Here is a 288,358-nt window from a genome sequence, read left to right on the forward strand (position 1 = left end):
GGTGAGCCACCAAAGGAAGATGGACTTAAAAGATGATTTATAAACTTGTGGAGGAGAGAATGATCCTTGATTAAGGTTGGTGGCAGTGTGTATCTTTCAGGGCTCTCCAGAGAAAGAGGTCCAACCGGACATATATGTATCCGAGTGGGGTTAGGGATGCAACGTGTGGCAGTGTGGCAAAGATGTGTACAGGGATCGATGGCCTTGGTGCTACCATGCAGTGCTTTAAGTAAAAAAAAATCCCAGTGTGCGCATCAACCTGGCTTATGGGAAGAGCAGTCTGTTAGCAGTCAGAATTGAAGAGTCAGTCAGACAGGAGAAGAAAAAAACGAGCATGATGTAAGAAAAGTTTTTGAAACATGACAGAATTGTCATTTCCCTCTGGGCATTGACATGCTGACTGGTTAATGTACTTGCTTTAATCAATTGAAATTTAAGCAATTAGTGTAGCCTTGAGCACAAGTTTACAAGCTTTCTACGTTTGACCTAAGATTTATTTATCTGGGTTGGTGTTTTCCTGAATTTCATTTCTGTTTTTAGGTCTGGGTTTCTAAGTGACACATGGTACTGCTTGTAAATTATAAGCTTGGCGTTTTGGCAACTGTAATAACGAAAACCTGAAGCATGAAGATTAAAAACCCTGCCTGGCCAGGTTTTAAATTGAGCCTGGATGCATTTCACTTATTCTGTTAGACTGGTAACTGGTTGCCAACAGAAACTTAAAGAAGCATTTTCTGCAATTAATATGTTAACTATCATTAATAGCTTTGTTTTCTCCAGACAAGCCAACACCCCAGGCTTTAGTCTTTAGTCCTGATAAACTGGTTCTAAGAAATGAGAAGCGCAGGAGTTCAGGAACGAGAATACGACCAAGCTGTGAATCTAGACGCAAAATGCTTACTGCCTCTCCAAGGTGAATCAAAACCTTGAACTTAGAAGCCACTATGACAGGCTTTACTTCATGTGCCAGAAATGATTTTTATACTCTGCCATCCAAATATTACGAAGCAAGCAGACCACTTTCTGTCGCCCCCAGGGTACCAAGCTTGTAGTCCACCCACCACTCCCCAGTTCTCCAGGTCAGCACTTCCTCCATTCTGGAGAAACTGCTTTCTTCCCTGCACACCCCCTCCCTGGCCCCCCGCAAGAGAAACCATTTTCAAAGCTTCACTTGAGTCCTCACACTTTCCTCAGGGTGTCTGTGACCCCAATTTCCTAATTTCAGCTGCAGACCAATGGCAGAGGTGGGGACTGCAGAGGGAGGGAATCAACGTTTGGCATTGGCCCCCGACACACAAAGCACCAGGTAGTTTATCCATTTTATCTTCCATCAACTTTGTCTCTTGACTTCACACTACGGCTGTGAGCTGGTGTGACTGTCACGTCCACTTTATCACTAGGCCAACCGACCTAAGGGAAAGGAGTGGTGTCGCACAGCTAGCAAGGGACAGAAACAGGATTCTACCCTAGTCCTTCCGAATCCAAATATGACTTGAACTGCATTACAAACGATCAGTTTACCTACTTAGTGGACGCAGGATAATTTCCTGAGAAACAGATGCCCCTTCTCAGTTTGTCGACCACTATGAGGGTGTGGAGCAGCCCTACAGCTTACCTATGCAGTAGACATCCCCCAAAACACTTGTTTACTTAGTACAAACAAGGGATAATCAACCCAGGCTACTGAACTGTCCTTACAGCTTCCAAAGGACACTGTCCATCTTTCATTGTAATCCCCTTGCTGCAATGGGAGAGGAATGGGCCGTTCAATAAATGGACGCAGGAACCACAGCAGCCTATGTATCACCTCCTGGTAGAAGGTGGGGTCATTGGCTCACGAGGTCCCGAGCTCCAAGATAAAACGACAAGCTGCCAATTCCTTCCCAGCATCACCAGTAATGCATCACACAGCAACGCAGCTGTACCATTTTCAAAGGGATTTCCTATCCATTATCTAATCCCAACTTCAAACACCATTCTGAGAAGATTAAGGTGTGGGAAACTTCATTCTACGCTCCACTCTGTGCGCTGGAACTCAGAAGGGTAATAATCTAAGCCTGTTCCTAGTTAATTGCAGTTATAAATGCATGATTCCAGTCTGATTGTGCACAGGAACCAGATTGTTTCTCAGGCTCACTCTAACTTGTGAGGACATGAGCTGACTTATGTGGAATGGCGGCTGATCTGAAAAGATTCCCAAGTGGTGTATTCAGGGCACTCAGGGTATATTCCAGAGCTGAACTCTCCATCTGGGCTTTCGGTTCCATTCTTCCTGCCATTCCTAGAGGTTCATGGCTGAGGAGGATGGTCAGAATATCTGTGATTATCCCATCTTCTACCATCAACCTCAAGGGCCATGAAACTACATGTGTGAAAACTAGAGCTTTTCTTGAAATGTTGGGTTTAAACTACCCCGGGTCTCCTATTTATTGGATAGGCAGCCTTGCAAATCACTTGGCATCTCCTGGTCTCAAGTTTCTTCATTTTTAAATGGAGACAATAACAAAGTCCACCTCACAGATTCTAATGAAGGTTAAATGAAGTAATATCTGTGAAATTAAGATGGTTATTAAAGGTAACTCCCATATTTAAGTTAATTATTATTAGTTCTTAACTAAATGATACATTTTACTAGGTTGTTCTGGTCATGCCACTTAGGCAGTCACCTACAGAATAAAGTTGGTATGTTGGGACAAAAAGTTTCTCATCAGTATAGTACCTAAGAAAGATGGAAATACTTCTCAAGGAATTAAACCATAAAATCAAAATGTAACAGAATCAACACAAAGATACCCTGTCACCTTTAAATGCCACAGTTTAAATGAAGAAAGTGAAAAACCATTTAATGTAAATGAGCATTTCTATATCAATCAAAAGGAATGGGAGGTCATAGGTCAGCAAACAAGCAGAGTGAGGCTGGAGGCAGCCATCGCCCACTGTCGCCCTGTGGGAGGAGACGGGGTCCTCCCAAGCCTCCTCCAGGGGTCCGTCCAGTATTCCTGTGTATCTCCGTCCTCCAGGTTGGCTGGAATTATTCCCACTGCATTCAAATATGCTTTATTATCTCCTTCCTGACCTCACGTTCCCTTCTGAGCTGCTGCCCCATTTCTCTGCTCCCTGAGGTAAACAGAGGTTTTGAAAGCCTGTCTCCACTTCCTGACTCTGTGGCCCGCCTCTCATTCTCTCTTCCATCCGCTGTGGTCCACCTGATGCCCCCACGGCTCCACTGAGGAAACTCTTGGTGAGGCCCACAAAAGCCCTTCTTTCTGCCCAATGCAATAAACCATTTTCTACCCTCATCCTACTGCCTTCTCAGCAACCAGTCCATGTGACCAGTGGCTCCTGACCAACACCCTCTCTCTGGAACCCTGGACACTACATTCTCTTGGTGTGTTTGCCACTTCCTGGTGGCACCTTTTCAGCTTCCTTTGTTAACACATTGTGCTCAACAACTAGGCGGAAGACGTTCCTCCAATCCCAGGTTCTAGGCCTCCTCTTAGGCAGTCTCATCCATTCCTGCTGGGCTTTTCCAGCCAGTCCCGGATTTCTACCAGCAGCCCAGATCTTTCACATATCATATGAGACTCACATATCCAACTAGCATGTAAGGTCTCCACGTGGAGGTCCTAAAGGCATCGTATGCCTGACTCACATGCAGAAATCACTCTTCCCGTCTCTGTGCAAATCTGTCTCCACTATTTCTCAGCTCAGTTAATGGCACTGCCAACTCTCAGAAGCTCAAGCCAGTAACAGGAAGTCGGGCGATGCCTCCTCCTCCTCCGTCACCCGCCACATCCACACTGAGCTCAGTGCCTCAGTTCCACCTCCGACAGGCATCCCACATCCAGACTTCTCCGCCACCAGCTAGGCCAAGCCCTCACCTCTCCTCTGCACTATTGCACAGAGCCTCCTCACTGGTCTCTCTTGCCCTTCTTCAGGTAATTCTCATTTTTAAAAGGTAATTTGGAACATTCATTAAAATTCTTCAGTGGCTTTCCATTGCACGTTGGATAGAATCTAGAATCCTTACCAAGGGCCCCTGGCGGCCTCTCTAGGTTCCTGTCTGGCCACTGTCTCCCCTTCCTAATTCTACTTCAGCCACACTTCTCTTTCACTTTGGGGTAAGCTCTTGCTGGCCGCAGGGCCCAGTTCCTTCCATGGCATTTTCTTCCTCTCCCTGGCTTTGCCTTACCATCCTCCCCATAGCTTGGTGCCCGGTTAACTTCTGCTCACCTTCAAGTTTCAATGCGCTCTCCTCGGAGGCCTTCCTTAAGCTTCCAATCTAAAATAGATCTCTCATACTTCTTTCTCATAACTTTTCCTTCATACTATTTACTATAATTTATAATTATACATTTTCTGGCATATTTATTTGTTGATTATTTCCCCCCATAGACTGAAGGTTCCACGGGAGCAGAAATCACCTGCCTTTCGTGTACTACAATATACTCATTAGCAAAGTGCCTGGGACATAACAGGCCCCGAATAAATATTTGTTGAATGATAGTATCTTCCTGATAGGCATATTCTACTGTAAAAGCAGACAGGCATCAGAGCCTGGTGGCAGTAAATACTTAAGCCAAACAGCTTGTGTGGGTCCCCTTGCTAGGATTCTAGGCTCGCCAACCAATCTTTTGATAATGCGCCTTCTCATTTCTAATTCAAATATAATCAGGTCCCACAGGGGCACAAGTGAGTCCAGCTGAACATTAGCACCAAAATCCTACTTTGGTGGCCCCCCTGTTGAGGGTCCCCCCAAGTGTCCTCAAGTATTTCTCAGGGTCTGCTTCTTATCACCACCCAGCCCCTCTGCAATTCTGGGAGGATATTGTCCTTCCCTAGGGGTTCTCAGGGCTTCCCCACATGGTAAGGCCCTCAAAGATCCACTTAGTTCTCTCTTTTCTCTCACCATGCTACATGGATCTCCTAGGACTCTTTTCCTGCCAAGTGACAGAATCCAACTCAAACTAGTTTGAGCACAAAAGAGGCCTGATTGCTTCTCGTCACTCTGGAAGAACCAGGACTGAGTCCTGCGGGGAGCTGCACTCAGAGCCTCCATGCTCTCCGGCTGCAGTTCTCCACGTCTCAGCCCTGCTCCTCTTCTTCTGCCGGCTCACTGTCTCTTCCTGCAGACAAGTTCTCTCCGTGTATTTGAGGACATCGCTGCAGCAGGTCCAGTTTCATGCCCAAGTCCCTCATCCCAGAGAAGAAGAGCTTTTCCCCACCAGCTCTACTTAGAAAAATCGTAGAGAAGGCTGTTAGTTGACCAGCCACATCCTCTGCTTGGGTGACACCTCATTCCTTACGTGGCCACAGGTGTGGAGTCCCCGGCAGTGGGGAAGTCGGCCATAGAAGGGGAAGAGGAAGAGGCAGGACCAGAAGAGGGCACAGAAGTGTACAGGGAAACATTACAATGGCTGCTACGCCACGTTTTATGCAGAAATAGTGAATCTGCCTGTTGTGTTGCTCCCAAAAAGATATGTTGAAATCCTAACCCCCAGTACCTCAGAATGTAACCTTATTTGGAAATAAGTTTATGACAGAGATGGTGTCACACCAGAGTAGCAAGAGCCATTAATCTAATCTAACAGGGGTTCTGACAAGGAACATTTTTTCATGACCCTTATAACACAATGGTAAGGGGGATCTTCCTCAGGGGCACCATCATGATGGGTGCAGGGACCCCTACAATGGGGTTTTGTAAGAGGGAAGAGAGATTGGGCTCCAAATTTGAAAACAGTAAGAGTTAGTGGGAATTTACAGCCAGAGAGCAGGTTGTGGAAGGAAAATCACTGAAACATCAGAAGTAAGGAGGGATTTCTTGCTAAACTGACCTAACAGGATTCCTGCTGAAGGCAGGCCCAGGGGAATCAGACAGCACCTGGGAGACGGTGCAAGGTGAGGAGCCCAACCAGATGCCAAGGGCAATCAGACATGGAGGGTGAGGGGCTCTGGCTGAGGCTGGGGGATACGAAGAAGGGTACGGAACTCCGAAAGTCAAGGCCTCGTTGAGAAGTGAGTTCTGAGGGGCAACTAGAGTTTGGTCAAGGAGCGACTCTGTCTCCGGGAGAACGCATGGGAGGTGCAGCAGAGACGGGAGCGACAGGCCCGCGAGGCCAGCACTGCCGGCGAAGGCCCGCTGCCCCCAGGAGCCGGGAGGGAAGCGCAGGCAGACCACCCCTCGGATGCCTTGATTGCAACCTTCCAGCCTCCAGCTGAGAGAGAACAGATTTCTGTTGGGTAAAGCCCCCCAAGTTTGCGATACTTTCTTACAGCAGCCCTAGAAAGCGAATACAGGGCGCTTTCCCCAACTCCGAATGGCCTCCTGACCCTGGGCTCAGAATCTCGTATCATTTCCCATGAAGCCTCCCTACACCTTTGGCCTGGCTTCTGACTGTAGCTCACTCCCTGCCCAGAACCCAGTCCAGGAGCCAGAACAGAGAAACGGATACCATTATCATTGTACCTGTTCCACCATGCCCATTCTCTGCCCTCTGCCCAGCCACCACGGTCCCCCACCCCCAAGGCACACAGCCAGTGTAAGCTTTGGCCAATGCAGGAACACAGCCTTTGGGCCTCTCTTCCCGGCAGGGAGAGAATTCTTTGATTAGGCTGATTCAATACTGGTTCAGTTGGATATTTGTATGTGTCACCAGAAATGAATAATTTGGCACTCTATTCTATTCTACACATTCCTATCTGTGAGCTTTGTTAGGGAGTTAGTATCTGAGCCCAGTGTGGGCTGCTAATTCATTTTAAGATTCTGCATCTACAAAGGTATGAGCCCACCTTGCAGGACCTGTCCAGGGCATCTATCAGAAAGCCAGGTGGGCACTGACCCCATGCACCCCGCTGAAATGTCCTCATGGACCCAGTGTACCCCGGTCACGGAACTCCTTCCTGCCCGTGAACTCTACCCCTCAGCCCTCCCTGAGGACTAGGACTGAATGTGCCCTGGTTTTCCACTCTATCCCTCAAAGCTGCTCTGATTTTATCTCTTATTTTTATCCTGTAGAAAGTACAATACCCCCAACAGATTAACTCTACTATTATTTAGGTGGTTGCTTTAAATTCACAAGAGTACTCGGCCTTGGGCACAATGTTTTTATAGCACCAAGTAGCTCTGAGCGTGTGTATGTGTGCATGGCTACCCGGCTGCCAGTGAGCTGCTTTTACAACATGATAACCTTGTGCCATATGTTGGGCAAATATCTTGGCTATAATTCACGAGCAACTGACACATTAATAGAGCCTCTGCCATTCTTATTGTGGAGACTGTGTGTTAGTGGCCTTTGTCTGCCCTCGATCTGGAAAAGAGGCCGCGTTAGCTCCCCGACGCTGGGAACACAGTTGACAAGGGATTTTGTGAAAACAAAGCCAAACAAATTCGGTGGCTTCCACAGGCACCTGGCTGAATAAATTATACTGGATCCAAATCTCTGTTACAAGGATGACAGAAAAAGAGTTAAAATATGCCTCTCCTGATGAGCTCCTTTAAACTCATTTACTATTTAAAACTTACCGTTCCAGGAAAGCAGAAACTTTGCAAGACATCTTTAACTGGGTCTTTGAGGCTCTTTGACCCCCAGAGGTCAAAGCAGAGTCACTGGGAGCCATTGCTTCAAAGCCGGTGCTAATGAATGACCCCAACACTCTCTTTCCCTTGGCCTGCCCTGGCTTCTGAGTGGCCACAGGGGATGTGCCCAGAAGGGAAAAGACTGAATCGAAGTAACAATCTAGAAAGGACTATGAAAATAGAGACAATATAAGTCCAGAATTCTACACAAAAGAAGAACAAAACAGCACCAAGCTTTACTAATAAGCTTGGTACAAATAAACACGGTACCACTGAATTTAACCCATGATGTGTGGGTCTTTCATTTGCTATGAGTTTGGCATTACCAGCCAGCAAGAGGCATTGAAATGCAGAAGTATAAAAGAAAAAAAACCATTTTTCTCTTTGTAAAAATAAACCCATACAGGATTACATAAATCCCCACGGAAAGGTGGAAGTCTGCATAGTGTGATTTTAATGAAGTCACATCTGTCCAAATAGAAATTCCCATCAACCTGCCAGGTGCTGTCTTCTCACTGAGAATGATCACCAATAGTGTCCCTCAACAAAGACAGCAATGTAAGTTCCAGAAGAATAGGGTCAAAATATGCTAGGATTAAAATGTTACCTAGGAGTGGAATGAGTAACTGAAGTTAGCTTTTACCCATTAGTAAACCGTAGTAGACCAGAGAATCAGCTACTCATCTCGGTAGATGTGGGATTGATGTTTGATTTCTGTGCGGGATGAGGGTGCACACACCAAACGGGAAGTGACCAAGGGTCATATACAGTAGAATAAACAAAGCCAGTGAAACAGCAAGAGAGGCAGAGAGGCATCATGGATGGTAAGATTATTCACTGAACCTGCTCCAGAAAACTGTCACTACTTACTGCCACTTCCTAAGCTGTTTCATTTTTCAGCAAATTATCTAAGTTTTATAGGCCTCCATTTCCTCATCTGTAAAACTAGAGTCATAATACCATTGAGAGGACTGCTGAGAAAATTAAATAAGATATATATATATATAGGTAAACACGAACATATGAGATACAGTATGCCCTTGAGAAAGTAAGCTTCCCGGGTGCTTTGCTGCAGGAAAAGGTGCCATCGTGAAGGAGAAAAGGTAAGAGAGAGCAATGTGGTGCACAAAGAAGGCTCTGAAGTATCCCCAAAGTTGGGGACTGCTACTTTAGCTGACCAATAAGAGACTTTTTTCATAAAACTGTTACCATCAGAGCTAGCTCTCAGCTGGGGCTTTTGGCAAACTTTTTCTGTAAAGGGTCAGACAGTAAGTATTTTAAGCTCTGCTGTTCATATACTGTCACCGTTGCTCATCCTAGACAAGCAAAAAAGCATCTATAGGCTGTACATCAATGAGAGACCTTGACAGTGTTCTAATAAAAATTTTATTTTTGGACACTTACAATTGAATTTCATATAATTTTCATGTGCCCCCAAATATTATTCTCCTTTGACTTCTACTTCAACTACTTAAAAATGTGAAAGAATTTATTTGCTCATGGGCTAATCATACAAAAAGAGGTGGCTGGGCTGGATTTGGACCCTGGGCTAAAGTTTGCTGACCCCTGGTCTGGTCTCTGGATTATTTTCTTTATATTCATTATTTCCTTTAATTTGCGTATCAACCTGCTGAGCTAATGTCACAAAGGGAACTCATTTTCCAGAAAAGGAAACTGACCCTGGGATCACTTGGGTGACCAAGGGCAAGCTTCTTAATGTTTCTCTGCCTCGGGTTTCTTACCTTGTCAGCTTGGCCCAGGATTAAACAAGTTCAGACCCATACAGCACTTAGAATGGTGCCTAACACATAGTAGGCACCTCGTAAGCATTAACTTCCCCAAGCATTAAAAACTTTGCTATAAATATGATTCTTAATGACTGTATAGCATTCCATATAGATTTTCATGATTCATTTAACAAAGTCTCTAATGTTGGATGCTTAACCTATTCTTTCTTTTCTTTCCTCCAAAGAACTCAGAATTTTGTGGAAATTTTTTTAAGTGGAGATAAAAATAAAAATTGTCCATAATGCCACTATCCACAGATAACTGCTGTTATCATTGTGATATATGTCTTTCCAGTTTTATGGGGTTACATTGTCTATACTGTTTTCAACCTGAATTTTCACTTACCATGATAATGAAGGGTTTCCCTACCCCTAAGATCCTGACCGTAGAATGCTTGGTCTCTGACTTCTATTATCCTAATTTAACGTGTACCTTCCCACTGCCTCATGCCTATTTCCATAAGGGAGACTATGCTGACCATCTGGTCTTGGCATTGTATTTCTTACTGTAAAAGTACAAATTGGCAGCTGGCTTGCACATCAGTCTCTCAGGAGTTTGGTTACTATTAGTTCCCACTGTGAAGCCTGCGTGATCACCCCCAAAATAGCAAAAGAGGGGCTATGGGGAACTTTAAAGCTGAGGACCTTGGGCATTCTGACCTAAATAAAGTAACACAGTCCTGTCTGAACAGCCAAACCCTGTCAGCCTCCTTCCCTGACAGCATTATTTTGCTTTAAGGGCCTTACCAATTATTACACGTGATGACTAGTATTTGTCATTTTAAATGGCAAACAACTCTAAGGGTCTCTGGTTGAGGGCAATTTCAGACATCATTGCTCGAGACTGGCTGACAATAGATGCGGTTTGGAGTATTATTGAAGTGCTGTCTTTTAACTAGTTATACATAATGCCAAATTACCTCTCTCACCATCAGGACACCTTTTTCTACTTCTTCCTGCTTATGTAATATGGAGACTTCAGAACTCAAATTTTGATCCACTCTTGATTCAGCCTTGGTTTACTTGACTGTGGTAATTTTCCACATTGCTGAGAGAAAGCTGAAATGTTACAGTATTGACTTTTCTGTAGATATAGAAACTTCTAGAATTGATTTAAACATCTAAAAATCTCAACACAGTGTGTGTCTCCTCGTCTGAATATGCGTTAAGTCAGGCACTACCACATACTAGACCATAAACGGGACTGATTGGGAAAGACCACTAAAATCCGTGATTTGACATCCCACCCACTATGCCTACTAAGGGCAGTGCAAAGAAATGTGGATGCACTTAGTTTCTGAAGACAAGTGTTTGTCCATCTGGAAACTGCATGACACATGGGGTCTGAAGCGTCTGGATACCTGCCGATGGGGGCAGAGGGTGTGCGCTCAGTGATGTGAGCATTTCCCTTTGATCTATGCCGGGGCCAACGCAGAGGCCCAGGGACCGGAACACAAACACGAAAAACACTTTACCACCTGGGAGCCGGTGGCAGGTTCAGGCACATCCATTCCTTAGGCATTTGAGCAGCTGGTTTCCATAGCATTTCCTCAGACCATCAAAATAAGAGTTCGATTAAAAGCCAGTTAACTAGTGGTTCCCCCACCATCACCCTCTACCTGCTCCTACCACATATTCTGCCTGCCCCCCCCACCGCCGAAAAACAAACAGAAAAACCTAATAAGGCACTTTGTCGACCAGACCTCGAAAATTTTCTTTTGCTTTATGTATTTCCAAGGAAAAACTATTAGGATTGTTAAGGTCCTTTTAAAACACACAAGCAGCAGCCGCTGTTGAACTTATTCCTAAGACCTGCCATGCGTTGCCATATTTGTGGCCTGTTGAATTTAATTTCGGAACTGGGGAAATAGCTTCTGAGCAGATGCCATCAGAGGATGTGGCCTGGGAGGGCCTGGTAACCCAACCAGGGCCAAATACCATCAGTGGCAGAACTCAGATTTGAAAGCAGACCTGCCCTCAAATCCATGTCCTTGCCACTATCACACGACTACATGTCTAGAGCACAGTCGTTGGGCATAACCTTCCAGGCAACAGCGAGCAGCTGAGCAGGAAGCGGTTGCAGGAGGAAGGGCCGGACCACGGGGTGCAGCGGGATTGGGATCGTTTTCTTCAATGGACAGAGGTGTGGACCTACCCAGGCGTGTGTCTCAAACATTCATTCATCCTGCTTGGGAGCACTAGACACGTTGGCAGATTGGCTGCGAGGGTGGCAATGGGGAGGGCGCTGGGACAAACTGGGGACGTTACCACCACCCCTGTAGTGTGCGGCTGGCACAGGGCAGCAGAGGCGCCACCGACAGGAAAAGGGCGCTACCCTCCGCCTAGCAAAGGGCAGGAGAGGGGAACACAGCCTGCCGGCCAGGCTACTACCTGCCCCGAGGGAGGGGCCACGGGGCGCTCCAGGAACCGGAGGCAGCACCTCATTCAGATACCAGGGACAGGTCAGAGGCTGTGAACGGCCTGGGGGCAGAGCCACCGGAAGGGGAAGGCAGCGGGGGGCGCTTTGGGCTCGTCTCCCCCACCTCTCCCCTCCCCCGCCAGGGCACTCGCAGCCACCGCCTCCTGGAACGGCTCGGCGGGCAGGAAATAAAGGTGGATCTGGGCGGTTCAAAGGCGGAAGGCTGAGGACTTGGATGGCTTTCCCTCCCCGCCTTTCATTCAGAAATCCCACAGAAGTGTGGCCTGGGGCTGTGCGTGAACGGCGCAAAGAGTGGTTCCAACCACTCCCCTCCTGAGTGAGCGCAGTGTCCCGAAGTGTGTGAGCAGGTGGTGCACGCCTGCGTTTGCACGTGTGCACAGGGCATGTGTCCGTGTGCCGGGGAGAATTAACTCTAGCTGGCCTGCAGCTGCGCGTTGGGACAATCGGCTGTGGACACGGTGGGTGTTCAGGGGTGTGGCCAAAGCAGAGCTGGGATTCAGAATCTCCGGGAGGAAAATGCTTTCTTCCCTCCCTTCCTCCCTCCTTTTTCCGAGAGTTTACAGTAGTGGGGCAGAGATACGGACAAATCCTTAAATATAATACTACAGGCTAAGTACTGGGGGAGGGACAGGTGCAAACACCACTGGCTCTAGAACTCAAAGGGCACAGATGTGCCTCCTTGGTGTGGAGGCAGGGCAAGAGTCCAGAGGTAAAAGTAGTTATCTATTTCTGTGTAACCAATGAACAAAAACGTAGCTGCTTAAAACAACAGATGTATATTATCTCACAGTTTCTCTGGGTCAGGAACCCAGGCACGGCTTAGCTGGGTACCCCGGGGCTGAACCTAGGAGGCTGTTAAAAAATCCCAGCCCCAGGGTATGTCCCAGCCCTATAAAATTTGAAGCGTGACAAGGTTTTGCAATCACTGAAACTTATTTGGCTCAAGCCCTTTTAGAAGAATTAAAGTGGCAGAAAAATTCTGATTGTTAAACTGTTAGAAGCTGATGGTTAAATTTAAGAATTTAATAGGAAATTTAAAACAACCAAAAAATAAACTCCCCCACAAAGTTTAAAAAACTATAAAACACATCTTGTCTGTTTATTATCAAGACCATGCTGATGACTGTGATTAGGATTATACATTGGGAGTAAATGAGAGCTGGGTTAGTAAATAAAATTGTCTGTAAACATCTGTACATCAGTTAACCTCCTGGGTGTGCTTCGTAAATCGCCCCGGTGGGAATCTGGCCGCAGGGGAACAGTCCTGGCTGTGACCGGGTGAGAAGGGCCCGTAGTTTCTAGGAGAAGCCCTCCTGCTCAGCCTCATCTCTTCTCTGGGAAGACAGGGCAGGTGCCTTCCCGGCACCGCTGGGGCACAGCCAGGGCCGCAGGCTGTGTGCACTTCCTCACCACTTCCCTTGGTCCCAGGCAAAGTCCATTAGCAGCCCCTCTGGGCCCTCGGGGACCCCTGGCCTTATGAGCTCCGTGTCCAAAACAGCAGCCTTTCTAGCGTGGAAAGGCTTCTTTACCTTTGTTCCGGAGGCCTCCAGTCACCCCCTCCCGCGCAGGCTGGCAGCGACCCCCCGGGGCCTGACCTCCAACTCCGGAAAATGTCCTTCCGGATTCGCCGCCCACCCCTCCCTCTTCTCCAGGACTTTGAGGTGAGACCGTTTTCCCATTTCTACCTTTTCTTGCCGTCTTAACGATAAGTATACAGATTTTTCATTTGTTTTATAACATTTGCTCCTCATCAGGAAATGAAAATAACAAACGCAGGGAAGCTAATCAGTCCCAGCTCAGGGGAAGCCTCTAAGCAAGGCTCAGCTGTTTACATCTTCAGGTCAAATTGCACCAGCAATAGGTGCCCTTCGGTTTCGCCTCACTGGCCAGAAAGTGCCTAGTTTCATCAGTCTCCTGCCCCACACCGGATTCCTCTGGGCTCCTTACAGGGTGTTTTTAAAATTAGTGCAATCGCCAACTTAATTAGTCTGCCAAGAGGTGCAAATAAAATGAGATAGCATTTCTGTTCCATCAAGGTGACAAAAGAATAAATAAAAACGAATCCTGATCTTAATCCAGTTTTGGCCAGCTTGCTGCTGGAGGGGTTCTGAGTGAAGAGCCTTCTACAGTGCATATACCCTTCAACGCAGTAATCCCCCTTCTAGGAAAATATCCTAAGGAAATAATGAAGGGATGCAGTCAAGGATTTATGAACAAAGGATATTCATTGCAGAGCCCTAATTGAGAAAAACCGGGAAGGACTGCTGTGTCTCCCAGGTGGGGCTTGGCTCCACAAATTCTCCGGGGTCTGTGTGATGGAATGGGGTGCACCCAGGCCTCCGGTCAGCCACGCACGGACATCTACTAAGTACCTACTCTGCATTAGGCATTTGGCCTGGGTAAACAGCCCCTGGAAGATGCACTCACGAAAATTCATCACGTCTTAAGGCCATTTAAAATGTTCACATTGTTTTGGGGGGAGGCAGGTTACATACACCCTGGATCAGCCCTACTCTCTCACCTCCTGCCGGAAGCAGTTACCAAATCCGAATAATACCTCCTCCAATCATCTCCCTCGGCGGCCCCTTGTCTCCTCTTCACAGCGGATACCAAGGCTCTGAGGTAACCCGGGAACGGCGGAGAGAACACCACCACGGAAGTCTTCCGATTGGTTTCGAGTTCCAGGAAGCTGCACGACTTTGGGCGAATCACGTCACCTCTAGGGCTGTTTCTAATCAGGATAATGAAAGGGCCGAACCAATCTTTCAGGTTCTTCGAGTCCAGTGATTTTTGGCTCCATGACAACCGTTCATAGATGAGCTGCTCAGGGGAGGGGAGGCCGTGAGCCCCTGGGAGCGGTGCGTGCCTGTGACGGGGAGTTCTGGGGCGCAAGCAGGCAAAGAACCACCTAGAGAGCGCGTGACCGCCAGGGGCCGGCCGGGCCTGCGCCTCCGCCCCTGCGCCGCTCCGGGCCCCAGCCGGCCTCGGGCAGCAGGCCCTCCTGCAGATGCGCCTGAGTATCAGGACCCACAGCTGACAGTAATCCGGGGCTTTCACGTGCAAAGCGCTGTGTGCGCAATTTACAGGGTCCTCGCTTTCTCCCAACAAAAGTATGAGGGCCGTTCTGCCATTCCCACGCTTAAGGCAGACGGAGGCTTAGGAAGGTTAATTCTGTGTACCAAGTCCCACGGCCATCAGGGCCCTTTACCTTTGTTCCGGAGTCTTCCTCTTCTCCAGGAAGGGCAGTGGGACAGTCTCCCGCGTTATTCCCCCTTCCTACCACGTCCTTATGTAGTAAGGGTTTGTTGACTGCCAAACTGGGAAACAGAGATAAACCCCAGGCATGTAGGTTAGCAGGGTTGGCAAAGTTCCTAAGTGATCTTAGAATCTACTGGAGCCCCTCTGCTTCCATTTAGAACCCCCGTGCCTCCCAGCCCTCGTCCCCCACAGCGCCCTTCCCACCTCAGGGTGAAGGGTCAGCTCTGAAATGCAGTCAGGGTGGAACAATTCGAGTCCTCCCCACCTACAGAGGGCGGTTTGCATCTCACAGCTCTGTTGTGAAGCCCAGTTTGGACTCCGACCCTTGCAGGGAAGATCTGCGCCGGGAATTGCCTGTGACCTGTTGAAGTTTATTGCTCCAAAGCAATGAGTCTTTGACGTTAATGACCTTAATTCAGGAATCTAAAAAGGCAGGCTAGTGTTGGGGTGCTATGAGCTTCCTGAAATTGTGGGTAAAAGTTAGTATGTGCATTTTCCCGGAGTGTTCATAGCTTCCCTTGGATTCTCAAAGGGGCTTACAGCTGCCCAAAGGTCAAAAACTTCAAGGGACAAGTGAGTGCTTCTCGGGGACGCTGGTGTTAGTCCTGTGGGAGGGGGAAGGAGGAGAGAGGGATGACTAACTTCCCAGGTGGAGGCGGGAGGGAAGGTATTCCGGTGAGACTCCACAAAGAGATGGCATTTGGGATGGGAGGGGTCCAGGGAGCTAGTATTTCTTGTGCTCTTACTGTGTGCCAGGCATTGTTCTAGACTAAAATTTACCAAGGATTAGTTAATTTTAACTACCTCATGAGGTAGATAAAATGATTGTTCTGGCTTTGTAGATTCGTTTACTTAGTGAATATTTTTTGAGCGCTATGTATCAGGCACTGTACCCAGAGCTGGGGATACAGCAGTTAAGAAAACAGTAAACAATGCCTCCCTTCATGGAGCAATCTTTAGATTCCAAGGAAAGACAATGAGGAAACTGGGCTCAAGGGTCCTTGGGCAGAAAAGAGTAAAGATTGGAACCCAGGCAAGATAACACCAGAAGCTGTTGTTTGTTTTTTAGTGAAAGGAATGGGTAGTAACTGAACAATTGAAAACTCAGAATTTCTATGCCATAAACACCAAAAATGTAAAGGAAAACAAGAAAATGTCAGAGAGCAAAAAAAAAGCTTAAAAATATTTTAAAACTACAAACGAAAACCTCAAAATGCCCATTAAAGACGAAGAAATGGGCAAAGATTACTAAAATAATTCAGAAGAGGAAATATGAATGATCAATGTTGTATTCTAGCTTCCTGAATTATCATCAAAACTTTATTGCTTGCGCTGTAAGGGAACGTTACCTTGAGGGAGTCATAAGCGCCTATCAGAGGACAAAGAGCAAAGCCTGGATATTTACTGAGTTTTGAAGATTGTTCGAAGGCTGCTGGTTGGATGGGGGAGGTGGGGCTTGGTTAGGTTTGGTGTGGATCATGCTATAATAGTTTAGGATTAATGGAAAACAGCCAGGCCAGGATTTTAAGGGGGGGAGTTTAAAGAGTTATAATACCATGCCACGTGGAAACCTAGAAGCTAAAATGCAAAGTTGTCTTTCTTTGAGGAAGTGTGTAATCCTTCCTTTGAAGGAGTAAGACTGCAATCGTGTGTTTCTTCACACTAGGCACTCGTGGGGTTCATCTTGCTTCTAGCCTTTGGGGTAGAGTATATACATCACCTAGAGATTCCTTAAGAGCTTATGCATAAACAAGTGATGGTACGAAGAAGCCCAGAGAATAAGGTAGAAGCCAGAGAAGAGTGGTAAATGAAGTTGTTGGGTTTTCCATTTTAATTACAAGCTATACGTTCTGAAATTGTCAGTTAGATTTTTAAAAACTTCATTGAGGTATCATTGACATTCAACAAATTTCACATGCTTAAAGTTGCAATTTTGGGAAGTTCTGACATGAGCCTATATTTCTATGATCTATCACCACAATCCAGATTATGAATATGATACCCCAAGGTTTCCTTGTATCTCTTTGTCATCCCACTTCCCGGGGCCCCATCTCCAAGTACAACTATCTGTCTTCTGTCAGTATAGATTATTTGCATTTTTTATTTGATTTCATACAAATATAATTCTATGCTATGTATTCATTTTCTTGTCTGGCTTTTTTTACCCAGTATGATTATTTTACAATTCATCTATGTTGTTGCATGTTATCAATAGTTTGCTCCTTTTTATTGCTGAGTAGTACTCCATTGGCTGGAACTATCACAAACTGTATATCTACTCATTTGTTGATGCCAGTTGGGATTTCATCATAGCATTGTTCAGAATAGTGAAAAATTAAGAGTAATTGAAATGTCAAACAGTAAATCATGCCACATCCATATTATGGAATCAGAATCAAGGTTTGGGGAGATTATTTAATAACTCAATATCTTTGTGTTCTCATTCAGTTTCATGATTCTAAATTCTTCTCATCTGGCAATCCAACTGCTTTCAAAATCCAGACTCAGACATTCAATTTGCTGTTCACTCTTTCTACTTGGAGATATAAATATAAGTATACAATCAATATTTGAAATTTAATATTTGAAATTAATATATATTATGTAATCAAAATTTGATATCAAAATTGAACTTCTGATCTATCTCCAAAGTGTCTTCTCCCCACATCCTTATCATCTCAATTAATGGAAATTCTAGCTCCATCTTTCCATACGTTCAGGTCCAAATCCTTGGAGTCATTCTTGACTCTCTTTTCACTTATCTCCCACATTGAATCCATCAGAAATTCTGTGGCTTTAGCTTCAGAATATACCCAGTACCCAGCACTTTTTACCACCTCCATTGCAACCACTATCTTTCCCTTAGACTGTCAATGCCTCCTAACCTTATTAACTGGAGTTAGTATTTTTGATTAAACTCAGTATTTTAAATGGTAGCGATGAAAACTGCATGTATACATCTGGACCAAGTTCACATGGACATGGCAGGTAACGTCTGCTCTGAACCATTGCTTCAAGTTTGGAGACATGTGGCTCTTCTCTTTTCTTCTTGCATTTTCCTACTTCTTCATTTCCTCCTTCATTGAATGTAAAAAACCTGAATGCTGTCCAGCAGTTATCAACTGATTACCTCTCAGCTCCAAATCTGCCCTTCAGTGCCTGCTCTGCAACAACGGAGCTAGGCCTCTTATAAACAGTTCTCTCCCAGCTGGCACAGTGTGAACCTTGTCAGAGGAATGCTCTGGAGAGGCCCTGGAGGAGGGAGCTTCTCCTCTTGGCTCTGCTGCGCTCCGCTCTGCACGCTCCTGGAGCGTGACTCCTGGCCCTTTTGGTAATCGGCAGCTAACCTCACATGGCATCCCCTTGGGTGGCTCTACCTCAGATTTTACTGGTATTACACCTCTCCCCAGATGGCTCTTCCGTCACTCCCTCCAATGGCTTCCCAGCAATTCTGGGGTATGGTGCCTCCCCCTGGCCCTGGGCAGATTCCTAACAAGCACACTTGCGCAGCATCTCAGTAAACTTTGTCATCTAGTGGGCCATTGTTGTGTCTTCTCTAATAAAGTCTGGCTCTCAGTCTGAGGGGAAGGGGGCTCTTTTAGGTTTGCCTTGTCTCAGCCCTAGAGTTTGTGGCTGCTCTCTCTATATGTTATCCTTACATTCTTTGGAGTTCTTTTTATTGCTTAGTAGCAAAACCTCTATTACTCTAATTTGATGTGCTAACTTGCTGGGTCACGGTGCCCAGATATTTAATCAAACGTTATTCTGGATATTTCTGTGGAGATATTTTTTGGATGCGATTAACATTTACATTGGTGGACTTTGAGTAAAGCAGATTACCCTCCGTAATGTGGGTGGGCCTCATCCAATCAGTTGAAGATCTTAATAGATCATAGATTGACCTCCTCTGAGCAAGAAGTTCTGCCAGCAAACTGCTTTTGGACTTCCACTACAACTCTCCCCCTGAGTGTCTAGTCTGTCAGTTTATTGATTTTGAATTTATCAAACCTTACAATTACATGAACCAAAAACCTTACTCAGTCCCTCTCCCACATACACCCCGTTGGTTCTGTTTCTCTGGAGAATTCTAGTACCTAGTTCTTTATTTTGCTGTGAGATTTCTGTCTCTTGATTGGATCCTGACAAACATACCCTGTTCTCTGAATTCTGATCCATATGTGCAACTGCCTACTCAGCTTCTTTACTTGCATGTCTGACAGCCATTCTAAATTTACGTCTGGAAGTAAGATCTTGATGTTGCACCTAAAGATTTGTTTCTTACAACCTTTCCAATCTCAGGTAAAGGCAACCCCATTTTCAGTGAGGCCTTCCCTGCCTAACCCACCATTCATCACTATAGTTCACTTCCAAGCAGCCACACCGTACATGCAGTCCTCTTCTTTGTTAGTGTCCTATTACCTAATTCCTGTTACTTCTCATGTTTACGATGTATTTACCTTCATTAGGGTACAGATTCCGTGAGAGCAGGGATTTGATATATGCATGTTTAAACTGCTTTATGTCTGTAACTTAAAGTAATGCTTAGCATATGGTGGGTAGGTAACCACTTAATTTTACCTTCTATTTTTACTATGGACTGTAACACTAGTTATTTTGAGAATCGTGTTTAAGAAATACTTTCCCAAGTTCATCAGTACATTCTGTATTTTCTTCTAAAAATTTTGTTTTACCTTTTACATTTAGGTTGATAAGCCTAACTTACATTGGGTTGATAATCTATTTTTCTGTATGGTATGAGGTAGAAAGTTCAGTTTTTCCCTTGTTTTAACCTTTTCTGGATAACCAGTTGCCCAGCAGGCTGCATTTTAAACTATATAGTGGTTTGGGTTTTCTCTCTGTCCCTTGTGAAGTCACTTGCCCTGTGAACCCCTCAGTATTAAGATTCAATAATAATGAATACTAATAGTAATGAAACAAAGTATCAACCCCACAGTTTATTTGTAAAGAACAAAGCATGAAAAGTCATATTTAAATGTACTCCAAAACCTGAAAAACCCACATCAATTTCTCTGATATGTATGTTAAAGTGCTTGATATCACAATACTTTTAAAATTTTATATTGTGTTCAGATGGCGGGGGGGCGAAATCCAATTCTAATGCGGTTTGTTAACAGTACAAAGAAAAAAATAATACAATTTAAATGCAGAAATGCTCATTTTTAAAAAAGATACACAAGGTACATTGACACATGGTTCAAGTGTAACATGGAGGATTTTTTCTGTGTTTAACACCCTCGTGTGACTGACAACAGGAACTCCTTACACTCCCCTCTAGTGTCAACAAACCTGGTGTCTGGAATAAAGACAGGAGCCCCATGCAAATACATTCAGGTGTTTGAATCAAGCGTGATTCCTCCTTCGGGCCCCAAGGAGACCCTGCATTCCTGCAAACGAGGAGAACTTCTTTGATGATTTTTTTCCACTGTGTTATGAATTGCTCAATGCGATGGATTTCTGGAGCTAGTCCTTATTTTGTCCTCAAGAGGATGATCAGCTTTAGTAGGATTGGGGAGGATGAGGTTTTCCTTGGACCAATCAGCCTCCATCAGTACCCTCTAGAAAAGCTTGGAAATCAGTTGGATTCGAGATTTATAAGTGCATTTACATAGGAGTAGGGGAACTAGTTTTTTATTTGTTTCTGTCTCCTTTTAACCTAAATGGTAATGTGATAGACACTTAATGTAAAAAACAGGGACCTGGAAATAGGATTCACGTTACAAAAGTAGAGAAGAGCTCAAGACTCCCCTCTCAATCAGTGGGGGTGCGTTAATACTGAAAGGTGAGTAGCTTAGGTTCAGACTGTCCTCTGAACGTGGTGAAAATGATAGGCTAGCTTCTGTAAACCTCACAGAGAAAATACAATTCTCAAAATGAAAACCTACTGAGAAATCACAATTCTTAGCAGAAAGAAGATACTTCATTATTACGAGCTAAACTCTCAATGCTGTCAAATAAATATTTCCCTGGGGATCTGAGGTCCTTGTCTGTTGCCTCATGTTTCAAAATAGCTTAGAGGTGTCAACATATACTACACACAACCTGTTATGTACAGTCTCTATACCCTTTTCACTTATATTTACATACAACAGTGCCTTATTGTCAAAAAAGAAAACAGAAGCAATGGAGTATTTCCCCTATACCATTCATATAGTGACATAAGTTCATTAAAATAATGTTTAGAAAAGCTATGTTAAAGTAAATACCACAGGGTTACAAAAGGTACAGAAATGTGTGAAACATTTTAAACAAATTTGAGAGGGAAACTTTAAACTTTTTCAAGTTTTAGGATTCTTGTGTCAAATTCTTGCCCCCTCCATCTCCGCAGCGGCAAAGATGATGGGGAGGGTTGGGAGGCCTGACTTTTGCTTTCGCAGCCTGTTTTTCCCCATTCAGAACCCCATTTCACACACCTCTGTGTTGAGCCTCATTTTTAAGGTTCTGATGAGACCAACCAGGGCACAGCTTTAGGGTCTCACACACAATACCAACATTGATGTCACACCATGTGTCACAAAGACAGATCAGTAGTTTCAGGACATTTGAAAAACACTGTGAATGTTTGTTTCAAGAGGTACTATTTTTGGCAATTTCATTTCAGTAATTTCTTCTTAGGCGATTATGTGAAAATACTGGGGAAAAATGTCAAATATAAGATTGATTTTCATTTAATTTTGAGCAATACACTAACTTGAAAAATTAACAGAGCAGAAAGGATACCTCTGAATGGGTATGTACTTTACAGGTCAGTTTGGAAAGCGACATACATTCTGTCCTAAGGATTTTGTTTCTGTCTTGCTCAAAATACTTCGGTTTGGCTCCAAGACAGAAGCCATGTATGTAAGAACTGCCTTTATTTCTTTAGAAGGGTGTTTCTTACATGACCCCAAACTCTGCTTAAGCATCCTTTATGCTCATCAGCTTGGATCCTAAGGACTTTGTTATTTCCAAATATTAAATTTCTTCTGAAAGACCAAGATTTACCATCCCTGGAGATATTCTAAAACATGGGCTGTAGGCCATTCAAGCAGCCAACAAGGAGGCCCCCAACAGGCTAAGGATACTGGCTTATTACTGGAAGAAAGAAGTATATGGGCTCCCAAGGTGGCCACTTTAAAGGGCCCATAATTCTAGAGGAATTCAGTTCTGGCTGTGGTTCCTGCTTTGGAAATTGGTCCTTTCACTGCTATTGTCATACTATGCAAAGAGTGATGGAATTTCAGGCAGAACTCTTGGGGTATGACTTTTTAAAGCAAAGGTTTTATTCACGGGTCCCAAATCCAATTTTGCTCCCAGTTTTTATGACAGATGTAATTCTCAGTAACTTGAGAACAATTTGTCAAAATGAATATTGATCCTTACAAATGATTTTTACAAGTGAATATTAATACTTCCTGCCTGTGCAGGTGGGTGAATAAAGATCCAAAGGTAAACTGGCAATACGAATGCCAGATGGGAGTTGAGTATTTAATTTCTCTGGTCTGTAAGCCTTCCCATCTACGAACGAGAAGGCTGGACCAGAGGACTCAATGCCGGCATGCGAGTCTGTCATCTCTGGGTGCCCGGACTGTGCCAGAGGGTGGCCTTACGGAAAAGGTGATAAGGACAAAACCCTAGATCGAATCCTTCTACAGTTTCTGGTCCCTGGAGCACAGGACGGGCCTGCTGTCAGACGGGACGCCTCGGGAAGAGACCTCCCCTGTCCCTGGGAGGGCGGCATCGCTGCACACGCGTTAGCCCCGGCAAACAACTGTCTACCCGCATCACCCAGCGCCGTCGTTAAACCCTTCCCGTGGGTTTCTCACTGCTGCCTGCGATCCCCCTTCCTCTAGTACCACGCTGCTCATGGGAAGGGGGTGTGCCTCGGCTGCCCTGGCTGAACGCGGGGCTTGATGAAGGGGAGAGGCTCTTGTTTCCTTAGTTTCGTCCTGCAGGAAATAAGGGCAACAACGCTGCTGGCCGGGGCCCAGGACCCTCAGATCGCACAGGGTCCGCGGAGGCCATGGCTTTGCTCAGCCTCCAGGGGGAATCCAGTCCGGAGCTCTGCGGAGGCAGTCTCCCTGCCAACAATGAGCAAATGCCTCTTTAGGCTTGCAGGGCCTGCGAAACAGGGGGGCTTAACATAACTAGCTCACGCACATTGGTTTAGCTTCTGAGTAAAACACCGAACTGGGAAGTCCCGCCCGACGTGCGGTCTCGCAGCGCCGCGGCCTCTCGCTCTGCTCCCCACTCTGCCTGTCTGGGCTGCACAGCTTTTACCTTCTCCGGCCGCTTGTTTTAACATTATTGCCCCTTCTTACAAAGGAACAGAAAGCTTGCCCTGAAGCCCCCAGAAAGGGTTCACTCTTTCTCTATCCTTCTGTTATCTGCATTATCATGGTCAACAAACACTTTCACAAAAACATTCCAAGCCGCACGGAGCCTCCCCCTCCCGAGACGTTCCTCCCACTTCCTGCGGGGGGCGGGGACGGGGACGGGAGGCGCCCACCAACAAAGCCGGGCCTGTGGTCGCCCGCGGAGGTGGGGGGCCGCCGCGGGGCTTCGACGGCCCCGGCAGAAGCACAGGCCCAACCGGCAGCTCGCAGTTCCAAGGGCTGTGAAATCCGCATCTCCCCACAGCACCTCAAGTAACAAGAATAAAAATGCCAAGAATGAAGCTAGTCTAGGCTAATCTTTCCAAAGTGTAAAGAAGCCGTAATCCCACAATTTACCACACTTCTCAGGGCTTTGTGCTCCCTTTCCAGTTCAGCCAAGCTCCTGGGGTCCAGTATTTAAAATATTTGAATTACATCTTCATCTCGTGCCGACGGAAATGTGTTTCCAAAAGCCTGGAAAAGTGGCTCAGTTCAAACATATGAAACCATTTGGGACCGAAAGATACAAGTGAGGACTGTCCCCTACAGCAGGTAAAGCTGTTTACACTCACGATACGGAGGGTCAGACACGAGGATGCATGGCCACCACACACAGTGCACTTGAGGTTCCCCTGTGGTACCTGGAGGGGAAAAAGCCCCACTAGGCGGCATTGTTGCATTTTCATGTTCACTGGCTTTTTCCAGAGAGCACCTTTTCCCCCCACTGTCCCAGCTCCCAATGCTTTTAAGCTACTTATTTTAAGTCACAGAAATATTCAATCTAAGAAAAGTATCTTAATAGTCATATAATTTCTTAAAGATAGCATATTTACACACATCTAACACATGAAAATACTCTATTTTATACTAAATTTCAGGTTCAAATGAACTACAATACAGCATTTTGTCTTGTCTGTAGCGTGAGGATTGTTCAAATTGGGGGGTCCGCCGCGCTGCCCCCCGCAGTGACTCACTGCCTTGTCAGACAAGTCCGACCTGGTCCCCACGGCTGGGGAGGGTTCAGGAGCTCGGCGCTGGCCCGACGGTTTCTAGCCAACTGGGTCACACGTCCACGCCTTTGACGAGTGACCCCTCCAAGACGATGCTGAAGTCCTGCATGGTCTGCAGAACGCGGATGAGGGAGTTGACGGTCCTGCGGTCCCGCAGGAGGGCGCTGTCCTCGTACATTCGGGTAATGGCCGGACACTCGGCTAACAAGGGGATCCACTGCGGCAGCAGGCGGTCCCTGCAGACAAACGGACGAGCAGAGCCCTGAGCGCGGCGCGGACGGACGGCGCTGCCCGGCGGGAAAGTGCGGGCCGGAGGGGCCAGAGCCAGCCTAGCGCCGCGGCCAGCGGCGGGGAACCCGAGTCCGCAGGTGGGGTACTTACTGGGTGGAAAGCCCCAGGACTGAGACAGTGCGGGCCAAAGAGAAAATCTATCACCTTCTGAAAGCTGGCCCGGGTAAGCTGGCCAGAAGGACTCACATTAAAGAGATTCTCTGTTCTGATTTTGCCACTTTTAACAGTCAGAATGTCATTTTGTATTTCTTTTTTACAGGGGTGTTATTCAGACATTTGTGCAAGGAATGGATGGCCAAGTGTACTGACCTTTTGGGAAGAAAGACTACATTAACTAGTAGGTATTAGCTTTTAAAAAAAAAATGTATACAACAAGGTAAAGAATAAAACCAAAGCAGAAAAACATTAAGTAGATTTATAAACCAAAAGAGGGGGTACATTGGTCTAGGAAGTCAGAGCAGTAAATACATAAAAGGAGATAAGGATCATATTCAAAAGGAACTTTAAAAGCACAGCTGAAATTGGGCCCCTTTTATTTAGAAGAAATACAGAACTACTTCTGTAAACTAGTTCGTTTCAGGGGTCAAAATTACAGTCATCGGTGTTTCCTGATTAAACTCTGACATTAGTTTCCCGCCACTAAGTACCTGAGACCCCTTAGTGAGCAGCTCTCGTCGCCTTTAAAAGACAAGAGTGGCCACACAGGACCACCCTGGACCTCTCCTTGGGGCTCTAGGGGCTTAGAAGAAAACAAATATTGCACAAATAACTTTAAAAAGTAAATCTTCTAAAGGTCTGTGTGTTTCATTTCTGCCAACTGAGAGCTGTTTTCTAATTAGTGGATTGTATAGCTCCTATGTCTCTTTAAAAAATAAAGGGGTATGAAATTCTTTTTTAAAGAGAAGACAATATAGCAAGAATTATTTATATAGTAAGAATTCCACAATGGTATTCAATTTAAAGCAAATGGTGGTGTATATACACTATACAAGCTTTACATAATAAACATACATGAGTGGCTGTGTCTAATTATTCACCAACCTATTACCTATATGCCTACCTTGGGGGCCGGCAGTGCAATGGTGGGGAGGCTGGGCTCTGGAGTGAGACTGGGTGTGAATCTTGGCTTTCCCTTTTTCTAGCTGTGTGTGATCCTGGGCAAGTTCAACTTACGTGTGCCTCATCCATCTTCTCATCTACACAGTGGGGGTATCAGTCGCTACTTCACAAGTTGGTGGTGAATTGACAGGAGGATTAAATGAGATAATATAAACAAAGTATTTAGCATAGTGCCCAACACCTAGCAAGTACCCAATAAATAGTAGTCTCCTAATAAAACGTGGAATGAAAGAAACCCACGGGAGAGCTCTGAAGGGGCACGATCTGACGTAACCCCTTCTGGACACTTCTTCAACACGTAATAGAGACAGGGAATTCGGGAGCTGGCTTCATACCGTGTGCCGAGGCAAACCAGAATCTGGAATTTGCCGTCCTTCCCAATGTTCCTAGGTGCAGTGTTAATAGCATTTACATAGTGGCGGAAGGTTTTGCAGGGTGGTCTCTGAATGACGACATCATCTTCGTTGTCTAGAATCTGGTCAGTGGTTTCAAAATAAGCAACCGCTTTCTCTGGGAAAGGAAGTCAAAATCATATCACATACACATCAATAGTTTAGACACAGAAAGATTAATCAATTCAGGCCGGAAACACTAGAGATGCTCTGCATGATTCCCAGTCCTGAAACCAGAATCATTGCTTTATTGTTGGTTTCACAATGAACGCTAGAGGTCCATGTATCTATCGTGATGGAACGTTATGCTCCCAGGAGTTTATTTTCTGAGGTAGACTGCATTCTAGAAGGCTGGAAAGTTTATTCAGAGTATCTTCAAGAGATGGAAACTGGCGGAAAAGAATAAAATGGACTGCTCTGTTAAGACTGGAAGTTTCTGGGAGTAAGTAGCAAAGACAGAGTAGCGCTGAGATGGTGCCCTCTGTTCTAGTTACAGAATGGCTGGCTAACACTTTGCAACAAAATCCTTGAGACGGAGCTGATTCCGTAAATCTGAGGAAGAGCAGAGATACGTACACACAGATCAGAAACAGAAGCAGTAAGATTCTAAGCATTCCAAAAGAAAAAAATAATCACTCCTGGGGGCCTACCTGTCAGCTTTCCTTTCTTTACCTAACAATTCTAAGCTGGGTAAAATCAACTACTTCAACTAGGCCTTATTTACAAAACAAAATGATCAATCACCCCTTTATAGAAACTGGGAATTCTAGAAGGACTGCATACCAAAACGAAGATTACAGAGCTCGGCAAGCTAGAGCCGCCCACTGCAGCAGACCTCTGCAGATGGGGAGGTTCCCCCAGCAAGCTCCAATCTGGTAGTTATTAGTAGGGCTGGTGGGACTAAGAAATTAATTTTAAATTAAGTTGAAATTAAATCAATTTAAATTTAAACAGCCACGTGTGGCGAGTGGTCACCCTATTGGACAGCATGGCTTCAGCCATGTTATATGATGTCACCCCTTAGCACCCAGCCTTCCGATGACTCCCCATTTCATTCAGGATGAGAACAGTCCTTCCGATGGCCGGAAAGGCCCTGCACGCCGCGGCCTGGCAGGAAACACTCCTCTTCCCCAGCATCTTCCTACTCTGCCTCCCTCTTCTCCCTCCCATTGGTTGCCTGTTACCCCATCCAACAGCCAAGCACCCTCCCACCCAGGGGCCTCTGCCCTGGCCGTTCTCAGCCCGGAGTGCCCTTCTCCCAGGCAGGCCCAGGGCTCACTTCCTCAAAGGCTTTGCTCAAATGTCCCCGGGTCAGCAAAGCCTCCACCCCGTGTGAGAGGGCTCCCCACCCATTTCCTACCCCTCACCAACCACCCTCTTCTGACACAGTGGGTGGACTACGTACTCATGTTTTTGCGAATTGTTTGCCCCTCCCGCCCCCACCAGAATGTAAGTTTGTGAACCATAGGAATTTTTGTGTTTTGTTTACTTAGATGTTGATGCATATTGTGAGCATCTAGAAGCATTTGGAATATTTGTGGACACTATAAATATTTGCTGATTGAATGAAAAGCAAGAACAGTGCTCAATATTTATTTTTAAAAACACTCCCTGAACACTAACCCTTTTTCACGCAAGTTCCTGGGTCTTTGAGTTTTCTAAGCAACGTTTCAATGACCTTGCAATGACATATATCTGCCTTCGTTTACCTATGAAGTCCCAGATGAAGACGTTCTTGTGAAAGATACGCGCAGATTTGAACCCGTGGTGGAAGACTTGCTCGAGTGCAGCGACCAGGCCGTTTTCTCCGCACAGCAACACTGTGAGGCTTCCTCTCTGTGGAGCGTGATACACAGGGCCAACGAATAAGCTGGGCTCCTCTGTGTTTAAGAGAAACACTAGAAAACAAGGGCTGGGGCAGCTAAGAAGCATGTTTTTGCCGCTATTATAAAAATCATGCCTGAAAATTAAAGCACCTTCTAGTACCTCATGTATCTTGTACAGAAGCGGCTTTAACATCGTCCTCTACGAAGTTTCCTACCCTGTCATACCTCTTTTTCAGGTTTGTGAAAATGTTTCACAATGTTGTTCACAGCTTCTCCAATTCCTTCTTGGATCTGTCCAGCATTGGGCTCTGAAAAGAAAGGACAGTGGTTGAAGTCTCGTGCACGGGAAACAAACGAGGCACTGCAGGATGCCAGCTGTGCCCACCAAGCTCCCCAGAGCAGGCTGGCCGGGCAGGGGCCCCGGGAAACCTGGCTTGGGCCAGCCTGGCAAAGGGGGGAAGCACTCCGGCACAGTGGACAAAGAATTCAAGAGAGCCCTAGATGTCAATCCCAGCCTCACCGCTTCCAATCTACAACCTTGGTCAAAGGTCAAGCTTCCTCTGAGTTTTCATTTCCTCAACCCCATACAAGGACAATACACACCTCACGGGTCACTGGGAAGAGTGTATGAGATACGAGGTGCCAATCACCGGTCACAGAGTGCTGCCAAGTGCCTAGTCCTGAAGAGTGAGGTGGGGAAGACCCCCAATATCATTCCTCAGGTACCCCGGCGCCACGTGCCTCTGCGGCCCTTAGTGGGCATCGACCAAGGCTTCCGAAGCTCTGAATGGCTCACCCGGAATCTGTGTTTCTATTGTGTTTAAAGGGAAGATGCCAGGGGCCCGGGGGCGCCTGCCTTAAGCCCGGAGCTGCTGCCATTTCGGGCTGGCCGGCGTGTGCGCGCACCGCCTCACCCTTCCGGTCGGCCCCTGTTCGTCTGAGCCCTGCTCCTGGGGCAGAGCTGTGGGCTGCCTGCAGGGGTTTGGAACTGCCTTTGCCTCCCAAACCTCAAGAATAGTTAAAAAAATAAGGAGAAAATAAAAAAAGGAGAAAAATGGGATAAACAACTTTCACCCAGGGATAGAAGTCTGTGAACAACAGAAAAATTAAATATTTGGTATTTTCTTGTGGTGATTAACTACTACATCTAATTTACATCCCACACTATAAAGGACAAACTATACATTATATTATTTAAGAATCTCTGAATTCATATGTTGGACAAATTCTCAGATAAAACATTTTTTATGTGAAACTCCAGTAAGTTTTTTCTACATCAATGCAGAAAAATTGTTCAATGGGAACCCTTAGGGCTGATGGGCTCTGGTCTCCTCAGCTCCTACTAATTTTTTTACTTTTTGCCTTTCTCTGATTAATTTCTCTTTTAAACATGAAGATTTGCTTTGAAAGCTTTATTCATTCTAAAGGAGTGTTGGATAGGGATTAATAATATCTAAGGAAATTGTTTGGTCAGTAAACTACAGACTTGTTGAGTCTCCATTATTCTATGTATGGGCTATTGTCCTTTCTTCAAACAAAACTACTTCACTGATAAACTTCTGTAATTTCTTACTAAATCATCTGCCTCTGTATTGGTTTTCTGTGGCTCCCGTAACAGACTGTCACAAACTTGGTGACTCGAAACAACAGAAATTTATTCTCTGGAGGCCAGAAGTTGGGGAAATCAGCACCACTGGGCAGAAATCACGGTGTGGGCAGCTGCGCTCTCTCTGGGGCACATCTGCCCCTCTGTGCTGCTGGCGGCCGCGGGCACTCCTGGGCATGGGGCTGCATTCGCCCCGTTTCTGCCCCCATCTTTATGCAGTCTTCTCTGTGTGCGTCTCTCACGGCTTCCTGCCTCCCTCGTGTAAGCACACATGTGCTTGTATTTAGGGCCCACCTAACGTGGGGTATTCTCCCCACCTCAGTATCTTTATCACATTTGCAAAGATCCTTCTTCCATACAAAGGGACAGTTACAGATTCGAGGGATTGGGGTCTGATATCCTCAGGAGACACTCAGCCCACTGAAGCCCACACGAGGGCAAATTAACATGTTTGTACCTGTAAATATGGCATGTGCACAGAGTATCCACCCAAGAACTCTCCCCTTTATTTTGTTTTATCAGAAGGAAGCTGTGGGGTGGAGAGAGGAACGTTCACAATCACCCTTAACAGAGGGCTTTCTGAGAGGATCATAGTGATTCACTGTAATATGTATCTGTCCTTATTCCTCCTTGGTTACAGGCAAACTATTATACATAATCATATTTCCGTAGCTTGATTAAAACAGAGCACACAGTTTTATTGGACTTAAACGTCTAAATTCGCCAGACCTTTAATTATTTGTTGGTGTCTTGCCTGGTTTTCTCCCTTCTTCACCCTCCCTGCCTTTTAAGGTCCCTTCATCCAGATCAACTTTCCTCAGCTTTCTTTTTCCTTTTCTCAACACAATTCACTCATGCAACGGTTTTCTGTGAAATGACCACAGGACATTTGCACACTTTGGAGACACCCTGGAAAATACAAAGTCCACGGCTTACTGGTGCTCTTCCCTGTCGGTGAGGTGACGCTCAGCCTCCGCGCCGATGTGGGTGACTTTTGCTGGGGGGGCGTCCGGCACTGTTTCACGAGACCCTCGTCCGCCGCTGATGTCATCAACTCCCCAATAAGGATTCTCTCCAGGCTTCCGTCATCGATGCCTTTCCCCAGCCACCGCCCACACGGGAACCTGGGACAACAGGAGAAACCTCTGAATCACTCGTATTTTACTGGTTTTAATCAGAATTATTAAGATGGCACCATGGGTGGAAGGCTGTCATTTTAGTGCGTGTGGGTTTTTTTTCCCTGTTTTATTACAAAAGACCTCAAACATATAAAACGGCAAAAAGAATAGTATAATAGCTATCCATATTTTCACCTAGACAGCATTTTGCCATCCGCTTCATTTAAATTTTTCGTTGAAGTATTTTAAAGTTAATTACATACATCAGGACATGTCACCCTTGAAAATACTTTAGGATGAAATATCTGAAAAGCGGTTGTTCACTCTTCTATAGCCATGAATTGTTATCACATTAAACCTAATTAAAACAATTCTTTTAGTATTTTCTCATACCTAGTCTATATTACAGTTCTGTGGTTGGTTTTTACAAGAATATTTTTAAAAGGAAACTAAATTACAAGAGAAAAGAGGAGCACAGTGCTCCCAAAGAGGAGTGCTGGCTGTAACCAGGAGAGGCCAAAGGTCCTTTCCTCTCACGGAAATTATTTTTGGCTTCTTTCTTTTTGTATCAGAGTTATAACAATCTTTTCCAACACTTGTGGACTAAGCATGAGCAGCAAACACAAACAGTTTTTTTAAAGTAATTTTTTGGGCAACTTTGTATTCTGCAAACAACAAAGCCACCCAAAAATCGAATCTAAAATTCAGAAGGCAGCAGGAAAACCCTAGAAAGAAAATACCTCTTAAACCTTTTCATGTGTAAAGAGTCTCAAAGAATCCTGAGCGGTCAAGGACACTCACTTACCTGTAGGTATGTCCTGTGATTTCATTTCTGACCATGACACAGTCCACGAGCCACTTGGCCAACAGGCCCGAGTTATCGTGACCGATCTGAACAGTGGTCAGCTTCCCCAGGTTCTGGCACTGCGGGGACAGGACCACAGGTTATTCAGCACCCCATCCCACCCGCTACCTCTCGGCTTTAGAGGGGTGCTTCGGTTCCACCTCACTTAACAGTCGCAGAGGTTGCACTACGTGCCCCGCTGTGCACTGGGGAACATATTCTCATCTAACAAACCCCCTCTAATGCGAGAGGAGACCCACAGACTATCAAATAAGGGGCACTGCCCACGGGGCTCGACTAGAGAGGCAGACAAGTACCAGAACACTGGGAAAGGGACCATTGGTGCTCACCGGGGAACCCAGACACATCACAGGGACAGTGACTTGTGCCTTAGGATGGGAAGCATTTCAGGAATTGGGAGAAGGATGCTTTCTAGATTCAGTTATACAGAGGACAGGAAACAGCTAAATATATAAAAAAAAAAAGTATCACTGACATGTCTGCTTTTCTGTTCCTAATAAAATCCTCATCTACTAAAAGTCTTTGAAGCTATCATAAAAAATGCCTTGTTATCAATGTCCTCCCTCGCTCTTTGTGGACAAGTACAAATGAAAGCATTGATAATGAGGGTGGTAAAAATAAATATCAATTAACTCCTGGTTTTTCAATTCTGATAAAATACCAAACACACCACTGACTATTCATGGTTGGGGACATCTGAACTGTGAGTCGAAAGCCCTTGACTTTGCGTCACAGTGAGAACGTCACAGCCATCCCGGTGAGGGAGGTGGCGGCAGAGAGAAACAAGCAGGCAGAGGCCAGAGGGGGTCCGGAAAGAGCCACAGTGGGACTTACGATGCAGTTTATGTTCCATTCCTGGTACCCAGAGGAAAGCCCAGGGTTTACTAGCTAGACGGGGCCAAAATGGGCTCCTGGGGGCTGTTACGGCTCTGAGGGGAAACTGCTTTTCCTAGAACATCATGGAATATGAGCACAGGACACTCAGCTGGTACCACGTTCCTGCTGAAGTAAGAGCAAGTATTTGTCATCCTCCTACATGAAGAAGGTCAATCAACCTGCACGTGGGCTCAAATTCACGGGAATACTCCACCAGGTGACTTGAAAATGGCGTACGACATTGGAAGGTACTTTCACAAAATACTTCACTCTTTAAACATCACCATGTGGTCTACAAGCTGTGAGCACAGGTGTCAGATCTCCTGTCCAGGCTCTGGCAGGGGGCATTTCACGGTAGGCAAGGGAGCCACCGCGGGGAGAGCGCTCACCCAGCCGTCTCTACTTGCTAGGTCTGTGCTAGATTCTGGGAATCGTGGGATGGGAGTGGGTAAGGCCCCCAAATCTACCATTACAAGTGGAAAAACAGAGGTTAGTAATTAAAACAACAAAAATACAAAACACATTATTGTATTTACAACAAGATGAGGCATATAATCACAATCAGTGATCCTGCATGCCTGAGTGTTCCTTTCTGTTAACTGAGTCAAGGAAAATGAAAAAGCAAAACTGGAATCCTGTGTAGAGCCATGTATGATGTGTTCTTCTAAGAAGTATATTGGCTGAACCTACCTCAAAAGTCATCTCAAGGAGGTTTTTGGGGATCTGCATTACTCCCGTATCTCCCAGCTCTCCTGATACACAGATCCAAGGATTCGAGGTGATAATCGCATTGCTCAGCTTTTTGATGGGGATGATCACGGACCTATATGGAATCACTGCAACAAGAGTGCTGAAATTAATGAAAAAATTACAATAAAGTTCTTCTGATAATAAAACAAATTTATATCAAGAATTCTGAGCTTTCACAGAAAATTTGCTTTTCATGATCTCTCAAGATGTTCTTAAACAAAAGTGAGACCGTACCCTCTTCTAATGTAGAGAGATGAGGTCCAGTTTGTAAGCCACAAGTCCCAATGCTTGTGTTGGTTTCCATGGCATGTGGAGTATCACCACGGCGATGTATGGCACTACGTTTATCAACAATCTCAGGCATTAGCACCAGAACTGACTGTGCTATTTAGTATTTTCATTGCATGAATGCTTTCATCAATTTTGTTCCAAAATAAAGTACAAATGAGCACGGTTACTGATATGGTTTAATATAAAAAAGGGGGTGGGTGACTTCTTGACAAAATCCCCCTGTTGCTGATTTTCTTGAGCAAGACTTCAATGCACTGCACTTCAGAACCCAGCACAATTTCACAGCACAGTATGCAGAGCCCAGGGTATTATATGATGCCATTCAGGACATAACATAAAATCTACAATTCAGAAAGCTACTGCAGTTACTCACGAGCAACAGCTGCCCTGGGGAAAGAATCCAGATGTGTAAAGGGAGCTGCGTGAAACCCGATCCCCCCGAAGGCTCTTCAAAAGGCCACCACTAGATGTCACTGTCCCACCACTGACTTTTCTCGAAGGCGGAAGCCCCGTAAAGTCACACAGTACACCTCCCTCCACTCCTGTAAACATGGAGATGGCTCAAGCACACGAGCACATTTTTATCCAACAGAAACATACTTTTTTTTTTTTTAGAAAAGCAGGGTAGAATCAGTCGTTTTTTGTTGGTATCCTTGGAATTTTTGCTTATTCCCTCACTAGGAGGGATGAGAGTATTCCTTGAAAGATTTACATGTAGGATGACAAACACTTACTGGACAGGGTGCCCAGAAACAGAAACACAAAATGATCCCTTGGTTCAGCGAGCTCTTAGATGAGGAAAATGAACGGGACAAATGGTTCGTTTCCCTAGTTTTACATAGAGGACTTTCTATTATGCTGGGTGAAAAACCTGCCTTTTAATTTTACTGAAGGAAAGGAGAATGTCAGAGGAAAGGTCACACCTTCACGGTTTAGTAATCATCAGGATCAAATGGGTTTTGAGACCAAAAGCAGAAGAGGTCATAGCGCAAGACTGTTTGAGGTGCCGGGGCTGCTCTCATTTCTTTCACTGACGATTAGAAATAAGCTGCAGAGAAAGGCCTATTTAGGGTCAGCGGTTCTGTGGTGCCAAAGGGCACAAAAACGATTTCATAAAGGTTAAAAAGAGTAATACTATTAAACTCAGAATACTTCTTCCGTGAAGATCTCAATTCCTCAAACTGAAAGAGTCACTTAGATGAAGAGAAAGCTGCAGATACAGGAAGGAACTCAGGAGTCCTGCTGTCTCTGCTGCTATTTCTTCTTTTATTTAATTAAAAAAATTTCACATGAAAAAAACAATGTGGTTATTTCTTCTTTTAAAAGCGTGTATAACATGTTAGCCTTACACCTGCAGTGATGTCATAAGCTAACAGATAAGTTTACATGCCAACAGACAGTGGACAGACTTCCAGGTTGGCCCAATACCCATTCCAACTCCATTTTCCTTGTCTGCCTCTACCGGAAACTGGAAAGCCAGAACTGACGCGATTCTGGCTGGTGAAATGTTAGTGATATTTACTGGCATTTCTTGGAAAATTCTGTTTTTCTAGCACTGATTCTGCGCCCTCCTCCTTGGCACTCTTGCTAGAAGGTGGACTGGAAAGAGCCATCTTGTGAGCCTGAGGGGATGAGCATACACTGAAGATGGTCTAGCAGGAGAGGGACAAAGAGCCCGCGTCCACGATGGCACGGCTGACCGGCCACCCCGACACTTCTCATTAGGCCAGAAAAACAAAACGACTGATTTGTTTAAAGCACTGTTTTCCAAGTTTCTGATACTTGCAACTGAACATAATTCCTCACTGATACAAGTAGTAATTCTCCAAAGCAGGGAAGGAACCCGATCAGCGTTTCCTCCCCTTACAGACCCAGCGTCCAGCAAGATCCTGAAGTCTTTCTGAACCATCAAACTTCAGTGATGCTCAGTTATGTAAGTTTGTTATTATATACTGAGTCTTTGAATTTGTGTGTTTCAGGTATGATATTGGGATATTTGTTTAAGAAAACGCTCCCTTTCCCATCCATCCCATTTCCTGTTGCAGACTGGGTTTTTTGGGAAGCAGACTCTGAGCCAGAAACTAGCACGGCAGCCTGTTGCCCCTGGGATCAGCACCTGGGGAAGAAAGCAGGTTCGGCTGAGAGAGAAGATGGGCGGCAATGCAGCCGCGGTGAGGTCTGCAGCTCATCCCGGGTGAGGCCTGGGACAGCCTGCCATCAGCCACCGGCCCTGGGAGGTGGATCGCCTGGGCAAAGGCAGGCGGCTTGGGTGAGGCACCCCTAGGGGCGCTGACAGCTGAGGGTTGTCTCCCAGGATCTGGGGCACAACCTTCCTTCCTAAGTGGAGACGGGGGTGCCTCCCAGCGCCTGTCTCCCTGCACGACAGTATGTGTCTCACATGAGCAACATGAGCTGATTCCATTAGTCATCTGAGCAGCTGCACTTAGTCATTCCTGCAGACTTACTGATGGTGGTGAACACGCTGGTGAAGCAGAAGTAGTCCACAGCGTTGAGGGAGAGAAGATGGTACAGAAACTGCTCTCTTTCTTCTTCACAACGTAGGAAAGCGTAGCGCTTATAAAGCTTCCTAGGAGAGGGTAGTGAGATGAGCACACAAGAGTTCGGTATATTTTTCATGCTTTTTACTATGTCTTCTGAACAAACACCTCCATTTGGACAAATTACGGATAGAATTTTAACCTGGAGAGTACAGGCAATTCACAAAAATGGACATAAATACAGTTAATAATACAATTTTAACCTAACTAGTTAATTGAAAAAAAAACCCAATGTATCCATTTTGTCTATCAAACTAATAAAGATTTATAAAGTGATGATCAGTGCTGGGGAGGCGGTGAGGGGTGCAATGAATAGCTATTCTTTTTTTTTTAATTGAAGTATAGTTGATACACAATCTTACATTGGTTTCAAATATACAACACAGTGGTTCAACATTTATCCACATTATTAAATCCTCACCCCGTCTAGTGCAGTTACTATCTGTCAACATAGGAAGATGTTACAGAAAACACTGGCTATATTCTCCATGCCGCACTACCATCCCTGTGACTAACTTATGTTATGACTGAGAATTTTTGTGCCTTTTTACCCTCCTCCCTGTTCCCAACCCCTCCCCCATGGTTACCACCAGTTGCTTCTCAGTGTCTGAGTCTACCACTGTTTGTGCAATGAATAGCTACTCTTATAGCTGGTGGGACTGAAAATTTCAGGAAAGCAGTTTGTTGGTAATAATTATTTTAACCAGTCATACCCCCTGACTCATTAATTTTACATTAAAGACTCAGTTCTAAGGACATGTAAAATATAGGGAAAAATTTACCCATAAATATCCACTAAAATGTTATCTGTAAAAAGTTAAAATATATCGTGGTATATGCATTGGTTGGGATGCTGTATGAGCATTCAAAATAAAGTTTACTAAGAGTTTTAATGATTATAAAACTACTACTAAAAATAAGTAACTATTATTCAGCATTTACATTTAAACACTTCTCTAAGTGTTTTATAGTTATTATATATTTAATCTTTAAGACTACCCTAGGTAAGTCTCTTGGCAGTATCTTGTCTAAAGTCATTCAAATAGTAAAGGCAGCTCTGAACACAGGCAGACTTCAGAACTTAAACCCTTCCTTTATGATACTGTGTTAAGCTAAAAAAAGGATGATACTGAATTGCAAACATAGTACAATTTTAGCTAAGAGAATATGAGATGCATGGAAGAAAGTACAGAAGAAGACACCTGAAATATTTAATATTCACCTTTATGTAGTAGGATTTTAACTGATGATCATTTCCTTCTTTGTACTTTGGCCAGAATGGGCATGAATGTGTGGGGAGGGGTAGGAATAGCAGTCACTTAAGAGAATGAGGTCAAGCTCACAGGCTTCACACTGCATTCTTTGCCAAACCTATTCTTCTTTGGACATTAAGACATCCTAAAATGCTCCACGAGGTAAGTAATCCTACAGTGATATGTACAAATGGGAAACTACAAAAAAAATTGGGTTACCGTGATGGGATTTCAAGACTGCCATGTTTGAGGTCTCTGCTGAATTCTTTGCATACCTTTGTTCTAGAGAACTCAGAGTCCTCAGCCTTCAAATCTGCTCTAATGTACATATTATCTGGATGATGCATTTCACCCGAGAGAGTTTCTAGATGGAGTAAAGGGAAACTACTAAAACAATTAACAATCAACTAATGTGCACTTGACTGGGTCCCTGGCTCTGGACTACTGAATATAAGTGCTGGCAAATGCTCAGAAGCCCTTTACTGTGGACTTTTTATTTTTTAAGCTTTTTGCTACTTCAGGTTTTCATTTGATCATTACAGTACGATGTAAGTTTACATAAATTCAGCCTATCTTTTGGATGTTACTGTCAACCTGTGGGGACTAGTTAGCTTTCCTTCTGATGAGAGCAGAGCAATCTGGCCTCTGGCTGTGCACATGGGTGTGCCTTCCCAGATATAATCCAGTATTAAGCCAAGACAGAGTCTCTCGAGCACATGTCTGTGAGAAAAGAAGAGCGTGTGGCGCAGAGGAGTCAGCAAGTCATGCTGATGAAGCCTGCTGGTCAGCTTACGTCATCTGCTTTGCAGATGCACAGGTCACAGGAACGGAAACAGCTCGAGAGGCTTTCTCTTACTTGGTGAGTGGCTGGTTAGAGAGCAACTGCTTCAGGTGCTGGGACAACAGCTTCTTCTCCAGGGACAATCTTATCCACGCCCGAGCTCGCCCGACGTCAGTCTTGATCTCACTCATGTTCTGGATATGCCTAAAGAACAGGAGCGACAGAAAAGATGTAGATCCCAAGAATAACCTAAAACTGGAAACCAACTAAAAGGGCACTTTGCAAGGAACACAGCTTTCACACTTTGGGGAAGCAAGGGGTGACACAATTTATGTTGATTAAGCCTTCCAAGTTTCCATCTGAACCAAGAATTTAGTCCCACATCAGAATTACCATTACAACACAGGTGGATGGGTAACATCCTAAAATAAGCAGTTCACATTCATTTACTCTTTCAGGTTCTGGTATGTTCTTGTTTCAGCCGCACAAATACCTGTAAACTGGCACTTGGCTATTCTTGACCCTTGGGAAAATGAAGCAATAAAACAGGCTGAATATTCAAGTTTTTATTCAAAATGATTGTTCTATAGTTTAATTAACTATATACCACAACTTTAATGTACTGAATTATTTTTAAGTAGCCCTGGACAACATATTGAAACTATGGGGTCTTACTTTCTAGGCATTAGCAGATAAGCTGTAGCTCTCTTGTGCTGATAAATTCAGTTGTGTGGCAACACAAACAGTGTGTGGTCAAACCCCAACTGAATGCCTCTCCCTATACATACATAGACAGACAGACAGTCCCGTGCAGAAGTCAACACCCTACCCAGTGGCACTGGGTTTCTCTTCCTGAAGGATTTCCCCCCTCAGGCAGTGGGCAGGGAGGGCAGGCCGAAGGACAGAGGCATCGCAAAACCACTACAGTGAGTCGCTGAAAGTCTTTGTGACTGGGGCCCACCGTCCCTTCCTTTGATTTTTCTAAGTCCAGAATAACTCATCCTAGCTGTAATAAATATTGCAATGAACCCTTTCCTCTGATGATTCTAAGCTTTCAGAATAAGGGATACCCTTCTTGCAAAATATTCATTATTGTTTCTTTTTTCCATCCTCTCCCCCTTTCTCCTTCCCGTCCTCTCTCAATCCCTCGATCTCAAGTCTTAGGCCCTCAGTGTTGATATATGATCACTCTTGATAAACAAGACATAAAGTGTATCACATCACAAAGACACACTAATGAAGTGGCTTAAAAACATGTCCAAATGAGAAGTCAGAATATTTTGTTGCCATTTTTGTAAGCTGAGCCAACTTCACCTCACCTCTAAGGATTTTTTTCAGAATTTATGGCAGACTTATTTTATCTCGACAGGGCTAATACCATTACACACAGCCATGTGTGGAGAGAGCTGGTGTCAGGCAGCCCCCCTCTAAGACCGTGGCTCTTACTGGTGGTGGTGGCAGTGGTGGGGGCACCTGACAGCCCAGGCGGGCACCTCCAGTCTGAGCCTGAGAAATAGCAGCGGTGGTCCTGCAGCCTGCTGATGTTCCCTGATGAGGACACAGCTGACTCAGAGCAGCAAGGGGAAATGCTCAGGAATTACCGGTTAAAGTTCCACAGTACTGACAAGTACCCCTGTGGTACAGAGCTGGTTAGAGCTCCTGTGATTCTGGAATGAATACCAAGCTGATTCAAAGTGCATCCACTGAAAATGAATCTGTGTTGGGTTTGGAAAGCACTTATGTTGTATAAACTTTCATAAGTATTCTCTCTACTCTAAAGCAGTACAATCTTCTGAAATTAGTTTTATGTTGGTCTTAAATATCTGGCAATATGGTAGATGAAGAATGACAAAGTAGGAGATAATTATAATTTGAAAAAAAGTCTGTGTTTGAGGAAAATGGGAAGGGCTGGAATAGAGTGAAACCTGTTTTAGGTAGGAATCAGCAGCCGCATCATGAAAGTGTTCACGCTGGATTCTTTTGGAGGGAGGCATGGGAGGCAGAAGATGGGGCCCCAGACTCACCCCCTCAAGCCCATCTTCGCCACTGGTACCAGGGAACTCACTCTGACTAAAACGCTGCCTCCTTAGTGTAACTTTGTTCCAGAACCTTCAAGCTCATGGGATATAGCCTGAATTGCTCAGGCTCACCTATTCAAGGTTTACTGACTATCCTTTGGTCTCAACTTATCTTCCTATTAAACCGAACTCCCTTCCAGGCAGCTGACTTACTGCGCATTCCACTACCTAAAGCACCACTCTCTTCTAGCTCCCCATCTACATGTTTGAGACTCCAGGTCCTTCTCGTAAGCTTTCCACAACCATGACAGCCTTCAGTGGCTTCTCCAGTTTATGAAATTCTATGGTCGAATCTGCATTTTATCGTGCATTGCCTATTGCTTTTACCCTTTGAACTTGGTCTACATTTTTCCCAGTTTGACAAAAGCTCCCTGAGAACAAGGACCCCAGTGCTCCTGAGCAGCCTTATACCCTTCTTTGCACCCAACAGCATCCAGCACGTATTAGCAGCTCAAAAAACTGTTGTTTTTGTAAACCTAGATCTAACTTTGTGCCTTAATTTATATGTTTTGTTATTAAACTTTAATCCAAATCTATTTTAAAAATCTGTGTGCAGTTATACCATCTGAATGTTTTTAATTGAAATAATTTATTATGGATAATTATAATGGCATTCAGTGTAATACTATATAAACATTCATTCCAAAACAGATCCTGTTAATTAACAGAAAAAGCATATGTGTTGGGTTTAAATAACTTACTTGTTTCCAACTCTAGTATGAAGCTTTCTAATTTAGGAAAGTTTTTACATATTTTGTTTCATCTGATCATTACAATAACCAGTGATAGGGAGACCATCACCATTTCACTTTAAAGAAGAGAAAAAAGAGTGAGACGCAGGACTAAGCGAACCAGCCAGCATCAGAGACAATAAATGTGACTCCAGAGATGCCACCTGTTTTCTACCAATCAGTCACCTCTTCCCGACACTCACAGTCCTGGAGAAGCAACCCCTGCACAGACCGAGAAGACCCACTCCGGGTACCAGGATGACCCTGCCTTCCTAACCCCTCAGACAGACTGGCCTGGGTAGGAGGGTGCGCCTGATCTAAGCTGCACCCATCAGACTTGGTCTCAGAAACTGGAGACTGGCACTCCGGAAACCAAGTTAGTTTTTGTTCAATGCTAAAAATAACAAAAGATGCCCATCTTTCTTGGGTTGAGGGCTTGGTGGGCAAGTGCACAAGAAAGCAGAAAGGAGGGGAAAGGAAGGGAGGGGAGGAGAAAGAGGTGTGAAGGGAGCTGCAAGGCAGATGTGCTTCTAGTGAGACGGTGAGAGTAAATTCCCCTTTCTACGGAAGTCAGTTTGGTCTTCTGTTCCTAAACCAGATGATTTCTACAAGTGGCAGCAGCTAAGTAGGACCACATTTCCTATGTTCAAAACTGTTGCTTATTTCACTGAATCACCAATGAAGCCCAATAATATTTATTAGAGAAATTATGGAATAGCCAGTTTTAGTTTAAGCTTGTATTCTGTACAGTCATAAAAATTCCTCAAAAAATCCTTTCTAGGGATAACAAAATCAATCATGGCCATTCAGGTTTAGTGTAGAATAAAGCCGGGGGCTCACAAGCATATGTACACTCCTTTAAAAAGGTACAGAGACTAGCCAATTCACTCTCAACTAATTTATTCCCATCTTTATTATAAATAGAACGTTACTAGGATTTACTCTGATATCCTGTTCATTCACTTACATATTCAGAGTACCTGTATTTGGATTATAGTACTCACAACCTGCTAGGTCATGTAATGTTCTACCATGCCCTTTATCACTAATGCTATTTTGTCATTGAGAATAAAAGTCTGTTTGAATAGTTGGGTGATATGTGAATGGCTACTCTGGAAAGAAACTGGTAATAATGGTAACACCATGTAATACAGCTGACAGTTAAATAACATGGGTTTGAACTGCGCAGGCTCACTTACACGCAGATTTTTTCAATAAAAGCATTGTAAAACTTTTGGAAACTTGTGACAATTTGAAGAAACATTTTCTCCAGCTTACTGTGTTGTAGAAAATAATACATACATTATAAGAAATGCATATATAATAAATATACAAAATACATGTTAACTATGTTATTGGTAAGACTAGTGAGGTCAACAGCAGGCTGTTAAGTTTTTGGAGGGTCAAAAGTTATATGCAGATTTTCAACGATACAGGGAGGGAAGGCTGTGCCCTCAAACTCTGAGGTGTTCAAGGGTCAACTGTACTCCTTTTATATGTGGATAATGCAGACAATTATTTATTGTCGCCAGCTTTTCTCTTTGGAGCAAAAAAAAAATCATTCTATAGCTGACAGTTTGGTGATAAGGGCATTTGTGAAGGTCTTGGGGAGTCTTTTGCAGTAGTAAGACAAAGGGGATACAGCTTGCAGATGTATCTGTCCAGGACCCAGGCCAGCTCGTAAGCAATCTGGCGCCAAGACTCTTGGCAACTGTGAGTACTCAAAGTCCCTAAATTGCCAGTGTTTTGCCCCTAGAGATAAACGTGGGAAGACAGGAGGTATCAACACAGACAGGTGCCCACTGGAGAGCCTGCACCCAGAGAGGTGTGCTACCTCATCTTCAGAAAATGAGCTTTTTCTTTAACTGCCCAGATTGAAAGAAATCCAAACTCAGAATATCACTTGGTTATATTTTTCTTTACGGGAACCCACGCAGGTGATTATCGAGGTAGTGATTAGGGATGGCGATGAAGCCCTTGCCAAGAACTTGGAAACAGGCAAAGAAACCTGTCCACTGAGAATTAAACTCTAAAATAAACATATCAGGAATAAGAACAGCCTATATATAAAAAGCCATCTTACAGGGGCAGAATGGAAGCAGAGAAAAGGGAGAGAGAACCCTGGGCGGCATTTCTCCTGGGCTTCCCGAGGTGCCCCAGCCCACGAGCATGGGGCCGCCAGCCTGGAGCTGGCGATCAGGCCGCCAGGTCTCTGCTGTTCACGAGAGCAAACAGCCTCCGGTGTTACTCCAGCTTCCAGGCAGTGCAGACTCCCACCAGCGAGAGAGCCCTGAGTCATCTGGTTAGGGAAGTAATAAAAAAAAACTAGCTTCCTGTGACCCCGGCCAAAGGCGATTAGACCCGAGTGGGCAGATGACCCAAAACTGGCCCATTATTTTTCCATCTCAGGTATTTGAAGGAAGTTTCTTGGTTAACAGGAGTCAGTATCTTACAGTCTGATTACATTCTGGCTAACTAATGATTTGGTCTCTGAGCTTATGAAGTTGAAGACTACCTAGCACATGGTGTATGAAGACCTAGAAAGGCTGCTGCTGTGCGAACCATCAGCAACTTGGAGGCCACACCCATCAGGACGGGTGCTGTCAAAAAGACAAAACAAGTGTTGGTGAGGATGTGGAGAAACCGGAACCCTTGTGCACTGCTGGTGGGAATGTAAAATGGTTCAGCCACTGTGGAAAACAGTATGATGGTTCTTCGAAAATTTAAACATTAGAAATACCACACGATCAAGTAATTCTACTTCCTGGGGAAATACCCTAAAGAAGTGAAAGTGTGGACTTGAACAGATTTTGTAAACCCGTGTTCATAGTATTCACAATAGCCAAAAGGTGGAAGCCACCCAGAAGTCCATCGGTGGATGAAGGGGACTATACCTGAGATGGAGTATTATTCACTTTAAAATGGAAGGAAATTCTGGAGCTTGCAATGACATGGAACCTCAAAAACCCTATGCTAAGTGGAAGAAACCAGAAGCAAAAGGGATGATTCTACTTAAGTGAGGTACCCAGAATCGTCAAATTCATAGAGACAGAAAAAATAGGATAGAGGTTACCAGGGATTAGGGGAATTCTTTGGGGCCAGAAATCAGGGGAATGCTATTAGGTGAAGGGAATAGGTAGAAAAAGGCCTAAGGACAGGAAATAAGCTTGGCATGCAGGAGGAAACAAAGAAGTGGTATGGAGGGTGGGGCGGGGAGGGGGGCAGGAGACAGCACGGCAGTCAGACAGGATTTCACCCTGATCGGGACTTCACTCTGAGATCATCACATCACCAGTGAACCGCAGTAGGGCAAGCATGGAAATATGGGGACGGTGATGCAATCCAGGTGAGAAACCACAGGGGCTTAGACGACAGAGGTAACGGCTCGCTGATGAAACATGAGCAGAACAGGTGAGCAGCAGTTGTACCGAATACCCCCTAGACAATGATAAGCTGTGTACTCCTGCATATCCACAATAGCAGTCCTCAGACATTTACTGCATACCAGGCCCAGTTTTAAAAAAATGCACACATAATGTGTTAATTTTAAATAATTTGACTTATGCAGGTATTGCAAAAGTAGTACAGAGATTCCTGTATACCCAGTTTCACCCATGTTCACATCTTACATAACGAAATGAAGACGTCAGCAGTGGTACAGTACCATTAACTGAACTACAGACCGACTGCGCCCTTTTTCCCACGCGCGTCCTTCCTCTGTTCCAGAAGCCTAATCCAGGGTCCTGTGCTGCACTTGCCTGACATCTCCTCAGCCTCCTCACCCATGATAGTCCCTCGGCCTTTCCTCATCCTTCAGGACCTTGACACATTTGAAGAGCGCTGGTCAGTTATTTTGTAGAAGGCCCCTCAATTTGGATTTTTCTGATGTTACCTCATAGTTTAGTGGAGGTTACACACTTATGGCAAGAACACTGCAGAAGTGATGTACTCTTCCCAGCATGTCACATCAGGGGCACGGGTGGTATGTCTCGTTACTAGTGATGCTACCCTTGATCAGTTGGTTAGGGTGGTGTCTGCACTGGTGGTTTTTCCATTGTAAAGTTACTATATTTTTCTCTGTAATTAATAAATTTGTGGGAGAGATAGTTTGAAACTACAAATATCCTGGTTTTACCTTAAACATTCAACCACTAATTCTTCTACTTTGTTCTTCTGTATGTATTAATTGGAATGCTTCTGTTAAAAAGAGCTGTCCCATTACTACCACTTGTCACTACCACTTGTTTACTTAGTTCTTTATTTATATCAGAACGGACTCTTGCATATTTATTTTACTCTATGGGTAATGCTCCAATATTTATTTATTACGTTGCTCAAATTGTTTCAGCCTTGGCCATTGTGAGTTCTTCTGGCTAGCACCTGTGTCTTATAGACTCTACCCTTCTCTGTGCACTTCTTTACTCTCTGGCACCAAGATGTATTGGGCCCACCCTGTATTTTGGGTTTCCCAGCCCTGGAATGAGTAACTTCTCTAGAGAGTCCTGGTTCCTTTCCCTGGAGAATGGTGTTGAGAAACTAGTGTATACGGGTGCCAGGTGGGGTCAGGGCTACTGAGTATCACTAATTCTAGGCCTTCTCAATGGAAAAGCTTTGGAATATACCGGTGATTGTCAGGGGTTGGAAACTGACTGGGCGAGGGAATGAACTCCAAAGTAGTAGCCTAAGGGAATTTTTGGGGTAATGGAACTGTTGTGTAGTATGTGTGTCTGTGAAAATGCACAGAACTGCATACCAAGACAGAGTGAATCTTACTGTATTTAAATAAAAAAAAAACAAAAAAACAAAAACCCAACAAAAGCAGTTAGGATGTAGGGAGAACCCAAAATGGAATACAAACTGACAAATGAACCTAACTACCACAAATGAATAAAATCACCACCCTGAAAGGAGGGGAGGAAGAAAAGAACTAATCGAAGTTTTGGAAAATAGTATTTTGACTGGATACTGGGAGGCTAAAGACAAAGAAAAGCAGAGCAGCCTACAGGAGTATGGGTCAGAGATTCTGAAGCTACCTTATGTGTATCCTGGGGTCGTATGAGTAAGTAAATATATTATAGATAACGAGAGCCAGGTTTCTCACGGTTGGAGTAAAAAATTAGAAATCAGGGGTATGGCTAGAATGATCCTCGTGGTATTGAACTGGAATCACACATATCATTAGGAATTCATGGTTAAACAATTGCATGTGTAAAAATATATATACACATATAAATACAGAAACAGACAGATGTGTATGTGTATGCATGAGTCAGTACACACATTTCCAGGCCTATTGTGGGTATTTTACATTTGTTAACTCACTGAATCTTTACGCCAACATTATGGGAGAAACAGTGCTATTTTCCCTATTTTACAGGTGAGAAAACTGCAAGTAAAAGCCATTGGCCCAGGCCACAGAGCTACAGCTGGGAGAGCAACCGGCAGGCTAGCCCCAAAGCCCGAGGTCTTCACCAGCGTGCTCTGCTGCCTCTGACAAAGCAAAGGGACAGCGTCTACACAGGACAGTCCTCCCTCAAAAAACCACCACCACAAGGAGCTAAACGTAAAGAGGCAGGAAACTGGGAGGAGCCGGGTAGCCGTTTGGGACAGGACCTAATAAACCTAATTAGGTTTGAGAAGTTTGGCACCTGAGGTCAGAGCTGCAAAGTTTTTAACAACCATGGTGGTGAAATGAGGCAGACGGAGGAAACGCTGCAGACGCACGGGATCTTCTGTTTTCGTTAAGAGAGCGGAGATCACTTCCCTCCTAATGACAACTACTCCTTCTCATGCCGACCCCAGACAGGACTTGTGAGCCAAGTACGTTTCATCCTCCAGGGAATAATGCCATGTAACATTCGAATATGTAAATCACTGCCAATAACACCAACTACACTGAACTCTTGCTATGAGCCAAGTATGTCTGGCAACCTTTTACAGTAATGGACTGACTCACTGACTTGTCATGACCACCCTGTAGAGACAGAGAACTGTTTTTCTCTCTGAGACATGGGATAAGAGGCACAAAAAAGCTACGGAAATTGCCACAGGTCACACAGCGAGAAGTAGATGGTAAAGCCACTCATGAAAATAATGCTTTCAATTCCAAGTATTTGACAAATCCAAAAAAAATCAGCAAGTAATATTAATAAAGCATTATGCCATAAAACGAAAAGTTACAAGTATTATAAATGAGTGCCATTCACTTTAAACCCACCCATGTTAAAAGTTGATGTAAGTATTGTACCGAAAATGTTTAAAAGAAAAAAGCCTCTGTCTTCCTCATTCAATAAATTTTAGATATCTGGAGGCCTTCCAACAATTTCTAAGACCAGTAATCATAAATGATAATTCGCAGATTTGCATTTGCTTCAGATTAAATCTACCTGGCAGCAGTTTTTCTGCCAAGAAACCTGACATTATTTGCAGGTTTTTCTGGTCTGTATCTATGGGCAGCAGGCGTTTAAGTTTTAAAAAAAACAGAACAAAAGAAATGGTACAGTAATTTAGGAATGCTTTAAAATTTTTCTCAGCTGCATTTTCCCTTTGTATTTAATGTCAGGAAAAGACATAATATAAAATAAGGTAAGATTACAAAATATGTTTTCTTCAGAATATATAAGCAAAAAGTACACACAGCCATAATTATTAGAGCAATTTAAATAAAAGGGGTAACTACTTCAGAGTTATCATCACATGCTAGTCACAGAACCAATACCTCATGTCCTGGATAAGAGAGACCCTGAGTGTTGGCAACATGACTCCTGAGTCAGATTTTCTTCTTTCTGGTCCAAGGGCAACTATGTAGAAAAATATCAACAAAGTATTACAAAAATAACAGTAAGGACAAGAAAAAAATCTACACGGTTCACATTCTACAAATACTTTGAAATTACTTTGGTAAGAACAAATTTCACGGACAACAGAAAAGCTCAAATTCTTTCTCCTGAATGTTACTTATTAATACAGTAAACCAGCTATTTTTTTGTCTAGTTAATCTGGGGCTGTGTTGTGAAAGTTTAAGTGAATCATAAAAGGGCCCACTTAGCAAATAATGCAATGTGTACAAATTCTGGCCATAAAGGCCAGTCATTTTCTAAAGTTATTCATTCTAATAGCTCTGGATAATTACATGGAAGCAATGTCTACAAATTAAGCCACTCTTATGTAAATCATTTCTGGGCTCATGAATTGCAATCACACAACTTCCCTATACTCTGAAAGAGTGTTTAAAAAGGAACCTCAGACTTCGGGCTCTCTAGTCTGGCAAGTTTCTACTCTAATGTTCAAATCCAAATAATAGTATATGTATCATGCACAGTGAGTAATCTAAATGGACATTTAGACGTATAATGTCCATGAGCCATATGCTTATAAAGCCTGAAGAGCTAACATTTATAAAAGGAAAAATGATTCTCTTGTACAGCAATGGCTAAGCAATCAATTATTGGCTGATGTATTATAGTTGGCAGTGATGAACCTCACTTTACTGGAATGCTGTGGAATTTTGTGCCCTTTATTTCCATTTTCCCTTTTGTAAATAAAGACTAAGCTACAAAAACAATGATAACATTCGAATCTAGATGAGGGTTTTGCTGTATATTAAACCTGTACTTTTTAAGTTTTTAAACACATTCTATGCTAAGGGGTTAGATACCAGAACACGTAAATATGTTTGAAGCTGTCACTGAGGGAAGATAGAAGGGAACATTCTGGTGTATTAGGATTTGCCTGTTTCGGCACTTGGTGACAGAGGCTGGCCTGGTACTTGGCAGGTATAAATGAGTACGATGGGGCTGCCAGGACAAAGACAGTGCGGCCAGGCCAATCTAAAGGTAGTTCTTTTGAGAGCCCTCCTTACCAGGTGGGCGATAAATGGGCCATTTGTCATGGCAGTTCTGGGAGGGAGTTTTCAGTGGGTCACTTGAAACACTGGCTGTTCTTGATACCCAGGAGGTAACAGACACCGAGTAAGTAGTAAGTTGTTCCAGAGACTCGCAGGCATGCGCCCTGTTAGTCTGAGACCATCACCACTCACGCGTGCTGATGAAAGCAATCTGCCTCCAGGGAGAAAGGGAAGAAGCCACGGGAGTGGCGAGGAGGAGGCGGAGAAGGGAAGAAAGGGTCATGAGGCGGCACAAAGGAGCTGAAATCACAATCAGCAACTTGGCCAGAGGGAGACAAGACGGCAGGAGTCATGCCTGGGAGCAGAGAACGGGTGAGAAACAGTGAGGAGGAGACGGCCATTTAGAAGGCAGTCGCACCCACCGTAAGGGGCCTGAGCACGTTCTGCGGGCCTATTCTGGAACCCTATATTCTGGCTACCCTTCAAGATCCATGCTTCTTATACATGCAATGTACTTTTTCATGTCCCCACACATCCTTTAATGCCTCCTGTTTTAGTCCATTTACCACTTCAGCTGAGAGCAGTACGGCTGAAGGTTAAGAACACGGCTTTCTCAAACTGCAGAGAACTCAACTGCTTACGGGCGAGGGATTTAATATATGGGTTGTTTTCTCATCTGCAAACTGGGGTCAGTAAGAGAACCTGCCTTATTCAAACAGGGGAAAAGTACTTAGGATAGCGCCTGGAACAAAATAAGTTCTCAATAAATGAAACAAAATGAAATTTAGCTTTACTTTGGTCCCTGTGTGAAATCTTCCCTGAATATTCTCTCTCCCCACAGTGTACTGTTAGATGTCATTCCCTAACAGAACCTGTAAAACCAAACATCTATCATAAACTTACCAGTTTAACATTTCTGCCACTCCTATTAAACTACATGTCTCCTGAGGCTCAGTCATATCCTATTCTCAGAATATCCCAAGGACCTGGTAGAGGCCCATACAATGTACATGCTCAACAAATACTCATCGAGGAAGATGAGGCTATTTAGGGCCAAATGGCAGAACCTTAAACAACAAGTCAGAAATTTACAGAAATCCCAGGGAGGGGGCAGGGATTTTGAAAGAAATGATATGCTTGTCAGGGCTGTTTAGTTGGTTAACCACAGTGACACTGTGATGGTATAAAAGAAATAAGGAAAATGAGCTAGAAATTATTCTAAAGGCCAGCTTGTGGGTGAACTGAGACAGTGCCAGCCGGTGAGAACACGGAGGGGAAATATTCAGTGGCAGAAAACACATGACTTAGTGACCTGATGGAGGGGGTGAGCAAGACTCAACAGTCAAAAACAATGTTAAATATGAATATAAACTGTTTTAATATACATTATCCCATCTAATTAAAACTTCCCTTGGAATTTTTCAGTCTTAATTTTGCAAATCAAGAAACAGGCTCAAAGGGGTTAAGAAACCTGCCCACTAAAAGGTCATGTCCATGGGCTTTCTGTTCCATTACAGATGACTTTCCAGCTTCTAAGCTTGACTGAGAAGGGTGATGATGCCATGAAGTAAGATGCAGAGAAGGGAGACAGCTGGTGGGGACAGGTATCTGAGATAATGAGTTTGTTTCAAGATGAGTTGAGTGTGAGGTCCCAGTGAGCCAAAGAACAGGGATGTCTAGGAGCTAGGGCTGGGGACAGATGACACAGTCACTTGGAAAATGCCAAGTGAAGACCAAGGAACCTCTGAGACTACCAGAAGGCAGGAGAGAGGCATGGGGCACATTCTCCCTCATAACCCCTGGAAGGAACCACCCTTGCTGACATCTTGATTTGCACTTCTAGCCTCTGGGACTGTAAGACAATAAATTTCTGTTGTTTAAGCTACCCACTGTGTAGGGCTTTATTATGGCAGCCCCAGGATATAAATATTGTATTTTATTAGTGACTTAGAAGCCTGTGAGCAGAAGGCACTTTAAGGGTTAAGGAGTGAAGCCATAGTATAGATCTAAAATCTAAGAAGTTTTCCAAGAAGTCTACTCCAGATGAGAAACTTATAAATTACTTAACTACATACTTCTATTACTATTTCTTAATTCAATAAACTCAAACGCAGTAGACCACTTTCTCCTTCAATATAAACACTGCTGGATTTAATACTTAGCCACAGGAATTCCTTTTGCCTATCTCCTTGAATCAACAGTGCTGCATTGGCACCAAGTTGGCAGAGGGCAGAAACTGTATATATTACTTTTACAGAACCATCTACAGTCTAGAGTTCTAGTAGAAAACTTTTGGTGAAGATAAGATGACTGAAGAGGGACTCAAAATTCTTAGGGTAGATCCAGAATAACCATTTAAAAGCAGTATTTCCACCACCTTCTGCATCCTAGCCCACCCCCTGCCGAATGATTGAGAAATCCACTTGAAGTTTAGTGGAACCTTGTCTGAGGATGCAAGGCTTATGAACAACATCTATGTCTAAACTGACCAACATTTTTAAAGGTAGAAACTTTTGGGTGATATGTCAGGAACAATGTTCTTTCTAGGATTGATTGCATCCTGAGGTCCTTTCTTTGAAATAGGACTTGAAACCACTAGGTAGAGTGACTAGATCAAAATTTGAGTAGGTGAAATTAAGACAGTCTGAAAGACATGGAGTAAACCTAAGTGCTTATTGTTACATGAAAGAAGCCGAACTTAAAAGGCTGTATACTATAGGATTCCAACTATATGACATTCTGGGTAAGGCAAAACTAGGCAGACAGTAAAAAGGTCACTGGTTGCCAGAGGTTAGGGGAGATGAAAGGATGAACAGGTGGAGCAGAGTAAAACTACACAGTTATGATACTATCATGGTGGATCCATGTCATTATACATTTGTCCAAACCTACAGTATGCCCCAAGAGTGACCCCAATGCGAACTATGGATTTCGGGCGATGATGTGTTAATGTAGGTTCATCAGTTGTAAGAAATGTGCCACTCTGGTGGGGGGTGCTAATTAACTGGGGAGGCTATGCTTGCATGGGGGCAGAGGGCTTATGGGAAATCCCTGTAGCATCTGCTCAATATTGCCACCTAAAATTAAAATCTATTAAAAAAAAGATAATCTACCCTGATATGGTCCTCTTGCTGAGACAGATCTTTCCCATTTTTCTGCGACCCTTAAAATGTCTCTGACTCCTGTTTAATGCTGCTTCTGAAGGGACAGTAATGGTCTACCTTCTAGTCTCACTCTGGCTCTTGCTACTAAGAGCAGTGTTCAAACCCTCTATGAATCTCCAAGAACTTGGAGGATCTTTCTTTAATATGACAATGCAGACTGCTTACTGCCATTAATTAGCTTAACAGTTGGCAAACAAAATATATTTTCTGGAAAACACACACACACACACACAGATTTAAAAGCAGAAAAGTCAATGAACTGCTGATTTTTGTAAAATTACACATTGTTTCTCAGTAATGGAAACCTTTTTAATATATGCTTTCCACACTGCCGTATTTTTAAGTCCAAACTTCATGGGCTGAATTATCAGAAATGTTAGAACAATATTAATACTAAAATCCACCCCTCCAGACAACAGATTGATTTCAGAAGCTACATGGCTTATACGAATCTTACTTGAGATCAGTAGAACACTTCACTTGTATTCACTCTTTATCACTAACCCTTCATCAATACTTGCTGGTGAAGTATCAACAGTGACTGCTTGAGGCTTTGACCACTGGGTCTGACTTCACAGTTTTGCTGGTCACACTACTAACCAGAGGCCACTGCGAACACCTGGGCCTCTGTCTCCTGCTCAGCCACACGTGACCAGCCAGTCAGGACGCTGCTGGTGCCTCGCAGCTGCTCCCCCTCCCAGCGGGCAGGCATTCGCACGCACCTCATTTGGCACAAGGGCCAAATGCTTCCCCTCCCCTACCTTAACTGGCCTTGACTTTGCAACATTTCATCTGACAGATGGCTATTTTTTCCTGGGAATTTATTTTTTCTAGTTAGGGTAAGCTATCTTGGTCTTATGGTCCGAACAGCTAAATTTTCTAGGAGAACAGGTAAGTATTAGAGACAGCTTCAGAGCATAAACCAATGCACTTCTAATTTTTCAGCAGAAAAAGGGGCGAAGGAGAAGGACACTAGAGAATGCTTTTAAGCTTGATCTCATTCTTTATACAGTTACATCTTGGGACAGCAGAACCTTGACATTCTGTTTAGCAGGGGGAGGGGGCCCCCAAGGCAATGTAGTATCAAATTCATATTCCTAGCTGTCTGATTGAATACAATAAAAAATTAGGCTTCCAACGATAAACACTTCATTTAGGGTAGTATTGCCCTCTAGGGGCAGCAAGGGTAATGGAGATAGGGCGCTCCAATCATATTTGCAATGTTAATAAGAGCTTGTGGTTGGCTGTTTTTAAAAATACGTATTTTTTAACATTTCTGCATGTCTAAAATAATCCAATTTTAGAAAAGGTTCCCAAACAGCTGATATTTTATCTCTAGTAGCTTTGCATTGTTACTTCTACTTTTGGTAAATAAATGGCTATTTTGCATAAAGACAAGCAAGTTCCTTGTGAAAAATACACAACAGTAGAACATCAAGGAAGCCTACAAGATTGTAATTAGCTAAAAGGTCATGACACGTCTACCATGTCTAATTATAAACTGAAGAGGAAATCTGACTCCTGGAGATTTTCAGACATACATACATGTTTTTTCTTCGAAAGATTGTTAAATGATGGTTATAAACTTTTCTTCATGAAGAAAATTCATACACACTACACCCTCATCCTGGAGAGACTGAGGTATACTTGTATGATCCTTTACAATCCATTAGGGGTTTTCACACATTATTTTATTTGACCAACATTAGCATCTTGGCATAGCTAATATTATTTTCCCTGTCTTGTACATGAGGAGGCTAACGATTAGAAAGGTCAAGTGACTTTTCTCAGGTCTCCCAGCTAGCATATAACATTGACCCTTCTACTTTACCCCACTCCTGTCAAGATGGATACATTTCAGCAAGAGAGACAGAGGCAGAGACAAAGCCACACGCTACTGATCCTTCACATGGTCCAATATTGCCAGTTTTGCAGAAAGAATCAATCAATGAACTCTCACCTGGCGATTCTGCAAGGTGCTCTTGTTTCTCTTCTCTGTCCTGAAACTGAATTAAATGTGACCACAGAGCTGACTTCCCCTGAAAGTACAAAGTGCATAAGGTTTTTCACTTCATAAAAAATATTTCATCAAAAGATACTTTCTCATCAAAATCATCCACACTGAAATGGCCACACTGAGGTGTGGAGACCCGAGCTCGTCCACTCGGAGCTGGTGACATTCTGAGCGTCTGACCCCGTGGGTCATGAGGGTCGTCCTCCGCCTCACTGGGGAGCCTGGCGGCAGCCTGGGCAAAGGCAACTCAGCCAAAGGAGAGTTTTGACTTTGGTGTGGCTGTTGCTCAGCTGCGTGTAATTAGGGCTGTCTACGCTGGCTAAAGGGCTCCAGCAGATGTACCTGTGTACCTCCATAAGCAAGCTGTCTGGATGTGTGAAGGGGCCACGAGGGAAGAAAATGGGGCCGGAGGAGAAAGAGAAAGGCGGAGGAAGAAAGAAACATGAGCACAACAAAAAAATCAGGAAGGGGGCTAGAGGGACAAAAGCGAGAAACCACTTCTACCCTGAATAACTAGATAAGGAACCGCTAATTCCAGCTGACTGAGGTTTTTTTGTGGACAGGTGACAAAGGCAGACACTTGGTGGAGTCTACAGGGACACAGCGTCTGCAGGGAACGTGCTGCGTATCCTGCCCTGTTCACCAGGAAGGCGTCCCAAACGCCTCCTAGTCATGGGTTATAGTTTTCTTTTTCTGGAATTGAAATGCCTGTGGCACATTTCTAGTCATCCTGTGACAAAGGAAGGAACATATGCTTTAATTTTTAGGACTTATTTTTCCCCTTGCTACATCTCCTGGCAGGGCCTCCTGACACTGTTACCTGCTTGACCTGCAGGCCGTGGCTCCAGATCCTTTCCAGCAGGTCGCAGAGGCTGGCGATCAAGGTGTTCTCCTCCAGGCCCGTTATGCTTGCCTCTCCATGGCCCAGCTCCACTGCTTCGTGTCCCATCTTCTCCACCAACATGCGTTTTGTCTGAAAACATCACGTGTCCACCAGTGTTATCCCAGCAGAGGGGCCGAACACCAGCAAGCGGGCCGCGGGGTCAGGAGACCAGGGCCCCTTCGTCATGCTTCCACGCACAGATTTTTAAGCACCTGGAGAAAATGCCTCAGTCTCTCTGGTCAGCTAACTGGAGTAATACCGTGTATGCTTCTGCTAGTCTGTCAGAGAAGCAGGGAGTGACTACGGAGAGATCACGATTCTGTTTTAACCTATCCCCACGCAGATGCTCATACATGACGATTTTCAGGTTACTAACTTGAATACTAATGGGCAGTTACACCCCATGTACTGTAAGAATCTGAAACCCCATACTGCCACCACAACCAGCCCCCCAGGGCCCCCACATCTTAGCACACTAAAGATATTTACCCTGAATTTTGGTTGCACTTTAGCAAAAACCAAAATACAAACAGGGAGTTCTAAATTTTTCTAGAACTCTCTAATCTGTAGGTGAACCAGGCTTTTTTTCCCCTTCCTCTTACCCTCTTTTACCTCTTCTCTGCTTGGTGAGTACACACCAAAAAGTGGATAGGAAATGGAAATTAGTCTTAAATGAGCTACCTTATAGGAGTCTTATCTGCTCTTATAAAATGTCATGTAAGATAGAATCTAGTTCCTTTAGGCAGGGGCCTTGTCTGTCTGACTCGGCACCATGTGATGCTGCTCAAAACGAGGTGTTTGTTGACGCAGGGAAGGTACTCAAGAACTGACTGTCGAATGAATGAAACCATTGGTTAAAATGATGTTCTGAGTTTTGTCAATTTGCATTGCTACTTCTGATAAACACAGGTGTCTGAAAGGGGACAGGTGTGTAATACAGACAAACCTACAGCAGCTAAAGGCTTCATCCTTGTGGGTATACATACACATGTATGGGGCACAGATGAGGTTCCACACAGGTGCACATAAAACACACACAAAAATATGTTGCTTTCACATATGGTGACTACATCTCTGTCACAACCCTCTGACTGGCTTAGTAGCTGTTCATCCTGAAAAGGAAGATGGCAATGGCTGAAATGGTGGGAGAAACTGCACAGGGTTCCCATGTCACTGACCCTGTAGGAGCCAGAGAAGCCGTGAGGTTCATGGCCTCTGTTCAGAGCTCATGAGGTTTATGCCCCAGAGAAAGTTTTCTTTTAGCGAAGCTACAGGCTCAAATGGGGCTGACTCAGCTTTTCTCACCCCTGCACGTGGAGTTTCATGGGAATTCACAGTCTCGCATCAGTGAGAAATACGTACCTTCATTCTACATTCTTTTAATAAGCCTTCTACGAACTTCCAGTTGGTTTGTGCGATCACTGCAGGAGAGAGGTCTGACAATTTGGGTTGCCTCAGGTTTTTTCCTAAACTTCGTGCCTCTTGCATATATTTCTACAAATTAAAGAGTATTTTTAATGCATAAATATTAGGTGTCTTTCTGACCCTCTTAACCTTATGCAAACAAGTGCAGGAAGAGCAAGATGCAGAAAAGGCTGTAAGTGTATATGTGCAACAGCAATTCAAATTTTAGCGATCCAAAGGCAGAGGGCATTCATACCCCCCACCCCCCATTAACTGTACCCCTGTGAAAATGAGGTGGCAGAAACCCAATCAGGTGAAAACTCATTCAAAATGAGATGGAATTTCATCCAGTTTAGTTTTTTTAATTGGGAATATCCAAGGCTGTGATTAGTCAGGATCATGGTTGGGGTGAAAAAACTGGGGTGTCTGGATTAAAACCCAAGGTTCTGCAGGAACCCACTGACTCAGAGCACGGGATTCCCCCACTCCTCTCCCCACAGATCAAGGGCCTTAACATACACCTCGCCTCTGGGCATCTCTCTCCAACCCAACCCTTTGCTCTAATAAGTCACAACACTAAAATCAAGGGTTCTAGAATAATTTCAATAAAGTTTTGTGCCCTCAGGGATATTTGTTTGTTCATAAAATGGGCATAAAACATGCCCATCTACCTCACAAGAAACTATGAGAAAAGTATTCTGAAAAGTATCACATGCTCCCATGGCAGGAGACCTCTTCTGGGATGTGTTTGCTACGTACCTCTCTCGCCTTGTTTCATAACTCAGAGAAAATGGACACATCGTGTTACTCCTGGATTCAGCAGGCCTCAGCCTACCACAGAAACCCAGCCCACCGCTCTTGAGCTTGGGTTGGTGAATTTCCAGGAAACACAATCCCCGCACCTGATCAGAGCGGGACCCCTGCTGCCCCTCTTCTCTCTACACCACCTGCAAGACTCATCCAGACATCTTATGTCTGCATCAGGACCACAGCAGTCTCCAAAAAGCCCAAGTGTCTAAGGACCATACTTAGAAAATAACCACTCTGAGTTACATAGTAAAACTTGCAGTGTGTTGTGGGAGAGACAGCATGGCAAGCCAGTACTCCCACAGGCACATATGTGAGATCTATCTTTACTATCTCAAGGGGAGAATTTGATATTGCAAGTGAAGATGTGTAAAATCCTTTGCATTCCTTAAATAAAAGGAAGTTTGTACATTTAATCTAGTTCCCCTTTGGAAGAAAAATAATCTGCTAAATTTGGTGCACATTTCTTAAGAAATCCCACTGATGAGGGATTCAACTGATGGGTTTACCTGCTACTTCCTAACCCTCCTGACAAAAGGCTGCAGTGCAAGCATTTTAAGGACAGGTTTGAAAACCAAACGAACTCTGTGCACATTTAGTTCCCCAATCTCGTGTATACACCTCTGCTTCACATCTTTTTCAGAGGGTTGGCGCAACAGTATAAGAGTGTGAGAGGCAACTCTCCCCACTGGGGAAACTGTATAACAAGGTCTATGGAAACATCCTGAAGGTTAGTCCTCAAGCAAGAGCAGGAGGTGAAAAGTTTCAGGAAAACCAACCTGACACAGGGCAGGGATCCTACGTGAACATTAGGACATCTGCATTTCCTATCATCTCGGGTTGTCCTAATGTCATCTGGAATATTATAAATCAGATATAAAAGGCTGATAAAGACAAACGGTAACTGGTGGATGTTGACAGGTTCTGTGTCTCCCCCAGCTCAATTCTTCCACGCTTAGGACCTACGTCAATGCCGAGAGAACCATGTAAGACTCAATTCTCAAGAAGGTGTAAGTATCAAACTTGGAAGAAGCCTTGACATTTCTCTTTTTCTCAAACCTATGACTAAATATGTTTTTGAAAGTCAGTAACTGGATTAAACATTAGGCAGTTTAAGGTTTATGCTGTTTTATAAATGAAAACAAGCTAGAACAGGGTTGTCCTTTGAGTGGCGGTATTCACCAAGCCCCCAGCACTCACGGGCAGCCTAGCCACTAACCACCAGGGGACGAATCGGGCCACGGGCAGTCTCCTGCCTAGCGGCTCTGCGGAGGCCACTCAACAGCGACATCCCGTGGACTTGCACAGAACCCCGGGGGGTGGTGTGGGGCACAGAAGCCCTTCCCCACAGCGGGGAGCGATGCTGCCTCTGCGCATTGCTGAAACAGAGCAGCACCTTCACAGTAAGCAAGTGGGGGTAACAACGTGGTTTTCTTCGGGGCAGCTGTAGGAAAGGGTGCACTTCAAGATGAAAAATGGAGAAGAAAGAGAAACCTTTCACAGGGAGTTTTTAGAATAAAGTTCATTTCACTACAGAGGCAAGTGACCCTAGATTTCTTCTGAGGTTTCCACTACACTGTTGTTCATGTCTGTCAAAGTCAAAAGCACCAAATGTGGGGTTCTAAGTTACTCCTGCCTTCAGATGGGCAGTTGTTTAGTGCGCCCTGGTACTACTGGGCAGAGTACTAGTCCTGACCTGTACACCCAGCTCCGCCTCTGTGTGCTGTTTAGCTATGGGTCAGCCTCTTGGACGTCAGTTAAATCATGCCAGGTTGGACAAGGTGACCTCACACGTTCCTCTTAGCACTGAGATTCTATACTGATTACCTGATTTCCTGATCACATAAAACAAAGACCAAGAATAAAGGAAATAATTAAATGTCAAACTAAACTTAAAGAAAAAAGAAAAAAAGATCAGGAAAGGTATATTAAAATGCTATGGAGATAAAATGCTTAAATAAAAGAGAGTTTAAATATTTTCCCTTTGGAAGAAAAACAATGTGGTAAATCTGGTCTCCCCCTTACCTCTCAAAAAATACCACTGATTAACTAGGGATTCGAATGATCAGTTTACGTGCCAAACGCACAGGAGGACTCATGTTAGCACACACCAGCACGGAAAGGTACCAAGCACAAGAGGAAGCGGACAGCAAACCAGAGAGGTGGAGGGTTCACGTCAGAAGGTGATGTGAGGCGCTGCGCACCAACGTGCACTCACACGTGGGCAATTCAAGGAACACCAAAGACAAGATTCAGGAACATCTATGTGCAAAGCGCTTCTGGGCCAAGAACATACCAGGCAGCACTCAGAGAAGGATTTTTTAGGAAGTCGTGCAGGAGGAGGCGGAACCTCATCCCACTCCCAGAACGCCATGGAGTTCTGACAGACCACAAGTCCCTGGGGAGGCTAAGAGGGCAGCGGTGTGCCCATGACAGAGAAGCAAAAAAGAAACGGAGGGGGAGAAAGACAAGCAGAACAAGCATGCGTATGATGAAGTCGAAGCAAAGGGGGAGGGAGAAAAGAAGGTATCGTAGCAGAAACAGAAAGCACTGCCCAGGTAATGCTGTAGTTCTTAAGAAAACGTTTAAAATCATATGTATCTGAACAAATCAACAAAAAGCAACACATATTCGGAATGATGTGTTCTGCTTTATTTCTACATGTTGGAGTTTTGGAAAGAGCTAACAGATCTGCTGTTTGCATTTTTCTTTTGATCACAAGAAATAACCAAAACTTATTTGTAATTATTCAAATGTGTAATTGTGGTTTTATTTTCAAGTAGTACAAATAAGGCATGAGGCTCTAATTTTAAAAGAAGTTAAAAAAATTTTTTTAAATGGTATTGGCAAGTCAAGGACAAAACACAGGCAAATAAACCTTCATTTACTAAGTTTGAATTACGCTTGAAACTTAGAAATGGCTATGCTTCTTGTAAACTTTTTGCTCTATAGGAGACATATTGCCCAAAAGTTTATCCTAAACTTAAGCCTCTATTTGATGAGGTACACAGGAAGGCTTGTTTAAGAGCCTATTTTAGATATGTTAAAATGTTTTTAATGCGGGGGAAAAAAGGGTGTTTTCTGCTTTAAGTCAAAACAAAAGGATTACTATTTTAAAATATAACTGAAGAACCCCAAGCCCTACCCAATGACCCCTGCTGGCCGAGGGAGCCTGGCTCGGGTCTCTTGCATCAACGCACCCTGGGAAGGCGGCACGTACCTCCCGCAAGTCGCTGTCCAGCCCGATGTGGTCGCAGTGCTGGCGGAGGCGGTCCTTCCTGCGCTGCGTGGTGGCGCTGCGGCTGACCCAGCGGCTGCACAAGAGAGCCATTCATTCCCGAGGTGGGGGTTAAGATAAACATACCAACAAAAGTGATTGCTCATTTTTAGAACAGAAAGAATGTACTGTTCAAAGCAAAAGACCAATAATACCCATTTTTCAATAAACTCTTTTAAAAATACATTAATAGCTTCATTGAAACATGATTTAAAATGCCATACACTTCACCCATTTAAATATTCAATCCAGCGTCTTTCAGTATATACAGACATGCGCAACCCTCACTACAATCGACACTTTTGAAAAACAGGTTAAAAATGCACAGCTTCTCCCTATGAGGATCCTCTCCTTTCCCTTACCTGCCTGACAGGGCCCTGGGCCCTGGGTGAACACCGTCTCCCACCGCCCTGTCCGCCTAGCCAGGTGGATGAGTTCTTCATTTCCCTCATGACGACGCCCAAATCACTGACCTGCCCTTTGTCAACGCCTCAGCCCCAACAAAAACCGATTCCTGAGCCCCCACTGTGCCCTCCAGTGTCCCCCTCAGCGATGCCCTGCCCTGGCCTCCTCCTCCCTGCCGCCTACTCAAACGAAGCATGCCACAGACCCCTCACCCTCCTTCCAATCCCAACGGACGAATTATATTGGCCATGGCTCAAAACTATTTATTCCACCCGCATCCCTGACCAATTCTCTCTTGCCTTTTTCAACCTACTTACTGCATTAGTAGCCAGCTTGGCTGTATCTTCATTTTTTCTCTCTGAGTATTTCCCTTCAGCGTACAAGCTTCCTGCTCTCTCTCTTGACCCTCTATAGTTATATTTAAACCTCTTTCTTCACTCTTCTCATATAAACATTCTTAAAAACAGAGGTTTGGATGTAAGGGCTCTACTTAGTTACCTTCGGCTGTTCGGTTCATTCCAGACCAGCTTCTTGCCCTGAAAATGCTCTCAATGATGTCATTTATACACCTGGCTGCCACGGCCAGTGGCGATTACCCAGTTCCGAGCTCACACAAACTCTGCTGCACTGGTACTGCTGAGGACGCAACCTTAAAACTCCAGCTGTTTTCAACTGCCTCATTCTCTCCAATGGGATAAGTTCTCTCACCTTGGGGCCTTTGTCCACAAAGTTTTCTACAACTTCCATTCCTCTTTCAGATAGCTGAGATGCCACATATAAAGTGTTCTGTGATTCTTCCCAATCTAAATTAGCTAATCCAAACACCCCCCAATTGCAGTAGTTACCACAGCGTGTTTTAATTACTTTTCTCTTTTCTATAAAGTTCTCTCTGCCATAAACTCTTGAAAGGTTGGTATCATGTCTGTCAACCACGATACTGGCAGAGTCTATTACATCACCTGCCTCTTCTAAAAATACACCCTAAATAAGCAGAGATGCAGTCTAACATTTAGGCTTACAGATGTTCATAATATCATATATGCAATAACAAATTCTGTGTGTGTCCTTATTCCAAGACCCACATTTTAGCTTTTTAAATGTTCCTGAAGTTAGGGTATGTCTGCCACTGCATTTATATGTTTAACATATAGATGCCCCAAAAAGCTTTTGAGTTAATGGAAATTCTTATAACCAACAGTTACTTAGAATGGAGTAAATTTGCTCAAAACAACCTAGATGTTCAATAGAAGAGGATGCTATACAATGAAATATCATACAGTCATTAAGAAAAATCAAGTTACAGGAAGGTTAATAATGGGAAAATTATACTATAATAATGAATGAAAAAGCAAGATACACATTGAACAATATTCTAATGAAAAAATAAGAAGTATGGACATGCACACATGCACATGCCCATGTTTATGTACAAACACACCAGGATCCACAGAACTGAAGAGCTTAATACCAGATGTTAACATCTAACGGTGACAGCATTAGGGTTGGTTTTAGAATTTACACTGTCACTTCTAAATATTCTGAATTTTCTAGTGAACATGTATTATTTGATTAAACTTTTAAAAAATTTCTCATCTCTTGCGTTACCATCCCCGTGACTATTCATTACACTATTATTGTAACAATATTCACTAGGGTATATCCTTGACACCACAGACCTATACACAATTTGAAAATGCATTTATACTTCAGCCATTCGGGAAAGGTTGTAATGCATTACTGACAGTTCATTATTAAAAAATTTTTTTTATTAATGACGTATCCAGTTTACAAAAAGCTTAAAATGAGAAGGCTGCTTTTGTTGCTTTTTAAATAATTTATGCACACCTTAGGTTTCAAGCTTCTGAATCATCTCATTTCAGTCTGCTATTTAGAGGAACACTGAATAATTATGATAAAAATGGTAGCAAAGAAGGTAGTCCCTCTTAAAATAGTAAAAAAAAAAAGAATAGGTCTATGATTGGGTAAAAGAAATGTGCAAAGATCAAGTAATAATGCGTCTTTATAGTAGAATCCCTGTAAATGTCCCTGCAGCAAAGGATCCCCGTAAGAGTGCAAAAAGAGACAAAAAGAATTGAGGTGATTAAAGAGGGAAACCCAGAAAAAAGCATCCTAGACACTGACAAAGATTTTTGCTTGACGAAACCTCCAGGCTCCTGACCCTTCTCTGAGGCCCATCTGAGCACCTCCTTGTAAATCCAATCTTAGCAAGAGTCTTGCTAAGTCAGTTTAGCAGGAGCCCCCCCGCCCCCTTGGGCACATGATCACACTCACATCTCATCCATCCCCCAGGTGATGTCTGATCACGTAGACCTTGTCTTCAGCAAGAATCCTTTTGTCCAGGCAGAATCCTCCCCTCACCCCTGATATTCATCTGAGTAGTTTTCTACCCACTGACCTCCACTCTGCTCGCTAGTTATAAAGTCCTACTTGCCCATGTGGTATTTGGAGTAGAGGCCAATCTCTCCCTCCCACTGCAAGACCTCATTGCAGGGGTCCCTGCCTCCAAACCATGGCCCCCCTTGAATGAAGTCTGTCTTACCATCTTCAACAAGTGCCATGAGTGTATTTTTTTTCTTTAACAACTCTGAAGCAGAATGTAAACACCACTGGTGAACTTACGTAATAAAGGAGAAGAGTAAGATATAAGTAACAAATAAAATGTACCTGGAGGCCCTGTAAATAGTAGCAAAAATGGTCAGTGTAAGGTAGTGAAATTTGTTTAGGGATTTAAAAAATAAGGGTTACTACTACAAACCCACAGTAATCAAGATAATTTGTTACTGGCACAAGAACAGACTAGAGGAACAGAATAGAGAGTCCTGATATTAACCCAAACATATATGGTCAATTAATAAACAATAAAGGAGCCATGGACATACAATGGGGAAATGACAGCCTCTTCAACAGCTGGTGTTGGCAAAACTGGACAGCTACATGTAAGAGAATGAAATTGGGTCATTGTCTAACCCCATACAAAGAAGTAAATTTGAAATGGTCATGAAACCATAAAACTCTTAGAAAAAAACATAGGCAAAAATCCCTTGGACATAAACATGAGCAACTTCTTCATAAACATATCTCCCTGGGCAAGGGAGACAAAAGCAAAAATGAACAAGTGGGACTATATCAAACTAAAAAGCTTCTGTACAGCAAAGAACACCAACAGTAGAACTAAAAGACATCCGACAGTATGGGAGAATATATTCATAAATGACATATCCGATAAGGGGTTGACATCCAAAATATATAAAGAGCTCACACACCTTAACAAACAAAAAGCAAATAAGCCAATTAAAAAATGGGCAGAAGAGCTGAACAGACAGTTCTCCAAAGAAGAAATTCAGATGGAAACAGACATATGAAAAGATGCTCCACATCACTAATCATCAAAGAAATGCAAATTAAAACCACAATGAGGTATCACCTCACACCAGTAAGGATGGCTGCCATCCAAAAGACAAACAACAACAAATGTTGGTGAGGATGTGGAGAAAGGGGAACCCTCCTACACTGCTGGTGGGAATGTAAATTAGTTCAACCATTGTGGAAAGCAGTATGGAGGTTCCTCAAAATACTAAAAATAGAAATACCATTTGACCCAGGAATTCTACTTCTAGGAATTTACCCTAAGAATGCAGGAGCCCAGTTTGAAAAAGACAGATGCACCCCTATGTTTATGGTAGCACTATTTACAACAGCCAAGAAATGGAAGCAACCTAAGTGTTGATCAGGAGATGAATGGATAAAGAAGATGTGGTACATATACACAATGGAATATTATTCAGCCATAAGAAAACAAATCCTACCATTTGTGACGACATGGATGGATTTAGAGGGTATTATGCTCAGTGAAATAAGTCAGGTGGAGAAAGACAAGTACCAAATGATTTCACTCATATGTGGAGCACAAGAACAAAGAAAACACTGAAGGAACAAAACAGCAGCAGAAGCACAGAACCCAAGAATGGACTAACAGTTACCAAAGGGAAAGGGACTGGGGAGGATGGGTGGGAAGGGAGGGACAAAGGGGAAAAGGGGGCATTACGATTCGCACACATAATGTAGAGGGGACACGGGGAAGGCAGTATATACAGAGAAGACAAGTAGTGACTCTATAGCATCTTACTACGCTGAGGCACAGTGAGTGTAATGGAGTATGTGGGGGGGACTTGATAACAGGGGGAGTCTAGTAACCATAATGTTGTTCAAGTAATTATACATTAATGATATCAAAATAAAACAAGTAAAAGAAATTCAATAAAAAATCAAATATATTAAATAGTTTGCAACAAGAATATGAATGATTCTTGTTACAAAGTAACTCCCTAAGAGTGTCCAAACGTACATCTTTAAATTTTTCACAAAATGTTTACAAAAAAATAAAAATAAAAAATAAGGGTTACTGATCAGAGTGGTTCACATAAATAGTACAAATAGGAAACTGAATACTATGAACACCAGCTAATGACCTTATATAATAAATAAAATGAAGGACTGGAATATAAATGGGAAACATTTCCTCGGTAGGCAATAGTGGAAAAGGCTTTAGGAAAAGAAAAGGATAAACATTAACTTGCCTGATATAACGAGTATGTCACTATACACTCTGTGGGACAAAACGCCTTATTAATTTTATTTTAGAACAGAGAAATGGGTCTTGTTAAGAAAATTCCTGGTCTTATTAGTTTATTCCTTGCATTATTAAACCTCAGCTACTAAGCATAATTTTACCAAAGATGATCACATTTGCTGAAATACTGAAGACTGCTTATTTGCTTTTGCTTTCTTTGTAGGCAGCATATGAAATTCCCTCTAACAGTTGATCAACCATTTGCTCATTCTTATAAAACCTTTCTTTATTACTCAATTGTTAATGAAACACTTGTATTCACCTAAAATCCCAAATAACTGTTCTCCACTCTAACCATATTCAGATATTTTCTGAATAGATCATCTACCATATAGAATTATGGGTTTACCTTTATTTTTGGTTATTTTGCAACTTTTGTACTTGATACTTAGAAAGTACGAAGATGGTATCATGGGCTGAATTGGTCCCCCCAAATGATATGTTAAAGTCAGTCTTAACCCCAATATACCTGTGAACGTGGCTTTATTTGGAAATAGGGTCTTTGCAGTGGTAATCCAGGTAAGATGGGGTCATTAAGGTGGGCCCTAATCCACATGCCTAGTGTCCTCATAAGAAGAGAGAGATTTGGACCTGCACAGAGAGATGACAGCCCCGTGAAGAGGGACGCAGAGGCTGCAGTCACACGGCTGCAAGCCAAGGACTGCCTGGGGCCACCGGAAGCTGGAAGAGGCGAAAAATATCCTTGCTTAGAGGCCTTGGAGGGAACACACACTATCCTGCCCATTCCTCGATTTTGAACTTCCAGCTTACAGAACTATGAAAGAATAAATTTCTGTGGCCCTAAGCCACAGAGACTGTAGTAGTTTTTTACAGCAGTCCTAGGAACTAAGACAGAGAGTGGAGTCTAACTTCCTAATTCCAGTGGAGAGTATGAGCCTGACATTTAGACACAGCCACTGAAGGTGACACTATTCCCAACTGCACATCACTTAAGGAAGAAAAAAATACTGAGTCTTTGGATTTTTTTTACATGACAGAATTAAAAGTCAACTATTCATAGAATGTCAATCCATATTTCAAATGGGCTCTGTCTTTGAAAAGGGCAATCAGATTGGCAGATGCCTAACGGCTCGGCCCAGACCCACGGGAGCAGCAGGGCACTGCGGCCGCCATTCCTCCCTTCGGCCCGCTACTCGAGTGAAGAACATGCTTACTTGGTGTTAGCTGGTCCTGTGGCCAAGACGTCAGACTGTAACTTTGGGAAGAACCCTTGCTCGTATTTGCCTTGACCAATTTTCATATCGAGTAGGTGAGGGTGAATGGCAGTGTGATCCATTTTCATCAGTCGCTGCTCAATTGATTGGGCTGTAAATTAAATTTATAACAAATTAGAGACATTTCCTTGGCAGGGCCTTAAAAGTAACACTTCCTCTGCTCATGCACTGACAGGGAGCTCAGTCTTTCTGACATTCCAAAATAGATTTTTACAAAAGCTTTTCACTAATCAGCATAATGTAACTACCAAAAGGTTAATTTTAAGTAAGTACTAGATGATTAATTTTCGTGGTATTTTCTGCCTTTGTCAAAAACAGGGTAGCAGGGTTGGAAAATCTATAGTTTAGTAGTGTAACAGTTTCCTCTAATTGAGAAATTCAATATCCTTAATGAAAATATGGTTCTAAGTACAATATTAAAGAAAGTGATAGCAAAGAAAAGCTTTTTCCTTGAGCCGAAAAACAAGTAAAAGCAAGCACACGGTGGCCTTACGTTACTTCACTTCTTTGTGCAGAGATCCATTAAATATTCATGGTTCCACATTTGTAAAAACAAGGAATGGTGTAAAGTTTATTACCTCACTTTTAGCGATAATCACATTCTCATTAGTAGGAGTCACTTAGGAGTGTTTATTAGATCAGGAGTGGTAATGCAGAGAAAAATTAAGTAAGCAGGCATTTAGAAAATGTTCAGAGCATAAGAAACTGGCCTTCAGAAGAATAAAATAGGCCAAAGGTAAATGAGAGGAATTACTCAATGTTTCTACTTTAAAACCACTTCAAGCTAGGAGGATGTCTCAAAGAAACAATGAACTGTTTCTCTGGTAAAAAAAATCTGATCTTAAGTGTTTTTATCAACTGCACTTCCAAGAGAAAAATGTAATATCTATGAAGCAAGACCAGCTCTCCAATCTTTGGCCCAGAGGTTACCAAAGGGGAGAGGGGGCAGGAAGTGTGGTTGGGCAGTAACACAGAACACACCGTGGCGAGCTGCTAATCTTGGGATTTAACAGAAGTAAAAATGTGTTCTTATAAATACTTCACAGAATAGTTTATTTTGCCCTGTTCAGAACCAGCAGACTGGGGACTGCTGGCCACTCTCCACATATATTCTAAAAAAATATCCTTCTTGGGTGGGAAGGGGTGTTCATGACACATTCCATGCTTGTCCAAAACACATGACATGCTTAATGTCATCCCACGTGATCAGGGCTTCACCCAGGCCGGTTGTTGTGCTTGGCGACAGCACTGAGGGGGACTGCACAGAAGTCCCCGTTACCCTCTGTGACTTAAACTTCTAAATGTTAGGCATCTGCTTTAAACTCCCCTTATTTTTCTTCATAACTCATATGAATCTATCCAAAACTTTGTTGAATTTCATTTTATTTTTAACATGGAACTTCTCTTGAAACACAGTCCATATGTTCACTGCTGGGCAGAAGGATGCCATGTCTTAATGTGAAGTGGTATTTAATTTTCAATGATGCCCCCTGGCTCTCCAAAACCCTGTCCATACTCTCAGTGCTTCCTGATATTTATAAACACTTAATGAATCGAGGGTTTAGGCAAAACAATGTTTAGATTCCCAGCACGGAATTCTCTGAAGTCCAGGCCAATTTTATGTTCCATGAAATACTACAAAATTCTCTCTCTGCCAACCAGCGCTTCTGTCCTCACGGAAGGATAAAAAGGGAAAGTAGCTTCAGCTTTTCCAGTGGATTTAAAATGATAGAGAAATCCATCCGATAATGAGTTATTTTCCTTTAGTTTAGGAAGCTTTTTAAAAACAAAAATCAAGATTCATTTTATTAGGGTTGCCCTCGGATAATGCAATGTTACCTTCAGTGATCATGCAACCCGTGGATACTGAACATTCAGAGACCATTAAATGCCTGCTTTGAGGGGTCATGGGCCCGTTGTTAGACTTTCAAGGGTTTGTGCCGATACTCATTTTCTGTGATTGGTAAGGAAAAACAAGTTCTGCGTTACTATCAATGAGTTGCCTTTCTGAAGAGAAATCATGAGGTTCTGGTGCCACAATATCAAGAGCCGCTCGCCTCTGACTAAAGAGTTCACCTGCAAATCAAAATTCTTTTTAGTTGGAGGCAAAACCAAACCAAACACAAAACAAAGGACAAAAAACTATACACAAGAAAAACCCGGTGTCGCCAGCCAAAGCCCAGTCGCTTCAGCTTTGGGTGTGGGTGGGGGGACGGCATTTCCACCTGATAAATGCAGTACCTGCACCATTTATAAGGGATATGGGCACAGCCAGCTGCCTCCTTCCACTTTCTAAAAAATGTCTTTGATGAATTCTGTTCCTGGGAGACTATTGCTTTGGCCTAATCTCATTTTCATATATGTTAAATCTATAACGGCACATTTTCAGGAGTGGGATATAATTTCTGCAGTAAGAGTGGGAGTATCAAACTCTTTTGAGAGGCTGACAGAAAATCTATTTTGATTGGAAAGATCTAGAAGAGCACTAATAAAGGAATCAGTGCTTCTCTACATTTAACAAATTATGTCAGGAAGGGAGGAATGAAATTTGTTCAACAAGGCACGATACTATGTTTTTTACGTGGCTATTAAAGCATTGACAGTCAGAGTACCCTCTGAACAAGCGTGGACAGTTTCTTTCGTCTGCTCCCTCAAGTTCCAGAAACACAGGTAACTGCACTTCCTGAAGGGGTTCCAGGGTTCTAACCTGACACAGCAGGATGAGGAACAGCGGGCTAAGACTCACTGAGGACATTATTTACACGCTTCTTTCCTTAGACAGGCTACGACTACGGCTGCACTACTCCCGTGACCTCCGTCTATTTAAACAAAGCGATGGTAAGCGACAGAGGCGAGCCAAGACCCTCCACACCTGCTGCCTCTTGTTGCTCCAGGGGAAAAATGGCTCTCAAACAGCTTCTACATTTGAAGGGAAAGAAGTAAACAGGGAGGGGCACTCAGGTAAGAGCCATCAGTTTATTTGACAAAGAAAGAGTTAGGAACCAGGTATCATGTATAAACCTGTGTGGGTTGGTGCATTGTTACATGATTTTTTGCTGAATGAACAGCTGACGTGGTAGCAAGGCTTCAGGAGCTAGCAATAGTCAACCTGGGTTCCAGACACGGCTCCAGCTATCACTAGCTAAGCAATCATAAACAAGCAAGTTATTTAACTTCTCAGTTTTCTCAACTGTAAAATGAGGTTAGTAACAAACAAAAGGAAATGTGTCTGTGCCCCCTCATTTTTAACACTGAATGCAAAGATGCATGTAAACACCTGGTGTAATAGCCAGCATACAGGAAGTACTCAGTAAACACTGACTATTAATACAATTATTTATTTAATGGGCTACATTACACTGCCAGACAAGACTGGCCAAGACTCATAAGTCTCTGAGGGACCAACTGGTGTCAGGACTGGGGAAACTCTAATTTGAATGCAAGAGTCCAGAGATTTAATTTCAATAAATAAAGCTATTATTATTTAATGGCACCACTAAAATAATATACTGTTATGCAGAGTAGGCAGCATCTCAGATTTACTGTTTTAAATTAATACTTATCTTCCCTTAGATGAAGGGAAATAAGGTGACAAGGGGAAACATAAGCAGCAAAATAGAAATGGACATTTTTTCCATTAAGGCAACAAAGAGAATGAGACAAAAATCACAGCGACCTTATAGTTATTCTCCATTGTGTTGCTATTGTTTTCCCTGTTCAACGGGAAAAGGAATGTTAAGAAGGAACGGGACAGACATTAATTCAAAGAAACAGAAGGAAACAAGACCATACAAAGCACCTTGTGATACTGTACAGGGATTAACCGTGAAGTCAAAAGCCGAAAATTAATTTTGTGGTTTATAAAGCCAACAATGTGGGAAAAGAAATGATCATGGATTTTAAGTTAATTTTAAAAGGCATGACAAATATACCTGCTTCTTTTAAGGTGCTGCATTTCTGATAGATAGATGTCCTCAAGGTGGGTGCCCTTACGTTATACAGTCTTATCTTCTCAATCCGGAAGTCAAAGACCCGGAGCAAAGGATCTTTCTCTTCCCACTGAGACATGATTTTGTTATCGATAAAGGTGGCAAACATCTGTGTTTCAATGAAGCGTGAGAGAAACGGCAGGTAAGGCTCAGGCTGGTCGGACAGAAAGGAAGCCTGTAATGAGATCATCAGGAAGTTACTCATGCAAAGAGACCATTGCAATACCACATGATAAATCTGAAAATCATCTGTTGCTAAGGTCATTCTTTTTTAATCTTAAGACATAGAACACTGATGTTTGAAATTAAAGTCCTTGAACATCTACTTTTCCTTCTTTTCTTCTAAGTTCATGGAATTTAGATTGCTTAGGTCTTTAGCACTGATCCCAGTGTTCAGAACTGACTTACATTCTGCTCCTCGTGACCATTACGTTAAAAAGAGGCATCATTAATGAAAGATGGTGGATCAGTTGCTACATGATCGCCAGTCATCCTCCTCACTTACCATTCAATCTAACCCCTTTCCCTGGAGAGTGGTCATTTTTTCTGCTCTTTATTTCTAGCCTATGCAATATGCCCCCAAGTTATAAGGCACTGGGGTGATTAACTGATGCAATAATGACATATACATAAGTAATAACCTTAAAAGAAAACAACATGGGATTTGTGCTTATGGGTGAAATCTTTTTACTCTACTTCAGGTAGATGTTTTTCTAGACCCAAGCACTGTTAAGAGACTGAGGGATGAGAAATTCACGGTCAGTCTCCTTTCAGATCTGTGCTGACAGAACAGCCTGGGCCTTCACAATGAAAAACCACCCAGTGTGAGCCAAGCCTTTGGGAAGCGTGCGCCACCCGCCCCACGTCTGTCACCAGTCTGCTGCACGGAATGGCTCAGTAAGCTGGCACCAGTTCCTAAGTCAAAGTGCTCACTTTTTTTCTAGGGCTCTTGGGGCCCCCATGTGTCTGGGAATTCTAGCTGCAGTTGGTATTAGCTGAAATCTGGAAGTGAATTAATTCCTATCTCAGCCATTCATCTTTTGAGTAGGTGCAGCATGGCAGAAGTCAGAGGGGAAACACCCAAGTTCTGACGTGAGGTTCTCTCCTTAATACTCATCAGTTTCTTCCTAGCATATTTATTTTTCCTTCTGAAATCTAAGAAGCCTTTTAAAAACTGTACAGAAACCCACTTACTCAATTTAAGGGCCTCCACAGTCCAGACGTATTTGCATAAATCCAAAGAGCCAGACAAAAGTTCACAGCAATGTCTAGAAATCAATTCACCTCTTCCAAAGATATTTTTACAGATAAATACCGATTTTTTTACTTCTTATAGAGTGAATAGTCTATTTTTTCCTGAATGGGCCAGATATCTGGCTTTTGATATTCAAGTCCTCATGGGCTACGACACTGAAGTCAGCAAAGAGCTGGCTTGCAGGACTGGTATGTGACAGTCCTGTAAACTTCCCCAGTGACAAATGAGAGCCTTCTGGAATCCAACATGAAACTTTCATTTCTCTAGGGGTTGTAGAAAAAGAATTCCATTTATAGTTTGAAGCTATATAAAGATTAAGAAGGAAGAAAGTACTAGTGCTCAGTTTAGATAAGAATTTGAATTGCCCCAAGGATAAGTCATAAGTGTACCCAGATTAGGTCTCAGCTGGATAGGAAAAAATGTGAACAAGTGGTTAAGTTTAATGAGAAAGGAATCCAAGAGCAGGAATACATTTAGAGAAATGAAAGCTTCTTAATTTATTAAAGAAGTTTTCTCAAACATAAAGTGCATCAGAACTTAACTCTTCAGCGTCATTTATATACTCTACCTGAAAAAACATCTGGTGAAATTGGAATATAATCTTTTATACTGCCCACCTTCACAAACATTTTTTATTAAGACGTATTTGTCAGATACTCCAAGATTGTAGATTAGCTTCTTGGAATGTATTAGCATCTTTGAGAGGCCTTCCATGACACAGAGACCATTTAAGCAAGAAGCCATAATTCACTCTAACAGCAGTATCGTGTCTTGCCACCACAGAGGCAGGGGACTAAACTACACCCCAGTGACGTGGAAGAGGCAATACACATGCCACAGTGCTTCTGCCCGGAATTTTTAAAAAATCTGGTAGATACAGCAAGAAAATCTGGCTTAAGAATACTCTATAGTAAACCTCAGAAAGGAGCTTCACCTTCAGCAGGACAGTCAAAAACCGGTGTCATTCTCTGTCTTCCTTTTCCAAAAACTTTGGAACAGAGCCTTGACTTATTATCATAAGGCCTACTTTTAATTCATTTTCCCTCTCTTTTGATACTAAAATGAGACAAAAATTTGCCTTTTGAAACTACAGTACATGGACAAGTTGTGACATCATTATAGGATGAAGACAAAATATAAGCGTAAGGACTTGCTAGAAAAGGAATGGGCCTCACTGAACTGGACTTGATCCTAAAACAAGAGTAAATAAAACTCCAACAAGGGCAGAGAGTGTTCACAGGTTTTAAAAACCTGTGAAACTTAAGAGTTTCTATAATTCTGGCATCTTCAAAGTACAGGACATTTGCAAATGAGATTAAAGGCAGTTTAAGTTACAATTCAACGACCAGCTTACGTTGCTACTTGACATGCTTTCCTGTGCAACTATTTTATCTAGGATGAAGTACTGGTCAAGAAAAGTTCTGAATGAGACGGGAGAGAGGAAAATCTGTGTTTAAAAAGAATCAACAAAACCAGTACCACAGCCCACTAAGAACCATGGAAAGGGAAAGTGTGGTGCTTTTTACTTTGTCAAAGTTCTGCATCTGCTCCCGGCTGGTGAGCCAGGACTCCATGTCCTGCGCAGTCTGAATCACAAATGCTTCATAGTCGGCAAACATCTGCGTGAAGCGGTTGGCGAAGACCTCTCGGAGCTGCACATTGAGCTGGTAGTCCTTGAGCTCTGCCTCTTCGCACTGAAGTTTCAGATCCTTCTCTTTTCCACCCAGAGAGGCAGACAGGTCCATTTTGTCCATGGCCACCCCGGTCCGCTGGGCCAGAGCCTGGAGGCGGGCGATGGTTTCGTTGCCCTTCAGGAAGTCACCCACGCTGATGTTACCAGTGAGGACGTTGCCGTTCTTCTTGTCGTTGACCAAGTCTTTCAGAACCAGATTCTTCAGCCTGGTGGCGCTCTCGCTGCAGTGCAGGCTGCCCTCCGGCGGGAGCCCAAACTGAAGCAGCACCTCAGAGAGTTCCTGGATAAAATCCACTTTATTGGGAAACTGGGGAAATTCCTCAGGCAACTCAATAAAATGGTTGTCAATATCCACAAAACACAAATTCGCCTGCAAGAGAAAAGAGAAATACGAAGGTCTTAAAATAAAGGAATCTGATTTTCTAACATATTCTTGCTGATTATTACCAAAAACATCATAGAGGACACTGCCTTTTTTTTAAATTAAAGTATTATTGATAGACAATCTTATGTTGGTTTCAAATACACAACACAGTGGGTCAACAGCTCCCCATATTATTAACCCTCACCCCCACTAGTGCAGTTACTATCTCTAAACACAGGAAGATGTTACAGATTCATTGGCTGTGTTCTCCTACACTGCCTTTTTTTGATTGAGCTGTAACTGACTTACATTATATTTGCTTCAGGTGTACAACATAATCCGCTATGTGTACATACCGTGAGATGACTACCTCAGTAAGTCTAGTTAACACCCTTCACCACACAGTTACAAGTGTTTTTTCTTGTAATGAGAGCTTTTAAGGTCTTAAAGTGCCCTTTTATGTTAACTTTTTCAAGGTTAAGACATTTTGATTCTTTAAATTTCTTCTTCTGGCACTTTCTCTTCAGTGAGCATTTTATACGATATTTAATATATATGAATAATTTTGTCTGGGTCTTAGCAACTTAGGATAATCCGGACACGGTTCTGCAATATACAGCATCCATTAGGCATTCTTAAACGAGAAAAGGGCACAAACTCATAGCACCCAACAAATGGCCATTGGGTAAAATGCTCACTGAATGAACCTGAACATCCTATGCCATCACGCTGTTCTCTAACGCTCTCTGTAATTCAGAATTAACAATAATTGCTAAAATTTAGCAGCTGTAGTCCGCTCCAACCAGGGAAAATTGGCAAAGAGCAATCCAATGTGCAGAATATCCACACATTTTCACTTTATCCAAAATTAACTTCCACCTCTTGGACAGTGAAACCACTTCAGAAGTCATTAGACAAACAGCAGGAGGCAGAGAGAAGTCGAGGAGACGCGTACTTTGAGAACCACGAATGATGAACCCTTGAATAATTAAGAGTTGATTCGGGAGATATTTTTGGGTTTGGGACAAGAGGAGACAGAAATCAGAGGAAACGTTTTTGCTTTTTTGAGTTTGCTTACACTCTAGATTTTGAACTGATATTGAATATAAAGACTTTTAAATATTTTTCAATAGATATGGATAATTTAAAGGTCCAAGTACTTGCAAACAATGTTGATTATCCCTCAGGTGCTTGATTATTGTAGACCCAAAACAGCCCCTCACCTTTACTGTTCAGACCCTCTTATCAGAACAAGGTGGTCATTTTGTGAAGGAAGACGATGCTTACAGACTGTGGATGAGCAGTGGGGTGCAAAGGCACAGCCCCTCGCAGAAAACTGCAGCCAGGGCTGCGTTAGCGGCTGAATACTAATGTTCACGGGGCGGAAGTCAACAAATGAACAGGGATCTTTGCCTGGGTTTCTCTGTGTCCCAGATGGCCCTGGCCCTGCCCCTGTCAGCACGGTTTGAATTGTCTGGTCCTGTGATCCTGACGGGCAAGTAAGGCAAAAGGAGGAGAACAAACAGCCGGGGCTTTGTTTTACTCTTTGGATCCCCACTTTTCATCTTAGATGCTGATGAGCAAAAACAGCCAAGTTCTGAAATAAACTCAATAAAAATTCAAGGTTTTCCCCAACCCCAAACCAGAGAATCAATGATGACTCCTCAAGCCAGAAGTAACCTTGAATCCAATCCTTTAACCTGGCAGTTGGGGAAACTGAGGCCCCAGATGTTAGGTGACTTCCTGACACCTGTTCCAGATAAGAACCTTCAAACAGTCTGCTGGCTTCAGGGGATTTGTCCTCCAACTCTCATCTCCAATATCAGCAGTTTCCTCTAGATAAAGTAAGAGCTCCAAGTCCCGCCTTGCTGCAGACAGCAAGCAGTGCTGCCTGCAGCTGCTTTAAATCCACGTCTATACATATGTTCCTGTGGTCTCTAGAAAGCAGGATGCAAGGAAAGGCTTAATGGGAGAAAGTAGGTCACTGTAACTCAAATGGATGATTCACTCTCTTTAAAAACAGAAGAAAAAACCCTCACTGACTTGCTAATCTGAGTGTTAACCAGCCACCTCCTATCACTTACATTCTGTACTGTCTCCTTTATTAATGCCTTCCTGCTATTTTCTATCCCTCTCCTATGAAAAGATAAAATGACACATTTGGGGAAATTTCACAGCGTGTCATGCTCATGCGATCACTGTTCAGTAGGGAGTGTACGGGGCCAGTATGGGTGTCCCAGTGCCGCAGCCACCAACCCGCCTGTCCTCACGTCTCCAGGAGTCTGGCACACACTCCTGGGTATGCGGAGGAGGTCCAAGCTGGGGCTTTGATTTTTTTCACAAAGTAAAAATAGGATTGTGAACTTGTATTATAAAAACTCATTGAAGCAAAACCAAAAAGCCCTTTTTCTAAAACAAATAAGAACTCCATACAACAGGGCATTCTGATAAGTAACTTTTTCACTTTTAATGTCATTAAATTAAAAAAAATTCTATCAGAAGAGCTCAAGGAGTTTACAGCATGAACAATATACTGGACATCTTAGTCTTCCATTACTTTAGGCCTAACTATTTCTAAACTTTTATTGATCAACACTGCTCACAAGTTCAGGATAAGTGATTACTTCCAGTTAAAAATAACACACATTCCCTGAAAAGTAAGGGAACAAAGACTTGGAGCTTATTTCTCTTCTGCCGTGAAGTCTTCCTGTGTCCCCACCCTAAAGGCATTCTGATTTCCTCTGCACACATGCTTAGCTGGTTCATTCCTCTTTACTACCTGATTTTCTTTCAACCTGTATTATTGATATTTGTAAATACCTTATTTTGGAAGGCAGAAATCACCTCTTATTTATCTCAATGTCTCCCAATGTCTCCTACAGCAGGGCTGTACGAGACAAACTGGTGAATGAATGAATGAGACTCAAGGATCTGGGTACTCTGTGGAACCCCAAAAAGGTACGTAGGAGGGGGAAGCATGCCCATGAGGCTGGGGCAGCTCTCTCCCTGTTTTGTAAGAGATCTGGTTTCTCAGTGGCTGAAGTTAAGCTGGCATGAGGACAAATCAGAGGACAACATTTAAAACATTCCCATAAATCTCAGTTTTCCTCTTGATTTGTTGTCTACCATTTACTGTAAAGATGAGCAAGATGGTAGAAAGTGAGGTGCCATGCTATGCAATTAATCCTCAGTGCCGTAACCTTCTACCACCGTTCCCACCCCCAAAAGATAAAACAAATGGCTACTGGCGCCCAACATTTTGGAACCATGGGAAAAGTGAGTGGGCAGTTAATTATAACTCTATGTAGTTACATTAGTTAGCTAACAACTAAAATCTTAACCTTCTTAAAATAATCATCTTGTAAAGTTACCATTTTCACAACTATGCTAAGAAGCCCTGTCACTATTTTTAGTTATTATTTTACTGTACAGTTTTTCAGGGAAAGGAGGGAAGGGGGAGTATTACTAGTTAATGTATTTATGACACTTTTTTAACTGGCTATTTTTATGTCTACTTCCTCCCCAAAATTATGTGAAATAGATTATTTCTACTTCATCTCATTGTCAAATGATATCAGAGCAAAGTGATACACTGCTAGGCTTTTCTTCTAACAACGATGTATGAATTTACACTTACTATACAGAAGCATTGCTTTTTTCCTAGCTAATTCAGGTTATTTCATGTTATGCTACTCTGTGAATAGATGGAGATGTATATTTATTAAATAGTGTTGATTTAATGAATGAAAAATTAGAAAATGACAGACACTATTGCAAGAGCTTTTAGGGTCAGTGAATAAATGCAGAGACAGAATGACTTCCTGACTACAAATACATCAAGGCAGCATTTTAAAATTCTCAACAATCATTACTCCTGCAAAAACAGGAAGATAATACTGTATTTCCAAACAAATGGGCATATAAAACATCGTCTGGTTAATAGGCAAATAGACAAGAAACTCAACAAAAAACTAAAACATGTCACTTTTAAGGTCTTTAAAACAAAATACAGCTGGCTAGTCTATTTCTTTTTCCTAGAAAGTTTAAAGAAATTCCTTATTTGAATCAACAAGATACTGAGATCAATTAAATAAAGGAGAAAACAAGAGAGCTCAGGTAATAAAGAAAAGAGGTATAATGGAGAGGCCAAAGCAGAGGAAATGAACAAGTTCAAAAAGAGCAAGATAGTCTGGATATGTGTTTTATATCATCTGAGTTAAGCCATTTTTCCCCTGAACAAAAATGTTAATTTTGACAGGGAAACATTCATTAGAGGAAAGTAAGCAATGGATGATTACAGGAATCTTTCCTGAGTATAATGGCTGTGGCTTACTGTGTTATTTTATATTCACTTATTAAAATGAGAATCTCTATGGGAAACAAGAGCAAATAAAAGTGATGCACAGCATGAAAGACATTAAGAAAGGTGCTAATTAAATAGATAACAATATAATGTAACTAACCATTTTGTTTTTTAATAGCCATGGCGCTCTCATCAATATTTCATTTTAAAGGTTTCACATTCCAATTCTGAGTACCATTAACAACAGCTAAAAATTAGACAGAAAATGCTTTCAAGATTTCCTGTTTATTTTCTTCTTAAACAGCATTTGAAAATTTGAAAATATACAGAAAGCAGTAACCATAAAGTGGCCTAAAAGCTGAGTTAGAATTTTTGTCTCAACCACTTAGCCAAGTTGATGATATTTCAAAAATGCTGATAACTAGCCTTAGGTCTGAAAACAAAGAATACAAAAGTATTTAGTGTTTCCATTATCCCTAACTTGCTGAAAGATGTTAATTTTCATTTGATGGAAGCCAGGAAGCAAATTCACCTCAATTAATAATGATCTTAAAAATCAACACTTAAAACCTGTCCTGTGTCACTTAAAATAAAATGTATAGCAGGAATAGGGGAAATGAAGTGAAATGTCATTAGAATAACAAAGCGACTAGATAATGCTACCATTGCTCCATCTTCACAAATGTACAGTTGTGAAAATTTGCCACTGTCCTCTTTTGAACTATGTTTAGTTAATTTCTGGGTCACGGTAACCATCAGGAGTCAGGATATGCACTCTATGGTTCACGTTCCACCCGAGACATACTTGGGAAATTCTGGACAATCAGAGACACAGCTTGGAGAAAGACAATGCTTCTAACAAAAGTAGCCTTCATCCAAATCAACATCAGCAAATGCTTCATCATTCATTTAAAGTTTTACCTCTTGAGGAAGTTCTAGTTTAGAACGGTCAGTTCCTTCTTTTGACTGAAGGCCCATCAGATAAGGGACAGGAGCATCAAGAAAATGTAGCAGAGAAGCAGGGAGGATGGGCACGTAAACATGCTGCCACTGAAATGGGAACAAAAGTGTGGTGATGCCTTCCGCCACCGTCATCAAGCGCTGATAATCTGCACAGAACAAGGGGAAAGGGAGGGGAAGATTCCAAGTAAAAACATAAAGCACTGCAGTGAGCTTGAAAATAACCAATTTCCAGGAAAAAAATCTTGTGCTAATAAATGAAATATTTATGATCATGCAGAAAATATCCCACCACAATTTAAGTTCTATCCCACCACAACTGAAGAGTTAATGGTGAATGATATTAATTAATACTTGAATGGTATTAAGGGGGTTTGAGTAGATGGGAAACATTATCACACTCTGCTTCTGAAATCACTGGTATGTGAGTTTACATTCCCTTAAAATGTGGAGGGAACAACAACGAACAAAATTGCTTTTGGCATGTCTCCTGTTGAAAATGTACAAGAATATTGTTGTTATCACTTTTTGTGTACATGAAGATGGATACACTCCCCAATTCAGAGGCTCTTTTTTTCTGGCATACACGATCATGGCTACAGCCTACAGTTATCCTGATTATAATTTATTTGGGCCATCCTTTTGTGGTTATAAGAAATCAAACAGATATATGCATTCAGAGTCATACTTTCTATATTTAACCCCTAACTACAGATCTATCAAATCTAGAGACAAAGTGAAAGTTCCCAGAAAATTAAAAGCTGGTTATTTTGGAACTGCTTCCATGAACTAATTTATCAAAACTAAAAACTGTACAATATTAAAGTGTCCTCCTCTCTCCTAGTTTTATTGAGCTGTAATTGACATATAACATTGTATTAGTTTTAGGTGTACAACAAGATGATCTGACCAATGCATATACTGTGAAACAATCACCAAGGTAAGTCTAGTTAACATCTGCCACCGCAGTTACAAATAAAATACTCTCTGAAGCCAATGAAGTGCATGCTTTATACATACACAGTCTATGATCCCTGTTTGAACTCTTGGAGGCAGAACTCTTGGTGTCTCAGAATTCAGACTTTTTAAACTTAGAAAGGTAATATTGTGCATATACCACATGCATAAAATACTTAGGGCAGCATCTTGTAGTCGAGCACTTTAACAGTTCCACAGCAGACCATCCGAGCGTTCCAACAGGGCGGATAACCGAAGTGTTTAAGTAGGGCCACTGTGGTTCAGGTCTGGTTTTCCCAACGAGTTACAAAAGCTTTGATTTTCCAAATTTTGGGGGATATTTAAACTGAAGAAAATGGTTATTATGAACTTATACTTTTATGCTCTCACAGAATTTACTGTGCACAAATACAGTAAAATCAGGGGGTGTGAGGCTTTGGGGGAGTCTTTTTCAAAAGGTTAAGGAAAATGATCAGATGCTACTCGGTTCATGTCAACTCAAAGAACCCTGACCAAGCATAAATGGGATGTTATCCACTTAAAAGTTTCTCTTGCATCGTTTTACAATTTGTAAATGACTACTTTTAATAGTTTATGGTGGGATTTTGGTAACTAACCAGCTACCCGTTGCCCAAGTATACTTAAAATTTTCCTTATTTGATTCATTATGACCTAAATCTTACATGAAAACCTGTTTGCAGGAGTCCTTGTAAAACGCCAGTCCTAGGTGGCCTGAGGGGTGCAGGGCGGCCGTATGAACACAGAGCTGACCCAGTTACCTGAGGTGGAGACACGGGACGCACACACGAGTGGAGGCCCCCCGACAGCTGGGCTGGGACAGTTGGTGCTCTGCGGCGGGGCGGTCGGAGAAGAACAGTCAGCTACCAGCCACCCCTGCTAGTGCTGAGGCAGGTGCCTGAGCTGGGCAGGATGGGGGCCTTTCAGGGTTAGAGATCGTGCTGTCGCCTGCCCGACTGCCTTTCTGCAACATGCCCCGTGGGCGTTCTCACCACCATGGGCTCCCCGAGGGCACAGTGGGATCTATTCTATCTCATTTTGCCCACAAAGCACAGGGCCGAGTTCATAACCACCACTGACCAATTTACTGACCAAATGTACCAATGCTACCAAATATTACACTTTTCTCCTTGTACTGAAACAGTCCTAATGAAACACAAAAACGGGGGAGGAAGACACGCAGTTAAGCACCTGTAAAAAGATGAAATCCAGGGAAATGTCCTTAATATTCTCTTCTGTGACCATTCATTTCTTTCTTTTTTTAAAAATTAAAGTATCATTGATATACAATCTTATGTTGGTTTCAACTATACACCACTGGTTCAACAGTTACTCATACTATTACCTCCTCACACACTCCAATGCGGTCACTGTCTATCAACACAGAATGTTACAAAATCATTAACTGTATTCTCTGTGCCGTACTACCATCCCTGTGACCAGCCTACACTGGGATTGTGAATTATCGTATCCCTTTATCCCCCTCACGCACCCCAACTCCTTCCCCTCGGTAACCACTAGTCCCTTCTCAGGGTCTATGAGTCTGCTGTTATTTTGTTCCTTCTGTTTTGCTTTATTTTTATACTCCACAAGTAAGTGAGATCATTTGGTATTTTGGTATTTTTCTTTCTCTGCCTCGGTGGCCGTCCATTTCAACCAAGGACTGGAGTCTTTTTATTTTTGTAACCTAAACACTTGGCACAGTATCTGGCATATGGGAGATGCTCAAAAATAGTTTTGAATAAATAAATGAATTAGTGGGATAAGACTACATAATTTTGCTGGATATCCACAACTTAATAGATATGATTAGATTTTACACACATGAGTAAAGAATGACTAATTTTTTAGGAAAAAATGGTAATGACTCAGACATGGTAACTATTCACTCAAAAAATCAACACTTCCTGGATATTCATACATTTAATTAATTATGTACATGGCTCAGGCACATTATAAAGAAGACTCAAATATCCATTTCCTAAGCCATAGATACTGTTCATTACACAATTTTTACCAAGTGACTCATTCTAACCTTGCATAAGCAGACATTATAGGGGTCAGAACTGTGGTTTAGAAACAAATATCACACTTTAACATTTTTTTTGATCCTCTCTGTTAAAAAGGAAGATATTTTAATGGTGAAAAGAGGTTTCCCAACACCCTTTGGAGTGGGAAAGGACCCTCTGAAGGCTCCAAGCCTCTGAGAAGGGATGACGGAAAGAAAGGGCAATGTAGCCCCTTCCAGGAAGATCTGTTCCACGGGTCACTCCTGAAGTTTGAGGTGAGCAGATCTCATGGCAATACAAAGAAAGAGAAACATAACTTCATACTCACTTCACTTATGTATTTTATGATTTGATTCTGGTAAAAATGTACAGTATGTCCCATGTCTACGGCCTATGATAAAAATAACTTGACCGTTTTGGTCTGTATTTGGCAGCTTTTAAAAACTGCTGTTAGTTTTCCTTTGGGTTTTTATGGAGTTTTACTGTTGTAAAAATAATTACAAAAATAAAGGTTTGTTTTGCTCAGTGAAAGGTTAGTTTTCAAAGACAATCACTTTCCTAAAAAAAGGTTAATGTTTCTAGCTCAGCTAGTTTCTTAAAAACAAAAACAAAATCTAGGTTTTAAAAAAGAATTATATTTCTTACAAATTTAAATGGGAAAAAACCCTACCTAACAGTTCTTACTTAACTTTGAGGGGACATACTTCCTATGATCCTTTACCCAGCCTCCAACTTCTGACTACTTTATTTAAGGATAATTTTTTTAAAGAAAAGGAAGAGAAAAAGATTAATTTGGCCCAGAAATACTTAGTAATCATTTATTCAGTCAATGCTCTGCATTCAAAACCCTAAGAACATTTGCATTTGAACTAGTTGGATTCATCATTCCGCGTGGACAGGGAGAACGCACACTTGGGAATGTGCAGAATATCTTAGTACAAGGGTTTGGAGAGCCTGTCACAGGATTTGGGCTTTGCCCGGATAATTTGGGAGTGAAGACTTGCTCTGGACAGAGACCTGGGCCGCTCTGCGGCTGGGTGTCTCCACGGGGCTGCTGCACGGGGAGACAGAGGCAGCCAGGACAAAGCTGTACGGTGAGGAAGCGCAGCAGCAGCTCCCGGGGTAGCGAGACAGGAGGATGTTTCACACTGTGCGGGGTGCACAGTGACCTTGCTTCAAGTGGATGTTTTTGTGAGACTGCAGAAGAACAGCCTGGCTTAGTTGTGAGTGGCTCACGGTTACCGTGAGGCTGAGCTGTGAGGACAGTTGTATCAGTTCCTGGCTGTCAGGCGCTGCTTTATTATTTCGTTCTCAATTATAAGCCAGACACAGATGAAAGGCTCAGGGTTTTAAGCAGTCAGATCCTGTGCCAGTTATCTATTGCCTCTCAGCTCCAAGTTCACTTGGTACCCGGTCTCTGATAATAGACTTGACTCAGCATTGCCAGCAGGGGGTGCTGGAGAGACGGGGCAGGAGGATGGGCTTCGCTCTGAGATTTGGGTGTGTCCTGTGCAGAGCTGGGCTTGTTCCCGCTCCTCCTGCGATGTTGGGTCAGTGGTGTGGATCTGTGCAGACATCTGGAGTTCACTTCCCCAGCCACATGCCCAGCGGGAGCCGTCTCAGGGACTGGGCTGGCAGCCACCTCCTAACAGGGATGCTGCACGCTCAGTTCTCACCTACAGCACCCCTCTCACCAGCCCCCCTGACTCGTGCCTGAGGTTTGTTCCCCACTTGCCCAGTAGCTGAAGGTCAGCTCTGGCCCAGATGACCCACTGACCTTCTCCACCATCCAGTGCGCTGCAGCCACATCGTCTTCAATGAGGTATGAACCGCAGCCTTGAGAGGCGGGCCTCCCTTCCAAGTCTGCCTTCCTTGGGTACCTTTTAGAGTTTTCTTCATGTCTTATACTTTCCTATTACAGCTTAATAATTCTTCATATTATATTCCTCTGTTTAAATCACTGTGTGGTTTAATCTGTCTCCTGCTTGGACTTCAGCTGAAAGGCCCAGGGGGTTTTAAGCCGTCAAATCAAATCCCTGGCAAACTTGGTTACTTTATTTACTGTTGATGAGAAAACTGTTCAGTCTCACAGAAAACATAAATCCTTCACGTAATGCCAAGTAGCACCTTGAGCTGTTTTCTTGCTTTGATTATTATGGAAAACTTTCACATGGCAAGTGAAAATAAATTAATACATTTTCCTCTCTTCTATTACACATTGGAAGACAGATATACATGGCTTATTTTTCCTTCAACACAATTCCCCCCACCTGTGGGGGTTCTTTGTCCTTCTGCTCTCTCTTCAAGATTGGTTGAAATGCCACATACTTTTCAATAATGCAATTACTTAGCAGAAACCAGACATAATTCTTTTTAACTAAATCAAGAAGTAAAAGGTAGAGTTTTCTTCTGTAAGCACTTTTCCTGTGTTTTCGGAAAATTATTTTTTCTTTGATACTCAAAGTAATGAATGTGTACAAGAAGTTATTTTCATATTTAAGACACGCCTCAGCATAGCATTTGGGGCTCTGCATGATCTGGCCCTTTCCTGACTCATTTCTTACTGCCATCGCATATAGTCAGATCATCTGCTTATAGTTCATCCACTGAACATGACGTGTTTCCACAGTCCCTGTGCCTTTGTATACCATTGTTCTCTGTCCAGAAGGTCCCTTCCCCCTGCACTGCTTGGCTAGGTTGTACTTTTTCCTTAGGCAATAGTTCCTTAGTGAAGCCTTTCTTGAATACTTCTTATCATCACTAGAGTGTACTTCACATGCTTCTGTATCTTATTTCCATCACAGTAATTATTCACCTCACTAAAGCTATTACTATTCTATTGTAAGTATCTTTTTATGTGTCTCTCTTTCCTACTATATACACCATCACTTCCTGGAGAGCAATGACCCTATTTTTAATCTCAGAACTTCTGGCACTTGGTACAGGGTCTACTACATAGTGAGAGGTTAATGAATGTGTTGAGAAATTAATATGTTAACATCTGAGGCATGCAAAATGCAATAAAATGATTTGGACATTAAAAAAATTATGCTTGACCATGTTACACAATAAAGCATACCATCAAAAATTTGCCTGGCAGGGGCTTATGTGCAGACTCTGAGATGGCCCTGCCTCCTCCACTTGGGCCCCTGTCTAACCAGCAGCATTGTGGAGAACAAGGACAGCCCTCAGGGTCTGGGGCTAGAGCTGCCTAGGGGGCATGGAACGCATGTGGTGCAGGCTAGGGAGCCAGCTCAGTGGCCCAGGGCAACTCCAGTGTGGGCTGGTGGCGCAGCGCCCCAGGAGGAGGCCACGCCTAGCGGGGTTTACACACGGCAAAGCCCCACCAACAGGAGTGAGGCCAGTCGTGTCCAGAAGGCCCCCAGGGAACATCCCGACGTGGCTGGAGGATCACACACCCATGAGCCAGGCGCAGTGGCTGGATCCTCCCCGAACCATGCAGGCTTGGAGGCTGCAGGCCCAGGCATAATTCAGCTCATTCCCTGGCTCCACAAGTTCATCCCAGACATTCCCAGTGATGCCCAAGAGTACTGCAAAATGAAGGGCATAGCCTCTGGCACCTCCTGAAGCAAAAGTGAGGATAGTTAGGTACTCTAACAATACAGAACTTGACCCTGGCCTTCAGCAAGTATGGCATCAGCGTAAAGAAGCTATGCTTCACTTAAGCCACCCAACCAAATGCATTTGTCTGTCCCCATGTCCCACACCAACCTGTTTTCATAATAAACTTCATTGTAACAGCAACAAAAACTGCCTAAGTTGGTTCACTTAGGCATCACATGAGGCAGAATACAAATGCAAATCAACAACAAAAATTTGCCCTCAGTGATGGGTGAAAAATGAGCTGCATTTTGCTTGATAAAAAACCTTTATCAGATTGACAAACATTTAAAAAGAAAATCACAGCAAAGGTGCGAAGGAAAGGGGGCTCTCACAAATTGCTAGAGCTTTCTTTCTATTTGGCAATATCCAACAATAGCTTAGAAACATATAGACCATATTGACCCAGCAATTCCAATTCTAGATATAAGGTGATTTCTAACAGTAACCTATTTATCTAACCTAAATACCTAACAAGAAAGATTTGGTTAAAAGAATGATGGCCAGTTACATAATGGCATATACTAGAGCTATTAAAAGCATATTCTGCATCATTAACACAGGAAACCAACATGTGCCTGGCAGCAGCAGGAAGTAACTAGGTATTAAAAACCTGCTGAGATTCCACTTCTGGGTATACATCCAAAAGAAATGAAAGCAGAATCTTGCAACAATATTTGCACATGAGTATAGTAGCACTGTTCACAGTAGCTAAGTGGAAGTTACACACGTGTCCACCAATGGTTGAATGGATAAATAAAATATGGTATATACAGTGGATGGCTGAACAACGCGAGTTTGAACTGCATGAGTCTACTTATACATGGTTTTTGAAAAAAGTACTGTAAAATGTTTTGGCAATTTGCAACAACCTGAAAAACCATATTCTTTAGCTTACTCTAAGAATACATATATAATGTACATATAACATACAGAATATGTGTTAATTGATGGTTTATATTATAATTAAGCCTTCCGGTAGTTAAGCTTTAGGGGAATCAAAAGTTATACATGGGTTTCCAACTGCACAGGGGGTCAACATCCCTAACACTTTCATTGTTCACGGGTTAACTGTACATACAATGGAATATTATACAGCCTTAAAAAGGAGGAAATCTGGTCACATGCTACAACATGGATGAACCTTGAGGACACTATGCTAAGTGAAATAAGCCAGTAACAAAAAGACAAATAGCATGTGATTCTACTTCTATGAGGTAACTAAAGCAGTCAATTCAAAAAAACAAAGTAGAATAGTGGTTGCCTGGACTAGGAGGATGGGGGGATGGGGAGTTGTCTAATGGGTACAGAGTTTCAATTTTACAAGATGAAAGCATTCTGGAGATTGGTTGGACACCAATGTGAATATAGTTAACACTACTGAACTGTTCACTACAGAATAATTAAGATAACATATTTAATACATATTTTTTTACCACAATTAAAAAAATTGTTAAACCTAATCTATACGTAGATAATCTGTGGGCAACAGAATCCACAAAATATGGATAATCTGTGATAATGAATGATTTGAATTTAAGTTGAAAAGGATTTTTAATTTGACATTAGATGACTTCTTAAGAAGGTATACACGTGTTGCAAAGTCAAATGGGGTTTTCAAAATGTGTAATGATCTAAGTATTCATTGAGAATTGTTTTCCATTAAAAGGTCTTATTTAATCCATAATTTCAAGTGCAAAAAGTACATTAATTACAGCAGTTAGCCATGACACTCTGTAGAGCCTCTAAAAATCATTGGCAATGGACTGATATGAGGCATTTTAAAATAAAATTATCTAAAATAAAAATATACATTCATTAGAATATAATTCTAACATCATGAGTGCCTGTAAAAAGTAGTATCTCCTATTGCTTCAACAGAGGTTAAGACAAAAACAAAGTATCTATGTATATAACTATATACTTAAATTATTTAAAATTGGTTAAATGTAATTGGTAATTGTTGGTAAAAGAGAAAACATCTGGATTATCTACCTATTTTATATTAGTTTTAAACTAGTAAGTTAACTTGTGCCTAGCAGTTACTATTTCCTATAATAACTGCCAAAATCAATCTGTTCATTTTAATTTCTAGTTCCATGACCTTTTTTAAACACGTCTATTTATGGCAGTATGGAGGACTAGAGCTCCCAAACTAAACTAGAAATGCTAAATAAAATAATTTAAAAACACCCAATAAATGAATATATGTATCTGTTTGAAAAAAAAAAAAAGGAGGAGGGGAGGGAGTCACTGGGAGCCAGGAACAGAGTAAGAGCAGGAATCCAGTGGGCAAAGCTGAAGGGTCTGCCGTCTTCAGGACCGTTAATTCTGTGCACGCTGGGGGACAAAATCCAAGGAAGGCTGAGATTCAGACCTTAGGACACAAAAAGGATAGAAACCTACAGGAAAAGAGATCTAGAAAGGAGAAACAAAAACAGAACAATAACGACAGAAAGTCCTGTACTGCCAAGGGAAGTTGTTTGGCCTGGCCCTAGCTCTGGAAGGCAGGGGGAAAGCCCCTGAGAATGTCTACCTACTGGCCAGCTTTGGGGTATGTTTGGGACTGAAACTCATGCTATTTGTATGGCCCTAATAAACACTAAGGGGAGACTTTCAGTTTAAAGCAGACCTGTGTTGCCAGTGAACTCAGATGCCTAGTGAAAGAAAATATAGATAATTCCTAGAGGAATAAACCCTCAATCCTCAACCCATCAGATAAGGAATATATCTCATAAATGATATAAAATTTGTATGTTTAATATGCTTATGGAAATTAAAGGAAGAATTAAGGAATAAGACTGTTTATATGACCAATGAATGTAAATGTCAAAGGAAGGGTTAATACAGACTAAACACACGTAAAAAGACAATTAATCTGGGAGTCAGATATGGAGAAATCACAGAATGCAACAGAAAGACAAAGAAATAGAAAAAGAGGCTGAGAGGTATCGAAGATTGAGTGAGATAGATTAACATGTTTCATTAAGAGTTTCAGGAGGACAAAAAGGAAAAATGATGGATGGAAGTAATATTTGGAAAGACATCTGAGAATTTTCCAGAACTGTTGAAAGATATTAACCCTAGATTTCAGGAAACACAATGAATCACAAGCAGAACAAATAAAGAAACCCTCATCTAGAAAAATCACAGTCAAAATACAGTACACCAAAGGAAAACAGAAAATCTTATATATAACCAGGGTGAGAAGATAGATTTCTGGCCAAGAAATGACAATTAGAATGATTATGACAGATGGCTTCTCAAAGGCTACACTGGAAACTAGAAGATAGATTATTTTCAAAGTGTTGGGAGAGAAAGAGAGAGAAACTTTTTCTAAAATTAAAGTATCACTGATATACAATCTTATGTTGGTTTCAAATATACAACACAGCAATTCAACAGTTATCCATATTAATAAATCCTTATCCCCTCTAGTGCAATTACTCTGTCAACACAGTAAGATGTTACAGAATCATAGACTATATGAGAAACTTTTACCTAGAATTTAATATCCAATGAAACCATCTTTTAAAAACAAGAACAAAATAAAAACATTTTCAGCTGAACAGATCTAAAAGAGAATGCCACCTCACTTAAGGAACACCTAAGGATACACTTTAGGAAAGAGACTGACCCTACAAGAAATATCTAAGAAATGCAACATGAGTTTTCTTAAGTGGCAATTGTGGTGTTAGGAAGAAAACCACAGGCCCCAAATGGAGTCGCTTATGCTAGGCTTCCTCACCAAACCAGGGCCTAATACCTAACCTACTTACAGTTTCAATCTTCCCCAGAAATGTACCTTAACCATTCAGGGATTTTTCTGGTCAGCATTAACAAGGGAATCTGAAACAGGGGCCCTCCTCATCCCTCAAAAAAGGATGGAAATCTACCTAACAAGATCTGTTTGATCCCAAAGGAAGGTGACCTCACTCAAAATGATCATTTTTTCTGTTTATGACTCCCCTGTCCTGCCTTAAAACCTTTCCCTTTCTAAAGTAGCCCTTTGCAGCTCCCATCTGCTGCCAGATGGCATGCTGCCCAATTTATAAAGTGGTTAATAAAGCCAACTGGATCTTTAAAATTTTACTGAGTTGAATTTTTCTTATTTAACAGTGGGTAAATTCAAGCAAAACCAAGTATATAAACAAAATATCTAATTTGAAGGACTATCAAAATTCTGAGCAAGTAAGCCACAGTACTTGTATTTTAAAGATTCTGATTAACATAAGACTAAGTGTTCACGTTGAAATTCCAAAATTTACCATTAAGAATATAACTTCTAAACTAACTAAATGGAAAAAACTGAAACAAGAAAAAACATTTTGATTACTTCAAAAGAAAGCAAAAAAGTAGGCTAAAAGCAAGGCAAATAGTAAAAAATCAATGGAAATTTAAAAATTCTTAAATGATGAAAGCATCAGATCATGATTTATGGGATTTAGCTAACACAAGAATCAAATGCTTAAAATGCTAATACTTGGTGGACAGTATTAAGACCAAGTTAGCAAAAAAAGAAGAAACACTCTTTTGAGTACAAAAACATGCTCCTAAAAACTCATTCTTCATTTGAAACTGAAATAAACAGGTAGCTTATTAGTCGACTGTAACTTTAAATGGACTCCATACACCAGCTAACCAAACAGAGCAGAAAGAGGAGGGCTCAGGACAGAGCACAGGCAGCAAGAGTCTAGGGCTATTTAAAACAGGAAGTGTGACAATGGAGGTTTTGTTTTGTTTTTGTCTTCTAAAAAAAGCATTGACATTCAGTGTATGAGAACATTCATTAGGTCTGCAACCTTGACACAAATGCTTCGGGCTACTTAACATAAGTTATCCTTCAAAGGCAGTCAGTTCTAGGTTGGACCCTCACAATTTAAGATATGCCTAATTTACAGAGGTTTATGTAGGACTAATAAAACCAGTAATAATTAAATCACATTATCATTTAGTCAGTACCAGCTACCTATGTGGTCTGTATAGGTTTTCTTATTTAACCTTCACAGTTTTTCAGTGAGAGGGAGGAAGGATGGGGTAACTGATACTCAGGAAGACGATGAACTCGCCCGTGGTTACAGTTAGTAAGTGACCGAGCAGAGATTTGAACCCAGGATGCTTATAAGTTCAAAAACCAATATTCTTACTTGGTGAGGGGGGGTGCCTAGTAAACATAATGTTCTCCATGTAATTGTAGATTAATGATAACAAAATAAAATAAATAAATAACCCAATATTCTTTCTGACCCAAACTGCTTCTCTAGGAAGAGCATTACTAAACTAAACTAACGGCCTTGAAGATCCCTTGTACATCCAGGATCTACAGTTATTTTTTCTGATAGGCTAGAACACCTGAGGGTATTAAGCTCCAAGCTCCTACCCCTTCTAGCAGCTCTCCAACCCCAACCTGCTTCAGGCAAAAAAGCAAGAAAGGTAGAAATAGAAAGGAAGAGAGAATTACTTAAGCTAAATCTTTCAGACACAAAAGGGTAATCTGCAGGAAATGACGCCCTAGGAAAGTAAGAGCAAGAGGGAAGGAAGACTGGCCCTTAAAGAACTTCCTGACAAGGAAAATTAAGATACTGGAACACGTTATCAAAGAACATTATGTAGGATAAACTGAAGAAAATACAACCTCGTGAAGGGCTGTCAACACATAAATAGTGTCAACATACACACAAGATGGGAAGTACAAATATAGCCTACTTGGCTCAGCCTCACATATTTTTTAATAGACAAGAAAAAAAAACTGGTAAAATAGGCTTGACAGCAGCAGTCAGGAGATTGCACTACAATTCTGCTAGACAGTGCAAGTTAGCAAAATGCTAGCCCAAATGTCTGTGCCCTATTTTCAGAGGACCCACCATTGCACAGGAACCATTTTCTATTTCCCTTCAATTCACTATCCATTCGGACACGGCGTCTCTATTTCCCCGGCAAATTCACGTTCAGGTTGGAACCTCAACTCCAGCGAAGGCTCAACATTAGTCATCATAAATGCATAGGGAAAATAAAGCCCCGATTTCCTGAGATTTTTAAGCATGTGTTGGGAGAACTCTGAATGAAAAGCCATCAGGAAGGTAACTTCCTCTTGGGATTAAAACAAAACAAAACAAGGTGACCCCACATAACTGGGCTGAACTTCCAGACCCAGGACAGTCAGGACTATTTAATGCTGGTCCCTCCTCTCACCACTTGAAATGCCCCCAGGCAAAGCTGCAGGCCTTAGGAAGCAAGTTTGTTTATCCCTTTCCAATGTCAGCTGAGTTTTGACATCAACCTTGACTAATCTGTAAAAAAAAAAATGAGAAGTCTCCATGTTCCTAGTACTAACAGGATTTTCTCACTTTCATTATGAAAAGAAATACGTGTTAGGTATTATCAGGAAAACGGGGGTTATTTCCATTAAAAAAGTAGATACACTCAACTCAGCCAAATTAATGCTTTTGTATCCCTTCCTCTTTTTCTCTGCAGTCCTTGCCACCTCAGAGAGAAGTAACATCTCAGCCTCTGAGCCCACCTATAACAGCTCCTTTTACACGAAACAGAAGAGACTTCTGACCATTATATTTGGTGCTAAAAATAGACCCCATGGACATACAGCCGTTGGGAGGAGCACAAGTCCCCATCTGGGGAGACTTAAAATCCCAGAAGACCTACCTTGTGAGTAGAGAAGGATCTGCATCTCTAAGAGGACGCAGGTGAACACCTGCACCAGGTTCTCCAGTCCCAGGAGCTCGAAGGCCTCTCGGAGAGGGTAATCGGAGAGGGGGAGCTCGTTGGGCCCAGGCCGCTGGCAGATGACGGGCTCATAAACGCCGTAGAATTTCAGTGACCTCCCTGGGGGCGGGAGGGGCACCTCGTAGAGAATGTTGTGGATGTAGCTCTCAAGCGGCAAGGGTGGCGGCTGCTGTGAGCTGACTGCCTGGTACAGCTGGGTGAGGAATTTCTTGCAGGCCTGCATGAAGGGCAGTGGTGTGATCAAGCATATACTTTTTGAGACGTACAGGGTGTCTCGGTTGATGTCGTAGGAGTTGTATCGCTGGAGTTTCAAAAGGGAAGTGGCATCTCCCTCATCGATACTGCTGGCCAGCGAGTCCATGCTGCAGGAGGACGAGGCACACGCGTTGCTGTAGTGCTCTGCGTGGTGCATCTGGTAGAGTGTCTGCATTGCTGTGCAGATCTGCTTACTTGTTACCTCTTCATAGAAAGTGAGAACAAAGCCGTACGTGCGAGAACCATCTTCCCGGGTGATTATAAATGAGTGGAACTGAGGGTCTCTGTTGTCAGTCTGTGTTCTGAAGGAGAGCCCTTTAGGCATGCACAACTGCGGAGGAAGGAGGAACAGCATCAAAATGCAACGAACAGGTAACTTCAAACCAGACAGGAAGTTCGTTGTTAGCGTAATACGATTCAGAAAGACACTGATTTAACGCTATCAGTAGTAGCCTTAAGCAGATACACTTTAAGTTCCTCATTTACATGTAGATAAAACTATTCTTCAAAGGAATGTGTATACAAGGATGATACTACTATGTTACTGCCTATGTGTTATAACATGCAGGAGGCTTGACTAAGAACGAGAAGACCTTTTCTAAGTCCCAGTAAACTCTATTCAAGCCTATGACCTCCAGCAAGTTATGTAACTTCCCAAGCCTCAGTCTCTTTGCCTACAACATCTATTAATCAATGACTTGAAGACATAATATGCAAAGGAACTGACAAATATTTAAGTACTATCTTTGGATTAATGATGTTTCAGAGAAATTGGGAAATAGGTGAAGGCTCACCTGGTAAATGGGAAAAAAGCTATAAACACAGAATAATAAAACCAACAGTATCATTTTCAAAATTTTGAACAGTGTGATCCTTCATCCTAGCAAACGAAACTTTGAAAACAGAATGATTTTTATTTACTGAAGCAGAAGGGGGGAAAGATGCCTTTTTAGATGACTTCCCGTAGAGATTTTATTTTAGGTCTTGGGCACTCCCTAGGATGGAGATGAGTTTGGGAACAAAATTACCTGGGGAGTTAGAGATGCCCTATTTAAGAAACTTAAAATATTCTAAAAGGTAGGATTGAATCTTGAAAACGTTTTAAATGAAAGAAGTCAAACAAATTACAGAAAAAATTTAAATATACTAAAGAGAACAGACCTTGTAATTGAACCATCCTAACATAATGATCATTATTACTTTTTATATAGTCCTTTCTACTGCTGTACTGTAATGTGCTTTTTGCACAGAAATAAATGTACCATGCATTATTATGGGCTTTTTCCAGATTTAAAAATCCATCTGGTATAAAATTTAGACGTTCTCCCAAATGTCCACATTACCAAGTAAATGCAATTCGTCTTAAAAGTTACAGGCCCTTCTTTCAAACTGTCAACAAACCCTTCTTAGGTAGTGATTTTACGAGTGAGGCCAGGTGGTGGTGGCCCAATGGTGACAGAGACAGCACTCCCTGCTCCTATGGTGTTTCTGGTTTAGGAAGGATGACAGCTGGATAGGAAATCATTTGCTACGAAGTATGGGAAGTGCAATAACAGGGTAAATACGGGCTGCCATGGGGAAAACGTAGCAGTAGGACATCAATTAGAAAAGAGGGAGCTACCAGGAAAAAGAGAAGGAAGTCCAGTGGACAGCGGGGGATGAGCACAGGTGTCAGTGAGATGAGGAGAAGGCAGACACACACGTGTGCAAAAGCCGGGAAGACAGAAATGAGGGCATGAGGAAATGAAAGACGTTTGGGGTGTGTGTGCACAGGATGCAAGGCTGGGGCAGTGGGAGAATGTGGGAGAACCAGAGGCCTGGTCACGAAGGGCCTTGGTGGGTCACGTCAGAAGTCTGAGGAGAACAGAAAGCGTCTGGAGGGTTTTTAGTGGGAGGGGGACAGAATCAGATGTGCCTCTTAGCACATGATCTTCCTGCACTGAGGGGCAGTGGTTTTCAAAGGGGTTCCAAGGAGCAAAGGAGCAAAGGCATTGCCTCGGGGCCTCGGGCGCCCTCTGACCCCTCTCTCTCACCCCATTATCCAAATCCACTAACAAAGAGTGGCAGTTCTACCTTCAAAAATACACTCAGGAACAAATCCCACCTTTTCTCTTACCACTCTAACCTAAGCCATCTTCTTCTCTTGCCTGGATGACTGTTTAATACACAGGACCAGTCTCCATGCTTTTACCCTTGTCCTGCATAAACTATTCCCCATAATGTAACCAAAGTTGTCCTTAAATGACATAGGCTGGATCTTGCCACTCTTCTCAAAACCTTCAATGGCCTCTCAACTCACTAAAAGCTGACCCTTACCATAGAGGCCCCGTAAAGCCCTCAATGGCTCAGCCCCGGCGTCCACTCTTTCATCTCCCGCTGCCCTTTAGTTCGGCCTCATCGTTCCCCTGAAAACCCCTAGCAGGTGCTGGCCGGAACCTGCTGTTCCCTCTGGTTGGGACGATCTTCCTTATGTATCCACATGGCTCATTCCCTGTGGCAGACTGTATTTGCTCAAAATGGCTCCAACAATATTCCCAGTTCCATATGCTGCCCCAGAACCTTCCCACTCTCCCATAAAGAACCTGGGTAAGCTGCTGAGGGTGCCATCACACCAGGGACCCTAAAACTTGGTCTGCCCAGAGCCAGATAATCAACAGTTCCAGCTCTGCAGGTCACATGGTCTGTCACAGCCACTCAACACCGGAACTGCACATATGGTACAATGACAACACAGAAAGGAAGGGGCATAACTCTGTTCCAGTGACCCTGAATGTATAAAGCAGGCAGTCATCTGGAGCCGGCCTGAAGGCCCCAGTTTGCCCACCTCTGGCCTGGTCAAGTAAAAGGCAAGGGAACATGACCAAGTGGGATTCATCCCAGGGATGCAAGGATGGTACAACATTCGAAAGTCCATCAACATCATCCACCACATCAACAAAAAGAAAGACAAAAACCACATGATCATCTCCATAGATGCTGAAAAAGCATTTGACAAAGTTCAACATCCATTCATGTTAAAAACTCTCAGCAAAATGGGAATAGAGGGCAAGTACCTCAACATAATAAAGGCCATCTATGATAAACCCACAGCCAACATTATATTGAACAGCGAGAAGCTGAAAGCATTTCCGCTGAGATCGGGAACTAGACAGGGATGCCCACTCTCTCCACTGTTATTTAACATAGTACTGGAGGTCCTAGCCACGGCAATCAGACAAAACAAACAAATACAAGGAATCCAGATTGGTAAAGAAGAAGTTAAACTGTCACTATTTGCAGATGACATGATACTGTACATAAAAAACCCTAAAGACTCCACCCCAAAACTACTAGAACTGATATCGGAATACAGCAAAGTTGCAGGATACAAAATCAACACACAGAAATCTGTGGCTTTCCTATATACTAACAATGAACCAACAGAAAGAGAAATCAGGAAAACAACTCCATTCACAATTGCATCAAAAAAAATAAAATACCTAGGAATAAACCTAACCAAAGAAGTGAAAGACTTATACTCTGAAAACTACAAGTCACTCTTAAGAGAAATTAAAGGGGACACTAACAGATGGAAACTCATCCCATGCTCGTGGCTAGGAAGAATTAATATCGTTAAAATGGCCATCCTGCCCAAAGCAATATACAGATTTGATGCAATCCCTATGAAACTACCAGCAACATTCTTCAATGAACTGGAACAAATAATTCAAAAATTCATATGGAAACACCAAAGACCCCGAATAGCCAAAGCAATCCTGAGAAAGAAGAATAAAGTAGGGGGGATCTCACTCCCCAACTTCAAGCTCTACTATAAAGCCATAGTAATCAAGACAATTTGGTACTGGCACAAGAGCAGAGCCACAGACCAATGGAACAGACTAGAGAATCCAGACATTAACCCAGACATATATGGTCAATTAATATTTGATAAAGGAGCCATGGACATACAATGGCAAAATGACAGTCTCTTCAACAGGTGGTGCTGGCAAAACTGGACAGCTCCATGTAGGAGAATGAAACTGGACCATTGTCTAACCCCATATACAAAAGTAAACTCAAAATGGATCAAAGACCTGAATGTAAGCCATGAAACCATTAAACTCTTGGAAGAAAACATAGGCACAAACCTCTTAGACATAAACATGAGTGACCTCTTCTTGAACATATCTCCCCGGGCAAGGAAAACAACAGCAAAAATGAGTAAGTGGGACTATATTAAGCTGAAAAGCTTCTGTACAGCAAAAGACACCATCAATAGAACAAGAAGGATCCCTACAGTATGGGAGAATATATTTGAAAATGACACATCCGATAAAGGCTTGACGTCCAGAATATATAAGGAGCTCTCACGCCTCAACAAACAAAAAACAAATAACCCAATTAAAAAATGGGCAGAGGAACTGAAGAGACAGTTCTCCAAAACGGAAATACAGATGGCCAACACACACATGAAAAGATGCTCCACATAGCTAATTATCAGAGAAATGCAAATTAAAACTACAATGAGGTATCACCTCACACCAGTAAGGATGGCTGCCATCCAAAAGACAAACAACAACAAATGTTGGCGAGGCTGTGGAGAAAGGGGAACCCTCCTACACTGCTGGTGGGAATGTAAGTTAGTTCAACCATTGTGGAAAGCAGTATGGAGGTACATCAAAATGCTCAAAACAGACTTACCATTTGACCCAGGAATTCCACTCCTAGGAATTTACCCTAAGAACGCAGCAATCAAGTTTGAGAAAGACAGATGCACCCCTATGTTTATTGCAGCACTATTTACAATAGCCAAGAATTGGAAGCAACCTAAATGTCCATCAATAGATGAATGGATAAAGAAGATGTGGTACATATACACAATGGAATACTACTCAGCCATAAGAAAAGGGCAAATCCAATCATTTGCAGCAACATGGATGGAGCTGGAGGGTATTATGCTCAGTGAAACAAGCCAAGCGGAGAAAGAGAAATACCAAATGATTTCACTTATTTGTGGAATATAAGAACAAAGGAAAAACTGAAGGAAGAAAACAGCAGCAGAATCACAGAACTCAAGAATGGACTAACAGGTACCAAAGGGAAAGGGACTGGGGAGGATGGGTGGGTAGGGAGGGATAAGGGGGGGAGAAGTAGGGGGGTATTAAGATTAACATGCATGGGGGGGTAGGAGAAAAGGGAGGGCTGTACAACACAGAGAAGGCAAGTAGTGATTCTACAACATTTTGCTATGCTGATGGACAGTGACTGTAAAGGGGTTTATAGGGGAGAGCCTAGTAAACATAATATTCGTCATGTAAGTGTAGATTAGGGATAGAAAAAAAAAAAAAAGGGCAGTTTCTGTGTGGTAACCTCCAACGAGTTCTACACAAGGGTATAAAGGGCATATAAAAGTGTAGGCAAAGGGTCTGTTTGTGTTTATACAGAGGATCAAAGCCTAATTGGGCTACCCCGAAAATGAACTAAGATACGATATGAAAAAGAACTTCCAACATCTGCACTCTCTGGAAGACTCATGCCAGAAGATGATCATCAAAAAACCCCAACAAAGATCCACGCACTGCTACAGCTGTAGATGCACTCATCCCACCAGTTCCTGGACTTGCCATGGGAATGAGGAAGGAGATATCTAAGCTGGCCTGTGCATACAGTAAAACAACAAATTTGACTGGATCTATACTGTTGGAACTCAACCAAGAATTTGGAGAAGTGCAAATTGTAGCGCTCCAAAGTCTTACAACTACAAACTATTTACTGTTAAAAGAACATATGGCATGTGAACAGTCCCCAGGAATGGGTTGTTTTAATTTGTCTGATTTCTCTCAGACTGTTCAAGTTCAGTTGGACAATATCCACCATATCATAGATAAGTTTTCACAAATGCCTAAGGTGCCTAACTGGTTTTCTTGGTTTCACTGCAGATGGCTGGTAATTACAGATATGCTTTGGTTATGTAACTATACTCCTATTATGTTAATGTGTGTGTGCAATCTAAGTAGTAGCTTAAAACCTGTACATGCTGAAGTTACTCTACAAGAAGATATATCAAAGAAATAATCAATCTTCCCATGTTTTCTTCCGCCTGCTACTTCTATAGCTTTTCTTCTTCCTTCCTAATTACAACCCTTAAATAGAATTTGTGCCTCATATCAAATTTACCGAGTATCATAATTCTTCCAAGTGGTAAAGATACCTCAAGACAAATGCTGGGCATAGAAGCCACAGGGCATAAATATGCAAAGAAGTAAAAAGCTAACTTTTTCAAACAATAAGGCTTCTCTCTCACTTACCAACTTCACATTTCCCTGTATGGCCCCGGAAGATGACTGGTTAGCCAGAGACGGGTAAGATTCCTCAAGGGAGGAACAACCTAAGACAGGCACAGTCGCAGGGGGGCCATCAGGTGAGAAATTGGGGATCAACAGAGGTGAGGCTTAGAACCTCACCCCCCCGTTCTGAGAGAAATCTTCTGCATACGTGGATGTTTTATTGCCCTGGTCTAGCTTGGATTAACACATAGTCTACAGGCACACACCTGATCATCTACATTTGCTCTCTTACAACACTAAACTATGTTTTGTACCTTTATCTTGTATCTACCTACCACTTCAGCATTTTATTAAAAATAATAATAAAGAGAGAAATGTGGTATCCACATATAAATCAAGTATAAAAATCAAATGAGTATTCATATTTGAACTGACTGTTTATAGTTCATAATGCATGAGCAAAACCGAAAGTTTCTGTGATGACTGCCCTTGTACTGTTCACTATGTAACTTATTCATTATGTAAGAATTTGTTCTACATGTAAAAACTTGTTTGTTATGCCTCAGAAGATTGGAGACTGACAAAAATTAGGCTTGGGGTGGATTAATGATTGTGCATTGAGCATTGACTCCCCTATACAGAATTTTATTGTCGTTAACAACCATTTGATCAATAAATATGAGAGATGCCCTCACAAAAAAAAAAAAAAAAAAAAAAAAGGACAGACTTCCAATGGTAAAATAAATTAGTAACCGGGATGTAATGTATAGCATAAGGAATATAGTCAAGATATTGTAACAGCTTGGTAGGGTGATAGCTGGAACCTAGAATTATGTATATAAATGTTCTACCACTGTGTTGTACACTTGAAACTCATGTAATGTAATACTGTGTGTCAACTACCCTTCAATAAAAAATAATTATTAAAAAAAAAAAAAAAAAGGCAAGGGAAGTGACAAGGGACAGCGAGTGACTTCTGAGGCTAGGTTTAAAAAGGCAGTACACTTCCATCTCTCTGAGCACACACCCTCGAGCCCTAAGCCAACGAATAACGAGTTTGGTTAACCTGAAGCTGCCATGCCAGAAAGACCACATGGAGCAAGTGCCTAGAGACCGAGGAGCCCAGCTGTGCTCCCAGCTCGGCAGACACACCTGGGGGTGAGCGACCCTCAGTGACTCCATCCCTGAGCCTCTGAACCACCCTAACTGCCAGGCAGCAGAGCAGAGGGGCCACCCCGCCAAAGCGCACTCACGCTGAGGAGATGTAGGCAAACCCACGATTCTGTTGTTTTAACTCGAGAGTCAACAAACTACAGCACTTAGGCCGAATCCACCCTGTCACCTGTTCTGTAGGCACACCATGACGCTCTCCACCCAGGCAATGTCTACGGCTGGTTTGCACGACAACAGCAGAGTAGTGACTGTGACAGAAACTGCGTGGCCCACAATGCCTTGACCATTTACTATCTCACCCTTCATGGAAAAAAAATTGCCAACCCATGTTTAAAGCCACTTAAGTAGTATTGGGATGGTTTGTTATGCGGCAGCAGAGAAAGGGAATACCCCCTTACTGTAAGCCACTACACACATACAACCTCACAGAGGCTGTCCTTTACCTTTCCATAAACATTAGTGTGTTCTCCCTATAAATGCTAATAAAGTGTCACTTCTCCCCTGGAAAGTCCTTACTGAATGGGGAAGCAATTGAAGTTTTACACCACTGTATGCACACGTGTACACTGTGTACTGACCCACATTACTAGTTTCTCTAATTTTATCTATAGGTTCAAACAACTCAAAGACTGGCATTAATTATATTTGAATAACATTAAACACTCAAGAGCACCATACATGGAGCGACAGACTATTTGAGGCCATGATAAATGGCAACTGATCAAGATGAAAGCAAAACCGTGAAGCTCGGCGTTATTATGCTGCTGGAAATGTCTTTACATTTCACGTCACCGAACATGAGGTTTGGAAGGAACTAAGGTAGCTTCACTTAATTACTTTTATATACATTGACAAGAATTAAATTACTTCACATATCTGGGTAGAGTAAGATCCAGGCTCAGGTAAAACACATGAGCATCTGGATTTGCCAGGGGAGAAAATGGTTCACTCCCAGTCTTGGGAATAACTGTATAAGGAAGGCCAGGGCAAGGTCTTCTCATATTTATGTCTTCACATTAAGGCCGCTTTCCTCATAGCAAGATGAGATCCTCTGCTGATAGGAAGGAAAGCTCATCTGACACATTTACTGCCCTCAGTAAAGATTGTAGGAAGGAGAATTGGAGACACCCTTGCTCCAGGAGAACCTCAAGCTTGTCTGGTACAGGGCACGGCACGTGTGTTTTTGTTGAATGAACAAATGGATGAATGAATGGGCAAAGAAAACAGGAAAAAACAACAGCGGGGAGGAGGGGTACAGGACCAGATTTAGTTCCTCTTTTGATTCAATCTGTAGCTTGCTTTCTAAATGGAGTAGGCAAATACAGAAAAATAAACAGAGTGACCTCCAAAGTCAACACAAAGATTTAATTTAATTGATAGGCTTTCCTGACATCGTAAACCAAGAAATTACAACTCAAGCTGTTTTTGAACAGCTGCCAAATACTCCCTTTAAGGTTTGCAGCTTTCTTGAGCACACGTTCAAACATTTACAGGAAAAGGTTGCCAACAGTTGTGTTCAGAGTAAGCGAAGAATGACTTTCTAATGCTACAGATAACAGATGTTAAGAATTCTTAAAATCTCTTCCTACAAATAAAAAAAAAAAAGAATTATATTTCTAATCTGGGAACCACACGTTAGAAAACACGATTGCTTTTTTCAGCTTCTTAGAAGTGCGAATTGTTTTATGAATTGCCAGGTTTATTTGGCAGAAAACGTGTTTTTTCAGAAATATAGACATAAATAATCAAGATTTGCTCACCATGGCATTCAACAATCTCTTCTTGTCCCCTAATATTGCTATTTATTAACACACCTACTCCCCACCCCACCCTTCTACAATAAACAACTAAAAACTAGAACTGTCACTGTTGACAGACTGCCCCTGGCCGTCAGATTACTTTAGCCAAAGTGGGCTCACCATGCTGTGCACCTCCTCTCCTGCTTTGAGTGACCAAATGACCTTATAATCTGGCCTCCTTCATGCAGGTTGGCTAGAATTTCAAAAATCCCTTTTTCCATTTTCTATAGTTCTATGACTCCTATACGCACTCTCTTATACACAAATAAAAGACAAATTACTCAGAAAACACTCAAAGAGCTGGTCAGCTTTTCCTTCCTTTCTTCCTGCCTTCTCTCCGTCCGTCCCTCCTTTCTTCCTTTAATAAACATTTATTTTATATAATGTATTACATTAGATCTTGGTAATTCAAAAGATAAATATGAAAATAATCTCTCACTTTGGGCGGCTCACGGTCTAGTAGAAAACACAAACATATAAACAAACAATTACAAAATAATGAGATCAGTGCTGTTATGGAGGTTGGAGGAAAGAAAAGGGAGCACCCACCGAGGGCCCGGCGCACCTGGGGTCACCCGTTTCAGATTCAAATACGTGCCAAGTCTGTGGCAAGTACGTACGGCTACTTTTCCTCTGAATCTTGCAAGATGGGCTTCTCAACAGGTTTTTTTCTCAGCTAACCCTTTACTCTCTGCTTATCAATCCACTCCACCTCCTCTGGGATTGGAGCAAATAGTAAATGGTAAACTTAGAGCTTTAAAGATTATAAAGACATTTCTAACAGTAATTTTTAAATTCTTATTAAAATATCATATATCAGTTGTTTCATTTAGGACCGATATACAGAATAGAATCTTTACATTTTATATAACTTACTTAAAAAGGTGTCGACCATATTTTCTTCCTAACAATTCCTAGGTTTGCTACATTTTTAAGGATAAGATCTACCTATTAGAGCATAACATAAACCTCATGGCTGCCAATATGCAGATTACCTTAGAGAGGTGAACTGACGGGAACGCGGGGGGACATGTCTGCCCTGCTTGCCAGGCTTTAGTTAAGAGGAAAGACACAGATCTGAAGCAAATTTGTCCATGTTCACATTAATTCCGGGTGAAGGTACAGGATTATTGTGCTCCTCTGTTTTATGGTGCTTCCTTTTCTTTCCTCCATAAAAAACTCTCAGTCAGCAACCACGAGACATAAAAAGCATTTTATTCAGAAACAATTTCACCTGCCACTTCTCCTCATTTTCTATTATGTTTGCACTGCACTCATACACAAGGAATTTTTTTACTTAACAAAGTTCATTACTTTGGGGTACTTAATTTTTGTGAAATTAATGACCCTTCTTCAAAGCATCATGGTCGCTTGCTGGAGAAATGAGTGGTATTACAGAAGGCGACACCTCAGAGTGGGACTTCGTTAAAGGCAAGAACAAAGCTTTCTACCTTTAGGTGGGGATAAATTATAGCTTCATACAAATGCACTTATTAATAAATCAAAGAGGAAATTAAGGGCAGTAAATCTATGACCCAAATGCAGACTAGTTTAATGGGACGCTTCTCAGAGATGTTCAAGGAGCGCCAGCAAATCCTTTTAGATTTGCAACAATAAACAAAATGCTGTGCAGTGCTTAACCATCAAAACACAAGTCTAGGTGTTTATTCTTCAGAGGGAACCTTTTGCCGCTTCCATAAAACCACCTCAGAGGCATAGGGATAAAGCAAATACCAAAGACAGATGAGGGAAGCTGATAAATGCTTTAAAGATGAATGTTTTCCCTACAGAGACTGAAGCCATCATGGATCTCTCACTACTAATCCAATCAAATGATAAAACAAAGAACACACCAAGCGTGGCATTTGGTTCCAAATGAGTGAATTCACATTGTAGTGAGAACCTACCTCTGGGCACCCTTCTCAGTCCTCACAGAGTAATTTATATTTTGAAACATCTTACTAATTGAAGAAGTGTTATACCTATTTACATTCTTACCCATTTTTCCATTGCTTTATTTAGACTAACATTCTTTTCTTTAGTATCTTTCCTTTAATTTGCTAGCAGAAGCAGAGGATACATTATTTTTTGTCACTGCTGTTTGCTAGCTATTTCAGTCAGACGCTTGTCTGTGCTCCTCTACGTCTCATAAATATAACTACCAGTTGTGTTCTCCTTAATATCTGGAGTGCCGTCTCCACCAAGCCGAGGCTAAGGCCTCTCGGCACTCACTCCCGGCAGAATGGCATGTCTCCTTTTTTGGTACAGTTTCAAGAAGTAATTATACTGTGCTCTGTATAGAACCAAAGTCAAAGTGCCAGTGTCTTAGGCATTTGTCCTTAGAAAAAGGGCCACGCTATGCCCTCCTTGGAGCAAGCCCGGACTGACATGGTACAGAAATACCACAAAGGGTGCAGGGTATTCCCTATCATCTTGGGCCAGGTCAAAACTAAATTATACAGTTTTTCTTTGGGGGAAGCAGGATGTAGATGGGGAAACAGTGAGCTAGAGAGTAAAAGTGATCTGTACTTAATCTCTGAGACTCCCTGCATAATGTGGGGCAAGGAACTTTTCCTCTGTGAGACATAAGTAAGAATCCTCTTACTTGGGTGCATGCAGCATGTATGTGAAAAGTAACATGCACGAAGTACCTAGCAGGCACTGACTAAATATTAATTTCCTTCCCTTATAGTATCACATTATAATGGGGTCTTTTGGCTCTACTTTAAAATAGTCAAAAAAAACTACACATACTGGTGTTTCAGTCCACCTTGAATCACTTCTGTGACTATCATGCCTGATGTCTGATAAGCTCACTTTGGAGACTCCTGACTTTTATAATCACAGGGTTCAGAGATGTCCAAAATAAGCAGGGCCCTTGCTAAATGTGACAACTATGGCCTACTGTATTTCTAAGAACCTCTAAAGGTACCTGTCACCACCCCTGGTCATTCATTACATTAATTCAAATGCCTTATAAACAAACTCCTACAAACATCTAAATGATGCACTGTTTCTTTCCCTCTTTACTTTGTGAATATGATAAACTACAGGCCCATCAAACAACAGGTCTTGAAATATGAAAACTGTAAACATGCTCCTTCTATCAGGCTTCCCTCTAGGCCAAGCAATATCCCTGTTTATCAGGCCACCTACGCATCACTCAACACAAACCCACAGCATATTAGTACGAAAAGAAAATGGGCTTTTGGGGTCTGCTGTGTGCCCTTATTTGCTATGGGGACCCTAGACAAGTTACTTAACTTCTCTGAGCTTCATTTCCACATCTGTAGAATAAGGATAATATTATCTATCTCATAGAATTGTTTATTTAAAGGATTAAATGAAATGAAATAATGTAGGTATACGAAATATAGTCAGTGTTGTTACCTTAATAAAAAGAAGGCTAAAGAGGAAAAGAAAAACACGTACCATATTCACTGCATCTTGATCAAAAGGGTTCCATTCTATATTCTGAGGATAGTGGGCCAGAACTTTGGATTTGAATGTTCTTCTCAAAGGACTCTGGTCAAAATTTTCACCTACAAGTAATTAATAATTAGTTAACAAAAGAATTTTCTTCAGAAGTATGTCATGCTTTTATTTTTATGTTGTAGATATACTGACTGGTAATGTTGAAATCTGATTCCCTAGCAGTCTGTGCTGCGAATTTCTCAATGGACAACTGAAAATGAACTGTTAATAAGAGATCTGCATTTTAAACTTCTGGCTAGACAACTGATACTAAAAAACCAAGACCTGCTAAAATAATCCTTGCTGTGACCTAATTCTTGTCCTCAATTCAATATGTGGTGATTTTTAAAAAATCTGTTCAGATGAACATTTAATTCACTAAAGAAACATTTTAAGTCAAGCTAAAATATTTATTTTGATCTTAAAATTTTGTACATAAATAGACCCTATGGTGCAGTGCTCAAAGGAGACAATTTTGAGTTGCCGCAAAAATCTCTGATAAATGTGACCTGCCTCTCCAGCTTTTTCCACATAACAGAATTAACAGCATTAGAAATACCACCAGTGAGATTTAGTAGTTTAGTAGAGGAAGCACATTAAATACACTAACCTACAGGAAAGAAACAAGCTAGTCTAAGCCAAATTCCATCCCCTGCCAACATTCTAGAAAGATGAAAGTATACAGTGCTTGGATTATTATATATAAGAAAATTCAGTAATAGCTGTCAATTATCTCTTTGACCAAATTAATTCCCACGAGACCTGTCGCCCCCAAATGTCTTAGTTCCATAAAATACTCTAATATGGATGCATCTGAAATTCACAATGTCAGAAAGCTGAGATTAAGGAATATCAGCTTGAAATATCATTCTGTTTCCTGCATTTTTTTCTTTTTAAATTCTAATTAAGGGCAAAACATGAGCTGTTTTATCAACAGATAAATGCCACTTACCAGTATTTGTACAAGTAAAAATATCAGACAGCAATTTATGAGCCACAATTGGACGTCTAGTTAGGCTCAGTTTCCATTTTTGGTAAAAATATGAAAAAAAATTTATGGATACTAAAACACCTTTTAGTGCAAAACTTAACAGATCATAGGAGGAAAGTCACACTTAAAATCTGACTGGAGACTGTGATATGAAGTACATGAGAGCTTTTCTGAATAAAGGCACACAATTTAAGTAGATGGGCTGCAGGCAGCTGACCTACTGCTTCTAATTCAAGCCCTCTGCTAGTGGTCATCTGACTTCGGATTCCTCTTATTTAGGCAAGCATTTCATCTCTTTATCTTTCTGCTCCATATTTCCATCTTCTGAGGGAGCTTTCACTTTTAGAAGAAAGCTGTCCAAGGCATCCCTAAGGGAAGTTTAGCAATTTTTGCACTACGCTTCTAGGATATGTTAACAGCACGAAGTCAATCGCAGTATGTGAAACTGCCCAGTCAATGTCTGAAGAGCCAGAGCTCGGGACGGCTCACTGCAGGAAGGGTAATTGATATATTTAAGTAGGTACTAAGTTCTCAGGCAAACACTGAGAATTTTTAGATTATTCACTTCCTCATTAAAAAAAAACACGGTTAGTTTTCACTTTAAGTCAGAGAAAAAAAAAAACTGAACAAAAATTCCCTTCTCGTTCTAAAGGTCCATGCTGCTGACCCTGTTACATTGACAGAACAGGATATCCTCAGACAAAACACAGCTATCAAGAAACTCCTCCACCCGCCTCAAGTATCAGAAATGCTTATTTTTATCATCCACGAATGTAAATAAAATATAAAAAACAGCAGGGGCAGAAGAAACAGCATGTAATGCAGAATGTAATTCCTTGCGACACTTACCTTTCAATGAATTCCTGCCTGAGTTTGGCTAAAATGGTAACATTACCTTCATTCATATATCAGGTTATTAGTGGGACAGGAGATAAATCAGGGAAGTCATGACAGTGCCATTTTCAGTGTAATCTGTTGACTAAGGAACACCACACCCTCCTGAGGTGCGATGAACCAACCATTAGAGCGGGCAGGAAAACCACCTCCAGAGAAAGAAACCCACAAACACAAGAGACGAAAAAATCCATGAAACAGAAACACGTATCTAACGAGCAAAAAGCAGAACCACCACCACCACCACCTCCTGTTAGGCTGTCAGAAAGGGGGGCAACAGGAAAGGTCACTGCTCTATACACAGCTAGCTGTCTTGGCAAATATTATTCTGAAGGAAGTGAGCGGAACAACCAGCCACGTAGAAGTACTGGTAACACTGTTAAGGATTTAGATATGACGGGGAGTAGCTATTACTCCTAGTAACAGCCAAAGAAAAAATTTTGGAGATGGGAGATGAAGAGCAATCTATCTACTCTTCTCCTTTCGAACCCATGTTTTATAAACTTTCAACTTAGAATTTATTGCTTGGACTTGGCAGGGGAAATTTGAATTCTCACTAAAATTTGAATTCTCAAGAAATGAAATTATACAGAAGCATTCTTTACTTAACTTAAAATCCACCTTTAAAACACATTACCCGGAATGAACAAGGAAAATCTGTGCAAATATTAATATCCCTGCTGCACAGAAGTCTACATAGACTTAATTTCAAGAAATATTGCCAAGTACTCCTTCTAAATTACACTGCAAATAAGCCTTTCCTCCTAAGAAAAGAGGATATATCTGCCAAGAGAGCTTAAAGACAAGTAAATAATTTTTTCCAGGCTTTAAGCAAATGAGGTCTTTATAAGAATTAACATGTAGATGAGAGAACAGAAACACAAAATAATACCTATTTTTTGCCCAAACAAAACAAACAATTATGATGGGCTTGGGGTGAATCACAACAATGATTTCTAACACCTCAACTTTATTTTTATTTGTATTTTTACCTGAAGTCGTATTTGCGGCACCCTGGCTCCTGCCACGACGATCTGCTTCTAGCCATTGGTACAAAACTACACAATGTAACAGAAACAAAGCTTTATGAACACAGAAACACAGAAAAGCAAAAATGACTTTGAAGAACAGAAAAAGAATAAAAATGTAAACAAAAATAATTAAATGTGAGACACTACTATCAATGGAATGTAGCTTAACACCAATAGCATGTAGCTTACAGGCTGTTAGTCATCAGAAAGCAGAGAAAGTAATATTAAATAAAATGCTATTTAAACATCTGTAGCAGTTATTCATACGGGAAAAAGCACATACATTCTTCTCTTCATGCTAACTGGAAAGGAAATAGCAGGAGAAAGCTAATGTTTTCTACAGTAAGATACAATAAAGTATGATAGACTGTGACCAATCTGAGAAATCGCATCCCCACCTCTGCACACTGGTCAGAGGCCAAACGTCCCAAAGCTGAGCACAGCAAAGGCTGACAAGTGTGCCAAGTGCAGGACTCTCACTAACTGCTGGCAGGCACGCAGAAGGGCACAACCACTTTGGAAGACGGTTTGGTAGTTTCCTACAAGGCTAACCACAGTCTTACCATGTGATCCCATAACCCTGGTCTCATCAAGAGAAAACAGATTCCAAGAGGAGCAACCTGCAGTATACCTGCTGAACGCTGCCAGGACTACCGAGGTCATCAAAAACAAATGGTCTGAGAAGCCGTCACAGCCCCTGGAAGCCTAAGGAAACTGGTAACAGAACGCATTTGGATGGGATCCCCTGACAGGAAAAGGACATTAAGCAAACACTAAAGAAATCTGAATAGGGTGTAGGCTTTAGTTCACAGTAATGGATCAGTACATTTATTGTAACAAATGCATCACACCACTGGAAGATGGTAGCGACAGGGACAATTCTGTATGGGGGTGGGAGAGGGTGGGGTGTATGGGAACTCTGTATTATCTTCTGAATTCTTCTGTAATTCTAAAACTGTCCTATAAATCCAGTCTGTTTTAAAAATTACATTCCAAATATGTAAGGTGGGGACAAAAGCATATATTACATCCAATCCTATAAGGAAACTGCCTTTTTTGGAAATCACTCTAGGCAAACCCAAGTTGAAGTCTGCTCTGCACTGAAATTCCACTTGATGAACTGTTTTCTTACTAACGAAGAAGTGTCAACTCATGGAGGAAAGTTTACTACAGTGAGGACACAGGCTATAAATAAATTCACACTAGACCTCTTAACAGCTTTGAAGAGTGTTAGCACTTCTGGTTGGGTTGCCTATATGTCTTCAACTTCTAGACATGCAGAGTCAGAGAATGATCATGTAGGATCCTAATGGCCAGGAAACCTCCCTCTCCATACCTTAAGTGTTTGAATGATCCCAGGACAATCACAAAGGCTAAATTTCCACTCTGGGGGCTATTTACCCATAGACATTGTGAGAATTCCATGTCCCAATCAAGGTTTGCAGAAACTTTGTGTACCCACCCCAGCAAAACAACAAAAGAGGGGGCTGGGAAAGGTGCCTAGGGAACTCCTGAACGGATGCAATACAAGAACTTACTGATTATATAAAAGGCTCAATGAGGACAGCCTGAAATCATGAAAGCAGCTATTTGGATCTTTCCAGACAGCCAGAATGATAACCTGCCATTCATCATCAGGGGCAGGTGGCCCCAAACAGACCTTTGAACAGCCCCCCGACACTCACCCATGTGCAGGGTGACCCAGTGGGCACACAAGTGAGATACTCACACTTCTGGAAGGCACACAACTGTTGCAGTGTTTCCTTTCAATTGGCACTGCGAGTAGGGACACCCCATCCCCAGCTCCAAGCCCGTCTGGAGCTCCACAGCCTGTGAACAGAGCTGCTAAGAGAAGGATCCGTGAGACTGGCGACGCTGCAGGCTGTTGTCGGCCTGCGCAGCCCTGTTCTATAGGCCTTCCTTTCCCTGTCTCTGAGCCTTCCCCCTCCTGGGGGCCCAGTGAGTTCCCTCCCTCATTACCCACTTCTGACCAGGCTATTTCTCCACAAAACAAGGTCAAGTCTCACAGTATTTCCCTATCCTTCTGCCCCCAAAGGATACCACAGAAGCAGGGGTATTTTAAAGAAAGTTTGCTGCTATGAACAATGAAAACAGATGGCAAGTTAAAAGGCAATCTCTTCTGCCCTGTCCCTTTTTAATTTTGTTCCCTTTCTCTCTAAAAGGAAAATTTAAAACACACACACACAGAGTAATAAAGGGTGGGCATTACATTCAGAGTCAAATCTTCCCCCATGTTTTGATGGAGGTGAGAGGAGGGAACGGAGAAGTCTGCACACTGCCTGTGAGACCCAGGCCGAGGCAAAGGGCTGTGGAGGAAGGGGGCTCTGAGGTGACGGGTCCCCAGCTGTGTGTCTCCAAAGACCCCTTCTGAACGGACATGAGCTGGAGCTGGGGACGGGACACAGGGCGGCAGAGCGTCCTACAAGAGAGACTGACTAGGGAAAGAGACATGGGGGTGGGGACCCTACAGGTGGTGACTAAAACGGAGGGGCGCCATCAGTGTCTCCACCTCACCGTGAGCTGTCCTCCTCCAAGCAGACCCCTAGAAGGCCGCATATTCATTATTCATTCTGATGATTCCACCACTATCTGAATCATCTCTGAGCAGGTCCCATTTAAGTAGGGACCTGACGAAGTGTCAATAATCATCAGTTAACACAGAGTGCTTACTGTGGGGCAGGTGCTCTTCTAGGTGCTCTACATACATTAAGTCATTTCATCACCATCACTCTATGAGGGAGGGCCCAGTGTTATCACTTTACAGATGTAGAAACTGAGGCACACACAGGTGGACGAAATAACGTGTCCACGGTCAGACAGCTAGGAAATCCCAACTTAAGCAGTCTGGCTGCAGTCTGTGCTCTGAATTTTACATATGAGGTCACCTCGGGGAAGAATGCCTCAGGCAGGGAAACAGCGAGTGCAGAATCCCCAGGCATCAGGGAGCCGCTCTTGGCTGAGATGCAGCAAGGAGGTGGCCCTTGGGGTACCTGGGTGAGGTGCAAGGAGATGAGCTCAGAGGTGACCAGCAGCCAGCTAGGACAGGGCCGTGATGGTGACGCATCCCCGTTTATGCTAAGTACTGTGGGAAGCAAGTGGAATGTTTTAAACAGAAAAGTGATAAGATTCTAAATATTTTGATGGCATAAAGCTGCGATCTGCCTGTATATCAGATGTCAAAGAAGCAGTCAAGAAGGGTATGATACCATAGTTTTGGCCTGACCACCTGCATGAATGGTGTAGCTATTTAGTGAAACGGGGAACAATGGAGAAGATTTAATAGGGGTTGTGGTGGGCGCTGGAATAAAGGACTGGGTTTTGGATATGTTAATGCCTATTAGATATGCAAGTGAAATTTCTGAGTAAATTTCTTTAGATAGATGAATAAACTTCAGGGGAAAATTCAGGGTTCAGTATCAAATAGTTGGCATTTAACATCAGCAGGCTGGAGACGATCACCCCGGAAATGAATGCGGACGAAGAGAGGCCAGCGAGCCGGGTGGGGGCCCCAGGAGACTCCCGGAAACGCCAGGAAGAGGATGCGGAGCCGGCAAAATGTAAAGGAGAAAAAGCAGCCAGTGAAGTGAGAGGAACCAGGAGCGCGGGCAGCACGCAGCCGAGACAGCGCTGGAAAGGAGGGAGCCGAGGGCAGGCACACAAGGAGGGGACCCCCACAGTCCCGCGGAGGGCGGGGCGGGGGGCTGTCTGCAGTAGTTCCAAGAAAGAATGCAAAGAACGGCAGTAGAGGCAGGGTATTAATGACTCTCCTGAAGACTTTGCTGGAAGGGTGAGAAATGGATCAACATTGGGGAACCTGGGGTTTTGAGGGAAGGGTTTCTGTTCTGTTTTTAGAGAGAGGAGATTTTAACTCATCCCGGTAACATTTCAGCGCGCCCACACTGCGCCAGGCACAGTGCCTGATGCTCCGGATGTGGTCGGTGCGGGACCGTCCTGGGCGGCTCTGCCCCCTCCTCCTTTGCCTTCCCGGTGCCCCCCGAGCGCCCCCTTGGCCCGCTCTGCACTGCAGCACTGCGGACACGGGTTGTGCTCCTCAGGTTCCACCCTTCCCAGCCCCCGGGCACACTCCCTGTCAGCCTTTTACACGACCCTCAGCCTGCTGAGAACTGCGTTCTCTCCGCCGTTTCTTTTCTCCCTCCGGCACCCCTGGAAATGGTCCCCAACCTCCTCGCTTGGATAAGCCAGGCCACGTATCTCAGCGCAAGTGTACAGTCATCACTTGCTCCCATGTGACAGACGACAGGTGCTCAGAGGCACCCACGGTCTCTTCCCCTTCCCAGAGTCCTTGCATCTGGATGGGGACCAGTTCCTGACAATAAAAAGTAAGCAGAAGAAATGTGTGTCACCTCCAGGTCGAGGTACACAATCTCTTTCCTCCGCCATCCGTCAGCTAAATGCCAAGGGCGTGTGCGGCCTTTAAGATGGGAAGGTCATACGTTGGAAGAATCCCGGGTGACCGAGTGTCTCTGCAAAGTAGAGCCCCTCCCACCATGGCCTACATTAGACTAAACAACAAACGAGAAATAAACCTGTTAGAAGTCTCAAGCCACTGGGAGTCTGGGGCCGCCGCTTCAGCAGTGAGCTATTCATGCGTTTCTGGATTAGAAGGGGTTTAGCTTGGACCTCTGGCTCTGATACCAGTCCGACTGTATTGTGCCTTCTATTCCTTAGTGACTCTACATTGCCTGATACTGTGTTCAAATACATAATGAGTGTATTTCTTCAACTATGGGACAGGATTTGCCCATTTTTCACGGAAGCTCCTACCTTTCATAGAAGAAGCCATATACCCACTACTAAGCTACTCATCAAGACCATATACACTTGAAGCCAATTAATATTGCATATAAACTATACTTCAATTAAAAAATATATCAAATACCAAATAAATAAATAAATAAAAAGACCACAGGTTTTAAAACCATGCGGGGCCTGTCACCTTTTCTAAATAAACCTCTGAATCCAGTTAGAGATCTTGCAGCTCTAAGTTCCTGGTCAGAAAGAGAATCAAGCAAAAGAATCTGGAGGGATCTATGAAAATTCAGACACTATTAAAGAATATTTATCAACAGAGAAGCCTGAATCCTGGTATCTTAAAAGTTTGTTTTGATGACAGTCAATAAAAGTACACCAACATCAATCCAGTGAGTTTTGAATTTCTAAGAGATTCATAATATATTTCCTTCTCAAAATTAAACAGCAATGCTGTATTTAGCTAATACTGAATTTACTTAAGTGTATTTACTGGAGTACATAACGCAGTTGTTCTGTTTCAACCCTAACTGGAGGTACTGAAATTTAATTCTGTCGCTAACTACCTGGAGTTATCGCAGACATCGCCCGTTAAAGGTGGACGGTCCCCAGACATCCACCTGTTATAGGCCCTGACTTCAGAGGTCTCCAGCCCACCGGTGATTTTGACAGACTGGCTATACATTTGGGGGTTCCTACGACCTCCTCAGGTGTGATAATTCACTAAAACTCACAGAATCCAGGAAAGCACTATACTTAGGATTACGGTTTTAATACAAGGGAAACAAATCAGAGGGACGGGACAAATGAAGGGTGAGAGATACATAGGGTGAAATCTGGGAGGGGAGCGGAGCTGACATGTTCTTTCTTCATGGAATCAGGGCATGTCACTCCCACCACTATATATACACAGCAATGTGTTCATCACCTAAGACGCTTCACTAAGCCACACTATCTATTTTTACTGTTTCATTTTAAGCTTCACTACACAGGCATGACTGAGTGTATCTCCAACCCCCTCCGCCTCCTCACAGACCAGATTGCTTCCAAGTTCTTCTGGTGACCAGCCCCTATCCCCAAGCCATCCAGTGGTCCATTATTAGTTATCTCCTTAGGACAGTACTACAATTACTCAGAAAATTCCCAGGGTTCTAGAGTTCTGTGCCAGGAACCAGGGACAAAGACCAGATAAGCTGTCATTACGCACTGTGCGTTCTACCACCAAGCACGGAAGACAACAGACTGTTTACTTGCAAAACCATCCTTAATAATGAATTCAGGGTCTACAGTCTGCCGATAATGAGGAATAAACAAAACACTTCACTATTAACCCATGTCTGTCATACTACCCCTTTCCAAAATATGAAACTAGAATAAAACTTTCAAAAGTCATTGACACATTGTAACTGACATCACGCAACTCTCAAAGAGGAAAGGGTCCATAATTTGTAGGTTAATAATCAAGTAAATACCATGTGATCACCAGTGCTTAGTAAATAACTTTTATTATCCTCAAGAATATACAAGCCATTTTCAAATAATTATAGCCAAGAAAACAAGGTTCTAACTCTAGTTAGATCCTGGATTCTAGCAAGCTAGGAAAAATCATAATTTCTTCGAGCAAAGGTTTCTCAAAAATATAAAATATAGATTGTTTGATTACTGTAACACCACATATTAGTAGCACTACATATCTTCTGTGAAAATCATTTATGCAATTTCTGGGAAAGTATATTAATGTCATTACTGATGTTGGATTTAGCATACAATATAAAACAAATCTTCCCCTATTGCTAAAGAACTTACTCTCTGTTAAAAAGATATGAAGAGAGCCACCCCTTCCTTCAGGAACAACAAAAAAAATCACCTACTATTAAAATATTTACAGCTAACAAGTAACACTACAGTGCTGGAGTTCAAAGATGATTCTAACTGAATTTTTCTGCCACATGACTCAAAGAAACAGCTATTTGCTCAGAGCTAAAGTAGACCTTTTCCTCCATTTCCATTCATCATTTTTTGCTGCCAATATGTTCCTCCACAAAAAATTGCATAAGCAGTCAGAAAAACAAGTACCTCAGTTCAGCTAACATGGGGGCAAGGACTGACATACAAGAGTACCACTTTCTTCCTCTCTTTAAAAAAAAAATTCCTGTATAAGAAACCAACAAAGTTCTCTAAAGGAAATATATAAATTACAAATGCTCTGGCCTCATGGTCTATGAGGTTATTCTAACAGGAGCAAAATGTTCTAGAATGGCTCTGGTGATGTGGTTTTTACTAAGCAAAAGCAGAAGGTCTCTGCACCAGTGTTCACTTCTCTCCAAAGGTGCTCAAGGCCCTCCTCTCGCAGGTGAGTGTCAGCTAGAACAGCCAGACTTTCAAGTGAACTGAACAGGTTTGAAAATGGTACTGAGATCCAGCACAGATGAGTGAAATCATGGACCATGTATCTTAGGAGGAGGATAAAGTGGCCTCTAAGAATACCAAGACCCTCCCAGCTCTACAAGAAACTGGGGTGCCTGAAGCCACTGTCTACCGCATCAAAAAGAGCATGAAAAAAGCCAAGTCACCACCCGTGTGGGGGAAAAGACTACTTTAACCACTTTCTTAAGTTTTCAGAATTAACATAAAACAACAAAGAAAAGTAAAAATGGGAGGGGGTTAGAATTTTCCTTTTCTCTATAGGGAAAAAAAAAGTCTGCCTTGCTCTCCATCAGAAAAACATGGAAGAAAACCCTCAAGATGATCTCAAGCTGTTTCAATTCACAATTCCAACTACCCACAGCGATCTCCCTGGGCTGCTAGTTTCCAGCCCTGACTTAGACACTTAAAAAGTGAACTCATCTTCTCCCATGAAGCCTTTCCTGTTAACAGGGCCATAATTCATGCGGCTACAGAGTATTACTACCTGCTTCTTCGTCCCTGAAGTGGGGTTAACACTAAAAATAATTCTACCAAAAAGGAACATATTCACTATTTTTGCTCTAGCACTCAGAGTTAGCCAGGATATTTGACTGACTGGGAGTCATTCTAGATTTCTCCTTCCCTCATCTGGATCTCTCTCCTTTCCATTCATATTAAAATCATCACTAAATTTTGCAAGTTATACCACCTTACTATCCCTCCAAATCAGCCCTTCCATTTTCTCTGCCACTCTTCCTAATTCTGAGCCTTAAGCCAGGCTCAGAGTATTGCTCCCGCTTCCTACTAGTCTCCCTGCTGTACACTGTACACTGTCCTCTCCTACTTCTTATCTCATTCATTCCCTTTTCCTCAACTCAGCGTGTTTACGGAGCTCTATGAGCCAAAGCACTATTCTAGGCTCTTGGGATATAACAGGACAAGATTATTGTTTTCCAAAGATAGCCACAATATCTCCTGTCAGATTCCATCAGGACGTGGAGTCCCTGTCCCTTGTCCCCTGTCCTTAAACCTGGAAGGGCCTTGTGACTGCCTCAAATGAAAGAGTACAGAACAAATGAGGCCATGGCCTCCAAGGCTAAGTGGTAAGTAAAAAGCCAGGCATTGCCACCTTGTTCTCTTGGGACACACGCCCTTAGGGTGTAGCCACAGTGCTGGCACAAAGTCCAAGCAGCTCTGGAGCCTCCTTGCGGAGAGAGCCCAGGGCCCAGCCAGAGCGGGCAACAGGAGGCCAGCCGGGAGTGAGCCCCTGAAAGTGGGTTCTCTGGCCCCCCCACCAAGCCACTCAGCTGATGCCACATGAAGCAGAGACAAGCTGGCCCCAGCATGCTCTGCCCAGACTGCAGACATGTGAGTAAAATAAATGGCTGATATTTTAAGCTGGTGGTTTGTTATGCAACAATAAATAACTGGAGCAAACTGAACCAAAAGCTTTTTGCCCTCACGAAGCTTACATTCTAGGAGGGGAAAAATACACATAAATATAAATCACGGAGTATGTTGGAAGATGGAAAGTGCAATGGGAATTTTAAAAATAAGAGTAGGGCGAGGAGGGCCAGCAGCACAGAGCACAGGACGCCACATTCGGTAAGGAGGTCAGGGAGGGTCTCAGCGAGAAGGTAATGTGAGTGGAGGCTTGATGGAGATAAGAAAATAACCTTATCTCCTTAGGAAAATCAAAGCAAATAAGATACCGCTGTTGTAAATTCAGTCCCCTGTCCTCAGCGTCCAGACTCCTTAGACGGCACTCGAGGACCACTGTCACTTAGCCTACATTGCCAGCTCGTTTCTGAGGCTCCCCGTCTCCCTCCAGCCAGGCCAGATGGCTTCTAGCTCCCTCTGAAGTACCCGGCCCCGTGGGTCTTTGCAAGTCTCTTGTATCTGGAATGTCTTCCCCCTGTGTTAGTTTTCTATTGCACCCTTAACAAATGACAACGAACTTGGCGACTGGGAAACCCCGCCCGCATGCACTGGGCCGCAGTCTGTGGGCCTGCAGGCCAGCCCCTCCGCGGGGTCTCCCTGCCGTCGGGCGGCATCCCGTTCTGGGGGCTCTGGGGGCCCTGCCAAATGCAGTGCCCTGCGGTTGTGGGGCCGGGCCCCTTGCTGGCTGTCAGCTGGGCCGCCCTTAGCACCGAAGGCCTCTCTCTGGCCCCTGCTGGGGGCCCCTACACCGCAGCAGCAGCGACGAAGGGCCCAACGAACCCTTCTCGGACTTGGAACCCTCTGAGCGCCTTTTCCTGAATCTGAGTTTCTGGTTTTAAGGCCTCGTGTGATCATGTTGGGCTCTCCTACAAAATCCGAGCTACTCGATTTCCCGGTCAGCTCATGAACACCCTTAATTACGTCTGTCAAGCTCCTTCGCAGCAGTGCCTGGGCTGGTGTTTGACTGAGGAGCCAGGGGACAGGCATCCCAGGTGGCATCGGCAGAGTCCTGCCGGCGTTGGCCTGTTGGGCTTTACGAGTCTACTCGGAAGGGACCTCCACTGGGAAACCTTCCCTGACGTGTACAGGAAGGGTGAGAAGTTTCACCCACAACACATTATAAAATCTATAAATTACAAGAGTATGGTCCAACATTTTTTAAATTCTGTGAGCTTAATTTTTAAATGAACACTGATGTACAAATATAGTACTAAATATGTATTAGTTGATGCGCTGAAATAAAGTTTCCCTTGATGGTAAGGTTCAGGACAAAGCAGTTCTTTTCTTGATTAGCACACAGTGTGGGAATATAATACCTTTTTTTTTTAAAGGAAATAGAACTGTGAAGTCCTTGGAAGCATCCTCATTAATTGCCGTACGTAATTGTTATCCATGCAACACTGTATTAATATTGTTAAATTCTATTTCCTCCGGTAGACTTTTAAATTCTTCAACATATTATTCATCCTTACATACTCAGCAACCTATTTATTTATTTATTTATTTTTATTATTTTTGAGAGGGCATCTCTCATATTTATTGATCAAATGGTTGTTAACAACAATAAAATTCTGCATAGGGGACTCAATGCACAATCATTAATCAACCAAGCCTAATTCTCAACAGTCTCCAATCTTCTGAAGCATAACGAACAAGTTCTTAGATGGTGAACAAATTCTTACATAGTGAATAAGTTCTTACATGGTGAACAGTACAAGGGCAGTCATCACAGAAATTTTTGTTTTGATCACGCATCAAACTATAAACAATCAGGTCAAATATGAATATTTGTTTGATTTTTATACTTGATTTATATGTGAATCCCACATTTCTCTATTATTATTATTATTATTTTTAATAAAATGCTGAAGTGGTAGGTAGATGCAAGATAAAGGCAGAAAACATAGTTTAGTGCTGTAAGAGGGCAAATGTAGATGATCAGGTGTGTGCCTACAGACTAAGTATTAATCCGAGCTAGACAAGGGCAACAAAACATCCACGGATTCAGCAACCTATTTAATACTGTACCTGACACCTAACATATGTTCAATAATGTTCGTTGAATAAATAAATAAATGAATGGAAAGTGTACTCTTTGGTCTGAATTATGTAATCCAGAATTTGTAAACTTCCTTATTTTAAGTACTGGCAGCTGTGAAAATGATTCATTTCAAAACGCTGACTATATGAACTGAAATGTAAATTAAGGAATAAAATTAGCCCACTTTCTTTTCCAATTAGCATGAACTGGTAAATTAAAATCTGATACTACCTTATTTCAAATACAAAAACCTAAGGTATTATCATATCACATGCCATCACTATGTCACATGAACAGGATTTTATTACTCTTTGCTTTCAAAATCTGGATTTCATGGCTATTTTTATACATTCTCATTAACTAAAGCCTGTACTTTATTCAGATTTCCTGGGTTTTTACCTCAGGTCCTTTTTATCCAGGATAAACATTACATTTGGTCATCGTGTCTCCCCAAGCTCCTCCTGGCTGTGGCAATTTCTCAGGCTTTCCTTGTTTTAGATGCTATTGACAGTTTTGAAGAGTATTGGTCAGGTATTCTGTAGCAAGTTCCTCATGGTATTTGATATTTTTCTAATGACTAGACTAGGGTTTTGGGTAAAGTGTCACTCTCATCATATCACCCCAGGGGTTCAGATTATCAGCCTGACTTACCACTTGATGTTCACCTTGACTATCTGGCTGAGATAGTGTCTGTCAGGTTTCCCACTGTAAAGTTCCTCTTTTTCTCCCCTTTTCCATCCTGTGAAATCTTCGGAAAGAAGTCACTATACCCAGCCCTCATTTACGGAGTGGGAAGCTGTGCTCCATCGCCTTGAGGGAAAAGTATCCACATAAATTATCTGGATTTGGAGATTTGTCTCTCTTCTCTCATTTACTAATTTATTTGATCATTTATTTACATGAATATGGACTCATAGGTATTTATTTTATATTTTGGGTCATAAACCAATATACTCTGATTTTGCTGCTCAAATTCTTCCAGCTTTGACCACTGGCAACTCTTCTGGTTGGCTCCTGTGCACCTCTGATATGCCCCGGCTATGTGTTGTTTTTGTTTTTAGCACTTCCTTAATTTCTGGCACTCTAAGATGCTCTAGGCTCATCTTGTGTATTTCCTGCACCATTTCTAGAATCAACCAAAGAGCCCTCCATCTTTTAATTGGAGAATGGTGTGAGAAACCAAGATGTAGGTGCTAGGAGTGCTCATTTCTACTGGGGTGTCATTGCTTCTAGGGCCACTCACAAGTTTACCTATTTTCACTTTTTACCTAAATATTAGAAATAGGGTAAAGTTCAGAATAGCAGTTTATAAATAAATTCCTCAACTTATTTTGTAACAATAGTTTGTGAATTATTTGTTCCTTCTAATAAAAATATTTTCAGTGGTTGTCTCGTATTATGACTCCATCTCTCCTATTCACCCTTCCAACGTAACATCTACATATTCCTTAATTCTCAACCTGGAGGGGCAACTAGAGATAGAGTTTTCAGCATCTTTGTTCAGATCTTTGGAGGAAAGATGCCAAGTATATTTTTATAGGCCTACAAGCTGCTGATTTTATAAGTTTTATACAAATGTAATTGCAAAATAGGTTAAACTCTTGATGCAAATATCCCTACAGTGCCTATATTTGGAAAGATTTCATGAATCTCATCGATCACAGAGAAGACAGAAACTGAGTTTATATTTCTGTGGAATTCTCATATTTCTCAGAATTTTTTATTGTGGATGGTCTGAAATCTTTCAAATACTAAGCAATTTTTGTTTTATTATAAAGGAGGCATTTTAGAGAGAAAATATTTTCCTACTCACTTTTCACTATGTTCTTTCAGCAACACTCAAGTTACTCCTGCAGTTTATTCAGTTCCCCGTTTCTGTGCCTGTACTGTACCTTATTTAATTTCGCATGCATTCTGACTCAAATGGTTCAAAGTATTTTATAGAGTCTTTAGTTTCCACTCTAATATCTTATTTTCTTAAGTCTTTTTTCATTACATTCTACATATCTTCACAGAGAGATTTGTCAATTTGACAAATGTTATGTCATTTTTGGCTGAATTAATAATTTTCACAGAATTCTATACAATCCTTATTATACTTGTTTTCACAATTAGTAACTAAGCAGCATCTCTTTTACACTTTGTACTGTCACTTTGCAAATATAAAATGTATAAAGCAACTGTTTATTCAAAGAATTGTCATGTTTGGTTATTTAGACATCAACTAAATTTTTGAAGCAAGTGGAAATCTGAAAATTATAAGGGATAATGTAAAAACAAAGCAGCTTAATTTTTTTTTCTTACTAGTGCTTTTACTTCTACAGGATAGAGAACCAGACATGAAATTGTTGAGTAGAAAGGCATTTTAAATTGTATGAAATATGGTGAGACTGGTTTCCAAATCTATGATAATTCACATTTCCACCAGCAATATATGACAAGACCTGTATCTTTGCCAGCGATTACTATTATTAGTCTTGTAAATATTTGCCTGGATACTGTGTGTAAATGATATCTCCTTGTTTCATTTTATCTTTCTTTGCTAATCAGTAAGTGTGAGTACTTTCTCATTACGTTTGGTCCCTTGGCGTTGTTACTACAAGATGCTTATTTATGGACACTGCCCATCTTTTTATAGGGTTTTGTATTTCTGAAAGTTCTTTGCTATCAAATTTTTAACTTCTACCTTTTATGCTGAAGATTTTGTTTTCTTTTTTGCCTCTGTTTCTTTTTTTTTTTTAAGGTATCATTGATTCTTATGAAGGTTTCGTGTGAGCAACATTGTGGTTACAACATTCACCCATGTTATCAAGTCACCTCCCAAACCCTATTGCAGTCACTGTCCATCAGCGTAGTTAAGATGCTACAGAGTCACTTGTCTTCTCTGTGCTATACTACCTCCCCCGTGACCCTCCTACATTATGTGTGTTAATCATAATTGCCCTTTAATCCCCTTCTCCCTCCCTCCCCACCCACGCTCCCCACCCCTTTTCCCTTTGGTAACTGCTAGTCCCTTTTTGATGTCTGTGAGTCTGCTGCTGTTTTGTTCTTTCAGTTTTGCTTTGTTCTTATACTCTACAGATGAGTGAAATCATTTGGTACTTGTCTTTCTCTGCCTGGCTTATTTCACTGAGCATAATACACTCCAGCTCCATCCATGTTGTTGCAAATGGCAGGATTTGTTTTCTTCTTACAGCTGAATAATATTCCATTGTGTATATGTACCACATTTTCTTTATCCATTCATCTACAGATGGACACTTAGGTTGCTTTCATATCTTGGCTATTGTAAATAGTGAGCACCTTAATTTTTTTTAAAGATATATACTGAAATATTTCAAATAAAACCACATGCTGTCTGGAAATTTCCTTAAATAATAATATGGGAGGGGTAAAGACAGAAGAAACATGGTTGGTGAGGAGCTGGTCATTTCTGAAGCTGGAAAATGGGTACATGGTGATTCATTGTACTATTCTAACTACTTATGTATGTGCAAAAAATTCTCCACGCAAAATGTCTTTCTAAGTCATTAACCATCAAAAGAAAATAGCTCATTAATAAGCTTACTAAGCAAGGCCTAGCAGAAGGCAAGAAGTAGGTATTCAAATATCTCTGTAAACGATAATGACTAACCCTTTCATCCTGGAAGACAACCATAATACCATTATGACACCTAAAAAAGAATTCCCTAATACCATTCAGCCATTACTCAAATGTCAAATTATCTCATAAATGTCGCAATTTTTTTCAACAGTTTGCATCAGGACCCAAAAAAGTTTATATATTGTGATTTGTTGGTATGTTTTTCAAGTCTCTTTTAGTCTTAGGATTTTCCCTTTTCCCTCCACGTCTCCTTTTCCCCCCTTGGGATTTCCTTGTTAAAGAATGTGAGTTTCCCAGTTTGGATTTTGTTGCCTGCATCCTCATACTACGGCTTAACCTGTTCCTGCCTTCTAACTGGTAATCTAGAGCTACATTAAGTAGAGTAGTCACTAACATGGCTATTTAATTGAATGTAAAATTTAGTTCAACTACGTAAGACACACCTCTAACAGCCATCATATTGGAAATGTTCTATTCTCTGCTGTCCATCATCACAAAAAGTTCTAATGGGTAACACTCATCTGGAGGCTTCGTCAGATTCATGTTTAATTTTTTTGATAAGACTACTTCATAGGTGTAGCTGTGTACTTTGTCAGAAGGCACACAGTGTCTAGCATTCTAGTTCATTACCCAGGGGTTCATTCTGCATAGGAAGGCAGGATCAATGTTTAATTCTTTTCCTGTATGTCAATGACTTTATAATTTAAATATCTAAAGACCATTTTCAGATCTCACGTGACTTGGCCTTTCTACAGCATGTGGCCCTTGAATCTCCTTGCTCCCTTGTGTTTGCAACACCAATTTCTCTACATCCTTTTATCTTAATGATCAATGCAAGAGTTTCTCTGCTGTAAGGTTCACCTTATTCCTCCGCTGCACAGATGCATTCTGAGATGGTGATCCAGGTGGGTCCACAGAGTACGGCCATTCCCTTGTGGATAAAGGATGCTGTCTCTCTGGGAGGAGATGGACATTGCCATTGCTAATCTTCCTGGGAAAATATGTCTTATGACATGGAAAGGAAACATGAAAGATAAACTAAGACTGATATAAGAAGGAACTCTTCCTTTTCTCTAGACCTCAATTCCTTGAGCCTAGACTACAAGCAATGCAGACATACTTAACAACTGTCCCCATTTATGGGGGGGAAAATCCTGCCATGCGGAGACAGATTCTGGTTTCAGTGAGGAGGCAGCCCTCTGCCTGGGAAAGAACACAGCTCCGTGAAGGGCCCCAGAGGCCGACTGAGTCTGTGAGCAATGAAAGCAGCCACACAGATATTTTCCTCCACTGGTGATGTCACTTTCCATTTATGATGTCCTTCTGATAGCTCTGAGTTATTTTGTGAAGTCTCACTGTTCTCAGCTGTAAAGAACAGGAGAGGACAGGGGAGGACAGGAGAGGCCAGCACAGGGGTGGCAGCAATGACTGGTGGGATCCCCGCCTGGAAGGCGCATCCTGGTGACACGACTTGGGGTGGGAAAGTTCGCCGCCCACATTGGAACTGGTGTTCTTTCTTCTCTACCAACTCTTACGGGCTGGCCGGCTATTAAGGGAGCTCGCTGTCCGTTGCCGCCGTGGATTTCTCTTCTTCTACTAGTCCCTACAAATCTGTGCTCCAGTGGGTTCCACCTTTGCTCATGTTTTGTACACTCACTCTGCCGGCTCGCACCACCTCTCAGTGACGTCCACATAGCATCTCTAGCCTGATCCCTCAACTCTCCAGGTCAACATTCCCCAGGGCCGTTGGGAAATTTTTACAAGCTGTCAAAACTCAAAGTAAACTGTCTCCCAGACTGCCTCTTCTTCTTCTACTCCTTGTGTTAGTTAATGATACCAAGACTCACCCAAGTCAAAACTTGGGATCAACTCTTCTGTCTCTTGAAGAAGGCTGAGAAAAATAAAACAGAATGAAAGAAATTGCTTCTAGTATATAAAGTGTTTTCCGAAATAAAAACGGTTCGATATTCTCATAATGTGGAGAATGAATCTTAGTTCTTCTGTTTCTGGAGCACAAATACAGAATGATTAGGCCATTTGTGACCATTTAGTCTTTCTATGTGCTCCAGAAAGGAAAATGGCAATCATGAATGAGCTTATGCTATCAAAATAGTAAATACTATAAACACTATTTCCAACATCCTCTTCCAAATTGTCAGGAAAAGTAAGTAAGACAGCCAGCGTGCCTAACCGCGTCCTCGCCTTGCAGGGTCAGTCTCCATTTGTCTGCATCAATTTTTCATTAGAAGAAAACCACTAAAACTCTTGAGTAACATCCATCTATTATTAGGTACTGATCTGCAGTTGGAAGAAATGCCCAATAGTTACTAATATAAGACAACAGAAGTGGTATTGCCAACAAATATTGAAAAAGCCAGAAGAAAAATACTTGTGTGTGCACGTATGTCCGAACAGTAGGTAACCCAAGAAACGATGATCCACAACACATCACGAGAACCTGAGGCCCACAGTTCACAACAGGACACACTTGGTGATGCACACTCCCCGGGTTCTGGCAGACGTGCAATGGCAGGCATCCCCGCTACAGTATGGTACAGAGCAGATTCCCTGCTATAAACATCCTCTGGGCTCTGCCTCTTCTTCCCTCTTTCCCCACTAACCCCTGCAACCACTCATCTTTTTGCTGTTTCCATACTTGAGCCTTTCCATAAAGCCACACTGCTGGAATCACACTGTGTGTGTCTGTGGCCTTTCAGGTTGGCTTCTTCCACTCATTTCACCTTAAATACGCAATTTACTTCTCCTCCACGTCTTTTCATGGATTGGTAGCTCACTTCTCTTTAGCACCTAATAACATTCCACTATATGGATGCACCACAGTTTATTTATCCATTCACCTACTGAAGGACATCTCAGTTGCTTCCAAATTTTGGCAATTATGATTAAAGCTGGTATAAGCATCCATGTGTAGACTTTTGCATGGATATAAATTTTCAACCCCTTTGCATAGATATGAAAGAATGTGACTGCTGGATTGTATGGGAAAGTATGTTTAGTTTTGCAAGAAAGTCACTGTCTTCCAAAGTGGCTGCACCATTTTGCATTTCGACCGGTGATGAATTAGAATTGCTGAACATTTACTAGTTCAGTTAGGTGTTATATTTATGTTGTCACCCTTGACAACAGTGGCTCTGCCATAAGTACAGCTGCTTTTTGGGTAATCTAACAAATGACTATATTGATTCTAAAGGGTTATATGTAACAGTTACATATGTTAACTAGACAAAATTATACATTGCCTACAGAAAACAATATTCCCTCTACTTAAAAATAAACCAATGAGCTCTAACCATGAATCTTAAATTATTTTGGAGTCTGTGAGTAACCACGGATATGGCCATCTCGGGAATGACATTTCTACTTCCCACTTTTACATAGGCGGCAATAAAAATGGTCTAATCTACAGGATACACAATGAGTTCTCTTAGTCAAGAATCACAAATTCCTGGACTCTCAACAGGAAGAGTTCTTAGAAACCAAAGGGGGAATCACGTCCGAAGCCCCGCCTGGCCTTTTCTCTAGCTCACGGAGCTGTTCAACCAGAGCTCAAGCCAGACAGCTTGATGCCTCTTTGCCTCTTACTCCCCACATCTTATCAGTCACTTCACCCTACTGATTTAACCTCCTATTTTTCTTAATTCTACCCAACTTTCTTCATCCCACTGCCTCTGCCCTACTCTGATCCAAGGTCATCTCTCACCTCAATTGTTACACACGTCATCACTGTTTCAACAACCTCCAGACTTACTCCTCACCGACACCTGCTCCATAATGCAGCCAAGAAATCTTTCTAAATACAAGTCAGATATCACTCCCCTTCAAAGCCCTTCAATCACGCTTCACTATCCGGTAAATATAATAATGAAAGGATAAATCTCAAATTGCTTAATATAGCTTCAAAATTTTTCATGGTCCACTTACATCTTAACCCTTCCCACAGGATATTCTATGTCCTTTGTATTCTGTATTTCAGCCATGCAGAAATTACTAACTCCTCACATGTATTATGCTCCCTCAAACTAGCCTACCTTTATACATGCTGCTCTGCCACATATCATTCTTCCAATATTGCCCCCTTCCTCCCATTCCACTTGCTCAGATCTAAGCTTGCAGTCATTTCTTCTGGAAAAGCCTTTAGCTCTGTGAGGGTAAGATTATACCTTGTTCACTACTGAATCCCTACGGCCTAAACAGTGCCTAGTACAATATAAATTCACTAAGTAAATGGATAATTAAGAATATGGGCTAGTTGAAAGAACATGGGATTGCTACTGACTTTCTGCAAAGATTTTTGTCTTGTTGGTACAAATTCTAGAATAATAGTTTTGTAGTACTATAAACAGGTCATTTAGTAAGAATTTAGAATTTAGGATTATAATTACACTAAAATTATAAGTTAAAAGTATCATTACTATTATAAAATGTTTTTTTCCATAATATGTAGAAATAGCTGAAAAATAACAGGAAAGCTGCATTACAGATTTTGTTCTCCTGCAAGACCATTCTAGATACTTATAACTTTGCAGATACACTTACATGGTAGATAAAATTATTGCTATAAATGTTTAAACTGTGCTTCCGTGAGAGAAAATACTTAAATTGTTTTAGGGCAAGATTTAAAGGCTTTTCCATTTTGCATGAATGAATAAACAAAAGCACAACAAACTCAAACTTTGTTCAATTACACCATCAGCAGACTGTGGTTTAGAAAAACTATGTTACATAGAAATACTTCTTGCATTAAGATCAAACTTACTTATCCACTAAGAACACAATACTACTGGTGGTGAATAGATTGTTCAAAATTCTATATTGCCAACTACCAAATATAATCAGTTCTTGCTATGAGTTTAACTAAGCATATTAGGAATACAGAAAAATTGTTAGTAATGGTCCTTCCCTTAGTGCTTATAGAAGAAATTCTTGGGAAGGCAGTAATTCAAGCTGGTGAACGGAGAAAATTATGCTGCAAAAAGAAGCTGTACAGTATATTTTTTAAATAATTTAAATGTACAAATTGAAGCCACTCTTTCAGAAAAATAATGCTTCCACTCATTTTTCAAGTAAGTGTATCGGTGTCAAAACTAGGTGTACAGGGGGGAATCGGAAGATGGCGGCGTGAGTAGAGCAGCGGAAATCTCCTCCCAAAACAACATATATCTATGAAAATATAACAAAGACAACCCTTCCTAGAATAAAGACCAGAGGACACAGGACAATATCCAGACCACATCCGCACCTGAGAGAACCCAGCGCCTCGCGAAGGGGGTAAGATACAAGCCCCGGCCCCGCGGGAGCCGAGCGCCCCTCCCCCCAGCTCCCGGCGGGAGAAGAGCAGGCAGAGCGGGAGGGAGACGGAGCCCAGGACTGCCGAGCACCCAGCCCCCGCCATCCGGGCCAGAGCGCAGACACAGTACGTGCCCAGGGGGCCCGGGATGCTAGGGAAACAGGGCAGCAAGAACAGTGAGCGGGCACTGGAGGCCGGGCACCGGAGGACATAAGAAAAGCGAGCGACCAATTTTTTTTTTTTTTTTTTTTTGCTGTTTTGTTTTGGCGAGCGCTTTTTGGAAGTCTTAAAGGGACAGGGACCCCAATACTAGGGAAACAGGGCAGCAAGACCGGTGAGCAGATGCCTGAGGCTGGTGCCGGACAATAAAGAAAAACGAGCGGCCACCTTTTTTTTTTTTTAATTAAAAAAAATCTTTTTTTAATTAAAAAAAAATTTTTTTTTGTGGTCGTCGTTGTGTGTTGGCGGGTGCTTTTTGGAAGTCTTAAAGGGGCAGGGCGGGACACTTAATCCAGAAGTAGGGAATCCAGGGATCTCGGGGCACCCTAACCCCTGGGCTGCAGGGAGCAGGGAGGCCCCTTACGGAGATAAATAGCCTCCCAGCCGCTCCTGCTCCAACGCGACTCCACCACTTGGAGCAGCGGCCCGAGCCAGGCCACGCCCACAGCAACAGCGGAGATTAACTCCATAGCAGCCGGGCAGGAAGCAGAAACCCTGTCTGCGCGCAGCTGCCCAGCACAAGCCACTAGAGGTCGCTGTTCTCCCAGGAGAGGAGGGCCACAAACCAACAAGAAGGGAAGTCCTTCCAGCCGTCACTCGTCCCAGCTCTGCAAACTATTCCTATCACCATGAAAAGGCAAAGCTACAGGCAGACAAAGATCACAGAGACAACACCAGAGAAGGAGACAGACCTAACCAGTCTTCCTGAAAACGTATTCAAAATCAGAAGCATAAACATGCTGACAGAGATGCAGAGAAATACGCAAGAGAAATGGGATGAAGTCCGGAGGGAGATCACAGATGCCAGAGAGGAGATCACAGAAATGAAACAAACTCTGGAAGGGTTTATAAGCAGAATGGATAGGATGCAAGAGGCCATTAATGGAATTGAAATCAGAGAACAGGAACACATAGAAGCTGACATAGAGAGAGACAAAAGGATCTCCAGGAATGAAACAATATTAAGAGAACTGTGTGACCAATCCAAAAGGAACACTATCCGTACTATAGGGGTCCCAGAAGAAGAGAGAGGAAAAGAGATGGAAAGTATCTTAGAAGAAATAATTGCTGAAAACTTCCCCAAACTGGGGGAGGAAATAATCGAACAGACCACGGAAATACACAGAACCCCCAACAGAAAGGATCCAAGGAGGACAACACCAAGACACATAATAATTAAAATGGCAAAGATCAAGGACAAGGAAAGAGTTTTAAAGGCAGCTAGAGAGAAAAAGGTCACCTATAAAGGGAAACCCATCAGGCTAACATCAGACTTCTCGACAGAAACCCTACAGGCCAGAAGAGAATGGCATGATATATTTAATACAATGAAACAGAAGGGCCTTGAACCAAGGATACTGTATCCAGCACGACTATCATTCAAATATGACGGTGGGATTAAACAATTCCCAGACAAACAAAAGCTGAGGGAATTTGCTTTCCACAAACCACCTCTACAGAACATCTTACAGGGACTGCTCTAGATGGGAGCACTCCTAGAAAGAGCACAGCTCAAAACACCCAACATATGAAGAATCGAGGAGGAGGAACAAGAAGGGAGAGAAGAAAAGAATCTCCAGACAGTGTATATAACAGCTCAAAAAGCGAGCTAAGTTAGGCAGTAAGATACTAAAGAGGCTAACCTTGAACCTTTGGTAACCATGAATTTAAAGCCTGCAATGGCAATAAGTACATATCTTTCAATAGTCACCCTAAATGTTAATGGGTTGAATGCACCAATCAAAAGACACAGAGTAACAGAATGGATAAAAAAGCAAGACCCATCTATATGCTGCTTACAAGAAACTCACCTCAAACCCAAAGACATGTACAGACTAAAAGTCAAGGGATGGAAAAATATATTTCAAGCAAACAACAGCGAGAAGAAAGCAGGGGTTGCAGTACTAATATCAGACAAAAGAGACTTCAAAACAAAGAAAGTAACAAGAGATAAAGAAGGACACTACATAATGATAAAGGGCTCAGTCCAACAAGAGGATATAACCATTCTAAATATATATGCACCCAACACAGGAGGACCAGCATATGTGAAACAAATACTAACAGAACTAAAGGGGGACATAGACTGCAATGCATTCATTCTAGGAGACTTCAACACACCACTCACCCCAAAGGATAGATCCACCAGGCAGAAAATAAGTAAGGACACGGAAGCACTGAACAACACAGTAGAGCAGATCGAACTAATAGACATCTATAGAACTCTACATCCAAAGCAACAGGATATGCATTCTTCTCAAGTGCACATGGAACATGCTCCAGAATAGACCACATACTAGGCCACAAAAAGAGCCTCAGAAAATTCCAAAAGATTGAAATCCTACCAACCAACTTTTCAGACCACAAAGGCATAAAACTAGAAATAAACTGTACAAAGAAAGCAAAGAGGCTCACAAACACATGGAGGCTTAACAACACGCTCCTAAATAATCAATGGATCAATGACCAAATCAAAATGGAGATCCAGCAATATATGGAAACAAATGACAACAACAACACTAAGCCCCAACTTCTGTGGGACACAGCAAAAGCAGTCTTAAGACGAAAGTATATAGCAATCCAAGCATATTTAAAAAAGGAAGAGCAATCCCAAATGAATGGTCTAATGTCACAATTATCGAAATTGGAAAAAGAAGAACAGATGAGGTCTAAGGTCAGCAGAAGGAGGGACATAATAAAGATCAGAGAAGAAATAAATAAAATTGAGAAGAATAAAACAATAGCAAAAATCAATGAAACCAAGAGCTGGTTCTTCGAAAAAATAAACAAAATAGATAAGCCTCTAGCCAGACTTATTAAGAGGAAAAGAGAGTCAACACAAATCAATAGTATCAGAAACGAGAAAGGAAAAATCACGACTGACCCCAAAGAAATACAAAGAATTATTAGAGAATACTATGAAAACCTATATGCTAACAAGCTGGGAAACCTAGGAGAAATGGACAACTTCCTAGAAAAATACAACCTTCCAAGACTGACCCAGAAAGAAACAGAAAATCTAAACAGACCAATTACCAGCAACAAAATTGAAGCGGTAATCAAAAAACTACCAAAGAACAAAACCCCCGGGCCAGATGGATTTACCTCGGCATTTTATCAGACATACAGGAAAGACATAATACCCATTCTCCTTAAAGTTTTCCAAAAAATAGAGGAGGAGGGGATACTCCCAAACTCATTCTATGAAGCTAACATCACCCTAATACCAAAACCAGGCAAAGACCCCACCAAAAAAGAAAACTACAGACCAATATCCCTGATGAACGTAGATGCAAAAATACTCAACAAAATATTAGCAAACCGAATTCAAAAATACATCAAAAGGATCGTACACCATGACCAAGTGGGATTCATCCCAGGGATGCAAGGATGGTACAACATTCGAAAGTCCATCAACATCATTCACCACATCAACAAAAAGAAAGACAAAAACCACATGATCATCTCCATAGATGCTGAAAAAGCATTTGACAAAGTTCAACATCCATTCATGATAAAAACTCTCAGCAAAATGGGAATAGAGGGCAAGTACCTCAACATAATAAAGGCCATCTATGATAAACCCACAGCCAACATTATATTGAACAGCGAGAAGCTGAAAGCATTTCCTCTGAGATCGGGAACTAGACAGGGATGCCCATTCTCTCCACTACTATTTAACATAGTACTGGAGGTCCTAGCCACGGCAATCAGACAAAACAAAGAAATACAAGGAATCCAGATTGGTAAAGAAGAAGTTAAACTGTCACTATTTGCAGATGACATGATACTGTACCTAAAAAACCCTAAAGACTCCACCCCAAAACTACTAGAACTGATATCGGAATACAGCAAAGTTGCAGGATACAAAATCAACACACAGAAATCTGTGGCTTTCCTATACACTAACAATGAACCAACAGAAAGAGAAATCAGGAAAACTACTCCATTCACAATTGCATCAAAAAAAATAAAATACCTAGGAATAAACCTAACCAAAGAAGTGAAAGACTTATACTCTGAAAACTACAAGTCACTCTTAAGAGAAATTAAAGGGGACACTAACAGATGGAAACTCATCCCATGCTCGTGGCTACGAAGAATTAATATCGTCAAAATGGCCATCCTGCCCAAAGCAATATACAGATTTGATGCAATCCCTATGAAACTACCAGCAACATTCTTCAATGAACTGGAACAAATAATTCAAAAATTCATATGGAAACACCAAAGACCCCGAATAGCCAAAGCAATCCTGAGAAAGAAGAATAAAGTAGGGGGGATCTCACTCCCCAACTTCAAGCTCTATTATAAAGCCATAGTAATCAAGACAATTTGGTACTGGCACAAGAGCAGAGCCACAGACCAATGGAACAGACTAGACAATCCAGACATTAAACCAGACATATATGGTCAATTAATATTTGATAAAGGAGCCATGGACATACAATGGCGAAATGACAGTCTCTTCAACAGGTGGTGCTGGCAAAACTGGACAGCTCCATGTAGGAGAATGAAACTGGACCATTGTCTAACCCCATATACAAAAGTAAACTCAAAATGGATCAAAGACCTGAATGTGAGTCATGAAACCATTAAACTCTTGGAAGAAAACATAGGCAAAAACCTCTTAGACATAAACATGAGTGACCTCTTCTTGAACATATCTCCCCGGGCAAGGAAAACAACAGCAAAAATGAACAAGTGGGACTATATTAAGCTGAAAAGCTTCTGTACAGTAAAAGACACCATCAATAGAACAAAAAGGAACCCTACAGTATGGGAGAATATATTTGAAAATGACACATCCAATGAAGGCTTGACGTCCAGAATATATAAAGAGCTCACACGCCTCAACAAACAAAAAACAAATAACCCAATTAAAAAATGGGCAGAGGAACTGAACAGACAGTTCTCCAAAAAAGAAATACAGATGGCCAACAGACACATGAAAAGATGCTCCACATCGCTAATTATCAGAGAAATGCAAATTAAAACTACAATGAGGTATCACCTCACACCAGTAAGGATGGCTGCCATCCAAAAGACAAACAACAACAAATGTTGGCGAGGCTGTGGAGAAAGGGGAACCCTCCTACACTGCTGGTGGGAATGTAAGTTAGTTCAACCATTGTGGAAAGTAGTATGGAGGTACATCAAAATGCTCAAAACAGACTTACCATTTGACCCAGGAATTGCACTCCTAGGAATTTACCCTAAGAATGCAGCAATCAAGTATGAGAAAGATCAGTGCACCCCTATGTTTATCGCAGCACTATTTACAATAGCCAAGAACTGGAAGCAACCTAAATGTCCATCGATAGATGAATGGATAAAGAAGATGTGGTACATATACACAATGGAATACTACTCAGCCATAAGAAAAGGGCAAATCCAATCATTTCCAGCAACATGGATGGAGCTGGAGGGTATTATGCTCAGTGAAACAAGCCAAGCAGAGAAAGAGAAATACCAAATGATTTCACTTATCTGTGGAATATAAGAACAAAGGAAAAACTGAAGGAACAAAACAGCAGCAGAATCACAGAACTCAAGAATGGACTAACAGGTACCAAAGGGAAAGGGACTGGGGAGGATGGGTGGGTAGGGAGGGATAAGTGGGGGGGGGAGAAGTAGGGGGGTATTAAGATTAGCATGCATGGGGGGGTAGGAGAAAAGGGAGGGCTGTACAACACAGAGAAGGCAAGTAGTGATTCTACAACATTTTGCTATGCTGATGGACAGTGACTGTAAAGGGGTTTATAGGGGAGACCTGGTATAGGGGAGAGCCTAGTAAACATTATATTTGTTATGTAAGTGTAGATTAGTGATACCAAAAACAAAAAAAAACAAAACAAAAAGAAGGGCAGTTCCTCTGTGGTAACCTCCAATGAGTTCTACACAAGGGTATAAAGGGCATATAAAAGTGTAGGCAAAGGGTCTGTTTGCGTCTATACAGAAGATCAAAGCCTAATTGGGCTACCCCCGAAAATGAACTAAGATACGATATGAAAGAGAACTTCCAACATCAGCACTCTCTGGAAGACTCAGGCCAGAAGATGATCATCAAAAAACCCCAACAAAGATCCACGCACTGCTACAGCTGTAGATGCACTCATCCCACCAGCTCCTGGACTTGCCATGGGAATGAAGGAGATATCTAAGCTGGACTGTGCATACAGTAAAACAACAAATTTGACTGGATCTATACTGTTGGAACTCAACCAAGAATTAGGAGAAGTGCAAATTGTAGCGCTCCAAAATCTTACAACTACAGACTATTTACTGTTAAAAGAACATAAAGGATGTGAACATTCCCCAGGAATGGGTTGTTTTAATTTGTCTGATTTCTCTCAGACTGTTCAAGTTCAGTTGGACAATATCCACCATATCATAGATAAGTTTTCACAAATGCCTAAGGTGCCTAACTGGTTTTCTTGGTTTCACTGGAGATGGCTGGTAATTACAGATATGCTTTGGTTATGTAACTATACTCCTATTATGTTCATGTGTGTGCGCAATTTAAGTAGTAGCTTAAAACCTATATATGCTGAAGTTACTCTACAAGAAGATATGTCAAAGAAATAATCAATCTTCCCATGTTTTCTGCCGCCTGCTACTTCTATAGCTTTTCTTCTTCCTTCCTAATTACAACCCTTAAATAGAATTCGTGCCTCATATCAAATTTACCGAGTATCATAATTCTTCCAAGTGGTAAAGATACCTCAAGACAAATGCTGGGCATAGAAGCTACAGGGCATAAATATGCAAAGAAATAAAAAGCTAACCATTTCAAACAATAAGGCTTCTCTCTCACTTACCAACTTTACATTTCCCTGTATGGCCCCAGAAGATGACTGGTTAGCCAGAGACGGGTAAGATTCCTCAAGGGAGGAACAACCTAAGACAGGCACAGTCGCAGGGGGGCCATCAGGTGAGAAATTGGGGATCAACAGAGGTTAGGCTTAGAACCTCACCCCCCGTTCTGAGAGAAATCTTCTGCATACATGGGTGTTTTATTGCCCTTGTCTAGCTTGGATTAACACATAGTCTACAGGCACACACCTGATCATCTACATTTGCTCTCTTACAACACTAAACTATGTTTTCTACCTTTATCTTGTATCTACCTACCACTTCAGCATTTTATTAAAAATAATAATAATAAAGAGGGAAATGTGGTATTCACATATAAATCAAGTATGAAAATCAAATGAGTATTCATATTTGAACTGACTGTTTATAGTTCATAATGCATGAGGAAAACCGTAAAGTTTCTGTGATGGCTGCCCTTGTACTGTTCACTATGTAACTTATTCACTATGTAAGAATTTGTTCTCCATGGAAGAACTTGTTATGCCTCAGAAGATTGGAGACTGACGAAAATTAGGCTTGGGGTGGATTAATGATTGTGCATTGAGCATTGACTCCCCTATACAGAATTTTATTGTTGTTAACAACCATTTGATCAATAAATATGAGAGATGCCCTCACAAACAAAAACCAACAAACAAAAAAAAAGTACACACTTCCAATGGTAAAATAATAAGTAACCGGGATGTAATGTATAACATAAGGAATATAGTCAAAATAATGTAACAACTTGGTATGGTGATAGCTGGTACCTAGAATTATCATGTATATAAATGTTGAATCACTATGTTGTACACCTGAAACTAATGTAATGTAATACTGTGCGTCAACTACCCTTCAATAAAAAATAATTATCTAAAAAAAAAACAAAAACTAGGTGTACAGGTTATCTTCATTTCTTGTGCAATATTCCTGAACTTGCTCCTTTGATAATGACTAAAATGTCACTTATTTATATTCATTTCCTCTATCTTCTTCTAGCCAGTATATCACAAGCCTAAAAGAAGTTAACCCCAAGCTATGAAGAAACTTTGGCCTGTGGTTATTTTTTTCCACTTCTTCATTAGTTTGATCTTTCATTATGGACGATCCCAGTCACTTTTCAATTCTTTGTGTGCAGAAAATACCCTATGTGTGTGCTCCTTCAAGGCCCTGTGTAACGAGTGACTACGACTGCCACCTGCCTGCTCACGAGCTGGCTACCAGTTTGTACATTATTTCTTTCCCTTGTCTCTTGCCTTAAGGCTATTTATCCCTGTTTGTAATTAAAAATTATTTCCAACAAATAGAAAAATAGAACAGAAATAACAAACACCTTTGTGTAGGTGTCTTCCACCCAAATTCAACAAATGTTAACATGTTGCTCTATTTGCTTCAAAGTTTTTCAAAACAGAAATAACACTTTAGAGAAAGAATTAAAAACCCCCTCTGCGGCCCTCCCCTTTTCAGGCCCAGAGTTCAGAACACCAGCTCTCCTTGCTCTGCCCATCCTACCTTCCAGGGCCCAGCTTAACCCCACCGCAGCCCACAGGTCCTCTTCTCTCTAAACCCCACCCACTTCATATCCACACAGGCAGATCTTTATTTCTTCTGTGACAGTCTCCTCCAGCCTGTGAGGAGTGGGCGCCCTGACCCTGCTCTGCACCCTGATGCCAACCACCTGCTCATGCTGCCTGGGCCTGGGGACCTGCACAAGGTAAAACCATCTCAACCAGGCTGAAGGGCAGGGCTCAAAAAGAAGTGCGGAGCCGCTAAAAGGACCTCTCCAGGGCAGCTTAGGTGAACAGCCTTAGTTTCACTAATGGTTGTACTCAGTGGTTGCTCTGTAAGCGAATTCATTTTCCCTAGGAACAATGTTCTAAGGTGATTAATCTCCCTATCTCCCCAGCCCTAAACTAGTAGGGGTATTTTTATGACCCTGAACAGAGATCTGGGAGGGTCAGAGACAAAAGTCTAGGAGCTCTCAAATGCACAGCTGGCAGAGGGCTGGGAGGTGGGCACAGAGGCCCCCTCTGGGAGCCAGGCGAGTCTGTGGGGAATCATCACCGGAGTTCACCCTTTACGGTGCCTCCCCGCCTCACACTCTCATCTGTGTGTGCCTCTTCTTGCCCCTTCTCCCTTCCTAAACCTCTGGGAACCTGACCCTCAGCTCTTTATTCTGCCCTGCAGACTCCGGGGAGGCCCTCCTTCCTCAGCCTTGCACAGCAGGGGTGAGAAGGCTGCACTTCCCAGAGACTCTGCCGACCGGCCTGCCAGAGGCGGGTGCGGGGCCAGGACACAGGGAGGCGAGCCTGCGGAACGGAGGCTTGGCACAGCTCACTTTCCTAGTCTGGAAGTCCCTCATCAGAGAAGGCTCTAGAACACCTAAGATCTGATTCAAGTATTTTAGAAAGTAACACTGCATAATGAATAATTCACAAATGCTAGGCATGAAATGGCCTTTAAGAGATCATGCCGTCCACCTATGCTCCCCGCCAACTTTCATAGCAAGCAGATCTTTCCAACAGCTTTTCATCAGGCTCTCAGCGCTGGGTACTACCTTCCCTTCTCAAGCCCCCTTAACTCACCTGGATTCCAGACTCACTATCATAGCTAGTTTTCTCTCTTTTTTTTTTTAATCCTTTTTGCTTCATGCTGTGCTAATTTAACCTCATCCTGATAAACAAGAAGACAGTCTGCATTTGAGAGACTCTAACTGCAGCAATTGCAGCTGGCCTGTGCGCAAACCAATTTTGTTCATTCTTTATCCTGGCAGGGAGCCATGCCCTGGGATCGTTTGGGGACTAATCAGCATTAAACCAGTGTCAGGAAGGTTACTGAAAGCAGCCCGAGAGCGAGCCTGCTAACGAAGGGCTTAAGACAAAGGCAGCCGCTGAGTGAAAATCTCTGTGCAGGGTTTCGCTCTTGACAGTAAAAATGGGGCCTGGCTTCTCTTCTGTGCTTTGGCGCTTCTGTGCAAGTGCCTTGGAAAGAGGCGAGGGGGAGAAATTTGCTGTATTTTTCTTTCTGAGATGAGGAGTGCTTGGTGGCTAGCCAGAAAATGCTACTTCAGATGGCAGCACGTGGGAAAGAAGGAAATGCCTCCTCTGCCACTCTCCGCAGCTGAAGACGCTGCGTGGCTTTTCTTTGAGTGTCCGGAGCATTAGCAAGGTTTTCCGCAGGATGACCCTGAGGTACAAAAAATGGGAGACGTGCCTAATAAGATCCAGGGTAAATATAAACAACTCTGTCTACAAACTTTATTTAAAAATAAATTCCTTAATATCCAATGACTAAATATTGGAGTATTTCTTTTTCTACTCACCCATTGGATTCGGTCTACACCTTTCAGGGTGTGTCACAATCATTTTGTACAAGAACTTGAATGAGAATCCTGTCAGCTGGATATACTTCAATAACTTCACAAGTACCCCTCCAGGAAGGCCACTAGGCTTCCCTGAATACCACCGGATCTGTAGAGCTGGTACAGAAGCCAAAAAAGGACAGTCCATTTTAATCTGATCACAGTAATTGTTGACTATATGGCTGCTTTCTTCATCTGCTCACATGTGCTCATTAAATGACTAGTAACTGCAAGAGATGTGCATGTACAGATTGTTTATTAACAGCTTTACTGGGATACAGTTCAATGTATTGAAGATTGAAGATTTCAATATACCTAAGAGTCACCCTTTCAAAGTACACAATTCAATGGTTACTAGTATATTCACAGTTGTGTAACTATCATCACTATCTAATTTCAGAGTATTTTCATCATTCCAAAAAGAACCCTGTATCCATCAGTAGACAGTTTCTCATATGGCAAGCCATCCCTATTTGCCAGTAGTGTTTTTTTACCTGTGTAGGCATTTCTTGCTCTTTGTCAACTAGAACATGGGGGAAAAAATTTAGAATTTTTAGAGAACACATAAAATGTCTCGAATGCTTTTCAAATAAACTTCTTCTCTAAACCATTTTATCCATGCACCAGCTTGGGAATTTTCTTTGCAGAAATAATTTATGTGCAAAAGAGTGAAAAAACAATATTCAACATATAAATTTCAAAATGCATTATGACTTCATATGCAAAAGCTGGTTTCCTGCAGAGATCCTGTAATAAGTAAGGCTTTTACTAATAAAATTAGCTATACGTTCCTATAGAACTTTGCAACTTTGTTTTCTAAATACATGAAAACAATTTGCATTAGTGCAATTCTCAGACACCCATCACAAATTAAAGTGAAACACTTTCTAATCAAACAGCTAGCATGAAAATCAGGTAGGTAACTGAACTGAAAAAAATTTAGTCTGCCATGAAAAAAACAGAAATAAAATGTGAGGCAGGTAATTTAAAATTTCCTAGTAGCCACATTTTTAGAATAAAAAGATACAGGAAAAAAATAACTGTAATGATATATTTTATTTAACCCAATGTATCCAATACTGCTTCAAAATTGTAACTGATACACAAAAATTTTGGTGAGATACTAGTCTTTGGCAGCACACCTCATTTTGTAGTAGTCAGGCTGCGAGCGCTCAACAGCCGCATGTGGCTTGACTGGGTCGCCCAGTGAGTGGCACAGCCTCAGATACAGAAGCTAATTTCTGTTTGAATTCATCATAAGGGATTGATTGTCTTAGCTCAGGTGGGTACCGCTCATCTCTTGCCCAGATTCCAGACTCCTAACTGGTCTCCTTGTCCATCCAGCCTCTATACTGCTGCCAAACTGATCTTCATTGGTTAAGATGCTAGTCTGCTCATTACAATCCCAGTGTAAAAAAAAGCTGGTAAAAATCCAAATCACATAGTTTGTAATATTAAATGTCTATCTGGACCCTGAACTACCTTCCCGGTTCTGCTTGCTACTCTCCCTCTTCTTCCCCACGTTAGCTACAGTAAATTCTTGCTGTCATAGTCCCACCCCTTTCTGCCTTTACCAGTGTTTCGTCGGCTTAAGACCTCTTCCCCTCAATCCCTGTCCATGCAGCAAATATCTCTGCCCCTAGTTCAGTGTTACATTCTCAGTGAAACCTTCCCGTTTCCTGCCAGGCAAAGTCAGAGGCACGCCTCTAAAACTCTCTTTTACAACATCTGGCACATTGGGCAGAGGAGTCAAATTCTATGAGAAGGTGGCTCCATGATGTAAGGCTGAAATCAGAGTGAAATTATCTTTGGACATTTCCTAGGAAAGCATGGCCATACTGAGACCTGAAACCTGCTGTACTCTGCAGTCCTGAAGGCGTCTTCCTCTGGGAGTCGGGCAGATCTCCATTTTGTGGATGAGGGAAAAACCAGAGAGGGATGCCTAGTAAGAAACTGTGAACAGTAAGGTTGCTAACATTATTCGTAGTGTGCCCACGTCAACTGCACTTCTTTTCCAAAATCTTGCTGGGGAAAAAAATCATTGTGATACGACTAAGGAGCCTATTTTTCTCTTTAGTCTTCTTGCTTCTATTCTAATATGGATGCTGGCAGGGTCGATTCTTCTGGACAGTATTTCTTTTATTTCACAGCTATCTCCTTTTCCTGCTGTCTGTCCCTCCACCCTTTTTTTAGGTCAGGGGAGGTGGTAATGAATTCTTAATACTGTTGTAGTTATGTAAGGGAGAGTATGGCAATAAATTTTAAAACGGCTTTAACTCTTTGGTAACTTACTGCATCAGTTCAGTTCTTACCTCCTCCCAGTAAAGCACCAGTGACAGAATGTCTACCTACCTTCCCACTTTGCGGGAGGGGGCTGGGAGGCGGCCTGCGACTTCTGGTTCATGCGGGGCGCCCTCAGCCCTGGGACCAGCCGTGCCTCCGTCTGCCAGCAGGCTCGGGGAGGGCCAGGAGAGGCCAGCCAAGGCCCACCGTCCCCACCCCCAGGGGAAGGGCTTTCTTGGCTCTGCAGCGGGCCTGTCAAACTCCCAAGCCGTGGGGCACAAGAGACCAGCTTGGTAGGTTCCCTGAGGATGCTTACAGCCCCTAAAAGGGGGAAGGTAAGATAAAATGAATCTCTATTCTTGAAGCTTTGGAGGATTAAGGGAGGGGGCGGAAGGCGAGGAGGGGATGCCCAGGCCATCCCTGAGCTGCTGACCAGACGCGGCCCCCAGGTGGGAATGCAGCGGCCCTGCATACGGCGGCATGTCTCCCACCATTCCAACAAAGAAAGATTACTTCTGAGTTAGTATTTGGACACCTTAATCTGTTTTGCCATTTTATTGTTCTGCATTTCCCTGAAAATAAACTCTTCCTTTAAAAAGCATACAAAGAGTTGTACAACAGGATTATATATGAATGCACAAAATACCATTAAACTGTCCATGTTTAAATGGTCAGCGGCTACCTTTATGCAAATTTTACCTCAATTTTTAAAAATAAAAGTATATGATGAGAAAAATACTATAGGATCACCAAGGCCCTCATGTTTTCCTTCACTGTGTGTACATGTCACACTTGACCCTATAAAGTTGCCCAAAAATAGATCTTGAATCTTAAAATTGCTGTGATGGGCTCTGAAGGAAGTGATTATAATGTCAGAATACTTAGCTCCTAGGATGTGATTAAGCTTATTTTGTTCATCAGTAAAGAGGCATCATAACATGTTTTCTGGCATATTAAAGGAAATGCATCCTAATTAATATCTGTAATAGCTTAGTGAGCCCCTTGTTGTCTTTTAAGAGAAAACTACTGAGCCTTTTTTTATTCTCTGATCCTTTGAATCATGTCTTAAAAACACTGGTGGCACAAGGTACTTAGTAAGGGATAAATGAATGCATGGAATAAAAAAAGTTGAAAGAATGCTTAGCAATAAACAGGAATAACATAAACTACCGCATCTTTAATGAAATTATTTTATTAGTAAATTCTAAGCATCCATTCCTCTATGGTAAAATGTCCACCAAAATTCTTCCCTTCCTTGTCTGCACAAACTGCTTCTTCCAGCAAGAGGAGGGGGCCTAAATTCCTCCTCCTGAACCTGGGCTGCTCCTGTGACTTGCTTCACCCAGCAGAATGTGACGGGAATGTGTTGGCTCTAGTTCTAGCTCCGAAGAGTCCTGGCAGCTCCTCTTTCTCTTAGAATCCAGCCACTGCGTAAAGAAATCTGGGCTAAACTACTGGGTAATAATGAGAGAGGACATGGAGGAGCGGGGAGAGGCCTACCTGGCGCCCAGCCATTACAGCCACCCAAGTCAAATGAGAGCGGCCATCCTGGACATTGAGCCACATCAGTGCCCCCAGTGACCCCAGGTGAAGCCCAAGAACTGCCTATCCAACCCAGAGACTAGCAAGAAATAAATCACTGGTGAGTGAAGCCGCTCTGGAGTAGCCTGTTACACAGCGATAGATAACCGGTACATCCCACATCCCCTGCAACCAATTTTCTTCTAGAACCCTAGGTTTAGAATTGGAATTAAATTTCTGCCAATAATAACTTGATGAATTACCCTGCTCCCAAAGAATCTTGGAAACTCTAAGTTGAGTATTTTTCTTATTTTCAAAACCAAAGTCCTTCCTTATATGTGACAAAGGATTTTTGTCACCAGAATATGTGAGGAATTCCTATTATTCAATAATGAAGAAAAACAAATTTTTAAATGGACAAAAGAGAAATATGATATATACAAATAGCCCATAAGCAAATGAAGAGATCCTCAACATCATTAGTCAAGTAATATGCAAATTAAAATCACATGAAGACATTACCTCACACCCACTAAAATGATCAAAATTAAAAGACTTACAACACCAAGTGTTGTTGATGATATGGACCAACTAGCACTCTCACAGGAGTGTAAAATGGTAAAACCACTTTAGAAAACTGTGTAGGCAGTTTTTTACAAAATTAAACATACCCACACACCTACAATTCTACTCCTAGGAAAGCATATATCCACAAAATGTGCACAAGAATGACAGCTTTACTCACAATAGCAAAAAATCTGGAAACAAATCAAATGCCCACCAAAAAGCAAGGGATAAAAAAATTGTAATATATACATTCAATGGACCACAACTTAGTAATAAACAGGAATATACTACTGATGCATGCAACAATACGAATGTATCATCACAGTGACATTCTGTTGAGTGCAAAGACACCAAACGAAAGATTCCATATGAGGTTTAAGAATTAATCTGTGGTCCTTTCAGCTGCAACCACCACCTTCCAGGAATTTGCCAAAATGACCAATACAAAGGGAAACAGCAGAGGTACTCGTCATGTGTCTCCAGGCCTTTTAGAAAACATGGAGTTGTTCTTTTGGCCACATAATTGCAAATCTCTGAGAAAGGTAATACTGTAGACATCAAGGGAATGGGCACTGTTCAAAAAAGAATACCCGACAGATGTCTCCAGGCAAAAGTGGAAGTTCCTCTGCAGAAAGTATATGAGCAAGTGAGTTTCTTGGAAGTTAGGCAAAGAGGAAAATCATTTTTATAGCTCTGTATCCTAAGTTAGGGGTAAATGAATAAATCATCATCAATTAAGCCCTGCTGATATAAAAGAATAAATTAACAAGGTACTTTAGTAACCTTGATATCTGAACCCAAATACTTTTGGTTTATGAACTTTTGTAGAACAAAACAACAAACATAAGGATGGATGGCTTCCTGAGGACTTAAGAGATTTCCCAGCCTTTTAAAAAATATGCATTGAATAGCTTGTATGAACAAGACAGTCCGCTAGTGCTTTGAGAGATACGAGGCAGCAGAGATCCAAAGATCCAGACTTCTGTGGTACTGTCACAGAAATACCTCCTGTCACTCATTAGCATATGCAGACTCATTACATATCAGACGCAGGAGAGCAGTGACTGCTGCATGTAACACAACACATGTTCCTCTGCGATTAGCAGTCTGGGTCAGAGTAACTTACACAACCATCTGTACAACTAGGCAATGTAGCAGACAGTTGGGCCTTCAACCCATCAAGATTCCTAGACTACAAAAAACACAACTAAAAAAACCTTTTTTGCTGGTATAAACTACAATATCTGCTTTCCACCAAACAAAAATTAAAGAGGGAGAAAAGAAGGCATTTTTATTTTTCATTAAGGCCATAAGACCTTTACAATTTATGTGACAAACATAGTATTCTGATAAAGAATATTAATGCTATGGAAGACTAAAGTACAAGATTATTGTTCACAGGGCCTCAATTAGGATAAATTTAGGGTTTATTTAGACCCATCTCACATCTCACACAAAAATTAATTTTTTTACATTCCTGATGTTAGTCATTCAGCTTCTTTTCCAGTGACCCATGAAGTCATATATTTGATTTTTAAAAGTCTTAATGATTAAAAAACAGAATTTAAGATGCAACCTGCTTCCCTATAAACTCACACACTCCCCAGCCCCAGTTCTGCTCCCTACAGCTACTGATATCTCCTCTGCACCACCAGGCCTCCAGTTCTCAAAGTAATTTCAAATTAATCTCCTTGTCTAAGGAAGCACAACCTATTTATTTTACCATTTCTCACAAAATAGTAAAGAACCTTCACCATCCTATTCTCTATTCCCTGGATTTAGCAATTTTTCTAAAAAGTGCACTGAGCACCTATTGTCTGACAGGCATTAAAATTCTGTATTACAAATATTGGAGATACAGCAGTGAATAAATCAGACACAGTCTGTCTCACAGAATTAATATTTGAGGGGGGAGTGTTCCAGTTAATCAATGTGTATCTTAAAATCTACCACCCTAGTTCAACAAAATGTCAGTATAGAATTATTCTGAACACTATATACAACTAATGCAACTCAGGAGGTACACTAAACTTCTTTAATGGCCTGGTCATATTACTAAGCTATAGAGAACTTGCAGTCAACTCGATTTTTAAAGTGAATAGATAAAATTATATGCCAAGCATATTAGGAACAATGAAAATAACTAAAGTATACCCCTCCCTCAAAAACTATGAAATCCCATACGGAAGGCTAGTAGGTCCCTGTGGAGCAGTGAGGTAGGTGTTACAAAAGAGGCACCTGCAGAGCACTAGGGCGGCACAGGAAAGAGTAGTTAACTTAGAATATTTGGTAGAAGCTTTCCGAACCAGTCTTTTCTCAATTCATAACCTGGACTGAACTCTGTTTCTTCTGCAAAATATAATGGTCGGTGTCCAGAGTTGACCAAAAACGCTCCTGGCCAGGAACACTTCTGCTTCCTCTACGTGCAGTTGCCTACCACAGCCATTCCCCACCTGTTTATGCAGCTGCACGTGAGACTGAAGTCATAATTTAATTATTAAGTAAACCTATGAAATATGATTGTGAGAAGAATTTTAATTTCTATGAAAATGAAGCTGAACATGTATACAAGGCTAGGTGCCAAAAAAATAAAACTGCTGTCTAATTAGATATAGGAAGACTAAAGATTAGGACGGAAGATGACAAAACTCCTGGGATTTTGCACCCAGATTTCTCTGAAATGGCTTTAAATGCTCACTCTACAGAAATGGCAACTAAAATTGAGATGATTCATTGTATATGGGGCTTATATATGAAACACCACAAAAATTATAGTCACCAGATCCTTATTCAAAGGACAAGTCTTAGTCTTCAAAGATTTATGAAACATACATACGCAAGTTTTAAAAGAAAAGGTTTAAAAATATACGTGCAACTCTTCTTTAGAGTACCAGACTTTTGATTAACTGGTACTCATTATAGCAGAGAAAAGGATTTCATTCAGCTGCAACAGTTCCAGAAAAACAGAAGGATGCCAAGTGGGACTTCAGGCTGCTGCTGTGTAAAGGGTGATGAAAGGCTAAGACTTAAATCTGCAAAGATGAGAGCTGGAGGGCCTTTGACCCAAGCCAGTAAAATCAGCAACAGCATGAACAAAACAGACATGGATATGTTTATGGGCCCCTGAAACACTAAGATAAAGGCAGCCTCCAACAAGCCAGTTTTTATTGGTACAAAATCATTCCCCGTAGAAAATAAGCTGCATGAAACGCAAGGACCTTGTCTGTTTCCACCCACTCATATACCCCTCTCCTTGAGGGGTAATGGCCAGAACAAAGCAGGCCCTCAATAATTCTTTAAGACTGAATGAACTGATTGAATGAGCGGCCACAACACTCTGACATTTATAAAAGAAAGAATATACTTGAAATGTGAGCAATGTAAGCTTAAGATAAGCAGAGGGCAGAGTGACTCAACCCACCAAAAAATAAACTTGGAGACCCGGTTTTCCAGCGTCCTCTCTCCCTCCCCGTTCCTGGGGCTCCTACTCTCTAGCTTTCCCAGTTGGCTCACCAGGTCTCAGGCCTTTGTTCTCTCAGGCGGAAGTGCTCTCTCGGCCTCCCCTGCTTCATCTGTTAGAAATCTGGGCCTCGAAGGAAGTTATACAAATAGCCAGTAAGCACATGAGGAGATGCACAGCATCGTTTGTCATCAGGGAAATGTAAATCAAGTCCACAAAAGTGATGCTACTTCACACTCACTAGGATTAGGCTAAAATTCAAAAGAACAGAATGTGTGAGCCAGAATGTGGAGAAACTGGAATGCTCCTACATTGCTGGTGGGAATGTAAAATGGTGCAGCTGTCTTGGAGAACAGTCTGACAGTCCTCAACCCAGTAACTCCACTCCCAAAGTCAATACCCAAGATCACTGAAAATACATGTCCACATACAAACCCGTATATGAATGTCTACAGCAGCATTATCCATAATAGCCAGAAAGTAGAAACCTCAAGTGTGTATCAATCAATGAATGGAAAAAAAAAAGTAGTATTTCCACACAACAGAATAATATTTATCAATAAGGCCGAATAAAGTACTGATATGTACTACAACATCTGGGAACTTTGCAAATCTTATGCCAAGTGAAAGAAGTCAGAGACATATTGTACTACTGCATTTATATGAAACGTTCACAATAGGCAAATCTACAGAGATGGAAAGTTGTATTTGTAGATGAGGGAGGGGACAATAGGGAGTCAATACAGGTATGGGGTTTGTTTGGGTGCTGATGAAAATGTGCTAAAGGTGACTGTGGTGATGGCGTCCTAATTCTGCAAATATACTGAAAGCCACTGGACTGTTCACTTTAAATGCTACACCTGGTATGTGTAGGTATGTGTATTCTATCTCAATTAAGCTGTTTGAAAACATTCTATGCATACTTTAAGGACAAGTTCATATATGAACTTCCCTCACCTTTCACCTCCCCCGGTAGAAATTAATAATCTCTGTGCCATCAAACCAGTTGTCACTACGGTCTGTTAGTTATGTATTACCTGTAGCAGAACTCAAGTTTCTGACTGGTAAAATCTGCTTGCTCTTCACTGCATCCACTTTCCGAAAGCCTAACACAGGGCATGGCACAGAGCAGCTCCTCAGTTTATCTTTATTGTACCACAGGATTAATTACCCTCAAAGAGTGATGTAGGCAGGAAACATGAATGAAACTAAATATATGTAGTCAAATTTACCTACTATAAAGCCATTAAATTAAATTACCTATTTAATGTATCTATTAAAAATGGCTAAGGGGAGCCAAGATGGCGGCGTGAGTAGAGCAGCGGAAATCTCCTCCCAAAACCACATATATCTATGAAAATATAACAAACACAACTCTTCCTAGAATAAAGACCAGAGGACACAGGACAATATCCAGACCACATCCACACCTGAGAGAACCCAGCGCCTCGCGAAGGGGGTAAGATACAAGCCCCGGCCCCGCGGGAGCCGAGCGCCCCTCCCCCCAGCTCCCGGCGGGAGAACAATAGGCAGAGCGGGAGGGAGACGGAGCCCAGGACTGCCGAACACCCAGCCCCAGCCATCCGGGGCAGAGCGCAGACACAGTACGTGCCCAGGGGGCCCTGGATGCTAGGGAAACAGGGCAGCAAGAACAGTGAGCGGGCACTGGAGGCCGGGCGCCGGAGGACATAAGAAAAGCGAGTGACCAATTTTTTTGGCTGTTTTGTTTTGGCGAGCGCTTTTTGGAAGTCTTAAAGGGACAGGGACCCCAATACTAGGGAAACAGGGCAGCAAGACCGGTGAGCAGATGCCTGAGGCTGGCGCCGGACAATAAAGAAAAACGAGCGGCCATTTTTTATTTATATATATATATTTTTTAATTAAAAAAAATTTTTTTTTTGTGGTCATTGTTTTGTTTTGGTGGGTGCTTTTTGGAAGTCTTAAAGGGGCAGGGTGGGACACTTAATCCAGAGGCAGGGAATCCGGGGATCTCTGGGCACCCTAACCCCTGGGCTGCAGGGAGCAGGGAGGCCCTTACGGAGATAAATAGCCTCCCAGCAGCTCCTGCTCCAACGCGACTCCACCACTTTGGAGCAGCTGCCCGGGCCAGGCCACGCCCACAGCAACAGCGGAGATTAACTCCATAGCAGCCGGGCAGGAAGCAGAAACCCTGTCTGCGCGCAGCTGCGCAGCACAAGCCACTAGAGGCCGCTGTTCTCCCAGGAGAGGAGGGCCACAAACCAACAAGAAGGGAAGTCCTTCCAGCCGTCACTCGTCCCAGCTCTGCAGACTATTCCTATCACCATGAAAAGGCAAAGCTACAGGCAGACAAAGATCACAGAGACAACACCAGAGAAGGAGACAGACCTAACCAGTCTTCCTGAAAAAGAATTCAAAATAAGAATCATAAACATGCTGACAGAGATGCAGAGAAATACGCAAGAGAAATGGGATGAAGTCCGGTGGGAGATCACAGATGCCAGAAAGGAGATCACAGAAATGAAACAAACTCTGGAAGGGTTTATAAGCAGAATGGATAGGATGCAAGAGGCCATTGATGGAATTGAAACCAGAGAACAGGAACGCATACAAGCTGACATAGAGAGAGACAAAAGGATCTCCAGGAATGAAACAATATTAAGAGAACTGTGTGACCAATCCAAAAGGAACAATATCCGTATTATAGGGGTCCCAGAAGAAGAAGAGAGAGGAAAAGAGATGGAAAGTATCTTAGAAGAAATAATTGCTGAAAACTTCCCCAAACTGGGGGAGGAAATAATCGAACAGACCACGGAAATACACAGAACCCCCAACAGAAAGGATCCAAGGAGGACAACACCAAGACACATAATAATTAAAATGGCAAAGATCAAGGACAAGGAAAGAGTTTTAAAGGTAGCTAGAGAGAAAAAGGTCACCTATAAAGGAAAACCCATCCGGCTAATGTCAGACTTCTCAACAGAAACCCTACAGGCCAGAAGAGAATGGCATGATATATTTAATGCAATGAAATAGAAGGACCTTGAACCAAGGATACTGTATCCAGCACGACTATCATTTAAATATGATGGTGGGATTAAACAATTCCCAGACAAACAAAAACTGAGGGAATTTGCTTCCCACAAACCACCTCTACAGGACATCTTACAGGGACTGCTCTAGATGGGAGCACTCCTAGAAAGAGCACAGCACAAAACACCCAACATATGAAGAATCAAGGAGGAGGAATAAGAAGGTAGAGAAGAAAAGAATCTCCAGACAGTGTATATAACAGCTCAATAAGCAAGCTAAGTTCGGCAGTAAGATACTAAAGAGGCTAACTTTGAACCTTTGGTAACCAAGAATTTAAAGCCTGCAATGGCAATAAGTACATATCTTTCAATAGTCACCCTAAATGTTAATGGGTTGAATGCACCAATCAAAAGACACAGAGTAACAGAATGGATAAAAAAGTAAGACCCATCTATATGCTGCTTACAAGAAACTCACCTCAAACCCAAAGACATGTACAGACTAAAAGTCAAGGGATGGAAAAACATATTTCAGGCAAACAACAGTGAGAAGAAAGCAGGGGTTGCAGTACTAATATCAGACAAAATAGACTTCAAAACAAAGCAAGTAACAAGAGATAAAGAAGGACACTACATAATGATAAAGGGCTCAGTCAAACAAGAGGACATAACCATTCTAAATATATATGCACCCAACACAGGAACACCAGCATATGTGAAACAAATACTAACAGAACTAAAGGGGGATATAGACTGCAATGCATTCATTCTAGGAGACTTCAACACACCACTCACCCCAAAGGATAGATCCACCGGGCAGAAAATAAGTAAGGACACGGAAGCACTGACCAACACAGTAGAGCAGATGGACCTAATAGACATCTATAGAACTCTACATCCAAAGCAACAGGATATGCATTCTTCTCAAGTGCACATGGAACATTCTCCAGAATAGACCACATACTAGGCCACAAAAAGAGCCTCAGAAAATTCCAAAAGATTGAAATCCTACCAACCAACTTTTCAGACCACAAAGGCATAAAACTAGAAATAAACTGTACAAAGAAAGCAAAGAGGCTCACAAACACATGGAGGCTTAACAACACGCTCCTAAATAATCAATGGATCAATGACCAAATCAAAATGGAGATCCAGCAATATATGGAAACAAATGACAACAACAACACTAAGCCCCAACTTCTGTGGGACACAGCAAAAGCAGTCTTAAGACGAAAGTATATAGCAATCCAAGCATATTTAAAAAAGGAAGAGCAATCCCAAATGAATGGTATAATGTCACAATTATCGAAATTGGAAAAAGAAGAACAGATGAGGCCTAAGGTCAGCAGAAGGAGGGACATAATAAAGATCAGAGAAGAAATAAATAAAATTGAGAAGAATAAAACAATAGCAAAAATCAATGAAACCAAGAGCTGGTTCTTCGAGAAAATAAACAAAATAGATAAGCCTCTAGCCAGACTTATTAAGAGGAAAAGAGAGTCAACACAAATCAACAGTATCAGAAACGAGAAAGGAAAAATCACGACGGACCCCACGGAAATGCAAAGAATTATTGGAGAATACTATGAAAACCTATATGCTAACAAGCTGGGAAACCTAGGAGAAATGGACAACTTCCTAGAAAAATATAACCTTCCAAGATTGACCCAGGAAGAAACAGAAAATCTAAACAGACCAATTACCAGCAACGAAATTGAAGAGGTAATCAAAAAACTACCAAAGAACAAAACCCGCGGGCCAGATGGATTTACCTCGGAATTTTATCAGACATACAGGGAAGACATAATACCCATTCTCCTTAAAGTTTTCCAAAAAATAGAGGAGGAGGGGATACTCCCAAACTCATTCTATGAAGCTAACATCACCCTAATACCAAAACCAGGCAAAGACCCCACCAAAAAAGAAAACTACAGACCAATATCCCTGATGAACGTAGATGCAAAAATACTCAACAAAATATTAGCAAACCGAATTCAAAAATACATCAAAAGGATCATACACCATGACCAAGTGGGATTCATCCCAGGGATGCAAGGATGGTACAACATTCGAAAGTCCATCAACATCATCCACCACATCAACAAAAAGAAAGACAAAAACCACATGATCATCTCCATAGATGCTGAAAAAGCATTTGACAAAGTTCAACATCCATTCATGTTAAAAACTCTCAGCAAAATGGGAATAGAGGGCAAGTACCTCAACATAATAAAGGCCATCTATGATAAACCCACAGCCAACATTATATTGAACAGCGAGAAGCTGAAAGCATTTCCTCTGAGATCGGGAACTAGACAGGGATGCCCACTCTCTCCACTGTTATTTAACATAGTACTGGAGGTCCTAGCCACGGCAATCAGACAAAATAAAGAAATACAAGGAATCCAGATTGGTAAAGAAGAAGTTAAACTGTCACTATTTGCAGATGACATGATACTGTACATAAAAAACCCTAAAGACTCCACCCCAAAACTACTAGAACTGATATCGGAATACAGCAAAGTTGCAGGATACAAAATCAACACACAGAAATCTGTGGCTTTCCTATATACTAACAATGAACCAACAGAGAGAGAAATCAGGAAAACAACTCCATTCACAATTACATCAAAAAAAATAAAATACCTAGGAATAAACCTAACCAAAGAAGTGAAAGACTTATACTCTGAAAACTACAAGTCACTCTTAAGAGAAATTAAAGGGGACACTAACAGATGGAAACTCATCCCATGCTCGTGGCTAGGAAGAATTAATATCGTTAAAATGGCCATCCTGCCCAAAGCAATATACAGATTTGATGCAATCCCTATGAAACTACCAGCAACATTCTTCAATGAACTGGAACAAATAATTCAAAAATTCATATGGAAACACCAAAGACCCCGAATAGCCAAAGCAATCCTGAGAAAGAAGAATAAAGTAGGGGGGATCTCACTCCCCAACTTCAAGCTCTACTATAAAGCCATAGTAATCAAGACAATTTGGTACTGGCACAAGAGCAGAGCCACAGACCAATGGAACAGACTAGAGAATCCAGACATTAACCCAGACATATATGGTCAATTAATATTTGATAAAGGAGCCATGGACATACAATGGCGAAATGACAGTCTCTTCAACAGGTGGTGCTGGCAAAACTGGACAGCTACATGTAGGAGAATGAAACTGGACCATTGTCTAACCCCATATACAAAAGTAAACTCAAAATGGATCAAAGACCTGAATGTAAGCCATGAAACCATTAAACTCCTGGAAGAAAACATAGGCGAAAACCTCTTAGACATAAACATGAGTGACCTCTTCTTGAACATATCTCCCCGGGCAAGGAAAACAACAGCAAAAATGAGTAAGTGGGACTATATTAAGCTGAAAAGCTTCTGTACAGCAAAAGACACCATCAATAGAACAAGAAGGATCCCTACAGTATGGGAGAATATATTTGAAAATGACACATCTGATAAAGGCTTGACGTCCAGAATATATAAGGAGCTCTCACGCCTCAACAAACAAAAAACAAATAACCCAATTAAAAAATGGGCAGAGGAACTGAACAGACAGTTCTCCAAAAAAGAAATACAGATGGCCAACAGACACATGAAAAGATGCTCCACATCGCTAATTATCAGAGAAATGCAAATTAAAACTACAATGAGGTATCACCTCACACCAGTAAGGATGGCTGCCATCCAAAAGACAAACAACAACAAATGTTGGCGAGGCTGTGGAGAAAGGGGAACCCTCCTACACTGCTGGTGGGAATGTAAGTTAGTTCAACCATTGTGGAAAGCAGTATGGAGGTACATCAAAATGCTCAAAACAGACTTACCATTTGACCCAGGAATTCCACTCCTAGGAATTTACCCTAAGAATGCAGCAATCAAGTTTGAGAAAGACAGATGCACCCCTATGTTTATTGCAGCACTATTTACAATAGCCAAGAATTGGAAGCAACCTAAATGTCCATCGATAGATGAATGGATAAAGAAGATGTGGTACATATACACAATGGAATACTACTCAGCTATAAGAAAAGGGCAAATCCAATCATTTGCAGCAACATGGATGGAGCTGGAGGGTATTATGCTCAGTGAAACAAGCCAAGCGGAGAAAGAGAAATACCAAATGATTTCACTTATCTGTGGAATATAAGAACAAAGGAAAAACTGAAGGAACAAAACAGCAGCAGAATCACAGAACTCAAGAATGGACTAACAGGTACCAAAGGGAAAGGGACTGGGGAGGATGGGTGGGTAGGGAGGGATAAGGGGGGGAGAAGTAGGGGGGTATTAAGATTAACATGCATGGGGGGGTAGGAGAAAAGGGAGGGCTGTACAACACAGAGAAGGCAAGTAGTGATTCTACAACATTTTGCTATGCTGATGGACAGTGACTGTAAAGGGGTTTATAGGGGAGACCTGGTATAGGGGAGAGCCTAGTAAACATAATATTCGTCATGTAAGTGTAGATTAGTGATAGCAAAAAAAAAAAAAAAAAAGGGCAGTTCCTGTGTGGTAACCTCCAACGAGCTCTACACAAGGGTATAAAGGGCATATAAAAGTGTAGGCAAAGGGTCTGTTTGTGTTTATACAGAGGATCAAAGCCTAATTGGGCTACCCCGAAAATGAACTAAGATACGATATGAAAAAGAACTTCCAACATCTGCACCCTCTGGAAGACTCATGCCAGAAGATGATCATCAAAAAACCCCAACAAAGATCCACGCACTGCTACAGCTGTAGATGCACTCATCCCACCAGTTCCTGGACCTGCCATGGGAATGAGGAAGGAGATATCTAAGCTGGCCTGTGCATACAGTAAAACAACAAATTTGACTGGATCTATACTGTTGGAACTCAACCAAGAATTTGGAGAAGTGCAAATTGTAGCGCTCCAAAGTCTTACAACTACAAACTATTTATTGTTAAAAGAACATATGGCATGTGAACAGTCCCCAGGAATGGGTTGTTTTAATTTGTCTGATTTCTCTCAGACTGTTCAAGTTCATTTGGACAATATCCACCATATCATAGATAAGTTTTCACAAATGCCTAAGGTGCCTAACTGGTTTTCTTGGTTTCACTGGAGATGGCTGGTAATTACAGATATGCTTTGGTTATGTAACTATACTCCTATTATGTTAATGTGTGTGTGCAATTTAAGTAGTAGCTTAAAACCTATACATGCTGAAGTTACTCTACAAGAAGATATATCAAAGAAATAATCAATCTTCCCATGTTTTCTTCCGCCTGCTACTTCTATAGCTTTTCTTCTTCCTTCCTAATTACAACCCTTAAATAGAATTTGTGCCTCATATCAAATTTACCGAGTATCATAATTCTTCCAAGTGGTAAAGATACCTCAAGACAAATGCTTGGCATAGAAGCCACAGGGCATAAATATGCAAAGAAGTAAAAAGCTAACTTTTTCAAACAATAAGGCTTCTCTCTCACTTACCAACTTCACATTTCCCTGTATGGCCCCGGAAGATGACTGGTTAGCCAGAGACGGGTAAGATTCCTCAAGGGAGGAACAACCTAAGACAGGCACAGTCGCAGGGGGGCCATCAGGTGAGAAATTGGGGATCAACAGAGGTGAGGCTTAGAACCTCACCCCCCCGTTCTGAGAGAAATCTTCTGCATACGTGGATGTTTTATTGCCCTGGTCTAGCTTGGATTAACACATAGTCTACAGGCACACACCTGATCATCTACATGTGCTCTCTTACAACACTAAACTATGTTTTCTACCTTTATCTTGTATCTACCTACCACTTCAGCATTTTATTAAAAATAATAATAATAAAGAGAGAAATGTGGTATCCACATATAAATCAAGTATAAAAACCAAATCAGTATTCATATTTGAACTGACTGTTTATAGTTCATAATGCATGAGCAAAACCGAAAGTTTCTGTGATGACTGCCCTTGTACTGTTCACTATGTAACTTATTCATTATGTAAGAATTTGTTCTACATGTAAGAACTTGTTTGTTATGCCTCAGAAGATTGGAGACTGACAAAAATTAGGCTTGGGGTGGAATAATGATTGTGCATTGAGCATTGACTCCCCTATACAGAATTTTATTGTCGTTAACAACCATTTGATCAATAAATATGAGAGATGCCCTCACAAAAAAAAAAAAAAAAAAAAAAAAAGGACAGACTTCCAATTGTAAAATAAATTAGTAACCGGGATGTAATGTATAGCATAAGGAATATAGTCAAGATATTGTAACAGCCTGGTAGGGTGATAGCTGGAACCTAGAATTATGTATATAAATGTTCTACCACTGTGTTGTACACTTGAAACTCATGTAATGTAATACTATGTGTCAACTACCCTTCAATAAAAAATAATTATTAAAAAAAAAAAAAAAAAAAAAAAAAGAATTTGTTCTCCATGTAAGAACTTGTTTGTTATGCCTCAGAAGATTGGAGACTGACGAAAATTAGGCTTGGGGTGGATTAATGATTGTGCATTGAGCATTGACTCCCCTATACAGAATTTTATTGTTGTTAACAACCATTTGATCAATAAATATGAGATATGTCCTCACAAAAAAAAAAAAAGGACAGACTTCCAATGGTAAAATAAATAAGTAACTGGGATGTAATGTATAGCATAAGGAATATAGTCAAGATATTGTAACAGCTTGGTAGGGTGATAGCTGGAACCTAGAATTATGTATATAAATGTTTTATCACTGTGTTGTACACTTGAAACTAATGTAATGTAATACTGTGCGTCAACTACCCTTCAATAAAAAATAATTATCTAAAAAAAAAAAGAGAAATGTGGTATCCACATATAAATCAAGTATGAAAATCAAATGAGTATTCATATTTGAACTGACTGTTTATAGTTCAGAATGCATGACCAAACTGAAAGTTTCTGTGATGACTGCCCTTCTACTGTTCACCATGTAACTTATTCACTATGTAAGAATTTGTTCTCCATGTAAGAACTTGTTCGTTATGCTTCAGAAGATTGGAGACTGATGAAAATTAGGCTTGGGGTGGATTAATGAATGTGCATTGAGCATTGACTCCCCTGTACAGAATTTTATTGTTGTTAACAACCATTTGATCAATAAATATGAGAGATGCCCTCTCAAAAAAAAAAAAAAAAAAAAAAGAAAATTAGGAAGATATACATTTATGGAATTAGGTTATGAAATAAGAGTGGCTAATTAAAATGTTTAAGATCAATATTGCAACATATATATCCATGTATATGCTCCAACATTTCCAATTAAATATCTCAGTTAAGTTTTGCCCTTAAAACACTTACATTAAAAATGTATTAATTTTAAGATTTTTAAAAAAATGGTTAAGAATTATTCTAGGGTTCACCTCTTCAAATGGTAACATGGATGGGGCTGGGAAGTTCTGATGGCAGAAGACAATGAACTTGATCCACTCTGCATCTAACCCATAAAAAATGTCAAATCCCACAATTGTCTCACCTAAAGTTCAACCACGCACTGTGGCTACATACTCCAGAGCTCCTAAGTTTTCCCATCTTAACTCTCCCTTAGAAATAGTCACTTGCTGAGATAATGTGCAAGTTGCAGTGTTTTTCAATAATTTATACAAGGCAGCATCCCTGGGAGTCTTTTAAGAATCAGTCTTCCTACAGATTAGAGAACAGCAAAGAGACATAAGCCAATCAGTGTGACAGCCTGGACCGGCCAGTGGGCCAGAAGGAGGACGGTGCTGGAAAGTGGTGAAATCCAATCCAAATACAGCCTGCAGTTTAGTTAACAGTATTATTCTGGAGTTAATTTCTTAGGTTTGATAAATATACCATGGTTATGTGGAATGTTAAGACCTGGGGACCTGGGTGAAGGGGGTATGGGAGCTCCATACCATCTTTGGAACTCTTGTGAAATTCTGAACTCACTTCAAAATAAAGTGTTTTGCTTGTTTTTTAAACAGACACACTACTGTGATGTAAGGCAAAGTTGGACACATTCATCTAAAGTTCCTTCATGTTTATTCAACAAATATTTACTGTGTACCTGCTATGAACATAAAATGCAGTTAGAAGGGATGAATCTGTGAACAAAACAAAGATTCCTGCCTTGTGGTGCGGTATTTCAGCAGGAGAAGCAGACAATAAACAATAAATATAATAATTAAGTTATGTAACAAGAGAAGGTAGTAAGTGCTATGGAAAAGAGAAGAGCAGACTGCGGGGATGATCAGCAGAGTTGGCATTTTTAGAAGTCGTATGGAAAGGCCTCACTGAGAAGAGGACATCTCAGCAAGGACATGAAGCAGGAGGCAGCGGCCAAAGGATGTCTGAGGAAGAGCATTTCAGGCACCCTGAATGGCTGCAGCAGAGGTCCGAGAGCTGGCGCATGCCCAGCCGGTTCAGCAACAGCACTGGGGGTGGGGTGGGGGGTGGTTGGGAGGGGACAGCACAGTGCACATATGCGCTGGGGGCTCCAGGGGAAGGCCAGATCACAGGAGGGCTTGGCTTCATCCTGAGCACGGCAGCGGAGACAGCACGGAGGGGTACTGTGCTCTGACTTCAGGTTTTAAAAGAATCACTCTGGCAGTTGTATTAAGAATATTCTTTACACAACATCACCGATGGGGTATTCTTGCCATACCACCAGGTGAATCTAACAGGAAGGGTTTATGGGTGTTAATTATCCTATTCTTTCAACTTCTCTGTGAATTTGGTATTTTTCAAAATAAAACTTCACAGAAAAAGTGTTTTTTATAAGTATAGAATATTAGTGGGGTGGGGTGCACAAAGGAAGAGGCAGAAATCTGTGGAAGCTGCAATCTAGACAAGCAAAGACAGCAACTGACCAGGTAGGTGGTGGTGAGGTGGGGCAGAGACATGGGACAAGCATCATGATGAACTTTTCTTGCCTATGATGAAAAATGCCAAGATACACATAGCATCTGAAGAACAGGAGGGACCCCATTTTAAGGCTAAGATCCCATTTTAAAAACCAGGGAGTTAGGAGGTGAGATTCCTAACATACTTTACGGTTATTAGCCAAGAACCTATCTTAAGGTAGGGCAAGCAGTCCTAAATGGTATGTTCCCACTGCTTGTGGGTGACCACTATCTTGGAGAAGAACAGGATCAGTAAATCCCTTGTGTTCAGTTTATCTTACAGGGTATCTAGATGACTGACTATGGATGGTGACAGAATGTCTCTCACCAGAGATACGCATCATGAGACCGCATGTCGAGCCTATGCACACACCCCACCCGGCCCTTTGCCCCATTCTTGAAATCCTTGAAAGACACAAATCCTAAGCTTTAAGTGCACCTCCTCTCTGAGGTTGCCCACACTTCCCTTTCTTCAAGTGTGTACTTTGCCTTGAATAAAGCCTTCTCGCTGCTCAACTTGCTGTGTTTTGTCTCTGCACCCTTCCAACAGTGAGCATCTTTGTTACTTGGCTATTTCATTCAATTTTCTACACTTAAGCACTAGTCCTCACTCTGTCGTACTTCAGACAAGTAGGGAAGGGCTGCTAATATTAATGATTTGAGCTTGCAAGTTCCCATCGCCTGGGTGACCCAGACAGGACTGCCGCTGTACGATCACACTCCTTAGTAGCCTGCCCCCAAATCTCCATTCTCTGCGTCTAGGAAGTTCTCAGAACATAATCTCACTCCATCCAGGGCTCATCCAAATCCGGGGGTATTGGGGCTTAGTTCCCACATCATGCAGACACTGCACACCAGGTGACCCGGCTTCAGGAGGTGGCAATGGACCTGCCCTGTGCTGAGCAGGAGCTAAGGAACTTCCCTTCCCTCCCTCTGCCCTTCCTTGCTCTCTGCCTGCACGGCTGCTCTACCGCTCTTGCTTTAATGAATTCCTTCCTTATCTACACGCGTCCAACCCATTTGCGAACTCTTTCTTGATCAGAGTCAAGAACCCTCCCCCACCCAGGCTGAGGTTTCACCTAATGCTTAGGCAGACCCCCCAGACGCAGCCGCCCAACAACAGCAGGCAGAGTTAGTGCGACGTAACTGGGTTCTGCATATATTTTGAAGGTTGAGACAACAATCACTGTTAGACTAAACATGTAATGAAAGGCCAGAACCAGAAATGACTCTGTGGCTTTTGAGAGATGGACTATCAACTGAGAAGGGGAAGATTACTTTTTAGGGGAAAATAACCAGGAATCCAGTTTTAGACATACTGATTTTGAGATGCTGATTCAAAATGAAGATGTTACAAAAGCAGTTAGATATTAAAGTATGGATTTCAAGAGAAAGGTGTAGGCCAGAGATATAAATTGAGCACTTATCAGGAGAGTGCTGATATGGGATCATATTGAAGTCATGACATTGGACTAGGTCGTCAAGGGAGAACATGGTGACAGCAACCTATAAAAACACAAGGTGGTGGACATCAGTGCAAAACAGAACTAGAGAAAACTGTGTAACTTGGTCATACTAAGATTGGATGGGTCTAGCATTTCTTTAAGGAAATGCATCCACTGAAAGAAGCCTAGCCTATACTACTTAAAGCCCCTGGAAGATTTTCAGTTTCCCCCAAATTTTAGAATTTATACAGCTAGTCATAGGGCAGATCTGGAATCCCTGCAGCGGGATTAAGACTTAAGACCAAGGTTCCACTTAAGTGTTTGGCAATAGCATTCCAAGAATTAAAATGAGATTAAAAAAAAAAAAGAATTAAACAACCATCACTCAAGAAAATACCTTTTAAAAAAATGTCCAACACAGTTATATCAATTTTTATTAGGAATCTCATATTACATTTTAAAAGTAAACAAAGTGATAAAAGCAGATATAGCTGTATTTGCCATAGAAGTAGTCACTGCTTTGAATTCTGAACCCTCTAAAACAACCCATTTAGCACAAGTGCCCCTCTGTTTAATAATTGCTTCCAAATAGAAGATGTAGAATTTTTGTGTTATGCAAATTAAATATCATAGCATTATAGTTCAATCGTAATAAAACTGAATGGGACACATTAACTAAATGGAACTAGACTACTAATATATCTAAGGAAGAACAACAGTTTTTAAAAACATTATATGGGTAAGTTTCAAGATATTTGTGAAAAGTCTCAAATGATATACATTTAGAATGTACATACATTTTTCTAGAAAGAAGGTTACAACATTTTATTACATTCTTAATGGAATCCATGATCTCAAGACAGTTTAAAGCTTTCAGGTTCAAAAATTAACATTGCTAGAGACCGGGAAATCAAAATAAACCACAATTGAATGTCTCAGGTTGAAAAATTACTGGATTTTAAAAATAGAATACACACTTTCACACCTTTAAAAGCAATTATATTGATGATAGGTAGAAAAATTGTCAAGTTCAAGCCATGTTCAAACACACACAAACATACCGCAGACTTCCCTTACAGAACAAAGTACATTTATTTCTAAAAGCTTTAAATCTTAGAGGAATACAAGCCCAGAATCCTAAATTTAAAGTTGCTGCAGTCAGTAGTTACCAGGGAGATTATTAGCTAATTCCTCCTGCTTCTAATAATCAGCCAAGACTCATCTCCCATTTTACTTCAGGTATCTAAAGAAAGGTTTTAAATTAGAGAGATGGGTAAAAAAAAAGGACAGTCCTAGGTTAAATGGGTACAAGAGGAAAGGGAAGGAGAGGCAGAAACAAGCTTAATCATTATTTCCAACTTGGTCCAGTTTATTCAGTGTTCAAAGAAATCTGTACTTTCCCGAATTAAAAAGCTCCTAATACATGTAACATTAGATATAAAAGATGACTTAAAGTCTCTTCAGTTCTACATGCAATACCATACACTCATATTCTTAATATGTGGTGAGAACTGCTCTTAGCATTGCATTAGCTCACTTAATCCATATTTTTTGTTTTGTCCTTATGGCCTATGGTAAACTGATTTTTGCTGAGACCTGAACTCCCCGGAGTGACAAGAATTACCAATATCATATCCCAATTGTCCCTAAAGGGTCACTTTGGGGTTTGACTCAGAAGCATAATTTCCATAAGAGGAGCATTCTAAGTCTTGAATCCCTGCATCAGAGATATCACAGGTCTGGACTAAAGGTCCTACCGTGGCTCTGCTTGACCTGGAATTACATTCTTTCCAAGATGAACCTAAGTATCTCTTTCATTTCAATACTCGCTCAAATACCAGATGGATGCTGCAACTGCTTTGATCTCTCCAGCAGAAAATGACTTCCTATCTCCATTCTACTCAACGTAATAGACAACCTGAGCCTAGCCTAAAAAGAAATCAAAATAGCAAGATAATCTCTATACTACACATTTGCAGACCATGAAGATCTTTACCCAGACCAGAGAATTGTTTCCCTCAGGTAATATTTATAAAAGAATGCATAATAATGAAAAGTGCACATTTTACAATGTTCAGTGAAAAAACAAGATGAAAAGATATATAAGGAGAAAAATAAAATCACATTTAAAAACTGTAAAGAAATACAGTGAAACATTAACAATGGTTGTGCCTGGGGATCATGCTTCTAGACTTTTTTTCTTTATTTTCTAGTTGTCTTTAATAACCCGGCATTAATTTGTGCTTTTTAAATACTATCCTCAAATTATAAACTACACATATGATGTATATAATATCTAATCTAGATAAGTTTGCTTTATATTGGAGCATATTTGTTTATCCCATGTCAAAATGCTATTTCCTGAACAGGATGTCATTCTATAAACATTTTCTGATCATTTCCCCAAATCCTTACCAAAACAAAGCTCACTCAGCTATATTTTTTCTCCATTTTATTTGTTTTCAATTCCTCCCTGAAAAATACATATTTGGTGGGAATCGTGTTTTTACTGCACAGAGTGTAAAATCACTCTGGATTTAAAAGCAACATTATAACCCCACATCTAATAGTCCCCTGGAGTAGTAGAAAACCTTGGTCAAATGTGCCCTGCCTATACTCTATTTTAAGTGTTTTTGTCCTATAAAAATGCAGTTAGCATTTGATTGATACATTCAACAGCAACCAAAATCTATTTTGAGTTTAGAGTTTTCAGAGTGAATTTCCAAAAATATCACACTAACACATCCAAGTTTAGTTGGCATAGACAACATTTGCAATGTTGAACAGAAACAGTGTAAGACTCGCACATGGAGGACGGCACTGTGAGCGTCTCTCTTTCCAGCAAATGTGCTTCATTAGTAATTAGGCTTTTTTCTTCAAAGGGTTTCTCAGGTCACTGCACGATGCTTCCTGTTTCTGAGTCCTGAGAAACTGGTGCCTGAACCCATATATGAAACCTGCAGTCACACTTACTTTTGTTTGTGTTTTGCTTTTCTTTTTCTTTTTAATACATTTCCAAACATATACCTAAGGACAGAGAATACGGCAAAAGTATGCCAGATCCCTATGGACCCATCACCCAGCTTCAACAGTATCAGTATTTTGTTATTCTTGTTTTATGTATTCTTCTCTCAACTTCATAAGGGAGGGAGTGAATCCTGGAGTATTTAAAAATAAATCTTAAGATAATCCGAAAAAAAAATTCTCACTAGCACACTTAAAAATTTTGAAGACCTTATGGTTGTAAAAATACTCAAAATGTTAAGATAGTACACTTAATGTCTACAATAACTTAGGTTAGAATCACAGTTTCAGAGCTAGAAGGAAAGATATCCAGCTGCTTGCTATGCAAATCGGGGTACCTGGGCCAGCAGCACTGGCATTATAAATGCAGAACCTCAGGCCCAGCCCAGACCTACCCAACCAGATCTGCATTTTAATAAGATCCTCGGGTGATGGGCAAGCCCATTAAAGTTCGCGATGTGCGGCTGAATCTATCCACTCAGCTAAGAAAACTGAGGGCCTGGAAAGGTTAAGTGACTCTCCCAACAGGAGTAAAAACCCAGAGTATTTGATTCTGAAACCAGGTTTTTTCCCTTATGTGAGACTGCCCCTTCAACAAACCTGATTCCCTTTACAAGAACCTCTTGATTTTCACGTCCTTTTGGAAACCAATTCAATTAATAAGTGAAAGAATTTCCCACATGATAATTTTCTTAAATTCATGAGTGCCTCACATTTTCCCAAATACTATATTACATGATGGAGCAGAATCTGTGAACTAATCAATCCTCTTCTTTCTTGGTAAAAGGACAGACCTTTACTGCAAGAATGCCTTCAAGGGGACCAATTTCATTAATGGCGGTGTATTTTTTCAAAGGTCAGTACCACAGTCTCCTTATGCACAGAATATATTACGGGGTATAGCTGAAAACTTGGGCCTTTTAGGATAGGATCAATAACCAGTAATGAAAGCCAAGCTCATTTTCTAATCATTGCTTCAGTAAGAAAGTTCAGAAGCAAGTCAAACTGCACCCGCTACTCCCATCAGCAATGATAACCAAGGCTTCCTGTGACACCAAAAAACTCTGCCTTTTTCTTAATTCTAAGAAAACAAATTACGACTCTTTTAAGGAAAACTGTAATGAAACCTAAGATTATTAAAATTTTTTTAAAAGCCAAAAATAACTAAGTATGGTATCGATGCATTTTTTTTTTAGAAAATCAATTTTTTGGTCATATGGATTTCTATCGGAGGCCACTCCTCATTTTCAAAAAAAATTTCATGACACCAGGGAATTCCAGAGACTTTGCCAAAATATTAAGAAAGCCACTGTTGACAGAATAAAGAGATTCTGCATCTGTCAGTGGGGTGTGTTTTCTTAACAAAACACACAGTGGAGGGTAACAAAATGTCAAAACTAATACTATTCCTTTAAGAATACTGGTCAAAGAGTAAACTGACACAGTTTATGCCCTTTATGGAGGGCAATTTGGCAATATGCTTTAAAAAATAAAGTATATGAGCTGCTTAACCCAGTAGTTCCACTAGGAATGTGACCCAAGGAAGTAATTAAAAATGTGTCCAAAGATATTCCCACTAGGGAGTTCTGCACACTACCATTTATTATTAAAAATTTGAAACCACCTAACAACCTTCAGGAAGACCATATATAAATAAACAAGGGTGCATCATAAAGCACATGGTGTTTTACTACTAAAGGATAATGTAGATCTAAAATGGAATCACTTTAGAATATATTGAGTTAATAACGTTAATATAGTATTTTTTAGTGAAAACATAATTATTAAATATATAAAAAATTTAAAAACATTTAAGTTGTATATATTAAAAAGTTACTTATTACATATTAGATAAATATAAATTACTTATATGTTGTACCTTTGTGTTCAGAGAGTACAGATATGATGTCCACTAAAACGTATCAGTACTTATCTCTTAACAGTTGAGTTGCTGTTCATTTTTATGTTCTTTATATTTTCCTGTATAACCTGAACTTTCTACAAAATCAAGCGTGATATAATGTAACCAGTTTAAAAATATAATTATGTCCATTTTTTTTAAAAAGGCAGAAAGTAGAAGTAACGAGTTCAAGGCTTAGTGAACAAGGAAGCTTAGCAATCAATGGAAAAGAAACAGAAGCAGAAAAACCTACCCCCCTGACTGCCATACATCAGGTTGTTTGGAAAGGAGGGAAAAGGGGAAATGAGAGAAGGCTGGACGGCGGAAAATCTGCAGCCCGTTAAACCCAGAGATGCTCGCCACTACGGCCGCCATTAGGCCGGCTACACATCCTCGTATGTGACGGGCCAACCCGGCCCAGGGCTTCCCGGCCCCTCCGTTTTTCCTTTTTGCTGGGCTTGGAAAGCGACCAAAAGGGCAACTGCGCTGGTGACGCTTCACAGTGACATGAGTTCTGCTCTCCCATCAGAGATTATTCCAGTGAGACACAAAGGGCAGCAAAATAAGAAACCTGAACCCCAGCTCCCTGATCTATGGAAACCTGCAGTCCAGGGTCCAAAAGAGAGTTTGTCCTACGACTCCTAAAATTTAGATGCAACATCTAAGTATCTCCCATTCCTCCTCATTCAGTTTGTACCCAACCTTCACAAAATTTTATTTACAAGGTTTATTCTGACCTTGTAAATAAAAAATTTTATTAGTTCTCTGACCCCATCACTCTATGAATAAAACAATAAAAGTACTCATACCGATGGATAAGAACACATTTTGCACAATACTCTAAATCAACTCTTTTGCCTCCCTCCCCATAAAGGACTGCTTAATTACAGTAGTAAAGCCCAAACACAGATCAATCTAATGACTAAGAATTACCCCGGAAGATGACTGGTTAGCCAGAGACGGGTAAGATTCCTCATGGGAGGAACAACCTAAGACAGGCACAGTCGCAGGGGGGTCATCAGGTGAGAAATTGGGGATCAACAGAGGTGAGGCTTAGAACCTCACCCCCCCCCCGTTCTGAGAGAAATCTTCTGCATATGTGGATGTTTTATTGCCCTTGTCTAGCTTGGATTAACACATAGTCTACAGGCACACACCTGATCATCTACATTTGCTCTCTTACAACACTAAACTATGTTTTCTACCTTAATCTTGTATCTACCTACCACTTCAGCATTTTATTAAAAATAATAATAATAAAGAGAGAAATGTGGTATCCACATATAAATCAAGTATAAAAACCAAATGAGTATTCATATTTGAACTGTTTATAGTTCATAATGCATGAGCAAAACCAAAAGTTTCTGTGATGACTGCCCTTGTACTGTTCACTATGTAACTTATTCATTATGTAAGAATTTGTTCTCCATGTAAGAACTTGTTTGTTATGCCTCAGAAGATTGGAGACTGATGAAAATTAGGCTTGGGGTGGATTAATGATTGTGCATTGAGCATTGACTCCCCTATACAGAATTTTATTGTTGTTAACAACCATTTGATCAATAAATATGAGAGATGCCCTCACAAAAAAAAAAAAAAGGACAGACTTCCAATGGTAAAATAAATAAGTAACTGGGATGTAATGTATAGCATAAGGAATATAGTCAAGATATTGTAACAGCTTGGTAGGGTGATAGCTGGAACCTAGAATTATGTATATAAATGTTTTATCACTGTGTTGTACACTTGAAACTAATGTAATGTAATACTGTGCGTCAACTACCCTTCAATAAAAAATAATTATCTAGAAAAAAAAAAAAAAAGAATTAGCCGTGCATCCACTTAGCAACTGAAAGTTTACTTTAGTATTTGAAACTCTGGTTCTTCAAACTGGAAACCTCGTGAATATAGTCTGATCCTGATTTTTTTTTAACAAATGCCACTAACACAATTTCATCCCTCAATAAGAGTGATTTAAGACTTTTAACAGCATGTATTCAACATTGTTGAAGCATTACCTGGAGGGGGGGAAAAGGATACTTGTCCCTTCAAATATCCATAATTTAATCACCAAATACACTTTAATTCAATGATAAATATATAATTTGGAAGAGAAGTTTTAACCAGAGGTGAAAAACGAAAAGTAAACTTTCTACCATTGTAGTATTGATAGATAATCCTTACTACTGAGGGAAGGAAAAATAGTCTCCAGGATATTTCAATTGAACCTTTCCATTAGTAGAGAAAATGAATGGATAGCAAATCAAGTCACTCTCTGTAAGTTTGATTTTGTTTTTCCCCCAACAAATCAAATTCAAAGACAAGCTTAATAATTGGGAACCCAGAATGGAAGAAGAAAGGAGGCTATGTGTCCTATGCCATATTATGGTTCAGAATTAGCTCCATTCACCTAAATCAAAGTACCAGCAAGGTTTTCCCATCAGCTAGAGCAGCTCCCTCTGTCTCATAATGATGTACCACTTAAGCACAGAAAGTTGCAAAAACACAATTATTTGGCATTCTCTTAGGCAAAGAGTAAAAACATTAAAAAATTAAAAACAATTTTTATTGTTTTTAAAAATCTATGTCCAACAGATGGTCATTGTCACAATTTATAATATTAATGTATTGTTAGCATGAAGGCTATTCTGCCTCTATTTGTTTCATTGTCCAGCTTACCAAAAGTGTAATGGAAATGTAAGAATCTGACAGCACTTAACTAATACCTTTTTAGCACTTACATACTTGAAGTTCAATCAAGGATCTAAGACCATCAATGAAGCAGTGAAAGGAACAAAGTCAAAAGACATTAGCCCACCAGGGAAAGGGTCAGCTGTGTGTTCACTCTGACCTTGAACTTATCACCAAATGAAAAATTTTAAGAATTTTCTAAGGGAAGGAAAAGGGGGAAGAAAAAAGAGATACTGAGTGCTGCAGCCATGCCTCCTTGCTGTCCTTTATAAAATACTTGTAATTTTTTCCCTAAAATGCCTCCAGTGTGGACGGGTAAGATTCCTCAAGGGAGGAACAACCTAAGACAGGCACAGTCGCAGGGGGGCCATCAGGTGAGAAATTGGGGATCAACAGAGGTGAGGCTTAGAACCTCACCCCCCCCCTGTTCTGAGAGAAATCTTCTGCATACGTGGATGTTTTATTGCCCGTGTCTAGCTTGGATTAACACATAGTCTACAGGCACACACCTGATCATCTACATTTGCTCTCTTACAGCACTAAACTATGTTTTCTACCTTTATCTTGCATCTACCTACCACTTCAGCATTTTATTAAAAATAATAATAATAGAGAAATGTGGTATCCACATATAAATCAAGTATAAAAATCAAATGAATATTCATATTTGAACTGACTGTTTATAGTTCATAATGCATGAGCAAAACCGAAAGCTTCTGTGATGACTGCCCTTGTAATGTTCACCATGTAACTTATTCACTATGTAAGAATTTGTCCTCCATGTAAGAACTTGCTTGTTAAGCTTCAAAAGATTGGAGACTGGCGAAAATTAGGCTTGGGGTGGATTAATGATTGTGCATTGAGCATTGACCCCCCTATACAGAATTTTATTGTTGTCAACAACCATTTGATCAATAAATATGAGAGATGCCCTCACAAAAAAAAAAAAATATATATATATATATATATATATATATACACGCACTTCCAATTGTAAAATAAATAAGTAACCGGGATGTAATGTATAGCGTAAGGAATATACTCAAAATATTGTAACAACTTGGTATGGAGATAGCTGGTACCTAGAATTATCATGTATATAAATGTTGAATCACTGCGTTGTACACCTGAAACTAATGTAATACTGTGTGTCAACTACCCTTCAACAAAAAATAAAATAAAATAAAATAAAAATGCCTCCAGTGTGCTTACTGATACAGCTTTATCCGTATGCTATCTCTGGCCCTTTTCCTCTTCTCTATCTACATTTTCTCCCTTGGCGATCATATCCACTCTCAAACATTTTAAAACATGCATAATTTATAATTCCAGCTCAGTCTTTTCTAATTCCAAATTCATACATCTGCCCACATACTTGTCCGAGATATCTGACAGGCATCTCGAACTCCACATGCCCCAGCCGAACTTCTGGTCAGCGCCACCCCTGCTCCGGTGTGGCGGCCCAGTCTGCCCTGTTGAAGCTGACAGCATCTCCTTTTGTGTTGCTCAAGTCCAACCCTTGGGAGTTGTCACGGATCCTCCCTTTCCCCCCCACCCCACCGTTTGGTAATGAAACCCTATTGCTTCAGTCTCCCAAATATACCCCGAATGGATCACATCTCACCATGTGCTCTGAGCTGCCACTCCTTCTTCCCCAGGTTACTGCAAACTTTCTGACAGAGCTCCCTGCTTCTACCCTTGTACCCGTACCACTTAAATTAAGTCTTCATACAGCTGCCAGAATTATCTTTTCTAAAGTCAGAGGTCTCTCCTCTGTCCAAACTCTGTGATGGCTCCCCATCTTCCTTAGAATAAGACCCTTCCAGTGATACAAGGCCCTTGGCCACCTGCCTCCTGTGGTCCCCCTGCCTCATCCCTCCCTCCTCGCCACTCCTCCAGCCTCCGCAGGGCGTCCGCCAGGCGACCACCACAGCCCCACTGAGGGCCTTTGCTCTTCCCTTCTCTTAGCCTGAAGGGCACTATCCCAAATATCCATGTGGTCAACTCCTTAACTGTGCAAAGATCACTTCTCAGAGAGACCTGCCCTGTCTGTCCTCTTCAGTAATGCAACCAGCCCTCTCCCCACCAAAAAAAAAAAAAAGGAACTTACCTTTGGTGAACTCATCTCACCTAGCAAAGACTATGGAGGAAAGTGCTAGAATTGGAGGGAGTACTCCCATGAGAAGATGGAGTAGGGAATTAACTAGAACCTTCTGTCAAGACCCCAGTAATGTTTAAGGACCTGAGAAGAGAACTCTATATATACGAGGGATGGAGAAAAGAGGAGGTCAGTTGCCAAGAAAAATCTACTCTGAGTCTGTGACTCAGAAGCCCTACCCGAGTCACAGACTTAACAGCTCTTACACACTCATGTAAGAGTCCTATGGGGGAAAGACACATTTAAGGCACAGCAAAGCAGTTCCTTACCCACACATGGCAAATAAAGAAATAGTAACAAAATACATCCCAATTCCAGGCATATACAAATAAATTAAATACTTTCTGCTCCACATACCTGTAACAGTTTGTCTCTAAGAAAAGAGGATTATCTGAGACTTGATGCTTAACTAAAAACAAACAAAAAAATCTCACCACTTGGAGATCTGTTTTGCCAACATCTGACTTCATAAATTAATAGTTCAGTTTTCAAAAATGACACCTAAAACTCCAAACTGTTCAGCATAAAATAAAGTGGCAAACAGAAAAACTTGCCCTTTCAAGGAGGAATGAAAATTCAATTTATCAAACATGTACTGTGTGCCTAATACTAGGCCTATAACAGGCCTGATAGGATCTCGAGTGCAATGACTGCGGTCAAATGAGGTACAAATATCAAACACATAAGCTTCCCCCCTCTTTTTCAATACATTTATCAATTACATTGACAAGGCCACATATTCTTGAAGTTCTCCCATTCAACAAATGTGCAGTGAGCATCTATTATGTGCATGGCACTGTCCTAGGTGCTGAGGGGTTAAGGTGAGCAATACATTTTACTTACTGGGTATTTCCTATGTACCCACACAACGTGCACCACCTCACTTATCAACCCAGCAACCTGATGAGTTAAAACACATTCCTGTTTTAGAAATGATAAACTAAGGTTTAGAAAGTTTAAGAGGCAGAGCTGGGATTTAATCCCAGGCACTTTAAATTCCAGAACCCCTGCTCTTAAGTACTGTGCTGAACTATTCCCCCCAAATAGCTTCAAGTCTGGAGGGTAGAAAGATATGCTTAGAAGTAATGTTGGTACACCTGGCCAGCCCCACCTCATCAATACCCAAAAGTCTACCTGACAAATAAAAATGGCAAATTAAGAATCTACAGATAAGGAGCACACACATTTTATACTACAGAATTACTCCCTAAAGGACACACTTAATTTTAAATAAATAAATTGCTTCTAGTTGTGTATGATCCGGGTTATAATAGCAGTTTTACCAGAAAAATAAGATGAATGAAAATAACAGATGATAAAAGCAACTAATTTTCAGCTTCTTCCTTTCTACTCTAACAAAGCTGCTGTGTAGTAACTTCAGTTTAATTACTTCAATGGCAAGTACTTCTGTCCAACTCATCTCTTCCTAACACATGGGAACTAAATTAGGTGACTTACAAAATAGCACAAAACTAAATAAACTCTATTTATCTACAAACTTTTTTACAGATTTGAAATACTTATGTAGAAAAAGGTTTCCTTCTGCCTATAAGAAAACTTCTTTTTGCACATTAGGTGCACAAAGCTTCCTAGGACAGATGGGCAGCCTGCAAGGCCTGCAAATCCTTTGTTTAAAAGGTGGCAAACGGGTCCTATTGACCATTAAAGTCAGCCAGGTTTCTGGGAAGCACTGACCCCAGTAAAGCCATTATGTTTCCTCTGCTCGCAAGGCCCGAGCAGACAAAGGAGCCAAAGATAAGAGAAACCAAAGGAAGATTAAACATGAAAATCCGTATGATACAAATTTGTGACACAAACAGGCCCTAGTTTTCAAAACTGCGGTCAGAATGTTAACCTACAAAATGAAAAGACTGACCCCACTGTTTTAAAAATCTTAATCTATCACTCAACTAGGCAAAAACCTCAGCAGTCAGTATGAACACAAACTGCCAAACTCCTTTAAAAAAAAACGTTTTCCCATGTAAAACAGGAGAGCTAATGGAAGAAAATCATAGTTGAACATTAATGACATTACAAAATAGTGGCAAAGTTTCTTCTAAAAAAGAAGAAATAACTAGGTGAATCTCAAGTTCCTATTCAATTAAAAAGCAGTCTCGTGAGCCTGAAGAGGCATTTATGAGACTTTCAGAACTTGTTTTTGAATGCTAGATAATAATCCTAGTATTGATGACACTAGGTAAAAGAACTGTAAAATATAAAATGATTACTTATGACCTTTCTTGATTTATATCCTAAATGATTTCAAGAGCTCTCTGAGAAATTACTAACATGTAGATGCCTTTTATATGGAAAAATTTTTAGGTTTACTAATCATATGCAGTATCTCAACCAAAAATAAAATTTCTTCAAGGAAAATGAAGGGTACCGATTAATGATCAGAAGAGATTCAGATTCAGAGAAGCTTAAAGTGTATTTTCAAGCAGAATGAACTTCAGTGATTACTTTAGCCATTGTCTGCTCTCAACTCCTGCATTACTGAATTTGCTGCACAGCTTATTTTGCGAGAGGCTGAGTATTACACAAACTTCTCCTTGAGTGTCTACTCTTTACTGATGACATTCACAGCAATAAGGAAAGAAAACAAGGGTGACCCACTGCAACTCCAGACTGGCTGCGGGAAGATGAGACTCTGACGAGCTAATGGAAACAAGGCCGGGGCTGTTGGAGCCCATGAATATTTCAGAGGAATGATGAAAAAGGGTGCAGATGGGTTGGCCAGCAGCTGCCGAACACCAGTATTTCGGCCCAAAGGCAAATGCTTCCCTACATAATTTATCAAGCACTTCTCAGTTCCCTTCCACTACCTTTCCTCTCTTTTTTGAAGAGCAATACTACCATCACTTCTCTGTAGAAGTGGATATTATTATTTTTTAATTGTTTTTTAAAGGAAAGGAAAGAACACCCATGTGCCAGACACTGCTGAGTCTGAAGCACGAATCCAGGTGTTCTTACTAAGACGAAAACGAACACAGGAAGTCTACAAAAGCTAACCACTCTTTTTTAAACAAAGTAGGTTTAAAATGGTCAAGGGTCGGCAGCAGCATAAATACAAATCAACATTGCCTACCATGAGAGGAGGCGCCCCTCCCCGAGCACACTGCAGACATTCTCCCAACATTCTACCCTGTTTTCCAAGTACAAGAGGGGCTAAATTCACTTGTGTTCTCACATTCTTTTAGCAATAAAAATAATAACAACATTTGCACACCTACTGTGTGCCAGGCACTGTTGTAAGCATTTGATCGGCAAATCCCAAGAGGAGTCACTATCTGTTGGAGAACCTGAGTAGCTTGTCCAAAGCAGTCTGGCTTCAAAACCGGCTCTCAAAGCCTGCAATACTGCCTTCTCTAAAGAGTAGATCTGTCTTCTTGCAAATACAGATTCTGCACACCCGCTGGGCTTTGGCAAACTCTACTTGAAATCACTGCTGAGGACTGAGAGGCCCAACTCAGAGGTCTGCAAGCTTAATACTACCCAGGTCGCATGGGCACCAGGCTCCACGGGCACTCGCTGACCCCGGCTCCTGGTGTTCACCGCCTGCGGGGTGCTCGCCCTCCGCATGCTGGCTGGTCTGCCGGCTTGCGTGGCAGCCGTGTAAGGCAGGCAGGACTGAACGCCACTTGGGAGATGAGGACACAGCGGTGGCTTCCTTCGTGGGCCTCTCTCTCATCACCTGCTCTGAGGGAAGCCAGCAGTGGTGTCATGAGGACATACATCAGCCCTCGGGGAGGCCCAGGCGGTGAAGAATACAGGCCTGCTAACGACCACACTGTGAGTTCAGAAGCAGGGTCTTCAGCCACCCAAGCGACGACTGCATCCCCTGCAACGGCTTGACGGCAACCTTACGAGACGCTGAGCCAGACCCTCCCAGCTCAGCTACCCCTGGATTCCTGGCCCTCAGAAAGGACACAAGATAAATGCTTGTTTGGAGTGCTGCATTTTAGGATAATTTGCTCTGCAGCATGAGTTAACTAATAGAATTATGTGGATGCTGACAAGCTTATTTATAACAAAGATGTCGAAGGAAAGAGCCTTCTAAGATTTCTAAATTTCTAAACTGCGTTTAATAATTAGTCACTTCCTCAAAATCTGTCACTATAACTTTGGAAAAAAAATTTTTTTATTATCAAATGTACATCACAGTGGTTCAACAGCCCGTCACCCACCCCCACCGCCCACTCCCCTTCCCCTTGGTAACCACTAGTCACTTCTCAGTGTCTATGAGTCTAATGCTGTTTTGTTCATTTTGTTTTGCTTTGTTTTTATATTCCACAAATAAGTGAAATCACATGGCATTTGTCTTTCTCCACCTGGTCAATATAACTCTAAAAATGTTAAAAGCACACATAAGATTTACTTCTAGATTTAACTGGTGCATTAGGTTAATGAGACTAAGGCATTTCATATGGTTCACTCAATACATAAATTGTAACTGGGATCTGAAGATTAAACAGAAAATCAAAATTCATTTTTTTAAGTATACACAAAAGAATCCTTATCTTTAGAGACACTTTCTAAAATATTACTTTTTAGATACATATATTTAAAAATATTATGGGTGAAGTGACATAAAATCTGGAATTTGTTTCAAAATAATTCTGTAATTGTAGGTAGGGGCTGGGAGGGAGGAAGGGGAGGATGAAATAGTGTTGGCAGCGAGCTGGTAATTCATCGATGGGCGCGTGAGGATTCACTATACTATTTTCTCTTCTTTTGCATGTTTGAAACTTTCCACACTAAAGAGGTTTACATTTAATTTTTTAAGCAAACACAACACACTCTATATTGGATGATTTCCTACTCTGCCACCATAACCCATAAGAACTTCCACTTAGCTTAGCAAGACTCCATAAAGCCAAGGTGATGTCTCATAATGTATAGAAATGTATCTTACCAAAGAAAGAGGTTCGTTAAATCGAAGCGTGTGTTTTGTGCCTCTTCAGATAATAAATGTTTTTTAAGTAAAACTTTTATTAACACAACACGTGCAGTCGCACTTGCAGACAATTCTCAACTATTAAAAGAAAGGCTTGCATCTGTGAGTCCTTTTACATTTATGTAGTTGAGCCCTCTTGACCAACCTGTGTGTCTTGCTTACCCAGCCACTGGTCACTGACACATAGATAATCTAGTCCTCAGACAGACAGCCAACAAAATCTGTAATTCCTGTGTGGCCCAAAATTGACTGTTTTCACTCAGAATGTGATTCATATTAATATATAATGGGTTTATTATTGCTCTTTGTAAGTTTAAGAGTTTTGCCTCAAATTAAAGAGGTGGGCTCTTGTACACATCAGAATGCTTAAATTCCTCTGTAGTGAAAGAGGCCTGGATTTAGACCCAGAAGAACCTTCCAGCTGGTTCTAATTCTGTCACTAGCAACACCATTTAAGCAATTCACTTAACATCTCTGAAACTAACTGCCAACTGCAAACTAGGGATTGTACTGACCTGCTATAAACAATTTAAAAATATAACTTGACCAATATACTTTGATTATTACCATTACTAAATAAAGTGAGGTAAAAAGGCAATAGCATGGACAAGAACAACATCGAAGTTCAAAGATGAGAGTATGTAGTAAGATTCATAAAAAACATGTTGGGAACACAGAATGGGGAGAACTATAGTTGTGTCTGGGGAAAGGAACTAGAAGGCTGGGGAAAGGGATGAGACACTTTTTAACAGTGTCTTCTTGTCTTCTGAAAATGATACCACACAAATATGTTATGTACTTAAATAAAGTTGGTCAGTAAAAAAAGGGCACAACTCCTGGGATTGTCTTTGTCTAAAGGAAAGTTCTCACCACACCTTAAATGCTGTCCAAGTGCCTGAGACCTAATGCAATGTTTCCTTAAGAGGACAAGGGCTAATGTTTATGGAGCAATTAGATCCCAGAGGCTCTACAGAAAGCACCACAGGTGCACTCCCAGGGAACTGGTAAATTCTAGATTAGTACCAGATGATCTGAACATTCTAGGTGCTCTAGAACCCAGACAAGCACCCACGGACTTTTAAAAGGGTTAGACGGTTGCTGCTGAGCATGCCCCCAAATGCTGAGCACCATTCTCCGCCCCGCCGCGGCACGCAGAGCCATCCCAAACACTGCTAGAGCCTGCCACAGACAGCTGTGCACTTAGCTACAAACACAAGCTCTGCCGGGGAAAAAGGAAACTATCAACGCCCAACAAATTAGCCTAACTCAAAACTAAGTCTCAGCTTGTACCCTGGACAGTTTCTTATTTTTATAAATCAGGTTTAAAACTCAAATTTAAATTAACATGCACACATTCTTGGTTCTCTTAAAGGAAGGAAGAGCAGGAAGGAGGGAGGAGCAAGGGGGAGAAGGCATGCACGAGTTACGTCTACAAACAGTTAAGCGTGACATTATGGAGACAACAGAGAACTGGGTCTGAAGCCTTGAATTCAAGTTCCAACTCCACTCCTTGTTTGCACACATCCTTGAACATAATCACTGCCATCACAAAGAGATGCGCAGAAGGTGGTTTTAATGCCCCTGCAGCAAAGGAAAATAGTCACACCCCACCAGTACCAATTCAAAACTGACGTACCAGCCCTCTGAACTTATGTGCTCCTCCCTTCTACGAATGACACTATCATACCCCAGATGGCTGAGCCCCAAATCTCATCGTGTACATGTCATCTCCCCTTAATCTCACACACAATGAGGCTGCCAAGTCCAAGCCGTTTAATGCCCATCCTACCTCCTGTGTCCATTCTCTCGTCTGCACTCCCACTGTACCCCCCCTGCCACCACCCTAACTCAGGCTCTCCCCTCTAGTCTGTTCTATAGCACAACCTCCTAACTGCTTTCCCCACTTCAAGTCTCTTCCCAGTTCAATGCCATTCTACACCCTGGGCCCCTGTGATGTTCCTGAAGCACAGCTTCTCGTGTGCCATGGGCATTCTCCTGCTCAGGGCCTCTGGGGCTCTCTTCCCGCCTTTCAAAGGGCCCTCTGCCCAGTCTAGCACTCCGCTGGCTTCCTCCCCAGCAGCCACCCCCTCCCTCTTCCCCTGTATCAGCCCTGTGGTTTTCATCCCAAACTGGCCTCTGAACACTTTAATCCCATATTCCTTGCCACACTGACCATTCAGGGCTGGACCTCAGGAAAGTGTGACCTAAAGTGGTCTAATCAGAGCAAAGACCTAATTTTTGTTTACTACATTCTTCACGACATGAGTGGGGAGTGGAGGAGCAAAGAGAAACCTCTTCTGGGGAAGGTGCGATGTGCATGTGTGAAGCCAGGACTGCTGCCACCGGGTCACTGGTGTGACAGAGGCTGCCTTGAAGGGGAAGAACATGGCACAGACACAGCACAAACAGCTGCATGAAGAAAGGAGCCACAGCATCTGTGTATCTTGCTGCACTGACGGACAGTGACTGCATTGGGGTATAGGGTGGGGGACTTGATAATATGAGTAAATGTAGTAACCACATTGTTTTTTCATGTGAAATCTTCCTAAGAGTGTATATCAATCATACCTTAATAATAAATGAAAGAAAAGGAAGGAAGGAAGGAAAGCAAGAAAGCAAGAAAGAAAGGAGCCACAGTGACAGTTGTGCTCAAATCATACCCAAACAGCCTTCCCCCAAACCCTGCTACGCGAGCCGGCCACACTCCTTCACTTCTTAGGTCCTCTCTGACCTAGAGCCACAAGCATCCTGACACAAAGATCCTCTGAAAGTTAGTTTCAACCTGTCTTCCCACCTGATCTCCCACTGAATGAAATGCAATGAGCAGGCTAGGCTACCTCTCTTTTACGTGTGTAACATACATCTGGTTCTAAACAAAAAGGGAGAGCAGAGATCTGGACACAAATGAACCTCCTCTTCCCAGCAGTTTGCTCCTGTACTTTCTTTTGTGCCTGTGTTATATACTCCAAAAACTTTTTAAAGAGCTGATGCCAGTCACAACACTTGAGCAACTAATATCCACCTCAATTCATCCCATAATGAAAAATAACTACACAGAAACAAAAATGCAAAGAACACCTCTCTAGGTTAAGAACTAACTAGAGTACTTTCTCTAATTTTTTTTCCTTGTTTGGTGGTGTTTTGCTTCATTTACTAAAAAAAAAAAATTCAGAATGCAATGTCATCACTATCCAATATCTCAGCCATGTCAGTAAACTGACGGGTTAAAGAAAATGAGAGACATGCATCCATCCTTGCAGAAGTTTTCCCAGTTACCATGACAAACATCCCTGCTTTGGTATCTTGAAGGTCTTTGTTTGGTTAAAACATAGGAAACTCACGATAAGTGTGTTTCAGGAGGGAAGTCATTCCAGAAGGGATCTAAAAGCATCAACAGCCACAACACAGCGAGACAGTCAAAAGACTGTTCCCGTTCTTCTGCTACACGCGATGGGAAGCCGCCGGCTTCTCTGCAGTGCAGCCAGCTCTGGCCGGGATGTGTTTACACAGTCAGACCCGGGGGACAGCGTCAGGCCTCCTGGGGCTGCCAGAGTCGGCCTCCCTAAGCTATTATGCTCCCAGTGACCTGAAGGGAGGCAGCCAGATCTGCCACCAAAACAAACTTCCATTCTGCTATGTGATTATGAATAAACTGGATTCCCAGTAAGATTCAGATAAAGAGTCTATCTTCCACGTCACGGACCTGCCTCTGCTTGCTTGCTAGCTTCCCTACCCTGTCTTCCCACCTCACTGTCACCAGTGTTTTCCTCTTTCTCTTCTATAATTAAAAAAAAAATTAACAGATTATTTTAGCGTTAAACTCCTGAGATTCAAAACTACTTCCTTTCCCATTTCACTTTACTAATAGAGAGGATTTTCATTTTTCAAAAAAGTGTTGTAAGTACTAAGGATTTAATTTTCATCCAAGTAAATGCCTGAGGCAGACAGCTATTTTATTTATTCATTCTTTCTTCCAATTAACAATTATTTATGTAAGTCTTTACAGATGTCATACACAGAATCAGTGGCAACAACTTGAGAAAAAAAAAAAACGTATTGTGTTTCTTGGATTATTACTCATTGCTCAGCTCATTTAACCACAACATCTCAGTAAAATGCTCACTCTGGCTTCTAATCAGTGACCAGAAATCCAAACTTTTATTTTTATTTTAAATTCCACAACTTTGGAATAACAGGTGATTGTTGTTTTTCTTCAATGCAATTCTATATTCTCTAGTTTTTTAACTGAGCATGCATTACTTTTATAATTTAAAAACAACCTTTTTTTAAAAAAAAAAGCACTTACTGACTTTTACTATTTCAAACCAATTATTTTATTTATCCTCTCTCCTGGTGGAATATTCAGAAGTAGGAAAGTGCCATGTAAACCAAAGTCCTAAAGCTTCATTGTTACAAATCCCTCTGACTGTGTAAAACAGACATTCCTCATAAAGTCCTACTAAAGTGTATGAAACAGAGCAAATGCTTTCTGGACAAACGTTAAGACAATATGCCAAATAGTAATAAATACCTAAGTCATAAAACACACAGATAATTCCCAAACCTCTCTTTTTGACATTACTTGTACTCTCTTTCCTCCAGAAAACCCTTGTATGAACTACTAAGGAGCACAACTAAATGAGAATCATTTTGTCCCTGATTCTCTTCCTACTCTATGTCAGGCATCTGATAAGGTGTTTAGAAAGTATTTATTATCAGAGAGGCAGGTTAAAGTGTTGAGTCTCTCTGAAAATAATGAATTTGTTGCTCTTACATGACATCCTCTGAATCCAGATTTTACCTTCTTATCCCTAAAGAGCCAACAGTGAGTTGAACAGCTGGGTCTCTTGGTCCCCTTACCTGGAAAGCTCTCATTATTAGCCTCTCCCTAAATAATCAACGTTAGTTTATAACATTTTACTCCAAAGATAAAATATATGCAATCATTACACACATCCACAAAACATTTAAGTTCCTGTGAGAAAATATACAGATACTTTGGACAGCACTAAGAAAACAGACTTTGTAAGAAAAAATATTTACCAAACTCATACCCACAATTAAACCTGAATGTTCTCGATTCTAAGAACATCTTTTAAGGAAGCTGAAAGCTTTCTGCTGCTGTGTAAGGAAACCTAGGCAGACTGAAGAAAAGCCCATAATCTCATCACAAAGCAGCAGGGTCAAAAGGCAGAGGTCAGGCAACAGGGTGCAAAAGAGTTCCCACACGTGGAGGCACTATTGCTCATTATTTTAGAAAATGCTCAAAAAATACTCAGTTGTGTTCCTAAAATAACACAACCATTTACAATCTTCCCTTAAGTCCCAAGGCAAATCTGAATTTTGCAACAGAATATATATTTAAGAGCCAGGAATTTAAGAAGTTACTTTTTCCTTTCCCTTATGTTTGAAAAAAAACCACCAATCTCTCTTTTTCACACACAGGCCAGTGCTTCAGTTCCCCTCAAAGACTGACTTTCCGATAAAAGCTGTCACCTGACCTATTCAGCAGAGTTCAATGGGGCACAGAAATAAATACTAAATGTGCATACATGTCAACAGACATTTCACATCAAGGCTCTGTCCCCTAATGATTCAACAAAGTAGGTCTATCCCTTGACATTATGGTTACATTCAGAAAAAATAAAATTTTACTCCTGTTTAGAGGAGATTTCACTGCAGGGTAAAGTGAACATGACTTTGTTAAATTCTCAGCAGGCACAACACTGGTGCAGAAGGCTCCACAGTGACGCCTCCGCAGGCAATTACGTCTGTAGAGGCGCTGGGATCTAGGTTATCTGTCTGGGTAGCTCTGTACCATCCCTCCTACTTTAACCATAAAATTTGTGTTCCAAGTAGGAGAGAGGGTGAGAAAGACACTGACGAGCTCAGGAAAGGAGGATTTCAGGCAAACAGGTGTGGTTTTAATTTTTTGTTTCCCACCGCCTTCCACTCTCCATGCACCCACACTTTAACTCCCCATTGGCCCCTTCGCCTGGGGACTATATGGCTTACAAGTGGTTTGCAATGAGGCCTGTCAGTCAGTCCTTCAGAGGGGAATACACACCATTTCACCTGCAAGCACACACAGCTTTGCTGCACTGACTTAAAATCAGATTGTGGCGAGGGCTGCCGATGGAAAAAAACAAGCACCGCCAGACAGGAGCAAGAACAGCTGAACAAAATGATCTATTTGGCATCATCCCTTTAGTGGTACCAACGCTTGTGTTTTAATAAACTGTGAAATCACAGTCATTGTTCTCTTCAACAATGGCACGAAGCAAATGAAGTCAAGTAGGAAAGCTCATTTCCCTGGAGCCAGGCCAGAATATTTTGAAATCCAGACAAGGGTTTATTTATTAAGAAAAAGAATACACTTGAGTCAGGAGATGGGAAAAATGTTTAAACAATCTGTTATCTTGCTATCCCAGTCATTTAAATTTCCTTAAAGGTTAGGGGTTAACCTTAAAGCGAAGAGAGATTAACCTAGGAAACACTGAGGTCCTAAAAGTGAACCGTCCCTCAGTGACTGTAATGGGGTGTGTGGTGGGGACTTGATAATGGGGGGAGTCTAGTAAGCATAATGGTGCTCATGTGATTGTCATTAATAAAACAAACAAAAAAAGTGAAGCGTCCCTAAGTGCCAAGCCTTTAGCAGGTCCTAAATTCCTGCTGCTCAAACTATTCGCATCAGAGTCCACAGCTCATGCTCACAGCCAGCTGGCACGGTGGTGCTGGTTCTCATGACAGGGGGCACTTCACGTCAGGGCTCCGTACAAGAGCACAAGATGCTCACCCCCCCTTCAGAGCAACTCATCCGCCTGGGAGAAAACAATCCCTCCTGGCTATCTCAGTCTTGGTCCACAGCAAAAAAGGAAAAAAAATGATATAAATTTGACTCTACAGAAAGAATATTGTTGATCTATAAGCTGCCCCTATTTTCTCAAAAGGACAATAAGAGAAGGAAAAGGAAGGGAACGAAAGGGATACTAGCTAGAAACACAGAGCATGACACCTGAAAAGCTGTAGGAAATAAGAAACTCCCCAGTTTCTGCTGGGGATGAAGGTACCTGGAGGATTTAATGGAACATCAGAACTTCTTCACAATGAAGTTTTAATGACACCGGACATTTTTGCCAAAAGAATATTTCTTTCTCTCCAGGTTCTTATAGAAAGAGGCAACGAGAAACGCAGGAGGCGGCGGCTTCTGTGGAAACATGGTGATCTCTGAGGGGGGTTATAAAAAAAAGTACAAAAGCCTGGGCTGAGCAAACTTGTGCCAAACTATACCCAGGAATAAGACTATCAGAAGCTTACTTTATATATCACGTCTACACTAATGTTTCTCCAAACTATAGAATAATTTCCTGTGTTAAATCAGTGACACTAGGAGTGTGCTGTACTAGAAAAGACGATGACAGGAAGGGGCAAGAAAACAAGCTCATCAAAGCAGAAACCTGGATTCTCAGGGCTAGAGCAGAAGAAAATTATGTAAAACAGGTAGATTTGCATCACAGGGCCTCAGGGATCTGCACCTAAAAATATCTTTAAACTGGTTTCAGAGGTTAAAACCTAGAGGTCCACAGGCTGTATCTGAGGAGTCAGCACCCCAGGCCTCACAGCAGGGCTGGACTTCAAAGATTCTACAACTCTGTAATTCCACCACATATTTTTATCTCACAATATAGTTTAAAGGCTCTTCAAGACATGGTCACATTTTTTAATTGAGAAAAGTATCTAGAAACAATCTAAACCTGCATCAGTGCTGAAGAACTTTCCACCACATATTTTTATCTCACAATATAGTTTAAAGGCTCTTCAAGACATGGTCACATTTTTTAATTGAGAAAAGTATCTAGGAAGAATCTAAACCTGCATCAGTGCTGAAGAACTTACTCCCCATGTGTGTGTGTACTCAGATTATGAACAAAATGTTTTCTTTCTAATCTACAAGGGAGGAAAGAGCCCACTTTCGCAGTGGTGTTCCTGACAGAATGTTAAAACCACACACACAGCTCAGCACAGGAGCTCAGTTGGGGCGTTAACAAGACAGGCACCCCACTACAGACACAGCTGACCGCAGTGACTGGTGCGACCCGTATAACGCACCCCTTCTCTTCCATCCAATACAAGCACAAAGGAATAAACCAAGTGAGAATGACATCATTAAGGTAAGACCTTGAATCCACTTCACTTGTGTTAAAATTTGGATCATTTACAACCTCAGTACTTCAACTATTGTTAATAGAGACTTGCGACCCAGCTCACAAATGGCAGGCCCACTACTGTGTCATCAGCAAGCAGTTGAGGACAGCTGGGTGGGAGGCATGGAGGGAGAGGAGCAGGGCACAGTGGGAGAGGGACACTTGGGAGCCAGACAGCCTGGGGTACAACCCCAGCCTTGGCCTTTACCATCTCTGTGAGTTTGGGCAACACCTCCCTGTACCCCAGCTCTTTATCTGTAAAATGAGGAAAATAATACCTTCAAGTTATTGTGAGGAGTTAAGATAATATTTATAATTCAACAAACCCAATAACGTTAGCTATTTTCATACCTTCATTGTATGAAGGTGATTTCCTAAAGCTACTTCTGAATTAAAAGTGCTAGTACCTATCTTTGGAAGTCATTTAAAAAAAAGCATTATTTCTAAAACAGCTTCCTGAGCCAGTGATGTATACAAATTTACAGAAAAAAATAAAACGTATGCCCATGTTAATTAAAATAGTTCCAATATTTAATTTAGAATAAAGTTAGTAAAAGTCATGGATTCTAGGCAAACTGCAGGAACTGATGCTCTTCTACCTCATGATGTGTCTCAACAGCATATAAAACACTATCCCTAGATAAAACTTTTATCCCTAGAATTATCAGTTCTTACCTCTTTTTATCAGATAATCATCTTTGCATTTTGTACGAAAGGTAATGTGGGAGACAGTCTCATCTTGAAAATTTTTGGAATCTCTGGCTAAAAGGTTATTAGATAGGGTCATCTTAAAAAGTCAAACCTTAGGTGGAACAGAACATTATACAAGGTACAAGAAAGACAAAATACAAATGGAAAAAATACATAAAGGATCAAACCTTACAGAAACAAAGGGGACTGTCCTGGCGGACCATGCCCAAAACCAGTGTGGATGCCCCTGAAGAAGGGAACTGCAAATGTGATTTCCTAAGATAGTCCTCTAAGCCACAGCCAGGCTGCAGGTGCCCTCCAGGACAACCACTTCCTGAAATTCCCTAACACCCCACCAGTACAGCACCCACCATGTGCTCATCTCTTGGCACTAGTTGATAAGTAAATAAGACCTGTTTGCTTAAAAAAACAAAACCAAAGCCTTGCTAGAACGTGCATGCTTGTTTGCATAAAGCTGTAAAAATAAAAGGTTAATTCTCTTTGTCAAAGTTTATTTCAAAAAAGGAATAGGCTAATAAATATTATAAGAAATTTTAGTAGCTCACCACAAAGCTGATATATACCTTTAAAAAATTAATCATTTTTTCTCTTGCTTTTTCATCAATCTCAAGATTCTCATGAAAAAAACCTTCTAGGTTCCATTTTAGAGTTTAAAAAACCCACACGTAAAAATCAAATATACTATTATTGTCAGAAACAGAGTTATACCTTTTCCATCTCAAATCATCTTATTCAAACAATCTACTTGAGTCCCTATTATGAAGCAGACACTCTTTGGGCCACCAGGTATATAACACCACAATAGGGACAAAGGTCCTGCCCTCTAGGAGCCAACAATCTAACAGGAAGACTGGCGTTACAGAATAAAGGTAAACAAATGCACTTAAAATACATTGTCCGGTGCCAATAGGTGCTATAAGGAAGATTAAGTAGGTGACTGTATCTGCCAGAGAGGAGCAGGCTGGGGGAGGAAGGATGCCCTTTGACACAGGACTGTCTGGGAAGGGCGCTCTGAGGAGGTGACGGGAATGATGAGAAGCTGACTCAGGGCTACGCTGTCCAACAAGGCAGCCACTAGCCGCACGTGGCTACCGAACACTTGAAATGTGCCTAGTCCAAATACACATGTTGTGGATGTAAAATACACACTAGACTTTGAAGATTTAGTAAGAAAAAGAGATTAAACATCTCATTAATTATGTTAATTTGTATTTGAAAAAATAATATACTAGATACAAAAAATAAAACATAGCATTAAAACTAAAAACGCCTGTTTCTTTACCTTTTTAAATGTGGCTACTAGAAAATTTTAAATTACAAATGTGACACGTTACATTTATTTATGGACAGTGCTGGTCTAAGGGAAGACGCTTCAGGGAGAGAAGATGCACAGGCCATGAGTCAGGCAGCTTGAGTGTTAAAGGACCTCCAAGAAAACCGATGTAACTGAAAAGAGTGAGCCGGTCGGAAAAGGCTGGGAGGGCCTACGGAGGCCACGTCATGAAGAGCATTGCAAACCAGGGTGCTACCACCCCCCACCAAATTCATACATTGCAATGTAATATCCAGTATGATGGTATTTGGCGTGGGGCCTTGAGGAGGTAATACGGTCGTGCGGGTGGGATTCTGCCCCTATAAAAGGGCTCCCAGAGAACTCCCTCCCACCTTCCACCTAAGAAGCCCACACGTGAAGCAGGAAGAGGGCCCTTCTGAGACACACATCTACCGGCCCCTTCATCTTGGACTTCAGCCTCCAGAACTGTGGGGAATAAATTTCTGTTGTTTGTGATCCCGCCAGTCTGTGGCACTGTTAGAACAGCCTGAACAAACGAAGATACAGGGTAGAGAGCATGAGTCCTAATCTAAATACAAAGTAAACTACAGTAGAATTGTAAGTGGGAAAGACTGTTTTCTAAGGCTCCACTTGGTGGAGAAGCAGCAATTGTCACCCCTGATGCCGGGACACAGGCGTGCGGACGTCACGTGACGGGCAACTTCAAACCGGTCCCTGCATCCCGGGGGGTTGATAATCCCAGGCCCATGAACGGGTCATATTTCAAAAAGCTTATTAAAAATTGCATCTTTCCTTTAAAGGGGGACACAGGCAGGCTGATTTTTTTCCCTTTCCTTGTGGCTGAAATTATAACTACTTCATCAGGCCTCACATGATATGTATGGTACATATCAGGCCTCACATTCTATAACATTAGGATTAATTTTTTAAAAAACAGTAACATTTACAACACTAAACTCTGTTTTCTACCTTTATCTCGTATCTACCTACCACTTCAGCATTTTATTAAAAATAATAATAATAGAGAAATGTGGTATCCACATATAAATCAGGTTTAAAAATCAAATGAATATTCATATTTGAACTGACTGTGTATAGTTCATAATGCATTAACAAAACCAAAAGCTTCTGTGATGACTGCCCTTGCACTGTTCACCATGTAACTTATTCACTATGTAAGAATTTGTACTCCATGTAAGAATTTGTTCGTTATGCATCAGAAGATTGGAGACTGACGAAAATTGGGCTTGGGGTGGATTAATGATTGTGCATTGAGTATTGACCCCCCTATACAGAGATTTGTTGTGGTTAACAACTATTTGATCAATAAATATGAGAGATGCCCTCACAAAATATATATATATATATATATATATATATATATATATATATAAACACACTTCCAATTGTAAAATAAATAAGTAACCGGGATGTAATGTATAGCATAAGGAATATAGTCAAAATATTGTAACAACTTGGTATGGTGATACCTGGTACCTAGAAATATCATGTATATAAATGTTGAGTCGCTGTGTTGTACACCTGAAACTAATGTAATGCAATGCTGTTGTCAACTACCCTTCAATAAAAAAAAAAAAAAAAAAAAACAGTAACATTTGTTTTTTTAAAAAACAATTTCAGGCCCTTGGAAGGAAGGGCTGGTATGTTAGAAATCACTCATCTCATTTAATCCCTTCAAGACAGATGAAAGCCCTGAGGCCTGCAGCCGTCCTAAGGGACAGGCCAGGACCGAAATCCCGGCTTCTGACCGCATCGGGTCTAAACCCCTGTACCCACTGCCCTGCCAGCCGTGGTTTCACACGCAATCACACATTCCTTTTCAAAACTATAAACTTATCTAAGGACAAGCAACAATTTATGCCAAGAAAAGATAGATGATCAAACCTTAGTAAGAAGAGCAAAGAGGTTGGAAAAAAGTTGAAAGTGGCATTTTTATGTAATAAATGCTTTATATTTATACAGTAATACCTTTACAAATATTAATTAAAACAAAAGTAACATCAAATATATACTCATCTAATTTTCTGATGAATAAATGAAGGAATGAGACAGGGGCCATGGATGTAGTCAGAGTAGGGTGAGGGCCTCCGGAGGGGGCAGGGTGGGATATCTGCAGTCAGAGCAATGTAACTACATGCAAGGAAACCCCCCTGCTAAAACTCTATGTTAAACATTGAGCTCTAGAATCATTCTTCAGTGAGATCAGTTAATGTTCCCCAGATAAAGAAGAGCAGCACATGTTTTATTATGCTAATCATTTGTAACCATGTGTAAGATTCACTTTAGCATGCTAAAAGGCCCAGGCCTATGTACTGTCTTTCCTCCTTCTGACAAGGTGATTTTGCAAACTGAGCGACTAACTTAGCATGCAGACCCAGCTGTAGACAGCATGGTAAAAGGCAGGAAGAATTCCATCTTAAAGATAAGATTGCATTTTAACACCCAGGAAGTTCAAGAGGCAAGATTCTTTAGCAACTAGACGATACCTCGGCCCACCTTGGGAGCTGGGCAGGCAGCCTTTTGATATGCTCCCAGACCAAGGCGCTGGTGTCCCAGAGAGAAATCAAGACAGGAAATTTCTTACAGTTAAGTTAATTTTTTTAATATTCTGGGACCACTTAAGTTCCCACCCCTAAGTTTTTTCATATTCTCTAAAAAATCCTCAACTGCCTATAAAACCCCCTAGACAACGCACCAACGACGGACTCTCTTGTCCCCTCCTGGCGGGAGCCGGGAGCTCTGTCCTTTCACTTTATCTCTAAATAAAAGCCTGTACCTCGCTCTCCTACCTTGACTGTTTGTGAAGCTCATTCTTCGGCTCCGCAAACAAGAACCCCGACGTCAGGAATGTATTATGCAAGAGACATCAGTGCTGGCTGTGAGAAGAGACGAGCTAGATTAGGCCAGAAAGATGGGTTAAATCTCCCTTTTATCATCTTTCCCACACAGAGGCGTTAAAAGACAATCTCATCTAACTCAGGTAATCCATGTGGGGTCCATTTACAATCTGCATGACACACTGTGTATGTTAATGAAAGGGTTATGGGCATGGGTGGATCCTGTCCGACAGACTTTCAATCCAGGTTTTCTCACTTGTTACCTGAATCTGGGTGAAGTATTTACACTCTCCAGCCTCAGTCTCTCAGCTGTAAGGCAGAGGAAAAATAGCGCCACCTCCTAAGGGTGTTGTCAGGATTAAATGAGGTATAATTATGCAGCACTTGGCACGGTGCTTGGCATGTGGAAGGACTGAATAAATTTTATTTTATTATTGCTATTTCATTGTAGATTCTTCCAAAACAGTGGCTGTCACCTACATATCCCACAGTTGAGCATACTGTAAGCATTTAACATTGATTAATTAATCCAAAGGGCAATGGCTAGTTATGGCTTCTCCAGGAACAAAATTTAGGTTACCATCAATCAAAAATGTGACGATCTGAACATACAACACTTGCTTCCTAAAGTATGTGCAGAGGGATGGTCTCTACCCTCCAGTACACTGTAGAGGAGGAAAGCATTTCCTTCTGCGCAGAGTGCCATGGAAATTATGACTAACAATGCACTGTGCTCCAGACATTTCCTCGTATTACTGCGCGTGTGTGTGACCAGCAGTGGAAATACAAGCAGAAAGATGTGCCGAGGAGTGTCAGGACAGCCTGCCTAACACCTGGGCAGCGGGAGTGACCCGCCCTCCTCCAGCCCCCTTTCTCTCCCTTTCTCTTACTATTTTCTCCTCCTCCAAGGACACTCTGTCCCTGCTCCTGCCCCTGTCCATCTCCACCCCATCCGGCTCCTGAGCTCCCTATGCTGGGATGTCCACATTAACAACTGTAGCAGACACCTGAGCCCTAAAACCCAGGGAGTTCAGCTGTACTCACTATTGGGCCAATTTCACTAGAAAGCGTGTTATTCCCAGTGGGTTTTTAAAATCAAGTTATCACTATCCCATACAGCAACCAGGCCTTGAAGCCTCTTTAGCCTCATGAGAACGAAGGCTGATCCTTGAATTACTCCTTTCCCAGCCCTCACCCAGTTCCGAGGCCAGACATTCCAAACTCCTAAACACAATCTGCTGGGGGCCAAAGATGTCGGTAAAGCTAACACTGAGGCACCACCGATGATCAGATGAGGGCAGCTCCTGCTCCCGCTGGCCTGGATGTCTGACCACTGATTTTAAATGACATACATTAGCACAGCCCTGACCATGACATTCAGTCTGCAATAAGGGCAAGCCTGAAACGCTTGCTGAACTCAACTCAAGCCCATGTTTTTTCTGAGCATAAATAAAATAACAGTGGAGCACCGTGTACTAGAACAACCAACCAGGATCTAGTCTGGTGTCTAATCTGATTTCTGAGACGGGCCTTCATCTCAGCCTTGGCGTGGCTAAGGCCCTTTCCAGAATGACGGTGGCATAACTGTCAGTCTCAACTAAATTTTGTATTTGAATTTGGACTGTGATCTCCACTGCCTCTAAACTCTTCTGGAAAACACACCCAAGACAACCAAGACTAAAAATAAACTGCAAGAGGCACCAAGGAAGAAATCTAAACAAAGGTCTGTAGGTAGGGAGCTCAACCAATAGATTCCAGTATTTATCAGCAGGATTGAACCCAGGCTATGATGGCAATGCTCTGAGAATATTCTGGTCACCACACAATTTACAGACTCAGATATAAACTTTATATTCATTCACTTACTAAACACTGTGTACTGTGTTGTAAGGTACTTTGAAAGACAAATACCTTTCCTGATGGGGGCCTTGCATATCTATGTTACTTAAACAAAGGACTAATTACCTCCTGCAGTTTTCCACCAGCCTAAAAGATTTGCAGCTGTAAATGAAGCCAAGTAAATTCCTACAGCTAGGTCTTAGACAAAATGAGATCCAGAAACAAAAATTTCAAAATGACTTCTGCCTTCTGCCTTCAGTAAGTCCAATGATTTACTTCTACTTACACCTCCTTTCTTCTTTATGCAGGAAGGAATCAATCTGAAACCTTTTTCATATCTTTAAACATCTAAAGGAAATTTAAACATTACGTTTTAATATTTAAAGGACATTTTTGGTTTTGGATAAAATGTCTTGAAAATATACAAACAGGAAAATATATGAGTAGAAGAAGCACAACAGCTAAGATATGCTAGATCAAGAACTGCAGGCAGTACCAGCGTGTGTGCGTGTCTTGCTACAACTGGGGGTCGTCCATTTAAAATATGTAGTTTTACTTATATATTTAAACTATTTTCAGCTTTTAACAAATCTGTTTGAACCCTCCTGTTGGTGGGAATGTAAATTGGTACAGCCACTGTGGAAAGCAATATGTAAGTTCCTCAAAAAACTAAACACATAACTTTACAGGCTACAGACTGGCTTGCCACAGATTGGACAACCCACCCTAGTATCTGTTGGCCAGCCCCAAACAGCACTCACTGGCTGTGTGGAACTAACCTCTGGCCCTGGCTCCCTCCAGGGTGTATAGGGAGGTGTACTCTGGAATTTCCTTGGTTCTAAAGACTTGGATTAAGAACATCCCACACCCTACAAACTTCCCAAGCCTCCAACATCGATGGGCTAGGATTGTTTTTCATTGGTATGATCACCTAGCCTCTGTTTTTATACCATCTCTTGGTTTAGAAGATGTAATCTGGCATATCAAATTCTTAACCAATTTTACTCACAAGGCCTTAAATAATACTATCCAAGGAATAGCTCTCCTAAATACTAAAGTTAAACTAATGTGCCAAGCAGTTATACAAAACAGAATGGCACTAGACATCTTAACAGCAGCACAGGGTGAGACCTGTGCTATGATTAAAGTTGAGTGTTGTGTGTACATTCCAAATTATTCACAAAATGTCTGATTCACTCCAGGACCTCCGAAAGCAAGTCCAAACTATGTCAGGCCCAGAAGTCCCACGGACTACTACGATACGGAGCTGGTTTTCTAAAGCCTTTTGAAGCCATAAAACTGCAAATGGTGATGGAAACGGAACCCAAGATAGAAGTGCCCATCTTCCAAGGCCCTCTCGACCGACCAGTGATGGGGACCTAACTGCACCCTTTACTGTGCCCCGTCTCAGCATGAAGCAGCCAGAGCGGTGGTCACCTCCTTTCCCCTAGCAGCAGCTAAGGTCTCTATCTGTAGAGGGGGGATGAGACAGAGACCATGGGCTTTGAGAGAGTAGGGGGAGGGCCTTCAGAAAAAAACAAAACAAGATAATCCATTGTGAGATTTGCCTTGGCCTGCTGGTGGGGGCCCAGCTTATTTTTCTGACTTTACCCAGGTGCTACTTTTCTTCCTCCAGCCCTAATCAAGTGATTTGCAACCTGGGCAACTTAGCAAGTCCAAAACAACAAAGACAGGAAGGATTCCATCTTAAAGATAAAATTGCATTTAAAACCCAGTTAGTTGAAAAGTAAGTTTCTTAACATACTCTTTAACAAACAGACAATAACTCAGCCCATCTTGGGTGCAAAGCAGGCAGTCTTGAGTGATAAACTCCCAGACCAGGAAGCTGCTATCCTGGGAGGAAATCAGAGCAGTAAATTTCTTATAAATAACCTGGAAGACTAATAAGAAACTTAATGTCTCTTCAAAGATAAACATTTAAGGACCGCTTAGCAGGTCTGCATCCCCAGCCCTTTGTCTCTCAACTGCCTATAAAACCCCTAGACAATGCACCACCCCAGGACTCTCTTGTCCCCTCTGCCACCAGCTCTGTCCTCTTACTTTCTCTCTAAATAAGACTCTGCCTAGCTTTCCTAAAAAAAAAAAAAGATCAATATAATATTGTATATCAACTATACTTTAATTTAAAAACAAAAACCCTGTTTGAAAATAAGTCTTTTCCATTGTTGGTAAAGATGGGCTTTATTGGTAGGAGTGTCCAGAAAACAATCTAAAACCCTGATAACTTTATCATAAGGTCTTAGTCTATTTAATAGTTACTTTATTATATGGTTTGTGTCCTTAATTTGATTTCAATGTCCTACCACCGGCAGAGTGAAAATTCTAGGAGCGTGCATATGTTAAGAAAAAGTCTGTAAAGCAACTGGCAGAATTTATATTTAACAGAATTAAGACCTTCTACAGGCAGGGTGACAATTTGCTAAGAAACAGTGTGATAAAAATAGATCAGTTCCAGAAAAGTAAAATAGAAACTTCACTGTCATGAACTCTGAAATTAAAGCCAAACAGAAACAACCTTCTGACTCATTTGCCTAACTCAGGGGCTGTGTCTCCTGATCCCCAAATGCAGCTCTGTGGAAATGGTCAAGAAGACTGTTCGCGGGGAACATGAAGCTACCTACCTTCTCTTGTTCTCCTCTCATCTCTGCCCACACTCGTTAATCTCTTTGGTGGCTTCCTCTTCATCCTCCCCACTGCTGAATGTTAGAGGGTCTCAGGACTCAGTCCTTGAGCCTCTTTCCTTCTCTACCTACATTCACTCCCTAGGTGATGTCACCCAATTTCCTGGCTTTCAATTTATATTTAAATATAAACTTAAACCACTGAGAGATGTCTTGCCTACTTGAGATCTCCATCTGAATGTCTAATGAACAGCACAAATTTAACACATCCAAAACTGAATTAATCTTCTCCAGCCTGCTCCTCCTATTTCAGTAAACGGAGGCGCTTGTGATTGTTTGGGCAAAAAATCTGGGCGTCATCTCTGATCACTTTCCTTGAATATGAATACCACATCCAATTCATTGTAAAGTCCTGCTGGCTCTACCTTCAAAATATACACAGCATCTCACCGTTTCACTACCACTTCACGGCTACTGCCATGGTCCAAGCCACCAACACCTCTCACCTCAAACAGTGGAAAAGAGCCTCTTTACTGGTCTGTCTCTATCCTTGCCCCGTGATCAGATCTTGTGTCATGCTGCTCAAAACCTTCCAGTAGTTTCTCATCTCAAGGTAAAATTGTTTTTTAGGCCCTGCACAATCTCCCCACCCTTCCTCTGCAGTCATATTTACTCCTGCCCCATCACTGGGCCCCGGCCATATTGGACCTCCTTGCTGTTTTTCTGCACAAACTAGGCAATCTCCCACCTCGGGTCTTCGCACAGGCTGCCTCCTTGGCCTGCAATGCTGTCCCGAGATGCTGCACACAGCTTCCCTTCTCACCCCCTTCAGGACTCTGCTGAAATGTCACCTTACCTGCGAGGCCGTCCCTAACCATCCTATTTAAAATCACAACCCCACCCTCCCACCATTCTGCTGGTACTAACTACCCTGGCCCCATTTCCCTGCTTTATTTTCCTCCTAGCAACATATTTAATATCTGGCAAACTATATTTTTCATTCTTTGTTTACTAGAAAAGAAGCACTATGACAGCAGGCATTTCTGACTGCTTCACTCACAGCTGTCTCCAGTGCCTAGAACACAACCCATACCTAACTGCTTTCAAAACTACTTGTTGAAATAGATACTGAAATATTATAACACAAAATTGCTTGTTACCTTGAAACACCAAGTATTATAAGGAGCAGAAACCTCAAACAATCACCCATACTCACACACAGTATTGCAAAGGAGAAGCCAGTGTGTGTCTAAAAAAAAATGCACTAAAAATTAATCTGTCACTGTTTAATTTTGTTAAAGCATTTGCACTGTGCCTAAAGAATCCCAGGCCACACCTACAGATGTTTTAGTTTTACCAGGTTAAAAGACTTGAAATAGAGAAGAAAATAGACTTTTTCCTTTCATCAGTCACCACTGACAGAGGGTCTCCAAAGACCTAGTGCCACAAATGTTTAGGATGTTTAAGTAGGGATTCTAAAAAAGAAAATAATCCCTTCAACCAGAAAGGACTCTCTCCAAATCCCTCTGCAGACATTTTTTTTTCTAAATTCACATCCCTTTACAAAGCCGCTCTTACCATGTAAAAAAATCTTTAGCTGAAGATTTAGCTGAAGAAATTATGATCACATAAAAATATACAGAAAAATCTAGTACTCAACCCTCTTTTCCCCAAAATTTTAAACTAAAACTAGACTTGTAGTTGTATTGGAAATGTTCTGCTGTGAAACTGACTTAAAAAGACACTCCCTTAGCTAAGACGTGGCTGACGGGTACTGTAACCTAAGGCTGAACAGTTCTGTTTACTATTGCTTATTATTTAATACACTCCTCCCAGGACCGCCCCCGCTCCCCCAACCAAAAGTAAAAGAGAAGAAAAAAAACCACATAGGTGCGATCAATAAGGACTATGTCCAAAGCAAGCTGCTCTGGAAGACTATGACCTCAGTGATTAACATTGACACAGATAAAAGTTCAGGCGGCAGATGTCACCTGCCTCATCCATTTGGAAAAAAAGCTTCACATCCCAAAAAGGCAAGCAGAAATAGGCGTGAGAAAGGAAACCAGCGGTTTCTCTGGCCTCCCTTTAACACTGCGCACTCCCCCCTCGGACCCCCCGGCCTTTAAGAGCCCCCTTTCCCGGCGGCGGTCCCGCAGCTCGGCCCTGCACTGCGCCACCAGGCGAGACCAGCGGCCGGGCCCCTCCGGGGAGACCCTCGCAGCGACACGCGGAGAACGCCCGGCTGCTTCGACTCGCGAGTGTCAACTGGGCGCCGGGCCGGGTCCCGAGCGTTCCAAGGTCCTCGCCAGCTCCCGTGACCCTGCCAGATAGTCAGGATTCCAAAAGGTGACCCGACCGTCACCGCAGGACCCGCGGCGGGAGGCGCCGCAGGCCGGGGACAGTCAAGGATGAAGTCCAGCGGGCCTCCCGCCGCGCGGGGCCCCGGCACCCCCGGCCCCTAGGGCGCGAGCGCTCGTCGCCGGCCGGGCTCAAACTTCGCGGCCGGGGCGAAGGGCGCAGGGGCGAGGGGCGCAGGGGGCGGGGCCCGCGGGGCGCGGCGCGGCCGCGAGGTAGCGCGCCGGTGACTCACGGCCGCCCCCGCGCGCAGCTGCGGCCGTGCCCCGGGCCGCCCGCGCCCGTTATTAATAGCTCCGCGCCCCGCGGGCCGGAGCCCCGGCCCGGCGCCCGCGAGTCAGCCGCGCGCCCCGCACGCGGAATAAATAACAATGTCATTCAATCGCCGCCCGAGCGCCCGTCGGCTGAGGCCGGAGCCGCCGGAGCCGACTTTGTCTAGAGCCCGCCCGCCGCCCAGCCAGGCCTCACCCGCCAGCTCGTCGGGCTCCAGCCCGCTGTCCGCGTCGATGCCGCACAGCACGAAGTAGTGCGCGAAGCGGCAGGCGGCCGGGGAGGGGCCCGAGCCCGGGCCGGGCGCCGCGCCGCTCATGCCGGCCGCGCTGCTCCGCCGCCGCCGCCCGGGAGGCTCGCCGCGAGGCTGCCGCTCCGGCCGCGGGCTCCGCGCGCCCGCCCTAGGGCCAGCCCGGCGCGCCCATGGCCGCGCAGCCGCCGCTCAGCGCCGCAGCCCCGACCGCGTCCCGGGGGAGGCGCGCGGGGGGAGCGTCGGCGTGAGCAGCCCGCGCGCCGCGTCTGGCGCCCGGCGGTCAGCTGAGTGGCGCCCGCGCGGTGGGAGCGCGGGGAGGGCGGGGGCGCCGCGGGCCGGCGCGGGGGCCGCGCTCGCGAGGGGCGGGAGCGCGCGTCCGGGCACGGTGCGCGCGCGCCCAGCGGGCTCCGAGGGAGCGCCGGCGCGCGCGGGAGTGGTGCTCCGCGGCCCGGCTTCGGCGCAGGGGCGACCCCGCAACGCCCCCCGCCTCCGTCACCCCGCCAGGGTCTAGCCGCAGAGCGGGATTGTGTCTCCTAAGGGGGCGCCACGTTACCCTAATTAAAAAAATAAAATGCAGCTTTGGCCAAGGTTAACAGCCGCTCTGAGATCATTTCCCACAATGGTCTGGACCATCAGCATCTTATAAACAGTGACATGTGCCGATGCATGTATCATTTGCAGACTCCAGTCCTTGAATTCTGCCCACAGTGCTCACCCCCATTCACAAGCCATCCTTCCGTAGTGCACTGGTGGCAACTTAACAGTGAGGGCGGAAAAACCCTCAAGATTTCAGAGCGTTGAGACTTCTAAAAGGACTGCGGTTGCCAACTTCCCCTCCCGCCCCCACCCAATTCCGTAATTTATCCCGACTTTTTCCAGGTCAATGGAAAGTAGCCAAGGCGCTCCAGATCCCCAGCACGGCACTCATTTGTTATGATCAGCTCTGCCTGCAGGTACAGTTGGAGGCTGATAAGGCAACAGGAATTAGACTCCGAACCCTGTTCCTCAAGAGGCCATGCTCTTTCCTCTGCCGGTTCTTCAGAAGGAGCTCACCTACCAGTTCTCATTCCTCTGAAAGGTGAAAAACCGAATCGATTTCACCTCCACCTTGTCATCCCTTCCACACCACTTCCTACTCTACTTTCAGAGTTAGGTATGGGGGTGAGGGGTGGGGAGGGGGTTCTCATCATGAACAGCCTGCTAAACACACGAGCAAACCTTCTAGGAAAGTGGGCTAAGGGAACCTCAATTATTTAACAGAGTAATAATGTTCTTCCTGGAAGACATGTATGCATGCATACCATCATTTACTGTAGCTTGTATCCTGTCTCTCTTCGATTTTGAAACGTAAGACAAATCAAGAAATCAAGGTGAGCCACAGCCTGAGTAACTGACCTTTAGCTCCCATTACATACACCCTGCACTTTGCCTTTAAACACTTGTAATGACTTCTGTGTCTCTCTTAACTGGATTGTAAGCTCCACAGAAGACACGCTGTTTCTCATATCTAGCAGAACTCTGGTCCTATGGAGCCCCTCAATTTATATTTATTGAATGAAAAAAAGAAGAGAGATTATCTAGGTATTAACAAGTTGTTGATGCTAGTAGGAAAACACACAAATTTTAATAACTAACATTATGAACAAATGTTAATGTGCTATGATATAATTATTATTTTTCCTTATATATGGACTACTGAAATGCATAAAATAATTATACTAAGGGAGGAGGGAGTGACTGGATCTGTATGTTTCTCCTTTCTCTGGTGGTAGTTTCTGACAGAATGTTAGAATCTACACGAATCAAAGCACAATAGAAAATGAATTTGCTCTTTGCAGTAGCCACGAGACATGTCACTTTCTGTTCATTTGAAAAGTAACTGATTTATGAGGTTGTAAACCCTGTATTAATATTTTTAAGATGAAAAAACAGAAAGAAGCCCAAACATAATGCATTCAATTATGATACATAAATCTCATTAAAAGAGAAAAAAAATCTCTCAAATCTTCACTAAGGTTTCAAGAGAATAGAAACATGTTACAATATTAAATGCTAATTTGAAAATATCTGAGTATGTTCCTGATTATCGCTTCAGAATGACACTATCTAGGTATATACTACATTAAGCTGTGATGTACAACTGAAAGGGTAGTCATTGTATATGTTTTCCTCTAAAATAATAATATAGAAATGAGTTAACTAAGTGAACAAAAATGACTTGAAATAAATCGTCTGAAATATTTAAATTGTGTTGGAGAGAGAGATCCCTTTTCTCCTGCTAAGACCACCCTTGTCAATGCAATGCATCTTCACCTCCACGGTGCCATCCACAGGCATACACAACCAAGAGTGAAGGGGAGGGGATTACTAAGGTTACGCCCTAGACATGCATTGGACCCCATTTCACTGGTAGTAAGAGTCATCATATGCCATCAGGTTAGCAGCGCTCAGTCAATTCCTGTCTTCTGCTTCCTGCAGAAAGCAGACCCAGGCAGAGCTCAGGTACTCCAAGCATAAGGCGTACCCTCCATTTGCAGTTTTATCAGAGTGTCCTTCAGTGGTAGCACATCATTGCTCGGATACTTAGAGCATTGCCTTTAATTCTGCTGCTGTTCCTTGTGAATTTGCTGCCTGACAGGAAGGCAACAATCCCAACTTTAACTCCTAACTAGCACAAAACATGCCAAATAATCACAATTCCAACAAAAGGGAATCTTGAGTGACATTTTCTTCTGCCAGGGTTTTTGCTTTCTGGGAATATCTTATCACAACAAAAGGTTATTTAGAAAATTGATAATCATATTCCCTCATCATAATTTCAGAAAAACATCTGTTTATGTCAGTAAGAGTTTTGTAGGAAAACCGCTGAGTCACAGTTTTGGCATACATCTGTTTCTGCCTTATATAGTGAGTCCAATATTATCAAGAATCTCCTTTATGTAAGTCACTGTGCTAATGCTTTGAGACTATGGACTAAATAAGACATGACCCCTCTTCTTCAGGAGTTTATTGTCTAGTAGGCAGGAAAATATTTTTCAAAAATAGTGAAAATGCCAAAAGAGATTGTAAAAAGTAAAATATGGTATATTCCACATGACAAGTTCAGAAAATGACACAGGATTTAGTGAGCAGAGAGGTCAAATCTTGTTAAGGAATTCAGTTAAGACATTATAAAACTGATAATATTTGAGGTGGGCTTTCCAAGAGGAACAGGATTTCATCAGGTAGACACGGGAAGGAAGACATTCTAGGCACAGAAGAAATGACCATGAAATAAAAACTGTGTACAGGATAGTCATGTAGTTGGAACCACAGCATGAGGAGCCTTGAATGCCAGGCAAGTAGGATTGACTCACTTACTTGTACTCTTAATACCCACCTTGCTGGCCTAGCTTTGGGTGAGTTTGACACAGAATATTTGATATCAGCTAAACCAGTCCCCCATTTAATAAAAATATCTAACTCTCACAGAATTTTGGGATTTATCCAAACACACATTGTTTGTAGCAGAACCAAACAACCAAAGCTTAAAAGGCTGGACTGTAGGACGTCTTAAAGGCCCTTTCAGTTCTAGTGTCTGCAAGTCTATGAAATCTCTACCTGAATTGGCAAATCTTGCCCCAATATGCTCCTAAAAACTTCCTTTCAAAGATCCACTTTGGAATTTGATTATTATTTTTTTAATGAAAAATTTTCAAATATACAGAAAGACTAGAATAATAAACACCTATATACCCATTACCTAGATTTAATATTACATTTTACCGTTATTGTTTCATCTGTATGCTTTTTACTGGTATTTGAAAATCAATGAGGGATAACATTTGTCAACATTTTGATTATGTCTCATTTTGTCTAATCAACAGTTTCACATCATGAATGTTTCCTGACTCAATGAAATCTCCAGATTTCTTTCTTTGCCTCACATAAAATGCCCAACATTAGCTCCTATTCATCTATTCCTATTTTCTCATACTTTTCATCCAATAATATTGTAGGAGATTTGTATGTAATTGTTTTCACAGGACTGCCTCCTTCTTCTGAGAACCCCCTTCCCTTTATTCCATCCATATTGTTCTTTCAGGAGCTACAACAGGATACATCCCTCCCTCCTGTCAATACAGTTGATTGGTCTAGAAAAAGGCCTATGGGACAAGCAGGGCCAGTAAGGAATTTCCCACTGGTCTTGGACATAGGGCTCAGAGAGCTGAGGTGGTCTCTCTGCAGGTGGCCAACCTTGCAGGCTGAAACACTCAGAAGATTCCAGTGGGCATGATTTCTATTATGTGAAGAAAGATTGTCTGCAGTGAGACAGAAGAATGAGGCTGACACTCAGAACAGAGGACAGAAGGGGCAAGCACCCTCTATTGTTGTCATGAATTTGACTTTTTCGCAGAAGTTAATTTAAGTTGGCACTTGCAGCTAAAAGAACATCTATATAAATGTGATTTGGCCTGGGAGATAACGAGAAGGATCAGCAAGACTTTCAGTCTACCCTCAGCTAAAGGCATAAAGACCATTCCATACATCTACCAAACCCCAAATTCAAAACACTTGGAGAGAGGCTGTAATTCTCGGTATGTTTCCAACGTCTCTCTACCGGTAAAATATATAAACCTATAAAAACTAATTATATCTGTCTACTTACTGAAATAACAGCAAACTGATATTAAAAATATTATAAACATTTTTCTCCTCTTGGTAGACTGTATGTTGTTAAATGTTACAATGTTTGCAGTACATATGTCTGACAAAGGACTTTTATCCAGAATCGTTAAAAAACTAATTGAAGGATAACCTAATATTTAAAATGGGCAAGATAGTTGAACAAACATGTCACACAAGGAAACAGATGAATGGCCAACAAGTACAGGAAAAGATGCCCACTGTTTCAACAAGGAAAGATGGAAAAGATCAGAGATGACAAAACTACAAAAAGATACTCCTTCATATTCAAAAGAACGATTAAAATTCAAAAGACTGACAATACCAAGTGTTGGGAAAGTTGTATATATTGCTGGGGGGAATGCAAAATGACACAACTTGGAAAAGGGTCTGTAGTTTCTCATAGAGTTAAACATACACTTACCATATGCCCAGGCAATTTCCATTCCTATGTATTTCCCAAGAGAGAAACATGACCATAAAAAACTTGTTCCCACAAATGTTCGATGAACAAAGCTTTGTACATAGAAGTCCCCCACTAGAAGTAACTTATGCTAGTTATCAATTTATCGTCTCTCGAGTCTAGATCCGCCCTTCTTTGCTCTGCTTTGTGATCCTGGAGCAAGAACCTGTTGGCATTACTCCTTGCCAGCTGGCACGGGGCTAGGCTTTGTCAGACGGAGGGCCCTGGAGAGACATTACAAGATGGGATCAGCAGGAAGGCACTTCCCTTCCGGGTTCTAGCCCTTCTCCCCCATTTTTATTCTGTTCATAAACAGTGCTAAGGCGTGGTAGCACTCACCACTGGAGCCCTCACTGACCAGTTCCTGCCACAGTCTCAGGTCTTGTTCTTCCTACTCTCAGGCTGCCCCTACAGACCGACCCACGTCATCTAGAACCTGCAGGCCGCCTGTGGGCCAGCTCCACCATGTGTCCTTTGGCAAGTTTCCTTGCCACTGAGAAGCGGGCTGTACCTTTCCAAGGCAGCCACACCCTTTTCAAAAGCGTCTGAATCAAAGCCTTGGGGGGGGGCGGGTAATCCTCTCCTAAATTCTTGGTTCCTTCTGAGTCTACTCTTTGTAACCCCACTTATTACTTCTAGATTACTTAGAGGCCTCTTTTACTCCTTTAACTCATTTACCACCTTTTACTAGTTAACAATTATATTAAATATTCCTGCTCAAATGACCAGTTTCTGTCTTCTGACTGATCTACAACTCAGATGTCCGTCACCAGATAAATGGATAAATAAATTGGTTCACTGGTACCATGGAATACTACTCAGCAGTAAAGAGGAATAAACTGATACATGCAACCAGGCGATGACTGTCAAAAATTTGCTGAACAAAAGGCACCGGACATAAGAGTCCATAGTGTACTACTCCATTTATATGAAGTTCTAGAACGGGCGCAAAGCTGATCAGTGGCCACTTGGGGCTAGGGGTGGGGTGGGGTAAGGAACTGACTGTGGAAGTTGGTAAGGAAAAGCCTCGTGGAGGTGGGATTGGGAAGGCTGCAGGGGGAGCTCCTATGCCCTACCACTCCTGATCAGTTGCAGACCCCGTAGGAAGGAAGAACCAGCCAGCTTACAACCCATACTATTTTGGCTGCATTACCACTCAGTAGGAGGAGGGAAGAGTTTCTGTTTCCCCAGGCAACAGCCCAGCCAATGAGAGACTGTTTCAATTTAACCAATGAGCAGTCATGATACTTGGGACTCCCAGTGTCCTCCAATGGGCTTTTTGCTTAGAACTCTCCCCTTTCTTTTCTAAAAGCCTCCTCACCTTTGTTCTTTGCTCATGCTGTGGTTTTGCCTTTGCTTGCTTGTAGGGAATTACAGCTCTCTGCTCTTCCCAAATACACCCATTTTTCTGGTAAAATAACTGACAGCCTAATTTTTAAGGTTAACAACTATGAAAGAGCACAAGGGACCTTTCTCGAGTATGGAAAAATGTATCTTGATTTTGGTGGTGAGTTCATATATTTGTCAAAACCCATTGACATGTGCTCTTAAAACGTGTGCATTTTAAAATATATAAACTATACTTAAATAGAACCTGTTTTTTAAAAAAGCTGAAGGATGTACGTCAAGTTTTATTTTCATCCTGTTTAAAAATTTTACAGTTCCAAAGTTCTTATTTTACTTGATTGACAAGAATGGATTCAAATTCTAGCAAAAATCTTGTTCAACATTCACGTTGTCAGCCAGCATGTTTTGAGGCAGTGTGATGTGCTGGTGAAAGGAACAGTATCCAGTCTCACTGCTTGGGTTCAAATCTCCCTTCTTCCTTCCCTCCCATAAGACAATTTGCTTCATAATTTCTAAGCTCAAATATCCTTATTTGTACAATGGGGATCCAAATAAGGTTGTCGTGAAGTTCAAAGAAGGTAAGACATACAGTATGCTTAGCATAGGGTCTGGCACACAGAAAGCATAGACTACGTGTGAGGCATTGAGCTCAATATTTTAACATACAATATCTCATTATTTGACTTTTAGCAGAAGTTACAGGGTCAGAAACCCAGTGCTTGGATATTATTAAAAATATTTGAAATTCTTAATGAAAATTCCAAGAGGTCCAGCGCTTTTTGGGTAGCACATCAGAATACAGCGGACATGACACGATAACCAGAGAGAGCCCGTGGGGCTGTCAGAGCCTAGTCCCTGGACCCACTGAGTGACGTGTGATAAACAGTGAGGGGTCTGTGCTGCTGCTGTCTGCGTAGGCTGAGTTTGGCAGTCAAACTTGGCATCCGAGGTGGGCCACGACCTCTAGATGGTGTCTAGATAGTCAACAAAGGGGGTCCTAGGATTTCATTATTGCAAAAGGTGGCTGAAGGGAGGATGCAGTGCAGGTAGCATTCAGAAATCTGGACAAGCAGTCAGCCTCAGGAAGCCACAGGAGTCACAGTTTCTCCAGTTGTCGTAAGAAATAGGGAGGGCATAGTAGGTTGAATTGTGTATGTCCAAATTCGAATCCCTGGTACTTGTGAATGTGATCCTATTTGGAAATGGGGCCATTGTTGTTGTGATTAAGTTAAATATCTCACGGTGAGTTCCTCTGGCCTTAGGGTGGGCCCTGAATCTAATCTGGTGTCCCTCTAAGGGAAAAGGAGATTTGAGATTCAGAGACCCACCGAAGGGAAGGCCAGGTGAGGCTGAGGCAGAGGCTGGGGTTTTGCTGCCATAAGCCAGGGAATGCTGAGTTGCGTACAGACACCGGAAGCCAGGAGAGAGCCCTGGAATGGATTCTCCCTCACGCCCTCTAGAAAGAACCGACCCTGCTGATGCTTTTATTTTGACCTTCTGGCCTCCAGAATGGAGAAAATAAACTTCTGTTCTTTTAAGCCGTCAAGTTTGTGGTGAGGTGTTGCAGCGGCCCTAGGAAACCAGCTCAGAGGGGAACTGGCCAAGGCCCAGTTTGAGAAAGGACCGGGAGACCTGGGAAGGTTACTACAGTTCAACCCACCAGACCCAGGACTTGGGCATCATCAAGGGACAGTGACATTTGCATTGATAGAAACCCAACTCCGGCAACCTAGGCATGATGACAAATTCTAAATAAAAAATGCAGGGATTGGATTTCATAGAAGATGTAGATTTGAAGCAGAAAATGGGGCAAGGATAGGCCTGGAAAATCCCATTGAGCTGTTTCCATCTGTGGAAAGGAAAAGTTCCAAAGAGGCCAGAACATGAAACAGCGCCCTTCTGGGTTTTCAAAGGTCAGTAAACAACTGCACCTCTTCCCCACAAGATGAGAACCAATTGAGAAGTCAGACATAGGAGACCGACGGACGGAGTACAAAATACACTCTCTTGCCGAGAAAGCTGATTAGAAGAGAGAAATGTCGATCTGCGGACCCAAGATTTGCTACACTGCTCCCTGTCCCTCTCAGCCCCCAGGCCAAACCCAGGCACAGCACATGGAGAGGGACCCCGAGCCTGCAGAGCATCTACACTTACCCTAATATTCCTGTCCCACAGAGGCTCCAGGCGGAAAGCACGCAGCTGGGTCTCTGAGGCTTGCAGCCTTTAATTAAATTAGCCCCAACCAGTGGGAAAAGGGGACCATGACTGTCAGGCTTGGCCATCCGCTCGGCAGATGAGGAGTAAGGCCGGCTGACTCCCACCAGAGGTCCCTCCTATGGGCACATGAGGCAGGAGGAAAGGAAGTTCTCCTTATGAGGTCTTTGTTTAACCAGAATCCGTTCCCCTCCTCCTTCCTTGCAGCATTCTCGTTTGGGTGGGATTGGCCTCTGTCCTCGCGTCAGGGTGAGGCTCTGTGCACCGATGTCCCTTGTATGGGTATTGATACAGGGATGGATAACTGCCGTAATCTGGTCTAATTAGCGTGAGGTTCAGGACTTCTGTTTGATAGTTGGAGGAAGGAACGCCATCTCCTCACCTCGGATGTAAATAAGAAAGGGTACGGTCCCGAGAATTGTTGGTAGCCCTGCAAGGAAAACCCGGCCAAGGATGAAGCAAACATACAGAATGGTGCGGAGCCAAGAGAAACTCTAGAAAGCAGATTATCTCATGACCTCTGGATCAGGTCACACAGGAAGCCTGCCTGATACCTGGAATTTGTCAGGTAATGCGAGCCAATACATTCCTTTTATTGTTTCAGCCAGTTTGAGTTATTTTCTTTTACTTACAATTAAAAGTTAACCCCCTTACCCCCTGGCCCAAATACAGGGGCTTGTCTCTAAGTTCTCTTCCCCTTAAAAAAGTTATGTTCTAAACCTAAAAGGAAAGAAATATATGATTCCACATTCTGGAAAAAAAGTCCCTGAGCTACGCCTCCTCAAGGAGGTGGTGATGCTGTACCTTAAGGCAGCTGAGGCAGCATCCCTTGGGAAATCAGGGCCCATAGGAGGAAGGAGAAATCTTAGCAGTCTATCAAAAACACTTGCCTTGGTTGGCTGGGTTCCTTCTCCTTAAACTACAATGGAGAATATAAGAAGAGTGGTTTAAAAGCAGATGTTCCATCAAAATTTAGAACACTCAACCCTTCGATTCATGAGTTCTGCTTCTTACAATCTCTCCCACAGAAACACACAAGCCAAAGTATTTGTGTGCAATGATGGGCCCTGGAACATTGTTCATGATTATGACAAAAGTGGAGACAATCTTATTTCTACCAAGAGGAAATGGTTCTATAAATTCTGGTGTAATTATACAACACGATGCTAAGAATGAGTCTGCACTGATGGGCAAAAATGATCGAATAGTTGAATGGAAAAAGCAAGAAAGGGAAATATATGGTATGATCCTATGGTGTTAAAAATAAGCTGTATACATGTTTGTACTAACAAAATAGGAAATGCTTCTACTTTTTATGTGTCATCTTTCTGTAGTATTAAACATTTTTTACAACAGGCATCTGGTGCTTTTTGTAATTCAAAACCTTTCTTTTTTGAGTATGTGTATTTTTCTGTGAGAAAAGATCATCAACATTGTGAATCATGATTATTATATAAATAAGTCAAATTTGTAACTCTTTTATTGCATTATCCTTGAGACAAATTCCAAAGACTATACGTGTATTCATATAGGCAAACACACAAATGCATGCATGGTAATTCATGATTCAACGATTCTTATTGTGTGTCTACTGTATGCCACGCAGTGTTCTAGGAACATGAGTTAGTGAAAGTCCCATAGAGATGTTATGCTGCATGTATACAGATTCAAAATAGTCTCAAGAATTTAAGTAACTAAATATTGAAATGAAGCAAAATGCACATGTTTATGTAAGCATAATTTTCACAAATGTTTAGTTTGGCTATTCAGTGATGAACTTGATTTCATGGTATAAAATTATGATTTTTCTCAATTTAATCTATAAACCTATGATTGAAAGCACTGAATTGGACAGCCAACTAAATAAAACTACCAATCTTGATCTGGGTATATTTTGGATGCAACAGCATTAGACACTTACTGCATGTCAGGATTTAACCTAACTTCTCAGTTCCAGACTTCACAATTTCTAACGCCTCCTTTAAATTACAGAAATCTCACTCATCTATTCTCTCCCACTCAGAATTCAAAGGCCCTTGTAATTAGTCCTGCAAAATTCGGTATTGCGATATTAATTAATTCAAGTATATCAATCTTTTCTTTCCACAGAAAAACTCTGTGTGAGTTACAGAGGTTTTGGAGGTCAGGCAGGGTTTTCTCTTTGCTCACATCTACACATCACAGTTTATTCTTTCAGAAAATTGTTTCACTAAATGCATCATCCCTCAGCTTCCTCAACAAAGAGTACATTTAAACTAAAAATAGAATGCAGATCCTCTGTGCTTTTCAGTCATAATCAATATGACTATTCATGAGGCAATTATTTTAAGCTTAGCAGTTTAGACATAATCCCATCATTGAATTAGGCTTGAAATCGTGGAGAGAAATTTCAGGATGTTTATTCACCTTCATTTGCTTCTAAGCAACTGTTATCTCCAAGCTTACAAGCCCCTCCAAAAGCATCATTTCTGGGAGCAGTTTTAGCTCACATAATAGTTTTTGGAATACACTGTGGAAAGTACCCATTCTGTTTCAGGAAAACTATGGTCTCTCTCTCGCTCTTTCTTTTTTTTAAAGAATTCTTCTCCCATGACTATTTCCTTGAACTTCCGACTCAAACAATAATTAAAGGTAGCAAGAAGGATGCTGGGAGAAAAGCCAATTTAATTGTACTAACCCAGATAATTGTTTCTGACTTCCAGCTTGCCCATTGTGATTTTTTTTTGGCAGGAAAAAAATTAATATCAGACTCCAGAAATCTTCAAACAAGTGAAAATTATAATCTGGTGGGTGCCTATTTAAAGTAACAGAATCCAAGACAACACAAAAGGCTTAATTTTAGATATGCATGTTATGAACTAAGAGTAGGAAAGAAAAATTATCTAGTAGTGAAGAGCCAGGAGCATGAAACAACCGTTTTAAATTTATACCCCTTATCTTCAAGGTTTGAAATGGATAAAATGACTTCAACTCCCTGTATTTAGCTGCTCTAGCCTTAAATTTAGTTCAGTTGGCTTAACCCTTTATCACTTCACAAAAGTATCGACTAAGCTTATAAAACACCAAACTCTTTGTCTTGGTTTGGGCTGTTGTAACAAATTATCATAGACTGGGTGGCTTAGGCAACAGAAATTTACTGCTCACAGTTCTGAGAGCTGGGAAGTCTAAATCAAGGTGCCAGCAGGTTGGGTGTCTGGTGAGGGCCTTCTTCCCATTTGAAGGTGACCCTCTTCCTATTATGTCCTCACTTGGGGGTGGAGGCTGGGGAAACAGTGTAGAGTTAGGAATATCTTATTTAGTGATATATATGGTATCTACTATATGCAGATCTCAAATCTTACAAATTATCTTATAAACAAGATACACAACTTACAGCTAAAAATGTTAAAATGTTATAGAGCCACCTTTTCAGCATTGCTGGGTGAAAAACTGAGTTTTGGAGATTTCAAGGCAAAACATGGCTAGATTACTAAGGCAAAATGTGGCCGGGTTATAATAAAGAACTAAGTCAATCTACCAGAATCTAAAGATTAAAAAAAAAGATTACTGAAAGATGGTAAACTTGCTAAGTTAACATCTGAATTGAGACACTAAAACGCCTGTCTTGTCTAGTAACGTATTTTAAAATGTTACCACTGGCTACAGGCAGGCAGTAGCTACACAAAGGTAGCAATTAATGTGACAGCAGTTGCGTGTTAAGACCAAATTAGAGAGAATTATTTACTCATTGCTATGATTGCAAGTGTATAGGAGGCATCCAGTAGCTACTATAAAGGAGGTATAAATACACACTACTTTTTTTATTCGTCTTGAAATGTACAATTTCACAAAATCCTCCCAAGAAAAAAAACACCGGAAAGCAAGTGAAATATAGAAAGCAATTTACAGTCTTATATCCTGTGTCCTTTTTTTGAACAGCAGCCAGTCTCCAAACATTGGGTCCAAATATTGAACTTTTTTCTTAGATTTTTTGCGATGGAAATTTCCAAACATACACAAAATAGAAAGAATAGAATAATGAGTCCTCATTGTATCCATTACCTGGATTCAACATTTATCAACATATGGCCAGTCTTGTTCCATTTATAGTTCTACTGCTCCCAGCCCCCAGCCCTGGAATACTAGGCTCTTTAAAATCAACTATCAGATATCACATCATATCACTTTACCAGAAAATACTGTAGTAAGTTTATCTAAGAGATTACTACTCTTTTTTTAAAGCCCAATCAGCTGACACTCAGTTCGTTTGCACTGTTAATGTTGCACTCTGTTAAAATACTAAAATTCTCCGTTAAAGGTGGGCACTACTACCTTGGTGCTTCCACCCTCTTTTCTCCCCCACACAAACCCTCCCTTCTCTGGCCCTGAGCTCAAGCAGGCCTGGGCTCTGGTGGGCAACTATGATGGCCCCTGAGTGGTGCCCATTTGGTGCCCTCCCCTGGGTCAGCCAGCCTTTCATCTCACAGATAATCTCCTGTGGCTACTTATGAGAACTGGGGCCTCCACATGACACCGAATTGGTTGTTACATATCTTAAGTATCAGCTCTACCTAAATCCCTTTTTTATTTCCCCTTGTTTGGGAGTTTAGATAAATCTAGTTCGGGTAACCCAGACGAGTGTGGACTTCAGCATCAGATCTGGTTCAGATTGGATCCATTTCCTGTTTTCCAGGCTAACTCTGAGTCACAACGTTTTTATCTGTGAAATGGACATGATGATAATATCTAACTCATCAAATTGGGGGGAAGATTAAATGAGATCATCCTTCGATGTCCAAACATCTAAATGTCTGACACAGAACTTTATTTTCTCTACCAGACCTCCTCCGTGCACTGTTCTCCCCATTCAGCCCACGGCATCACTATTCACATTTGCTTGTGGTCCAAACCAGAAACCATTCTTGATTCTTTTCTTTCCCAAACATCTAGTCTCTGCCTACCTCTTGGACCACACCTCCTCACCCCTGTACCCCTCACTCACTACGGTCCAGGCCCGCCTCCTGCTTTTCAAACACCCCAGGTCCCTCCCATCGCAGAGCCTTTCAAGTTGTCCTCTGTCGGGAACTTGCTTCCTTCTAATCTTTGCATAGCTGGTCTTTCTGATCATTCAGATCTACTCGAAAATAACTTCCTGAGAACTAGGACCTTCCTTGATCTCCACAAATAAAATAACCACAGCCGCCAATCACTCTTTATCTGGCTATCTTTTATTCAGAGTACTTACCTTGTTTACTTACCTGTTTAGGTGTTGACTGGCATTGCTAATATCCAGTTCCTAGAACTGGCACACAGTAGAGATTCAACAAATACTTTGGAAGGCTTGCAGTAAGAAAAGGCAAAAGCATCCAGTGTTCCGGTTATCTATGGCTGCATAACAGACTTCCCCAAACCTAATGACAAAAACAACTGTTGATTGTGGCTAGGCTCAGCTGGGTGATTTTTCTGTGTTTTTTTTTATCTTGTCAGTGGTCCCTTGTGTAGCTGCCATCAGCCAGCAGATTGTCTGAAGGCTGCGCTCGCGGGACTCCCCGTCCCTCTCCGCTTGGTTTCTGCATGTGGTCTCCACTAGCAAGGTAGTTAGATTCCCTACATGGCAGCTCAGGGCTCCCAAGAGCAAAAAAGTGGAAGCTACTGTCCTTTCAATACTTAAGCCTGTAACAGTACAGCCTCACTCCTGCCATATTCTATTGGTTAATAGAGTCACCAAGGCCAGCCCAGATTCAAGGGACTACACAGGGGTCAGGAACACCAGGGGTGATTCGTAGGGGGGGGGGGGGAGGCGGGTAATCATGAAATTGACAAGTAAACCATGCAAAGGCTTGGTATATCTTACGTACTGCTATTATAACTATCTGGCAACTGCAGGGGGAGGAAATCCTCTAAAGGGTTTGGCTGTGCTGCACATAATAGCATCCGAATGTAGAGCCATATGAACAAGAGCAAGGGAAAGCTTGTTATTTGAGTGTACAGAGTTATTTGCAGCAATGTGATCAAAAGGCATACACCTAGATCTGGAAATATTCTATTTCAGGCTTTCTGTAGCTGTATTTGTTGAAGTGGAATTCTAATGGAACCCCTGCCCAGGCTGCATTAGTGCACTGATACAGGACTGTGGAGCTGAACCGCCGGGGTTCAGGTCCTGGCTGGACTGCTTCTAGCAGGTGATCTCGCACAAGTTTCTTAACCTCCTCATGCTTCAGCTTCATCATCGGTAAAATGAGAATAGTGGGAATAGTAACTACATTATGGGTTATTGATAATTAAGTTAGTTAATATCTATCAAGTACAGATATTTATAAAACAAACTATAAAGTTTGATATCTTTGAGACCGGGACCGTGGGTGTAGTCAGAGTAGGGTGAGGGCCTCTGGGAAAACCAAGGCAGGATATTTACAGTCAGGACAGTGTAACAACATGCAAAGAAACCCCCTACCAAAACTCCATGTTAAACATTAAGCTCTAGAGTCATTCTTCAGTGAGATCAGTTAATACTCCCCAGATAAAGAAAAGTAGCCCATATTTTTATTATGCTAATCATTTGTAATCATGGGTAAGATTCACTTTAGCATGCTAAAAGGCCCAGGCCTATGTGCTGTCTTTCCTCCTTCAGACCTGGTGAGGTGATTTACAATCTGGGCAATTAATAATGGCAAGCAAGCCCAGCCATAAACAAGATAGTAAAAGGCAGGAAGGATTCCATCTTAAAAATAGGATTGCATTTTAATACACAGGAAGTTAAGTAAGATTCTTAACTTACTCTTTAGCAAACAGACCATACCTCAGCCCACCTTGGGGGCTGGGCAGATGGTCTTGTTTTATATGCTTCCAGACCAAGATGCTGGTATCTCAGGGAGAAATCAGAGCAGGAAGTTCCTTGTGTTAATTCTAAATATTCAGGGACCACTTAACAAGGCCATATCCCTAAGCCTTTTTACGTGTTCCCCCAAATCCTTAACTGTCTATAAAACCCCTAGACAATACAGAACTATGGGCTCTCTTGTCCCCTCCTGGCCTGAGCCAGGAGCTCTGTCCTCTCACTTTATCTCTAAATAAAAGCCTTTCCCTGGCTCTCCTACCTTGAGTGTTTGCTAAGTTCATTCTTCAACTCTTGCGAACAAGAACCCTGGCATCATCTTGATGTGAGCAACAGTTACATGAGTGTATACACATATCAAAATTCATCAAGCTGTACACTAAGATTTGTGCATCTTATTGTATGTACCTCAATATAAAAAAATTTTATTAAAAGACAATCTGTACCATTTGCAACAACGTGGATGGAGCTAGAGGGTATGGTATTATGCTCAGTTGAAATAAGCCAGGCGGAGAAAGACAAGTACCAAAGGATTTCACTCATCTGTGGAGTATAAGAACAAAGGAAAAACTGAAGGAACAAAATAGCAGCAGACTCACAGAACCCAAGAAAGGACTAACAGGTACCAAAGGGAAAGGGAGTGGGGAGGGGGGGTGGGAAGGGAGGAATAAGGGGAAAAAGGGGCATTAAGATTAGCAGACATAATGTAGGGGGGCATGGGGAAGGCAGTATAGCACAGAGAAGGCAAGTAGTGATTCTATACTATCTTACTACACTGATGGACAGTGACTGTAATGGGGTATGTGGTGGGGACTTGATAATAGGGGGGAATCTAATAACAACAGTGTTGCTCATGTAAGTGTGTATTAATGATACTAAAAAAACACAAAACAATCTTTAAAGTAAAGGATAATGCTACATAGGGCTGGTAGGTATGCATTTGTTAAATAAAACCAATTTCAGGAAACAAAGTGCTGAAATGTTCATTCTAACATCAGCAATTGCCTTTATCAACCAGTAGATAAGCTTGAACTGAATCAGAATAATTTACCAGGATGTAACCTAAACCCTTCCCCCCTCCAGGTTTTCTCTAATCATTAACTATATAAGCACAAATAATGGGCATGCCAACTACTCAAATAGTACTTTCCTTCAAATTTGTTTTTTGCAATTATTTAATCAATCTTTTTTTTAGACTTTGACCTTTATTGCACTTTCTTTTGCCTTCTTAACTCTTCTTAAAAGCCTTTGAAAAAAGACACAATAATTACTGGCAAGTCAAAGTAATAAAGTATTGGAAAGCAATGTCTATTCAAAGGTTGGGCTTAACTGCGGATGGCTGGAGGTCACCCACAGCTCTGAAAGGCATTGTCCTGGAGGGCTGGTCCCTGGTCTCTGAGACTCAGGTTAAGTCAAGCCCATTCCAGGAATTTCCTTGCAGTTTGATTAGCATTGACTATGCCAGACTCCACAACCTTTCATCTACAAAACACAGTTCCCAGGCAAACAGAGGCTATAAAGAGGGGGACTAGAGTTGATCTAATTCTCACCAGAACATTCTAGGATAAACCCAGGCCAAAAATGCCTCTGATGATTTTAGAAGCCCTGGATAAGATGGATTCATGTTGAAAATGATTAAAATATCACCTATGTCTATGTGTCCTAATAGCTTTTTAAAGCATTTTCAGTCTTATATCATAAACAGCCTCAGGAACATAGCAAGACTAATATAATAATCATTGCTTCCTTGACAATCAGCATTTCAAAGACGAGGGGTCAAAGCAGAAGCTTAATTACACATAAGAGTATCTGTGAATCTTCGGACCTGGTGGTTTGTCTGAATCTGAGTGACTGTCTTTCCTGCGTTTCTTCAGCACATGTACCTGCCAAGTACTGAGCTCTGACAATTAGAGATTTGATTCTCTCCTTTTCTTACAGTTTTCATTTTTTGAGAAGCTGTAACAATAAAGGGGAAAGTGGAAGACATGCATAATCCTACCACCTCAATGCAATTACCTCCATTTCTCCCTATTTCCTTCCAGACTTTGTCCAGATACAGGTTTTTACATAATTTCATCAGAGTACACACTTTTTATCCTTTTTCAGCAACATTTCTTCATGTTGTTTCATATCTTCTTAATTATTATGGCTTCATGTTTCTATTAGTTGGTGTGTATGGGATAATTTACTTGGTCTTTATCTATTAGGTAGGTTATGTCCACTTTTTTCTCCTACAAATATTGTGGTAACTTCTCTGTTTTTATTCCTTTTTGATATTATTTCCATGCGATAAATTCCTAAGAAGAAGATTCTGGGGTGTGGCAGATTATGTATTTTAAAGACAGCCGCACCAGTACCTCCCAATCCCATGCTCTTCTGCAACGCAACCTTGACCCTCCCCCTTGAACCTGCGGGGCTGTCACTGTTTGGATGAATAGAATATGGCAGTAGTGACGCTGTACCTGTTTCAGACATTGCCCTTTACTGGCCTGGTCACATCTATTTCCTGCGTCTAGAAAGTGCAGCCATCTGGAGATCACCAAGACATGAGAAGCCTCAGCCCCATGAGGAAACCCTGGTGTCTGAGACCCTGGGGGGATGCAAGGGAAGCCCAGGAGCACCGAGACGTCAGACATGTGAGCAAAGATCACAACATTAGAAGCGGACCATCGAGTCCTCGAAACCCCACATGAAGCCAGGCAGACAACCTGCCCAACCTTCCCTCCGTCCTTACCCACAAAACTGCAGGCGCAATAAATTGCTGTAGTAAGCTGCCAATTTTTGGGATAATTACCTAGTAATCAGTATTTGAAACATGGGTCAAAATCTAAAAAATTTTTTTCCCAAATGCTCACAAAAGCATTTCTATCAGGACAGAACTGGTTTATACAATTTGCAGTGCCTTTAGAGTCTATACTTTTCAAGGTACAAGCCCTTGAAGGATGTTGTTCTGTTTCTGGGTGGATTTCTTTATTCAGGGTAGAGCAATTGTGTCTCTCTGGAGGGGGTTTTACTTTTGCCCCTCCTCCGAGAAGGCAGCCTCTCATTTCGGAAGTTCCGCACCGACTGTCTTATTCTCACCATCTCTCGTTTGGGCCCTTCTCCCTTCTTGTCCTCCCACCCCCACTTTAAGCTCTGCCCATCTTCAGACAAAAATAACTACCATTCACCTACTTAGAATTTAAATGCATGAAGAGCTTTGAGCTCACTTGAAGAAAGTAACGCAGGAGGGCTGCGGTGCGTGGTTACCTCCTTGGCACAGTGAAGATAAACACACGCTCCATTCCTGAATTCATTCCAAGACCTTTCTGACCACCTACTATGTGTTAACACTGCTGATGCTCTCAGGTAGGACTCTGAGTATCATCTAGGGATAGAAGGTAACTCAAATTGGGTTAAGGCGGATGGGAAAGGGAGGCCTGACTCAGGGCTCAGACAATGTGAAGGGTCGGGTTTCTCTCATTTCTTGGCTGATTCTGCTTTCATCCGGGCTGGGTCTTCTCTCAGGCTCTGAGAAGTTGGTTGAAGAGCAGCTGTAGCCTCACAGCCTCTTGTTCAAGTTCAAGTTCAGTGGAAGTGAGAGATTCTTCCAGGGAGCTGCAGTGCTCCTGGGAGAATAGGCAGGGCACCCCGTGAGACCATCTTGGGTCTTGAGGGCATTTCTGAAGCTGTCACAGTGGCCTAGGGTTGAGGCCACTGATTGGCTGAGGCTGGGCCACATGTTCCCTCCCTGGCGTGGAGTCAGCGTCACCTGAGTCAGTGTCACTGAGAACCCAGGGTCAGAGAGTAGGGAAGGGGAAGCAGGAATATTCTGTCCAAGGTGTGGCTGCAGAACAACACATCCCGGCTGTCTTCTCCTACTCCTAGGCAGGAATTCTCAGCAGACATATGGTGTCAATGAGAATAGTACTCACAATACTCTTTGACTAAATGATCTGCCCACTCCCACCCCCTGTGTAAGGGGTGCCTCCCCCCAGGAGTGATCTCTCTACACCAGGTTCACACAGCCTCACTTTCTTTTCATGCACTAGATGCAAAGACGTTTCTAAATGTGTTGTCACTCTTCCTCTGAGCTGCCACAAAATGCCTTCTCTGTTAGGAGAAGCAGCCTCCAGGGGAAGGAGGAAGGCCAACAGATGAAAAGTCGCTTCCTCCATTCCTCAGAAAATGAATAATTGGAACCTCCCAAGATGTAAAGAGAAAGGGCTGGAGCTAGATTTCCCAATGGGACTGACAAGTATTTTACAGCAGGACAGAGCTGGGTGAGACAGCTCTCTCAAGTTCCTTCTAGCTACAGGATTCTGTGACTCACACCCTTTCTTTAGAACAGGCAGGTTTGGGTTTGTTTTTAAGAAGGGGAAGAGGGCATTGGCTCCCAAGTGGCAGGCAGGAGGGGAGAGGAGTTTCTGCAGGAGGGAGGGAGGGTGAGTGCGGACAGAAAGACACCCTCACCCGTCTCACATGGCAGCTGTCACACTGCTGCTGTTCCAGGCTCCCCTGTTCTATTGTGACATACCCAGAAATCCTCAGAATTAGTTCACATCATCAGCTTGTACTTGACAGCTTTATTCCCTTGGCTCTTGCAAGGGGAAGTAAATCAAAGCTTGACTGCTCAGGACCTGGCAGGAACACTTAATAAAGATGTTCGCTGAAGGGTGAGGCAGGTTGGAGGACCTGCAGCCAGTTCTCCGGCTACTCCAGATCCAGGCTGGCTTCCAGGAAATGCAGCAAGTTGTAGGAATTACAAGATTGTCCAGCGCGATTTCAGAAGGCAGAGTAGCAGCTCTCAAGCCCTGTCACCTCAGAACAAAAGGCTGTGAAAAGGAGAGTACTGAACGATAGGAAGATGTTAGAGATGCATACTGATCTAGAGAGCCCTGACAGACAAGGGAAATGTTTGAATTCTTACAGGGGAAGTGAAATAAGCAACACAGGAGAGCATTCCACCACCCAGGGGACACAGAGGGACTCTCCAGGTGAAGTCATCCAGCATGCAGCATTTCAGTGCTGAGCTAAAGGTGGTCTTCAAATCACTGCCCGGACAGAGAGCTGGGCCCTCAGCGTGGGCTGAACCACAGTATGGTTTCAGCAGTTGTGCTGATATTGCCTCATTTTAAGCTTTATTTCTCACTGATCCACTTGTAGGTCCGAAGAAATGCAAGAGACACAAGCTGTGCCACAAGCCAGTACGTTCCAAACAGTCCAGTTTGCCAGGGATATTTCAGATAAACAAGCCTCTCTCCAGTCCCTGCCTCTACAGACCTGCACCGCTGTGTAAAGATCCAGAATATCTCTGGTCATGTTAAAGCCCAAATTTCATCCTGAAATACAACAACTTGAGTAACAGGAAACATGGAACTTGCAACCTGACAATGTTGAATTTTACCAGAGCTGAGATTTACCTGCGATCTGGAAGAGAGTGATGGGGATTAAGAAATTCCCCAGTTCACTTGTTCTGGAAAAGGGCTCACTGCCAAGAACCGCCCCTTCCCAGTATGATTTAGATAGGCTCCCAGAGGTCCCCTCGTTTATCTGCGACTAAGCCAGACACAGGCCCTCACAATTCCCTTTCCTTGCCTCATGATTAGCAGAATGATTGACTGAACTCCTTGCCACCGATATGGCAATGAAGTGCTGTTGACCAGCTTCAGTTAAGCTTCTCTGCCTCCAGGCCCTTGAACTTTGGCTTACCTTGGCCTGAGCCAGTTTACAGCCCCTTCTGGGAACAGACTGGCCTCAGGGTCAAACATACTCTGATTTACATCCCGCCTGTTCCTTCATCCCACTTCCTCAGCCTCTTCTCCCAAACCTTGTTGACTGCTCGAACAGGAAAACTCTTCGTCCTTCTCTGGAGATGCTTGCAGACCTACGGTCAAGGCATTCTCCTGCTGCAGTACGGCTGACCCTTGACAGCTGACCCTTGAACAGCACATCTTTGAACTCTGCAGGTCCACTTATGTGCAGATTTATTTCAATAAGTATATTGGAAAGTTTGGGGGGGAAAGTTTCAACAATTTTAGAAATCATTTTCTTTTCCGCAGCTTACTTGTAAGAATGCAGTATGTAATACATATCCAAAACATGTGTTAATTGTTTATTTTATCCGTAAGGCTTCTGGTCAACAGCAGGCTATTAGTAGCTTAGCTTTTTAAGGGTTTTAACCCCTTAAATTTCACGAGAATTTTCAACCATGGGGAAGGGTGAGTGCCCCTAACCCCCGTCTTTCAAGGGTCAGCTGTGGTTCTCCCCCATCGCACAGCCCCTCCCCCCTTCCCCTCTTGCAATAATAATCCTTTAGTCTCTTACTAAGTCAGGACATTTTTTTCTTTAATTCAACAAACCAGAAATGGAAGACAACCCATTAGCTCCCTTTCTGAGCTTCTCCTATCCGTAGGGTTCTTAAGGAAACTGAATAGTGTTTGATTCTTCAGCCCGCTGGAAGGCTTTCCAGAGCACATTGTGACTTGGCAGCAGAAGGTGTCCTCTGACCAATGAGGAAAAGGATAAATACTCTTAAGTTACACGTTTATCATGTGTCGGGCACTGTTGCAGGTGCTGTGTGCGTTCTCTCATTTAATTTCCTCAATTTCCCTAAGAGGTAGGTAGTATTTTCTGCTCTGTTTCACAAATGCAGAAACCGAGAAACAGTGAAGTTAAGTAACTTCCTCAAGGTCACAGAACCAGCGAGCGGCAGAATGGGATGTAAAATCCGGCGGTGCAAGGCCGTGGCTTGGGAACTGAGCCACCCTGCGGTGGGCTTTCCCAAGGGATGGCCTCTTGGCAACGCTTCTGCCGGGCCCTCCTTCCGGTCTGGGGAGCAAGCATGTGAAAAAGAAAAAAGGCGTCCTCACACCTGTCAGCTGGGAGCTGGCCTGGCACCAACGTCTGGGAACTGGTTTAACCGCCACCAAACATAAACCATTTCTAGAACAGCACGGCTAGAGGTCACTCGGTAACGGCCTCCCAGGGAGACAAAGAGACCCCTGCGCATCAAGCCTTCAGCACCGACAGAAACGAGCAACTGCGAGAACCACCGAGACGTCTCAACATCCCCCTCTCCTGGCTGACATGCGCAACTGCTACCTCTTTATCAATCCCTGTCACCTTCCTTGATAAAAGTCACTAAGTTGGGCAATCACTTTTAATAACTGCTGAACCACTGCATTGTATATTGGAAACCAATATAAGATTGTATATCAACGATACTTCAATACAAAAAGAACCAAGGTTACTAAAAAAAAAAAAAGTGCAATTCCTAAAGTCCCCCCCTCACTTTCTGACAGCACCCAGTCCAGAGCAATCCTCACTCTCCCGAACCCTTCCCCAGACCACCTAACAGAGACCCAAACCTGATTACAAGCTCCTCCTGACTCCCTCTCCTCTAGATGCTGCACAGTTCCCCAGGCATATAGCCACCTGTGCCGCCGTAATGACCCCCACTTTACGTGACTATGGGTGTGAACCAGGTGGGCTGGTGGCCTTTCACCTGCTCCTGTAGTCGGCTGAGGGCGTGAACCCGATGCTTCCCCATGCTTTACCTGGGTGTCATGCCGTCTAACAGCAGCGCTTCCGCCCAGGAGGGCTCTGGAAAGACCAGTCCTGGAGCTGCCAGCTCCTTCTGCTTAGCGGCCCTCCTCTTGACCGCTCCCCAGCGCCCCTCCTGTTCCCCAGCAACCTCTGGAACAGGCTCTGTTCCTCTGGGAGAGTGCCGATGGTTCACCATTGGAAAGCGGTCTCCTAACTTAGTTATCCTCAACGCAACTCTGCCAGCTGGGGAAGATCATCCCAGCCTCTAGCAGCCCTGTGCTCTCTCAACACACCTGAAAATGTAGGAGAGGCATCAGCAGAGACCTCTGTTGGGACATTTAGATTCTATCTGTGGCAACAGGACCTCCGGAAGCCTCTACCACAGCTCCTGTTCCCAAAGTTTGCTTTTAATGGTGATGTTTGGGCCCTTGAGATAAAGGATAAAACCGTTCAGTTAAATTATTGTTGCTAATATTCCCAAACACGAACCACAGGAGTCACAAAAAAATTCTTGATTAGTGGGCAAATCATTGGCTCTAAACTGAAAACTTCATTTTCGCTGAAACTTTCTTTTATTACCTGTGGACACATGTCCTACACAACAACTCATGGCGATGACCCAGATGAAATAACAACAGCAGCACAAATCTGAAACAGTTTTTGTCACATGAATATACTGCCAACTGTCTACCTACTCTTTATTCCTGAGTATGGATAGCTGAAACAAATGTAATAATACAAAATATTAATCTTAGTATTTACAAGGAACCGTAGCCTGCCGTGAATATCAAATACTGAAGAAACATGAGTGAACATTAGTAGGTAGTTTTTGAATAATGCAACATTCAGCTCTCCCAGGAAGGTTAAGAGCACTACCGGAAGCACGGGAAGAAACAAATTCCTGTCTTCATGACAAGTCCCGGTCCTCATGAGAGTTCAATGGACAAAATAAATGGACGTTGATGGCTGATGTTAAGCTAAATTGTCCCTAGATGGCGCTGCAGCGTTAGCCGGGGCACAATTCCCCCTTGCAGGGAGAGCCTAATCCCCGGTAACAGCAAACCTGGTCCTTGAAGGGCCGCCTGTCAGGATTTTAAGGTGGGACTTAGTGACCTGTGTTTAGAAGTTGGCCTGCTGACTGACTGAAGGACCTGCAACTGCAATGGGCAGATAAGGAACTGAAAAGAGGAAACCTACAAATTCCCTTAGACAAGGCGTTACAGGCAGTTTGCAAGGGCGGCTGGGTGGAGAAACAGGCTAGAAGGAAGCCGAAGCTCTAGGAACCCCCAAACTTCACGCTGCATTCCAACACCTGGGGAGAAGCCCATTCTGGGATTGCAGAGGCGAATCACACTTGCTTGGGTACAATTTACCCATTGTTTGCATCTCAAAGACTGATTTTAAAACAAAATGGAAGTGAAAATATTTTATTAAAAATATGTTTACAAAATATATTTAGAATTTCCATTTACAAACACAAATATATATATATATATATATATATACTATATTTACAAACCATATTCTCCCCAAATGGCAAGATACGTTATTTTTTTCTTGCCATTTCATATGATTCTATTAGCTCTTTGAATTGTTATCCCAGCACAGAGGAAAAAATAGATACAAGGCCCTAATTTTTAATGTACCTGAAATTATATAAGATTAGAAAATCAGTGCAACAATTTGGATTTAAAAATGAGACAATTTGAGTAGAAGACGAATGAGTGGCAAATAAATACATGAAAAGATGTTCAGCCATTGCTAGTCATTGGGGAATTGCAATTAAAACCTCGCTGAGGTGCCACTTCACACCTCCTAGATGGCTATACACAATAACACACCATAATAAGCGTTGCTGAGGAAGTGGAAGAGCTGGAATTCACATACACTGAGGGTGGGAATGTAAAATGGCGCAATCGTTTTGGAAAAAGTTTGCAGTTAATCATAACCCCATGTGACCTAGCCATTCCAATTCTCAGTATTTACCCAGCAGAAAAGAAAGCATAAGGCCATACAAAGACTTGTGCATAAACATTCATAATGGCTTTATTTGTAATACCAACCTCCCCCTCGACAAAAATATCCCAAATGTCCTTCAGTAGGTAAATGGACATGTATATGTAACAATGGGACACTACGCAGTAAAAAGGAGGTAACTGTTGATGCACAAAACGACATGGATGAATGTCAAAAAAATCATGTTGATTGAAACAAAAAATGTACATACTGTATGATTATAAAAAAATCTAGAAAATACAAACAAATCTACAGTGACAGAAAGCAGATCAGTGGTTGCCTGGGGTTGGAGGGGGATATGGGGGAAGGAATATGGGGGTAGGGGACGGATTGGGGGCTGAATATGTTTATTTTGATTTCAGTGATGGTTTTGTGAGTGTATACATATATCAAAACATTAAATTGTGCGCTGTATGTGAGCTAATTGTCAGTTATTCCTTATTAAAGCTGTAAAAATAAAATTAGAAAATGAGACACTGATAGGTAATACTTGTTTATTTGTTAGAGGGGGATTGAGTTTATTTTCCGTGGTTCTTGTCTCCGCCACAACAAAGAATTGAAGAGCAGAGACTGGGTAGTGAAGCACAGTAAGAGTTTTATTTCAATTCACCCACTTAAAGAGAGAAAACATGCTTGTGTCCTCAGGGAGGAGAGGCCTGAAAGGTTGGGGGTTCCCTCTTTTAGGGATTTTCCAGGAATGTGACAAAGGGTTAGGCCTGTGGACTTGTCAGGTGGCCTCAGATGCTTATTTCTGGTGAGAGACACTAGGTCTTCTCTCCTCTATTATCAGTCTTCCACGTAATTCTGCAAAATTAACTTAATACAAGAAATGTACTGATCTGGTTCCTCAGGGTAGCAGCTTTCCTCTGGGAATATATCAGTCAAGACCGCCTGCCCTGCCCCCAGGGTGGGCTGAGTTATTGTCTGTTTGCTAAAGAATATGTTAGGAATCTTACTTCTTAACTCTCTGGCTTTTTAAATGAAATCTTAGCCTTAAGATGAAATATTTCTTGTTCTTACTATACTGTTTACATCTGGGCTTTTTTGGACAATTAATTATGATGGTTGTCTCCTGCCTTGGTTACAAAATTACTTGATTAGGGCCTGGAAGAAAAAGAAAAAAAAACATAGGTTAAGTTAAAGAATAAGCTGCGCCTTTCAGCAGGCTAAAGCAAATCTTACAATGGCATGATCTAATTGACACAACGAAGACATGGGCTGTGCTCGGAGACTTCTTTGTCTGGGGAATAGCCAGACAATCTAAGTTACTCCTGGCCTTTGGAGCTTCAACTGATTAACTCATTAATTCTGAAACTTTTCTGGTTCTCCAGTTTTATCTGGTTAACTCTTTGAGTCCCTTCTGGTGGGTTTTACTGGCCTTATTCTCTCTCCACCCAGCCCGTATCTATTTTCCTGCCTAAAAAATGTACTCATTTATTTGCTTTTTCTTTCATTTAACAGAAGTCGTCGAGTGTCTTAACTGTGCTAGAAGATAAAAGAAGAATGAGATGGTCGGCCTCATAGTAGAGGAGCCCGGCGATGGCAATCCTGATTATGTTCCTGTTGGATAAACCCACAGAATGCTATGAACAGTCGAGATGAGCGCGTGTTAGAGAAGGATTTTCAGGGGGCCGTGAACCAAGCTGCATTCTGAGGGACGGGGAGGTGGTTAGGGGCAGTGTGGAGGGGTGTGTGTGTGGCAGGGCTGTGTCTCAGCAAAACCTAAGGTGAGAGAACAAGGTCCTATGGGAGGAAAGCGAATTGCGGGCGAGAGGAGGAAGGTTTTGAAATAAGGCGGGGTAGATAAGTAGGGGCTGGTCACTAAGAGCCCGGGAAGTCGTGACCAGGAAGTTGGCTCTGATATTTAAGTCCTGGGGAACCAGGGAGATTCTAAGCAAGAGGAAATGTGATCGGATAGCAAGGTGCTTAAGAGCACAGGAGGGTCAAGTTGAGAAGGAAAAACCAAGTGCCCTTGGGCTGTCTACCACTCTAGTCAGACCAGCATATATAATCAGTCTCCAAGTCCCGCGAACAGCTTTCGCTGAATCACCTTCAGATGGGTCCGGTTTTTCCATCACTCTGCACTTGTCTCAGCTCTGCTCTCACTGCTTGGATCACAATATCCTCCAACTGGTGGTCTCCTTGCCTTCAGTCCTGCTCCTCTATCTGCTACCTGAAGCTGAAAACGTTTTACTAAAACTCAGCTCTTAGCTGAAAACCTGATCTTCTGCCTTCAGTCTTGTACCTTACCAACACTACCTCCCTATTTTCAATAATGATAATTGCAGTTTTGGTTCACTTATCAAGCGTTCACTGTATGTCAGTGTCTTGCTAATGGATTTCAGCCCGGGCAAGTTCGCTATGGATTCAGTGTGACCAAAGAAATTGACCGCAAAACGCTCTTTGGGGTGAAAAAAAAAGGTCTTACAAAACTGACCTCCGGCCCATCTCCCTCTCCTGCTCAAGCAGCAACCACACCGGCCCTCCCTCTCACCTCTCAGGTACAGATAAGGCCTCTGTTGCCCAGGTAATTGCCCATTGATATGGAGATGAAGATGCAAATGAACTAAAGCCTACTTCTTTACACCTCTGAACGCCTGTTGATATGCAGATGTACCAAAGCCTGGTGAGATATTCTGGAAATATTACAGTTTTACCCACAGCCAGGAACTGTGCTAAACATTTAACTTTAATCTCATCAAATCTGTTAATCACTATTGTTGGGAAGGAAGAAACTTCCTCTAGCCCTTGAGGTTCTTCTGGCTGGTCTAAGACTCTAATGACAGCAGACAGATTAACAGGAGAAAAAATAAACAGATTTTAATTACGTAAGTACCACCAGAGACAGTCTTGGGAGAATGAGGTATGTGGGTCGTCCTGAACCTGGCACCTTAAGGGGATAGAGGTCTGAGACTTCAAAGGAAAAGGAAAGTCACTCACGGGAATATGAAAAGAGTAAATGTTTGATAAACAAATACTTGATGGGCCACACAGAAACAATGGGGGGGGCACCGAGAGGAATTTTAACAGACAGCCACATCCCTCCCTGTCCACTGCCCCCAGTTTACGCTGTGATATAACTCTCTGTGGGGACAGCTCTCTTCCCGGAGGTCCTCCTTCTAAGTTCTTTTACCCAGTTGTGGGGGTGGGAGGTCAAAGTTTCTTTCTGAGTCTTTAGGTCTTGATCTCAACTCTGAAATAATCTGCTTGTCACGATGGCACATCCTGGGGCAGCCTGCCCTTGGTCCCTACACCACCTTAGAAAACAAACAAACAAACAGTTTCTTAGGATAAGGGAGGAAAAACTTTCCTCTACTTCTTATATTTAGTGTCTGAGAACTGCAAATTGAACTGACAAAAGAAAGATTAACCAGGAGGCAAAAAAATAAAGAGTTTACAAGTGTAATTCATACAAGTAGGAGAATTCAGCAAGGAGCATCTCAAAGGGGTGTTAGAATTTGGTGCTTACATACCCAACTTAGATGATGGGGCAGGAGACAAAGGGCACTTAGAGGAATGACTTTTTGGAAAGACAAATGGTCCTTTAGGAAAAGAGATAGCAGATAATGATAGTTTTGAACAATGTCTAGTTTGGGTGTGGTATCCACTTCTCAAGTACAAAAGCTTAGAGTTGCTCTCAGGTAGGGGTTGTATGACAATTGAGTTCTTTTGGGCTCTGCATTACGCAGATAAGGGATGTGAGGAACTCAAATGCCTTCAGTTCAAAATCACTTCTATGCTAGAGTGGAACATAATGGGTGCCATTCTGATCCCCTTCATTAGGAAGATTTAATAATGGACTGAAAGTCATACAGCTAATAAATAAAATCGAATAATTTGCCCCCCCCCCCAAAAGAAACCTTACAGACAAATTTGAGTATGGAATAAAATTTTCCACTTGCAAGAGTTTCCCGTTATTAGAGAACTGGCTCTCTGAACAAAAATGTAGAAGGATACATAAATGCAAAAATCACAAGGTCAGATGATATAGCTCAATTGTTATCAGACAGTTGATGAATCAGTTGCCTCTGGTTCAGTTCTGATAAAAGCTGGACAGTTCTTTCTTTCAGTTAGAACATAACAACAGATCAACAAACAGTAGAAAAGAAAGTCTTTTCTGTTTTTCATGGTTTATCCAGCTTTTCTTATCTTACAGGAATGTAAGGCATTTTTCTTGGACCATAGAATGTAAGTTTCAGCAAAAACAAACAAAACACTTTTAAACCGCACTATAGAGAATGAGATAGAGGAAGCCAGGACTGGGGAGAGACCAGTGATAGGAATTTGGGCAAATGATCATAAAGCTGAACTAAGGCCACGGCAGGAGGGATGGAAAGAAGTGGATCAATTTAAAAACTATTAAGGCGAGGAAAGGACGTGGAGCAGCCCCTTCAGCCTAGCTCCAAGTCTTCGATAAGGTATCTTCATATTAGTAAAGTCATCTTCAGCGACAAGCACCCAGATTTTTACCGGAAGCCCTCTTTTGTAGCATGTCAGATTCGCTTCCTCCCCCCTTTTCTAGTGCCAGGATTGGAATGCCTTGCTATTCACTAACAGAACACAGACGCTGGTTACAAACAATTCCTAGGCAAATTGATCTTGAACACGCATTAAAGTTTATTGTTAGCAAGAGAATGAGAGAGTGTATGGAAACAAGAAATTATAGTAGAGAAAACAAAGGTTTACATCAGCGGCTAATATTTAAAAAAACAACTAGGGAGTTAATGGATATGGTTTTATTCACAGTCATAAAAACACCTATATTAGTTCTTACAGTATTACCGAGTCCAAACTAAGCTCATGCCATTCATCGCAGGACACACCAGTAAGTTGGGAGACAAGGTATTGGGGCAAGAAAAGCGACTTTATTCAGGAAGCCAGCAGACTGAGAAGGTGGCAGATTCCTGTCCTCAAGCCCCATCTTAAACGGTTGTTTGCAAGCTTCTTTTATGTTAGGGAAAGGGGGGGAGCAGGAGGGCGAGCAGGTTGGGGAGAGACTGAAGGCTGCAGACATCAGGGCGCCAGCGAGGGTCCAAAGAGAGCTGAGAACTCCGTGTCCTTGGTTTGCTCACTGATGTTCCTAAAACTCTTTGACAAGGCAGTCATTATTTTCATACATGTTTCCCTATCTCCTGGAGAAGGCAAGCTTCGGGTCAGGTGCTCTTTGCAGAAATCTCAAACTGTAAGCAAAATTCCTTTTGATGATCAACAAGCCTATGAGCAGGGCTGCAGGGCTGAGCAGAAGCCCTTTTCCTTTTTTTTTCCTCCCCTCCTTTTGGCCCAAACGTTAAGGCAACAAAGGAGACAGCTGCAAGCTTTTCCTGTTATAATAGAGGAATTCTAGAGCAGAATACTCTGCAATGCCAGGAGTGTAGCCTATCAATCTGAAATAAATACAGCCATCTTATCTCAGAGGCAAATGGTAAGGATGCACTTTTACCTGTTCCGTTGCTGTTAATTGGAATAAACGTTTTAGTTCCCTGCAGCAGCTCCTAGAGGTTCCGGTTTACGGCAAAAATGGGCAGCTAAACAGAATCAGAGAACCTAAGAGATAAACTCTAACTTTAAATAGCCAGTTCATTTCTCAATCTGCAAATTAGGGTGCAGAAACATGGTTTGCCGATTTCATAGTCTGGGTCCATTTTTCCCCCCGTTGACACCCCATACATAGCAGGTTTTAAGTGTTGTTAGGTGAGATGGTGAGTTAATGTTGGAATGTGTTGAGGGGTTGGAAGATGGACATATGGGTCCAGAACTGGAGTACACAGGTTGCAAATGGATTAAGATGGCACATTTATGGAAATTATTACAAAAGGGAGACATACCTACATTATGATTTAATCTCAGTTGACCGTAAACTGTGCCTATTTTGCTCACCACTCTATAACCCAGTGCCTGCAGGTGTGACTGGCACAAAGCAGATGCTTCACAGTTTCAGAACGGGTTTTCAGAAATCTGAATTACGTTCCCTGATTTCCTAAGCAGGCTGCGCGCGCCGTCGGGTTCTGCACTGCGGGCTCCTTTAAGGCGGCGCAGGACCCGGGAGCGAAAGCGCTGCTGGGAAGGGGGCGGGGCAGGAGCGCGGCGGGAGGGGCGTGGCCATCCCTCTGCGCAGCCGCGTCCCCGCGCGAATAGGCGCGGCGGCAGGTGCACAGCTTCCTGGGGGTGTTAGCCAAGCCAGGTAAGGCGCGGCGAGGACTGTGTCTGGCTCAGGAGTGGCTCCTGTCCTCCTTGCAGGGAAGTCACAGGGTCACACACACTTGCGGAATTTACCCTCTTTAACCTTTACCTCCTTACCAGTTAATACGTGCCCCAGGCGTCCCCCTCAAAAGTCACCTGTTCATACCGATGCTTCACGGGCGCTGGGGCGGGATGGGGGCGTCGGTCTACGACACGGCGTCCCAAAGCAAAGGTACCTCGTATTTGCTCCGCTTTTGTTTTTAAACCTTCGGCTTGCGCGGCTCAAGGGCTGACCCATCACTTGCTAACAGAATGAGTGCAGTGAGTCAGGCAGGACCCTGGTTCTAAGGGCATAAATGTGGAATCACTGACACTGAGTAATCTACCCTGAGTCACACACTGGTGGCCTGACAGGCATTTTGGCCTGCCTTGTGTTTTAATATTGTAGTTAAAATGGCCAGCTTTTAAAGGTGGGAGTTTAATGTGTAAATATCTGGATTTTCCTGAGAAATTGGAAGATCTGGTCACGTGTTCCTCCTGCCTGACAGCAGTTTGCTGACCCCGTGGGATTGTTTAGAAAGCCTCCAGTTTGCCACAGCCTCTCTGTTATTCCATAACTTTATCACTCATTTACCATTTATCATTCATTCATCACCATTCTGGCCCCTGGTAGGCCTCTGAATTTGGATCCTCTACTCCAAATACTTAGGTGGTGGATATAAGACAATTTACAACATTTATGCAGAACAGATCAGAGATCCCAAACCACTGGGTGTATAATTTGTGGTTAAACTGCTGTTGCTCATTCCTACTTACTCTTATCAAGGTGTTTTTTAAATTGGAACGAGGCTTTTCAACTCAGGCTTGGTAAAGAGTCATCAGATTTACAAAAAGATTTGGGACTTGATACTCTTTTATTGCAATTACATTCATTAAGTTTTTTAAAAATCTGAATCTTAAGTACACTGAGCTTCTATGCTACGACAATCTATTGAAATAGAGTATACTCAGTATAATTTGATACATCTGCCTGTGAACAATTGCAGTTTGTTAACTTCCACAACTCTTAGCTAGACTTCGTAAAGGCAAGAACTATTTGCCTTGTTAATTGCTCTATCCCAGTACTAGAATCTAAGCTTCCTGAACATGGACACTTTTTTGTTCACAGTTGACAAGCACAGTGCCTGCTTGAAGATAAGTGAGTTGTTAAATGTATGAAAGAACATTAAAGGTATACCTTATTTTATGTAATAAGCATCTTCCTGAGGATTTCTCTCAAAATCAAAAGCTTGTATATTTGTTCTAAGTTATTGAAAGGATTCCATTGTGAACAGGCTTCCTTTTAAAAGACTGGCTCTTCCTAAATTGATGCACGAACACTCATCTAAAATGAACTTGCTCTTGGAAAGCATCTGCTTCTAATATTTTCTTACTATGTGATAGGATTTGGAAGTGTCAGTGAGTCTTGGGATTTTTAGTATTACTTCTGGTTTTAGAGATCCAGAGATTCCAGTTGAGATCACGTTGGCAGCAGACCCTTATTTTTTCCACACGAGGAGCAGTTCTCATCCACAGCAGCGTTGACAGACCTGTGGTCTGGAAGAGGACTGATGGCTTGGAGCCTAGGCTGGAGAGCATTTGCACTGTTGGCCATGAACCGCTGGGGTGTCTTCCGGAAAACTGCAGGACGCTGCAGTCCTCCCTTGTTTTCCTGGGGCCACTGCCCCTGGAGAGGAACTGAAAGCTTTCTGGACCCCGAGATGAAAGCTTTTCTGGAAGCAAACACTGAAGTCACCAGAAGTGGCAGCCTCACCCCTGAAATCCAGTTGCGGCTTTTGACCCCTAGATGCAAGTTCTGGTGGGAAAGAGCTGACCGGTGGCCCCATGGTGATCCTTACTGGGCAATCTACTGGCCTGGAGGCCAAGCCCTGTCCAGGTACAGCTGTAATTGAAGTGGGAACCTTTAAGACAGATCTTTCTTTTTTCAGCCCCTTCCAACTCCACATTTTCCCTGCTGCTCACGACAAACCAGAGCAAGACTCAAAATGCCTTTTTAAAAAATTTAGACCAGGTTCTGGTTGTTTTGCTGCATCGTTTTACCTTCTACTCCAAGCTTACCAAGGTATTTCCCCCAGTAAAGTTCTCTCCAAGGGAAATCTGAGGGTCAGCCGCCAAGGCCTGGGTAATGAGAATTCTGGATCATTTATCCAGAAATGATAAATGACCTGAAGTCTCACACTCTTCTGGGTTCGTGGTTCATAACGTACAGCCAGCGCCAAGTTCCTAGGTGGACCTAATGCCCTAGCCCTTGAGCTCTCCTAGTTTAATCCTGGAGATGCTGCTCCTCACGCCGCACACTCCTTCCGTCCTCACCTCCTCTCCATCTCCTGGAGAACAAGGGCTGGGGGTGCGAGCACCTCCCAAGGATTCCCTCCTCCCCAGTGGCTTCCTGACCGCTCAGGCGAGCTCTGGGCTGGCATCTGCCTCTCTGCGGCCCCCCTTCCAGCTCCCACACCGCAGCGGCCTTTGTGACGATGTTTCTCACCCGTTCATGCTGTGCCTCGTGTTAAAGCTCAGCTGCTGAGACAAGGCCAAGAGCTTCCAGCACATCCACCCGGTCCTTGCCCTTGGCTTGGTAAGCCGTTCGTCTGTGCCTTGAGGTTATGGAGCTGTGCAACAAAAAGGAGAAGGACTAATCTTTGTTTCACAGGAACGGTAGGGCCTAACCGATTTAATGTATGTAGTTTTAAGTGCAAAATAAATAAATGCAAACATAGAGCATTTTGAAGATTCCCAACAATTCCAATTTTCTGGTGGTGGTGCTGCCAAATTTTCAAGTTTTATTTACTGGTGTCATAACTTAAAAAATACTGAATTTTAAGTTATGTCTATTAACGCGATTGTTTATCAACTTCAAATATTAATACAGTCAGATTTCTTAAGAGACTGAATCAGAGGTCATTAACCAGTGACCCATAGATGTGTTTAGTTTGGTTTATACTTGTAAACTTTAAAAATCAGCTGCCAACATTTAAGATTTGAGACATTTCAAGTAAAAACCTGTGTTGATTTGAAAATTTAGCTGCACAAAATTGCAATTAGCTGGGTAACAGCTCTCCCTTTAGATAGGCCACATACACCCCTACTTTGCCGTAGGGCCCTACTCTTCTTTATTGTTCCAGTACTGAGGTCAAGTGTCGGTTGACATTTATTATTATTATTTTTATCATTAAATTTTTAAAATTGTAAAATATACATACCATAAAATTTACTGTGTTAAGCACTTAAAAAAATTTTTTTTATTACGGTATGATTGATATACACTCTTATGAAGGTTTCACCTGAAAAAACAATGTGGTTACTACACTTACCCATATTATCAAGTCCCCACCCAGACCCCAATGCAGTCACTGTCCATCAGTGCAGCAGGTTGCCAGAGACCCACTATGTCCCTTCTCTGCGATACACTGTTCTCCCCGTGACCTCCCACACCATGTGCACTAAACGTAATACCCCTCAGTCCCCTTCTCCCTCCCTCCCCACCCACCTTCCCACACCCCTCCCCTTTGGTAACCACTAGTTCATTCTTGGAGTCTCTGAGTCTGCTGCCATTTTGTTCCTTCAGTTTTGCTTAATTGTTACACTCCACAAATGAGGGAAATCATTTGGCACTTGTCTTTCTCCGCCTGGCTTATCTCACTGAGCATAATACCCTCCAACTCCATCCATGTTGTTGCAAGTGGTAGGATTTGTTTTCTTCTTATGGCTGAATAATATTCCATTGTGTACATGTACCACATCTTCTTTATCCATTCATCTATTGATGGACACTTAAGTTGCTTCCGTATCTTGGCTATTGTAAAAAGTGCTGCGATAAACATAGGGGTGCATATGTCTTTTTGAGTCTGAGAAGTTGTATTCTTTGGGTAAATTCCTAGGAGTGGGATTCCTGGGTCAGTGGTATTTCTATTTTTAGTTTTTTGAGGAACCTCCATATTGCTTTCCACAGTCGTTGAACTGGCTTACATTCCCAGACATTTATTATTTCAGTATTTCCCCATCCATCTTCATTTACTTGGTAACTGCTTAGCCTGGGTCCAAATTCTTTGGTTGAAGTGCACTTTGTACCTTACCAGAGGTCATTATTAAACAGTTCAAGCAGTAGGTAAAACCACTTTGTGATGAACAATCAAAAGGAGACAGAATTGGGTCTGGCTTACTATTCCTGATTATTAACAGCACATTGTCAGTCTGTACTCTTGGTGTTTGGTAGTTTCTGGGTCTTCATAAGGGCTCAATACTTTTTAAAAGTTGACTTGGAGAGTGTGATTAGTCACTTGTGTGGAACTGCTCTTCACACCTGCTGAAGAGAAAGATGAAATGACGAAGTCCTTTCTCTGCCCCTTCCACCCAACTCTCGAGAGGCGTGTCGCTCACTCTCACCAGGCCAGCCTTGCCAAGGTCGGACTAAGTTCTGCTGATCCCACTATTTCTTTGTCTAGTCAACCCCAAGACTTTTTTTTATAAGCTCTTACTGACCTTCTCCCATCTCAGTGTTCTTCCCTTTCTTTCTACGTTAGGTATTTTTTGGATAATCCTGATATTGTCAGAGGAAAATCTGTGTTAGATCTTGGGAGCGGATGTGGAGCGACAGCTATCGCGGCTAAGATGAGTGGGGCGTCAAGGATCTTGGCCAGTGATATCGACCCCAGTAAGTATTTCATATTTTAAAATACCTAAAGGTCATCATTTTTTTTTTCTTCCAGGATAAATATCTATGGCTGCTTCAGTGTGATAGCTTATTTCCATGTGTATCTTGTGATGGGATATTATGAACTTCAGTTCAGTGTGACGGGAGGGAATCCTGTAAGGCCTGAATTGATGGTGTACTTTTCCCAAGATGATTTGTATTTGTGTCTGTCTGATACCCTGACGGGATACCATCCTGGGAGCACTTACTGTTAATTTCTGGGCCAGGGATTTCCTGAAGTATATAGGTCGTGTTTATTTGATCTAGAACCCAAGAGAGGATAGGTCTGTGCTTTTAAGAGATATTTTATGCTAATTAGAACCCAAGACAGGTAAGCATTTATTTTATCTGATTTCTTCTGTTCTTCCCTTTCACTGAGCATCTACCCCTTGAAGATCCTTATTGTACACAGGGGTCTCAGTTCTGACTTGACACCTTGCCCAAGCTTTATTTCTCTGTCTCCTGTACAACTGTACCAAACCAAATCTTTCAGTTATTAAGATCAGCAAATATTCCTTAAAACTGCAGCATTTCCAGGTATTTTGTCCTAGTTGTTTTGTTTTCAGGATATCCATCTGTATATTTGAAAACTGCAGTAGATAGCTTACATTGACCTTAGGCTTCTTTACAAAAAAAAAACAACTTTCAACAGAAAGGAAAAAGAATATATAGTTAGGAGATTGTCTAAATTACTTAAATTAATCAACAAGTAATTAAAACACCCTAGCATAATATTACTACACTGATGGACAGTGACTGCAATGGAGTATGGGGGGGACTTGATAATATGGGTGAATGTAGTAACCACAATGTTTTTCATGTGAAACCTTCATAAGAATGTATATCAATGATACTTAATAAAAAAAAAGATACACTAGCATAGGAAAACATCAATAAAACAAAAAAATGACCTGCTGAATGGGAGAAAATATTTGCAAATGATATATCTGCTGAAGAACTATTATCCAAAATATATGAAAAACTTGTACAACTCAACACCCCCAAAAAAGAGAAATCCTATTAAAAAATGGGCAGAGAACCTGAATAGGCAGACATTCCTCCAAAGAAAACATACAGATGGCCAACACATGATAAAATGCTCAACCTCACTAATCATCAGGGAAATACAAATCAAAACCACAATGAGATTCACCTTACACCTGTCAGAATACCTAATAACAGCAAGATGATAAATAAGTGTTGGCGACGATGTGGAATAAAGGGAACCCTTATACACAGTTGGTAGGAATGTAAATTGGTGTAGCCACTATGGAAAGCAGTATGGAGGTTTCTCAAAAACTAAAAATAGAAATGCCATACGACCCAGTAATTCCAATTCTGGGAATTTACCCAAAGAATACAAAACCATGAATTTGAAAAGAAATATACACTCCTGTATTTATTGCAGCATTATTTACAACATCCAAGATATGGCGGCAACCTGTGTCTATTAATAGATGAATGGATAAAGAAGAGGTGCTACATACATACAATAGAATATTACTCAGCTATAAAAAAAGAATGAAATATTGTCATTTGGGACAACATGGATGGACTTAAAGCATATTATGCTAAGTGAAATAAGTCAAAAAGAAAGACAAATGCCATATGATTTCTCTTAAATGTGGAATCTAAAATACAAAACAAATGAAAAAACAAAACACAAATAGAGAACAAACCTGGACTATCATAAGGGAGGGGAGTGGAAGGGATCAGTGAAGTACAAACTTCCAATTACAAGATAAATTAGTCACAGGGATGAAATTACGGTATAGGGAATATAGTCAATAATATATCCTTGTATGGTGACAAATGGTAACTACACTTATCATTGTAAGCATTTAATGTATACATGAAGCCAATAAAATATTATATATCAACTATATCTCAAAGTAAATAAAAATAAAACCGCCTAGCATATACAATTCATTATGTGCTTTTTAAAGTTGCAGGAATGGCTATCACACTAAATTGTGAATTGAACCAACTGAATCCTTTTCCCATTTTAACCAAAAACATTCTGGATTTGGAACAAGATAAGTGGGACCTTGTTGTGCTTGGAGATATGTTTTATGATGAACACCTTGCAGATAGTCTTCATCAATGGCTGAAGAATTGCTTTCGGGCTCACAGAACTCGAGTACTGATTGGTGACCCTGGGCGACCCCAGTTCAGTGGACACAGCATTCGGCATCAACTGCACAAAGTGGTAGAATATTCGCTTCCAGAAACCACGAGGCAGGAAAACAATGGACTGACAACAAGCACCGTGTGGGATTTTCAGCCTTGAGTTGTGCTTCCGAGTATGGATACAGCTTTGTTTGGATATAAAACGAAAAGACTCTCCACTTTTATAAAGAATGCAATTTCTGTTAAATGTATGTCTCATTTCCAAAATACGAAGGTTTAAAGTCTTTTCAGCCTTTGTCATGTAACTAGTTCTATTGCGCCAAATATACATACCTCTACTGGCAATTTTTTCCCCTAGTTTTACTGCTGTGGGAATATAATTGTAGAAGACAACACCGAATGGCAGCACCATGTAATTTAAGTAGTGGAAGGGAATTAGATTTTGTAGCAGAATCTCTTTCTGTAGTTATGAATGATTATCCAGTGTGCCTTTGGATTATACAAAATATAGAAGAACAGTGTATTAAAAAAAAATTTTTTTTGTAAAGATCAAAGATGCAGTTAGTATTGTACAGAGAATGTGGGTTTTGGAGTCTGGCAACTCTGTCACTTTCTAGTTGGGATTTTGGGCTAGTAAAGCTCTCTGAGCTTTAATTTCCTCATCCATAAAATAGTAATAAAACTTAATAAACCTCACCTCAAAGGGCTATTGTATTATAAGTACCTAATGTAGTATTTAGTACATCACAGGGCCTTAACTGACAACCATGGATAAAAATAAAGATTTTAGAGTTCCTGACATACTCTTTACTATGGCAGCTTACAGAGCTCCTTTATGGCCTCCTAGGGTTGGCTAGAAATTCATTATATCCACTACATGCTCCAGGTTGCCAGGATCTTCTATATCCATAAAAACACTATGATGTAAATGGAAAACAATGTGAAGAAGAATGTGTATGCTATACCACTATTTACGTAAAAAATGTATGTGTATACCTACATATGGACTGTGAAAAGTCAACAAGATAGAGTCATTTAAAAATATAGTCAGAGTGGCCACCGGAGAGAAACTGTCTTACCTGCCTTTGTTTGAACTGGGCCAAAACCTTTGGACTGAGCAAAACCCGGATTGTTTTAAGCAACTGTTTGAGAAGTCAGCAGGAGAAGGGACGTACTGATCACAGAACTGATAATTATGGGCTCTCTGAAGAGAAGATCAGCATTTAATCAATGTATAACTCAGAGTAGAAAGCTTGTTAATACCCATAAGAAAAACTGTTTTTTCCTCTCTGCAGCTCACATATTGCCCCCTTCCTTTTCCTTATAAAAACCCCTGCTTTCATCCTACAACTGGGACCGCTGTTGCGGTTGCTAACTGAATCTGTGCTCCCAAATTGCAGTTCTTTAATCCAAGTAAATGTTTGTTTTGCCTCTCACTGTGGCTCTTTATTTTCAGATTGGCAGTATGTATGTGTATAAAATAAGTATTTGCTTTCAGTACAGGTGTAATATCCCTGGAAAGATAAGGCACTGGTAACAGTGGTTGCCTTCTGAGAGGGTACCAGATAGTGGTGGAGTGGGGCAGGAGGGAGATCTAGTTTTATTTTTGGGTCTTGTAATTTTGTATTAATTACATGCATTCTATTTCCTATTCTCTAACTTAAAACAAAATACCACCACTATATGTTACAAGTGAAGTATAGAATACAGCCTCTCTAATGTAGTCTTACGTTTTTATTCACCACTCAGAAATTACTTACGACAGAAGCGTTAAAAGCTTTCTAATAATACACACATGCCAAGGGGATCAGGCTACCAGCGACGCATGATCCGAGTTACAGTCATATAGCAGAAACGTGGACACAGCTGTTCAGGGCAAGTTGTTGCTTAGATAGGAATAGGGTAATTCGGTGGGAGTTCTGGAGCTGGGGTTGCGGAGAATCTTGTGATTTCTTGAACTTTGGAAGTCAGTTTATTGCAGCCCAGTGAATCAGCTGTTGTTGTGTCCAATTTCCATTGGTCTGCCAGGGCTGGAGAATTATGCACTCAAAATTTTAACTCAGCTTTGGTTAAAATTAATAGAAATTATAGGCTGTCATGGCATTGGAGGATAATTCGAGAAGAGTTTTGTTGACATATTCTTGGAAAATTGCGGGTATTCTGCTGGTTATTGCCCTTCTCAGCAAGATAAGGAAAAAGAAATTGGAGGATATTATACTCCGAGCACCACTGGAAATCAACCTGATGAAGCAAAGAATAGATTTACATTTAAATACCTACAAACCTGTTTCTGTTATCCTCTCAATGATTTGTAAGGAGGGCACAAGTGATCTTTGAGGTGTCCAAATGTTACTTAAAATATCTTTTTATCTCCTGTGTGTATAATGGTGAGCCTTGAAATGACTTCATAGCTTCACAACCAGGTTTTGTATTAAGACCATTCACATTTAGTGGTTATCTACATAGTTGGATTAATTTCCACTGTATTTATAACTGTTCCCTATTTGTTGCCTTTGCTCTTAGTTTCTTTTTTTGTGTGTGTCCTACCTTTTTTCTGCCTTCTCTGGTTTTAATTGAGCATTTTATATGACCCTGTTTTCTCTCCTCCTTTAATGTACAAATTACACATATTCAAAATTTTTTTAGTGGTTGCCCTAGGTTTGCAGTATACATTTACAACTAATCCAAATCCACTTTTGAATAATACTGTGCCGCGTTAGGATTTTCAGTTTGTTCAGCTTTTATCTTGTGAGGACAGGAGAGCTGCCTTCCAATCACTTTACATGTCAGACCAGAAACTGGCAGTATGAGTATTATTTTTATTTATTTATTTTCCCTTCATTTCTTTCCTTGTCCATTCATTCAGTGAACATTGGTTGCTTGTTATGCTCCAGAAACTGTTCTAGGCACTGGAGATACAGTGTGAAAAAAAAAATTTTTGTCTTCATGAGGCTTATATTCTTGTGTGGGGAGACAGATAATAAACAAGCAAAAAACCCCACAGATGTCAGATGGTGATGGATGGTAAGGAGAAGAGGTAAGAGTGACAGAGATAGGTAGGGGTGGCACTAAAATTATTCAACACAAATAGCTAATACAACCAGCAATAAAAAAAGCAAGACCAAATTGCAAATTGCTTTAGGAAGTTCTTCATAGACCCCGAAAAACTGACACCTTAAGGTCTTGAAACTAGTTTCCCCAAAAGGGAAAAAAGCTATCGACTTTGTTAGATGTTCAACATTAAATTTTATTTTGTTTTCACAAAAATTTCATAGAACAAGCCTTACCCATTTTACATATATACATATGTACCATCTTTTTGTTTTGTTTTTTTTTCCAAGCAAAGAATCGTTTAATAAAGCAAAAGCACACACTTTAGGAGGAGTGTGGTGTGCTCTGGAGGGGAGCAGCCACATGGGCACCGCCTTTGCAGCGGCATGTATGCATCCATGCTCTGAACATACCACGTTTATGAGGTAGTAAGGACGAGGAGAGCTGAATATGTAAACTCTCCCTCTAAACATGCACTAGAAATTTGTCACATCATACTTTCCTTGTTTTTCACTGCTAAAGAATTAAAGTAAGAAATCCTTAAGAATTTCAAGAAGTAGGCTCATGGCACAGGGAATATGATGAATTTGGGGGCAGTTTAGGCATAGTATACTTCAGAGAATTCTGTGACTACACAAGAGTAATATGTTTCATTTGAAAACTAAGACCTGTTTATTTCATAATGTGAAATCTATAGAGCTTCAGGAAACAACCTTTGTAGTGATATTTTGTATTTACTCATTCTTACATGTTCCTGATTGTAATTTTTAAGGGAGAAAATTCATAAATGAATAGCATGTATTTGGGAAAAGTGGCCATGAAAATCAGTGAAATCAGTGACTGGCCAAGGGCCTCAGTAACATTCACATATGAAATGCCTAAGGTGTATGACATCATAGATCATAATATTTAACTTTGTTTCCCTGAAATATTAAAATTTGTGAAGACTTTACAGGCCTGATGTTCAGCCTTGTTTTTGGCCAGTAGGCATTTAAATACTTCAGGAATGTAGGAGCCAGAAAATACCTAGGAAGGCAATTATGCTTTTAGAAATACCTTTATTTAGAGTTCTAATGGTTATCCATGCTGTAATTTTCTCTTCTAACAGCTCAAATATCTAGGTAGGAGAAGGGGATATCCAGGAAAAACAAATTATTTTAAAACTTTGTTACTTAAATCGACACCACCTCCCTCTTCCCGGCCATACATCAGAGGGCATGCTAGGGTTCCCATTTCAAAAACAATGACTCACTAACAAACATAGAACAATAGCACTAGTAAAACGTTTAAGAGTCTGGTTAACTTCAAAGCACAAACCACATTATTGGAAAGCCAGCCTTCAAGACCACTGTCTTCTGGGAAAGCAGTATGAAGATCATAGCTTTGATAAGCCTCAACAGGTGTCAATAAACAGTCCAAGTCACCTGCTTTAGTTTGTTTGGGCCTACTAATTGCTCCAAGACTTCTCGTGAGTGATCTACAGAAGGAACAAAGACAATATATTAATTCATGGTCATCAAACATATTTAATGTGACCTCGTGTATAAACTGGGTATGATGATAACATATCTCATAGGGTTATTTAGAGGATTAAATGAGGTAATGTATAAAAAATAGTATACAACAGGGAAGGCACGTAGTTAAGGGTAACTATTATTAGCTGTAGTGCACATATAGTAAAATTTTTTAAAAACAGGTACGTATTATTTTTTCTGTAATTTCATCTTAATTCCACCAGCCAGAGAGTAACAAGGTAGTTTCACCATTAAGCTGTGTATAAACGTTCTCAGTGTCCTAGCAGGAAACAGATGGAGCACGGAGGTGGAGGGTTTGAACAGCATGGCATGAAGTTACGAAGGAGAGAACATTAGAGACAGCCAAAGGGTGTGGTGAAGCACCTGGGGAAGCTGCAACAGGCCCGAAAGGCTGGGGAGGGAGCCGTTACCAGAACAGGACAAGCCGACAGCTGAACATTTTTCCTTGTCATACAATATTATTATGGAGCATGATTTTTAATAGATAATATATGAATTCATTATAACTTAACTAATTTGCTGTATTGACATTTAGATATTTATTATAATTACTCACAATGTATAGTACTGATTTTAATATGGTTTATATCTCTTTTGCAGTTTTATGCCTTAAAAATATTAAACAGCAAAAATACTGATAAAATTTTATTACTCTAAAAAATTGTAAGTTTAACAGACTTTTTCCATAGACACAACATATGTTGTATATACAACATGCCTCTAACTTAAGTCTTGTAAATTTTCTTAAATTAGTGGTTCTTAGAGATTAAAAAAAAAAAGGAGGTCCAACATATAGCTACTAAATTTTATTTTAACCAAAACAAAAATAAACCAAAATACCCAGATTTAGTGCATGGAAGAAAACTAAAGCTTTTATGGAAATGAGATGTTATAGTTTGGAAAACAAAGGTTTACATCGGCAGCTAATTTTAAAAAGGCAGCTTTACTCTTTGTCATTAAAATCTCATTACTTATTATAGAGGAAATCTGTTATACAGGAAATCTAGATTAAAGGCAGGTTTCAATTAGTGTGAAAGGGAAAAAGGATGGACAAAGAGATACACAACTGTGTCAGTCACCGAACAAAACCGGAGTGGCCACACTAACAGAAGAGGCAGGGGGAGGGGGGCCAGTATCAGCCTGACAGCAAAGCCAGATAAAGACAGCACACACACAAAAAGCAGACCAATGATCTTTTATGAATATGTACTCAGAAGTCCTCAACATACTCAAAGGGTTATACATACACCATGATCAACTGCAACTGATCACAGGAATGCAAGTTGGTTCAACATCTGAAAATCAATTAAAGTGATATACTGTATTATTTTCCTATTGCTACTGTAATAAATTACCAAACCTAATGGCTTAAAGTGACACAAGTTCATTACTGTACAGTTTGGATGCCAGAATTCCAGAGTGGGGCTCCCTGGGCTAAAATCAGCGTGAGCAGGGCAGCTGTCCTCTCCGGAGGCTCTAGGCGAGACGCCACCCCCTCGCCTTTCCCAGCCTCTAGAGCCACCACACTTGCGTTCCTCCACACTCGGAGTGAACAGCACTGGACGGAGTCCTTCTCATGTACCATGTCTGGTTCTCCTCCTTCTGCCTCCCTTTCCAATTTTAAGAACCTTTATGATTATATCAGGTCCACCTGGCTAATCTAGGACAACCTGCTTATTTTAAAGTCAACTAATTAGCAACTAATTCCATCTGCAACTTTACATAACATACTCAAAGGTTCTGGGCATTAGAACATGGACATCTTTGGGTGAGGGCATTTTTCTTCCTATGACATATGCCATATGAACAGGATAAAGGACAAAAACCACATGATCATCTCAATATATTGACACAGAAAAACATTTGACAAAATCCTACACTTCTGATAAAGACATTGAACAAACTAGGAAAAGAAGATAACTTCCTCAACCTGATACAGGGCATCTATGAAAAGCCCATAGTTAACATATTTAATTATGAAAGACTAAATGTTTTCCCTCTGAGATGAAGAACAAGACAAGATTTCTGCTCTTCCCACTTCTATTCAGCATTATGGAGGTTCCAGCCAAGGAAATTAGGGAAGAAAAAGAAATAAAAGGCATTCATGTTGGAAGGGAAGATAGTTGGAAAAACTATCTGTCGATTATATAATATTGTGTGAACAGTGTCCTAAGGAATCCACTAAAAAATTAGAACTAGTAAACAAGTTCAGCAAAGTTGCAGGGAACAAGATCAATATATAAAAATCAAATGTTTATCTATACACAATCCCAAAATGAAATTAATGTTTATATTACCATTCCATCTACATGCCATAAATGGAATTTACGTTCCCATCAGAAAGAATAAGATACTTAGGAATAAATTTAACCAAAGAAGTGAAAACTTATAGTCTGAAAACTATAAAGCATTGTTGGAAGAAATTATAGATCTCAATAAGTGGAAAGACATCAATGTTCATTGATCAAAAGACTTAGTATTAACATGGCAGTACTTCCTAAATTGACTACAATGCAATCTACCAAAATCCCAGTTGACTTTTTTTTTAGAAGTCGACAGATGATCTTAATACTTACATGGAAATTGAAGGGACCCAGCACTGTCAATACAAAGAAGAATAAAATTGTAAACATAGTCCCTGATTTCATTTCAGCTGGTGTTTCTAGGATTATTTTGGCATTTTTACTAGTTATGAATATTGTCAACATTATATATAAATACTTGTGTTCTGACTATATTTGTGTCATTCTTCTGCAGGAATTTATTATTTCACGTCAAGAAGACACTTTACCCTCTAATAGATAGTAAGCATACAGTTTATTTTTATGTAATCAAAATTTTTTGATGCCAGATGGCAGTGTTACATCACTCAAAGTCTCCTCAGGCAGAAAATATAGAGTATTTAGGACTGAGTTTAAAAAGTAGGAATATTTAATGCTTGTGTGTTTATTATGATGTAGGGAGAAACTGTGGGCTCTCTAACTATTTCATCGTCCCTTACCAGAACACTGTAGAAGCTGTAGGGAAGGAAAAATAATTTTCCCTTTACCCTTCTGAGTTCTTGGCTGAGACCCCCTGTATGAAAAAATTAGTATGAGAAAAACAAGTTTATCAACATGTGTATTTCACGTGTACATGGGAGATACCCAGGGAAATTGAGTAAACTTCCTGAGATGGTGTGGTCCCAGCCACCACCTCACGTACCATCTTCAGCTACAGACGAAGATGCTGGGGTGGGTGAGGAGGCCAGGGATGGGAGGTGACCAGGAAGAAGCACTGTAAAAAGGGTAAGGTTTGCCATACAGACTTAGGTCAGTGTCTTCTCCATTAGGAAGATTCTCTTGTGATTTAGAGTCATGCTCTTCCTAGTACAGAGGGAGAAACTGACGGAAGGGAGACACAAATGGAGATTTCATCTATAAATAACATTTCTCTTACAAAAGGGTAATTTCTGCCATTTTCAGTATATTCTAGTGTCTGCAGGTTTTACAGAAATAATTAGCTCAAAATGATCCTTATGCCAAGGAGGCATATTATGGGGTGGCATATTCTGCTATTCTTCAAAACACAGACTGTCAGGGCTGAAAAAACACCCCAAAGGTCATATATATATCAATCCCACTACTAATGTTTGAAGTCACTCCCTTATTTCTTTCCCTTTTCTAGTAATAGTTAAGCTACTTGACACCAAAGCCTCAGGAAATTGCTCTGCTGGGGAAAGAATTAGAGATTGTGGATCAGGTGACTCAGGTTTTTAATTCCAGTTCTGGCAACTGTTTCTAAGATGTGGGGCAAGCCACTTAAATTCACTGTGTCTCTGTTTTCTGATCTTTAAGACACAGGCATTGTATAGATGACTTCTAAGGAACATTTCACCATTTCCCTAAAAATCTATGACTAATATATGCCCACTATGAAAAGATCACTTTCATCATAAAGGAGGCCGGCAACAAAGACAGAACTTCAAAGGGGTACCTTCTATTTCACATAAAGTATGCAATGCTTTAAAAGAAGGTATGTGTGGCAATCTTCAATGAGCCAGAACAAATAGTTCTAAAATTCATATGGAACCACAAAAGACCCCAAATAGCCAAAGCAATCCTGAGAAGGAAGAACAAAGCTGGGGGATTATGCTTCCTGACTTCAAGCTCTACTACAAAGCCACAGTAATCTAAAGAATTTGGTACTGGCACAAGAACAGACCCATAGATCAATGGAACAGAATAGAGAGCTCAGATACAAACCCATGCACATATAGCCAATTAATATATGAAAAAGGAGCCATGAATGTACAATGGGGAAAAAACAGCTTCTTCAACAACTGGTGTTGACAAAACTGAATGACCACGTATAAGAGAATGAAACTGGATTACTGTCTAACTCCACACACAAAAGTAAACTCAAAATGGATTAACAATCTAAATGTAAGACATGAAATCATAAAACTTAGAAGAAAACATAGGCAAAGAGCTCCTGAACATAAGCATGAGCAGTTTTTTTCTGTACACATCTCCCCGGGCAAGGGAAACAAAAAACAAACAACTGGGACTACATCAAACCAAAAGGCTGCTGTAGGGCAAAGGACACCGGCAGCAGAACAAACAGGCGTCCTACAGGATGGGAGGATATATTTGTAAATGACTTGATAAGGGGCTAACATCCAAAATATATAAAGAGCTCACATGCCCAACACCCAAAAAACAAAGAACCTGATTAAAAAATGGGCACAGGATCTGAACAGACACTTTCCAAGGAAGAAATCCAGATGGCCAACAGGCACATGAAAAGGTGCTCCACATCACTAATTATCAAGGAAATGCAAATTAAGACCACAATGAGATTATCACCTCATACCAGTTAGGAAGGCCAACATCAAACAGACAAGTAACAACAAATGCTGGTGAGGATGAGGAGAAAGGGGAACCCTCCTACACTGTTGGATGGGAATGTAAATTATTTCAACCATTGTGGAAATCTGTGGAAGTTCCTCAAAAAGCATCACTATGGAGTTCCTCAAAAAGTTAAAAATAGAAATAACATTTAACCCAGGAATTCCAGAAAACATGATCACAGATTCAAAAAGACATATTCACCCCTGTGTTTATCACAGCACTATTTACAGTAGCCAAGATATGGAAGGAACCTAAGTGTCCATAAATAGATGAACGGATAAGGAGGATGTGGTACATATACACAATGGAATATTATTCAGCCATAAAAAGAAAACAAATCCTACCATTTGCAACAACATGGATGAAACTAGAGGGTACTATGCTCAGTGAAATCAGCTGGGCAGAGAAAAGACAAGTACCAAATGATTTCCCTCATTTGTGGAGTATAACAACAAGCAAAGCTGAAGGAATAAAACAGCAGCAGACTCACAGACTCCAAGAAGGGACTAGCGGTTACCAAAGGGAAGGGGCTGGGGAGGGTGGGGAGGGAGAGAGTGTGAAGGGTATTAAGGGGCACTGTAATTAGCACTCACAATATAGGTAGGTCATGGGGAAAGCAGGGAAGGCAGTACAGCATGGAGAAGACAAGTAATGACTAATTGCATCTTACTACACTTAATACAGTGATTGCCATGGGGGTTGAGGACTTTATAATATGGGTGAATGTTGAAACCACAATTTTGCTCATGTGAAACGTTCATAAGATTGTGTATCAATGATACCTTAATTTTTAAAAATGATTGTATATCAATGATATTTTTAATTAAAAAAAGAAAAGGTGTGTGTGAGGGGGGTTGATATACATCTTGGCATGAAAGGAAATTAAGGAGCCTCCAGCCTTGAAGCTGTTCCGTACTCAGGATGGCATACATATCTCACTTCACCTGTCTTTGAATTGCTCATGTATGTGGGGATCCTTGTATGTATGAAATTAAATTTGAGTCTCTCCTGTTAATCTGTCTCATGTCAATTTGATTCTTAGACCACTGAGAACATTGAAGGGTAGAAGAAAAAACTTCTTCCCTAACAAATACTATAGTGAAAAAAAATAAGGCTGGCCGATGTTTTTAGTGATCAGGGTTCTAAAGCCTCATTACAGTGACTGACAGAAAGTTCTGTCATGCTGGATTAGTAATGAATGAATAATGATGAGGAAACAAAATAATATAGGGCTCAGAAAAAAGTAAAATATGAAGTAAAAACAGCTGTCCTTTAAGCAAGGAATCAACTTTAAAGGAAAACTCTGATGCAAACCACTTGGGTCTCAAAATATTTTTGTGGTAAATTTTGACTTATTTATGATAGAGGAATCTAAGTAAAGTTCTTGCTTGTAAAGTAATCAGGCTGAATAAAATTCTCACATATGATTAAAATTTGGGTCAATTCAATCAAAAGTCCGATTTCCTGTTAGGTTTTCCTGCCTTTCAGTGTAAAACATGAATTACCCTTGTGTTGTCTCATTGCCTTATTGCTCTTGTAAAATCTAAACTTCCTTGCCCACAAGTACTATGAAACATGTTTGGATAGTGTCCACGAAAAGATAACTAATGTCACCTTGAAATAAAGACAGTCTAATTTGAGCCAAACTGAGGACTTAGCGTGGGAGACACAACTTCTGTGGGTAGAAGTGTGTCCCTAGGGGCTACAGTCAAGAATGTTTTATATCCTGGGGAGGCAGGCAAGAAAGAACCTCAAAAGATTACATTTTATTACAGATATACAGTGCTAAAAATAGGGTTGGGGTAGATACACATACTGGTGCCAAAGGGAATTGAGGGGAAGGGCAGACATTCTTGCCTATCCTATTGTTGCTGACCAGAAAATTCTTGACTTGAGTACATTTCTGGGGGAGATGGAAACTGCAGTTAGGTTCGGTATTAAGTCCCAGTTTGGTGACAGAGTGACCCCATGTTGGGCCTGTGGTTTTCCTTTTTAACAATAATTAGGAGAAACTGAAATGCGTGTCTGTTGTAGGAGATTAACAAAGGTTGTGTGAGTTGAACTCACTGATAATCAGTGCAGACTGAAATTAAGAATTTAGTTTTAAAATTATTTTCCTGTGTCTTTAACATCTATGAAACCACATTATGACTTACAATATTTTATTTATTTTTAGGGGAGCCAGGGAGAGGCTTTTATTTAGAGATTAAGTGAGAGGACAGAGCTCCTGGCTCACACCAGGAGGGGACAAGAGAGCCCAGGGTGGTGCGTTGTGTGGGGTTTTACAGGTGGCTGAGAGACAAAGGGCTGGGGATGCAGACCTGCTAAGTGGTCCCCAAATGTTTATCTTTGAAGAGACACTAAGTTTCTTATCACGACTTACAATATTTTAAATGGCAGCCTAGTTTTATTGTCCCCAGAAAAAAAAAACAGGGAGCTTCTCATATTCTCTAGACATAATTTATAATATGAGGTTCTGTCTACAGTTTGACTATAAGGTTGAGAAATTTATAAATATTTAGAAATATAGAAGACAAACCTATCAACAGAAAATCTGACGGGAAACTACGGTGGATGCTGCCAATTTAAGGGTCAGGTTGCTTTGAGGATAACAATATTATAATTGCACACATATATGCACATATATTCTTTTTATAGAATATAAATTATATGGTCTTATATAGTCATATATAGCAATCACATGAATACATAAGCAAGAAGGGCCATGTTATATAATGTGTTATGAAAGAAGAAAGAAATTTCATTTACCTGGCAAAACAAAAACATTTATCTTCTTTGGAGAAAAAAAACTAAAAATTAAATATAAAGTGAATATATTAGCCCACTTTATTTTCTTTCAATGATAGTAGCAAAAATACACACTGATTGTAATGCTGATAGGAAAGAGGGAAAATAGAGATGATCTAGTTGTTGAAAAACTTCAGTTTCTTCAAGAACCTTTTTTAATAAAAGCTATTGTGTATGAACTCTTTTGGATTATTATGAGATCTCCTAATTTCATGACTAATAATTACACAAGGGAAAGATGAGGTCCAAAGTGTTCTGTGTTAAACAATTTGGGGAAATGCTTTGTTAAAGAGAAAGTTAAACAAGTTTCTTAGCTATGGTTTTCTCAAATACCTTTGATAAATCATTATTAATTATAGTGGTATTTTGAGTTTCTCAAACTTTTTGGACATACAAACATTTTTTGTTTAATGCTATTGTGGAGGGGAAAGATGTTTCCTCTATCCTTCAAGGTTCTTCTGGCTGGTCTAAGAATTAAATTGACATGAGACAGATTAACAGGAGAGAATCCAGTTAATTTGTACATATGGAAGACTCATAGATATGGTACCTAAGAAGTGACCCAGGCAGGCAGTTTTATACTTTTTAGACACAGAAACAGTAAATTTGGGGGCAACTGACAGGACAATGAAAACTTATGTTCAATTAGTAGGTAATTCTAAACAGAAATTGGGCTGGGGTAGTAAATTAGTAAAAGTAAGAAGTTTTGTTTAATAGGCTTCTTCAGTCCTGAATTCCGTTTCTGGAGATAAGGTTGTCTCAGCTGGTGCAGGGAGATTGCCTGGCACAGGAGAGATTTATTTCCTGCTTTCTGGAGGCAAGGGAGGGCCAGACTGTCCTTGCCTTGGCTGTTTCTTAATTAACTTTAAATAACAACAAATGACTAATATGTCACCGTAGTACATCTTGGGGTGGCCTGCCAGGCACTCTGACACTACACCTACAGTATTGCAGGATCTTCTAGAACATGATCATACATGCAACGATGGTGAGTTCAAGGGATTTAGGGGCAGAGCCAGGAAAAAGATATGGCCACAAGGTGGCAGTAGGGCACAAGCTTTACCAGGGCAGTGCTTGGACCCATTTGGGTGTAGCAGTCAGTCCTGCTCAACAGGAGACTTTCCAAAGCAACAGTGTGTGTGGAGGGACCCTACTCTCAAGAGGGGAGGCGGAGGGAACTCCCAGAGGACTGGATGGGGGTTATGTATCATGATGCTGATTGGCATCAAAATAGGGAGTCTCTGGGTCAGAGAGCCCCAAAGGGCAAGAGGGACTTGGGGTCTTTCATAGCCTGGGTTTTATCTTCTCTGTGGTAGTGGATGTTGAGACTCTAGATGGTTACTTAGGCTGTATTTAAAACCATGGGGTGAATAAAAATTTGAGTTTGGTGCTGGTGGGCTTTCAAACTAAAGTCCCAGTCCGCTGTGAAGAAGTGAACTGCACAGGGCCAGTGTGTAGAGGCCATCTGTGCCTCATTTATGTGACAGAAACACAGCCAGTAAATGCTGGATTAAGTGATCGTCCAAGTCAAAAATACTGTTATGTATCCCAAATATTCTGAACTTCTGTCATTTCAGCGTCTACTTCTACCACCGTATTTTCCAAACATGAAAACAGAAGTGATTTTGAAAGATACTGTGTTTTTGCTCCAAATGTTGAAGTTGGCTAATAATTCTCCTTAACTGTAAAGCAATGATTCTCAAAGTGTGGTTTGTAGATCTGACAGTCTGAGACCTTTTCAGGGTTGTGAGCTGAACTAGGCACTTTATTCATGAAACACCCTTTTTACTTGAAGTCATGACTATCAAACTAAGGTTAATCAGACTTGGCTACCTGGCAGACTATTTATTGAAAAAGAACAAAAGGAGCCTGTCACTTCAAAGAAAACAAATGACAGATTTTGCTGCCAATGATAAAATTTTAGCTTTCAAGTGAATTCTGGAAAATGTGTAGCTGCCACTGTGATCTTGAAAACTATCCAGTACCTTTCTGATGAGATCAGTGGTGATATTAATAAATGTGATTTGTGTGTGTGTGTGTGTGTGTGTGTGTGTGTGTGCGCGCGCGCGTGTGCACGTGCAATGGGTCGACATTTGGAAGATCTACACACATCACAGAGACCCAGCATGTTCCAGACTGCCAGTGCATGATATTATAAAATCATGTACGGGTAAAAGATCCATTCAAAATGCAAGTAGACCAATAGATGTTAAGTGCATGTTTAGTTGCTAAATATTAACCAGAGCTAATTAAGTTAAAGTGGGCAAAGGGGGCTTTTATAACATGTTGTGTAGCCAAGTTATCCTGAGACAAATATAGCAGAACATAAAACAGAATTATTTCAGCTAAGGTTCCAGGGCTGGAGATAACAGCTATCTTATTCCAAAATGAGATTCCAGATCGCCTATACCTGACATCAAACGTTTGGCTGAAAAGTGATTTTGGAATCTATGGTGCTTCATCCACTCAAAGATACTTGTGATGAAGTGGGGAGGGACGGAGAGTTGGGATTTGAAGAAATGATTTATTTGAGGACAGCTGTGATTTGAGTTCTAGAAAGAGGGCTGGGCTGTTGGCTCTTCCTTTGAGCCCAGTGAGAGGGGACTCTACAGAGATCAGTCAGAGAGTATGTCCCTTGGAGCTTGGGGGACCCAGCACACATCTTCACTATCAGAGAATAAAAAAAAAAAGTCAATGGCATCTGAGATTTCATCTGGCAGTATGGAAAAATTAGTCCCCTCAGAGCAGATTTGTAGTTAAAACAGTGTGAGTCTCATCTGCTTGTTCAAAATACTGGCTAGATGCACACATAGCTCAGTGGGTGGATTTACACACCTCTGGTTGGTATTCTGAAAAGATTCATTATCAAAGTTGTTGTTACTACATTTCATATATCTCCTCTACCTTAAAATAATAGCCTACTTGTTCGAATACAATTTTCTGCCTTGTTTGATGACCAGAGAGCCTCTGCCCTGCCTTCTTAAAACCGCCAGAATAAGGTATATGTGCACCAATCCCCTGCACTCAGCTCCATGAGTTTTACTGGTTCTAAATGATTTTCTTAGAATTATTATTAAGTTTTAGCAGTTAAAAACCATCCACGACACAAAATTCAAAAGGCACAAAGCGTGTGTGGTGAAAGCTTTTTCCTACTCCTGTCTCTCCACGACTCTCCCTGTTAACAGTTTCTAATGTCCTTTTTGGCTCCAGGGTTTTGAAAAATGTCTTTGCTGAAAATAAGTTAGTCTTCGTTACAGATGCCGCTGCTACCCAAATGCAATCTGTGGTAGGTTTGGTTTAGCTCGGCCTTCTGAACCTCAGAAAAAACAGCAGTTGTCAAAAGGACTTCCAAGGTAGTAACTCAACCTAAAGAATAGCTGTTTGGACTGTGATCAGAGAAATGAGCTGGAAGGACTGAGCATAAGTGCTGATTTCAAGTGAGATTCGGGTTGTACTGTGGTATGGGACCCGTGCCGGGGGTCACGGGAGGGGGTGAGGCTCTGGCTTGGGGCCATGCTGATAGTATTGCTGCTCTCACACAGGCCAGGTGGGATCTGACTGTTTTGTTCTCCCTCAGTGAAGTTTCACATTAGCCTACAAGTCCAAACTGTTCTAAATCTCAGTGGTGACAGCTTGATGCGGTTGCAGTTAACTGGTGCCTTAGCCTGTTTGATTCCATGACCTTGAATCTCTGTATATAAATCATCACGATTCGTTTCAGGACACTACCAGCATCCTCATCCTCATCAGAGTTAACATGTACTGAGCACCTACCATCGACGCTACCACCAGGACCATCATGACTAAATTCACTGAGCCCTTACTATGTGCGGGGCACCGTATAAAGTGTTGTTCAATAATTATCATGACCAAGCTTGTGAGGCAGGTGTATTATTATTATACCCATTTCACAGATGAGGAAACTTCATAAGGGAATGGGCTAAGTAATTTACTCAAGGCCACACAGTTATTAAAAGAGGACGTCCGGATTTGAACCCAAGCCGTCTCTATGCTAACCTGTTATCAGGGGGCATCCATGGAAAAGTAATATATGTATCTGAGGACAGCAAGTCAGGACAGCTTCTACAGCCTCATCAGTCAGATTCACACAATGTCCCATATGAATCTCCTATTTAAAAATAAAAGATAATCAAGAGAAAAAAACAGATCTATAAGAACAGTATGAAAAAGCTTGGGAAATACTCTGATACATAAAAGAACCAGATTATCTACTTGCAAGAAAGCATTCTATAGAAAGGACCAATGTAAGTTTGCAATAACTTGTAAAATATAGAAGCTTTAAAAGTTTAATGCCTGACCATTTTATAAAGTATTTGGCAATATCTGTTACAACTGAAGAGGAGTATATGCCAGAACCCAGCAATTCCAACTGCAGATGTCCACTGTACATAAACTCTTGTATATGTGCCCAAGGAAACAATTTATAAACACACCCACTCCAATATTATTTGTAACAGTAAAGACATAGAGAATGGGTAAAATAAATAGTGGTTTATTCATATAATGGAATAAGATAAACCAGTTAAAATGAAAAATATTTAATTGTATTAATAGACAAATCTCAAACATAATGTTAGTTCAGATACCTTGGAAAAGAGTCTGGTAGTATCTTATAAAGCTGAACATGTACTTACTGTGTGACCCAGCAGCTCCATTCCTAGTTGTTTACCCAAGAAAAATGAAAACATTTATCTACACAAAGACTTATATGCAAATTTCCATAGCAGTATTCATAATAGTCCAAAATTGGAATAACCCAAAAGTCCATCAAATGGTGAGTGTATGAACAAACTGTCATATCCACACTATGGAATACTACTCAGCAAAAAAAAAAAAAAACCCCAAAACAAAAAAGAATGAAACACTGACACATGCAACAACATGGACGAATCTCAAAAACATTATGCTAAGTGAAAGAATTTAAAAAAAGTAATAAACAAAAGTCTATATATTGCATGATGCCATTTATAGATAATTATAGATAAGACAGAACTATAATGACAGATTAGTGGTTGCCTGGAGGGGGTGTGTAGAGGCACAGCAGGGGATTGATTGCAAAAAGATGGGAGAAAACTTTTTAGGATGATGGAATGTTCTACACTCAATTCTGGTGGTGGTTATAAGGCTGTGTAATAATTACCAAAATTCGTCAAACTATATACTTAAAATGGGTGAATTTTATTGTATGTAGATTATACCTTAATAAAGCTTGAAAAATTGAAAATAAATCTTGAATAAAAAGCAAGTTATAAAAGAACAAATACATTATGGAACTATCATTTAAAATCTAAAACATAAAGCAGTGTATCTTGTGTATGGATTTATATCAATATCCATCTATAGATAAAGTATCTAAATATGCAAGAAAAGATATACAGGCATCTTTAGAATAGTGGTTACTTCTGAAGGAAGAAAGGGGGAATTAATAAGGGGATAGCTTTAGATGTAACACATTTTTTTAAAAAAGAACTGAAGTAAATACAGAAAATGTTAAAATTCAAGTGGTTGATCCACAGGTCTCTGTTGTATTACTTTCTATACTTTTCCATGTTTGAAAAATTATGCATCTTTTGTTTAATGTTTTAATTGGGAACCCTTCTGCATTGCTGGTGGGAATGTAAAATGGTACAGGTGCTGTGAAAAAAGGATGGGAGTTCCTCGAAAAATTAAACATAGAATTACCATATGATCTAGCTATTTCCTTTCTAGATATATACCCAAAAGAATTAAGCAGAGACTCGAACAGATATTTGTGCACCTATATTCATAGTTGCAATATTCATACTAGCCAAAAGGTGTAAACAAGTATCAATGGATGAATAGATAAACAAAATTATGTATATATATATGTATGTACATATGTGTGTGTGTATACACACACATACATAATGGAGTATTGTTCAGTCTTCAAGGGAATGAAATTCTGATACATGCTATAATAGAGATGAACCTTAAAAACATTAAGTGAAGTAAGTCAGACACAACAGGACTAATATGTGTGATATTATCTAGATATTATCAATTATATCTAGAATAGGGAAGTTCACAAAGACAAAGTAGAAGAGAGGTTGTAGAGGATGGAGGGGAAGGGGTCATGGGGAGTTACTGTTTAATGGGTAAGGAGTTTCAATTTGGGATGATGAAAAAGTTCTAGAGATGGATAGTGGTGATGGCCATACAACAATGTGAATGTACTTAATTCCACTGAATTGTACACTTAAAATGGTTGAAATGGTTGATTTTATGTGTATTTGGCCACAATAACATTTTTTTAAGAATTGTGGAAGTAAGATTTATCTAACAGCAGGTAAGTATGTATATTTATGGTAGTAGTACTTCTTTTCTCCTGAAAAGTTGATATTAAGTTGTTGTACATATTATAATCAATCACATCTTATAAAAAAAGGAAACCTGAGTATACTGCGAACTCATAAAAATTGATGCAAAAAGCATCCTATGTTATAAACTGGCCAAAGCTAAATTCACAACATCACCTTTATGGGAAACAATTTTACAATATGAATTTAGGACCATTAAGGTAGTATTTATACCTATTGGTTACTTGTTCCATTTTTGGGAGTTCATTTTAATGATGGAAGAAAAAAAATCATCTGCCCCAACCATGATTATTTCTAATAGCTAAAAACTGGGAATAATCTGAATTACCAACAATAGAAAAATGATTAAAGGGAAGAATGATACACCATTATGGACTCATTTTGTCGTCTGTTACACCAGTGTCTAGAATTTGGCAGGTACTTAAATAAATGTTGAATAAGTAAAAGTTTACAGAAAATTAAATGTTTAATCATGAAGATTACAGGAACTTATAAAATGACTGTAACACAAAGTTAAGAACATAACATTTATTTTTTTATTTTATTTATTTATTTATTAGATAATTATTTTTTATTGAAGGGTGATAACATTTATTAAAGCACTACCATGTATCTGGAACTGCGGTAAAACCAGGGTTTTTCTGACTTCTCCCGTGATAGTGACCTCCCAGTACTAGGAAGCCTTCCGTGAGGGGGGTTCGATGGTGGTTGAAGTCTTTTTGATGCTCTAGCTTTTAGGCAGAAGGTGGGGACGGAGGAGCATGTTTCAGACAAAGCCTTTTTTTTTGCATTTATTGGTCCTCAAACATGTTTAAGCTCAAAATAATTTTTAGGCCACAGTGATATATTCTAGATCCCTTCATGAATATCAAGAAAAATACAATGACTAGAGAATAAGTAGTCCTGTAGAAATAAGTCAGACATGGAAATTCTAAAGAATATCATTTTATAATGATAAACTTTCATAATCTCCACCCATAATAAGGCTATCCTTAAATGTGTTAGAAGCTAAAATTTCTGGAAAACAAATACTTTCATTGGGAGGAACATAGGTTTTTATTTTAAAGTATACCTTATTGCTTAATTTTACCAGTTTTTCTTTACTCTGGGAATAAAGAGGTAGAAGCCAAGAAAGGAAAAACAAAAAAATACTCCACGGAAATACCTAACTGATAATGAGGCATTGGTTGTCTGCTACATTTAAAAAATAATTTCTGAGGAGAATATAAAAATTTAGTTAGTATCATTTTATAGATATTTTTAAATTACCTCTAGTTTCTTGGCACAGGGTCCACTCACAAGTGCAACCACACCGTTATCAGACACCTAGGCAGAGGGAAGAAGTGGGAGAGCGCATAAATGGAGATGATGAAAGTAAAATTTTCTAAAAATTAACATTTAGACATACTGTTAATTATTGCCTCCCATTCAGCAAATACGTATTTTAGCCACACACATATCTTCTACCCTTACTTAAAAATAATTGAGGGGAATGTGCCAGATTGCATCACAATTATTGAATCATCAAGGCATGAAGTGGTCAATGACTTCAACAACAGAAATAATCACGTTCTCCTGATAAGTCAGGGTCATACGTTGGGAAAACACATGCAGTCTCTATATTTGAGGTCTATGTTTCATTTACCTGAGTAGCTGAAAAATCAACACACTGCAAAAATGGGCAGTTTTCCCCTAATGCATGTAAGGACACATCGGTAATGCCTAAGCAGCCCCCTAAATCAATGATCTTTAGCAGCTGGCAGTTGAGTGCAAGAGCCAGGACGCCTTCATCCGTGAGACGGCAGCACCGTTTCAGAGAGGCTTCGCGCAGGTGTGAGCAAGACGAAGCCACAGCTTTTACTCCTGAGGGAAGACACAGGTATGCAGCAATGAGCTACGCGTGTATCTATATGAGAAGGGTGACTTTCATTTTAGCATCACCAGTACTGATACATTCAATTGGTTGTTAGCCTTTTTCAAAGCCCATCTGTGAGCATATACTTATATTCCAGTGATGCTGTCATTACTTAAAACCTTTTTTTAATGTTTCAGGAACTCTCTACACAGCATGTAGCATATTACTCAGAATATCTGCGAGTACTGGTGAGCTTTTATTGTTTACAAGTAGATTTGTTTTAGGAAATAGCCAAAAGCCATTCAGAACCAAATTAGGTAATTCACAGTAGATGATTCCCCTTTTTGTTAAAAAAATTTTTTTTGAGGTATCAAGTTAATTTCCTTGTGGACTCTGAAGGGAAATCAAAGTTAAATTGCCCCAGTGTCTCATGTAATGTTCTCATGCTTATCCTTAGGAATCACACCTGTGTCTATGCATTCTTTTCCCTTTCACCCCCCCCTTTGACTGCCCTTTTCTGCTACCATGCTTCTTCTCTGTTAGCCTAGACCAATCTTACATTTTATTGAGGGTCAAGAGAAAGTCCTTAAATCCGATTAAACTGATGTAAGTGCATATTGGAGACTGATACAGGATAAGTGCCACATTAATAAAGGAGTACTTCAGGAATCTTGGGCCCTGCAGTCATGGACAAACATCACGGCACTGCTAAAAGATACTCCATGGGGACTATATCAAGCTAAAAAGCTTCTATACAGCAAAGGACACCATCAACAGAACAAAAAGGCATCCTATAGTATGGCAGAATATATTTGTAAATGACATATCCGACAAGGGGTTAACATCCAAAATATATAAAGAGCTCATATGCCTCAACATCCAAAAAGCAAATAACCTGATTAAAAAATGGGTGGAGGATATGACCAGACAATTCTCCAAAGAAGAAATTCAGATGGTCAACAGGCACATGAAAAGATGCTCCACATCGCTAATGATCAGGGGAATGCAAATAAAAAGCACAATGAGATATCACCTCACACCAGTAAGGATGGCCAGCGTTAAAAAGACAAACAACAACAAATGCTGGTGAGAATGCGGAGAAAGGGGAACCCTCCTACACTGCTGGTGGGAATGTAAATTAGTTCAACCATTGTGGAAAGCAGTATGGAGGTTCCTCAAAAAACTCAAAATAGAAAACCATTTGACCCAGGAATCCTACTCCTAGGAATTTACCCAAAGAATACAAGTTATCAGATTCAAAAAGACATATAGACCCCTATATTTATCGCAGCACTATTTACAATAGCTAAGATATGGAAGCAACCTAAGTGTCCATCAGAAGATGAATGGATAAAGAAGATGTGGTACATATACACAATGGAATACTATTCAGTCATAAGAAAACAAATCCTACCATTTGCAACAACATGGATGGAGCTGGAGGGTATTATGCTCAGTGAAATAAGCCAGGTGGAGAAGGACAAGTACCAAATGATTTCCCCTCATTTGTGGAGTATAACAACAAAGCAAAACTGAAGGAACAAAACAGTAGCAGACTCACAGACTCCAAGAAGGGACTAGTGGTTACCAAAGGGGAGGGGTGGGGAGGGAGGGAGAAGGGGATTGAGGGGTATTATGATGGGCACACATGGGGGGATCATGGGGAAGATAGTGTAGCACAGAGAAGACAAGTAGTGACTGTGGCATCTTACTACACTGATGGACAGTGACTGCAGTCCGGTATGGGGGGGACTCGATAATATGGGTGAACGTAGTAACCACAATGTTTTTCATGTGAAACCTTCATAGGAGTATATATCAATGATACTTTAATAAAAAAATAAATTAAAAAAAAAAAGCTTCATAAATGTTAAAAAAAAAAAAGATACCCCCTGGGCAAACTCTACAAAAGGGAAGGTAGTAGGTTCATGTGTAGGTCATTTTAATTGTTTTTCATATCTTAAGGAAGAACTTTCATTTATCAATATCCAGCATGAGTTTTTTTTAGTAAGTCATTATTTGTGTGAATATTTAAAAACATATGCTTCTTTGCATTATGAATAGCCTAACTTGCTAACCAAGATGGTTGCAAAATATAGCCATTACCCACAAAATTTTCCGGAAACCTAGTTAGCCAAATAAGTCCCTCTTTCTTACATTGAGAAAAAGGTAAAAACCCTATATTGAAAAAAAATGGTAAAAGTGCACTAATTCATATAATAGTGATACTGAAAAATGCAGTCTTCTGGCTAAAAGTCTTCTGCATAAAAAATATATTTTACAGACTGATAGGAAAGTGCCTGGTAGGTTTAATGGTAGGTTTAATCTGATAGTGATTTAACTTTCTGTTGTGATATTACACCAGGAAAGCCTTAACAAAGTATGAACTGGTCATTTCTTGTTCCATACCAGGTAAAATATCAAAATATAGAGGTATCCACCCATGTTTATTTCAAATATGTTTAAAACACAATGTAGTGACTTTGTGTATTTCTTCACTTTCAGCACTGGTTATAAACATGAATTCTAATCTGGATTCTTTATCTTTACATATTTTTGTTGGTAAATATAATTTTAATTTGAATTCTTTATCTTACTTTAAATATTTCTGTTGATATAGTTTCTATTTATTTCACATCTTCATATTCTCTTTGACATATCTTCTCCTTCTTTGCTCCAAAATGACCAGATGGTGAATAGTAATCTACCAATTTGCTCAATGTTAATACATACCTTTTGAAGTTATGGACATTCTGTTTTCTTTTGAGGAACTTAAATTTAATTTCTTCAGTCTTCTGCAGTTACACAGGTGCAGGAGAGCGGTGTCTGAAATATCACAGCTCCGTAGATCTAGAGTTTGGACTTCAGGGTGTAAAATCTGTAATAAATGCGTGATTTTGAAAAAGTAATTTTTCCTATAAATATAAATGTTTATTCCATATTCCATGTTTTGGTAGTCATAACAGACAAATGGTAAAGAATACAGAAACATATCTGTGTGGAGACAGATACATAAGTGAGCCTACTTCCAGTTGGAGGTGCAGCTTCTAGGGCCCCAGAAGACCTACTGGGACGCACGGCATTGCTGAATGGCTGGTAGAAAGTGAGGACCCATTAGACCTGAGAAGCAGAACCGGTGTGGTGGGTGATGCTTGCCCTTTGCCAGTAGGCTCCTGACTATTAGAGATTCTAGCTACGTTCCTCTTTGCTCAGCAGGTATGTCTTTAATCTCTCATATACCAAATGCTTACAGGGTAGTAGTATGGCTTATCTAGAACATTTACCTCCTTCATTCTTACTTTTGGGGGTAGCACAAACAAAACCAGTATTATTTAATAGTTACCTGAGGACAAAAAATATCAGATTAGTTTCAAAGCGTTGTGAGATCTCTGCCTTGGGTATTTTTCTTTTCTTTTACTTAATCTTTTTCCAAAATAGAAATGGCTTTATTTTTCTGAATATAAAAATAAGTATTATTATTGTAACACATTCAGGCAATATAAAAATTATAAAAGTGGTAATAACTATGTTTATTGGGCACTTACCAGGAACAGTACTGAATGTGTTATATACATCATGTACATCATGTCATTTAACTATTCACACACACACACACACACACACACACACACACACACACACACACACACACACACACACACCACCCCCCTACCTGAAAGACTGGTTGCCATTTTACAAGTGAGGGAATTGCGGCACCCAGAGCTTAAGTAACAACACAAAGAACACAGCCAAAAAAGGAACAGTTAGAATTGGAAACCAGGTCTTACTCCAAATGCCATGCTTTTAAACACTGTAACTAAAATTAGCCAATACCAATACCCAGAAAAAACATAACATTAATTTTGATGTTTTCTGAGTTTTTACAGATGATTTTAGAGAAAAAAGGGATGAGATCAGAATATATTTTTGTAAGATGAGTAAAATAATTTATTGTGGTTGCATGCTATTCCATTTTATGCATATACCATATTTTATTAAATGAACCCTATACTGGCAAATACTTAAATTGCACATTTAGGCTGATTTAGGAGGCGGTATAGTATAGTGATTAAGAACAGGTACTCTAGAGGCAGACTGCTGCTTGAGTTTGAACTCTATGAGTGTGATCAAGCTCCGTGTGTGTGTGTGCGCGCGCCTCACTATCTTCATTAAAATCGGGGTAATAATTTGGTGAGAAATAAAGATGCCTATATATAGCTGTCAGCTGTTTTTATTATGTGAGGTGGTGGAGATGTTAACTAGCCCTACGGTGGTAACCATTTTCCAATCTGTAAGTGCATCAAATCATCATGTGTTGTACACTTTAAACTTACACGATGTCATATTGTCAATTATATCTCGATAACACTGGGAAAAAAATACCAGAAATTAAAATTGTTGAGTCGGTGGTAAGCAAATTTGTAGGACTTTGGATAGTTAATGCCAAACTGTCCTCCTAAAAAGTTTTTTTTTTTTTTATCAACTTACACTATCACCAACACGATAAAAGCGACAATTTCCCACACTATTACCAACACTGGGTATCATTATTTTTTAAGTCTCTACTAAGCTGAAAGACAAACTGTGACTTTTATTACTAATGAGGTTAAATATCCTTTTCTATGTTACTGGTGATTTATATGTTTTTCCTTTGAGTATTCTTGATTACTCTGTTCTAGTATTTGTTTTGATTTTTTTATTGGTTTGTAGGGATTCTTTAAATTTGCAAGATAACAAACCCAGATAATCTCATACATATTGCAAAGACTTTTTTCTAGTTTGTTACTTGACTTTGTTTCTTTTTTAATTCTTGCCATAACAATGTTCATATTTTTATGTAATCAAATCCATCAATCTTTTTCTTTTTGGTCTCTGACTGTGGTGTCATGTTTAAAAGGCCTTCTCCATTCAGAGATTGTAACAAGATTTAGGAATTATTTCAGAAAGAGCTAAACAGAGATATGTGCAACTTCACAACAGATGTTAGATCTGGCTTTTGGAATAATTTTATAAGCAGGACTGTTGTAAGGATGAGGACTGGAGGGAGAGTTTAAGGAAAATCATACTTTTGTCTCTTCTGTATCATTCATCTGCTTGGACCTTTGCTATTCAGGTAGAATTAGGTTTAAAAAAATATTAAGAACTTCCACACACACAAAAAAATTTAAGTCACTGTAATATAGGCTAAAAGGATAGAATAGAATGAGGTGGCGAGGAAGCAGAGGAAAATCGCGTTTTCCATAGTGTCGTGTTGCATCTGTGGGGTAGGGACGGCCTCTGTCATCCCCCACGTCTGAACGCAGGACAGGGAAGCCCCAGCTTGAGAACAACCGGTGCCGTCCTTGGAAGTTATCTGCCCACAAAAACATTATCTTGTCCTCGAAAACAAGCCAAGAGGCCTCACGCTGAAAACAGGGAGACCTTGGGGACATGTGAAAACACCACCCCTGCTTACTGGGCAGATCCTAAGAAATCAACAAGATGTTCTGGCCTGTTCCCCTGAGTAGAGAAAGATACGAACAGCATTTGGCTGAGGTCCGAGAAAGGCAGTATAAAAATAAAGGAGCTGTGCCCCATCGGGGCTGCTGCAGCCATTGTCTGTCTGTCTTTGTTGCGTTGTCTGTGTCTTTTTTTGTTCACTCCCATTTCACCCGGGTGAGTGACATGCAGCATGTGGACCACACACACACACATCATACACATCCACAGAACCAAAGATAAGGATCTGGAGCTATTATTCTGCGTCCACATAGCCAAGCAGACTATATGACTAACATGCCTATGTTCAAATGCAAGCTACCACGAAGAAAATAAAGCATTAAAGGTACAGCAGGTTAGTGGAGAAGATGCACTAAGAAGAGAGTGGAGCACAATGACAGTGTGAAGCCCCAGGGATAGATAGTCACAGCCGCAGTGCTGGCAACGGAGTCCACTCCCTTTAGATCACAGGCTTCGGGCAGAATGGGCGGTACCGCCAGCAGGCAGGAGTTAGAACTGGAGTCTCTGTCAAAGACCAGAGTCTCTGCAGACAGTGACAGTGGCTGCAAGCCCATTCTACAGTCATGAGAAATGAAGCGCGTGTCAGAGTGGCAAAGCTAGGGCTGTAATTCAGGTTGGAGGCCCTGATTCCACCTTACAGAATAGGCACGCAGCTTTGTTGCAGGGAAGGGGTGTGAAATTACGTTAGCAGGGGCGACGTAGCCAGAAGAACGAGGGGAGTTCAGAGAGTGATTTTTTTACTGCTGATTTATATCCACGGATGGCTAAAATCTACTTAGTGGGCCGTGACCAACATTTTTAAAATGAAGTAAGGCATAATAAAATAGAGAACATCCAAGTGTATTTATATGTACATAGTATTGTTACACGTAGGTGTGGTTTGTGTACTAGGGTCACAGTGTAACATATTTCTTACTGTGGGCCTTTTTTTTGCCATTTGTTTATTCACTCTACATTTTTATTTTTTCTAGCTTTTCTGGTTTATAACTGATCACAAAGTTGAAAATTTTTTGAAAACATGGAGCTCAAGGGTGTGGTACGTGAAGACAGGGGAAGTAACTGAAAGGCTGGTGCAGAAATCTTTTTAGGGAACTATTAACACATGAACATGTTGGCTTCCTGGAGGAGAAAGAACCCCAATGCTTCATTTTATTTTAAAATTATTACAAAGCCTAATACATATCATTGCTCCCAAATCTGAAACCATATCTAAACAGTAAAATATAATATGCTTGTTTTACAGTTGTACGTACTCTTACCTCACTTATATTTGCATCTGTTATCTGGCCTTGCACACTCATTATTTTAATCAGTCTGTCTTTTATGTTGGGAGGTAAAGGTTTAATGTCAGCGATATATCTGGAAATATTCTTCATGAAGCACCAAAGGCATCTGAAATATAAACACAAACACAATATAAATGACACTGTGCCAATACCGATCCCTAATGTTTGATGCTGTTCGTTAGTAGTCCTTTCAGCAACAGGGTACATTTTATATTAATACTTACAACTTAAGCTTGGTAAGATTCAAAAGCCTGGTCTGTGCTCAGTTATGGACAAGATATTCTTCCTCTGCATTTTCTTCTAGGTCAGTCTTTCTAATCCTTAAGACACAGTTAACACTAAGATTTCAATTCTTTCATTTCTACTAGTTTTGCTACTTTATAGGCACTGTTTTATCATATCGTGTCAGGTACCTTTCTTAAGATATAAAACATTTCAGATAAAATTAAAGCCTCCTTTGTACACTTACTCAGGTTTATTCTCTTCATATTCCTTTGCAGAGGCAACTACTACCATGAAGTTTTAAAATAGTTTGTCCATGATTTTATTATATTTTAATGCTAAAAAGTATATATCCATAAATAACATATATAGTATTCCTTTTGTATTTATAAAATGTAATGTATTGTTTCCTACCATGACTGAATTTGTCAGTTATCCTTGTAATTTTGAGTCTTCCTTTCTATAAGACTGTGGTGTTAGTTGCAAATTCATGATCATTACATCCTCTTGTGGAGTATTCCTTTTATCATTAAGTAATGCCTTTTTCTATCCACATTAATGTTTTCCACTTTAGAGTTTAGTCTGGTTTTAATATTGCTCCACTATCTTTCTTTAGCTTCTTTTGTTAATGTTTTTGAGATTCATCTGCATTGTTGCAGATAGCTATAGTTGGCTCATTTTCATTTTCAGTTCATTTATACCCACTTTCACTGCTGCACAATATTCTATTGTTCAAGTAATTTAGTTAACAACTGTTGATGTATAGTTGGGTGGCTTATAATTTTTTGCTATTATGAAATAATACTAATATGAATACTCCCAGACATGTCTTTTGGTGCCCCTGTGCTTGTGTTTCAGTTGTGTGTACATCTAGGAGGGGAACTGATGGCTCATAGGGAATGCTAATGTTTAGCTTAATGCCAAGTAGTTTTCCAGAGCAGCTGTACTGACTGATTCACAATCCTACCATCAGTCAGTGAGCATTACCGGAATCCATATCCTTGCTAATACTTGACACTGTCAATCTTTCAAATTTTAGCCAATTTATTGAGTATATAATAGAAATCAATGTGGCTTTATTACAACCCCTGATTATTGATTAATTGAGCATATTGTCATTTCTTTATTGTCCATGTGGATAGTCTCTTGTGGAGTACCTATTCAAGTATCTCACCCAGTTTTCTTTTGGGTTGACTGTTTTACTTAGTGATTTGTAGGAGTTCCTCTTACATTCTGGACATGAGCCTTCTAGTGGTTATATACGTTGCAAATGTATCCTTCCATTCTGTGGACTGCCTTTTCATTCTCTTAATCATGTTTTATGCTGAAGAGAAGTAAATTCCAATGCAGTCCAATATATCCGTGTTTTTTTAATTTTATTTTGGTATCATTAATCTACAATTACCTGAAGGACATTATGTTTCCTAGGCTCCCCCCTTCACCACGTCCCCCCCACGTACCCGTTCACAGTCACTGTCCATCAGCGTAGTAAGATGCTGTAGAATCACTACTTGTCTTCTCTGTGTTGCACAGCCCTCCCCGTGCCCCCCATGCACTATACATGCTAATCGTAAGGCCCCCTTTCTTTTTTCCTGCCCTTATCCCTCCCTTCCCACCCATCCTCCCCAGTCCCTTTCCCTTCGGTAACTGTGAGTCCATTCTTGGGTTCTGTGCTTCTGCTGCTGTTTTGTTCCTTCAGTTTTCTTTTGTTCTTATGCTCCACGTATGAGTGAAATCATTTGGTACTTGTCTTCGTGTTTTTTTATGGCAAGAATTTTTTTGTGTATCCTCTTTATGAACTCTTTTACTTTCCTAAGCTCATGAAGATATTCTCCTATGCCTTCACTTTTTGACTTAAAAACCATCTGGAAATGATTTTTTTGCAATTGCCAAAACCTGGGCCGAGTCTGAGAGTTTAGCCTACATACAAGCTTAGAGGTTAGCCTTTTGCCATTTCATGGGAGCTGGCAGAAGATGTGAGATTCATGGGTCAGAGCAAAAGGACTCTGTTACTCACGACTAGAGCAGCAGGCGGAGCTTCATGTTTATGCTGGTTCCCCGTGCCCTCCAAGTGCTGTGGTGTAATCAAACGGGTGATTGTCTACGCAGCAGGTTGTATAACAGGACAGGAACACTGAGCTTCAGGGATTCACAACTTTTATAGCAAACTGAAGCAAACCTCTTTTCTTGGAAGGAGACATTACTTGCTGCAAATGCAACCTTGAGAAATGGTCTAGGTAAGGAGTAATCAAGGCCTTATATTCATGGTTCATGGCAGATCGCCTCTCCCAACATCCACTCCAATATGTTCCTGGCTAAACTCTAATGTAAGCCGGCCACTCTGTCAGTTACTTTAATTAATTTGAGCAACAGAGGCTGAAACCAAATCTATTCATCTCTTAAAGCATTTAATTAAGGTTACTACAAATAGTAACCCAATTGGCAGGATAAGGCCAACCTGCATAGTGACCTCAACAGTGCCCCCAGGGTCCCAGACTCAGCTAACTGTAAGTATCAGGGATAGGGACCAACAGATCTTATTTTAGACAGAAGGTAGTCCAGTGTGTTATCCATTATGAAATAAGCAAGGGAATTTAATTACTATTTCAATGACTACATTTTTCTTTCCTAGGGCTTCTAATTTTTTTAAAATCTGTTATTTTATTTGTATTCTTCCCTTAAGGATAACTGTTAGTCTTTTAACATTTCCAATACATTTGTTTTAAAAGACCTTTCAAATTGTTCTATTATCTGTAGTTCCTAAAAGTGTAAATTCTCCTATTCTCTGTCGAGTCTGTTTCATGCTGTTTTTCTCCTTAACCTGCTTTTTAAGTTTTGACCCTGTTAGCTCTTCTCTTGTACAAGTAGTTTTACACGAGAGGCCTCTGTTCCTGAAGGTATCCTTGAGGTGAAGGTTGAGTTTTCCTCTGCTTAAGGACTCTGTGTTTATCCAGATGGTCTACAGTTACAAAATACCACAGACTGGGTACTTATAAGCATCAGAAATTTCTCACAGCTCTGGATGATGGGAGTCTGATATCAGGGTGCCAGCAGTTGGGTAAGGGCCCTCTTCCAGGTTCATGGCTGGTGCCTTCTCTGTTTGTCCTCACATGGTGGAAGGGGCTACGCATTTCTATGGACCCTCTTTTATAAAGGCATTAATCCCATTCATGAGGGCTTCACTCTCATGATCTAACACCCCCAAAGGCCCTACCAATACCATCACTTTTAGGGCTTAGGATTTCAAAATATGAATTTGGGGGGTACAAGAACATTCAGACCACAGCAAATACCATAATGACAAATTCCAAAACATAATGTGATTTATTCATCTCTTAGACTCTGTAACATATTCACAGTTAAATTCAAACCATACAACTGCATAATAAAGGTATGACATACCAGTTTTTCAACAGGAATTCTGCTTTTGGCTGGGACTTCGTAATTCTTGCCACTGGATATAGGCTGCTCCGGGGAGGGTGTGACCTCAAGCTAGGTGACTTGCAGCAGAGATAGATTCTGAAAAAGCTGAGTAATGGAAGGTATCTACCAACCCCTCTCCCCACAGGTGGGCAGCCAGTACTTCCCTGAAGGGTGATCTGGGTGGTACATCTCCATGGCTGTCACTCCCATTTTCTACAACTGTGTATCATTTAGGTTTTCATACATTTTAAGTAACTCATACTGACATGGACTATAAGGGATAAGAGGGTTAACAAGTATAGACTCTCCTTGTTCTCATTCTCTTCTACTCTGTTATGGTATTGAAATCAGATACTCCATCAACAGAAATTTCTATCACTTACTCTAAAAGTGAAAATCTTCACTAAACTCAATTTTTTTTTTTTTGTTAACTGCTTTATTAAGACATAATCAATTTAACATTAGCGGTTTTTAGTGTATCCAGAGTTGTGCATCCAACACTATTTCAGAACATACTCATTATTCTAAAAAGAAATCTTAACACCCATTCGCAGTCCCTGCCAATCCTTCCTATCTCCCACAGTTTAGGGAACCACCTATCTACTCTCCCTAGATTAGCCTATGCTGCACATTCATATAAATGGAATCACATATGTGGTCTTTTGTTACTGGCTTCTTTCACTTAGCATAATGTATTCAAGTTCATCCATATGGTAACATGTATAGGTACTTAATTACTTTTATTCCATTGTACAGATGTACCATATTTTGTTTACTTATACATCAGTTTATGGACATTTGAGTTGTTTCCACCTTTTAGCTATTAAGGGTAATGCTGCTATAAACATTTGTGTATAATTCTTGGGACATATGTTTTCATTTCTGTTGGGGACCCAATTGCTGGGTCACATGGCAAATCTATGTATAACCCTAGAGGAACTGCCACGTTGTATTCCAAAATGGCTGCATTTTATATTCCCACTAGCAGTATATGAAGATTCCAATTTCTCAACACCTTGTCAGCAATTGACATAATCTGTCTTGGATTATAGTCATCCTAGAGACTGTCAAGTAGTATCTCATTATGGTTTTGATTTCACTAATGGCTAGTGATGTTGAGCACCCTGCATGTGCTTGGTGGCCATTTGTGTATCTTTATACAACTGTCTTTTCAGAACCTTTTCCTATTTTTAACTTGGGTTTTGCCAGGATTCTTGAGTTCTTCTTTCAGTGCTTTGACATGTCATCCTACTGCCTCTGTTTCTGGTGAGAAGCCCATTGTTAATTTTACTGGGGTTCCTTTATACATAATTTTTCTCTTGCTGCTTTCAAGATTTTCTTTTAGTCTTTCACTTAAGTATTTTTACTGTTTCTGTATGTTTGGTTATCTTTATAATTCTCTAAATTCATTGAGTTAATTTTAATTCATTGAGTTTTAATCCATTGATGTGTAGATTAATGTTCCTCATTAAATCTGGCTTTTAGCTAATTTTTTCTTTAAAATAATTTGCTCTGCTCCATTTTCCTTTCATTCTGGTACTCCCATTACCAGAATGTATGCTGACATTCTTATTGGTGTTCCTTCTCCGAGGTTCTGTTCCATGTTCTTCATTCTATTTTTTTCTGTTCTTTAGACTGCACACTCTCTATTAAGTTCATTAATTCTTCTGCCAGTTCAAATCTACTGCTCAATCCCTCTAGTGAATTTTCTATTTCATTTATTATACTTTTTCAATTACAGAATTTCTATTTGGTTCTTTTAATAAAAATTGCTCTCTGTATTAATATTATCATACCTTCAATTCATTTTCCTTTTTTAAAAAATTGAGGTGAAATTCACATAAAATTAATAATTTAAAGTGTAAAGTTTAGTGACATTTTGTATATTCCCAGTGTTGTGCAAACATCACCTCTATCTAGTTCTAAAACATGTTCATCAGCCCAAAAGAAAATGTACCCGTTAAGGAGTCAGTCCCGAATCCTCCCGAATCCTCTCCCCTGCCAGTAACTAGAAAATGCTCATTTGCTTTCTGCCACTGTAGATTTATCTATGTCAGATATTTCATATAAATGAATTCATGTAACGTGGCCTTTTGTGTCTGGCTTCTTCCACTTAACATAATGTTTCTGAGATTCATCCATCTTGTTGCGACTATCAATACTTCATTCCTTTTTATGCTGAATGATATTTTACTGTATGGACATACCACATTTTATTGATTAATTGGTGATGCACATTTTGGTTGTTTCCACCTTTTGGCTATTGTGAATAGTGCTGTATGAACCTTGTGTGCAAGTACTTGAGTACCTAGTTTCAGTTCTGCCACCTAAGAGTGGAGTTGCTTGGTAATATATTAAGTCTATGATTAACCTTTTGAGGAACTGCCAAACCATTTTCCCTTTTACTTCTTTAATTTAAGTATGGCTTCCTTTAGTTCTTGAAGACACTTATGTTTCTTTGAGGTCTTTGCTAAATCCAACATCTGGGTCCTCTCAAGGACAGTTTCTGTTCCCTGGTCCTCACCCCCTGGTATATATATGGGTTACACTGTTCCTTTGCTTGTCTTGCATTTTTTTGTTGTTGCAAACGGATAGTTTAGATAATATATTATGTGGTAGCACTGGATACTGATCCCCGAGTTGTGATTATGTGTTTGTTTAGCGACATAGCTGGACTATTTTAGTGAAGTCTATTTCCCTCACTGCATGCTACCTCTGAAGTTGCTCCTTAGTGGGCGTAGCCTTGGACATAGCATTGTCACCCTAGGATGTCACCCTGGTTTTAGTAGGGCTCTCTGTAACTATCTCTTTCTTTGATTATCTGTTATTGGTATCATATCCAGCTGTTACCCTTCACTCATTGCACATTGGTTGGTCTATTATTTTTAACAATGCCTTGGATATAAATTGCTCCATGATGGTATCCAATTCACTTTGTTTTCCTTTGCAAGGCTAGTTTCTGAAGTCATTGTTTGAAGTTTGTTCTGACCACAGGCAGGCTCTTCTTAGATGTTTCTTCCCCTGGCTCTCTGGTAAACTTCCTGGCCTATGATTTAGCTTGTCTCACATAAAGCTATCAATCAGCCTCTTTGTAATTACTCAATATAAAATCTCCATTGATTTTGACAGTGTCCTTAGGTTTGACCTTCTCCCACCGTTTCAAAAAAAAGTTGGTTTCTTGAGAGCTTTGGAATTGTTTCACATCCTCTCTCCCCCCCTGGGAAAAATTTATGAGTTGCAGTTTCAGAGCTGGGTACAGGGACAGTGATAAGCTTCTCTCTGAGTGAAAGCCCTGCTTTAGAAGCGGGTGCTTGGCAGTAGCCTTTGGTCTTCTTGTCTTGCCTCTTCCTCCATGAATGAGCTGGGATGTGAGAGATCAGGACCCCAGTATTCTCAGCATGCCATGTTGAAATAGAACCTCTGTCCAGCACAACCTCGTTTCAATCTGCCAGATACAAATTCATGTTTGTCTGGATGTCCAAGTGATCTTGGGCTATTCTGTGTATTACAATCAAGGTTGCAACTTCTCAGTGACATTGCCCACATGACATAAGCAAGACAATGTCATGGTAATCTAATCCAAATCTAGTTTAACAGTAAATCTAAACTAGGGTGACTTGTCTCTTTGGTTTATATGCATGTAGGTAGACAGAATAATAGGCTATGGAATATCCCTCAATTGGGTTGGGCGTTTCCTTCTGGCCCATCTGTTGTCCCATGTAATTATTGACAATGACATCAAAGGTTAACAGGTAAGTTAAAATGTCCTTGTGCAGCTCATAATGGATACTATCCTGGGCTTACACTACATCTTGGCCGTCTGAAGTAAGACCTATTGGTCCCCCTGGGATTTATTCACTGTTGGCTGAGTTTGGGACCCTAGGGGCATAGCTGAGGTCAGCAGTGCAGGTTGGCCTCGTCCTGCTGCTCAGAGCACTAGTAATAACCTTGTTTAAGTGCTGTATGACAGAAATTAAATACATTTTGTCTTAGCCTCTTGGAATAAATTAATCATTGAGGCTGAAGGAGTGTCATACCCATGTGGTAATTTGTCAGAAGCCAAGGTGGTAGAACCAAGGGCGGAATGCTGAAGGCGGTCCTCTATGGGCTTTCATGGTCCTGCTGGTCTTGCTGGGAATGACGAGAATACACAGCCCTGATAATTCTTTACTGAGCCATTCTCAGGGTTGTGTTTACGATGAAGACCACTGGGATAAAGTAATGTCTCCAGTAAGCATTACTTACTGCTTGCTATAAAATGGCAGAGTCCCCAAATTCAGTGTTTCTCCCTTATGACAACTCACTGCTTATGTGGGCATCTATCTGGGCCCTTTGGTGTTCCTGCTGTGTGTCCTGCAGGTTAGAGGGAAGTGAATATAAAGGAACTAATGTTCATGCTGCTTGTTATACAATAAATAATAAAGTCCTTTGTGTCTGACCTAAAAGCCTTTGGTCTTCTACCAGTATCTGTGAAACAAGACTAGGCTAAAAAACGTAGTAGCTTGTAAGAAGGTAAAATCAAATTCCTCACTGACAGCCACTCATATTTTCCTTTATGCAGATTTCAGCTGTATTTTAAATGTTTTTTCATAATACCACTTTTTTTTCTCCCTACACCATCTTCCTTCCAGTCTTTCTCATCTTGGCCCTTAAGTATCCTCTTCTCTGAGCTCAGCTTTAGAGGTTCTGCTGTGTATTCCCTACACTGAATGGTTTCCTCTTTCTGCTCTAGTTCCCTCCAGCAGCAACATCAGGCAGCTGGGACAGAAACAAATTAAATTTTTGTAAAATGCTGCAACAAGAACTTAAAAACGGCTCACAAAAACTGTCGTCCAAAAGCCCGTTGATCAAACAAAGAGAATTTATTAAATTTACCATAGCAAGGGATTAACAGTGTTGGTAGTGGTTCAATAGGGGAAAACTAGGGCAGAGTAGACTTGGGATTTGGGGATGTAAATCCAAGTAATTTATGAAGGTTCTCTTCCTACAAGACGGGGAACAGGTTAGGATTAGCCAAAATCTGTGACATAACAGTTTAAGACTGATGGACACGGGGTCTCACAACAAGCCATGATGAACAGTCCTGACAAAAATAACGTCTGCTCTCACAACCAGAAATGTTTGTTCTAGTAATCAAATGTTCATTTTAATAAACTGCAAAAATTCCCAGGAGCAAAAAGTTACATTGACATAAGTGATTTTAGTTCTCAATCCCAAGAGTTGACACAGGTGGTCTGTTTTCACAAAAAATGAAAAATGTTCATCTAAAGCTTAATAAAATCTTCAAAAGCTATAAAAAAAAAATGAAGGTATGTTTGGGGGCAATTCATATTCATCCAATATGAATGGCTCTAAACTTTATAGTTGAAAGAAACAACTTACTAATTTGCAGTCAATCAGTTATATAGTGAATTAGTCTAATTAAGAATTAAGAAATGGCTTTTGGCAAAATGGCCTGCTCCTAATGTAACTGTTGGATAAAATTTGGTCCTTGGCCTTGTTTTCTTCTCTATCCTTTCTCTTAAACTTAACCATGGCTTCATTTATCATCTATAAGTAGTTTACTCCTAATCTTAGTCTCAATTCTTGATCTCTCTTTCATGTTAAAATGTATATTTCTAACTGCCTTGTTTGCTACTTCTACTGGATATTCTGATTCATTTTCCTCATAAGACACTCCTCTGTAATTATCAAATGAAATCACCATTCTCCCAGTCAATGAAGTTGAAAACTTTAGAGTAATTTTTTATTTTTCTCTTTCCTTGTTCCCTCTATTCAAAACTCTTCGCCATATCCTAGATTCAAAGGATTCTCAAGGCAACGCTAGTCCAAGTGCTGGTTAGTGAGATTAGGTGCTTGCATAAGGATGTAAACCTAGCAGTTTCCTTCATGGAGAAGTCCCCTCCTCTGGACTAAACAGTATATTAAGTAAAACAGTTGACTGCTGTTCTGCATCAAGCGCCTTACATTGTCACAACCCAGAAGTAGTTTGCTGGCCAACTGCCAGTATGACCATACCTTGTCCCAGAAGTGTTAGAAAATATGATTCTCAAGGGAAATATGAACCCTTACATGAGGAACAACACCCTAGTATGACAATGAGGATCATATGGTCATCTTTTTGCTTTACTTCCAAATTCTGGATAACTTTCTTAATGTGTTATTCTGTTTTCTCTTTTTTTACCAAGCAATGTGGGGTTTTTTGTATTTTTTGTTTTGTTTTGTTTTTTAAGGAGCCAATGCAATAGCTAGTCTTTATTGGAAAGAAGAAACTTTATAGTACATTTTGAGTAAGCTGTTGCAAAGGCTCAGTGGGCCAGGCGGTGGGGCACCAGCTTGTAATGGGTTCCACAGCTGGGGCACTGCTGGATCTCACCTTTGTGCAGCCAGAACCAGATAACAGCACTTCTGTCCTCTTCACAGACACATCTGTCTGCTGGTTATGGAGGGAACTAAATAAGGGTCTTCCTTGGTGCCTGAAGCTGCCTTTGGGGCTAGTGTATTGTTTGGGTCCAGTCCCTTCTGTGCAGCCATCATGGCCTCCGTCTCCAGCCCAGTCGCCTGCTCTTCGTCAGTTTGGAACTGCCTGGACACCATGGAGTGCACTGCAGTGACTCCACTGGGAGTGCAAGTCTTCAGGGCCTGTGCGGCCAGCACTTCAACTCCAGGAAGTAACCTTGAAGCCATCACACCCACACAAAACAAAAAACCCTAAGCAATATGTTTTTAAATTCCATCCATGTGAATATATATACATCTACTCTTTACTTTTCTAATAGCTGCATAATATTCCATGGCACCTCTCCCAGATGATGGGCATTCCAATTATTTGTCACTAGAATGAATTCTGCAATGAACATCCTCACAGATGTCTATTTGGGGCTCTCCTTACTTCTTCTCAATATTTCGCAACAGTTTCCTTTTTCCCAACTTCTCCCTAATTCAGATCTCCCTCTGTTCCCAGCCCAGTTCCAAAATCTTTTATACCTTCCCACTGTTATAGAATTAAATATACTTATTTCATTGTGGTCACCAAGGGCCAGCCTATTTGTCTGGCTTTATGTCTTACTATCCCACTATTCATATGGTATTCACCAGCCAAACTGAAACACTGCTTTTCTGGTCTTCTCACATATTTGTAACTTCCTGCCAAGCCTTTGCTCTTATTATTCTACTTCTTGGATGCACTGTCTCCATTTGCAACTATAAAATGTTACTATTCTTCAAATACAACCCACTTTACAAAGCCTTCCCTTAGTCTTTTATGTTTCTTTTCCTCATCAGAAAATTTCAAAACACCTTGTTAATCCCTCTTTTGTGCTGCTATTATACCATGTCATAGCTACTTACATACCTGTCTTGTGCTAGTCCCATAGGACTATTATGCTAGTTACTAGTCCTCCTTTATGCTAGTTATTACCCACAGCCACTAACATAGTGCTTCATGTGCCATGTGTGCTCCTTAAATACATGAACACCACCTACAAATAAGGAACTGTGGATACAAAGAGACAAAAGACTTGATTCTGGCCATAGAAGTTCAGAGGAAGATTTGTGTGGAACACTCAGGGAGCTGCCAGGACGGAGATAGGGGGAAAAAAAAAAAGATAAGAATTAAGCTAGGCCTTAGCAAAAACGCCAGGCTTTAGGTAACATATCCCTTGTTACACTGCTTCCATGGGAGGTATGATAGAATATTAATAACTAACATAAATGAACACTGAACACCTACTATTTGCCAAGCACTATTCTATGGGCTTTACATGTATTGATGTTTAATCTTTACAACAATTCAGTAAGACAGGTAATATTACTATCATCCTGCATTTACAGATGAGAAAACGAAAACCCAGACAGGTTGCATCATTTGCTCAAGATTGTGTAATTAGTAAATGTTAGGGGTGTTAATTGAACTGAGGTGGTCTGTCTTCTCAACTTGCACACTTGACCATCACTCTAACTCTCTTTACTGACACAAAGAAAATCCCATGTGTGTCAGGGGCAAAATTTATGCAAAGAACTAAATTAAAAATACTTTTCTCAGGACTCTACAGAAGTCTGAGTGTACAGAAAGGAGAATCAACAGATTTCCCTTTTACAAAAATGTGACTGTGGACTAAGGACCGTAAGTTTATGAGGTATAATGTAAATGTCATATCCCAATGTTTTAAGAAAGCATGTAATAGATTAAGGTGATTGTTCTCCTCAGCCTTAATTTTTTTACATGGCAATATTTTTAATGCAGTATTAATAGGAAGCTCCTACAGACAATAGGAGCACACATGGCACAATATTTTTAATGCAGTATTAATAGGAAACTGCAATATCCAGCAGTTTCTGGTGTGAAATTAATTATAGCTTGTTAATTAATGATATTAATAATAACAACTCTTAGTGGCATTTATTATTTTCTAGTGTTAAAATAAAGTAAAATAGATATCAGGCTTGAAAATCCCTCAAGCAGACAAAACCAATTAGGCCATGTAAGTGAAACTTAATCTAGCTTATTTCATGAATAAGAAAAACTAAGGTTACTTCTTAGAAATGCCTCTGATAATTATAAACAATACTTAAATTGTCTTCTTAAATGGTATGATTGAATCACTTTTAAGTAATCCTCTGCTATCCCAAAACTCCACTGTAAAAACCAGTAATTCTAAAGGTTACAAAATTCCTCATTCCCACTTTATAAACCATCCTGCAATGACATGCCTCTGAGCTTCTAACCACTTTTGATTTGAAGTCCCTCTGTTCACTAACAGATAATTTTTTTGCTAAATGATATATTCATATCAAATAAACCTCTCTGGATTTTCTTTTGACAGCTTCCGGTGTTAGAAAAAGGATCCAAAGGTGACGCCTGATGAGCCCCGCGGCAGGTAAGGAAGCAGGTGCCTGCACCCAGGCAGCCCACTGCTCTCACTGCTTTCTTATGGACCACGGATTCCATGGTAAGTATCTCAGATCCAAGCTCCAGTCCCTTTACGCTGAGCTCTCCGATTTCAATGAGGGACCTTTGTTGAAGCATTTCAGTAAGTCACCCTATTCTATTCAAAAGGGGGGAAACATGATTCTTTGTGTTTTGGGACACCTGCTGAAAACCAGCACTCTAATAGTTAAGCTGTCTTAGGGAATCTAAGGCAAAGATGGGTGTCACTTGGTCGAAAACTCAGAGCAGGACCTTATGACTTTTTTGGAAAAATGGCTGAACTTTACAAAAAGGATAACTGAATTGCAGTGACCACTTGGGGGAATCTTTAACTTAGATAAGAAATCCCATCTCAAGGGGCACCCTTAAAAAGAGAGGATCCCAAACTTCTTGGAGACAATACATGCATTCTTTGACTGGTACACAAACTCTTCTAGAAGACAAAAATGACTCCAAAAATGGCTTCTCTAAAAGAACTCTTACAGTTCTTACTCTTACAGCACAAATAAATTTTTGATGAAAAGCTTAAGCCCTCTGAGAAGATAACCTTAACTTATTCCATCTGCCAAAAACATAATTTGGATACAGCTATTATTTTGAGTTTTCTATTACCGTACCTGGCACATGACTTGATATTTTCAAATGAAAGCCTTAAGATCTCTGTTGTGACTGTTTGTATATGTATGCATATATGTACATATGCTACAAATATGTGATAATTCAAAAAGAGGCCTATTTAACTGGCTTAAAAAATAACTAATTATATAAATTAAATATTCTTAACACTCAAAATACAGAAACTAACACAAATGCTTTTCAAGTTCATATGATCTGGAATAATCAATAAATAAAAGCTACAGAAGTCATTTAAATGTGTTGGCTCAATAAAAGCAGGCATGTCTTTACAGTTGTCGAAATTAAATATAATGCAAATATACAACATTTTCTACCTGGGTTTATTGGTCCAATCAACTCATACTGTCTTTACGTTACAAACCTGGTCAGCAAGAAAAATAACTTAAGATGGTTAGCTATTTAATGTTTAATCCAAACATAATTATTAAAAATAAGTAAATTAAGTATATGTAAGATGAAAGTTTATACTAAGTTAAATTATATGATGGATATTCATTAAATATGTAGATCATTTCCAAATAAGATAATACACTGAAATATTCATTGCTAAACCTAAGTTTATCTACTTTTGGCTTAATTTTTACAAAGAGACAAAATATAATTGGATGTATTAGTAAACATGTTTTTTGCCATATTAAAAAAAAGTACTATGAAAAAGCACATCTCTAAGAAATGTAAGTTTTTATAATTATGCACATATGCCAGGAAGTTCACAATTGCCTGCTTCATAGTTTTCACTGGAAAATAAAGATTACTAATGGTTAAAATCTTTAATAAAAATATTAAATCTCCTGGAAACAAGAGTGAAAGAAAACAACCGTATATAAAGTATGAGAAGATAATGGGATTTTTTTAATGTGAAAAGTATGCAAGAAATATAGGATGTGGTTTTGATAGGAAAAAAGAATAATTTTGTCCTGAAGTAAAATGACTGGTTATTTTTTCAGAATAACAAAAAGGAATAAGACAAAAATTCAAAATCTATAGAAAGTTACAGAAGGCTTGTGAAGAAATTTCATGTTGCAGGGTCAAAGTTTAGCTAAAATTAAATGGATTTAGAAGCATTTAAAAAAATGAGCTTAATGATACATTAATATAAAATTATAGTTTAATTTTCTCTCTGTTGAAAGGTTTCTTAGATTATTGATCTGCTCTTAATAAAAGGTTATAAAGGTTTTTCTTTACCTTTTGTGTAATCTGTCTAGAAAACAAAGATTCTGTGTCTAATCAAGATATATCCTGTATTTCACACTGTCTTTATTAGATTTTTGCTTAGGAAAACTGAGTCTTCAATATTAAAAGAGCTAAGTTATTTTTTACAACTGTGTAACTTTCTATATTTGCTTTTGAAATCCTTTGTCACTTTAGTTGAATAAATAACTTAAGTATTATGTCACAACGACCTGTGATCCTATTTGGGCAAGTGTTTTAACCCTTTTGACAAACTCACCCCAAATTCTAAATGAAGTTTTTTTGACCTTGAACTAACTTTGGTATTTTCCAGAGGGCCCTGGAAGATCCCAAAAGACTTTCTTTCCTCTCCTTATAAAAAGGGAGATAATAAAGTGAGTAGATTTTTTTTAATGTGTTAAACTGCATGGGAAATATCATCTAGTAAAAATCCTTCCTAGGATATGTGGATTTATTCATATATGGATATACTTATTTATATGGTTAGGTTATTAATATGTATTCCAGAAATTGCATGAAATTCCTAGAACTCTGATATGTCCTGAGACATATCAGTCCTAAATGTTGTATACCACAGAAATAACCAAGTTTACCTATCAATTACATCTTTTTTATAGTGAACTCTTATCAGATCCTTAACTATGGATATTTTAATAAGTCTTTTGTCATTCACAGCCAGAATTTTTCCCTAAATTCCTCTCTTAGAATCAACTATAGGCCAAAATGCTCTGTCTCCATGGAGGTTCTTTGAAAAGACCCTGACAAGCACTCTAGAATACAGGTTTTTGATAACTTTAAGATCTTATCTTTTAACTGGGTAAGAATTTCTAGAACACTAATGGAGAAACTGATTAATTCATAAAACTGTTAACCCAAGAGCAAGGAAACAAGAATTGATTACATAGGACTACACTGATTCATAAATGAACAAATGGAAACAATTATAATTTTTATGATTGTTTGAAATATTCTTGGTTCTTTAATGTTTGCTTTCCAAATTTAAACTTTTATAAGCAAAAATTAAACATTTTTTTCCTCTCTGTCTGATCCCTTCAGAATTAAAAAATTATTATTGAGTATTCTTATTTTCATGGCAGCATAGGTATTTGCATAACTTCACTAAAAATCTGTTCTTGTAATAATAGGACATGCCCTTGGAAAAGCCCTTGGCCAGGCTTCTTAGCCTAAAGAGGCTTTTAAGGATTGAATCACATTTCTTATTACTAGACAGTTTTGAAGAACTAAGGTTGGCTTTTGGAGCAAATAAAGTCCCTTGGATTACCAAGACTTTCACTGGAATATCACATTGGAAAATATGCATACAATCACTATTCTTGTTACACCTATATAAGTAACAAGCTGAGTTTAATGAGACTAGGCATATTTTACAAACAAGTTAGTCTTATTGTGGTCACCTTTGTTAAAAATGGGGTGATTATAGAGAGAAAAATTGTTTCAATAGAAAACTATAGTGTACCAGTTATCAGATTCCAGTCCGGTTCACTGGCTTTGAGGTTTTGTTACCTGTGGGGAATGGAAATGTTGATGATGGGGCTATTTACAATGCGTGGCTTGCTAAGACACAGATAGAGATTTCCAGAGGGCATCATGGGATTACTGGAGGCTAGTCGTTCCCTGGAATGCCAGGTCTGCGTAAAGATTTTATCGTTGGAATGCCTGAGAGTCACCTGCTCCTGTGCTTCCCATGAGTCTGAGGGTGTTTTTCACAAATGTTGCTTTTGCGTAGTGTAGTTCTAGTTTAACCAAGCACTGTAGCATACGCAGAACTCTGCTTTGTGTCCTTGATAATAATCAACACATGAAGTCTTTGAATGTATGAAAGATTTAAGACTGATTATATCCTGTGGCTTTCTGCACTCTTGTGATCTGCACCTGTGGTATTTTAATCAAGATGTAAAGGTTAGTATACACAAAATAAATCGGAGAGCAAGCTGAGGAAAAGGGTCTTCGCCTCTGAGGGTTGACTTGACCCCCTCGCCTTCTCTCTTGCAGTAAAGTGTGGAGTAATCTTTCACCTGACGTCTCAGGGACTGCTGGACATTCCTGGCAGTTACCTCTCTGTAAATTGGACTGGATACTGTGAATTCTTCTAATTTCCTCCAATATCTGGTTCTGACCCTCCAAACTAACATTTCCAGTTTTCTCCCACCCTTGTGATTATAAAGTAAGAAATAAAACTGCCCTTTTTCCCAAGCTCTACAAGCCGAGGCTGAACAATTTGATATGAACTTCAGAGAAATCAACGCTACAGATCATCACAACTTTCATGCTTTCTTCTGTACCGGCTACCCAGAGTTCACCAAATAAATGATGACATCATCAGTGACATTCAAACTGCAAATCTGGAAGATACATCACGTTAAAACTGCAATTCTCACCCCACTACCTAAAGATGCTTTGAGCTCAAATCTTGAAATTTCCTTAACTCTCTCCAGACTCAGAAACTGAGTTTATACTTTGCTCCAACTACAAATCTTTGTTTTTCTTTTGTTTTCATAAAAATACCTGTTGTGAAATGCCTGATTGCTCATACCACTTAGAGGCCTAACTTAGACGGAAGCTCACCTGTATTACTGCCTCTTGAAATGAGACAGCCTCATGTTTATCTTAAATAATCATAACATGATTCAGTACCGTAAGGCACTAATGCAATACTGAAAGGCGTATTTTCTGTCAGATCCAAAAAGCTTTCGGTGACTCACTTCCAAAAGAAGACAATGTGCTCCATATATTAGAAAAGATGCCAACAATAGACTGCATTGAAACTGCCTTAGGAGAAACCTACAGAATTTCAACCATTACAGTAAAAATCTATAAACTAGCCAGCGTTACATTAGACAATTGTATAGCCTAAGACACCCTAACTGCCTGACAAGAAAATGCACATGCTGAAACTGGTAAAAAAAAAAAGTTGTTTCAACGTTAATATATCAGGAATTGTTACCCGAAACTTAAAAGATCTTAAGAAACAGATGCCAATCTTTCACCAAATAGGCAATGCTCCTTCTATTGACTGAGTGAGTTGGTTAAATCTTGGCCTCTGGGAAACTCTGCTCTTAAGAATTTTTCAACCCTTATTATTTTCCTCATAGTCGTCACATCTTTTCAAGAGTTTTAAATGCCTTTAGGCAGCCACTCACTCATAAAATGATGTCCATGAGGACTACACAGCTCAACGAACTCAACGGTCCTACTGCCCAACGTCTACAATGACTACGCAACTGTCGTCATGGAAGAGCAACTACATGACCATCCAGCCCAAGGACTACTTGCGAAAATTAGCAAAGGGAAACCCCCTGAAGTGGAGTTGCAGCTCTACGGGACTGTCAAGGACTGTCAATTATAGATCCCAACAGAGGAATCCTAAACAGGAAGGAATCCTTAATTACAGATCCCAACAGGGAAGAATGTACTTTGCATCTCCTACAGGAAATGGACCACCCCTGCAATTTAGCCAGTGGGAAACCACATCATCCTGAACTCTTAACACCTTTCTCCAAAACTTGTTTCATTCAAAGCAACCCCTTCCAACTAACCTTTCTTCTTCATAAAATAACATTCCTGTCCTGTTTGTTGGACTTGCCCTAAGGTTTTGCTGTAGTTTGCATGTCCTTAATTGCAATTCTCTGCAATTCCAGAATAAAGCCATTTTTGCTGGGAAAATAACTTTTATTTTTAAAGTTAATAATATCAACAATGATTAGTGAGAATAACAGTATATTGTTTCACACTTTGAGCCTCCTGAGAGAATGAACAAAAGGGGGATATTTAAAAAATAAAATAAAATGGAGACCAGGCTTGAAAATCCCCCAAGCAGACCAAGCCAGTTAGGCCACATAAGCAAAACTTAGGTCTGGTTTATTTCACGTACATAGTGAAACCTAACAGGTTATATCATGCATATGCCTCTGATAATCAGAAGATACTAAATCTTTCTAAAATAATGTAAGACAATCACTTTCAACCAATCCCCCGGCTTCAATAACGTTGAATTATTTATTTCAAGTAAAGCTCCCTGAAATTTCTTTCGAAGCTAGGCATCCTAAGGACTTTACATGTTAATTTTATTCCTCACTGCACCTCCACGAGATAGATGTAGTTACACTAATTTCATAGATCAAGAACGCGGGCAGAGAGGTTCAGTAACTCTCCCGTGGTCGCACAGCTGGCGGATGGCAGAGCTGGGGGCTGAACCCAGGAACCGCCATCAGGGATCCGGCTGCCTCGGAAAATCGGATCGACCCCGGTGACGGAGCCCGGGTGGGACTCGGCCGCGGGCTTCGCAGGACCCCACCTTGGGTTTTGTTTTCTGCTACCAAGGTTTCAGCGCCGCCAGAAACAGGCCAACGCCAGAACCAGAGCGGCGCCGAGCCGCCAGGCTGAGGGCTGGGACCCCCGGAGGACGGAGGGGCGAGGCTGCCCGGCCGCCCGTCTGGCACAACCGTCCCCGACGCGGAGGCGGAAATGGGGAGGCCGGGAACAGAATCGACAGCGGGCCTCCGCTGGGGCCCGGAGGCGGTGAGGGGCGGGCGCTGGCGGGGCCGGGGCGGGGCGAGGGGAGGCGGGGACCGGGTGCACTCACAGATCCAGGAGTTGGCTGACCCGCGGCGAGCCGGGCATCGCGGCCGCCCTCGGGAGCCTCTGCCGCGGCCCTGGGGCCGCCGGGTCCCCGCCAGAGGCCGACCGTCAACTCCCGCCCCGCGCGCGACGCGTAAGGCCTCGTGACGTCACGGGGGCCTCGCAGTGACCGGGGCGTGGCTACGCTCAGGATAATAGACGGAAGGACGCACGCCCCCTCGAGGTGGAGCCTCAGGGCTGCGCGGAAGGGGCGGGGGCGGCAAATGGCAGCGGAGCCCCGAGCTTGGCCGCTGCGGCTGGGAGTTGTAGTTCTTCCCGCTCCCCGGCTCCGGCCCAGAGCGTCTCCCGGAGTCCCTGCCCCGCGCGCGGCCCAGCCTGCTGCCCTCAGGGGACTCTTGATCCCGGGCCAGGCGTTTACCTTGCACACCGGAGACGCCCTCGGATGCGGACTGAACGTCTAACGGAGCGTCTGAGAGACCCGGGCGGGACCGCCGTTTCCCGGGCCCTTTCTGCGGAGCATGCACTGACCTGTGTTCGCAGTAATCAACCATATTCATTTAAGCCTGTGAAGTCAGAATTATTTGGCCTTATTTTACAGATGAGGACACTGCGTGCCGACAAAAAAGCGCAGTGAGAATTTTATCGTGGGAGGAGGGGGCTGTGTTGAAGTCGGAAAGGCGTCTAAGGGGCACCTTTCCCCAGGTGGAACCCTCTTACCTGCGCTGCGGGATACCGCCCCTGGCGGACACCAGAGCGGGGTCCTCTGGACTTTCCTCACGTGTCAAAGGAATTTAACACCCAGACTTAAGGAGTGTGCAAGCAAGCAGAGCACGTCATTAGAGAAGCGAGGAAACACCACCTTGGTAGACCACGGTGGGCTGCTCAGGAGAGGGTCGCCCCGAGGAGAATCGGGGTAGCCCCCATTACGGGGAGTGAAAATGTTTATTCATTAGTTGTTAGGTCACCTAGCATGAGTAGGGAGGGTTTCACTTAGCACGTGTGCAGTTGAATTACATACATGCATGTATGTTGCACCCTCAACTCTATGTATCAACACAATCTCCACCCAGGGGTGGGAAATTTAGTATTGTAATGAGGAAAAGGCAACTTTCGGACACCCAAGTTTTTCTTATGCGCATGTCACAACTTGTTTGTGTCTTGGTCCGTTGATTATCTGACCCAGGGGTCTCTAAACCTAGGAGGTGGGGGCTATAAAACTTGTTAAAACAATGGGTTGTCATGAAAAACAGGACATTGGAGCCTTACAGAGCCGGTGGTACGAGTCACAAGGCATTTTGTCAGGACTTAGGAATGTGGGGTTGGACTGGTCTCCATTTTTTTTCTACGTATCTCAATACTTGCTACTTTTTATGCCTTTTCACTCTTCATAGATCCATTTGTTGTTTGTATGTCTATCTTGCTTATGTAAGCTCTTGAAAGTTGGAACCCGGTCTTGTTCATGTCAGAGTTCTCCTTCAATCAATACACATTTATCAAACCCTGAAGGAGGGCAGGGATCATGTTGGTTGCTGAGGATTCACTGGTGAACACGTCCACCCGACAAGTAAAGGGACAATGAGAATAGCTGTTCCATGCTAAAATGGAGTTAGTTCTATGGGAGCACCCCTGGGGGGCAGTGAGCAGGCAGAGAAGTGGAGTCTGTTAGAGACGCAAATAGTTTAGGGTGGCTACAGATGAGTGTAGAGCAAACCTTTTCTATAAAGGGCCAGATAGTAAGTATTTTAGGTTTGGAGGCTATACCATCCTGGTCACAGATACTCAACTTGTAGCTCAAAAGCAGCTGTAGACAGACAATATAAATAGGTGGGGCTGTGTTTCAATAAAAAAATGTTATGGTCACTAAAGTTTGAATTGCATACAGTTTTCATTGTCATGAACTTGATTTTTTTTTTTTTAAGCATTTAAGACTACACAAATCTTACACTGCGGACTACAAAAACAGGCAGTGGACTGCATTTGGCTGGTTGGTGGTTTGCCCTGTCCTGACCTAGAAAGCTAAAATGGGGCTTGATGACCTGTGCTATGTTAAACAATTTAGGCTTTGGAGGACTTTGGGCAGTGTCGGAGGTGTGTTTTAAGCAAGGACAGGATATGCAGGGGAAAGGCTTAAATTTCTGACGTGGATTTTGAAGTGTCTATGTAAAATATAGGCTTAGGACTACAGATTTGGAAATTATGCTGGTTTGCTTTTAAAGACTAGATTGAATAGCAGTGATAATATGTGCATTTACTTACAAATACAGTAATTTTTTGGAAGAACCCTCTGCTGCTCTGGGAGCCAATTAGACCTTGGAAGATCATGGAAAAGCTTGACAGAGCAGATGTGGGTAGGACTTACTTGTCCTCTTTATTTGTTGAGTTTTGTCCATCTAGGGCTTTCCATTGCTTATTTGATTTTTCAAGACTAGGAAAATTCAGGTCACTGCTCCAGTATTATGAGGTGTTCAGCTTTAACTGTCTTCATTTTTCTAGATAGTCAAAAGAAGTTGTCACAGCTGTTTTTCTTTAAAGAAAAGAATGGATTACATAACAAGGTAAAAATAACAAAGTCCTATTTATTTCTAGCCAATTGTTTGAAAGGTCAAAGGTGTGTAAGCCCTCATGTCATAGTTCTTAGAACTTTTTTACAATGACTTCCTGCAGATTTTAGGGCCTGCTGAATCTACAAACGAGCCTCTCAGATAACTTAGTCTAACTGTATCAAGAATGAATAGCAAGAACTCTAGCTGTTAAGGGGTAAATGTAAAGGGCACAGGTGGAGGCTTGAGTGTCTTTTTTTTTTTTTTTTTTTTTTTTTTTTTAGATAATTATTTTTTATTGAAGGGTAGTTGACACACAGTATTACATTACATTAGTTTCAGGTGTACAACACAGTGATTCAACATTTATATACATGATAATTCTAAGTACCAGCTATCACCATACCAAGTTGTTACAATATTTTGACTATATTCCTTATGCTATACATTACATCCCGGTTGCTTATTTATTTTACAATTGGAAGTGTGTACTTTTTCTTGGTTGTTGTTGTTAGGGCATCTCTCATTTTTATTGATCAAATGGTTGTTAACAACAATAAAATTCTGTATAGGGGAGTCAATGCTCAATGCACAATCATTAATCCACCCCAAGCCTAATTTTCGTCAGTCTCCAATCTTCTGAAGCATAACGAACAAGTTCTTACATGGAGAACAAATTCTTACATAGTGAATAAGTTACATGGTGAACAGTACAAGGGCAGTCATCACAGAAACTTTTGGTTTTGCTCATGCATTATGAACTATAAACAGTCAGTTCAAATATGAATACACATTTGATTTTTATACTTGATTTATATGTGGATACCACATTTCTCTCTTTATTATTTTTAATAAGATGCTGAAGTGGTAGGTAGATACAACATAAAGGTAGAAAACATAGTTTAGTGTTGTAAGAGAGCAAATGTAGATGATCAGGTGTGTGCCTGTAGACTATGTGTTAATCCAAGCTAGACAAGGGCAATAAAACATCCACATATGCAGAAGATTTCTCTCAGAACAGGGGGGGTGAGGTTCTAAGCCTCACCTCTGTTGATCCCCAATTTCTCACCTGATGACCCCCCAGCGACTGTGCCTGTCTTAGGTTGTTCCTCCCTTGAGGAATCTTACCCGTCTCTGGCTAACCAGTCATCTTCCGGGGCCACACAGGGAAATGTTAAGTTGGTAAGTGAGAGAGAAGCCTTATTGTTTGAAATGGTTAGCTTTTTATTTCTTTGCATATTTATGCCCTGTGGCTTCTATGCCCAGCATTTGTCTTGAGGTATCTTTACCACTTGGAAGAATTATGATACTCGGTAAATTTGATATGAGGCACGAATTCTATTTAAGAATTCGTTGTAATTAGGAAGGAAGAAGAAAAGCTATAGAAGTAGCAGGCGGGAGAAAACATGGGAAGATTGATTATTTCTTTGACATATCTTCTTGTAGAGTAACTTCAGCATGTATATATTTTAAGCTACTACTTAAATTGCGCACACACATTAACATAATAGGAGTATAGTTACATAACCAAAGCATACCTGTAATTACCAGCCATCTCCAGTGAAACCAAGAAAACCAGTTAGGCACCCTAGGCATTTGTGAAAACTTATCAATGATATGATGGTTATTATCTAACTGAATTTGAATAGTTTGAGAAAAATCAGACAAATTAAAACAACCCATTCCTGGGCACTGTTCACATCCCATATGTTCTTTTAACAGTAAATAGTCTGTAGTTGTAAGATTTTGGAGCGCTACAATTTGCACTTCTCCTAATTCTTGGTTGAGTTCCAACAGTATAGATCCAGTCAAATTTGTTGTTTTACTGTATGCACAGGCCAGCTTAGATATCTCCTTCATTCCCATGGCAAGTCCAGGAGCTGGTGGGATGAGTGCATCTACAGCTGTAGCAGTGCGTGGATCTTTGTTGGGGTTTTTTGATGATCATCTTCTGGCATGAGTCTTCCCGAGAGTGCTGATGTTGGAAGTTCTCTTTCATATCGTTTCTTAGTTCATTTTCGGGGTAGCCAAATTAGGCTTTGATCCTCTGTATAAACACAAACAGACCCTTTGCCTACACTTTTATATGTCCTTTATATTATTGTGTAGAACTCATTAGAGGTCACCACATAGGAACTGCATTTTTTTTTTTTAATCATTAATCTACACTTACATGACGAATACTTACGAATACTTTGTTTACTAGGCTCTCCCCTATACCAGGTCCCCCCTATATACTCCTTTACAGTCACTGTCCATCAGCGTAGCAACCTGTTGTAGAATCACTACTTGTCTTCTCTGTGTTGTACAGCCCTCCCCTTTCTCCCACCCCGCTATGGATGCTAATCTTAATACCCCCCTACTTCTCCCCCCCTTATCCCTCCCTACCCACCCATCCTCCCCAGTCCCTTTCCCTTTGGTACCTGTTAGTCCATTCTTGAGTTCTGTGATTCTGCTGCTGTTTTGTTCCTTCAGTTTTTCCTTTGTTCTTATATTCCACAGATGAGTGAAATCATTTGGTATTTCTCTTTCTCTGCTTGGCTTGTTTCACTGAGCAAAATACCCTCCAGCTCCATCCATGTTGCTGCAAATGGTTGGATTTGCCCTTTTCTTATGGCTGAGTAGTATTCCATTGTGTATATGTACCACATCTTCTTTATCCATTCATCTATCGATGGACATTTAGGTTGCTTCCAATTCTTGGCTATTGTAAATAGTGCTGCGATAAACATAGGGGTGCACTGATCTTTCTCATACTTGATTGCTGCATTCTTAGGGTAAATTCCTAGGAGTGCAATTCCTGGGTCAAATGGTAAGTCTGTTTTGAGCATTTTGATGTACCTCCATACTGCTTTCCACAATGGTTGAACAAGTTTACATTCCCACCAGCAGTGTAGGAGGGTTCCCCTTTCTCCACAGCCTCGCCAACATTTGTTGTTGTTTGTCTTTTGGATGGCAGCCATCCTTACTGGTGTGAGGTGATACCTCATTGTAGTTTTAATTTGCATTTCTCTGATAATTAGCGATGTGGAGCATCTTTTCATGTGTCTGTTGGCCATCTGTATTTCTTTTTTGGAGAACCGTCTGTTCAGTTCCTTTGCCCATTTTTTAATTGGGTTATTTGTTTTTTGTTTGTTGAGGCGTGTGAGCTCTTTATATATTCTGGACGTCAAGCCTTTATCGGATGTGTCATTTTCAAAGATATTCTCCCATACTGTAGGGTTTCTTTTTGTTCTATTGATGGTGTCTTTTGCTGTACAGAAGCTTTTCAGCTTAATATAGTCCCACTTGTTCATTTTTGCTGTTGTTTTCCTTGCCCGGGGAGATATGTTCAAGAAGAGGTCACTCATGTTTATGTCTAAGAGGTTTGTGCCTATGTTTTCTTCCAAGAGTTTAATGGTTTCATGACTTACATTCAGGTCTTTGATCCATTTTGAGTTTACTTTTGTATATGGGGTTAGACGATGGTCCAGTTTCATTCTCCTACATGTAGCTGTCCAGTTTTGCCAGCACCATCTGTTGAAGAGACTGTCATTTCGCCATTGTATGTCCATGGCTCCTTTATCAAATATTAATTGACCATATATGTCTGAGTTAATGTCTGGATTCTCTAGTCTGTTCCATTGGTCTGTGGCTCTGTTCTTGTGCCAGTACCAAATTGTCTTGATTACTATGGCTTTATAATAGAGCTTGAAGTTGGGGAGTGAGATCCCCCCTACTTTATTCTTCTTTCTCAGGATTGCTTTGGCTATTCGGGGTCTTTGGTGGTTCCATATGAATTTTTGAATTATTTGATCCAGTTCATTGAAGAATGTTGCTGGTAGTTTCATAGGGATTGCATCAAATCTGTATATTGCTTTGGGCAGGATGGCCATTTTGACGATATTAATTCTTCCTAGCCATGAGCATGGGATGCGTTTCCATCTGTTAGTGTCCCCTTTAATTTCTTTTAAGAGTGACTTGTAGTTTTCAGAATATAAGTCTTTCACTTCTTTGGTTAGGTTTATTCCTAGGTATTTTATTTTTTTTGATGCAATTGTGAATGGAGTTGTTTTCCTGATTTCTCTTTCTGTTGGTTCATTGTTGGTATATAGAAAAGCCACAGATTTCTGTGTGTTGATTTTGTATCCTGCAACTTTGCTGTATTCCGATATCAGTTCTAGTAGTTCTGGGGTGGAGTCTTTAGGGTTTTTTATGTACAGTTTCATGTCATCTGCAAATAGTGACAGTTTGACTTCTTCTTTGCCAATCTGGATTCCTTGTATTTTTTTGTTTTGTCTGATTGCCGTGGCTAGGACCTCTAGTACAATGTTAAATAACAGTGGGGAGAGTGGGCATCCCTGTCTAGTTCCCGATCTCAGCGGAAATGCTTTCAGCTTCTCGCTGTTCAATATAATGTTGGCTGTGGGTTTATCATAGATGGCCTTTATTATGTTGAGGTACTTGCCCTCTATTCCCATTTTGCTGAGAGTTTTTATCATGAATGGATGTTGAACTTTGTCAAATGCTTTTTCAGCATCTATGGAGATGATCATGTGGTTTTTGTCTTTCTTTTTGTTGATGTGGTGGATGACATTGATGGACTTTCGAATGTTGTGCCATCCTTGCATCCCTGGGATGAATCCCACTTGGTCATGGTGTACGATGGTTTTGATGTATTTTTGAATTCGGTTTGCTAAAATTTTGTTGAGTATTTTTGCGTCTACGTTCATCAGGGATATTGGTCTATAGTTTTCTTTTTTGGTGGTGTCTTTGCCTGGTTTTGGTATTAGGGTGATGTTAGCTTCATAGAATGAGTTTGGGAGTATCCCCTCCTCTTCTATTTCTTGGAAAACTTTAAGGAGAATGGGTATTATGTCTTCCCTGTATGTCTGATAAAATTCCGAGGTAAATCCATCTGGCCCGGGGGTTTTGTTCTTTGGTAGTTTTTTGATTACCGCTTCAATTTCGTTGCTGGTAATTGGTCTGTTTAGATTTTCTGTTTCTTTTTGGGTCAGTCTTGGAAGGTTGTATTTTTCTAGGAAGTTGTCCATTTCTCCTAGGTTTCCCAGCTTGTTAGCATATAGGTTTTCATAGTAGTCTCTAATAATTCTTTGTATTTCTGCGGGATCTGTTGTGATTTTTCCTTTCTCATTTCTGATACTGTTGATTTGTGTTGACTCTCTTTTCCTCTTAATAAGTCTGGCTAGAGGCTTATCTATTTTGTTTATTTTCTCGAAGAACCAGCTCTTGGTTTCATTGATTTTTGCTATTGTTTTATTCTTCTCAATTTTATTTATTTCTTCTCTGATCTTTATTATGTCCCTCCTTCTGCTGACCTTAGGCCTCATTTGTTCTTCTTTTTCCAATTTTGATAGTTGTGACATTAGACCGTTCATTTGGGATTGCTCTTCCTTTTTTAAATATGCTTGGAGTGCTATATACTTTCCTCTTAAGACTGCTTTTGCTGCGTCCCACAGAAGTTGGGGCTTAGTGTTGTTGTTGTCATTTGTTTCCATATATTGCTGGATCTCCATTTTGATTTGGTCATTGATCCATTGATTATTTAGGAGCGTGTTGTTTAGCCTCCATGTGTTTGTGAGCCTTTTTGCTTTCTTTGAACAGTTTATTTCTAGTTTAATGCCTTTGTGGTCTGAAAAGTTGGTTGGTAGGATTTCAATCTTTTGGAATTTACTGAGGCTCTTTTTGTGTCCTAGTATGTGGTCTATTCTGGAGAATGTTCCATGTGCACTTGAGAAGAACGTGTATCCTGTTGCTTTTGGATGTAGAGTTCTGTAGATGTCTATTAGGTCCATCTGTTCTAGTGTGTTGTTCAGTGCCTCTGTGTCCTTACTTATTTTCTGTCTGGTGGATCTGTCCTTTGGAGTGAGTGGTGTGTTGAAGTCTCCTAGAATGAATGCATTGCATTCTATTTCCTCCTTTAGTTCTGTTAATATTTGTTTCAGGTATGTTGGTGCTCCTGTATTGGGTGCATATATATTTATAATGGTTATATCCTCTTGATGGACTGAGCCCTTTATCATTATGTAATGTCCTTCTTTGTCTTTTTTTACTTTCTTTATTTTGAAGTCTGTTTTGTCTGATACCAGAATTGCAACACCTGCTTTCTTCTCTCTGTTGTTTGCTTGACATATCTTTTTCCATCCCTTGACTTTAAGTCTGTGCGCGTCTTTGGGTTTGAGGTGAGTCTCTTGTAAGCAGCATATGGATGGATCTTGCTTTTTTATCCATTCTATTACTCTGTGTCTTTTGATGGGTGCATTCAGTCCATTTACATTTAGGGTGATTATTGAAAGGTATGAATTTATTGCCATTGCAGGCTTTAAGTTTGTGGTTACCAAAGGTTTAGGGTTAGCTTCTTTACTGTCTTACTGTCTAACTTAACTCGCTTGTTGAGCTATTATAAACACAATCTGATGATTCTTTATTTCTCTCCCTTCTTATTCCTCCTCCTCCCTTCTTCATATGTTGGGTGTTTTGTTGTGTGCTCTTTTTAGGAGTGCTCCCATCTAGAGCAGTCCCTGTAGGATGCCCTGTAGAGGTGGTTTGTGGGAGGCAAATTCCCTCAACTTTTGCTTGTCTGGGAATTGTTTAATCCCTCCTTCATATTTAAATGATATTCGTG

General features: G+C 41.3%; 4 protein-coding genes, 1 long non-coding RNA gene and 1 pseudogene across 18 annotated transcripts; 2 read left to right on the plus strand and 4 right to left on the minus strand.

Annotated features, from left to right (window-relative positions):
* Window positions 1-13,825: 13,825 nt before the first annotated feature.
* Window positions 13,826-16,424, minus strand: LOC130680558 (uncharacterized). The gene is made up of 4 exons (XM_057491295.1): window positions 16,411-16,424; window positions 15,012-15,120; window positions 14,325-14,941; window positions 13,826-13,977 (listed from the first exon to the last, which is right to left on the minus strand). The coding sequence occupies exons 1-4, from the start codon at window positions 16,422-16,424 to the stop codon at window positions 13,965-13,967; spliced, it is 753 nt and encodes a 250-aa protein (XP_057347278.1). The 3' UTR covers window positions 13,826-13,964.
* A 3,572-nt stretch (window positions 16,425-19,996) lies between these two features.
* Window positions 19,997-195,015, minus strand: DENND5B (DENN domain containing 5B). 10 transcript variants are annotated; one of them, XM_036889193.2, is made up of 24 exons: window positions 194,748-195,011; window positions 108,419-108,484; window positions 105,500-105,609; window positions 92,494-93,160; window positions 79,190-79,377; window positions 73,435-73,971; window positions 70,597-70,828; window positions 68,654-68,740; window positions 66,605-66,755; window positions 60,317-60,410; window positions 59,393-59,503; window positions 56,248-56,379; window positions 54,823-54,975; window positions 53,949-54,027; window positions 47,697-47,778; window positions 38,245-38,373; window positions 36,043-36,164; window positions 33,227-33,372; window positions 31,601-31,719; window positions 30,614-30,801; window positions 28,297-28,379; window positions 27,955-28,081; window positions 26,189-26,363; window positions 19,997-24,679 (listed from the first exon to the last, which is right to left on the minus strand). In XM_036889193.2, the coding sequence occupies exons 1-24, from the start codon at window positions 194,866-194,868 to the stop codon at window positions 24,496-24,498; spliced, it is 4,083 nt and encodes a 1,360-aa protein (XP_036745088.2). In that variant the 5' UTR covers window positions 194,869-195,011; the 3' UTR covers window positions 19,997-24,495. The 10 variants fall into 10 exon arrangements, with proteins under 10 accessions (XP_036745088.2, XP_036745089.2, XP_036745090.1 ...); XM_036889194.2 differs by lacking the exon at window positions 108,419-108,484 and having other exon boundaries at window positions 194,748-195,010; XM_036889195.2 differs by lacking the exon at window positions 68,654-68,740 and having other exon boundaries at window positions 194,748-195,008.
* LOC118914412 (uncharacterized) lies at window positions 82,375-106,740 on the plus strand. The gene is made up of 4 exons (XR_008993803.1): window positions 82,375-84,034; window positions 92,308-93,201; window positions 100,880-101,087; window positions 105,685-106,740. It is a non-coding gene; the product is annotated as an uncharacterized LOC118914412 (long non-coding RNA).
* A 30,915-nt stretch (window positions 195,016-225,930) lies between the features above and the next one.
* On the plus strand, window positions 225,931-234,344 carry ETFBKMT (electron transfer flavoprotein subunit beta lysine methyltransferase). Of its 4 annotated transcripts, none has more exons than XM_036889433.2 (4): window positions 225,931-226,029; window positions 227,525-227,964; window positions 230,609-230,739; window positions 232,725-234,344. In XM_036889433.2, the coding sequence occupies exons 2-4, from the start codon at window positions 227,639-227,641 to the stop codon at window positions 233,066-233,068; spliced, it is 801 nt and encodes a 266-aa protein (XP_036745328.2). In that variant the 5' UTR covers window positions 225,931-226,029; window positions 227,525-227,638; the 3' UTR covers window positions 233,069-234,344. The 4 variants fall into 4 exon arrangements, with proteins under 4 accessions (XP_036745328.2, XP_036745329.2, XP_036745330.2 ...); XM_036889434.2 differs by having other exon boundaries at window positions 232,815-234,344; XM_036889435.2 differs by having other exon boundaries at window positions 232,869-234,344.
* Window positions 234,345-236,997: 2,653 nt separating this feature from the next.
* On the minus strand, window positions 236,998-279,337 carry AMN1 (antagonist of mitotic exit network 1 homolog). Of its 2 annotated transcripts, XM_036889438.2 has the most exons (7): window positions 279,198-279,337; window positions 260,167-260,299; window positions 256,142-256,286; window positions 253,199-253,416; window positions 252,823-252,879; window positions 249,212-249,323; window positions 236,998-237,436 (listed from the first exon to the last, which is right to left on the minus strand). In XM_036889438.2, the coding sequence occupies exons 1-7, from the start codon at window positions 279,233-279,235 to the stop codon at window positions 237,363-237,365; spliced, it is 777 nt and encodes a 258-aa protein (XP_036745333.1). In that variant the 5' UTR covers window positions 279,236-279,337; the 3' UTR covers window positions 236,998-237,362. The 2 variants fall into 2 exon arrangements, with proteins under 2 accessions (XP_036745333.1, XP_036745335.2); XM_036889440.2 differs by lacking the exons at window positions 236,998-237,436; window positions 249,212-249,323 and adding an exon at window positions 252,139-252,284.
* Window positions 267,737-279,191, minus strand: LOC130680879 (cytochrome c oxidase subunit 5B, mitochondrial-like; annotated as a pseudogene).
* Window positions 279,338-288,358: the final 9,021 nt, after the last annotated feature.

The sequence above is a fragment of the Manis pentadactyla genome, chromosome 14 (assembly GCF_030020395.1).
Source record: "Manis pentadactyla isolate mManPen7 chromosome 14, mManPen7.hap1, whole genome shotgun sequence".
Classification (NCBI taxonomy): domain Eukaryota; kingdom Metazoa; phylum Chordata; class Mammalia; order Pholidota; family Manidae; genus Manis; species Manis pentadactyla.

Bases quoted from the DNA above. Each gene is read 5' to 3' on its own strand.
- LOC130680558 (XM_057491295.1), bottom strand. The intron at 14,942-15,011 runs GTAAAGGGCCCT...GTCTGCCTTAAG, and splicing joins AGGAAGACTCCGGAACAAAG to CGTGGGAATGGCAGAACGGC.
- DENND5B (XM_036889193.2), bottom strand. From the start codon at position 194,868: ATGAGCGGCGCGGCGCCCGGCCCGGGCTCGGGCCCCTCCCCGGCCGCC. The intron at 60,411-66,604 runs GTAAGCATGTTC...TCTCTTGTGCAG, and splicing joins ACAGGACCAGCTAACACCAA to CCGCTGGGTCAGCCGCAGCG. The intron at 54,976-56,247 runs GTACGTATTTCT...TGATGTTTTCAG, and splicing joins TAAAAGAATGTAGAATGAAG to ACAAAACGCATGTTGGTGGA.
- ETFBKMT (XM_036889433.2), top strand. From the start codon at position 227,639: ATGGCTTGGAGCCTAGGCTGGAGAGCATTTGCACTGTTGGCCATGAAC. The intron at 227,965-230,608 runs GTACAGCTGTAA...TTTCTACGTTAG, and splicing joins GGAGGCCAAGCCCTGTCCAG to GTATTTTTTGGATAATCCTG. The intron at 230,740-232,724 runs GTAAGTATTTCA...TGCTTTTTAAAG, and splicing joins GGCCAGTGATATCGACCCCA to TTGCAGGAATGGCTATCACA.
- AMN1 (XM_036889438.2), bottom strand. From the start codon at position 279,235: ATGCCCGGCTCGCCGCGGGTCAGCCAACTCCTGGATCT. The intron at 253,417-256,141 runs GTATGTATTAAC...GTCTTCCCTCAG, and splicing joins AATGTCCATAACTTCAAAAG to GAGTAAAAGCTGTGGCTTCG. The intron at 249,324-252,822 runs GTAATTTAAAAA...ATTTTTAAATAG, and splicing joins CCTGTGCCAAGAAACTAGAG to GAGATTCATATGGGACATTG.